The sequence below is a fragment of the Vanellus vanellus genome (assembly GCF_965231255.1).
Source record: "Vanellus vanellus genome assembly, chromosome: 3".
Taxonomy (NCBI): domain Eukaryota; kingdom Metazoa; phylum Chordata; class Aves; order Charadriiformes; family Charadriidae; genus Vanellus; species Vanellus vanellus.
Genome location: NC_138907.1, coordinates 30256258 through 30518758, shown reverse-complemented (window position 1 = coordinate 30518758; position 262501 = coordinate 30256258). Strand labels below are relative to the sequence as shown.

At 38.5% G+C, this 262501-nt stretch overlaps 3 protein-coding genes and 1 long non-coding RNA gene across 4 annotated transcripts; 2 read left to right on the top strand and 2 right to left on the bottom strand.

Moving 5' to 3' along the window:
* Positions 1 to 43612: 43612 nt before the first annotated feature.
* LOC309670040 lies at positions 43613 to 97332 on the bottom strand. The gene is made up of 4 exons (XR_014268959.1): positions 97308 to 97332; positions 96539 to 96582; positions 63807 to 63931; positions 43613 to 43652 (listed from the first exon to the last, which is right to left on the bottom strand). It is a non-coding gene; the product is annotated as an uncharacterized lncRNA (long non-coding RNA).
* Positions 97333 to 97467: 135 nt separating this feature from the next.
* On the top strand, positions 97468 to 193576 carry LRPPRC (leucine rich pentatricopeptide repeat containing). The gene is made up of 38 exons (XM_082480609.1): positions 97468 to 97611; positions 108956 to 109161; positions 113629 to 113751; positions 114470 to 114591; positions 114682 to 114740; positions 115486 to 115572; positions 116055 to 116181; positions 117207 to 117351; positions 118124 to 118266; positions 118555 to 118660; positions 118742 to 118849; positions 124781 to 124899; positions 125539 to 125632; positions 128882 to 128951; positions 132155 to 132182; positions 134483 to 134540; positions 135655 to 135761; positions 135974 to 136051; positions 136391 to 136444; positions 137165 to 137278; positions 138502 to 138632; positions 140055 to 140140; positions 141759 to 141963; positions 150127 to 150251; positions 150895 to 151001; positions 164496 to 164564; positions 164825 to 164915; positions 168234 to 168376; positions 168490 to 168577; positions 173319 to 173442; positions 177186 to 177274; positions 180619 to 180823; positions 182975 to 183114; positions 183276 to 183391; positions 186346 to 186420; positions 187824 to 187908; positions 191609 to 191751; positions 193074 to 193576. The coding sequence occupies exons 1-38, from the start codon at positions 97499 to 97501 to the stop codon at positions 193128 to 193130; spliced, it is 4140 nt and encodes a 1379-aa protein (XP_082336735.1). The 5' UTR covers positions 97468 to 97498; the 3' UTR covers positions 193131 to 193576.
* A 12950-nt stretch (positions 193577 to 206526) lies between these two features.
* LOC309669768 (ATP-binding cassette sub-family G member 8-like) lies at positions 206527 to 258487 on the bottom strand (the record flags this gene model as incomplete). Its single annotated transcript, XM_082480539.1, has 23 exons — positions 258413 to 258487; positions 257203 to 257237; positions 256732 to 256801; positions 255661 to 255749; positions 253727 to 253913; positions 251229 to 251297; positions 249790 to 249867; positions 248149 to 248225; positions 247718 to 247788; positions 247185 to 247282; positions 245168 to 245260; positions 218674 to 218778; positions 217752 to 217908; positions 215547 to 215785; positions 214994 to 215126; positions 213006 to 213275; positions 210922 to 211087; positions 210729 to 210821; positions 209677 to 209876; positions 209475 to 209551; positions 207848 to 208115; positions 207177 to 207304; positions 206527 to 206664 (listed from the first exon to the last, which is right to left on the bottom strand). The coding sequence occupies exons 1-23, from the start codon at positions 258428 to 258430 to the stop codon at positions 206527 to 206529; spliced, it is 2859 nt and encodes a 952-aa protein (XP_082336665.1). The 5' UTR covers positions 258431 to 258487.
* On the top strand, positions 220679 to 236470 carry ABCG5 (ATP binding cassette subfamily G member 5; the record flags this gene model as incomplete). The annotated part of the gene is made up of 13 exons (XM_082481478.1): positions 220679 to 220803; positions 221351 to 221472; positions 221936 to 222072; positions 222279 to 222381; positions 223128 to 223256; positions 224709 to 224848; positions 225976 to 226105; positions 228595 to 228808; positions 229075 to 229280; positions 230188 to 230326; positions 233151 to 233336; positions 235018 to 235130; positions 236274 to 236470. 13 exons carry the CDS (start codon positions 220679 to 220681, stop codon positions 236468 to 236470), a joined length of 1941 nt encoding a protein of 646 aa, XP_082337604.1.
* Positions 258488 to 262501: the final 4014 nt, after the last annotated feature.

Here is a 262501-nt window from a genome sequence, read left to right as displayed (position 1 = left end):
GTTGGCCACAAGACATGCCCTTGTTGGACTGAATGGTGACAGAAACATCTTAGCACAAAGATGCATAAAAGAACACAGTAACTGTAGCAAGGGGGCAGACACCGTACTCTGTCATCCCATTTATAGAGGCAACACGTCAAAGACATTTTAAAATTATTTATATCTTCCAAAGCTTGCATCTCAGTCTTACCACTTTACTACATGTAAAGCTTAACCTATATTATATTATTCTAATATAATATATATATTATATTATATTCTATACTAGGTTTAACAAACTGCCTCAATTAAAATAGGTATCCATTAAAAAAATTAATATCAAGGCTCACAAAGGAATACTCAAGTATTCAGGCTTTTGCATAATGACAACTGAAAAACTGCTAAATTCATCAGATTCTAAGAAGAAAAGTAGACATTCAGCTTGGGGATTACGCAGATAATTCAGTAAAACCTACCATATAAAAACCAGAACCACGCAGTCACAACAAATTAGAAATCAGTACATGAATGGAAGATTGCTGATCTGAGCCTTCAAATAGGTGCTGGGTTCAGCACAATAAGTGCCAATTTCAGTAGGTCTCCACCCCTCCAAAATTGAAGAGCTAGCACTAGGCAATCAGCTGCCTACATTAAGCGGTACTTGTACTTTCCAGTCCCCAAAAGATCTCCTACGTCCTTCTGAGTGATTCCATGTGAATGTCTCCACCATCTGTTCTACAGCCTTGTATTACCCTTCTTACACAAGCTACCCTCTCTGCAAGGGATAGCTATGTGCCTTTCCATTCTTCTGAACCACTGTTTCAGTTCCCCTCTTTGAGGGCCACAAACATGATGTTAGCCCAGCCAACAGGACAGTTCATCAACATTCTCCCCAAGACTGGTCCTACTGGCGGGAATTCCACTTTGTCTGCTACAGGCTTTATCCCCTTAGTCCTTGTTATATCCTCCTTTCTTCCCTAGGGGTGGTGTGGGAATGACGCAACAAACATTATTAAACATTTGTTAAACTGTGCATGGAAGCTGAAGACAATGGTATCACTCTGCTGAATGATGTCAATGGCTCCTGTCACTTGATCGGTGCGCTAACTTGCGGACAGATGACAACTCCATAGGTGCTTGAAGCTATGGCTTTATTGAAAGAAATGCAGCAAACCTGCCCTCTGAATCACAATTATTTCCTGGCATTTCAAAACTGACTAGGAACGTCACTCAGGAGCTATGATATTGCATTCACAGAGAAATTACAAGCAGCTCAGCACACGACCTTAAAGTAAGCCAAAAAGAGTTACTAAGACACTGCCAATTTAGTAAGACATTCCATTTTATATCATGCAGCTTAGTATATCAGTTTTAGAAGTGGGAACACCTATGCTACCCAAAAGACAGCTTTGCATAGTAAACCTTAGTTACACGTAGCAACCTACTTAACTGTTTTAGTTAATGAACACAGCCACAGTTAGCTTATACGCTTCTGATCATGAGTGTATTTCTACAGAATTATGCAGAAATATTAAATACTTTATGAATATTCATAATTCTGTAGGAATAGTATAATATGCAAGAAGCCACAAACCCAGAAATTATGCAAGCCTCCGTATTCATGCTTTCTGTCATCTGATCACGGACAATTTTGAAAGTCTTACCTTGAATGTAGTACAAAAGTCAAATTTCTTCCAGATCTTTGTCCTTCTGATAAAGATTCACTTTAGAGACTCTTCCTTGTATATTAAGGGTGAATAAAGCAGAAGAGCCTGTGAGTCTGAAAGTAGTAAGATGGAAGAATTGACCAATTTCTCCCCTAGTTCAACACAATATTCAATAAAATCTATAGGTCAAGAACTGCCTAATAGCAGCTTCTAGACTAGAACTAATAAAATAGATGAACCACTGGAAGCGGCCAAGTTAGTCAAGAAGTTCATACTTGCCTGAGGTTAACGCAGCAAAAGATCACATGAATGCCTTTTACTTGTTAGAGATGAAAGTATGAAGTGATCTGAGCTACACCATTCAATGGCGACTACTTGCCAAAAAAGCCCCCACTGTCAATATGTACCACTTTCACAGAGGTGTAAGCAAATAGATTTCCAAACCAGCAATATGTACAACTACGCGACAGAGAGAGTGCCTGCATATACTTATGCATATGCATTCATGTTTAAGTTGAGAGAGGATGGAAAAGTCCAGCATACTAATGCAATGATTTACAAGAATATATCTAGATCCTGGACTCAAAGGAAAAGAAAGACTAAAAGTTGAGATTCAAACTTATTCTAAAGCACAGAAACCATGACAAAGAAGCCTGTTACTGTCCACTACAGATTTCATTGAAAGCAAAAGCAGGAACACAGAATCACAGAATGGTATTATCTTGGTTACAAGAAAAAAGCAAATTTGCTTTTTGCACAAATGCATGAGAAGGGCTACCACAGTTAAACCCACCATGCCTGGATGTACCAGCATGTAATTTCTGCAGCATGAATCTGACTAAACCCTTCTCCGTTTTGGAGAGGTAGACATGTAGCATCCAGGAAAACAGCTTCTTCTCGCAGGCCTGAGCAAAGAGGGAAGTGAACCAATCTTAGAGAAACTGAGATTTATTTTCCTTTTCCAGTATCTTTCTTCCCCCTCAGTAACTTCAAACAACAAATACTCTATAAATTGCTTTGTTTTACTACATGGTTCAGAATAATGGGTGAAAGCAAGCGAGAGACAAGACATATTGATTGCTATAAAGTTCCAAAACTTCTTTTTCAACACCGAGAAAGAATACTTCTCCTTTCTTTCTTAGATGAAATGAGCTTATTGCTTATTCAATTCTTACTCAATAGGCAGATTTCAAGTAACTAACAATTAGTATAAAGAATAGTCAACAAGAGTAAATGCTTATGTGCAAGCTATTTTATTTATCAGAACTAGAAATAAATGCCACTCACACAAGGAACCAAGTTTCCAAATAAACCAAAATGTATTGATTATTTTGGCTACTTAGGTCCCTGCCATGGGTCCCTCAAAGAATGATTCAGAGTGGAGAGGACCTACAAGGTCACCCAGTTCAATTTCCTTCTCAAAGTGCAGTCAATGTTGAACTCGGTCCCAGTTGCTTAGGGTTTCATCCGCTCAGGTCTTGAAAACCTCCACAGAGGCTTACAAGTTACCTCCTATGACCTCTTAATCAACCTTACTGTAGAATTTTTTAAACATCATATCCACCCATTTCCATTTATGACCACAGTGTCTTATTTTCCCACTGTGCATCTCAGTAAAGAGAATGGCTCTGTATTCTTGGTATCCTTCCTTGTATATACCAGATGGTTGCTATTGGATCCCTCCTACCCATCTCTTTTCCAGGGTAAACAAGGCCACAAAAGGCTCTCAACATGCCCTCACAGGTCACATACTCCAGCTCCCTGACCATCTCGGTGGACTTGCCCTAAGTTTTTCTTGTTGGGGGTTGGGAGAACAAGAGCAAAACTGGACACAGCGTTACAGATGTAGTCTGGCAACATCTGGAACAAATGCCAACTAAAGGGGAATAAAGCTGTTTTCATCACTACCAGGGTGAACTGCTGACTTGTATTCAGCCTACTGTTCACCAGAACCAGGTAATTCTCAGTAGAACTACAATCCAACCAGCCTATAGCACTGCAGAAAAGTTAACAATCCTGGAAGCAGGACTTGTCATGTGCCCTTGTTGAACTTTGTAAGATTCCTACAGGCCTACTCCTCTAGCCTTTCCGAGTAGTTCGGGATGGCCATCCAGTCCTGTGTCTACCACATACCTGATGAAGGTGTATTTCACCTCCTCCTCCAGGTCATTGATAAAGACATTAGGAAAGAAAAGAAAAAAAAAAAACAACCAAACAAACAAAACACACACACCAGACCCTTGAGAAGCTCCAGTTGTAACTGCTGTCCAGGCAGAGTATGAATCATCAGCCACCCTTTCAGATGACTCTTCAACCAGTTTTCACTTGTCTAGTCAACCTCCCATTCAGAATGTAAATACGAGTATGCTGTAAGACACTGTAAAAATCCTTGCTAAGATCAAAGTAAAAAAAGACATCCACTGCTCTCCCCTCAGCTGAAGACCTGGCCATTTGACAGAAGTCAGTCAGGTTGGTCAAGCATGACTGACCCTTAGTAGAGCCACACTGACTATTTCCAGTCACCTTCCTTTTCAAGGGCCCCAGAAATGTTTTGGTACAGGCTGATATAAGCTACTTATTGATAGCGCTATCCAAGTAAAGCAGCATTTAATGCTTTTAGCAAGTGAAATAGAAAGCTTTCTGTATTATATAACATAGCAAGGATGCCTGAAACAGCAAACAGGAACCACCTCTAGGCTTCAACAATTTGCAGAATTCAAATGTTCCAAAGCCTAAATATAAGAACTCTGCATAAAAATAAGCAGGTCTCAACAAGTGAACACAGCCATCAAACAATTGAGTTTCTGGCTAATTTTCAAGGTATCTGGCAACAAGACAGTAATAGCAGAGGTTATAAAAGGAAAAACTTTGTGTTCATAACTCTACCTAAAATTTATTATAGAAACTGGTGGCAGATAAAGGGATGAGAAAGGAGTGGAAAAGAATAGCAAATGGCCAAGAAAACTTAAACATGTTTCATTATGCACATTACAAAGAATTTCTCAAATTCAGATTGCTTACATCTTTTCAGATGGTTTTCTTTTCTCCCAGCCTGTACTGAAAGAAAATCCACTTTACTGAGATCTCTGAACTTGAAGTTCAGGAACTCCTGGACAAAAACAGTCAGTGCCTGACAACCTCAAATTCTAGTCTCTACCAGTGATGTTTCATTCACGTTTCACCCAAAATACTTCAGTCCCTTTGCAGTTCCCCAAAACTCATGCTTGAAGCAGATAAGATACTCTAGCTCCACATTAAGTAGTGAACAATGCCAACACCACAGCAGATGAGCAGAGGCAGTTCTCTTATCCCCTAAGGAAATTGCAAATGTAACAACAACAACAACAAAAAACAACACAAAAAAACCCCAACAGAAAAACAGCTTGACTCGCTCAGGAGCTTTCTGAAAAACTTCTTACCATGACCTTTGCTATGTAAAGTTTTGGTTTCTGCTGTATTCTCATGTGCCTACAGAAATAAAGATATTCTTGTCAGCAAGTGCCGATATTTAATTAAACCAGAAAGACTGCTGTGAAGGGAGTCATATCAACATCTGTAGCAGGCTATGCATTTGGGGAAAATCCAAAAGAAAAGATAGGCATTTTTAATTGAGTTAGAAGTTTTAATGTCACTATTTAATTCTGTGTTCCTTTACTTTAGGATTGCAACATGGCTCGTGACACTGCTAACACTGTCACAATTATGTGACTTCCAATATAGCCTTCTCTTCATCAGCAGTAGCATTCCAAGCAAACTTAGGACTTCCACTCACAAGATAGCTCATCAGGTATCCAAACCATTAGTGTTAAGAACCAATGTTAGTAACTACACCTTAAAAGAACCTCCTTTGAAGCATCTCAGGGTGCAGTCTTACAAGAAGTTAAGCTAAGCTAAACTGGTAACTGCTGTAAGCCCAACTCCTGCCATGTGTACTTTCTACTACCAACTTTTGCATCAGTAGTTTCTCTTATATCCTTGTGTAGCAAGCTGATTCAAGCAGCTAAACTAAAAGAAAATCAACCTCGGCAATAGATACCCAATGTACACACATTACATAACTCTCTCACCACGAGATGAGTCACAGCCAAGTATCAGCATGAAGAGGAAGAGGAGCACACGGTCGGAGGCAGAAGACTGCAAATTACAGCATACTAACATACTCAGGTACCTATACAAGAACCTCTTCCTTAATGAAACAGTCAGGATTATGAGCGGGTTCCAGAAGCAAATGACTGAGCGCATGCAGAGGCCTAACAAGAACTCTCTTTTCTGTACGGTATCAACACTTAAAAGCGGTGAAAAAAAAAACAAACAGTTCTAAGCACCTTGAACTAAAAAAGGGAATACAAGATGTCCACCAACTAGATAGCATGTAGCAGAAAGCTGTTTGGGCAGAGGGAATGAACTCCCCCAAAACAAAGAGACAAAAACAAAGCTATATTATGTACATTAAGTGAGCCAGCTTCAAAGATGTTACATCCATTGTTTTTAAAAAGCTGCAAAGAAATAACAGTGCCTGGCTGACAAAGGATGCAGATGTATCTACTGCCATTGAGGTAGCATAAGATTTAATGACTAGGAACCAACATAGAAGAAATTAATTAAAAACTCAGCTTTAACTGAATTACATGCTAGCTACTACTGTAACTGTTCTCAGTTTACCTTTGTCCTGTCTTTAGCATTTTGAAGGCACTACTCTTCGGTAGTCGAACCAAACAAGCTTTAATGCCTTTTCCCTCTTAATGGAAAAAATTATTCTGGGCCACATCAGCCCACTCCAGTTTTCCTTTCCTTCTCTGAACATGGCAGTTTAGTCCAAGTACGTCCTTTCAGTCACCCAAAGACCTTCTAGGAATCTTTGCTTCCTCAGCAACAGTGATGTGAGACTACCAATTCCATGACAACTTAAATCCATAACAAGAATAGACCATGCCATGCATTAAGTTTTCCTCTGTCTGCAGGACTTTTCACACAGCTCAGGGTGAAGAAAAACCACTACTTTTACACAGTTCATGAAAAAGCACTATAGACAAAAGCTTCTCCCATTTCCCCCCAATCCTTCTCAAGGGACACTACCGGAGAAAATGAGCGCAAAAAACCCACACATCAACAAAAATAAGGAGACGAAGACTAATAGAGAAGCTCCTTCCCATCTAACCCAGCAACATGGATGCCAGTTGTCAACTTATACTTTTTGATACTGTCATGGGTAGAAACCAACAAGTCATGATACCCCTGAAAGGCAAATAATTCCAGTAAGGCTAGTGGCAGACAGCAGAACTTGGTAATAAAGCATTGCATATCTGCTGATAAAAATCTTTCACATGATGAACAGACAAATGAACAGAAAACAGAACCCTGTAATAAGATAATAAGGAAGAATACTCCTTGATGACTAGCGTGCTCTGCCTACTCAAATATTCTCTGCATTAGCTTAAGTTCTCAGTGAATGTAGGACTTCAGTTCTTTATAAAGCATTGTCATTTTATTCCTCACTAAGAAGGCTACTTTTCATTTCCTATCCTGCCTCATTTCAGTTTCTCTCCTGCAGTAACAGTATCAGACTTTGACCCAAGGAAAGGAGAAGATAAACACTAAGTGGAAAGAATCAACAGTTCTGAAATTGGAACAAAATAAACCATGCAGAAGAAAGTTTGCTCAAATAGTCCAGGTTCACCCATTCTTTTTGTACTAGTGATAGCTTAAGATGATTACTAAAAAGAAGATAAATAGCAGAAAAAGATGGAGATTCCAATATAGTGTTCTATCTAGGACCATTACTTACTTCAAAGTCTTCAAGCACAAACCTGACAGTTCATGACAGATCTAAGCTGTCATGTCTGCTTTGTATGCAAGAACTGCTGTTTTAATCAGTGCTTCAATAAACAAACAAGACCTATGGAAGAAGGAAAAATATGGAGAGACAGGTTACAAAGTTTACCACATTAGCTTCCTATTCTTTGTGAAACTGACAACATAACCAGGTTTCAAGTCTGGACAATCCTTGAGACGCCTTTCAAAAAAAGAGTTACTTCCGTTATGGAATTGCTACCCCAAGTTTTTGTTTACATAAGACACACTTGAATCTGGTAACCCTGAACAAAACAAAACAACAGTGAAAAAAGATGAAGTAGTAACTGACTAATACTTTTCCTACACAGAGCCCTACTTTCCCTCTATAAAGATTCAGAAACATGCACAACTTTAGATTGAAAATAGCATGGTCATTAAATATATCTGAGAATATACAGGGAGGTGGGGGTTCAAGGAAAGTATTTTCCAAATATAAATTCATAAAGGGTCTAACAAAATACAATTTCCGAGTACTTTCCCCAGTAACATTTTTCTGACTATGTTAAATTCTATTCCCTGCCATTGGCAACACCAGCACGCAAGCTCATTTCAAAAATCCTGAACTATACTGGAATTTTACTTCTTCCCCCCAATGCCATAAGTCAAGCCCCATTTCACTTCATGTTAAAAAAAAAAACATCAGAAATTGTTTTGACAGTCTAAAACCTTATTCCCTTCCCTCCAAAAGTCAGATACTCTAAGTTGTCAGCGTTCCTTTTTTTTTTTTCTTTAAATTAAAACAATACTACAACAACAGTCAAAACCACATAGTAAGTTATTATAGTTAACAACAGCTACTATTTTGAGTTCATAAAATATTTTAGAGAAGTTCTTCTCTGGCCTAGAATTGCCTGTGTTTGCTGCATTCTAGTTAAGAAAGTGAGAAGTCATCCTATTCAATTTAATGTTACAAGCTGGATACTGATCTTCAACAGCTCTTAACCTGCATCACGTTTACACTCAAATATAGTAATAAACCATATAGAAGCATAGACATGGTTCGGCATAAGGCAAACCAAAGGGGAAAGAGAAGTTAAAGACATTCTATTGTTTACTATGATATAAAAGTAGGATACAAAACACCAATGTCACTATGGCAGAGTCCTAACAATGCTGCTCTTTCACATCAGACAAGCCAAATTATTATTTCAATTTTAAAACACAGAACATTAAGCTATAGCTTTTACCACTTAGAAAAAACAGATAAGCCTCTCAAGGCCTGCCTGCAGAAAAGACTGCACAACTATTTGACCCTAGCAAACATTGTGAAACATTCTCTCTCCAATGTAATCCGCAAAGGTGGTATGTTTGTCTTTCCCTTGATCCCACAAATGATTATTAAAAGAGACAATCACCTTATGCTGCTTCCAATTTCTTTACACTGGTAAGAGATGCACAGAATTTAAAGCAGGGTTGGTTGGAAAAACTCCCACAACACAAGCAATTTCTATTATTAAAGCATCTTTTAAATGACTGAATGCCTATGAACTTCTAGGTTATCTTTTAAACAGCAATTCAATTGTGGTGCACTTACGGATGCACTTACGGAGGATTTACAGAAGAAGTTTCACACACCCCCTTCCCCCAGCATCAGCTCTAGCTATTGTTTTCACAAGATTGTTTTCATTTTGCCTATGTATAAAACCCCTACTATTTGAAGTTTTATGCACAACCTTCTATTAGTTTAGAAAAAGTGGTCCACAGAAACATAACCAGCCACAACCTAGACTCCAGATGTTTCCAATAAATTCATCCACAAGCCTAAGGAATCAGTAAGGGAAAGAGCAGGAAATAACAAATCCAAAACAAGTATCAGATATTTTAATATTATCCTTAGTAGTACGATAGTATTTTTTACACTTGCACCCCATAAAAGAACATTAAACAAGACATTATCTCAGAGAAAATGAAAAGTGAAACAAAAAAATCCATTGCTGTAATACGTCTCCTGGAAAAAGTGGTAAAGACACAGAAAACACGACAAGCTAGCAAATGAATAAACATCCCATCTGAGGAGTCAGTTTGATACACCTATAGGTAGTAGTCTCACAATTAGTGGATAACACTCACTAAAGACGCCTGTAAATCCCACCTGTAATTAGACATTGTTAATAACCTTAGAGACGTCACTTCAGTTCTTATTGATGACACCCAAAGTGAGACATTTGTGAGTCTTAACAGACTGTATTGTGCACCGAGCCTCTATTGAGACAGATGGGGCTTCTTTGCCTTCTAAGATGTAGGACTGATCGCTGCCTAGGGGAGTCAATGGACTACCTCTGTTGGTTTGGATTCAAGTTTATAACGGCTGAAATAAGAAAAGCACTTTGCGTTTGTCTTGAATATACACACTAAAGAAGAGTACCCTTTTCTTGATAAATGAGCTATAAACAATTTTTCTCAAATGCCTCACCAAGAATCAAACTTAATGTTAGACAGTAGAAACCAGTGCCTGCAACCATATCTGATGTGCACAAACTGGTATGCAGACTATCTTTTGACCAGGATGATATCTTCCTGTTAGTAACTAGAACAAATAAAGCAAGTATTTTATTACTATACTAGAGAAAAGGACACAGAAAGAAACTGAGTAACATCTGCGCTAGGTTCACCTTTCATACCTTTACAGAAGCTCTCTGAAGTCAGTGCTTTGAATATAGGCCCACTTAAAAGAGAAGTAAAAGGAACAATTTCTTTAGCTTTAAACATTGAAGACAGAACTCTCAGAACTCAGGTTGCAGTACCACATAGCTTCAGTATAGTACTTCTCATCTGAAAAGTTTCAAAGCACATTACAGTTTCGGCAGCTTTTCAAGGTCACAAGGGCAATCACAAACACAAGTCCCTGCCTCTTCCAATTCCTAATCCACCACCCTCAAAATCCAATCTACCTGTACTCCAGAGGCTTCAACACATCATTCATTTTCGAAAACTTCATTCACTACTCTCCTAGAGTCATGGTCCAAAACTACCATATGTAGTACCAGTGTGTACTACAAAAGGCTACAATATACAACTTTTGACCTGTCTATATTTATTTGGAGGTGGTTTAATGAGCACATTGGATACTGTCAAGAATTCTAGCTATCCTATGGAGAAGAGATTTTTAGCATCCATTAAGAAGTTGCTGTTGGAACATTATTTCCCCGCTTCTAGGTATGTTACCTGAAATGTTGGGGAAATACTTTTAACTCTTCTGGAAGAATTTTAAAATAGTGATAAATATAAAAAGGCGGTAAACCAAGATACCACTAGTGGAAAATAAATAAAATACAACCTTGAGAAGTCAAGCTACAGTGTGTCATTCCTCCCGCCCCCTCCCCCCTCCTCCAAGTTTTGTTGAAACTGGCCACAATTCAGAAGTTACACAAGGGTAAATATTTCGGAGATAATCAGGTCCTATGAGTTTTGTGGAAATAAACAGTCAAATCAAGGACAGACACCCAAACTAGTGCCCCTTGAGGAAAAACGCAGCAGGAGCTCAGCTATGTTACCAATAACAGCTTCCCATACAGGACAGCAGGGCAGATAGTGCCCCAAACAAATGGAAATACTTTCAGAGCTCACAATGCAGTATACCCAGAAAAATCCAGCCACAAGACACAAAGCCACAGGAAGTCAGGCTTCATAACCTGTTGCTCACACAGCTAGTTTCATTCTTGATTAACTGAAGTAAAACCATGAAAGAACTACTTTCCAGAATTTATTGTAGTTTTAACACCAGTCATTTTCACATACAATTTCAAAACTAGGGACAATAATTTGGTAACAGACATTCAGTTATCAGTCAAGATAAACAACAATCCTTACTCAGAGAGCAGCAAAGCAGTTTCCACAGTCCTGACAACAGCACTTCGGAGACAGAAGGCTGTATCCAGCCCCCTGCATAGCTCAATGCCCTCTGCAACACTCCAAGGTGCCTTTCATAGACCCAGTCAGTACATCTACATTAGCACTTTAGTTTGGATCAGAAACACACTTTTGAAGTAAATCTGAGTCACCCCACTTACTGTGCTTTAGTTCACATCAGAGTTTATGAACACACGATCTGGACATCTCTCAGACTAACCTAAACCAAAACTCCAGGAAAACACCTAAGACCCAGTAATGTTTGGAGCATACTTGGCCCACAGAACCACACTACAACTAGTCTAAAATAAAGCCCCGTGAAGTACACACACTGTGGACACTGGGTCTGCCTAACTTACTGCTTCACTGTGCAACGTTCTTTGATTGCAGTACACTGCTTGCTAATGTAAATATAATCAATGTGGCAGATACTGCCCATTCATTCAAGAGGGCCTCAAGCAGCAGTAACTAAACCCACAAACTTAAGCTGCTGACGCACACCTCATTAGCCCTAAAAAGGGGGGCTGCAATGTGAATTTGAGTGTTCCTTTTCCTGGAGTAACTATAGCAGCAGTGTCTCACCACTCACCCACTTTTGCTTCCACCCCTTTACAGTTAGGAGTATCAAAAGCTATTGGGATCGACACTTCGTACGTCTGCTATTTTATAAAACTTTTAAAATAATACTGAAAACACAACCCAATAACCCATATCAATGGCTCCACTGTAGCTGGTGACAGGAAAGGAAGAGCAGCATGTGCTCGATAATGCTTCATATTACTTGCACATCAGTTTAACAAACAAAGCTGCCCAGATAAGAGGTTTTTTTGTTTTTGAATAAGCTGACCAACATAATATTCATTGTTTCAGTTTTCCACTTGAATCAAAATATCAGTTCTTTACAAACAGTTCTATCATTTGAGGTTTGTTCTCTCCAGTCACCAATTTTTCTTTTGCTATACAAAATTTTAAATACAAATCATGAGTTTTGAACAAATAATTCCTGGCTTTGCAGGACAGACGTGTTGGTGAGAACAGGCCAAAGCAGCATTGTATGAATAAATTACAATAAAGCGTTACCTCTTCTACTCAACAAGTTATTATTATCTTACTTAATTACCTTCTTGATAACAACAATTCATGCACTAACAATGCAAAGCCATGTTTGCTCTACGTTCAGTAAAGGTCAACTTCCTACACTGGGGTGCAGACACATACGTAGGATTATTGAAGAAGACATTTTCTGTTAACAAGCTAATCCCATGAAAACTGCAAAGAAAGACCCATGCTTTCCTTTGTGACTTAACTGGAAGTTTGTGTTCATTGGCTTGTCATCATACACACTAAAAAGTCATCTTAAGCTCTCCAGTAGCCTCGTTTGAAACATCCTCAAGTGAACTGGCTCTTTTTCTGAGCTGAATTCCTGTTATCTCTTGTGAAAATAGACTTAAGCACCTAGTTGTACTACTTATTCAAAAGAAAACTCAATGAAAAGGTTATTTCCCATTGAAGATGCAGAGAACCTAGGCCATGAGATAGTAATGTAGTAACAACATAAAATGACACATTGAAGTAATGTCAAGGAGAAAATAATGGTGCATGGGGAAAGAGTCACGGCTGAGCTATTTTTCTTAGCACAACACTACCCAGGCCTGAATAATTTCCTCCAAAATTATAAGAACGGCTGTTGTCCACTGAGATATGGGGGTTTCCCTTCTATCATTTTCTACATTGAAACATCTTTGTGCCTTTTCTCCCAATGTAAGAGCCAGAAGACCAATTTAACCTACACTCATTGGCAACCCTTATGTTTCATCAGGCCAATAATGTCTTGAGAACTTGAGATGAGCTGAACTACTCATCTCAAGAAATTCAGATGAGCTATACCAGCTCTGTCATCCCTTACCATCCTGTGCAAAGCTTTTCAGACCAGTTTTCTTTTGGAGTGACACTCAATAATTCTTCAGAATTTTTATTTGGCTTTAGTACATGATACAGATATAAATATGTATAAGATTTATTTGCCAAATTTTAAACAGTTTGACTAAAGTGTCCAATGCTAGATATAGGCCCAAGCCTGAAAGACATCAGCCAAAGAGCTGAGGAGTTTGCAAAGCTGTTTGTTAAAGAAAAACAGTTTTTGGAAACTCAGCACCCTTGTTCTTGCATCAGGGATGCATCTTTCATTTTCCATGCAAACAATTTCTCTTTTCTGGGCTTTTACAGTCCAATGTTTTTCAATTTGGGTGGCCTTTTTTTTTTTCCTCCAAGTTAAGAACCTGCAATGACTTGTCCAGATTTTGAAATTAAATTCCCTGAAGATTATATGCAGACTGGATATGCTGAAGACCATGGCTAAACCAAACCTCTCGAAGTTTCATTAAACATTTATCCTGCATTCACACTGCTAACAGACAGTGAGATGGAAGAAGCTATAGTTCACACCCTGTATCTCTATAAGACAAATCCTGAAGATGATCAAGCCTCAAAAACTGAAGCACAGAATGAAAAAGCGGCAAATAGGGAAGGAGCCAAGATAGCAAAACTGTTTACTTCAACAGTTTTCCAAAGAAATCACCATTGTTCTCCTGCAATTACTGGGAAGACCAATATTCAGATCAAATCACTTGCTGAAAGGCCCAAGATCTGAAGGATGCACTTCATTTTCACAGAGAAGTGAAGAGAAACACTAGTGCAGCACCGAATTCAGAGATGAGTAAACTTGTTGGACAAGGTGGCAAGAATTAAAAAAAATAAAAAATAGAACATACTTGATACAATTGAGGTGGTGGGCAGAAAGAATTGATATTAGAAAAAAAAAAACAAACTCACACAACTATGGACACAAAGATATGCATGACCTGTTACAGTAATCACTCTCCACAATTCACACATGGAATCTAGAGCTTGGATTCTCTCACCAAGGCCTTCTCACTCACTTGGAAGAGACTGTGCTTGCAAAAAAAAAAAAAAAAAAAGAGTGGTTAGCTAGCCATCTTCCAGTTCTGACCAGAAAAGAATAGCTATTTACCACTTACTAAGCTACAGCAGTAGGCCTGTGTGGCAGATTTAAGCATTCCTACTGGACTGATGATCTAGGACACCACCAAATGATCAATCTCAATTTTCAGAGGTTTTTTGGGGGAAAAAACAAACCCAAAACAAAGCCAACAAAAACCACACATACCCCTAGGAATGTTAAGGTAGCATTTAGCTAGGTGTGCTGCAGTTTGCTTCATTCAAGATGGTCACTACTCTGAGCATTGTTCTACATTCAAGCCCATGCCTTGCTGAAGCAGAGTTTATTTAGACTGCAAAGAGTGATGTTCATTATTATAATACAAATGCTTCACAGACAGAGATTTTTACATCCAATATTATGAGTAGGGTTTTACTGCCTTTCCCTTTTTGTAACATGGAGGCAACACATTCATGTAAGAAACACTCACTACTCTGAATCGCCAACTCCACGAGTGGTAGTTCTTGACACTGAACACCTTAAAAAATGTTCAACACACAAATTTCAGAAGCTTTAGTTTCAATTGTGATAGGTTTATATTTCTGCAAGACAAGGTCTCAAGTTATTAAGTCAGGAGCACATGTTCGTGATCACCATTGGAGAAGTTTAAGTGAACAATGATAATTCCACACCAGAGACAACAAGGGAACGGGATTACCCAGGATATCTACAAGACTACTCTTTTCTTTCTCTAGTTCCCTACCTCACTGACCACCTCACAGCTACTGCAATAAAAGAAAAATGAGGTTGATGCACTCTATATACAGCCCTCTCCATACTACATTCATTCTGTTTCCCTCATCTTGATGTTATGCGTCTTAATTCTATATAACAACCTCCTCTAAATATCTGTGCAGAACAAGAGATGAGGGACTGTGTAAACAAACAATATATACTATAACAAACTCACAGAACATGGGATACACACGTGCAATTTTTCGTCATTTCCCCATGAGCCAAACAGCTTTCCATTCTATACAGATCATCTTTTCACAGATCTCTGTCCCTCAAATGTTTATGCACTAACCCTCTTTCAAACACAAGCATATGTCCAGTACAGAAGACTTCATACCTTCTGGGCGCATGCACTCAGTTAAAGTATTAAGGTACATATAACATACAAGCATAGACACAATCAAGCCCCTAAGCCCACACATACACAGGGCTTGTCTACACCACATTAAGTGCTTTTAGTTAGCTGCTGACCTGTCAACACCATTATGAGTGCTAGTTTCAGCAAAAGTTTACCCTTAAAGTTAATGGACAATTTAACCAGTGGAACAAACAGAACAAAATAAACAACAGAAAGCAGTGCCTTTGACTGAAACCCCTTAACTACTCTGCACCCTCCCTTAATCTTTCATAACAAATCGCCTCACCTTAATTCATGTTTTTATCTTCCACTGGCTATTACAACTACGGAATACTTCTTTCCATACCAAGAGAAGCGGAGAATCCCCAAAGCCGCCCACCTGCTCACGACACACCTGGGACCCCAGACCCAGTTCATCATCCCTCCCCCACACCACTACCACTTTCATAGCCTCAGCCAAAAAAAGCCTGCCTCCTCTCTTCATACACAGACTAGAGTTCCCACTAACTCAGCAATACGAGTGCTCATTTCCCTTTTGCACAAATACCACTCCCCTGATACATACATGTATACATAGTCTAACATTATCTTCACCCTGTATATGCATAATCCTCATAAACTCATCCTACCCCCTTTTCAAATGTACACAAACCTTTCAAAGACTCCACCATTCATTTCTACTTCTAAATATCCACCCAAGTCCCCCCACTTTCTTATGGGTAAATTTCCAGGGATTACAAGAAGAGTGTATTGATGCCCTTATAGAGAAATTTACACTGCCTGACGTCTGTCACAAATACAGATACCTACAGTTCTACAACTCCCCAGGTCATGCATAGACTTTTCTCCAAAGAGCACTATCATGACCCCAACACACAGCATTTGCTACATGTTTTCCAATTTGTATCCCATGGCTCAAACAACAAATATCCAGCCTTTCAATTTCATCACAGAGGAGATACCAATTCACAGCTCCTCTCAAGTTCCCAGGACACCGACCACACTGCTCCCTGCCCTACCTGTCTCAACACACAAGAAACCAGCTCACACAGCTGGTGACAGCCAGACATCTCTCTCAACTCTGTGTGAGCACCAGACAAACCAACTTACACGCAGTAAGAACATGCATGCCTTGCTGTCCACATACCATCTCATATTACACATGAAGGTCTCGCACATTAGGTCTAACCACACTGGCCACCAAAGAAAACAAGCTCAGAACCTTGTAGCAACCTGTTACCACTGTGCCTGTAAGTTGTACATAGGCTTACCACCCAAAGCCTCCCTCCTCCACAACACTCAGAAGTCAGCCAACTTACCACCTTACTTCTCACAACACACACAAGATTGTTTACCTATCACTCCTAAATTCATACACCTTCATATACCACTGTTCCTAAATACATGTGGTTTTACCTGCCATCTGCATCCCCACGGTATAAACATATCCCTACCACAGCACACAAAATAACACACATACAGATTTTGCCAGCTGCCTCCAGTCCATCAAAATTACTCCCTCCCTTCGAACAGCTACAAATTATAGTAAAAATTCATCCCCATTTATATCCACTGGCTCTCAAGCTCCAAAGTACAGGAGAGAACTGCCTTCAACTTCTCTCCCCTTCCACGCTACAGCCGCCCGGGCGCTGCCCATCTGCCCGTGACTTCATCCCCTCCGCACACCACCAGCTCGTCACCAGCACCCAGGCCTAACGACAGCTTCTCCCTCCAACACCGGGGCCTTACCCGCGGCTCGCCGCCTCCCACCACCCCACCCCGTCGGTAAACACCGGGCCCCGCCACTCCCCCGGCCCCGGCCAATGCACGTGCACTGCCCCGGCCCCGCCGGCCGCCCCCTCACCCCGCTCCACACTCAGCTACCGGCACGCCGGCCACCTTCGGCCCCTTCCCCGCCCCGCACGCAGCGCTGTACCCCCACAGGGCCCGGCCCACCGGCTCCCCAACCCCACGGGCAACGGCCGGCGTGCGGGGCCTGGGCCGCCGGCCCCCCTGCCACCGCCCCGGCCCGCCCTGCCGTGGCGCACAGAGGGCGGGCCCACCGGCCCCCATCCCCGGCTGCACCGGGGGTGGGGGCGGGGGGGCGCTTGGCTTCCCCGCCACTTCCTCGCCGTCCCTCCCTCGTGCGCCTGCCGCGGCTCCCCCGCCGGGAGACCGTGTCAGTGCGGCCCCCGACCCTCGTTTCTCCCCCGACGGGAGAAGGTGGAGGCCAGGCCTGAGCGCCGCCCGCCCGCTCCCCGGGGACGCACACGCAGCAGGCCTTACCCGCCGCCCCTCCGGCCCCACGGAGCAGGCCGGCACTGCCGGCCCCCGCTTCCCACGGCAAGCGCGCAGGCCCCGCCGCCCGGTAACACGCGCGCCCAGGCCCGGCCCGGCTTCTCGGCCCCTTCCCCCCGCTCTCTGCCTGCCTCGGCGCGGACACCACACGCTCTCGCCCATGCCCCACGGCCGGCCCTGACCCCTCTACCTGTCGGCGGACGAACGCCGGCGTCCCCCGGCGTCCGGGCCCCAGGCGGCCCGGCAGGGCTGGGCCGGGCCCGGCCCGGGTTGGGGTGTGTGCGTGTAGGGGGGAGGCCTGGCTCAGTCTCAGGCGCGGGCCGCCCCGCGCTGGCCGCCGCCGGCCGCAGTCGCCGCCCGCTCGCGCACTCCGAGCGCCGCCAGCAGTGCGGACATGTTGGGAGCCCCTGTCCCAAAGGCCGCCGCTAGGCCCGCCCTCCCCGCCGCCCACGTCAGAGCGCTCCGGGAGGGAGGGAGGGAAAGAGAGAAGGAAGGGCGGGCGGGACACGGCCCCCGCCCCGGGCCCCGCCCCCACCGCCGTTCCCGGCCGGGCCGCCCCGCGTCCTTCCCAGCCTACTGGCTGCCGCTGCCATCGCTCATCACTTCCCGCCCCCTCCCGATGGCCATTGGCCATCCGCTCTGCCGGCTCTACCCTTCCTCAGTGTCGTTGGACGATCCGTTCGCCGCTCACCCGCCAGTCCCGCCCGAAAGCTTTTCCCTGATTGGGTATTTCCCCTCTGCTTTGGTAACTATTGGCTGCGGTGCTTGTCAGTCAAGGCGCTAGCGCACGGACTCTGTCTTTCTCCGCACTTTTTTTTTTTTTTTTTAATCCGGCCTCGTAGCCTGGGCAGGATTGACAGAAGCGGCTGTCAGCGAGCACCCTTGCCCCTCCCAGCCTCCCTCCCCCCGCCACATCCTTTCCCTCCCGGCGCGGTTTGCCTGCAGGCCATTGGCTCTCGGCGCCGCCAGTCCCGCCGCCTCTCTCGCCCCGGCCGCCGCTTCACGAAATGGGCGTGCATCGAGCGGTGGGTACCGTCTCCTGATTGGCCGTCCCCCCTGCCAATAAAGCGGAGCCAGCGGGCCCCGGCGGAGCCGCAGAGCGCGTCCCGGCCGGCGCACCGGTCAGCACGGCGATTGGTGGCGGGGCGGGCGAGCGGGGCGGGGGAAAGGTGCGCGGCCTCCCCCGTGTCCCGCGGGGGGGTGGTGGCGGCAGGAAGTACCCGTATGTTCGCGCGATTACATCACCGCCAGCCAATCAGGGAGCGCGGAGCCGGCTTCCTGGTGGCCGGGGGGCGGGGCTTCGGGCCCGCCTGCGGGAGCCGTTGCGCTTAACGCGCCCGCGGACTGCGGGGGCTGAGGCGGGAGGTTTGGCTGCCGTCGGCTGTCGGTTTCAGCGTAGTGACGAAGGGGGCTGGAGGTGGCTCGATTTGCGGCGTATCCCGTCCGCCGTGGCCCGCATCAGGGGATGGGCGGCCCCCCGGGGGTGCCCGAGGGAGGCTTTTCCGGGCGGCCTTTTCGGCCGCCGGGCACGGGGGGAGAGAACCGAGCACCGCACCGGGGCCGCTGACAGCCCGCCGCCCGAAAAGTAACGGCATCTGTGGCAGGCCGCCAGCGCAGGAATGGGCAACTGCCCTCAGCCGTCGGCCCCTCCGGCTGCAGGCAGAGCTTCCCCGTGGGAAGCCACAATTAACACCCTGCGTGGGCTCGCCTACGCTTTAACTTCTTTCTCGCCGGAAAACAAAAATGTTTATTGAGGAAGTAACGTGAAAATCGGCCTGATGCCTCATCATCCCTTGTTATTCCCCTCTTCCTCAATCAACGGGCTGGCTGAAGCCAGCTGGGGTTCATCCCTCTGGAGGCAGACCCAGCTCCTGCCTTCCCTGCAGCTCTGCGCGGCCGTTCTACTGACTGGTTGGACAGGATAGTCTTTCCTCATAAGCTGAATGGCATAGAAGCAATGTCCTTGCCCTGTGTTCCCGAGTACCTGAAGTTTAATGTTCCATCCTTAGGAATGGCATACAAATTCCCACGCCATACTAAACTGATGATGCCCTTGTCCCCTTACGTTGTGTTTCCTTCCCACCCACTACATATATCGGTGTGAATGAAGACTTGTCATATGTAGGACTTGAGATCACAGGTCAAAACGCCGTTTAGGTAGCATTTTTATTTATCCATCTGTCTTTTCTGGAGTGTTTGCAAAGGAGCTCGCCCTGAAAAAGGTGGGAACTTTCCCTTCTGGAGTTGGCATTCTCTCCCAGTCTTCCACATAGGCACACTATGGGATTATTTTTCCAGGCTCTCCAGAGTTATGTCCACGGTACAGAAAATACTATGCAGCTCTTAGTTTTAAGGTCATCAGTACCACTACTCACACTAGAAAGTCCTTGCACAGAGCTCTGGAGGCCCTTTGAGTTCAGGTAACTGATGCAACTGCAGCTCTGAGAGGTGAAGCTTTGCTTTCTGTGGGTCCAAGTGCATCTACTCTGCAACAAGAAGACGGGAAAGGTCACTCCAGCGTGATGGTGCTGCTTCCCACAGCTCTCTACAAGTTGATCGAGTTGATTGAGAATGAAACCTAGATTGCCTCAGCACAGACACTCGTGAGCAAGTTCAGAAACAGCCAGAACACTGAGGCTGCGGTTAGCCGCCTGTTGTAGAAAACTTGCTCATAGACAAGCTAATTTGAGTGCCCAGACCCAGCTGCCAATCAACCTAGTTAACTTTGCAGCGTCCACATGATCTGGGACTCAAGATACTTTTATATATCTAGCTGGGGATTTTTTTTTTTTTTTTGCCTTTCCTCAGGCTTATATCTCGTAGTCATTTAAACACAATTCATGTATTATTAAAGCGATGACAAATCTGGCTAAAAATTGCTATATCTTTGGGTTGATGAATGTAAAATTCATTCAGTCTAGATACTTCTTGGACTTTTGAAATGGTTTTTATTTCAAGTGATTCACCAGGAATTATGTGAGAACCTGTCGCTCTTTAAAGTAATGGTAAATCTCGCACAGATTTCAGCAGGTACGGAACTCGGCTGTAATTTTATCAGATCTCTGTTTACACCCTCTACTTTGCTTCTTGGCGACTTGCCAGAGAGATACCATAGGTAGCATTAGATAATTTTGCTCAGTATGACCAAAGTATACTCAGCTGCTACTGACTCTTCCATTACAGTAAATACTGTAGCATTCTTCCCACAGTGACTACTAAACCAGAAATGTACAGAAATACTGAAGGAAATCATGAGTTAGTCTTTCAGTTATCAAAGTTATCAAACTTTCTGCCCCTGCCTTTCTTCTTGCTTCTAGGTTCGACACTTTTGTTCTTGGCCCCTTCATTTCACCTTCAGCTCTAACTGCATCTATCATTTTATGTCAAATTTAGAAAAAATAAAATACTTCCTTATTGTATCACCTCACTGCCAGTACAACATTTACAGAATTGACTTCCCAAAATAATAAATATTGCCCTACATTATCTCTAATGTAATAAATCATATCCCTTATTGCTTCTCAAACGTGACCTGCTTAAATGTTAGAGATTAACTAAAAATCTACAGCATGCACATGAGTCCTTAACCCAGATTAAACAGCACGTTCCTAACCACTAGAAAATGTGCATATCTGGCTGGTTTATGTGGGCTAAAACTAAATGCTGGCATTGCTCAAGAGGTGTGTGTGGCAAGAGGCGAGTAGCACAGTGACAGGCAGCAGGGGCGGTGGGTGAAGCAATAAGTAGGTGAAATAATGGCTGTATGTGGCAATGTGGAGTTAATGGCTAATCTAGGGATTTTGTGCCTTTTCATGGCTGGCCCCAGTTAAGCTTTGTGTAAGATTACTAAAGCGGGATATTTGTTTATGAGAATACATGTGTGTTGCTTTGACAGTAATGTGTGCATGCCTGAAAGCATGTTTAATTTTTTTAATACATGCAAAGTCCATCTAATCCTTAGCGGTGATGAAAATAACTATGAACTATAGAAATGTTAACCAATAAATGTAACACAGATTGTACAAGATAAAGGTAATTTGCAAACAACTTTATTTGATATGGCACTTGGGTAGAATGAAAGTGAGTTCTTACCACACAGAGTTTTTAAAAGTCCTCGTTTTTTTATGTTCTATTGTTACTGGTGAACAGATTTGTCCTTTTAGGAGTAGTTGTTGATGAATCTCAATAATAAAATTTGTTTCGTGTTCAAATGAATGAGCTGTAAAACAGGTCTTGATGAAATATCAGTGACTTTAGGAAGCTACTCAATCTGACAGTGTTTTCACACCGTTATCACAACTTTTACCTCTGTTTTTGAAAACGCTAACTTTTCATCTGAAGCGTGTATCCATCTAGTGCTTTAACTGGCCTTCACACTGGTGTGACCACAAGTGGCAACTGCTCTAGTTTCACAAGAAAGCATTCTCAGACACTGAGAATATTTGTGCTACATGAATATTTTTATCTGCAAAGCAAACAAGCTCTTTCATTTTCAGCTGAGTAACTTCCCATGGAAATTAATTCACTAAACAACGGTAGTTAAGTTCTTCACCACTTCCCTGCATACCCCTTCTAGATTACACAATTGGTAAAGAAAGGAAGGAAATCACCACAGATGATAAGGTCATCTTCATATTAAGAAATGAGTAGAGAAAATTTGGAAAGATTCATGTAATATCTCACCTTGGTTTTGCTCAACAAGAGGAAGATTAAATGCTAATACAGCAATGGATAACAGGACGAAAGGTGGGATGGGTAGCAAAGAAAAAGACGTGGATACAAACAAAGGCAAAACCCAAGTAATGTTACTGTGTCAAAATGAAATAACTTAAAAGTGTGTATACTAATTCCATCATTTTGCAAAAAAAAAAAATGGAGGAATTTCACAAAACAGTTCAGGATCCCCCCTTGTGATAAAAGAAAACTCATGAAGCTCCTAACTGGAACACATGGATTAGAGGGGATTTGCAGTTGAGGAAACACAGAAGTAAAAATAAAGATGGGCAGTGACATTCTATGTTAAGGAAGCAATGTACTGCAAATAAAACATAGGGGATAAAGCAGCTCATAATTTAGTTCCAATTTAGTTGTGGAAAAGATGGTTACAGAGTGCTTTTAGAGGAGAGGGCTGTGAGATCATTACAGACCCCTGGGTGGACGTTTTAGAGGTAGCTAGAAAACTCCATGTTATTAAAGAGATGGTACCGCTTGGATACAAAAGGACCAGTCAGTGAGATTTCAAATTCGCAGTTAATAGTTTGGGGAATACATGCTACTCATAGCTGGGACCAAACATTCTGGACTGTGGTAGTCAATGAATTTGTCCTCCAGACTGTCACTGAGCCTGTAAAAAATAAAGCTTTTGGATGGTTCAATAATATGCCTTTGAAGGCCTGACTGTAAATAATAACCCTGGAGTAGGTGATCACAAGTGGTGTGTAAAAGGTAGTGGTGAAAGAGAGTGGAACATTCTCAATTTCAGAAAGGCAAACTGTGATAAATGAAGGGACCTGGCAATAAAATCAGCTCGTATAATGAAAATAAAAATTTGAATGTGGAAGAAGCCTTGGGTATCTTAAAACCAAAATCGTTAATTCCATTGGGATTCTGTATCTCCCACAAGGCAAAAACATTAACAGGCAGAGACTTCAAGTCATAAGTGGAAGAGAAGTGCCATCAAGAAAGAGGTAAGAATAATAAGCAGAGAGCATATAACAAAACAGAAAAAAGGTCTGGTTCAGGAAAGATCTCAAATGTCAATAAATGTGAGAATGAAGGGAGAATTTATCTGGAAAATCAGGTTAACTCAGGCCTACCTTGCATATGATATCTGGAAAATGAGCAAGATGTTATCCAGCTGTGACATAATATTGTAAGAAAGAAGTGATGTTGCTTTCCAGTGAGGAAGAAGTGAGGTTTAGTTCTAGAATCGGTCTACATCCAATTCTAGAACTAAATGTGTATTTTGTCTCAATTTTCAGTAAAGATGGTGATGTTGAACACAGGGTTAGAGATCAGGATGGCTAATAGCTGGGAGGGAAAGGAAATTGCTAGTATCACATATAACATGAAAATAAAACACTGTCTACAGCCTCTGGGAAGAAAAAAACAGATAATGCCCATTCCAGAAGTCAGAAAACAGTGTCAAATGAAATCGCTTGTCTCATAGTATGCTTTTTTAAAGTAAGTATAGCAGGAAATGAGAAAGAGTAATGTTTGTTTACAAGAGGGGGACCTTACCAGATTAACTTAATGTCTTTCTTTGATAATATCATTCAACTTCTAGATAAAGGAGATGATAGGATTTAGCAGAGCAGTACCAGAGACTAATGGAGGTGATGAGCTATCCATAGAGGATAAAGCAAAATCTAATGAACAGAGGTGAAGTATCTGAGTAAAGGTTGTTCTCTTTTCTTCCCAGCCCCTGCCCCCCACCCCAAGATCAGTTTTGGGCTTAAACATATGAGATATTTTCCTTAACGACACTGACACAAGAATCATAGAATCATAGAATGGTTTAGGTTGGAAGGGGCCTTGAAGATCATTGAGTTCCACCCCCCCTGCCATAGGCAGGGACACCTCACACTAGACTCCATAGGCCATGAAATCAAGTAATATGAAAGTGAAGAAAAGTGAAGTTGTACATTAGTGAATCAAAATGAAGAAGGTGGTGGGAAATAAATTCGTAAATGACCCAGTGCTCAGAGGTACCAGCGGTAAGGAGAACTAGGAAACCGTACAGAAACTGATGGAGAAATAGAAATGCAGTTAACTTCAAGAGTATAAAAGCAAGACCTTTGGGATTAATATCAGAAATTTCCTCTAGCAGCTGGGAGCTTGTCACTTCAAAAAGATGACGAAGAAGGACAGAATATTCTAGTTTATCACAGCATGATATGAAATGCCATTCAGTTTCAGCATTAAAATGACAAATGCAATCTTAAGCATGGCTGGGCAACAGGTTAAGTGCCTTCACACAGGCACTTAATTGGCAGTGTGGAACTACTTATTGGGAGCTCCACGCAGGCAGCCATGAGCTGGCTTTGAGATGTAACAAACTGAAGGGGGTGATGTGCCATGATGATTTCTGTTGCCTTCATTTGAGCTTTGTTCGTGTTGTTAAATTGGGTAGGGACAGACAGCCACAAGCTGTCAAGCCAGTTTGTAATTTAGCCATGACTTAGCATGGCTTAATAAGTTACTACTCCACAGACAAGCTGTAATAACTGCCTGCGTGCATGCTCCCAACTCGTCCAGCTGCTGAAGTAAAATGTGTTAGTTTCAGCTACTATACACTGCTATAGCATCATAGCTGATCAGCGATAATTTGCCTTGGTAACCCAATCTCTTGGGAGCATATGTTCACAGTTTTCCTCCGTGCTACTGGGAAGCTCAGAACTTAAGCACAGGAGATAGACTAGAAGTGTTATTTTTGTTAACTTCTTGCTGAGATGTTTCCTTTTTGCAGTCCAAAATCTTGTTAAACATTTTACTTTGATGTTAGGATAGCAATTTTTACTTAGACTGCTCTCACCTGTCAGCCCTAATGTGTCCTCATCATTATTACTGCTCTGGTTTGTTCTTCACTGACTATCTGGACTTTAGATTACTTTTTCTACCCGTTGACTGAAGTATTTTAAGAAAGCTTAGAATGTTTTGAGAGCTTAAAATGCTTTAAGAGAGTTCAAATGCTTAAGCATAATCAACTGTAAAGTACTTAAGTTCTAATCATCTTTTAAGATTATGTTATTGAAGAAGTTAATCAAGTTTGGCTAGCAAGCTTGCTTTTAGGCTGCATAAAATAGATGACTTCTGGTAACAATATCCTCTCGATTTTCAAACATCTTTCAAATGCTGTATAGATACACCGTTATATAGTACAGATCATTCTAATGAAAATTTAAAAATAAGCATGAGATTCAAAAAGAAAAAAAAATCTGAAGACATTATCATTGAAATATGCAGCTATTAACAGAGATTATTACTGTCAATGCAATTCCACTGTTACCTTTTCCAGCCCGCTTACACTTCTGTCCTGAGCGTGTCTCTAATAGTAATCCAATGATGAGTTAACAGCTGCCTATTTAATCTTTGTGATATTTTCCTAATTCTTATGGAATTATCATTACTGTTAATTCACTATTTTACCCTTCCTTACTTCCTATGGGAAGTAATTGCCTGGGAGAGTGGCAAAGGTTCCTTCATAAAATCAGTGACACTTTAAAAATACTTTCCCACATTTCCATTCACCACCATCTCTTTTTCTCCCCATTGTTGAGGGAGAACAACACCTTGAGAGCCCCAGTGAGAGAGGGGGATTGTGACACATGCTGTTCTCATCTACCCATGGGTAAGAGAAGCTGCCTAGAATGAGGCAATACATCAGGCAGAAGCAATCTGATCGATGCGAGTGGTTTGTATTATTCGAGGATGTTTCTGGTGAGGGCAGTCTGTTAAGATCAGCTGAGCTGTTAAACTGGAATGGATGTGACTCATCATCCTTCTGAGGGGAAAAACACCATCAACCAAAGTGTGCACAGTGTGGAGGGTTGCCCTAACGCACACTTGAAACTTTAACGATAAGCAAAGCGGGTCTTGAGAAGATTTCTTTTTTATGACTGAGAGGGAAAAATGTCATCTTCTGGCAGAAGCTTCATGCGTGTCTGGTAAGTCACCGAACTAAAGAACTGAACTGCAGCAGGGGCTGTTGAATAATTTATAGATGCATGCAACTGATGAAGACTGCTTTAAGTAGAAAGAAAAGGTGGTAAGAAATCAAACAAATGAAGAAAAGTAAGCCCACAGCAAGGGAAAGGCCTTTGTTTCTCTAAAATCTTGTAATGTCTAAGCAGCACTCTCTGGTTTCCATCCTGGAGGTGCACAACCCCAGAAGAAGCAGCCCAGCAGGCCAGAGCTGCAGACGTGACTGGTTGTGAACTTGCTAATGGAAACACTTGCTGGTGACTCAGTTAAAGAGAGTCACCAATAGCAAACCCATCTGTTAAGATCAACAGGCTGCATACCAGCTTGCTGGGAGGTGAAGCTAACAAGCATGATTGGCAAGAGGGATAACACTGACTCCAAATGGAGCCCCTCACTAAGTTATTAGAAAAAAAAAAAGAGTTAGTTCTTCCTTTTCTACATTTTTATAGGGTGGTTTGATAGGTGCCATCGCTGACCTTCAAAGTGGCCCATGTCAGACGCTTCGCCACTTTGTGGCCGCTTAAATTTTGAGCTTTGAGCAAAGAGTTTAGCCTTACGCATGCTAAATCCAAGTACGTCCCCTGCGTTGTCTTGCAGTATCCACAGTTCAAAACCTAACATTTTTAATGTTAAAACATATAAGTGTGTCATGAATCTTCACAAAGAAAAGCAAAGCAGAATGTAGGCCAGGTTCCATGTTGTTATTTGTTAAGGTTTTTTCAATTAAGAAGTGGTGGGTTTTTTTTTCCAATTATATACCAACAGGTAGAACAACTGTTTTAGGGTAAATATGCTGTGTTTAGTTTTGAAAGTGTTGTTCCATCCTTCTTTGTCTAGCTGTTAAATCCTTCCTACAAAAGAAAATGTGTGTATTTCTTACTAGCATATCCACATGGAGATTATTCATGACAAGGATATTAATTTATATAAGCTATTCTTCTGGCTTCTAGAAATTATATTAGTGTCTGGGCAGAAAAAAAAACAAACACAACAAACCAAACAAAAAAACCCCACCACCAACAAGAAACCAACCTCAGCTACATTCTCACCATGGTGACCTACGAGAGAACTGTCACAACAGAAGCTGCTGTTGCCGCTACAATTTCCAGAGCTCCTGCTGTTCGTGTTGTTGCTGAGGAGAAAATCCACTGCCCTTCACTGCACTTAAAGCTCAGTAAGATCAGATTGCAGCTTAAAGATAATGTTCACACTTTACTGTACGTCAGTATCAAAGAGAAAATGAGATGATCAAAATATGCCAACCATAATAATAGTGTCAACATTAAGTATGCTGTGTACTTCCTTCGAGGTACCGAGCGCTCTGACTCCCTCCTGTTTCAGCAATGGGGAAACTACCGTCGTGATCACAGCCTTTGGGTTCAGCTCTGCTCAAGCCAGAGTGCCACTAGTCTTGGGAAGGATACAAGCCAGGCAAGAAGTAGAGGATTGATGCCCCTCAAAGGAAAAAGAAAATCTAGCCGTGTTTTTGAAGCAAAAATAAATCACTAGTTGCAGCAGTTATCAAAGAGAAAATATAAAATAAGAATAGGCATGTTGTCTCTCTGCACAATGAACGTTATGAACTCTGTTGCCACACTCTGCCAAAGGACTGCCAGTTAAAATACGCATGTTGCAAAGGTTGTTTTTGCCAACAGGAGAACTACTAAATCAGTGAAACGCATAAAGCATACCTTTTTAACAGGCTACCTGTTACCCAACTAAATAAGTGCATTTCAAACGATTAGAAATGATTTTCTAATTTTGAAGGTAATCTAAAGCTGGTGGCAAGGGGACACTGGATTTTAAATGTCAATATTCAACTTTGGAGAAATGAGCAGTTTCATGAATTTTACACTCTGCAGTACAAAAAAGAAACAAAACCAACAAAGTCTTGTTGATAGGACTTGACATTTTAAAAGCAGTATTTCTGGAAGTGAAAGGGCCCCCGGAAGACCTCTGATTAGCCTGCTCACTATCAAGAAACTCTGCAATAAGTATCTGAGAGAAACTGCGGGGATATCTATAATTAACTATGGCTAAGGGAATTAGAGTTGGAAGCTACTATGATAGTTGTAAAGCCTCTGATATGATAAAGTGAGAGAGTAAGAGGAATGAAAATTATTTCAGAAAATGCTCCAAACCCTAAACTTATCATCATTATTAGTGTCATCTCATGTGTGAACCCTATGAATAAAGTAATACATTTTTCACAAGCTGTGAGGTTAAGGTCTGATGTACACTTTGATGATCCTTTTATTACATGTAATTTATAAGATCTTAAAAAGCCATGAAAAAAAATGTTCATAATAGAAGTTATGCTGTTTGGGAAATGGAGACCCGAATCAAATTATAATTCAACTGACTTTCTAAGAAGGAAGGTAAATCTAAGTTTGGAAATCAGTGTGTCAAAGGATCACTGAGTACCAGAGACTATTCAGTTTGAGAGAAGCATAAACAGATTTCATTTGCATTCATCTAAATAGCTCAGGTTGATCAAAACCACCACGCAATATATTAGAATTTTCTCCAAATTGAAGAAAGCAAGGGAAGGGAGATGGTCCAAAGAAATGTTCTGAGGTTTACTGTCCCTTGCAGTAGAGAAGTTCCTCATACTTTGGGCGGAGGCAGGCAAAAACCCAACCAAGAAGGTACATCCTGAAGTGCAGTTGTACTGGCTCCTTGGCTCCCAGAGGCAAGCTGTGAGTGACCGCCAGAACAAGGTACATCATATTGAAATTGGATTTTCTTGCTTCTATGCTTTTAGTTTGTGTGTTTAAGTTTGTCTCCTTTTTGTAATCAGAAACTTAACCCTTGCTTTGCTAGTATAATCTTTTTTCCTTTTTTAACTTTGCCTGGTAATAACAGTGATTTCAAGTAACTGTGTGAAGCATAAGGCACGTTATTTCTGAAGAAGCATCAAGTCCAAATAAGTGAGTTGGCACACATACCTTTAGGACACCCATAACCTGGGAGAAATTTGAGAAACCAGGGCATTTCTTAATAAATAGCAAGAGTCAGTGTTACACTACGGGGAGAAGCCTTTCCAGGGGGGAGTTTATTGAACACATGAGATTGCACAATTGCAGATGCCCAACCGAGATTAAATCTTTTGCAGGTTACACAGGGCTCTAGCACTACTGAGGATGCAACGTATCGCAGGGAAGGAGGGGTGAGGCAGAAGAATAGGTAGAACTCCAAGACAGTCAAGCGAGAGTGCCACAGAGAGGCGCAGAGTGTACAACTGCCAGAATAAGCCAGGTGAGTATCTTACATCTTGAAAAAGATTCAAGAAATGTAAATATTACATTCCATTGCAAAAGGGTGTAAGAACAACAAAATTCCAAAAGCTGGAAAAGAATGACAACAGACACTGGAGAGCACTACTGTGCAAAGCTCTTAATGCTAACAAACTCAGCTTTTTCATGAAGTCTTGGGAAAAAAATAATTAAGAGAGGCTCCACAGATGAAGTGTACTAAGTGCAAAGGTAAATACATAGTGAACACTGCCAAACACACTGCTGGCACTGTCATGTCACAGTAGGATACTAAAAACTGCATAACAGCACTGCATAAGCTGTAGAGATATAGAAAACCTCAGTGCCAGTTTATTCAGAGGGGTCCTTTGGATACAGGCTTTGCAATCATGTATGTTTATCTAAGATAGGTCGGTGTTAGCTGAAACAGCATAAACTGTTTATTTGCATTGCTAGATGGAACTTGGGAATTTTCACTCATTGAAAAAAAAAGTTACTTTTTTCAATTACTAGCACATCGCTATTACAGTATCATTATATTTTTTGCAAATCAGGAGTAAAACAAAAGGAGGATACAGTATTTGCAGAGACATCGAAAAGAGCAGGGGCATTCAGTCTCCAGTGGCTATGACTTCCAAGTTTATTTATTCAGTCTGTGGTCCTCTGGAATAGACTGTAGGCAAGATGACTTGCTCTCGTAGTGGCAGTAGCCTACTTCTTACCACCATTCCTTCCAGAGGCCCTTTCCCTGCCCAGCAATAAAACACGGGAAGGACCACAGCCCCTTGAGGAAGATGGCTTTTAGAAAAGAGCTACTGTCAGAACAATTAGTCCAGTAATCACTCTTTTCTCCTCACAGGTCTGTGGCACTGCTTGGAAAGAAGGAGACCAACAGTGAGCTGTCTGAACTACTTGGCGATACTAATCTACTCTCAGCTGCTGTATTTCTTGGGGACTCATCTCTTCAGCATGGGAAACTTGCTGCAAGCAACCTGTTGTATATATTCAGTAATCATGGAAATTTCAGGAAATTACCGTTTCCTGCAGCAAAGGATGGACTGCAGAATATGGCCCTCTCCCATCACTAAAGAACGGTGTAGCATCTCAAAAGTGGGCATCTCTACTACAGAGTATCTGACAGTTCAGCAGAGCAGTCCTTTGTGCATGCCCGTTTGATAGAAATCATGGATGGCCTCAAATAAAATGTAGACTGTGACTGGCAGTGCAACAGCAAGAGAAGGAACGTTAATAGGCAGAACATATGGGGACTGAGGTAGAAACATGTATTTCAACTTCTATTCAAACCTTGTCATACAACTGTGTGCTTCTCCTTGTATCATGCCCCATTACATGCAGAATCTTAATGACCGCTGAGAGTTGAAGTAACAAAAAGAAGAAGTTATACTCTATTTTCAAGCACATTTAACTCAAACCACAAAACCAACAACTTCTGAATTCTAGTGAGAGAATTACGAGAAAGCCCTGTGTGAACAACGATGCAGGCAGGAAGGTGTGACTAAAGACTTGAAGTCTGGGATTTTTGTTTTTCAAAAGCAAAACAAAGGACTGTACACCCAAAGTACAAGGAAGTCAGTGAAGCAGAAACCACAGGGGATGAAGTGTCCACTCATCCAGCACTTTCAGATTTAGAGGACAGGGCAATTTAGTGAGTCCCAGGGATGAGAAGACAGAATCATAGACAAACTGACGCAGATTAGGAATCATGCCTGACTGACTGCAGGAGCAAGAGAAGTAAAACACACAGCCCCAAAACAGTGTCAAAGCTGACATACTTTTGAGAAATGACATAAATTCCCGGAGAACGAGGGAAGGGTATGAGGCTTGGGAGCATCGACTGTTCTTTCAGAATATTGGAATGGTGGAGAAAAGTCTAGACACCCCGATCAATTTACTGAAGCATTTGATCGTGTTTCTTTTGGGGGAAGACACATGCATCTCATTTTCTGTTGCCTGAACATTCATTAGTCATTTGTCAGAAGAGTTTAAAAAGCAAATCATGCAGGAGTAGTCCAAGCAAAATATTTTTTTTTCTCTCCTTTAGTGTTTGTGTGGAGGGGAAAGAATCCTGGAGTGAGGATGAAACTATCATAAATCCTGATTTAACAAATATATGAGCCTGTATCAAAGAGTACGAGATCGAGGAGAAGCATTTATTTGGTTCCAAGAGAGAATCTCACTGGCATTCCTTTCTTCAGTTACTGCAGCTTGTACTGTAACAACAAGAATCACTTTTCAGGCTGCTACATCACATCAGATTTTGACCAGAACTCGGAGAAAAAAAAAAATTGGACCTATCATTTTCCCATTAAAACCTGCCATACAATTCCTATTTATTTCAGAAAAAGAAAAATCAGTTCGAAGATATTGGTAGCAGCATTTAAAGAATTGCTTTCACACCTAGTTTTATACCATTTAGTTCTATTGACTTCAGCAGGGTAATATATGATTTTCAGTCTTAAAAATGAAAAAAAGAATCAGGTCATTTTCTCTTTCTATTAATTATTCATTGCCTAAGCCTACGGACTTATTGCAGTAGAGGCCCACATGCACTGCTACTAAAGCCATAGCAAAAAGGCAGTGATTATGTATTAGGCCTTTAGGTCCATGGCATCAGTAAATTATCACTGCTTCTATATACCTGCAGTGTTTTCAGACAGACCTTTGTCTTTGGAAAATACAGTTGCACTTGTCCACATTATTTTAAAAATTCATTTCAAAGGATTCTGCAAAACATAATCTGAACACACATTTAATAAAACATAAATACAAATAAAGGCAACCATTGAAGAAGTGTATCTGTCTCTGTAGTTAAAGCCTACTAAATTAAATTTTAAAGAATTCACTCAGACTGGAAATCATATCACTGTGTGTGGGCATAGAAGGCGGCTCAGTAAATTCTGGCTCGGTGGGTGAGTCAGCATGAGTCATCAGCAGACATACCATCCTACGGTTATATGAATCCGCAAGGTACATTTAGTAACATTTCACAGTAACAAAATAATGCCATCCTCCTGCTTTTTGTCTAGATGACATTAATGACAGCCCCAACTTTCCTAAAATATTGTAGGTGTTCTCAGCTCAACGTGTGACATTAAAAAAAAAAAAAAATCCCTCTATTTTGGTATTTTCATTAAGCAAAGCTAACACAAATATGAAAAGCTGTTAGGAAAGCCTCAGGTTGTAAATAAAATCATTTATATAGTTGCATTACACTGACAAACAGCTGAGCAACATCTACTTTTCAGGCAGATTTTTGACTACTTTATTGAAACACCAGGAGTTTCTTTTTCTCTCTTCCAGTTTTTATTGTTTCCATCACTCAAAATTTCAAGTAGTTAATAAGATGCTACAGCAAATGAAGTTATTCAGCTGACATCACCAACTGTGTAATAAGCAAACTAGTGTCAATTTTGTTCTGAAGGACTTTTTAATTGTGGCGTCTTATTGAAAGACTCTGAATGCAAAGTAGATGAGCATTTGTAAGGCTGAAACTATTCCTGCTTTCTCCTCTTCCACTTTTCTTAATTTCCATGGAAGAGTTAAATTGTTTACTCTACATTTCATTTTTCTCTGAAACAGATTTCATTTTCTTCCAGCCTGTCATTCCACTTACAATATATAATTACCCAGCGTACCCCAATTTGTGCAGCTACATAGGAAATGTGTTTTTCACTCCTTGTCATTTAATTTTGGGAGGGCTAATATTTTTTTTTTCTTTAGTTTTGCTAAAGATTAGGGAAATTTCACAAGTAATATGGCTGTGCTTACAATCTAGTGAATGGCCTAGGATTGCCCATGGGCATACACGTACCCAGGTATTTGGCCGACTGACCGGCTCACAGGCCAGTCTGGAAACCAAATCCACTGCCACGATTAGTCATCCACTTGGATCCCACGTATTACAGTGATGCCACACAGATGCAGCCAGATTCGCATCAGCTAATCTAATTACAAAACAGAGGCCCTGGTTCTATCAGTTATGTTAAAATCTGCATAAATAGAAATGGCTTAATCTCTTATTTTAGGCCACAGACTCTTGTTTCCCGCTCTCCCAATAACCTGGCAAATATATTCTGAGTTTGCTCTCTCATTATTCTCAAGGGGAGGATGTTTCCTGGATTTACTCCTAACTATTATGTTTTGGTTTACTAAAATTCCTTTCCCAGGTAAGTTGTCTCTATATCACCTACTTTGTATTTCAGGCAATTAATATTACCCTTCATTTGCTATTGCTATGTTCTAGTAGTCTTAGTAAAAACTTGTTCATTTTTTTAAGTCTGTGAATTATATATTAACTCCTATACACCAAGTAAAGGAGGGTACACTTGCCAGTGGTACTCTGCCCCTGCCTATTTTTGTAAGGCATTAACCATAGTTGGAACTTGTCTACTGGATTGGGCCCTTTGGCCGGATGAGGAAAGGTCGATTTTGTGAATCTTGTTGAATTGAGGGGTGAACTAGGGTCATTAGGATAGGTAACCTTAGGCACACCTTGCAGAATAGCATAAGCCCCTTGAAGCTTTTGCAAGAAGCTCCGAGGGCATAGTGTTTTGTGAGTGTCAGAGGTACCTTAATGCAGGATTTGGGCTTCCAGTCTTTAAGGCCAACCACAAGGACAAAACCAAAGGCACGCTTACCAAACATCAATGCTGTTTACTCACTGGGCAGTCAGGGTGGCCAGCTCCCCACACACAGCCCAAAATTTCAGCACTTAACCCAAGCTGTAAATATGATCAGTTAGCAACATATCTGTTAGTAATACCTAGCATGTTGCAAAAAATCCACACGAAGAAAATCAGAAATCATTTTCTTCAGCCGTCTTCACTCAATAATACTATTCAGCAATAGCTTCACTTCAAATATTTTAAAGACAAATCTTGTAGGACATTACTGCTTCTTGACTGTAAACAGTGGAGAGTGGAAAACATTTTCTGCAGAAAAACACATTATTGTAGATATATGTATGCAATATACACTTAGGTACATGTACATACTTTTTAGAATATATTCTCAGCATGTAGTGTTTCCACAGAAAGTCAATATTCAATATGCTTTGTATATTTTAAGCTGTATTTTATACAAAAGGTAAAGCAGTGTCTATTTTAGTAAACTCATTATCAAATGTTGCTGGAAGCAACACTCAGTCTTCTGATACATTGCTCTTTCTTCAGTATTCCTCACGATTAAAGTGAACACAGGTTTAAATTATCAAAAATGAGGCAAAATCCCCATTTCCTTATGCTTTCTATCAGCTACGGAAATTAAAATTTTGTGTAACTTTTGGGGACTTCGTTTCCAAACTTGGTATGATTAGGGGAAATCCACTCTGGTAACCATGCGTCAGGTTCAGAACAAAGAATTTGTCAAAGATGACTTAATACTTGGCAGCAGCAGATGACACAATGAGCAATAATTCTTTAACTACCTTTGAGGGAGGATGTCTCTTCCAGCAGAGTCCATCAGAGCCCGGGGGAGGTGCATGGAATTCCATTTTCTTTCACCACAAGATCTCCCAGGAGAAACATCAAAACTGAAGTTCAAAGACTCACACCTAAAAGCTTCCAGTCAGACCTACAGAGATGGACACCTTGTGAGTAATCCAGTGAGTAGGCCTACAAGAGGGGAAAACCACAGGTGCATTTACCTGTTTCCACCCTGAAATGCTTTCAGATGTGTTTAAGACCAAAACCCTGGACCACATGAAGTCACTGTCCCTGCTCAGCATCTCACCTGCCTGGGCAGTGGAAGCTCCTGAGCTCTGGCAGTCTCGCTCCCATTCAGGCTGCCTGAAAGGGTGGGATGGGTTCACACCCAGGTCTTTGGTATATCTTGGGATTGGAGCTGCTCCTCTCTTCAGCTACACAGCCATTGAATCTGAAAAAGCATTTAGATGCCTCAGTCCAGTTGAGACGTCACATAGGATTCTGAATGAGGAAATTCCAGCCCCTGTGACTGGGTAACAGAGTGACATTGCAAGTCTTCAGGAGGTCTTACTCCAAGGAGGCGGGATGCTTATTCTTAAAATTCTATATAGCCCTTGTAGAACTGTACATGGGGCTGATTTTCTGATTTATGTCATTCCTGAATGCACTTATGATATCATTCACTGTCTAAGTAGACAGTGGATGAATTCAGCTAAGGAAATGTGCTGTCATTCTGTATCCTTGTATTCTGTGTCCTGGCTGGAAAGGGACTAGGAAAGGCTTTTTCTATTCTAGCAACAGGAGGATTTCCTAAGATGAAACTGCTGAGTAATCTTGGTTATTTTCCAGTATGCTGTTTCACTTAATGTAATTTAGAGCATCATTTTCATGCCTGTAGCATTTAGGTAATCGTTAGCTAAGAGTTGCTGATAGTATCAAACAACCAGCTGCCATGCAGACCTACTGCTACATTTTCCAGCTTTGATAAATTGGATGTCAAGATCAGGTACAAGTGTTGATGTTTCAAATCAAAGAAGAAAAAAAGTGGGAGAGAGAATGAATGAAAGAAGGAAAGGAAAGAATGAAGGAAGCAAGCTCTGGAGAAAAGGACTGGACTAAAGTTTTTCATTAATTAACTTGTTATGTAAAATAGCTGTTTAAACACACATGCAAATAAGTTATTGTTTAGCATGCTTTAATTTTCCTACTTTTTGATAAAAAGTCAAATAGAATGTCTAAAAGTGAAAATGAAGCATGACAGAATCCAACTAAGCTTGTTCAGTGACAGTGACCCTTATACTTTGGCAATATTTAATATCACTTCAAGTTTTTTTGCATGAAAATAATGACTATAGAAAATGCAGGGCAGTGGGGAATCTGACAGTATTTTATATGTCTCTCTCTATATTTGTTGAATGTATGCATATACATATATTGGTGTAAAAAATAAACACCATAGCTTTGACTTGAAACTAGTTGATGTTACCTGAGTTAATTCACACGCATAATTTTCCCCCTTAAACCTATGAAAGTAGCCACTGTTTAGGTCAGACTACAGCAGCTACAGACAGAGTGGAGGGCTGGAGTTGTCAGGGCACTGGAGATGTGGACACGAGAGACACAAAGGCTAGAGATGCGTGGGTGATGATGAGGTCCATAGAGCATAGCTGTAAATCAAACATAGCTAAATAAATGCCAGTTGGTTTATTTTCTCTTTTTCTACACCAACATGTTTATATAGACTGGCTGTGGGCAGTGCTAGCGCCTGAAAAAAAATTATGCAAGTGGCTGAGCTAGCTTTTACTGGGGGGAAAGTGGGAGGCAGTGAGGAGGCAGTGGTAGAAATTGCAGATTTTACACGCTTAGGAAAAAAATCGCATCAAACACGAGCGTGTAAAAGCTGCTGGGTGTCACAGTGCATAGTGCTGAGCCAACATTGTCCTGCTCTCTTAAATGATTGATGAGCAGATTTGACATCGAGCAAGGCCAGTCAAGGCACATGGTGAGCAATTTTGGAGCAAAAAAAAATCCAGCGGGGGCAGGGGAAGAGGGAATACGGGCTGCTCAGCACAGTCGGGATGAGGGTAGCCCTGGCTCAGTCAAAGCCACATCTCTGTTCTTTGCCCACTGAGATCCTGTCAGGGAATTGCCCTGTGGTATAAGCACCATCCTTCCTTAGATGTTACTAATGGTGCAAACCAGCTAATGAAAGGCTTGTGTGTGCTGCAATTTTTCCTTGGAAAGTGTGAGGGCATGGGAAAACAGAGTGAGAGGATGTTTGTGCGGCTTGTGGGCAAGGGGTAGATTGGGACAATGAGGTGCGTAGGATGGCAGGACTGCGTGCAGGACTCTCCTGTGCATCACTGCTGGAGCTGAGGAACCCTGAGGCTTCTCCAGAGCGTGCCGATGCATGTGCTCTCCTGCCGACATCTGCTTTGCTTGGAGGCCAGGATGGAGTGGGCAGACATGGGCCGGACCTGGGGCTAAGGGCTCTTAAGGAAGTGCTGTCAGAAGACAGTGCAGTGCAAACCACTGCATGTAAAAGTGCTTAATTATACAGTGCTTAATTATATATATATTATATCTAAATGTAGAGAACGATGAGTAGGTGTAGTCATATAAGTTAGTTGCCTGCAAATTAAGAAATTCCCTAGGTACTGCAGTTGGGTAAGTGAATTTCATCTTACACATTTGATTCTTCTTTTTGTTTTTTTTTTTTTTTGGAAGTCCAAAAAGCTTCTCTTGTAAATTTGCATAGCCGTCAACTTGCTGAGGGTAATGCTACTAACTATGTTGCTGAGAGAAGTCCTCCCAAAAGACTAAAACCTGTGGGCTTTATTTCTTTTCACATCACTGATTCATTGCTTGCTGTCCTCCCTCAAGACTTACAGTACATCAGGACCTGACTGGAGGAGCTATCTGTCATACTTCCAGTTAATCAATGACCTATTTATTATTACATTTAAAGCATGGGCTCAAAGAGAGGCTTTTTGCATCAAGTGAAGATCTGATCAATAACTGGCATGAAGGACACGGCAGGGAACAGGGCTGTGGAAGAGTGAATAGTTTTTACTAAATGTCATTTTATGACACCTCCCCTTGGTAGTCCAGCCTATTTTAGGTACAACAGGATGTCATCATCCCAGTTACTCTTTCAAATGCAGATGTGCAGATTGTGAAAATATACTGAGCACTGATCTGGAAGCCTTTCATATAGATATCAGCACATCAGAAGGAAACAAAACAAGTTTTATTTTTGTTTCCTGTCATTGAATTGTATGCATCTTCTCCAATATAACAGCATGTACAATCCAACTCAGCTGGCCTCAGAAAGTTAAGTGGAACAGTGTGCCAAAAAAAGAGATTTTCTACTGGACCAATAAAGGGCAACTCTCTTATGAAACTTATTTTGTAAGACTGCTACTGTTTTGGGGGACAGACCTGTTCCGTTGTGTCTTCTGTATCTCTAACACTTCATTTCATTACAAAAGTAATCCCTTATTACTTTTACACACCTCTGCAAAACTGCCACAAGTAGGAGAGACATTAATTGGGTGCTCCTTTGTCTCCTATATCACCAAGAGGATTATTGTTTTGTTTCTATTACTTATACTATATATATGTTTATATATATATACAGTTATGCTTCTGCAACCTCATTTAGCCAGTACAATCAGTGGATTTATACTGGTCGCATCAAAGACCAAAACCACCCATGCACAGGTGCAGCTGAAGAATGACTTGACAGAGTCTCTGTTGTCACTGCCAGGACAACAGTTGGAAAGATCTTGAGTTTGAGATCCAGGCTGAGTTTGCATGTTTCGTAACTGAACAATGTCTTAAGTCTGAATTCATCTCACCTAACTGTACACAAATGTTTGAGTTGGTCAGAAGGGTAAGTAGTAACCTTCATGTCTGCATAGGGTTAGTCATGAGTTACGGGCTGAGCCAGCCCACCTAAGGTCTGATGCATTTTCTAAAGGTGTCTGTCTTGCTCTGTGAGTCAACACAGAAGCCTAGTGAGACCCTGTCCCTAACCAGACACCCTGGGAAGCACTAGCTGTCATCAGTCAAGGCCTTCATGTGCTCAAGGAATGATCCTGGCCCAGGAGGAGAGAACTGATAAATAGAGAACTCCTGGCTAAATAGAGAACTTTGGCTGGACCTCAGGAAAAAAAGAAAAGTTTACATTCTCTGGAAAAGGGGGTTGGCAACTTATGAGGATTATCAAGATATAACAAAGCTATGTAGGGGGAAAATGAGAAGGGCCAAAGCTCAATCAGAACTCAGCTTGGCCACTGCAGTCAAAGACAATAAGAAAAGGTTCTTTGAATATATCAATAGAAAAAGGAAGACTAGGGAAAATGTAGGCCCGCTGGTGAATGAGACAGGTGCCCTAGTGGTGGAGGACGCAGAGAAGGCAGAGTTACTGAATGCCTTCTTTTCTTCGGTCTTCACTGCTAAAGCTGTCCCTCATGAATCCCACCCTCTGAAGGCAAAGGGGGAGGTCTGGAGAGTGGAAGATTTTCCCTCAGTTGAGGAGGACCGGGTCAGAGACCACTTGGCCAAGCTGGACATTCATAAGTCCATGGGCCCTGATGGCATGCATCCGCGAGTGCTGAGAGAGCTGGCGGATGTTATTGCTAGACCACTCTCCATCGTCTTTGAACGGTCATGGAGAACAGGAGAGGTGCCTGAGGACTGGAGGAAGGCCGACATCACTCCAATCTTCAAAAAAGGCAAGAAGGAGGACCCAGGGAACTACAGACCGGTTAGTCTCACCTCTGTCCCTGGGAAGGTATTGGAGCGACTCATTCTGGATGTCATCTCCAATCACGTTGAGGAACAGGAAGTTATTGGAAGTGGTCAACATGGATTTACCAAGGGTAAATCGTGCTTGACCAATCTGATAGCTTTCTATGATGTTATAACTGGTTGGCTGGATGAGGGGAAAGTCGTGGACGTCATCTACCTTGACTTTAGCAAGGCTTTTGACACTGTCTCCCATGACATCCTCATTAGGAAGCTGAGGAAGTATGGGCTAGATGAGGTGACAGTGAGGTGGATTGAGAGTTGGCTGCGGGACAGGACTCAGAGGGTTGTGATCAGTGGCACAGAGTCTAGTTGGAGGCCTGTAACCAGTGGTGTCCCCCAGGGGTCAATACTCGGTCCTATTTTGTTTAATATATTCATTAATGACCTGGATGAGGGGACAGAGTGTATCCTCAGCAAGTTTGCTGATGATACCAAACTGGGTGGGGTGGCTGACACCCCAGAGGGCTGTGCTGCCATCCAGCGTGACCTGGACAGGCTGGAGAGCTGGGCAGAGAAGAACCTAATGAGGTTCAACAAAACCAAGTGCAAGGTCCTGCACCTGGGGAGGAAGAACGCTAGGCACCAGTACAGGTTAGGGGCTGACCTGCTGGGAGATAGCTTGGAGGAGAAGGATCTGGGGGTTGTGGTAGACAGTAAATTATCCATGGCCCAGCAATGTGCCCTTGTCGCCAAAAAGGCCAATGGAATCCTGGGCTGCATAGGGAAGAGTGTGGCCAGTAGGTCGAGGGAGGTCATTCTCCCCCTCTACTCGGCACTGGTGAGGCCACAACTGGAATACTGTGTCCAGTTTTGGGCTCCCCAGTTCAAGAGGGACAGGGAACTGCTGGAGCGAGTCCAGCGAAGGGCAACTAAGATGATTAAGGGCTTGGAGCACCTCCCTTATGAGGAAAGGCTGAGAGAGCTGGGACTCTTTAGCCTGGAGAAGAGAAGGCTGAGGGGAGACCTTATTATGGCGTACAAGTATCTAAAGGGTGGGTTGAAGAAGGATGGAGCCAGGCTCTTTTCATTGGTTCCAAGTGACAGGACGAGGGGCAATGGGCACAAGTTAGAACACAGGAAGTTCCGTTCAAATACACGGAAACAGTTCTTTACGGTGAGGGTGACAGAGTACTGGAACAGGCTGCCCAGGGAGGTTGTGGAGTCCCCTTCCCTGGAGATTTTCAAGACCCGCCTGGATGCAGTCCTGAGTAATGTGCTCTAGGCAATCCTGCTTTAGCAGGAGAGTTGGACTAGATGATCTCTAGAGGTCCCTTCCAACTCTGATAATTCTGTGATTCTGTGATTCTGTGATAGATCCTCTCTCTCATAAGAAAAACAGTAATTCCCTAAAATCTTGTGCCACTGGTAACTTCCTCAGCGATTCTGAAAAAAAAACCCAAACTCTTACTTTTGAAATGTGAGAGACAAAGCTGGTTTCAGCAGTAACCCCTTTCCAATGATAGCAAACACTATTCAGGAGAATGGAATCTTGTGGAGCCAGAAGAGGTACATGCTAATGATATTGGGGTGAAACGATGTTGCTCTTATGATTTTGGTTCCTGCCCATCTTTGCATAAAGGGAGGAGCTCCAATGCTTGCAATTTATACTCTCTGCAGTGCAAAACCTCCTTACATTGTCTACTTGACCTGTTATTCTGCAGCTTGGAGTAAAGCAGTCGTTCAGAAGTGTTACAGAAGACAGACATCTGCTCCTCCTTTCCCAGAGTAGTTTTGGGATAGGTGAATGGATGAAAAGGACCTGAAAGTACCCAGCATCTCCTGTTCTCTCCTCCTAATATCAATATTTAGGCAGGGTAACATGCAATCCTATTGCAAGTGACAGAAAATACAAGTAATACCTTTAAAACAGGGATTTAATAAGAGTAAGGCCAGAGCTGCTCTCTCTGCTCTTTGGATTCATTATAGGGGGAGAAGGATTGCTGTCAAGGCATCAAAAGCTTTGTATATTAAGACAAATGCCAATACCTGAAGCTAAGGACCTAAATAAGCATCTCCATTTCAGATTCTTGCCAACCACATGGCTTTGACATTTTGCAAAATAATATTTCACAAAAATGTATTGGTATATGAGCAAACTATGGCTTTAAAATTCCACATTAATCTAAGCGATAACAGGAAAACATAGGAGTACAGTGGTGTAGTACTTAAAATGGTTTACCAGGGTGTTACAAGGATGACTTTGAGATTGTTCCAAAGAGTGTTTCCTCTCAAAACTGTAAACACACAGTTGGGCTGAGGAGTCAAAAGCAGATAAATGAGATATTAGCTACATTGCTCTCTGGCGTGTCAGAAGTTGGTATATCTTGACCGTTGTAGCTCAAAGGGCTCCAAGGATCAAACAGGCCACGAATGCTGATTTTTATGAAATTTATATGATAAGATTATGCAGAAAGAAAGCCTATTTATCTACTTGCAAACTGAATAATTAGATATGGAAATTAGTAGCCATGGGATACATAATGCCATCATTTTGAGAATAACCTCATTGTAAGAGCTGATCTAAACAGAAAACCACAAAGAACAACTGAACAGACCATAACACATTTAACAAAGGAATAAAATGATATTGAAACCACCACATTTCAGGGAAATGAAAACCTGCTCCCAAACTCTGACTGTATTTTTTTAGTCTCATACACTAAATCTCCCAGAAGGGTGATTTTTCTCAGACAGCTCGGACAGATACACTTCCGTATTGCAAGGCCCTCTCCTGTCGCTGCTGCACGGAGCGGAGCTACTGATGGTCTGCTTCATGCTGAGTGTGGGGAGACTTGCCAGGGATACATGATTCCTTCCAAAGAAAGCAAACTTATTAGTTGGTTGCTTGGTTAAGTAGCAAGCTACTATGCCTTTTGGCCCCCTTTTGGTTCCTTCTACAACTGTCCTGTTCTGTGAATTAGATGTTTCGCCAATGAAGTCATGCAAGTAATAAAAAGGGTCATGTGGTGTTTCCTGTACCTGTTCCCTATTTCAGTGTGACACAGACCCTGCAAGCACTCCTGAAGCCTTTCAGCCTGATGTTGGTCGAAAATGGCTTCCAACAGGCTGTGATATAAAATGTCCCCGAATCACACCCTCCTCCCTTTCACAATTCTTGCTCTTTAAATTATTCTCACCTCCGCAAGTGAAAAAAGAGCATGTCCCTGAAAATCCTGTATTAGCAACTGAACCTTTAAGTTTCTAAGAGCTCCTAAAGTGCTGAGTACCCTGGGCACTCAGGGGAAATTTAAGCCTCTCCACATTTTCTGCAGCTAGCACTGGTGAGCACCACGGGCAACTGCGATCTACACCTCACCATACCCACACAGAAGAGGGAGGAATGGAGCTGCCTTCTGCACTGCTTGTGGATCGGGACAGCATTTCTCAGCTTCCTCAGACCCAAATGGCCTTCCCTGTACAAAGAGCCTCCATGGTCAGCCCAGAGTAGGGTTTGTGCAGCCTCTGGGTAACTCACCTGTGCACAAAGAACGGCAAGAACAGGTAGCCCTGGAGCAACGGGGAAAACATCCTGGCAGAGTGAGGAGTATGAGGCATTTCTGGGCTGCTGTTCATGTGCTTGGGTTATCTCACAGCACTCACCAATGCTCTTCTGGACCAAGGCATACAGAATACCGTACCAGGGATGTGACCACAGCTGCCCTAGTCCAAGTTGAAAACCTGTCAAAAATTTAAGAAACACACCGTCTTTTCTCAGTTTTTGCATCAGATTCTGCATGAGCCAAGGACTGAATCTCCAGCCTGAGGGTTTATCTCCATTTTCCGTGGCAGTGATGTTAATCCAAGTCGTTACTCTGATTTACACAGAGCTTTTGAGTTACTCTCTTGTAATGTTAAGTAAAAAGATCCACTGGAAATGCACCAGTAAAAATTACAACAAAGGCCAATTAGGTTCTTTTTTCTCTGCATTATTCACACAAAGAACATTTTAAAAGGTGAATTGCTGACTGAGGCACCACTCCAACTGGGATGAGGATAATTTGGGGTTGGTAACTGTAATAGCTTCTAAGTGAAATTCATTTGCTGCCAGTAGTACAGCTCTAACTGATTTTCATCTGCACTTTTAATAAAGCAATTACAAAACAGCGTAGTCTTCGGTATGTGAGAGTGACCACAGCTGGGACAGAAATTAATAATGTAACAGGGTAAGGTAGCTAGGGTCTGGATAAAGTGCCCTGGAATTAGAAATGCTAATGGCTTGTCTCGCAGATAGTTGGGTTGGTATCACAGTGGGCACACTGGCCTGCCGTGAAGCCCACTCTGCACTTAAGTCCCTCCCGAGCCTGGGAGCCAGCTCTGCCACACCACCAGGTCATCCCAGCACCACTCACACCTGCAGAAATGCCAGAAGTAGGACTGCTGCAGCCATTTCCAAAGGCTGATACTCCTGATGCATCTCACCAAAAAGACTAGGGTTGTGATAAGGAAAATGTTTTCTGCCTGCTTTTGAAAGTATTTGTTGATTCGGGACTAGACCTAAGATTTATGCTGAGACTTCCAGTGTCTCAGAAAGGCCGAAAGATCTGATTACAGTTGAAGTGAACAGAGGAAGATTTCAAAAAGCCTTGCAGATTTCAGGAGTGTTTTGTTGACCAGAAAGAGCTATTTCAGCAGTCCACAATTCTAGGCAAGGTACTAATTTTATAAGGAGGAAGAATAGGTCAAAAGGAAAGCATAAATGAATAAATGAATTGTCATTTAGGAAGTTTGCGCTGTGACTAAACATTTCTGGAGACATCTCTAACTTAACTTCTAATAAACTTAAGTTCTTGGAATACCCTTCCACTGTTTCAAAGAATACACATTCACTTATTCAGAAATACTGGGCAAGCTTCTTAATTTTGCTGTGCTGTAGAGTACTTATTTGTACAGCGTCCCACTTGCCTTACATGAAGTTTGCTACTAAACCCACCGGAGTTTGTGGAGCATTCAAAATACTTGGATGCCAGTGAGACAGACATTAAGAGCGTTTGGTATTAGGTATTTGCTCCATTCTTTCTCCACATATTTCAGTCATATAAATACACATAAAAGAATAAAAGCAACTAGCATTGCTTTCCTTAAGACAAGTAAACCTTCTTTCTAGCAGCTCACAGTCTGGCCCGCAGCTTTGGCTGTCTGCCAAACAAGTTAGTGCTGGTATCATGTAGGCTAATGTAACTCTTGAATCACTTGACTAAATATAGATGCTTGCCTCAGAATTGCCTCCAAACATTTAAATAGACCTCACAAAGATGCTTTTCAGGTTTTGTGGGGTTTTGTTCTTTAAATCAGACACACGCTTTTAATTTGGCTTTTTTTATTCCTTCAGTAAAAATAAGTTATTATTCATAGTTACTCATTCAAAAATATTAATTCTGAAGAATTAAGAGGTGCTTTCTTAGCATGGCATGCGTTCAGCAGCATCGGATGCCTGAGTGCCTAGGTGCAGGAGCAACATGCAGAGCAGCTGCTTTGTTTTCTCCTCTGGCAGCCCCCGGGAGAAGTGTGCACAGGGAAAACTGCGCAACGCAGCATTCTATAACCCAAAACGCAATGGCGGCAATGGTATTGTCTCCTCAGGGCACGTGCCCAGAGATACTCATTGGGAGAGTGACTTCAGACCTAAGGGAAATCAAAGGGACCTGTCTGGGTTACCTCCCCTCTATCCTCCCCTCGCTGAAGGTGTGGGAGGTGTGGGAAGGGGGAAGAGTCCAGTGAAGCAAGTTTGCAGTCCTGCCTCACCACCCCCTTGGACTGACCCCACACTGGTCTTTGAGCTGCCTTTCTGAGTTGTTGGTGGTATGGTTGGGCTATGATGAACTATAACTGTGGGCAGTGTTAAATCAAGCAAGGTAGTTATTATGAGTGGATCCCCAGCAGAAATGCACCAATTCACTTCTGGGGCGCGGTCAGGCCTGGCGACACATCTGACGAGCAGCTGAGAGACTGAAGCTTGGTCGGCACAACCCACTATCTGGTGTGAAACTGTAAGCTCACAGAAAGTCCTACAGACTCTCATGGACCACTGAGGAAAAGACGTGACTCCAGGGCATTCCTGAGCCTTTGGACAGAAACCCCGTTTTCTGATCTAAGCCTCATACCAAAGCCTCGTACCATCACTTTTTCTTTAAGGGATATTAAAACAAAGCTGTCCAACAGAGGATAAGCTCATGGATGTTTCGGAGTTCCTTATACACTGTACACACTGGCATCTGGGTGTCACTGTGTAGAAACTTCCCTGATGCAGAGCTTCACAAACTGAAAGCAAAGGCTGTACGTGGCCTGTTTGAGAAACACCACAGAGAAGAATTGGGTAAGTGACGAGCAGAACAAGACTTAGGAGAATATATATGAACACTTCAGTTGCAAACAGCTAGCTATATCACAACCATGCAAAGACAAACAACCCTGCAGTTTAATTAGTGATAGGGATGTGAGGTCCCTGCTGCTGCACTGAGGCAAAAGATACGTCTATGTGAGAAGCAGAAGCAGAAAGTTTGGAGTGAGCTGGAGACTGTTGACCTCCTCAAACTCCATCCATCACTCAGGGTGGTAACAGCTGACTCCACTCATGTTTTGTGTTCTTACAATGCATGGTTAATATTCACTCACTAACTGTGGCAGCTACGTTTGGTTTATTCTGTATAATTAACGAGTTTATTCCAGAAATACGTACCGTAGCATCCCTTACATTTTTCTCTGAAGCATCTGATATTGGCCAGGGTCAGATCCTAGAATTTTTGGACCAGCTTAGAAATTCTTCCTTGTTTTGTTAAACAAAGTCGTAACATTTTCCTTGCATATGGCAAATAGCCACATTTGAAGCTTAGAAAACAGTATGTTGGCAGCATTTACCCCAAAAGAATCTGAACAAGCTGTAACATATATTTAAACATATACATACAGATGTGTCTGTACATAAATATATATCTATATGTACATAAATATATATATAGGAAGCACTGTCTGAAATACCACCCTTCCTAAGGAAAAGCATAGCAATCGGCTAGAGCTGAATTCACCCCATAGCAGCAGAAGGAAAGGGAATTCTGGCTTGTGTCTACAAAGGCGAACTCCTACAAAATCAGAGTTCACCTTGGTAGCATTCATGCACAGCATCTCTCTTGCGTCAGGCCTCAGCTGATAGTGTGCGGCACTTCAGAGAGCAGCACTCCTAAGCGAGTGCGTTAAAGTTGAGAAAGATTGAATTTGCACCAAAAGGCTGAAGTCTTCATTCATGGCCAGAAGCCACAGAAAGCTTACAATGAAAGGTGCACAATGGAAGGTGTAGCAAGGAGTTAGTGAGTAGAAAAGGACAAAACTAGGCTCAGAGGTGTCCAAAAAGGACAAATTTAGGTTCAGAGATGTCCAAGAAACTGATCTCTCAAATCTGCTGGTGTCCATCAGTGTAGCGCCTGGGCTTTCTGGGTAGTGAGAAAGTCTCGGTGACATGGTATATTTGGCGAAAAAGAGATGAAATGCATTACTCAGGATAAAGTACTAGGTTTGTCAGTGAGCAGAGGCTTTATGCACGTTGCTTGAAAAAAACCAAAACTTCAAAGACAATCACAGTCACTGGCTTTCTCCGTTTAACTCTATTAACTCTTTAATTATATAATTCATTAATCTTCCTCCTTTCAGGAAGAGAAGGTATTTAGCTAGAGATGAATGTGAACTTGGACCTCATTTTGAACACACACATTTTACTGAAAAGTGTTAATTTCAATTTGGATCTGAATTTTATTTCTGATCACCTTTAGCATTTAAAAATACTTTGACAGCTGGAAGAAAGACCTGTACGACTGGCAATGTTTACATGTGGATCTGAATTTAAAACCATAGTTGACATGAACCCATAGTCTATGCTTACACTATACAATTATACTTTCAGGTATACAGACTTTCATTTCTCCATGTAGTTGGTGGCCCAGACTACAATATAGTGTTTTCCACTGGTTAATAGTAATTTCACCAGCAAAGTCACTCTAACATGACATTCTGTCTCAGATTGAATTTGATTACCTAAAGCTTTATTGCCAAAGCAAAACAAATCACTCTAATTAATAATGAAAGCAGAACCCTAGCTGAAGCATGGTCATTTTTTGTTCTTTCAATATAGCCTATCTCTTTCAGTACCATAAATATCCTTATAGCATGGCTTGACATCATCTGTACCAGCTGAAGTCACTATTAAAATTATCCCTTATTCAGGCAGTTTCCGGGGGCATCCAATTGTAACTTTGATACACTTCATTTTCATGCCATGGAGCGGGACAAAAGAGTCCAAAGGAAGACCTAGAAGTCCTTCCAGAGGTGAGAAGGATTCCTGCTGAGCAGGAACTGGAGAGACAACCATAGGGTGTTGTTTGATGACCTTTCACAAAGTCAACAGGATAAGGCATAGCATGGCATTGCTGATGATCGGAGACGGGTGTATTCAGCTAATTAAGCTATGTTGCTGGCTGCAGCCCAAAATTATGAGGGCATAAAGTTGGAATTCCTACAAAGCAAGGTGGAAATGAGGCAAAAAATCCTTTATGATATACCTACCCATCAAGAACAATTGCAATTAACTAAAGATGAAAGCAAGGGACTAAAAATATTTTAAATTTGAGTTAATTTACTCACAGTATTTTTTCTGTTGAACTTCATTCTCCACTACCCATAAGCTGAGAAGTGATGTTCTCTCTATAGATCTCTGTTTGTACCAGTTTCCAGGTAGCGGCTCAGCATGTGAGCTATTATTCCCCTCTGCACTGCCATTTGCTGTCCTTTCCTTGAAGACTAGTCAAAACATCTGCCCTAAGAGTTTGAATGACCCAACTTTGGAAGATATCGCTGTGTATACAGCATCAAGTATGCACATACCCTTTACAGAGCACATTGAGAATGAACAACTCACTATCTCGCTTGCAGAATGCGATGCATAGGCCGGTTATTGTTGGTGAAGAGATCTCACAATTTTTCTTTTCAATGGTAGAGTGTTTTAAGGGAAGATTGAAAGAGATGAATGGTGCTTATAATCTGCAAAGTAGTGGCCTGTTCTAAGTAGAGGTGTGATATCAAAAGAAGTGCAAGTCACAAGTGGGAGAAGACGACAAAAGAAGTAGGCAGCAGAAAATGCATGGAACAGATCAGGGTTGACTCATACAGCTCAAGCCTGCTTATTTCTTTGGAGGACTACACAGAAATCTGTTTGCCTCATGGACAATTTACTGCTGCACACAGCCTTGCTTTCTGGTTTTCTGCCATTCTCTAGGTATAGAACTCCTTCCTCATACACAGGCCCTATAAACAAGCAGGGAATGTGCGAGGAAGAAGGGTATTAAGAGATTTCTGTGACTTCCCTGATCTGCTGGAAATTGGAATTATCATAGAATGTTTCCAAGGATGGGGCATCTACCACCTCGCTGGCAACTCATTCCAGTGTTTCACCAGCCTCATTATAAAAAAATTTCTTCTATCTAGCCTAAATCTATCCTCTTTTAATGTAAAACCATTACCCCTTGTCCTATCGCAACAGGCCCTGCTTAAAAGTTTGTCCCCATCTTTCTTATAAGCCCCTTTTAAGTACTGAAAGGCCACAATAAGGTTTCCTTGGAGCCTTCTCTTCTCCAGGCTGAACAACCCCAACTCTCTCAGCCTGTCCTCATAGCAAAGGTACTCTAGCCTTCTAATTATTTTTGTGGCCCTCCTCTGGACCCGCTTCAACAGGTCCAGGTCTTTCCTGCGCTGAGGGCTCCAGAGCTGGACAAAGTACTCCAGGTGAGGTCTCACCAGAGCAGAGGGGCAGAATCACCTCCCTCGACCTGCTGGCCACGCTTCTTCTGATGCAGCCCAGGATACAGTTGGCCTTCTGGGCCGCAAGCGCACATTGTCAGCTTATGTCCAGCCTTTCATCCACCAGGACCCCCAAGTCCTTTTTGGAAGGGTTGCTCTCAATCCCTTCATCCCCTAGCCTGTATTGATAGTGGGGGTTGCCCCGATCCAGGTGCAGGGCCCTGCACTTGGCCTTGTTGAACCTCATGAGGTTCACGTGGGCCCACTTCTCAAGCTTGTACAGGTCCTTCCGGATGGCATCCCATGCCTCAGGCACGTCAGCCACACCAAACACTCCATCCTTGTGCTTCTCCGTCCTTCAACCATATCAATGTCAGTATTCTCCTCACCTTTACTATATCTCCTTGCAACTGAGAATGAAATCCCTAGAACACTCAGTACTGGCAGGATCCATGTACCAGGAGCAGGGAAACGATAATCCTCTGCATTTTATGGCCTTTCAGGGACAACTCCTCATCAACCACATGCTGGGAAACCAGACAATTCAGATGCCTTTAAAATATCACATGGAGAGAGTGTGGGTAGAGTTCAGGGCTTAGGTAGCCAAAACCAAAAAGAGCTTTCAGGAGAGTGCTCAGACTAAACTTTTTACAGCCTGGAAACTTTGACATCTGCAGAATGCAATGCTTAGTTATTCAGCCTCTGTTTACATCTCCTTCAGATCTAGCCATCTGCTACACTTCAGCTGTTGTGTTTTGATGCCAACCTTCCTGTAAGCAGGCTTGCATTGATTAGATTCCATCTCGCAGCGTAGCTGCTTCTCTGTGAAAGCTTAGCTTAGTGGTTCCTTTCTTACTTCTGCTTGGACATGTGAATATCGCTTTCTCATCAGAATCAAACAGACATATCATACATCTATTAGTTGCCCACATCCATTCCTGTAAGTCCATTCATTCACCGGAAATTCTTCCTATGTTACTTCATGTTGCACTGCTGCAGAGTATGAAAGTAGAGGCATTCCATACATACATGGATATGACAGATTTAGCAATTAGAAATTCACTTTCTTGCACCTTTTGCTGGCATCTATTATATGCTAAGCAAAAGGCACTGTTCAGTATATTAAGAGTGGGTCATTTTTAGAGGCTATACTCATGGGCCTGAGTTGGCTGAGATGCGAAGATCTACTCAGACTTTATTATTTTCTCTGCTTTTCTACATCTTCTTGTCCTTAAATCTGGGAATAATTTTAGATAATATTTACCAAATGCATGGATAATAGAAGAATGATTCTCTAAGCTATTAAATCGTAGCCATGCAATGAAGTCTAAGGAGTGGGAAGAGGAAGGGTAGAAAACCTAGAAAAAAAGCAGACAGGTATAATACATATAGATCAGTGGGACTGAAAATTTTGTTGTTTTTTCTAAGTTAGTAATGATGCCTTCAGCTGAGGTTCTGCATGTCATCTTGCACATCTTGAAATTGTTATTCGCTCATACAGTCGGAAACATTCTGCAATTGTTTCCCTAGTTTGCCAGAGTAAAAGGAACAGCAGGTATTGGAAGACTGGAAGTGTGTCTAGCATCTTCATGTTTCATCTGCCTTCCTCCCTTACTCTTCATCCCTTGTTTCATACCTTTTCAGACCATTACACATTGTAGGAGGGGCTGTGCCTTCTAAGGCCAGCATTGAGAACATCGTGAGCACACCAATAGCATAAGCAATCAATAACAATTCTACCACGGAGCAGCTAATCAGCAAAGTAGTTCCTGCACTTCGTCCATAGGCTATGTAGGGTCTTAAATCTGAAAACATTTCCGTGAAGTTGTCTTACATAAATCAGTCAGAAGGTCCATAGTTGTGAAGTGCAGCACATGCATATGTACCTTCAGGATTAAGGCCCAGTGAGCAACAGGGTACTGTTTATTTTAAGCCGGCTCATTGCATTCAGAGAGTAGCAAGACATCGTGATTTTACTTTGCTTTGTTTTTGTCATCACAGCAGCTTCCAACAGTTCATGAGTGAACTGCTGACGCTGTTGGACAAACTGCAAGCCTTTATTGACTTCAGCTAGACCTTTTAATCACAGTATTTCTTACTGCTATTGCTCAGAAATACTGAATTTTTCCACACAAGGGAGAAGACAAAAGGATTTCTTCAAGTAACTTCTTTTACCAAAAAAGCCTGGGAATGACAATGTGTATTTTTAACATCATGATTAGAGTCTGGGCTTTTGTTATGAAACAAACGCAGCTCAATATGCACTTCTCCCCCCATCCTCCAAAAGCTGGTTAGATGTACCAATCAATCTCTCTGTTGAGCATGTAATGAACAGTACCCACCTGTTCGCAAGTACTTCATCAGATTCTGAAAATACAATTTTCCATTACATGGAGAGAGAACTACAATATTAATTTTGGGATTTGAGGTATTTGAATTTGAGTAATTCTTAGGGAGTACAGCACTTAACCCAGCATCCTGGGTAGCAGTCCCTTGCCATGGATTCCCTCAGGTGTCAATGTTCAAGGTTCAAGATCGGGTTCAAGGCGCAGGTCCCACATACCGGCTTTGTAGTACCTCCTTCAACTGTTTGGTCAGAGTGCATGTTAAATTATTTGTTTTTAGGATGATGCCATTTGCAAAAGCATCCAGGGTTGTCAAAGGACCCTTTATTTAAGTCAGCCATTTCAGCTCATGGTATGCTAGGCAAAATTGGCTCCTGTTCACCTGTAGTGAACAGTTTTGGCCATCTCTTGTTGCAACATCACATACAGTTGTGAAGCTCCTTTCACAGTAATTTGAGATCTCCATAACTGCCGCTGTGGGAAGGTAGAATTTTTGAGGGAGAGGTGACGTACCTTAGCAAACCAACTGACAGAATTGCAAGAAAAAAGCAGACCAGCTTTTGGTCCCACAGGGCCTGATCCCAGAAGGTTCATACGGATGGAACAAATTTTGTGCTAGGCATAGACTGAGCTGTGTCAGTGCCACATAATGGGGACATTTCGTACAAGTCTATTCATTTCTTGTAGACTGCTACAACTTCAAAAAAAAAAATCTAATCAGCTTTCTTAAGCGTAAAAATCTAGGATTTCAACTACCCTTAAAACATGGAGAAGACATTTAAAAGTTACAAAATGATAGATATTTTGAACAGAGTCTGTGCTTATGATGCTACCCATCTTTCACAGTGTAAAAACTTTTTCCTAGTTCTGTGTTCTTCAGTTCGTTTCACTTTATTCACAGACAAGGTTTTTGCTTACTCAAGGCATAGCATATTGTTATCATAGCATAGCAAGCTTCCTTAGCCCTGCGATGAGGATAACTTCATTTAATCTCCTACAACACTTGAATGAGTGTAACCAGATTCTTTCCAGTGGTTTATTAGGTGATTGTTAATGCAAATGATATTATCTCAGTTTCTTCCTACAGTTCGTTGACATTCTCGGTTTCTTCCTACAGCTCATTGATGTAGATCAGCAAGGTTTTCCTCAATGTCTTATGCCAAACTATGTAGAAATTCTCCATAGAATTCTCTACAGAAAAATATCTATATTTACAGCATTATCAAGAGAGCTGCCCTCTCAGAGAGCAGGATTTTGAGGACAACTGTGGAAAGTCAGAAAAGGAAACACGAATAAAGGCATTTGTTTTCTAAGGACTGCCTCTACTGATCATAGTCCAGGTTTTCATTGCAACGAAGCTCCCTGTCTGGAAGGCTGTGTGTGTGCAAAGGTCAGGACAGCACGGGGGAAGTTTGGGGTGTATTTCTTGCAAAGCTTGAGATGAGAGAAGTAATGACATCACTCCAGACTTTCACCTCTAGATGCTGCATGACCTCTGATTTCTACACAGTGTTTCAGGAGGCTCTAGTAGGATGGTGGCAAGGTACGAGTTTTCCTGCTTAAGAGTGGAGGTAGGCAGCTGCGTGCAGGGGCTCCCTCTATGCACAGATTCTGGAAAAATAAATTCTTCCCATTCTCCCCCTTACTTTGTATCATCCTTTTCAACTCGCATGTTAAGGGACAGATCCAGAGTCTCAGCCAACAGGAAAAGAGGCCTGTAAATGTGATGTACACAGATCTGTGTAGCAGACTTCAGAGGGGTTCGTGGTTTCTAAGGCAAATCGAAAAGTATAATCCTGGCTATTATTTACCAAGTGTTCCCTGACTACGAGACTATTGGCAGAGCCTGCACAAAAATATTGCCTTTAAATGTCTGTGACTAGACATAAAGAAGGCGTTTTGCCAAAATGAAAATGAAAATCATTGGCCAAATTAGCATCGTGTGATCTTAGCTTTAAAATGACCCTGATGCTGTATAAACAAGATTACATAAGGGTTCAGAGGTATGTGAAGCAGTTCAGTAGTGCCATCTTGAGGGAAGCTCCTAGATGTTATGTACAATTCCAGATTTTAGTTCATCAGCATTTGCCTGTGTTTCATTAGTTGGAAATAAGTCAATGAACTACCCCAAAAGAACAAGGTACAGTAGATTCAGAAGTGCATTAAAACATGCCCTTATTAGCAGAAGAGAAGTCAAAGCCAGCACTAATGCATTTCTATTGCTGCAGAAAATTATAGTCTGGGAAATAGAATTGTAATGTTTTGCACTTTTAGCTGTTTATCGCAAAGCCACTTAGTAATACGAATTAAGCCCTGCAAAACATTAACACTAATTTAGACCATAAATACCTTTGTGTCAGAAGGGAGCCAGTGGAGGTAAAGAGCTGATGCCAGATTCTCACAGAATCCTGTTTATTTTCTGTAATCTTTATTTTCATCTGGGATGCAAAACAGGATCTGTTTATCCTAGTCTGATTTTCAGTAGAATTATAACCATACATTGGAAATCAGATTGATTAATTTATGAAGTGGCAAATGGTCAGAATTATAAAAGAGGATGCTTACAATTACGATCTGCTTTGTTTTCCATCCATTCCTATCTTCCCCATCACATTGGTCTGGAAGTGCCATGCACCATCTGGTAGGCTAAGATCAGTAGATGTCAAAAGTGGTTTTCATTTTTCAGATCTGTCAGCTGGTGACAAGTAGGGCAGTTTAGAGATCATGCAGCTTTTTTTTTTTTTTTTCACTTGGGAGGGCTCTTTCCTTATTCATAAACATTTCTGCATTTCCTGACCAGAGGCAGAAATGGCAGCAAGGGATGGTTCATATATGGAGTTTCTTTCCCCCCCTCCTGTTTCCTTCTTTTAGTGAGAACAGATTTACAGCTCTTAAACCACCACAAAAATAGTGCGCCATCTTTAATAGCTTAGATGTTGACGACTTGTTACTTGACATGCACAATCACCAGAACTGACGTATGATTTATTGATTATCTATGAAAGGACAGACAGCTGCGAACTTGGATGCTTCTGTAAATATCAACATCACCCTAGTGCGAATGCATGCAGTGTGTGATCTTACAGCTGTGCACAATTCTTCTGGGCCCTGCAGGTGGAACTAATCATACAAATTCAAGTCACCTCTTCACAAGATCCAAGCATGTTCGTTTATTGCTGAGTTTACCAGGACCAAGGGTATTTTGTGCCTTTAGGAAGGTCCAACAAGTCCCAAGACTGTCTTTAGAAGAAGACACCTTTTGTTTCAAGGAAAAATTAAAGGGAGAAGTGAACACCCCCTTGAATTTAAGTCCAGACAGCCTCAGAGCAATTGCAGACTGATATCCTGATATACTAGCGTGATATTAATTTCACAAAAATGGCTCTTTGAATAAAGAATAAAAGTTGTGGCAAGGTAAATGCCATTGTACTGTAGTGATAAGACACCTCGCTGTGACTTTTTTGGTATCTTGTCATTCTTCAGAGCTGGCAAAGTAGTCAGTCCCTGTATGATACTGTATGCAATGCTGTTTCACCCACATTCTGATGTTAAGTAAATAGTTAATCAGTAATAGTTAATAACAAAGACTTAGAAAATAAGTGTTCCTAAGTCTCCTTGAATCAATTCCTGAAAAAGTGCTGAAGAACAATACTTTTTCATGTACACTTTTGAAGTATAATTTGCTTGAAAGATATGCAGAAAATGCATATTTCTGATTAAACAGGAACTATATATTGACTGTGCCCAGGGTATCAGTAGATGCCTTCCTTTTTTTTTGCCTCTTCCTCCTGTCTTACATCTTTTTCATTCTGCACCCTGAGTCAGATTCTCTGGAATAAAATGTCATCAGTGGCCTCTGAACTATATCCATTCATGAAGGTGAGGGTCTGCCTTCTGTCTTCTTTGTGTTTTATACCTTATTGTTAATCATTCCAGTGTTTGAAGTTAAATTTTCAAATCAATATTGCTATAACAGTGTGAAACTGAAACTTAAGTGAAAGAAATAAAAATGCTAGTGCTTATTAGATGTATTTTTCATTGAGAGACATTTTCCCCATTTTCTGAAATTATTAATAAATCTAATTTTCTTTATTCATTGTTTCTCTGGGAAACTGTCAGGAAAGATGAAAGGACTGTGAATGTGAAAAATATCTAGGACTATATTTCCAAGTCCTCAGTATGTGATGGTCGCATATATGTATTAAATCATTATGAATTTAAAAAGTAATAACATTTTTGCTAGGATTGAGATAATGCTTTACTTTTTTCTCTGTCCAACTAAAAATTATTTCCAGCATATACTTCTCCATGAATACAGCATGTGGATAAACTATTATCAAAATTACGATCTAGTGTTACTCTTTCACACGGTCCTCACTATAATTAAAAACTCTACATAATCCTGCGCTGGGAAGAAGGTTTGAGTGCATATACCCCCACATACACATAGAAGGAGGAAATCTATGGGAAGGCTTTGTATGTCTGTACCTGTTTTTTGCCTCCCTATGCACACACACTTGTGGAAGGAGGCAATATATGAGAAAGCTCTGTATTTATGCACTTGTTTGTAGCCTCCCTATTTCTTTCAGAAGACTGAAAATACTGTTGAGAAGATCTTTTGTGCTGCACTGAACTGCTGGCCTATCCCTTGGAAGAAGGAAATTTATTGATGTGGAGGGTATGGCAAATTAATATGGTTTATTATGCATATTTGGGAAATGAGTTCATGGATTACAGCAGGATTTCTGTAGAGTGGAGTTGGCCTTCTGTCCTTCTGTGCCCAGGGGCGTAAGGCTCTTGGTTACCTCTGGAAACAGACACAATGATTTGCCATTAAGGTAGAAACTGCCTCTGTTATTGTTTATACTTGTCTTCTTTTGCTTGTATGAGCAAAGCAAAAAGACCTAAAATCCAGGTGTGAATAGTAGCTGTATGTATTTATTCTATTTCTTTTTTAAACTTACTCTCCTCTCCTTAATCAGGTCCAGTTCTACAGCCCAGATCCTAGCAAAGTCTGATGCTAGATCTTTGGTGGCCAAGAAAGTATTATCACAGAGAAGGGGCCACTCATCTCCAGTGGAGCTGTGGAAAATACTTGCAGTGAAACCTCCCAAAAGCTTTTACTGTTTGTCATTTTCCTGCTTGTTGTTTTCCTTTTCCTGCTTGTGGTTTTGCACACCTATGTAGATGTGTCTGCATCTGAATGAATCCAATCTGCATGCAAAAATGGCTTGTGTCTTGAAAATACGGGAAAATTTACATTTTCAATCCATATTTTCCATAGAAATTACCAAAAAATACGAAAGCTTGGGCTGTGGAGATGACATTAAATGCAACAGAAATAATTTTAAGAAAAATGAACAGAACAAAGAAGGGCCTTTTCTTCAGTTAATTGTCTTTATGGGGGTCCCTTGCTGCATTTCCCATTATATGCTATCCAAATAGACTGCTACGAAATTTATATCAAAGAAGTATTTGTACCATCTAGGTTTCCTTTAGAATTTTCTCTCTATTCTATTTCCAGATAACTGGTTTGTGACTTGGCAGTTTCATTTAACTGCAGTGCTTAACCTCGCCAGCCAAGCTAGCAGGTCAAATGATTTTTCTGCAGCATAAAACACAAAGTCCTGGTTGTTGGGTGTTCTCTTTATGCTTCTCTTGCCATTTATTTCAATTTTAAATGTCTACTGTCAAAGGAATTGGGTGAAGGATGAAACGGCCAATGTGTTTCCTTGACCTGCAGTCCTCCATCACTGCCTGAAAACTGAGAATCATCTGCGTCACAATATTAATTGTTCCTACTAGAGCACTGTTTCCCAAAAGCAAATTCTGTCACAGGTTTACTGTTTCAAGCAGTGGTAGGTGTGTTATTGCATCATTAAAATATCTGAATGAAAATTAATCTTGCACTGATTTTATTCCTGAGAAAATCATACTGTAGTAGTGCATTAATTTAGAAAAAACATTTCTCAATGGATTTGACCTACTGAATGTGTGGTTTGTGTTCCCCTTCTACAGAATTCCTGTGAAACTTCAGGAATGGCCCATGAGACCCCTTCGTATCATCTCTCCTCAGCCTGCCATAGATGATTTTTAGACTCAAAAGCACAACAAATGCTAAGATCCTAATGCATGTAAGACAAAAGAGTATGTATGCTGGAAAAAGTAGCATGCACACATACTACTTTTTTTTCCAAAATGAGCTACAGACCAGCTATCCTCTTGCTAGACCATCCATCATCTCAAACGGTCCTCCTGCAGGAGGTTTCTGTAACAGGTTTCTGTACAGGTAGATACCATGAGATGTCTTCAGGTTTACTTCAGCCAATCTCCTAAAACACTTTTGGGAACACAGAAACATACCAGCTAGATGTCACTCATAATTTGGAAAAGGAAAAAAAAAAACAAACCTTCTTTCAATTTTTACTTTAACTTCTAGGACTTACTTTCCCCCAATAGAAAAAATACAGGTTGCCGTTTCATCTTATTCATATGTTTATGCTACAGTCAGAAATTCATATATGTGGTGGTGATATCTAGTCTGTTGGTATTTAAGTACGACATTCTCTTGCAGCCAAGAAGCTATCTCCCCTAAAAAGGATCCTACTCCTATGCCAGTACTGTGCTTTGTAGCCATTCAGAAAAGTTGCTGAACAATGTGAGAAGAGAGAGAGAAAGCACAGGGACAAGAAAATACTTAGAGCATATTTTAGAAGTACAATATGATAAATATGCCATTTTTCCTAGTGAAATATGCAGATTTTGAATAACCCAGAAAACTTCCTAGGACTTTGTTTATATCTGACTAAATCTGCATAAAATAAAATTCAAGATTTCCTTTACCAAATGGCAAGATACAATCAGGCACCATGATTCACTGCAGGGAACAGCCTACAAGGCTGTACATAATTCTGAACAACAAAATTACACACATGTTTAAATGAAGACTTAATTAGACATAATGTTTTAACTGTCTCCATGAAATACTGTATTTGATTTGCGATTGCATTTTAACATCAGTTATTTCTGACTCTACATACATTAAAGCCTTATTCATTCATGACTGGTTGCAAACAATAATCTGATAAATATCAGCTTTAACCCCTTGCATGACAGCCTAAGAAAATAAGACCCTGATCTTGACTAAGGTCTTAGTAGGCTATAATAAGACAAAATGATACAAGTTTCTCCTATAATTTTTGTCAGAGGTCATCAATCTGTATTCAACAAAACCATTATTGATATTTGATGCCGATGAGTTCCTAGTTCACTGGCTAAAAAAAATTATATGACACATTAGGTGTATTCTTTTTCTTATGTGAGACCCATAATTAATAGGGCCAAATCAATCTCCACAGATAATTAATTCTCATATAATTCTACAGGGTGACTGACATTTCATGTAAATACTTCTTTGGATAGGAGGATGCAAAGAAAAAGGGTTTAACTGACGAACACAGTGGATTTTGCATCTAGCTAAAGCTCCACATCAGTGTGCCGTTGCAGAGCTGCATCAGCATGCATTCCCCTATTGCGTCCTCCCCCAGTCCCTTTGCAAGTGGCTGGAGAAACAGCCTGTAATTTGAAAGAGGAAAGGGATTAAAAACGCTTAAAGAATCAGAATGACCAAAAGCCAAGATTATTGCAGTTTTGAAACCATATCACAAAGTGTAATAATGTGTGTGTAACCCTCCTGCGGCGATAGCATCCCAACGCAGTCTGTTGGTGTTTTTAAGCAAGATGACTGAGCCAACCCAATACACCACTGCTACCAAAATGTGCAATCCCATTTCCTCTTCCTCTTCTCTGGAGGAAGGTCTGGTATGCATCAGACTCTTCACTGAGGTGACTTTGTTCACCAAAGCTGTAAAAAGTAACAAAACACACCTAAAATGCTGCATTGATCTCTTAAAACAGCCCACTGCAGGAGCAAAGGAGCACCTGAGTTTGCCACAGACATGGTGGGTGTGAGGAGAAGGGGACAAGGGGCTCACCTCCTGCCAGACCACCTCCTCCAAACCCGCCCACCAGAGCCTAATACCCAGGGAACACCCTCACAACCACCTTTCCCAGCCAAGGAGAAGAAAATGGGGTAGAGAGGACACAAAGCACTCACATGCTTTCTTGTCCCATCTATCTCCAGAAGCAGATGGCAGCACTTTGTTTGCACACTCTCGTTGAACAGGCAGCTGTGCGATTAGGTGGCTGCTTTTTCCGCAGAGCAGCTTCAAGCTGAAGTCCTAAAAACTGCAGGGGCATCCCCTGCAAGGCAGTTTGTATGGGCTACTCTTGCAGCAGAAGAGAGAGATGCTCTGCCTTATCTCCTAGTCATCTGGGGACAGACACCTCCTAGGTGCAAATTGCTTTTACTACAGGACCTGCAATGAAATCACAGCACATGAATGCTGAGGATCCGAATCCATTTTAGCCAGTTCTCCTGAAGAAGCAATGCTGGTGAGACCATGCAGTATGTGTGCCTGCACGTCTATCTGTAATTCTTATCACTTTTTTTTAACCACTCTCAACGACATTTAGGCAAGGGACAGAGGTCTCATGTTAAGTTCCCACAACCTCTGGCTAGCAAGAAAAGACAGTGTGGCTATTAACCAAAGGAAGGCCTGAAGAGTGAACTAACGGTTGTTAGGCATGGCTGAGGCCACGCAAAAGCTGAACCTCAAAATACAAATGCAAAAACAAGGGTTCATTGGGTCTACTGAACCCATAGAATCAGCATCAATATAAGTCCTCGCAGAGGCTGACTACATAAAGCTGACTGCAATATAAGTCAACTTTTCAGCTCTACAGACCAAGAGGTTTAGTTCCCTGCTTACAGGAAGATAGGCAAACAAAGTAATAAATTATAATATTGTTCACCTTTGCAGACAGGTTCCTTCTTTTCCTATAAGATATATGAGTAAAATACCTCACAGATAACATACGAAAGATTTATCTCAATGGTGCTTTTATAGACCCCCAGGATTCATGCAAAATTATGGCAAAATCCAAGCATAAATCACAGGTTTTGTGATAAGGCTGCCTGGTACTTAACATGTAGATTTTTGTTAACAATTAATGCTGGATTTATCACCATCTTGGTCAATATAGAGCGTTACAGTTTTACTCTCTGCCTTTCGGAAACTATTTAAAAATCAATGATGTGAAGGCATGGGAGTAAAAGTGTAACAATACAACAGACTTATTGGGTCACCAGATCCATCCACGTGACAGACCAGGACAGTTCTGTGTGACAGATCCACCCAGCTGAGTTTTAGCAGTCTTAGGCAATTGGACAACTAGCACTTTCCCTTACATTATAATTTTTTCAGACCATATGTTGTGTGCTGCGTTTCATTAATTCAACCATATTTTTTTCCTCTTCTTTTTAAATAAAGATTGCAGCACTCACATGTCAAGCTGAAGAAGACATTATTCTAGCAGTAACATCTAACATCTGTTTTTGGCAGGCACTATGGGCAGTTGGCAGCAGCTCTGCAGTTCCCTCCTTATGTAAATGATCATGTGCTGGTGCCTGCCTAAGCTAACATAGCTGGAAGACAAAGGAAGAAAAAGTCCTTTTCCTTTTACTTGATGTGTACTGTTAGCTAGAACATAAGGAGTTTTGCATGTTGAGCAGACAGCCTCATTTTCACTGTATGTGGGCCAGATCTGGCTTCAGGGGAACCAAAGAGAGCCCTGTGCAAGCAGGAATAGTCACTAAAATATTTATCAAAGAGAAATGATTTTTAGGGTCTTATTTATGCACAGATTTATTTACTGGAAAGAAGGAATGCTAGGGAATGCTGCCTGAGACAGAGGCAGGGAAGAAATTACGATGTACATCCTCCAGTCTACACAGCAGATGCATCAATCCTTTCCAAGGCTGGAATGCATTTCTAAAAGGTAGGTTCATTGGATGCGCAATGATTGTTCAGACCTTTTTTAATATGGTGGTAAAATATAGCAAATAGAGAGCCCCACTTACTGCAAAAATCTGGGCTTTGCTGGGCATCGCATAGGAAGTACATTATTTACAATTCTCCCTCTCATTTTGTGTGTTAACCACTTGATATATGGACTAGAACCAGGAGAACTGGAGAAATTCTGCCCCGTGTTGTACAAGAAGACAAACCAGAGGGTCCCTTCAACTTATCTCTATAGATCTCTGACATGCAGCCTGCGAGATCTCAGCACTTTCAGCTCCTGCAGGGATACCATTTCTGAAGATACTGCTTCTATGAGGTGTTTTGGGGATTCTAATAATGCCTCTGCTCCCAACTGTTGGGCCAGTACTGTCCAGCCTTAATTCAACAGAAATTTTATCACTGGCTGCAGTGAGAGCACGAGTAGACCTAAGGGACTACCAGGACAACTGCACAATCCAGTTGCAAATGAGTTCTTCAGTTCCAAGGAGCTGGTGTTGGACTGAGCACAGTTTCGTGTTAACTAGCCCAAGGTGTTCTGAGACGATGTTTCCATGGTGCTGCCTTCCCCTCTGTCCTGCTGCATCCCACTACCTTGCATTTCTGTACCTGCGCTGGCACTTCTTCAGGGGCATTTTAAGCTCAACTGGCCAAACATCGATTCTACAGGAAACATGGGCTTGATAAGCCTGAGCAGAGCTCTGTGCTAATGTAGTAATACTGCTGGTCCTTAACGTCATTTCAGCAGCTCACATCTCTTGCCTCAGATCTGCATTGTGCCATTCTGATAGACCTTACATATATTGAGGAACGGTTGAGAAGGCTGCCGGACCACCACTTTGCAGCTTCAGATTCTGGCTAAATACCTCAAATCAAGACTGTGCTGTGAGTTACAGATGTTTTCCCCAGCTCTCAGCATGCAGCCTCGCCACCATCAAAGGACCTCAAAGCTGTCACAACCCTGGCTCTGGGAAGCTATGTGTAACTGCTGCCAGGCAGTCCAGCCAATCTCATTTTAAGTAAAACCAAGCAATCCTCATGTTTGATATCTGAGTGACATAAACGTCAGTATGAGAGGCCAGTTGTGATGCTATGTTGTAGTAAAAGCCCCAAAAGAAAAACCATGGAGCTTAAAATAGTGGGTGAAGAGCTGTTTAGATTTCAGTTTTCCTATGATGCTGCTCTTTGTAAAAAGAAAATAAAACACTTTACAATCTGGGAGACTTCATACTTCACCGTGTTCATACCACAAAATTCAATCCAATGGTTAAAAAGAGAAATTTGACATAGCTTTGGAGTTGAGGTATGGGTTCTCTTTTGTCCCAGTTCTCATCTTCTAATACTTTCAACCCCAAGTATTCTACACAGCAGGAAACAGAGTTTCTTTGGCCAAATGGTCAAACCTAAGAGGTGCAGCAGCTGAGTATGCTCTGTTCCCTCAAACCTTACCAGTACAGTAAGAATGCCCACCCACTCGTAGGACTGGGCTTTAACCTGTTTGCAGCAATTAGTTCACCTCTTCAGTAAAATGCTGCTAATTTCTCTGTTTTCTTTGGGGACGTTAGAAAGCTGTTGCTGTGTGTACATTGGAGAAGCCTGGACATTTCACTGGGAAATGTTTCCGCATGTTTACACCAATCTTTCTATCTTAATGCCATCTTAAACTATGCTGAACAATGGTGGGGACATGCTGTGCATACTGCTGGGAGAAAAGAGAAAAGAATGAGCAGAAGGACAGTAGGAAGCTGAATGGTGTGTGAAAACGAGAATATGACTAAGTGACTTACCATTCAAATTGCCTTTCACCAAATGTGTGTAATCAATTCCAGCGCAGTAGGGATGGTTAACATTACAAAGGCTCTAATCATGGATTTGTCCAATATCATCTTTCCCAAGAAGTAGCTTCAGATGCCTGAAAAAGCATATGCACGAATATAGTAACAAAGACTAGAGGTTGGACCACTTTGCTTTTATAAAATGATTTGTATTCCAGATTTTAGGTGTCCCTGCCGTAGTGATTTTATTCTCAGGGAGCAAGTAGCTTCTCAGTATTTGCAAAACTATGCCTACATATTTGACCGAAGCCAGTGCTTTGCAACAACTGAGATAACAGTACCAAAAGAATTTTATATTTTGTTGCTTTGGGGTTTTATATAGAACATAAAACAATAACACTTACAAGTATGCCTCTCAAGGAAATAAAACTGTATTTGGAAAAGTCACCAGGAAAACTATCTATTGCTTTCCAAATTAATTCATGTCCTCTGAAAGCACAGAAGATAATCAATTCATATTTTCTAGTAAAGAGGAAAATCTCTGTATTCCAGGTTGCACTAAAAATTACAAGCCAAACATTTGTGGCCTTTGTATTCAGTTTAACAGATCTAGTCTAAAATACATTAAATCAGCAGCTTTTATTAATTTATAATTTCATAACTATATATTCTCCCTTTTATGGAACTTTGTGCTCTCTCAGAAATTCTACATTAGTTGTTTCAGCAACTAGCTGAAACCAGCTCTAGTTCACATCCAGAAATCACAAACCAGATCTGAATCTCTAAAACCGGAAGCTTTCTGTGTAATTTCTAATTAAATGTATTTGCATTTCTATCTTGAACTGGAATACTGGAGAAAAAAAAGCCTTGGGGACATCTGATCTGTCCCAGCTTGTTCCAAGCAAGGAGAAGATCTATATGAACCTTCAGCTTGCATATAAGGTAATCTATAGAAATGAAAGATGTTTAGAAAATATGCTAGTGTTCTGAAAAACTGAAAAATAGAGGCTCTGAGCACTGAACAACTACAGTTATTTGGTAACAATCTAGAACAATTCCTCTGAAATTGATGTAGTTTCTCCCTATTTATCACACTACAAAATAAATAACACCAGAACTTGGCCTAATTTCTGAAGTTACTTCCAGTACTCATTGCAGAGGGAAAAATCTGTCATTACAGCTCTCTTGAATGAGTTCAATATAATTACATCACAACCTTAATAGCATGAGTCTCAATAATTTTCAAGATTAGTGAAAAACACGGACACAAAAAAAGAAACCTGGGCTTCCTTACATAACTCTCCTATTGCCATTTTTTCTATTGTCATAAGTAGCTGCTTTTCATTGGTGCACTACAAAAGAAACCTCTTTAGACAGCTTTCTGCTGACTACCTCTTTTATCTGTAAATGCTTTCAGTGACTTGTTCACATATCTTTTTTTCTCTCCAAGCAAAATAATCTTCTATAGCCTCAGTGAACCTGACAGTGAAAAGCACTAAAGTTGGACTACACAGGGTCGTATCACAGCTTACTGAGAAACACGGGGCCACCGAAAGGAGATAACTGTAGACAGCACAAGGGTCCAGGATGGCTCCTGCTTCAGTCCTGCCTCAAGGTAGCATCTCATGAGTACCCACTTTCCATTTCAGTAATCCATCTTTGTATAATATACTTATTGTTTATGGCCATCAAGTAAGGCAGGCAGCCCTCATCCCATTACTATTTTAGCTCCAGGGTAAGGCTTATTTTTCTTATCTACAAAGAGGATATTAAGGAGTGGAATACATACACATAGTCCTCCATAGGTTTATTCTGTTCAGCGTACTACCCTGTCAATCATGCCATTTTTGTTTTGTTATCACTTTTCCTAGTTTAGTGCCATAACCTCAGGCTCTGATCTCATCAGATCTCACAAGCTAAATAGGGTCAGGCCAGGTCAGTATTCAGATGGGAAACTTCCATGAAAACTTAAATGTTTGGAGGAAGGAGTACTTTTCCCCCCATGCTGTATTTTTCAGTCTCAGTCAGTACCCAGCAGTACTGAATCAGCACCAGTAAACAAAGTTAGAAAGTTACAATAAAAGATTTCAAGACAATTTCAACATTGACAGACTTCATGTCTGGAGTGAAACCCAGCTTGAGTACACTCAGTCTAAACCAACAACTATTATTTCGGTGAGACAGTTAATTTTTCACTTACCCTACAAGTCTGTGGTTGCCTTCATTTCCTGTCCGTAGCTCTTTCTGCCAATACTGTATTTTTCCCTTCATTGGTAACGCTCACTGAGAGCTCCTAGCTCTGACCCAGTATCCTCCCTCCTTCTTCTCTAGGTCTACCACAACTCCTAATGCCACAGGGTCAGGTTTGTCTTCCAATTACCCTAGCAACGACTGCCTCCCTCTCAGGACATTGGCATTTCACTACATTTACTATACTTGCTCTTGTTCTAGTAGCATATTTTGGTTCTCATTTTGTGTCATTAACTGGTGTTCTGTTACTCTGAGCTGCTAAAAGCTTTCTGTCCCATTTCTGAGTTGGCTAGATTTATGCGGCAAATAAAATAATTTCCACAGAAGTAATTGTTAAACTAAATTGAGACTCTTCTGAATGGAAGTAAATTACCTTAGTTATTAGTTTAATTGTAGATCTTTTTATTGTTAGTAGCTTTTTAACCAGCTTCATGTTTTATTAGGTTAGGGCACCATCCCGTGACGATATCTGGTCAGTTAAACCACCACAAGATAAGAAGGCATGAAATGACGTCGTCTGCCCTCAGTTTTCATGTCAGTCATTGTCTTTCGTTGCCATTCTGAATACTAAGCTCTACATTTCATGATCCTGGCTATGACCTTTCCACCTCATCAGCACTAATGTTTGTCTTATTATCATGCAAAATTTTTTTTTTCCCCCAAATGAGAACTGTAAGTCAGGAACAATAAGTCAAGCTCCTCATGACTTGCTGAGGAAACTTGCACAACTCAGTGCATTTCCCTTAATGTAGTGGGTAAGTCAGTTGGACCTTTAGTGATTTCTTTAAAAGTTAAACCCATTGTTGATAATTTGGAAAGCATTTACCACCTTTATTCACTAAGGGTAGCACTGTCTTCTACATGGGAGTCATGGGAATATTCAGTAAAATATACTTAACCAAGCAATAATAATAGAACCTGTGCTTCTGATACCATGACCCGATGCTAGTTATATACATTATTCTCAGTTTGTATTTTCAAAGGCTAAATAGAAGCATGAGAACTTTATTTTTATTGTTGAAATGCTGCTTTTACTATAGTTATAAGACAGGAAGCAACATGATCTCATGATCAGAACAGGAAACTGAGAATTGGGATACTGGGGTAATTTTACCTTGAATTTGCCACAGTTCCCACTGTTATCTTGGACAAATCACTGTTTCAGACTGTGACTTCCAGCTTCCAGAACCTCAGTGACTCACAGGTAGGTAGTCATAGAGTTGGGGAAACAAATGGGCTCATAGGCCGTGCTCTTCTTCAGCCTCAGCCAACACCCTCACAGCCTCCGCCAACATCCTCACAGCCTCCTTCTTTCAATTACATTTAGACCACCACAAGAGAAGAAGTTACATAGTGACATCATCTGCCCTCAATTTTTGTGTCACTCGATACCCCATCTATAAAATGAGGCTAGATATACTGAACAAATACATGTTGGAAAATCCTTTGAATACCTTAAATCAACAATTCTGTGTAGCGTAGTTTGCAAGTACATAACACATCCCTTATAGATAGATGTAACCTGTTCATATGCTTATTAGTATCTTACTCTTTGGAAAGTATCACCAATTAAAAAGAAGAGAATGGGGCCAAATATAGAGGAAAGTGCTTCTTATACAGGTCTGCATTTGGATCAGAGAGGTTATACGATTTGCCAAGGTTTGCAAATAATTTTTAGAAAAGAAGCAGGACTGCATTAATTTCTTTTGAAGTTCATTCTTTGCTTGATTGAGAATCTTTCTCTTGAGTACGCAGTAAAACCATGATATTGAAATGTTACATAAATTTAGAAATTTCTGGACATATAAACAATGAATTGTGAGTCCATAATTTGAAAAAAAAAAGGACAAAGTACAAAAAGCTTTCTAAAATATTTGCATAGACATTATGCAACATATGCCTTAAAGAAGCCGCATGTGATTAGTTTTCTTAATTCAAGTTTTCTCAGTATATAAATCCTGCTAGAGAGCTTATTGCTTGTTTACATCAAACCTTTGATCCAGTAATGGAACTTTTACACAATGCCACAAACAGAAATAATACTGAAAGGCGTGAAAAGAATGGGTCCATTGGGATTTATAGTTATTCTAAACAGTTTTATACATCAGCATCAGTCTAAAGTTACCAGGTTTTATCCATTAATAACCACTGACTGTTAAAATGTGTCACAGATTCTGATAGCTTCCACACTGCAAACACGCTGCCTTCTTTTGTCAAGAACCACTTTTAGATAAGGGCATGTGGCAGATTACTGTTTCTACTGTTCCTTCCTCGCCATTATGAATCTCAGCGTGTAGTCCTCATGCCTTACAGAATTTCACAAGATCCTCTATGTGATGCAAAATTTTCACTTTACATGGACTAAACTACCCCATGACAATTCCCAAGGGACAGACCCTCATCAACTGACAACACTTAAATGTGAGATACAGAATGGAGAAAACTAATACAGCTCCCATCTTATTTTCACAGCTGGACTCTTATGAATTTTTGACCCCAGCGTGTTAGACATTAACAGGACTGATTTTTGATTCAGTGTTTAAGCTTCGCTTTGACTTTTTATTCCCTTTGCCAGATGATTACTATCTCTGATCACACTATGAAAGTTTACCAGGCACAAATCCCTATAATGTGTAACCTTTATACTGCCTTGATTTACGTTAATCTTATCTACCAACAAATGGACTCATCCGTTCCATTCTGACAAAGTTGATTTATGACCACATGTTGACTTTTGTACTTTCCAATGCTGCATTTCCTTTATTCTGTTTCTGACTTTGTGTCAGCTAGACAGGGCTGCCTTTCCTGCAGTTTTTTATCCATCTGGGAAACATTTCAGTGCTTCTAAAAATTAGGATGCCGAACTACTAAAACCAATAGATTTGCTATTAGTGTGGAGAGTATAATAAGGCTCTTTTTCACTTCCTAAGATTTCAGTGGTTTGATTTCCTTCTCACTTGGGTTGATGTAAATCGTTAATAATGCAAGTTAAATTGTTTAAATTACAGTGGTGGAAAGGCAGAAATTTACAAAGATTTGACGCCTAATTATTTTAAAACATTTAGCGTCAACGTTGGTACTGAGTGATACCAGAGTACAAAAAATAGCTTTGCACTCTGGTTCAACGCCTGCATTTGCCAGGACAGGAATCCCAGCTTCCGATAGAAAGCCATGCTTTGTGACCTGATTCCCCTCCTTCAGCAAGAAGGAACATCTGAGCCAAGCCTCTCACCGGGGAGATCATACCATGATAATAATCCCAGTTAAGTAGGAAAGGTTTATAACAGAACAGCGGAGGTCTGTACTTGGATATCATCCGTGCAGCATCAGGTCTCCTACAATGGAAAAGGATGAGGCACAAATACCACAGAGATATATGCATTTTAACTTAAAAGTGAGGTAAAGAACAGCTAAAAATACTTTAGTGAGACAAGGACTTCGTGAAAGCTTCTATTCCTGGTAGCAAAGCGAGATGCATTTTTCTACAGCTGAGTGATGGAGAGAAGTACAGAGAAACCCAGCTGTTTGTGCACTCTGTGGATGGCATCAAAAGCAATATTTTAATTTCTAAGAACTTCTAAGTAATACACAAGGAAAACATAGCATGTGTTTTTCAGGCATAACCAAAACAGGCTTTGAACAAGATTTTGTAATACTGTGGTCTGGAAAGCATCTCAAGAGTTCAGCAAGGCCAATGCAATTAAAGCCGAGGTTGAGCTCCAAGACCTCGCCTGATATATGAACATTCAGTCCACAGAAGCAGGTTAGAGCTAGTGGAAGTAACCTCCCTAAAACTCATTTTGCGTGGACATTGGATCTTTAGCTCCACCCATTTTGCTCCTTAATCCCAATCCTATTATGTCCCACTAGTTCCTGACATAGGGAGAGACTAAGTGTATCACTTTGCCTTAGGGATATTGAAATTATGGATTTTTGGTTCAATGATCAAATCGAGAATTGTCATAAAATAAAGGAAAATTTTGATTTGGATCAAACTGACATGAAGCAATTTATTTTTAGCTTATGTAACCATTTTTAATCTGCCAGTATAATAATAATAGATGATGGAGATGGAATGGAGGAGGAGGAAAATAGCTGTTGAAAATAGTTTTGCATCCTCTTTCTCCTTTTTTTTTTTTTTTAATAAATACTCTTTGCTTGAAAATTTTTACTATTCTTAGTACTCTGCTATTTTCATTCCTGTTTCTTCTTTAATTTTACTATTTCGGTGATGTTTTCTTTCCATATTAAGGGATTTTTTGACAATTTTCAAAATCTGTAGAAAGCAGCAGTTTGGGCAGGATCAAAGAAGGGAGGTTTCAAAATTACTGTACTAGGGTGGCCCAGCCGTGCTCTGCAACATCACCTACCTTTCCTATCTTAAAACTGCAGAAAAGAAAGATTAAAACGCGAGGACACTTAGGCAAGGCAGGGACATGCAGAGGTGGCTGTGATCCTGAGGCCAAGCGTGCCATCTAGTGTTGGATATTGTTTGTCGAGGGAGAAGCATTAATTAATCTCTGCAATGTTTACAATATTCGTAATATATCCTTCATTACTTACTGGACAGGCTACTGATACCACGCTTGGTTATTAAATGTAAGGCTCAATAATAATAATTTTTTTTTCATCTCCACAATGTTTGGGCAGTACGTGTGAACAATTTATGAACATCTTTTGTTTGAAAGCTGCTGCTCGACATCCAATAATGAGCACATCCAAAGAGTAATGAGTCTTCTGCAGACACAGAGCTGCCCAAGACTGCAATAAAATACCTTGAATATACCGTGGACATTGCAATGATCACTTATTTCGGTAAACTGCTGGAACTGATAGCCCAGCTTGCTGTGCAACAGATTGTGCCAACATACTTTTCCTGAAACTCCAGTAAGGAGGACAATATAACCCAATTATCACCCTCATACAAGAGCAAAATGGGTAATGAAAGTTGAAGACATGCAGACTGACATTTTTTTGTTCTTTTGGTTCTTGTCAGCTACTCCATATTCAGTGATGAGGTATCAGCAGCAACACAGATATCGACGGCCAAACCCACAGCACCACTTTCATTCTGGCAGTTCTCTTAGCACAAATACTCTGTTGTCACTGAGGAGCACATACTTCTAACATACGTTACCACGAAGTTCTCCTAAGCAATTGCTAGAACCTCTCATGGCTCAGTAAGGGCAAATAAGAACACTTGAAATTTGTTGTATTCCCACAAATATCAAAATGTACATTCTTTGGGGTAAGGTGTCATTGTTTCTTCAGTTGTTCCATTTTAGACCCCTCAAATAAAGATGCCAAAAAAACATTGTGGGTGAGCAGGGTTGGAGGCAAGAAGTTGTATGGCAGTGAGAGAGATATAAAAAAAGACTGCCTGCGAAAATCTAGGGAAACAGGTATTTCAAGTATCTCTCATATCCTTGATGTATTGCTAAAATTAAGGCTGATGTGAACGCAGGCACTACACTGGTGGGCAGAGTAAGGGGAGAAAAAGGAAGGTAATTCAGAGATATTGAATCGCATTTCCCCTGTTTGTTTAGTGTAATAAAACAGCAGTGTTATTAACTGCAAAGTGCCTTCACGTTAGGTCTTCTCCTGTGTAACTTAGACTGTTGCCAGAAAAAAGTCACTCAGATTGCCCTCCTGTGGTGCCGTGCTCCCACCACTCTCCTCATGTCAGGTCCAGTGATCCTGCAGCATCAGATTTTGCCAGGTCAGTGAGTTGATCCAACTGAAAATGAATTGGGGGAAAAAAAGTTTTCTATCAGATAGCCACCAAAAACGACACCCTGCAGCACATACTGGGGCAGGAACGGCAGCCTGATCATTTGTGTCCTATCACTGACAAGTGATAGGACAAGAGGAAATGGGTTCAGTTATGTCAGGGCAGGTTTAGATTGGATATTAGGAAGCATTTTTTCACGGAAAGGGTTATTAAACATTGGAATAGGCTTCCCAGAGAGGTGGTGGATTCACCATCCCTGGAGGTGTTTAAGAAAAGGGTAGATGAGGGGCTTAGGGACATGGTTTAGAAGTGGTAGGTTAATGGTTGGACTTGATGATCTTAAAGGTCCCTTCAAACCTCTTTAATTCTATGATTCTATGATTCAAGGAAAACCCCCCATTTTAACAGCTGGTTCAGCTGGTTTAAGGACCAGTGAAACCACACCTGAGACCGCAGTACTACACACCGAAGTATTCACCGACAGGCATGAGCTATAGCCCCTCAAGAAGGGTAACATACCAAGGCAGGGGAGTAGAGTTTATTTTGATATATCAATACTAAAGCTAGAATTATTTATAGTACAGAGAAAGCAATATTTTTAAATGTTTTAAGCTGCATCCTTTGAAGATAAAAGCATGCTTCTTTACATTAAGATCAAATCAAAAGACAAAATGTGTGTTTCTTCTCAATGCACACATTTTTTAATTTCATTATGTGCCTAAACGTCTCCTTGGTTGTAAAAATGCACAGAATACTGAAAACATGGACAAGCTCTTCAGTGAGGGACATCAGATTTGTTATCTTCAGTTCGATGTTGTTCATAAAGAAACTCTCAAGACTCTAGCTGAAGGCAAGCGGAAACATCGGGAGACACTGAATTTGCAGTGATCTCCTCTGATTTAAAGAAAACATGCCTCCGTACAGCTAGGTGAGCACCCACACAAACAACAGTCTTGTTCTCCTTCAGGAATAGGCTGGGAGCGCAAATCACTCCCTGAGTAGGTTGTAAGTTTCTGCATATCCTTTTCCCAGCAGTGATCCGGTTCGGAGTTACGTCTTGTAGTAAGCCTGCATGCCAAGGTCAAGTGGCCAATGCACAGCAATTTGTAATGTTCCTCCCAGCAACTATTTTTGAAGCACATTACAGCAGGACAACTCTGAGAGCAGCACATCTCCTGTAGGAAGCACCATTTCAGACTTTGATGTGCAGCAAAGGCGTAGGAGAAACATCATATCCTTTCTCAGTTTCATCACCGATGATCACAGTAGTAATTCAAAGACCGAACCAAGGACTCATTTGCACTGAATATTAATGTAGGTGTAATAGATAAAAAAAACCTGGCAGGAGTAGTTTTCAGAACAATGCATCTGCCAGCCACAGTCTTTGAAACAAATCCAAGTCTAATGGAGCAGCTTCTTTCCCTTTCTTGAAAAAGGGACTCAATATGATCAGCTACATCTTCTCAAAAGAAAACATTTGGACTCTTTTCTTTTACAGACTTTGATCCACCGTCAGAATGGCAGCGATCTCAGCGGAGGTAAGCTCTTCAATAAGGCTCGGGCATTTAACTGTCTTTGAAGCTAGGTGTTGGCTTTTGTGAAGGGACTTACTTGACAGTCTGAAGACGAAAGCCTCTTTTCATGCCGAAAATAGAATAAGCGCGCCATTTTGGAAAACTGCTCGCGTGGCCCGGCCCGCTTGCCTTGACGTTTTGGTGCAGGAGTCACCCTGGGTTTCACAAAGAAGCTATTTCCCGTGTCGTGCGGCTCCTCCTCTCTGCTAAAAAGGCTGGTGCAGGAGCTGAAATTATAGCAGGGGGCATTGCTTCAGATCGAACTGTCTGCTGGACAGGAAACAGGCTAGCCAACCATTTGTTAAATATCTACAGTCACTATCGGCTTGTAGCCAGATCCTGCGCAGATGTAAATCCACTGAAGTAAATCGAGTCCTGCAAGCAGAACACTTGACCTGAGGACTGATTTCGTCAATGACTTCAAAGTAGTTTGGTATCAGTCTCCTGAGTCATTCAATCCACCTGCAAGAATCTGCTTTTAACCCAAAGAAGCAATGGAACTAAACCTGCTTAGAATTCCAATTTTCATGTGAACGTACATGTTCAAAACCTACAATTTCGATGGTAAAATAGTGAGAATTAAACGGCCGTTTTTATGCGTGGATCCTTTAAGACAATCCTTCTAGCAAAACAAGACACCTTTTCCTGTCAATATCCCGAAATCCCTTTTCTCTCTCATTACATTTTGGTGAAAGAACACTTCATGTCCTCTCCATTACTTTCATGCTTAATGGCATTGCAATGAAAGAAATGACACCTTACAGAATTAGGACCCAGACTAGCATCCCTTGGAGGCTGAGTTTCAGATCATTATTTCTGCTGACACTGTGCAGCTGTTGCAGAGGGTTTTTTTCCTAGGAGCAACTTCGGGTGTTTTTTCATCTTTTTTTTTTTTTTTTTTTTTTTTTTTCGCCACAGAAGTCTTTAGCGGGAAGAGGAAGGCACGGCTTGTTGGATCAGTGATGTAACACCAGCTGACAAGTGGGTTTCAGGGAACTCTCTGGGGCCATGGCCTCTTTAGTGGTTTTACCACTCTAAACTCAATTACAGTGGAGTTTCACGCTCCACAGCAAACTCCAGTCCTTTTTTGATAAAAACTCTACAAAGTAAATAAGTCATGATGATGATATGGGTCTACCATTTAATATTCATTGAAGTACATATGTTTGAAAATTGGAAGCAGAGTTTAATCCATTTTCATATTTATATCAACATGAAGCTTTAAAAAGGATATCTTTCCTTTTCTCGGAGAATCTTGACAATTTCTGGTCTGACAAGATATATAAAGATGTACAAAACTCACTTTGAATATAAGGAGAAGACCCAAGGAGATTTAAAATGCAAATCTTAAAGCACATATCCTCAATCTACTCACTTTCAAGAGGGCGCACGTCTCCCTTCTGTGTGATTTTCAGTTTGATTGAAATGACATAAAATACACTGTGTGCAATCACAATCTACTTATACCTTATTGCACAGTGCACTGGTGGTATCACAGGTAATATATTTTATAAATGGACTTTTACATTGATGATCAATTTCTTCTCTCATTTAGATATATTAGCTTGAAGTAACTATTCTGTCTTTGATATATTTACAGTTACAGCAATCATCAGAATTTGGTTGTGTATATCCATGACAGTTAAATCAAAACATACAAAATGAGTAGTCTATATGAGAACTACATATAAAACTGACAAAATAAACAATAGATTCATCTCAAATAACTCAAATCCTACTTTGCAAGAAACCACCTTATATAGCATTAAGTTTAATCATTATTTTATAACATCAGGCAGGTTTTCCTGCCCATGTTTATGCACCTCCAAGAGAAATTCCAAAGGAAAGATGCAGCGAAGTTTTCTTTGTCTTAGCATTTTATTTCAGACCACCAAAAGATAAATGAAGCTGGTGAAAAAAGAGTTAACATAATGATGTCGTCTTTTATTTGACTGAATGTTTAAGCATGGTGCTACGGCTGATGGCACCTTGTTTAATAATGCAGTACATCGCTTCCTAAGGGGACAGGGCTTGATCTGAAAACTGAATATGGTGCACTCTAAATTCTCTTCCCTGAGGAAGGCTGACTAACTGATAAGTGCCATGAGCTAGCGCAGGGACTGATTCTGTCAAATCAGGCTCAAATGGAAGGCACAATGTAGACTCTTCTCAAGTCTTAGTGAAGTAATTTGAGCAGACATTTGTGACATTAGACAGTGCATCAACTATGGAATGCTGTAAAAGTTCACTGTCTTACTACAAGGTGGTCTTTAGATGACAGGATAAAGAAATCAGTGCAAATTTGTTAATGTAACAACTTGGAAAAGCATGCTGAAAATGTCACTCTATTGGGATATGTGATAAAATGTATAGGGAAGTGACTGCCAGTTGGGTTTCCTTGTGAATCCTTCATTAGAACTCATGTAAAACGCATAAAAATAGGGAAAGGCAATAAATATAAAATTTGTATTAGTTGCTATCAGCTAAACTTCTGTTTCTCCCGAGCTAAAAAATTCCAATGGACAGCTGAGGCAAGCAGGCAAGAAAATCCATTGTTCAGCTGTTTATTTCTCACTTTGGGATTATATAGTGATTCTTTTAGTCAAGTCATTCAATCCAAACTTCCAGTACTGAAGTCCTTGAACATCTTGTCTAAATGGGGACTGAAGAGTAACAGTCTTTAAAGTCAGGAAGAAAACTGTACTGGTTGAGAAGGAGATAAAGCCTGTTAATCAGACATAAATAATATGACAGCATGCAGGGATTAACTTTCAGCAAATCAGCAAGAAAGACTGGAAACAAATGGAAATTCCTCAATTAATAGAATGGAAAGTGGCCAAAAAAAGAGAATTTTTTCACTGGTCATTCATGTTTGCCTAACCTTGTTTTTCTCTTCAAGTAAACAATGGTTTCTGGTTATAAGAAATGAGGAAAATCTCTGCCAGGTTTCCAGTGAAAAATTTGACAAATTGCTACCTGAGAAAATTGAAGATGAAATTAGTAAAGAACAACATGGTACATAAGGAACTGATCAAAGAGGATATAATAGCAAACAATGTTGAAGATTAAGCATTTCAAGTTGGAGAAAGGTTATTAGTGGGTGTCTTCCACAATAATCTTAAAACCAAACTTTGTCAGTTCTGTGACCTTAACAGAGAAATGACAGTGTTCTGACGAGATGGGCTGACAATGCTCAACTAAAAGGTACAGCTGTACAAAAAGAGTCAGCACGTGTCAGAGAAAGACCTGATGACTGAATAATAAAACTGCGAAAAAATGATATATCCCAAACCACAAGATTGTGCGTTTGGAGACTAATAACAAAATCTTTGCTGTAAACTGGGAATCCATCAGCTGGATAAGGAGAAAGATTCTGGTGTAATGAGTGATCAAAGGAGGAGTTGCAGACGACAATCTGATGCCAGCATCAGAAAGGCAAATAATACCAAGTTGGTATCATATGAGGATTTTTCTGTTGAAGAACTACTAATATCAACGCACAACACAGCTGGTGAGACCCTGTCTGGAAGTTTTAGGTGATAACTTACTATGAAGTTTTCACCTGGTTCAGGAAAGAACTCCTCAAACTGGAACAGTCTTGCAAGAAGAGGCTACCCGATGAGATGAGAGTGACCTGATGAGGCTGATTACAGATATTTTCTTTTAAGAAAGATACCAATTGGGTGCAGAAGGAAAAGAATTTCCATGTAACCCCCACGACAGGCAAATGAATGATCTGAGGGGCTGCTGGAGAAAGGTCCCGTGGCAGTCCAGTTCTGGAACACAGCTTCTCATCTAAGCAGTGGAAGCAAAAGGGCTGCTCCCCAGCATGACGAATTTTGACAAGGTCAGGAAAAGAGTTACGTGATGTGGCATGTGAGGTTGTGTTTGATATGAAGACATAGCAGGTCCCTTGCTAACATTATCTTGGGCTATATGGAGCTCTACAACACCATTTTTATCAGTAGGAAGCTCAAAGGTACAATTTAGGCGAGTATCTGAGAAGTGTCCTCAGCCCAAAGTACTACACAAGTAAATATATTAATGATCTTGTATTAATGGACCATGGGGAGAATTTTCAAAGGCATTCAGCACCTGTAGAACATTACAACCAGTGATATTAATGGCATGAAATAAAATTTCAAAGAGGGATCCTCAGCCACCTTGTTCTGCAGAGACGGAGTGAAGATCCAAGCATACTTCCAGTGCAGGTGACACCGACAACTTCTGTAACAAACTTACATTCAAGCTTGAACCTTGGAATTCTATATCTTTGCTGTGCAAAAATGTCTGGTTTTCACCACTCTGGTGATCCGGACCACTTTTAATCCAAGGAAGAGTCAGTAAATCATACAGCCTTTTAGGAACAAAACAGATCTATACTAAATATAGCCTTTCCATTTATAGTACCTTATATTACCTTATATAGTACCTTTTATAGTACCTTTATATGACCTTACTGCAGAGCCATGTGTGTACAGATATACTGAGAGGTGGGGAGAGAGGCTGAGGGGGGGATGATCTGCTAGTTGAGTCTACTTATTAAAGGTCTAACTCAAAGCACCTACGAGTAGTGATGCTCATAAACATTAAACTGGAATGCAATAGTTTAATTAATATAGATAGTCACATGAGATAGGGAAATCTTTGTTTCTGCATTGTATTGCAGAATAGTTACTAATATATATTTCATTAATTAATGGAATACGTATACATTCATTACACTAATTTTATTTTGGGTAAACAATTCAACTATACAGCACTCAAGATTTCCACAGATTCACCGGGTAGTATGATTAAATAGCCTGGGTAATCTTTTGAAGGGAGTTGCCCTACAAAAACTTTAAGTCGTTATTTTCAGAATAAGCACTTATATGAAAATTGATCAAGTTTTCATTGCCCTCAAAGCCTTCCCATCACGGAGTCTTAAGAGACAAATACTGAAATCCAATAGCCTTTAAAAAAACACTGAAACTCTTCTATAAGCATTCCTGCGAACACCCGAAAACAAATTTGAATAAATAATTTTATTATAGGGCTCAGGTTTTACTTTAATGCCTTCCTCTTCTTAGACCATCAGCACAATGGAATGGAGTCCTGTCCAGCCAGAACGGAGCATACTCAGCAATAGCTTACTTCGGAAGCTAAGGGGAAAAGCCGACAAGCAGCTTTCTAGTTAAGTAGGAAAAGATGAGAGAATTCCAGTACTCTCCAATTAGAGGAACAATAAGGGGGAAAGAAGACATTCTGATTTTTCAGGGATGCCAGTGAAGCAATATGAAACAGGTTTTTCCCCACATCTTGAGGTTCTAGTGCAGCATTCATTGGAACTGGTTTCACTGATCCATGGGTAGCATCTGGTCTTAATACGAAAAGAATAAAATAGTCCTCAGAGGCATAATATGTAAGTAAGATTTCCTACCCCTGAAAAGCTGACAGACCAACTAATTACATTGACACAAAGCTGTTTTTAAGACCACTGATAGACACGAGATTCAAATAAATCAGAATTGATTGTAAATAGATCCCTGCTTTCTGTTGTCTTTAATTAATTTTCTTCATTCTGTTAATTCCTTGAGACACAGCATACCACTGCTAATGCTCAACTCAAAAGTAAATGTTCAGTTTGAGCTAGAAAATTCTGACTTACATCTGCAGCAAGGTGCTCTAGAGTGTTGCAAAATGAACTGTAAGTTACCCTATTATCTAATGCCAGGATTTCCAAGGTAATTATATTTGGAAGCACCTACATGGCAACGGATATTAGCTACGGTCCCATTTTGGAATTCAATGCGTGATCATTTTACTGCCAACTAATTCATTTAACTTAGAAATAAATTGTTAAATAGCTGAAATAAGGAGCATATAAATCATGAAACAACACTAATTACTAGACCATAAAATAAGTGTGCACTGCATAATGATATATTGGTAAAGAATAATTTCTCATGTTTAAAGTAATTTATGAATAAATTATACATGAAATTTTCCTTTATTGTTTTGCTGCAGAGGAGGATGTCTCATGGAGCACAGGCAGAATTCTAAACTTGCAAGTCTATAAATGTTAAGTGATGCTATATATGGGAAGCTTGAATTGAATTTTTCTACAATAAAGACATAAGGCAGTGTACCTTTTACAGACAAGGTGTGAATTTTACACTGATATGTAACCATACCTTCACTAATGGCTGCCTTCGGCCCTGACCTATTTTAATAGTCATTCTTACATCTTCTATAGCTCAGATCTTATGTCTTCTACATCTCAGATCTTTTGGTACAAAGAATTGCAGCGGCTCTGTAGTACTGTCAATAAACTCCATCAAGACTTTCTTCCGCAGCTGGCTGAAGCAGAAGCCAAGAAACCAAGACAGCTAGTACAATCAAGTTAGAAATATACCAACCCTTTTTAAAGCCAAAGGAACTTCACCCATTATTGTAAAGATCCATCAGCTTCGATTAGCTTTCTCATACCCATGGAGCCGAGTTTAGATCAAACTCCGGATGCACCTATGGGCTACAGTTATAAGAGAGTCTAGTGTGTGGTTCTTCTTGCTTATTATTCATCAAGCCTGCAAAATCTTTCAACATCTCATGTAATATCTCTCCTTTGGCTTTTTACTTATGAAAAGACTTTGCCTCTTGCACTAGCAAAACTGAATATCTGCAGCAATAGAGAGAACTTTTCTGTACCTTTCTGTTTGTAATATTGTGTTGGAGGTATAAGGATACTGACATTTTAAAATATTTCTCTGCTTATTTAAGATAAATGTTTCTAAATGCATGTCTAGAAAATTTTGAATGGATTTATCATCAAAACATAAAATGTTCATCATTTATTTTAGAAAGTAATCTAAAAGTTATGTTCACATACAATTGTATGTTATTAGAAATTATAAAGCTCATAATATCTAATGTACTACATTATGCAAAAAGTCTGATGATGATCACAATGGCCCTTTCCAGCTATTCTGAAGTGATTTTCTTTGAACTCCCAAACATCCTCCTAGACTACCACTCATCTCCCAAGGAAAGAGTGCAAAAGTGATGACAGCATCATAAAAGTTTTTCCTTATACTTTCACCAGTTTGATAACGTAGTGTCATTTTCTTTCACTGAAAGAAAATGGGAGCATCCCAAAGTAATGCCACTGGTTACCCCTGAGGCATTTTGCTTTAATATCTCTATGCCTCAGTTTTCCTATTTCAAAAAATGTTCATAATATTCATTCACACCAGCAGGGTGTTGTAAAGCTAAATTTATTATTGTTTGTAAAATGCTTTTAGAGCATCCAACTGGAAAAATGATAGATATGCAAAACAGAACCTCTTGTAGCTATTATTCTCAGACAATTTCTGTTGAATTTATATAAAAGGAATGCTGATTATTCTCAATTATTCTCGAACAATTTGTGTTGAATTTATATAAAATGCAATACTATTTTTTTAACAATATAAAGAAAACTTGGCCATTAATCATTAAAATAGTATGATGCCTTCATATTTTTTTTGCAAATAAACAATAATCAATTAAATTGAAAATACATCAGATACACTCAGCCTCTGTTAAGATGTAGATGCATCGAACATCTACGTCGTACTGATATTTGTTGCATGAACACAGGCCCACGGCCATCCTTGCCTCTTCTTGTCAGTAAAACATGCACAAAGCTTTCAAAGTGTGTGGTTGCTTTTGATGTGCAACTTTCAGCTAAGGAAAAATACAAGACAGTGCCCACTAATTTTTATTTCTGGTATTTGTCTGTGAATCCTGTCAAATTCACACTTTAAAAGGAGCACCTTAACATATTTTTCAGAGCACGAGGAGACCCTCGCTCGCTCATTCCAGTCATGTTCAAATCAAATAAAAAGAGGCAAGCTGTGCTCTGGTCAGTGGGATTGGAAGTCAAACCAAGTCTGTGCTTAGCACTGCAATCCATTCACTTTGTAACTTTGGTCACAAAACTCTGAATTGACCATAAATTTATTCCTATAGTTCCCCTAAGACAGCTCTATCTCCTCCCATACAAGAGTCCACCCCTCTCCTCAGACATTGACACTTACGGTACTGTGCACCGTCCACCCTTACCACTCCCAGTTCTGCACAGGCCCAGAATGGCTGCAGTTCGATCAAAATTGAAATTTATATCAAAGTTTTTAGTTCCTTGTAGGCCAATGTGTGAACAGGTCAGACCAACGTATAAATATAAACCAGTACCAACTTTCAGAGTAACACCTGAGTTTCTGTAAGGTCTTACCTGAATCAGAGCTACTTGCTACTATAACACACATGAACAAAAGGAAACGGCCAAAATGAATATATGCACTCCCAATATTATGAATAAAATTTAGTGATCCAAAGTAAAATGTGTTACTCAAGACCAGAATAAGGAGTCATGACATTTTCAAGAAATCTGAGTTTAGGAACATCTGAATAGCCTTGTATTTACACATAAACGTAATATTTAATGTAAAAATAAATGGGTGAACGGGACTGATATTTTTTAACCAGTACACGATGATCTCACTACCTGCAGGTCTGAAGATCTGTATTGGCTCCGTCCAAACCACAACCTTTCTGGGAATCTTCATACAATTCATGAGTAAGAGACTCGGTTCTATAAAGCCCCAGATCAGCCGGGCAGTAGTAATTACAATGTGATCCAGGATTATCCCTTCTGTTCAGGCCACCACCAGGCTGGGTCCAAGATGGCAGACACGTGCACGTGGGCACATGTATGCAGATGACTTTTCCCGCTCTTTTCTGAATGACCCATGTCTGATGCTGGCGGCAGGAGCCGGCAGGAACCTGCGCCAGAAAAACCCTCTCTGTTTGGGGCTGGAGAGCATAATTCCCTGCAGAGTTCTTAATTTAAAGACGTGTAGGGGGAAACCAATAATGAGTTAGAAGAAAACTGAGAGAGAAACCGTATTTCTTAGTCCGCAATCCTTTTATATATTTACACAGTGGGGATAGGCAGTGACGGCTATGAAACCTTGTGATATAACCCCTGGCACTATTGACTTGGCACCATACTGCTTAGTTTTCCCCAAGACCAAAGGAAATGCCTAAAAATAGCAATGCTTGCCAAAATGTTTATGTTTTTAGCTTCGCTCGGTTGTCTTCACATTCAGACCTCTTTTCTTCTGCTGCCCTATCCCTCCGATTAGATTACATTCCTTTTAGTTGTGGGAGCTGGGATTATGCCTGAGCTGGCAACTGGAGGGAATACAGTAAAGCAGCCTAAAAGGGAAAGGGGAATATTTCTGATATTCCTCCCAGTGAAAGCAAGCAGCAATTGACCAAACGCGCTGTACATCCACACTCGGCGCTTACACCCGGGGTGAAAGGGTCAGCCCTTGATCTCTCTGTGTTGCCTTATTGCATTTCCCGCAAGGCATTACCTTTGTTGACAGATTCTGTCCTGTCATCTGGTCCCTCAGGCCACGCTCTCGACTGCTTCAATTGATCCCTTCGTTTGCTTTTATTTCTGGATGCCATGTTATCACTGTTGCCGGGATTTCGTACAGGCAACTGAGTATTACAGTAAGTCTAAATCATAGCTCCTCCATTTTAAAAAATAAATACAAATAATTAAAGGTTGTCAAAATTCTCTAGTTTTTCTTTTGTTTGTGTTTAATGCTTCTAAACATTACATCCCTCATTCTCTTCATTGCCCTCCCTCCCCCCAATCAAGTAGCTCTGAATGAGTTTCAACCTCACTGCCAACTACTGCAAAAAGAATAAATCAGGTAGCAACTGGTTTCAGCCAAAGTCTACAGTGATTCTTACTGGCATTGCAAAGCTTACTTGAATTCACAGGGGGCTTAAAAAGCACTGAGATGGCAGAGATTGTTGTGGCAGAAGCAACTGGAAAATGTCCTGAGATTGAAACACAGACATATTAACATCACCCTTGTGGACGCTAATGACTTGCACTTTAAAATGCCAGAGGCTCATACTGCCAGCTAAAACAAAGAAAAAACACATTTTTAGTCTCCGAAGACTTTAGATCTTTCCAAACTCTGAGGGCAAATTCAGCCATAATGTATTTTTGCAGTAGAGCAGGGCAGCTCATGCATGCCACTGGGGGAATCATTGCCTGGTGTTGCTGTAGGCAGTGTAGTCGGTATAGCTAAATAAAACAGCAGCTGAAAACCTTTGAGAGGTTAAACTAGTAATGAAGCATTCTATAATGCAATGCAATCAAACCTAAACAGTTTGAAGGCATATCTTGCCGACACTCGCAACCCTTGTCTTTCTCACTTAAATGTATTTAAGGAAAGGACCACCAAACACCAGGATTTCTACACGAGCTTTACAATTTAAATTGACACATAATTAGAAAAATATTTTAATCTTTTGATGAAGTAACAATGTCCTACTTAGATGTTTCTAGATGAGGAATTCTTTTAAGAGCTTACTAGTAATGGCAGATTGGAAACTTTCTGAAACTGTAAATGCTTAAAGAGCTCCACTCGAAGAAACAGAAAGGTAACAGGAAAGGTTGAAAAACAGATGCTGTCAATAAAGAGAAGGCTAGGAAAAGCCTTAGAAGCAAATATTTGGAATAAAAGTAAAAAAAAAAACTTGTTTGAGTGGGAGAATATGTGTAGCATAGGAAAAATACAGAGGCCAAATTCACCCTCAGTATAAATCTAATCATAAACCAAGCCCAAGAAACTTAAAGTGGACTGGGAAAAAGTATATTTCTTTCTTTTTTGATGCTTTTTAATACGTAAAAGAAAAAAATCCAAGTTTTATTTGCTTACATTAGAAATGCAAGCCACATGTAGTTTTCTCCTCACAGATTCCATGGATGACTAAACAACGAGGAGGATAAGATTTGCGTGCTATATGGATTGCATTAAACCTGGGTAACTGAGAAAGTAATTTATACCTTGCCTAACTGAAAATACATCTTCTTCTTAAGGACAAAAAATTCAACTAACTAATGTTACAGTGTTTTCTTAGGAACATACTGCTGCCTCCAAAATTTAAACAAAACATCTCCTTTTATAATTTTTATGATAAAGCAAAAGAACTAAAGTAAAAGGACTTTCTTTTATTTTCAAATTACATTTGAAGTAATTCTTATAATAGAATGAGTCTGGAAAAAATAATGTTTTGTCAAAGTCAAGTGAGGAAGTATTGTAAAAGAGATGAAAATGCAAAAAGATATAGAAGAAAAACTTTGTATGGTTGTCCATGTATCAAATATTCATAATGGAATTTGGTGTTGGTAACATATTTGCTCAATGAACTTCTGGGTCTGTGCCCCACATACATCTTAGTAAAGATATGCCTTAGGTACATTTAAGCCAGTGGCTGGAGCTGTCGAGTGAATAGTCAAAAAGATGAAAGTAAAACGTAAAATTGTGAAATTTATAGGCAGATATTAAAACAAAAACAAAACCCAGGCAAAACCAATTAAATTCCTCCCAAAAATGAGGAAATAAAGTGTAGTTCAGGGATCAAAAAAGTAACACATACAGATGACTAAAACCCAGAAGAAAACAGTTAAATTCTGAGGGCTAATATTGGGGAAAAAAAGAGTAAAGAAATGAACTTGCCAAGATCCTCAATACAAGGGACCAGCTCATTACTCTTTTGACTTATCTTGCCAATAGGCAAACCCCTTCCTATTGGAATCCTAATGCATTCCAACTAATTCACCACATATCTTCTAAATTCAGGTTTAGATTTAAAAGTGTTAGAAGTGGTCTTCTAGGTAAAAAGTTAAGATTCCATTTGTTCTTGTAAAAATCTTTTCCAGATGCTTGAGCTTTAATTTTGTCATGTACAGATAACCTTTACTAAAGACTCTGGGAAGATGGAGACTCTAGACCAAATAGAGAGAGTTAACTGTAAATGAACCTGCAGGGAAGTGGGCATACTTAACATGGCTGTAATTCTAGATGGACTTTAAACTAGGAATAAATAAGTTATCCAAGATTTAAAGACAACCTGGCTATAAAAATGTACAGTAGCACTGAATTGGAGTAAGTGAAGTAATTTAAACATACAAATGTTATTGAGCTGATCCTTGCACACCTTAAAATGCTATTGATGAAGTCCTTACATCAAAGTTCTACAAGAACCAGAAACACAACTTCAGGCCATAACTGTACAGATTTCTCTATATGTTTACCTTTTTTTCAGAATGGAGAATGTGAATATAAAGTACTGTATGCATCACTGACTAAATCTTTGTGGAGTCCTTCTTATTCTGTACAAAGTATGTTTTCACTTGCAGATGAAACTTCATGTACTTCAATGAATTCTTTTTCCACAATAAAAGTTTAAACGTGTTAATAAAACATATCAAGCTTATCTCCAGAATTGCATACAATACTGAAAGAGGCAAAGTAAGAACTATTATAAAGATCATGCTGCGTAGTCAGGGAATATGCAACACAGAAACCCAGGGGACCGATAGCTAACAGCGAAATCCTTCTCTTCAGTTCCCCTCCCGCTCCCTAGCCAGGAGTCAGGAAAACACTCTACTTGGCCTGACTTCAGTTAGAGCATTATAAAGGATTGGAACCTGTCAGCAGTACTAGCAATGATTTTAGTATTGCCCTACTAAAATTTGCAAATAAATAAGGACTGGTATCGCACTAGATCCCATTTTAAATACTGAATTTAGTATCTAAATTCAGTTTCATGAGCACTTCAAGACAGGATAAAATAGCATGACTGCTAAAACAAGACCACCATCAGTCTCTTTGCTTCCCATTTCTGCGCAGGTCCACTCTGTGTCATCACCTTGTGTTGGCACAAACATTCGTGTGGCTGTGCAGTGTAAAGGACTGGGGAGATAATCTGGCTTAACACTAACCCAGGCTGATGTACCCATCTGGTTCATCACGCACCTATGTAAACACTTCTGTCGGCACAAAAGGATGATGTGGGTCAGGACTCAGAAGCAAAAGACAGGTTGAGGGAAATACTTTGAATATATCCTTCTTGCTACCTATCTCAGAGAGTTTCTCAGCTCTTAGTGACAGACTGATTCCCCCACAGGTATCAAACTGTGTTCACGACAACCTTACACTTTGATACATAGTGCATTACCTCAAACAGAACAACCGCTTTTTGACCTATAAAGATCAGGCTCAGCTTATTTATCTGATTTATCAAAATTCTTTCAAACTTTCCCCTGACTCCTGCTCTGCCATTTCCTTTCCTCCATGAATTTTTGGGGCTACACAGTGAAACTGGATGCTAATGTTCATTAAATAAGTGCGTGGATGAAGGATTTAACTAGAGAAGTGGGGATGTACCTGGCACTGTAACATGGCATTGTCCTAACACACTCTCTACGCAAAGATACAAGAGCTAATGCATGCACACATCGAGCCGATCACAACACATGATGGTGTTCTCAGCACCAGCACGATCTCCCTCCCCATCACCCAGTGCTGCTCTGACCCACACAGAGGACATTCACAGGCAGGTCTCACAGATGTAACTCTGCATCTCCAGAGAGGTTCCCTGTCCAAGAAAGTCTCTTTGAGCAGCGACCACTCATTCCAACACACCTGAATTTACATGTGCTGAAATAACTTGATTATTGTACCAGCTGACAACACAATCCAAATCATTTTGAGTAAGTAAGTGGACCATTCCCATCACTTACTGCTCCATGACTTTTCTCACTAATTCAGTGACGTTTTCTTCAGGTTTTAAGTAGGGTACTAAGCTGAGAATGATCTCTGTATAACCTCACTAGATTATAATTTATTTTGCTAGCTCTTCCTAGCAAATACATTTTGAGTATTACTCTTAACCCGTTCTGAATTTACTGTTGTTGAAGAGCAATCATTTTTGAATTGGTGTCACTAAGTCAAATGCCTTAAAAAAGTCTGCCAACACAGCCGTCACCTTTATCAACCCTACTGGTACTCCTTCAGAGCAGTATCAAATTCATTTGACAAGATCTAATTTCTGTGAAATCATGCTGGTTCACATTAACTGTATTCTGAGCATTTAATTCTCTATTGAAGTCTGTTATCAGTTGACCTGTTACTTTCTTGAGGCTCTGTGCCTAAACAGCTGTCTTATATTTAATTTCCTGAATGACCTGTCTTATCACTTACAACAGCGGCAGATCATTCTCCCAATTCTCTGGAACTTCTCCAATTTTCATTTAAAATCAACATCATTGGTCCAAACAGGTTTGTTAAAAACCTCTTGAGATTACTTGTTTCAACCTGCTTACATAAAAATATTTAATGCTAAAAGGTCGTCCTTTTATCCTCTTCATGGTGGGGCAAAAAAATTTTACTGTTCGTATATATGGATGCATCCAGGTTTGTTGTACACTACAACCACAACATCACTAAGCACTTTTACATTTTCTGCATTGTAGAAAATTCTGCCTCTATTGCTCAGAAACTGACTTTTTACTAACAGAATTCCTCTTTTTTCATGTCATGAAAAAATTCCTTTTCCCTACTTTTGTGCTTAATGACAACAGTGTCTGAATGTTGAACATTCAGAGAGTCTGAATCCAACAACTGGATCCCAGCCATTAGGTTGTATAAGCAACCTGAAACCTTTTGGCTGGATAAACCAGAGAAACATCTTCATTCTGAAGTACAGGTAGTTGAACATTTTTCAAACTCTGTGTTTAAACCTGACAGTTATGTTGCTAACATTAGATAGCAGTAAACAAATATTTTTTCCTTGCTTTTTGTTTGCAAATGGTGACTACTGAGTACCTGCATAACAGTAAGGCATTACATCAAGTATTGGGCCACTAAGAAATTCTGAATAGCTGACAATTACAGAGTGCCTAACCTTCAAACAGGATTCAAGGAAACATAGCACGAATTTTACCAAAGCCACAAACCTAGCACAGTGTGTGCTGGAGAGCCATCTGGTCTCTTGGGTGGAAGAGAAATTTTCCAGGAATCAGATGTAGCCAGAAGCTCCTTTGCATAAAGTAGAAGAGTGGGAAGAATCCTTCGGTCTCAGTTTGTCCTGTAAGTTTATAAACCTAGCCATACCATTTAAGAACTGGTTATTAGGTAGCCTTTTTTTGCCCCCTTGCTAACATTTATTCAGCTCAAATATTACAAACATGTGGGAAGAAATTCTTGCTGTGAACGATGCAATATGCTCTTCCCTCTGAAAATAAGCAACTTTTACTGGTACTTTCCAAAGAACAGCAACAATCAAGAAACAAACCAGATGAGGACAAGGCTCTTCTTTTAAAATTTTATTTTAAGGCCAATATTCAGTGTACAAAATCAGATTTAGTGGAGCATGAAATTCTTGTCCGAGTCACTGATTTAGTAAAATAATCAAAAAGTGTTTCATGGCTTCATCAGAACATATATTTGCCAATAATAAGCAGAGTATTTTGCAGAGTGAATCCATGTTTGTAGTATTTCTTTCCGCACTGCTAAAAATACTCTCTCTTTTGCATGTTTTAGATTAATGCCTTTAAAACACAAGTTTACAGAAATACAAAAATTCCTTCATGCCACGAAGTCATGTATTTAAAGTAACTTATTAGACAAGTTAGGGAAAATAAAAAGGATTTTTTCATAGGAGATACATTTAAAATGTTAATAATCTTTTCTTCCTTTGCAGGGGTCACTTGTGCTGCACCTTGGACAGCCCAATATATGGATATTTTATCTTGATTTATTCAGACAGTATCTGCCCTATGGGAAATACTTGAACTTTCCAGCCCTCACACATTGCAGCAACAGGAAAATATCAGCAACACAACTCATGTTGTTGAAACAGGTTACTCTGTCCAGTTAAATGATACCCATTCCAGTCATTCCAACTGAAGTTTATAAAAAAAAAAATTGGATTGATTTTGTCTGCAGTATTTAATGATAAACGTTTATCTTGAGTAGTATAAAAGCTTATTAGTTAGGAAAATATAAACTATTTGGAAACCACAAAGGGAATTCAAGCTGTTTGTTAAGAAAATTTGGAATTCGCACTTGGATTTGACCTTCGTTAACTGAAAATTGTATTTCAGCTGAGCTGACATGTTGTCCCTATGTCACTGTGTGCATGCACAGGTCTAGCAAGAAAGATGTTTTACTACAAATGTGCACTTCTTGAGAAAAACTGGATTTTTCTCATGACACAACATAAAAATATATACAAAACTCATTCAAGGGCCTAAAGCAACATGGAAAAGGCCACAACTGAACCCTATTTATGGTAAGTATATCTATTTGTTTCTTAAAGTCAGCAGCTCTCAAGTTCAGGAGAAAACACTTTCAGCAAACAATTAAAGCCAGGGAAATAACACAAATTTCCCCCTAATTTAATCTGCCCAAATTCCTCCTATTTGGAGAGAATGTCTAGCAAGTTGTTCCATTTATAGAAATTGTCTACGTGACTAATTGACACTTGAGTTATAAATTTTGTCTTGTAACACAACCAGTACTTGTGCTTAAAAAAAGAAGTAAAAAAACAGTTGCTTCTGCCCTGCCTTCACAATTGGAAATACTGCCCCTCAGTTAGAGCCCAGCCACATCAACATTTGATTTTGCAGAGTGGGGCAGAAATGTCCAACAGGAATGACAGAAAAATAAACAAGAGGAGAAAAATCTCTCAAAGCAGATCAGCTGCCAGAAGAATTAAAACTTCTTCCATCAGTGACTGATCTGCTTTAAGAGATTCCTGCTCTCTGCCTTTCCAATGCTTGTTTACACCTCTCCAGATATTTCTGTCTTCTCGGTCAGTCAGGTTTGTGGCTTTACTCTGAGGGAAGAAAAATAAACAGAAAAATGGGAGTTCTTAACACAATAAAAGGTAATTTGATTATCGTTCATAAAAATAACAACCTAGCTATCATTTTAGACACCCACGGCATATTTGAAAAACCTGAATGAAACTAAATTAAGTGTTGTTCAGACAAATGAGCTGTACAAATGTATAGTAGCATGCTGTATCTGTCCCTGGAATGTATACCAGTGAGGCAGACATGTGTGACATGTCTAAGTGTCTCCTAAAAAATATTCAGTAACCATGAAGATAAATCAGAACATCTGTAAGAAAACCTCAGATGTTTTGAACCAAAGAAGAGGCCAAGACTTTAGATGCTCTCACTTGATCTGTCTTATATCCAGAATTTTAAATTTTTTTCATTGTTTGGTATAGGAGAAGATTTGGCAGAAAGAATCAGCCAGCATGCCCACTGATATAAAAACAGCATATGGATTCTTATCTAAAGTAAACCCTTATGTTTTATTATAATTTCCCAGTCCAGCTAGCAATCTGCATGATCTCTGAATCGTTCCATTCTTGTTTCCAACCAAAAGTTAAAGCATACATCAAATCTCAAAATGGTTTGTTACGTACTGGAGCTACAGGCAGCTGAAATACAGTTTTACCATTCCTGAAACTTGCCATTATTTTCTCCCCTCCAACACTCGTAATATCCAAACCCCAGGACATGATATTCTTTGCAGTACAGCATGCCCACAATTAAACATGTAAAACAAAGGCAATGACAGAAGAAACACAATATGGGATGCATATGCATATATATCCTAATTCTTACTTTGGCATTATTTAAAAGCAATAAATTTAAGACACTGAAGGACTACTAATCAGTTACAGATTTATGACTATTTTGCAGTTTTCAATAACAGTACAATATGCATATCTCTAAACTATACGATTCACTACAGCTCTAAGAATATATCTTCTGACAAAAGCAGCTACCTCAACTTCTCATTTTATGCAGCTTATAGAAAAACTTCAGATGTGACCCAGTTATGTCACAACCATTTTCAACTTGTGATCCTCTGAAAAGTAACTATATAAAAAAAGCACCTTCTTACTCATCAGATCTACTCCCCATAGATAGCCAGGATAAGATCTGCTGACTTGGTTACAAACATAAAGGTTTTACTACTTATTAAAATTTCTACTAACCTTGCAAAACTAACATAGCTGAGGAGAACAGGGAGCTAAATTCTTCTGCATCTTCAGTGGAAATAATTATTTTACACTGCAATACAGCTCTAAAAGACCTCATCAAAGATTTTGAGTGGGATCACACAACAGCAAAGGCATACTTTTGCCTGCAGAAACATTTTAACTAACAGGTATATACGATAAGGAATTAATTTGGCATTTTGTTAGAGATTAAGTCACCTTTGGCCTTTGGAAAGGAATTGTTTTACATGAAAACCAAACATGATATATGGAAATCAACAGGACTCTCAAGCAGCAATTTTCTATTCAAATTGTCTATTACTCCTCTTTCTCCAGTTCTTGGGCTTGCCTTCTTATTTGTCATTTTAACAAGACACTTAGGTATTATCCTACAAATCCTAAGACTTGGCTCTTTGATTTTTTTTTCCTTGCTACTGCTTGTTCCTATTCCAGTACCTCAGTTTGATTTTATCACCCTGCCAGACCCAGAACACAGCAAAACAATATGCCATACCATCAAAGCTCTGCAGTCAGGCTTCCATGAATTCTGAGATTGGCTTAAACTTAAGCAAACTTACAGCATGGATAAGGGGAGCTTTTTTTTCTTGGGAGGAAGAAGGGAAACAGTTGACACTTGAGAGACAAACAGCCCCCAAAGGCATCTGAACAACAAAATTGAATCTTAGAAGTCCACAAATAAAAAAGCATGGATCTTCCCATTACATTCCTGAAACTGAGGTGAGCTGAGCTTACTTTCATCTTGTTTCTGGGAGGTGAGCAGCAATCGCTTTTCCATCCACAGTCAGCAGCCTTACCCGTTACTCAGTTACTTCCATCTCACACATTTCTCCTTCCTTTCTGTCAAACTATTCTGTTGTCACCCTTCTCCACTTTCCTTCTGAACAACATGTTCATTTGTACCATCTCCATCTCACTTTTATAGCTCTTGAACTTTTTACTTCATTTGCATGCTCTCAAAATAAAACCTGACTATTTCAGAAAAGTTGTTGACTTGAATTCCATTTGCAACTAGAGATTTTTCATGGAGAACGTGCTTTGCTATATGTTAGGCAACACTGGCCAAATTACAAGACCTGAAAGACACTTAAGTATTAACAGCTGGAGGCAATTTGGGATCCTGGAAAATATTGCAGAGAAGGAAATCACATTATTGCCAGCATTAACCAACTCAAGCTCTAAAAATCACAAATTTATTTCAAAAAACACTCTCTTAAAGTATTTTTCCTCTAAATTCATCAGATGTTCTCAGGTTTAAGATTTTTTTGCAAATGAAGCTGAAATATGCATTTTCACATGATCTGAGAAGTATAAAGGAATTCAACAGAAAAATGTGAGGGTTTGCAATAACAATCTTGCAAGTATTTTAAGCTGATCCCACTTTCTCCTCTCAGAACGAAATGGAAATGAGATATTAAAAGTGTACAAAAACCTCAGCAAGTGTGAATTTAGACTTACATTTTCTTTGCTGTCACAGAAGTGTATCTGTATATAGACACATCTATATCTACATACACACATACATGTAAATATACAGAGAACCACATTCATCATGATCCTTCTGTCTTTTACTGCCTCCAGAGTAATCTCTTTCAGAGGCTCTATTGCTTAAGCCTGAATTGTATGCCTGAGGCAAGAGGCTTAAGCCAACACTTTCAGTCAGGTTTGGAGAACAAGTCATACGAAGGAAAGGTCACTTTCTGGTTTCTTTGTCATGTTCTCTCAAGATATATTAAGAATGCATATTCTTCATACCAGAATCTCTTAAGTCTGAAATCTAAGGTTATCTTTACTCAGACAGCTGAAATAAAACAATATTGCTATTAACATTACAAATATATACATATTTTAACATCTTCTCCTTTCCAAGGCCTACCTTCCCCAAAAGTCTCAGGTAAACGCCCCAAATTATTCTCTCCATGGCAAACCTTCCTGACAGTCTATTTCCCAAGATAAACACAGCCCTTAAATGAATGCTGGGAACTATGTTGCCTCTTCCCACTGCATGGCATCAACTATGCACCTCACTGGATTACGACCTCGGTGGGAGGACAGATGGTCCTGTCTTACTGTTCTGGTGCCATCCACACAGAGCTGCCTCTAGATGAGGCCATGTTAATTTGGGGAATGGGAGAGAACACGCACGAGTATCGAGAAGTTATGAGCAAGAGGTTCACAAGATGTTTTGTGCCCACCTTAAAACCTCCTGCCTTGAAAACTCTAGAAATGAGCCCCAGGTTTCCAACAGGGATTTGATGGCTCCGTCAGACCAGACAGCTCAAGCCAGTAGAGGGCACCTCTGAGACCCTCGAAGAATGCATGGAATTCACCTAGACTCAACTGCACAGCCTGCAAACACCTCATAAACCTCTTATATGAGACAAAGGCAATTAGCCACGATTCCTGCTATCATCTTACCCTCTGACACACAGCTGTCACATCCAAACTGCCTAAAGGCAATGGTCCTAGGCCAACGTTGATTCTTTCCTGCATGTCCTCTTATGTTTCCTCCACTGTTGCAAAGGCATTTTGACACAACTTGGATCATTCACTCCGGAAGTTTTTACTGTTCAGATTCTGGAGATGCATTTACAGTGTAATTTTTAACTTTAGATTTTAAGATCTTCCAAAGCCAAGTTTGGAATAAGCTACTTTAAGCTATTTTGTACATTAGAGGTTTTATTTGAAAGATGTGAGAGCAAGCTAAAAGAGCTCTAATTACTGCATATTCTAACTCTTGCTTTGGAAATTTCCATGGCATACTTCAATTAAGTTTTAAAAGTTACTAAGAAGTGTTTATGATAAAGTCTCTATTAAATTAGCAGAAACCTTACAAGTTCCAGTGAGGTAGTATGCACGTAGGCTATGCCCATCTTAAATAACCAGAACCATTCTGTGTACTTCAAGTTGACTAGAAGAGTTTGGCCAGAGCCCTTACTTTTAAATACTCCTACCCTCCAGCACAACGTGGCCATTGCCAAACTGCCTACTGGCAACAGCCCCAAGCTGTTTGATGCTAATTCTTCAAATTATGCTAGGCAATTGCCTGGCATAGGCTGAATTTGTTGTAGAGAATAGGAATTCAATAGTAGAGACAAAGCTCCAGAGTCCAAGAACATAACGGCACTGCTTAATTATCCCTAGGGATAGGCTCCTGGGAACTACTAACTATGGGGATAAATTGCCTGGGCAGAGCGAATCCAGTCAAGAATCTTGGAGGATGTGGCCTGTTTAGAAAGATGAAAAACCAGGAAGTCAGCAGAGGATTTCTTTAGCTTCTCTGGAGCTTTCGGTTAATTCTTTCTTTTGGTTGCAAGATCAACAAAACATGTTTCCTTAGACTGCTTCCTTTTCCTGGTCCCTCATCCGCCACACATTTTTCCTTCCCATCTCTCTTAGCCTGGACTCATTCACATCTGACTTTTCACTTGTCCCTTATGCAGCTGACCACAGCATTTCCTTCTGTGGCTTCTACGACTCCTTCCTTTCCCTAGTGCATCTTTTGCAATCCTTCTACTTGCATGGATAGCTGCATCCCCCTCTTTGGGTATGTTTTGCCTTTGGCCTTTTCTTTATCTCTGGATTTGTATCCTTCATCTCTAGATCATCTTTTCTACAAACATAGCAGAGCTACTGTGCTGAGGACCCACAGATCTCTCTCAAGCTTTTTGTCCATACTGAAATCCTGGTGCCTCATTCACATTTTGTGTACGACTCAACTCAAGCATGGCATGGCGAAAATAAAACTTTCACTTGTCACCTGATAACTCCTCCTGTTTCTCAACTACTACTGGTGACGCATACAGTCCTTTCTCTAGATTCTCACATATAAGTGGTAATAATTTTACTCCATGAACAACATATCTAATAGACAACTTCTTTTATTTATCCAGAGAACTAAAACTCTCACCTAGACTCTAAATATTGTCTCAATTTACTGATTAAAAATTTTCTTTTTCAGATCTTGATAAATGTGATCTAGACCTCCACATCCATTCAGAGAACTTGAGCAAACATAATTTCCTAACTCTACTGCTTCAAGTATATCACATTTTGAATTCATTCCCTGGGATCTCCTTTCCTTTTCTTTACAATTCCTGTCTTTACAGAATCGTATCATATCTATGACGCCCCACTTGGCAGTGAAAAGACAACTCCTCTCAGAGAAGCCCATTGTTTCAGATCCTTTATCTACTTACTAGATTTTCAAACACCTTTGTATTTTCTTTGTCCTTTGGAGGAATTCCTGGTCAGCATCTGTCCCATTCTTCTCTTTCAAAACACTTCTTAAAACTGTTCTTTCCCAGTTCAGTAACAGTGAAGTCTCAGCAACAAGAACCTAGTATTTATTATGCTGACCAATGTCACCTTGTTATTTTCCTTTACTCTTCCAGTCATTTGCTTTATCATTTCTGGTCCCTATTGTAAGCATGGTGGATATTTTTGTACTGTGCCTTCAGAGTGAGCTCCCAGGGCCTCTATTCCATAATCAAATTTGATAAGCACATTCCATACCTAAGACAGCCTAATAATTAGCTTGAATACCACTAGGTTTGTACTTGGGTTAAAAAATTCATCTTGGTCTTCCTTGTTAAGACTGAACACTGTATCCTGCAAACTACCATAATACTGTGATACCGCAGAGGCCACAACAAGCAGTAACATTACAAATATTGTCTTACTAGCTGTAACTCATGCCTTACAGCTGGACTATGAGAAGTCTTGAGCATCCAAGACTTTCTTATAAATAGCAAAAGCAGGTGTTCCTAACTTTTAAAAACTGGGCCCTTCACATCTTGATGAGACTTTACATGTCTTAACAAGTAAAGTGTAATAGGAAATGGCTGATCATAATTGATTTGATAAAAATCATAGAATCATAGAATGGTTACAGCTGGAATGGACCTTAAAGACCATCAAGTTCCAACCCCTCTGCCATGGGCAGGAGCACCTCCCACTACACCAGGTTGATCAAAGCCCCATCCAGCTTAGCCTTAACCACCTCCAGGGATGGGGCATCCACAACTTCTCTGGGTGTTGTGGTGCCTCACCACCCTCATAGTAAAGAATTTATTCCTAATATGTCATCTAAATCTCCCCTCTTTCAGTTTAAAACCGTTACCTCTCATCCTATTGCTACACTCCCCGATAAGAGTCCCTCCCCATCTTTCCTGTAGGCCCCATTTAAGTACTAGAAGGCCGCTATAAAGTCTCCTCGGAGCCTTCTCTTCCCCAGGTTAAATCAATCTCACCTCTTTTGATGAACAATCTCCCCTCTGGAGTAAGTATCTGCAACCTATGGCAAAAATAATTACATGGGTTTTGCATGAAAACATGCCCTTTATTTAAAAAGTACCTAAGCAATTTAGCGTTTTATGTCGTAAGAGTCAGCTTTAACTCCTGTGCCAAAATAAAACATCAATGTAGAATGGCTTCTTCGTAAACATAGCAAAGCTCAGGTAGAGATTTACCGTTAAAAAGTTTTTCATTAAGGTTCTTCCCCTCTGCCCCTCACTCCCATTTTGTCCCCGGCAGGAAGCTGGGGCTGATGCCGTTTCAGAGCCCCCTGTACCGCCTGACCCGATGGCCGCCAGTGGCTTTCCCAGCCGCACTACGCACATATCGCCTTCTTGGACCAACAAGGTCAGACCCAGCAGTGACCGCCCGCCAGGCCCCAGAGACCCCCGAGGCAGCGGCCGCCCCTCAGCGGCGGCCAACGGCGCCCGCGCGCCCTCGTCCACGTCACTTCCTTCGGCGGGAAAGGGCGGCTGGGCAAGCGCTCCCAGCAGCGGGGCCTACTGCGGAACTGCGGGGAGGGCGTGGACAGCAGTGCCCGGTAGAGCCCTCCGGAAAAGCCGCTACTTCCCCCCGCATCCCCTTCCCCCCATCCTCCACCGACCGCCTTCCGCTGGAGCAGCTCCGGGTTGGCTGCCGACCCACCCAACCCGCGCTGCGCGACCGACCTTGCGTGGGATGCCCCATCAGCTGCACAGAGGGGGGGGGTGTAAATTAGAAGCTCACCGGTGCCTGAGCGGGCCCATTCCGAGAGCAGGGCTGGAGGCCTCCCCTCGCGAGGAATGGTTCGTCCCGTCACATGGGCCGACGGAGGCGGAGCGCCGGCGCCTGCCGCCCCCTGGCCCCGCCTGTTGCGCATGCGCAGTAGCGCGGCGCCTGGTTCACGTGTTCCTCCGCGTCCGGCGCGCGCGGCGGTCATGGCCGCGCTCCTGAGCTCCGCCGGGCGCCTGCGGGCGCTTTGCCCGCGCCTTCTGCCCCTCCTCCGTCCCCCCGCCGCCGTCGCTGCCGCCCGCCCGCCGGCCCCCGCCAGGTGAGACCCTGCGTCGCGGGGTTGCCCGGCGCCCGCCGGTGGGCCGGCGGGCCGCTGAGGCGGCGGGGGCCGGCTGAGGCGGCGATCCTCGTGGCCAAGGGCAGCGACGGCTGGGCCGCCGCGGCCAGTTGCTCCGTGGCCGTTGGTCACTGCTGCTCCTATCCCACCCCCCTGGAGCTGCCTGCGGGAGCCCTGAGGCCCGGCCCGGGCTGGCCGCCTCTCGCCGCATGGGCCCCGGCGGCAGGGTGAGCTCAGGGTCAAAGGCCGAGAGGGAGCCCCGCTTCCCTCCGGCTCCTTCCGTAGCGCCACTTCGCTGCGGTGTCTTGTTGGGCTGAGAGGAAAGCAGAGCCCTGTCTTCTGCGAAGAGCAAAGGGCACTGGCCTTCAGAGGATACTGCTGTAGTGGGACAGACTGTGCAGAGGGGGAGTGGAGGAGGAGAGCAGAGACCAGGCAGAGATAAATCGTGGTTAACCGCACAGTTGGGGTCTGGGCTTCTTCCCCCTGCCCCTCAGACTCCGCTGGGTCAATTCCTTTACTATGGTTCCCCGTTTTCCATCATGCGGGTAGGGTGGAAAGCTCGGCACACCTGCGTGCATGCCTGTTGCTGTTTTGACCGCACTAATAACGTGGTTGGTGCCATGCAGGAAGTTTGGAGATGCAACCCTTCCTTAACACGAGTACATCTTTTTTTGTTGTTGTTGTTTAACAAAAAAATATTTGGTTTTGGAGAGCTAAGCTTTCTCTCCAGTGGTGGTGCGCTGCAGCTCCACATTTGGGGTGTTTCTTTTTGTCTTCAGCATGTACCTCTTGGATATAGAAGTGTGAAAGGGTTAGCCCTGAATACATGAACAAACACGTCAGAATCCATGTTTGTAGGAAACATACGACATTTCAGGGTGTTTTGCATGCACTGCTTTTTTAATACATCACTGAAGTCATGTTAGCATTCTGTTACACAGGCAAGCTGGTTGCTTCCATAATTTTATCCTTAATTACTTGTCCTAAGAAGGAAGCACTTTGTACAGGTGATAGCTATGTCAAAGAGTTTGGTATTTATTTTTTGTATTTCATGCAGCAAGTATGCAGTTACAACTACATGAAGATTTGTGCAAACTTTTTTAACATGAGGGATTACTTCATTGTCAACAATTTCTGAGGCTGCCTGTGAATGAGAAGCATTTGTTTATGACTTCTGAGCCTTGATGAGGTTAGATTTTTGGTTTCCACCGTGCCCAGCTTCTAAGTCTTAAAAGAGGGAGTTGGGAATGAGTTGAAATGCCTAGCTTTCATTTATGTCAAGTGACTAGCTGTGATTGTAATTACAGTTGTTAACTAAAAATTTGTATAAAATTAAACAAGTAAAATAATTACAAATAATTTGTAAATATAAATGCTCACCTAAAAAGAAGTTTAGAACTGTTTCCTCCAAGGATATGAATGTTTGCTGTATTTTTTCCAGTGCTTGCAAAATGTAGTGAGGATCCAGTGTGGGTGGGCGGCAGGGGATACGATGCTTCTAGTGCGTACAAGTGTCACTTTACAAACTGTTCAGATAGCTGATGTTGCTGTTAGCTCTGAATATGGGAACACAGCATTATCATCTGAAAGAAAGTATCAGCGTGTAGCTTTAATTAGTATTAGTAACTGACCTTGAAAATAATCTCTCATTAAATATCCAAATGGTGCTATAGACAATTTTTTGCATAAAATTTGAGAATAAAAAAGCATTAAACATGCGCACACTGAGTTTCACGAGCTGACGTAACTTAGTGCTACCAGAGGGAGAAAGTTCTGTCCTGTCTTGTTTGTGCCCTGTTACAGCTCTGGTGGTCCCTCTAAGTCGATGTAACTTGATTCCTGGTAGAAACCCAGAACAATTTCCTGCCATTCTAGACAGATAAATTTGTTCAGCAGAGGACTTGGTGAGTGCCAGAGCCGGTTCAGGAGAAGGGATGGGAACAGACGAGAGTCAGCAGCAGGGAAGTCACGGAGGGAAATTTCACCACCAAAATAAGGAAGTTGTTGCTACTTGTACCAGCTTTAGCGCTTTTCAAACCTATTGTGAGCTGATTTTATTTGGCAGCCTGACCAAAATATTACCTAAAAAAGAATATAGTTTTCTACTGGTTTTAGTGGTTAACAAATTGTTAAAGTTGGTGTGAAAGATGGAGGACCTGTGCAGGAAGGACCAGGAACTAGGAGGACATGTGCTATAAGGTCGGCAACAGAACCACGCATGTAGTTAGTTAGCTGCAGATCATGAATAAACTTTTCTACTTTGTGGTATTTCAGCTGATTTTTGTTTTTCTTGACTGGAAGCTTAATTTCCTAAATTAGGTTGTTGCAAGAAGTAATATTCATTGAAATTCACATATGGCTTGATGAAGGACTAACAGGGCTTTTTTTCTGGAACTGTGTTTCTGGAAAGAACTTGAAAAGTGCTTTATGCAATCATACTCTGGCTCTAACAGCTGGGTATTGGGTTTTTGGTTGTTCCCCTCCCCGCCACAAATGATACTTTTTTCTTGCACCAAATTATACTTTTCTATATTTTCAAGGATAAATGGGGTCATATATGGGATAGTTTGGTGATCATACTGAAAACTCATTCATTCTCAGGCTAGATTTAGTTAATTATGTGAGAAAGGTGCCTGGTAGAGAACACATTAACAGGAAACAGCAGTGGTATTTATCTCATAGCTTTTAGGTTTAGGTCTAAACTGTGAGTTATATTGGAGTAAGACTGAGTGGCACACCTAAATTTGTGCATTCTTTCTGTCCATAAATTTCATTCCTAAGATAGTTTTGTCATCCAAAATCTTTGTCTTACTGTCACTTTATGAGTTTAGGCATCCTACTGCACAAGTGATGCTCTAGGTAAAGCAAAGTGTAAAGCAAGGTAACATTTATGAACAGAAATTGTGCATATAAGCATATAATATCTTTTTTTTTTGACTTAAGTAACTATTCATTGTTATTTTTTTTCTACTTAAGCCTTAGTTGCTGGAAATGAACCTCTTTTGAAGAACAAGAATGACATATGGACAACATTTAGACTTGCTGTTCAGGTCTTGAGGTGGTGTTTTGAGAGTGAAATGCAGTCCACTGCAGTAAATTCCGGAGAATATTGATCAAGTTCTAATTGGAATAGTGGGGACACCCCACCCTCCCCCCCAAGTTTTAGGAGTAAATAAGTAACAAGGAATAATCCAGCATTTCGCAAGAGAACTGCTATATGTTCGTATGTGCTTGGTACAGTTACATTAGCAAAAAAGTTGCAAAACTCCTTATTTCTTTAGAGATGTAACGATTCACATTCACAGTAATGATTCACATTCAAGCAGAGATTTTTATCAGAGCATCATATTGCTGTAATTTTTCCAAGAAAGTCCTAACTACCATTGCCAAACTGTAGAGTACACAAATGATGGTTTGACTCTTTGTAATGCCTGTGTAATTTTAGAGACTCTCAGGATATGTTGCTTTTCTGCTCAGAGCCAGTATAGTATGCACTGGACAGAGAAGCAGCTCTTCATGCGAATAAGGCTTCAAATTATGTGTCAGTACTTTGAAGTGCATCTGCATCTATAGTGAAGTGACGAATTTGACCACAGTTGGACAGAGTGGATATGCTAGATTAAGGTAGTCTCCCTGCAATGACTGATGGTTCCTGTTGCTCTGCTGCATGTTGCCACCCATAGCTGAGCCCCAGTGGAATATTCTGTGGGAGTGGTTCCCATTTAGTTTTGTGTTAATTTAATCTGGACTTCTTCTGAAAATGGATTAGGACAATAGATGGAGATCTGATTGCATTGGGTGGTTGAGGAGCATTTCATAGCAAAAGTCTCAGATCAGATCTAAGTCAAATTTTTCACTTGTCGACCTTTAGTATGAAATGAGAAATATACTGAGCTATATGTCATCACTCTCATGCCATGCAGTTATAACAAGATAAGCAAGCTATGACAGACCAATACAACAAACTTCAGATCTACAACAGCAAACTTTAGTACTGTGCTGAGGTATTTGGTACCAATTATTTAGTGGAACTTTGTTCATAGAAGTTTCACTAAGGGAAGAGATGGTTAAATTTGCTGCTATTGGCTGACTGTCAAGAATGCTGTAACAAACCTCTCTATGAGTGTTCATAGTAGTTTTCAAATTAACATCAGAATCTCTTGAGGACTTTATTCTACATACTCTAGGTGATTATGTTATGGTTTGATGTTACAGCTGTGGTGGGAAAGTTCATGTTGGGAGGAAGGGTATTGCCTCCATTCTTCCACACAGACCACCCTCCCATTCCTGGCCAGCTTGTCTTGCTGTACATCAGGATGCTTCTTGAACCTGTTACTCATCTGATTTCATTTGCTAGGCTGCGAGGAAAAAGTTTTCTGACAGATCAACAGGTTTTATTGGATCAGTTAAGGATCTGATGAACTCTAGAAAGCTGGGACCACTGGCAAAAGAAGGGGGAACCCTGCTGATGACTGAGTGATATTAGATCAATGCAGCTGTATTGCTGAACTGCACATAGATGTGCGAGTGCTAGGATATTCATCTTGAAGTCAACACACTAGCTGTCCTCACAGAAAAGGAGAGCAGTTAGGCTCCTAAGGCATAGATCATAAAAGTATACCTGAGGAGGAAAATCAAGTGCAAGTCTTGCAAGGCATCTTTGGCTTTGTTGTCACTTCTTCAGTTTGAGATTCTCATCTGTGAGTTTGAATGTCAGTTTTGGGGACTGTGGAGCAAAGAGCATCTCCCCAAACAGCAAATTGTGCTGTAGTGAAACCTGCTTTTTGCAAGAGCTGTGTTCCATTCAGAAGCGTTATTGCTGGTGAAGCTGGTAAGAGGGTACCATGTGCAATGCTTTTCAAGTTGTCCTTGTAAATACTGTTGACTTTTGGCATGTTGTGGTGTGTTTGTATAAGATTGAAGCATGTTGGAGAGATGGAAGTGAGAATATCCTTTTAAAGAACCTTGTTTAAGATCTGAGGGGATTTGATTTGAGCTTTGGGTAAGCCATAAGTTTAAAACCCAAATGATTCATGGTTTAATGTGTGGTATATTGTTGGCTTGTTGTTTTGGGGGTTTTTGTGTGTTTTTTTTTTTTTTTAATTAGCTGCAAACAAATGTCTTTTGGCTATTCACTGTCATACTCGGCAATCCATCACCAGTGGACAAAAATGTAGAATTGAGTGCTTAATTACTTTACATTAGCAAAACAATAGAATTAATGGGCTTTAAATGCAGATGAGGCATTTAGTAGACTTGCTTTTTGGTAATTATTGAAGCAACGCTGTCCTAGTAAAGTTTCACAAGCTGCACAGTTGTTGTAGTTGTTGCATGTGTTCTACTGATGGAAATAAAATGTCTAGAGACTTCCTAAGGAATAGCAGAAAGCAAAGTTTTTCTGCTTTGCTTCCTGTGAATCACTTAGGCAAAGTTTTTTTGATGCCCTCTGAGAAACATGAGGTTTCTCAGTCTACATGAAAAAACATAACGTTTTCTGTCTCGTAGGATCCCTCTGTATCTCATTGAAACAGGGATACAGTGGCCTGAACATTGTGGCCTTTTTTTGTAGGTGACCATAGTTAAGTCAGGGGAAGTACTGTTAGCAGTCACGTGAATCATGCTGGGGTCTCAGGTGGTATATTTAGTCTTACATTTAGTAAATTTAACTACTGTTGAGTCTGTAGTAGTTTTGTGTACAGTAATGAATTTTAACTCTAACTCTTATGTTTACCATTATTCTACTTTGAGCATGGTTTGTATTTTGAAAACTATTTCATATGCCTTTCACCTGTTTAGTTTAGAAAGAACAAAATACTCAGTACTTTTCTTAGAAAAAAGTGCTGCCAAGTACCTTATTGTGGCTGTGCTAAAGGGAGACAAATATCCATATGGTGGTTGGTTTTGTATTTTTTTTTTTTTTTTTTGCATGTTTAGAATTGCTCAAGTTTTATGGAAACTAAACTTTTTGCTGCTGCCAGGCAGAACACTGGAACCACCTACTTGAGTTTTGGGAAAGATGTGGCATTTTTTACTCAAGCTGTTGTGTAAGATTTGTTCCTTTAGGAAATTGAAAGCACTGCCTTTAGTCTGCTCTAGAAATATGAAAAGCATAGAAGTACATTACTACAGTACTGGGATTCTCACTAAACCCTTGCAAACATAGAAGAATTTTAGTAGTTGACTTGGTATAAATTTCCCCATACGCATTTCATCTCTGCATAAGTTTTTTATGAGTTTATCTTCAACTACTTTCCAAATGTTTTAAGCTAAATTGGAGGTGAAAAGTTACAGCTAAGTAGCGGATGGTTGGTTTTTGGGATTACCAACGTATGGTTGGTTAACTTTTCCTGTGTAGGCATGGTCTACAGTTTTAATCCTCACAATTGTAGAGACAAAGCTGAAAATAGTGTAAAGGTACAATTATGTACAGGCTCAAATATCGGAAGTCTACTTCTAATCTTGTGATTGTGGGAGTAGGAGAGAGTTCAAGTGTTTGCAAATATAATGTTTCACATGGAGAAAATCTTAAAATACTGTTTAAAGGTAATTGATGAAAGTAAATATCTGGCATTCGTTGCAGTCCTTGGAGAAGTATCAGACATTTAATTCTAAACAAAGTTAATGAAAATAATTGAAAAATATGGTTACATTGTAAGACTATGTAATCTAACATCTAGCACTGAGGCAGGATCAGAAATGCCAAGGTCATGCGTGATAGATTCCCCCCCCCCCCTTTCTAATCTTACTTTATGAGCTTTCAAATGAGAAAGTTTGACTGTCGAAGTATCCTAGTATTTCATTATAATTAATATTACAACAGTTAATATTACCAGTGTGATGCCTGACGTATTAGGTACAGTTACTTCTCTGCTTGGAGAGTGGGATGGGATAGATGAGTCTTTTGAGTCTTTTAAACTTGTTTTTTTGTGAGTAAACACACCATGACAAGCAGAATAATTTTCTCTGTATTTTATCTGTGTTGCTTTTGTTAGGAGTTGAAGCTTTCTTTTTTGCTGCGTGGTGTTTCATGTTTAGTGGTGGCTCATTTCAGTACTTTTTTGGTTTCAGTACTTTTTAGCAATTGTACACCATCTTATGTTTCTGCATTTGTTTTTTGTCCAAAAGGTACAACTTTCTTTGATCTGTATTGAATTTCTTTTTTGTTGATTTCAGACCATTACATTATTACATTACGTGATTAGTTAATCAAGATTACTCTGAAGTCTGAGGCCTTCCTTCTAAGAGTTTGCCACCATTAGGATGTCATCTGCAGATTTTATAAGTTTATTAAACTCTTCTGTCATCCAAATTGTTAATGAAATTATTGAATGGACATGGATTGTACTAGTCTTTTCCCAGTTGGGTCATGAGACAGTTAAATTTGAATCCCATAAAATATATTCCCAATTTGGCAACAAACACTTATCAGCACATTTTAATTTTATATATATATCCTAAACAACTACTGCACCCGTATTTGTGTAAAGTACATTGCATCCCCTTGTTTTGCTTATGAGATTGTCAGGTAACATGGTGCCAAAAGCCTGTACATCAGTCTGTATTTTTTATTGATTACCCTCTGTTTTTCCCAAAACTTTCATGATTTTTTGAAGATATTTCCAAAGGACTAGAGATTGAGTAAGGTCCATTACTGTGTTTTAAATATAACATATCTTAATCTTTCCAGAAATCACTTGGATCATTCTTCCCTATTCTCACCTACACCTCCATCTGCTTGTTAGAATTTAGTCATGGTAAGGTGGTTAAAATTTACACAGTAGGGTTGCAATTAACATTTTTTTGAAAGATAAACAGTGTATGATCTGTAATTTTTTTCATTGTAAGACATATGTATTTTCTAAAATCATCTTTCTTATATTTAGAAGCCTTTCTTGCTGCCTTTTTGTGACCTCCTGACTGAAATGGTTACCATGGCCTCCTTGATTTTTATCCTTGCTTTTTTTTTTATTCCCCTTAATCGTGTGTTCTTTCTCAACTTCTAAAAATCAAAGAATCACTCAAGGTTGTTGAAGATTCCTGATGTATGGATAACTGCTTCATTTTGTTAGCTTTTTTTCTGTTTCACAGGGAGGTTGTGCCATTAGTATCAATTTTCAGTATGTTGTCTACTGCATTCTCCTGTCCTTCCCTTGATTGCCAGAAATCAAACCTGATACTGTGTACCCTGAATTTATTAAAGTTGCTTTTTTGGGGGGGGGGGGGGGAAGCTGTCTTTCTGGTCTGCTCAGTCTTTCATCTTTTAGAATTGTGAGCTCTTAGCTTCCCCTCCACCCCTTCAAAGTTTTGTGTTCTTAGTTGATTTGTAATGCTAAGAACCAAATTTAAGATAGTAGATGCCTGCAGCTTCATCCAGTTTTTGAAGCCACAGTTATTTTTAACAAATTCCTACTATGGGATTGGCTTAGCATTACACAGTACCTTAAATCATGCTAAAAGTGTAATTTATTCAAATGCTGAAAGCCTATAGATGACAAGGTACACCAGTCTTACTCTAGATACCGTATTTCAGATTGATGGTGGTAATTGAAGTGGATGCCAGTGGAAGTTTGAGTTCCTCAGGTTGTTTTATACTCTCATACTGTTTTCCCCTGTCTCTCTAAAATTGAAACTCAGACAACTATGTTGTCATTCCTTAAAATGTCTTTAATCAGTGCCATATTTGATAATAGTGGGAGGGTGGTGTGTAAATAGAAATGCCCATTTCTGCTGATCTTTCAGAAGGTTGAGTTAGAGTATAAAAATAACACTTCATATAAGAATATAATATTTTACAGTCTACAACTGTAGCAGTTGATATAGTATAATATTCTAAACTTATGGTATAAACAGCATCATGCTAAATGCGAAGCAGGGAGAGTTTAGTAAAAATGAGACTTTAGAGTCCTCTCATGCTGTTAACCAGCATATTTTTTAACATGCGTATACAATTTTTATCTTCATATGTAATCTGATGGAGCTATGCAATGCAAGTGCTTTAAATTGTTTGTGACTTTTGACACATAGAGAATCTTACAAAGATGGCCTCCTTAAAACAATGTAGGGCTTAAGAAGAATTGTAGATATCAAGTAGCTTATGGTTGCAAGTGTGCTATGTGGTATAATTCAATAATTTGCAAAATACTATAAAACAATAGCAATTTTTGTAGAAGAAGACATTTCAATTTTAATCTGAAGCACGGGATTTTTTTTCTGCTTGTGTTTTGATTGTTAACGGAAACCAAAGTATAATTTTCTGTGTTACAAAGACACAAAGTCCTGCATTGGTGCTTGCTTCCAAAGCATTTTTTCCAACCTGACTTGAAGTATTCTGAAAAGCTTTCAAGTAGCTTTTTAAAATGGTTATATAAGAGTGGATGATACAATTTTCTTTTTTTATCTACATCTTTAGGAAAAATAGATAAGAACTTGCAATCGTTACAGTTTCATTCTTGTAGCTATCCATTGGCTAGCTCATTGTTGAATATTGGTATTTATGTGTTATTAAAGAGTTTATATAAGTTGTAGACATCTCATTTGGTTGTTATACCCAAGAGGACTTAAGATTTTGTATCTTACTGTTAATCTTACCTTGCACTACTGGATTTTACTCTAATTAGTCTAATGATTTCTGTTTTAGGTAAAGTACCCTGTCTCTGGATAAATGATGAGGTAGAAGGATAAGAGGAAAAGGAAGGAACAAAAAAAAAAAAAGAGCTTGATAGCGTTAATCTGATCAGCTACGTACCACCTAAAGTAGTGTTTCAGTTTCTTGTTTTTCTTCCTAGTTCCTCTGATTTTAGCCATCTGTTCCTACTCCATTGCTTTTTTTCTGGTTCATTCTGGTGTTTTTTGGACATCGTGAGCTGTTTCCACTCTAACCTGATGGAACAGTAATTGATTTTTTTGTAAAAGTGGCTGAATTGGTATTGGGCCAGATTAGTGAGTTAAATAAGATCACAGAGGGATCTGAGTAAAATGAGAACTATCCCAAAGGAATCAGTAGGCACTTGCATCTAGAAGGAGATAGAACTGAGACGGAAGGAGGGGATCTCTCCTTTTTGGTAGTCTTTTTTTCCTTGCTCCAGTTTTCTTCTTTGTCCCTTCCCGTGCCAAATAAAATGCAGATAATTTGCTGGCCTCTAGGAAATTCTTCCTGAGGAAACTTGAGGAGATTGGACACTGTAAAATTTGCAATGGAGATACATACCTGTGAAAAAGCTCCAGGTGTGGGAAATCATTTTGTAGAGAATACCAGCACTCCTCACTTTTAGGCTACCATTTTAAAAAACACGCAGCCATTACCATGTAGGACTCCGAGCATCTGTAACAGCAGGGAGTGCAACAAGTAGGTTTTTTTGAACTAGTCTAGAGAACTTACACAAATTTAGCTGAAGAGCTGTCTAGAGAACCAGAGACGAGGGAGGGCAATTTCAATAGTTGCTGAATCTTTTTGCCATCCAGCATATGCTACTTCCTTTGTATAGGATTCTGGAGGAGGATAGTCTGGTTTATTTTATGCAGTTGTAAGGACAATTGAGAACAGACTTCCAAAAGTGCTTGTGTGTAACAATAATTTGCCCTGCACAGGCTGCTCACAATTCCATCGTGGCACAAATACCATGTTCATATTCTTATGTATACCAACTTGTTCTGTTTTTTCTTTTTAAAAAAAGCAAGCTCTTATTGTTTTGCTAGAAATAAGAATGCTTCCTCCTTACGTTTCTTGTCATTGTCATACTTTGTTTTGAGAAATTTATCCAGTCACAGGATGACTGCTTCGTGTTCGTTAATGTAAATTCTGAAGAACTGGGAATGATCCCATTGTTCTTTAAGCTGTTTGATACGCTTGTCTAAAACATGGGCCTCTGCATTAGTTTGTGTATTTTAGTTGAAAAGAAAGATATGCTTTACTGCCTTCACGTCTTCTGGAAGAGATGTCTGACTATTCTTGGAATGATTTTTCAAAAGCACCTGAGAGCTTTTTTGAGAACCTGTAATGTGACAATAGACTTTTAGATTTGGATGACTTCAAAATTTTCATTTTTTGGGGAATAGTATTTGAACCATTTAATTCATGAGGTGAATCTAACTGAAAATCTCAGAGAAAAAGTTTTCACTATGAGAAAATATACATGACTATATCTTTTTAAGTAGAAAAACACTGAAATTAATCACCTGCATTGTTTACATTGATACGGCATGTTTGGAGAAATTCTTCATCAGTAAGAGATAAAGTGTGTTATCTTTTTTGACATTGTGTGACTAGTATAGTTGCAAAATTATTCACAGAAGTGTAATCTCTATTTTTTGTTTGTTTTTATTGTAGCAGAAATGTTATGTACCAAATAAGGTTCCTTACAGTTGCACCTCAACAGGAGGGAAGTGTTAAAGAAGAAGCAATTACAGAAACTCAAACCAGACAGACCTGGCAGTTTGACTGGGCATTAAATAAACTGGATAACTCTGTCAGAAAAACTGGCCGCATCCCTAAAGCCCTTCTACTGAAAGTCTTCCATGAAATATGCAAAACAGGTAAGTTGCTTTCAATTTAAACAAAATAAATTTAAAGCTGCAATATAATGATTCATCAAACTAAGGAAATTAATTAAGAGTTCTAATTTATATTTTGTCTTTGGATGTTGTTTGATCTACTACATACCTTGAACAGACTTTAAATGTTTTAGAGATGTTGTTTTGCTTTAAATGCACATGTTTACTTTTCCAGGTTTTGAAGTCTTTGGGAATTTAAGTCTTGTAAAAATTCAGTGTGCTTTTTAAGAACACTTATCATATTTTCTTGCTTATTGTGGATTTTTATCTGGTAACGTTATACCTTCCTCATATAACTGTACTGTGAAGACTGAACAGGGATCCTATATGTCTGGTTTACACAGTATGATTTTAAAGTGTCTGTAATAAACCATGCTGTCCTTAAGAGGCCATTTGTTTTAAAATGGAGTTATGCAGGGAAATGTGAAGGTAATCCCCAAGTTTCCCTATTCCTCAGTAGCTGTGGATATTCAGGACAGGAAAACTTTATTTGAATAAAACAAAAATAAACAGCTGAGGCATTGTTCATTCTGACAGATTCAATATCCCTTTGGCTAAAAATAGCCAGACTATATTAATATTTTGCAAACCAGGTATCACAGTTGATTAGGTCATCTAGTTACAATGAGTCAATGGAGATATTTGATAAATATTAGCAGTAGTACTTATTGTTTAGCAATGACGGCATGTATTGTTTTGTTTTAGTTTTAAACAGTATTGCTCTGGACTGTTAATGGCTTGTATACCTGGGATTACAGAATCACAGAATTTTCAGAGTTGGAAGGGACCTCTAGAGATCATCTAGTCCAACTCCCCTGCTAAAGCAGGACTGCCCAGAGCACATTACTCAGGACTGCATCCAGGCGGGTCTTGAAAATCTCCAGAGAAGGGGACTCCACAACCTCCCTGGGCAGCCTGTGCCAGTGCTCTGTCACCCTCACCGTAAAGAAGTTTTTCCGTGTATTTGAACGGAACTTCCTATGTTCTAACTTGTGCCCATTGCCCCTCGTCCTGTCACTTGGAACCATTGAAAAGAGCCTGGCTCCATCCTCCTTCAACCCACCCTTTAGATACTTGTACGCCATAATAAGGTCTCCCCTCAGCCTTCTCTTCTCCAGGCTAGAGAGTCCCAGCTCTCTCAGCCTTTCCTCATAAGGGAGATGCTCCAATCCCTTAATCATCTTAGTTGCCCTTCGCTGGACTCGCTCCAGCAGTTCCCTGTCCCTCTTGAACTGGGGAGCCCAAAACTGGACACAGTATTCCAGTTGTGGTTTCACCAGTGCAGAGTAGAGGGGGAGAATGACCTCCCTCGACCTACTGGCCACACTCTTCCCTATGCAGCCCAGGATTCCATTGGCCTTTTTGGCGACAAGGGCACATTGCTGGGCCATGGATAATTTACTGTCTACCACAACCCCCAGATCCTTCTCCTCCAAGCTACTTCCCAGCAGGTCCGCCCCTAACCTATACTGGTGCCTAGCATTCTTCCTCCCCAGGTGGAGGACCTTGCACTTGGTTTTGTTGAAGCTCATTAGGTTCTTCTCTGCCCAGCTCTCCAGCCTGTCCAGGTCACGCTGGATGGCAGCACGGCCCTCTGGGGTGTCAGCCACCCCACCCAGTTTGGTATCATCAGCAAACTTGCTGAGGATACACTCTGTCCCCTCATCCAGGTCATTAATGAATATATTAAACAAAATTGGACCGAGTATTGACCCCTGGGGGACACCACGGGTTACAGGCCTCCAACTAGACTCTGTGCCACTGATCACAACCCTCTGAGTCCTGTCCCGCAGCCAACTCTCAATCCACCTCACTGTCACCTCATCTAGCCCATACTTCCTCAGCTTCCTAATGAGGTTGTCATGGGAGACAGTGTCAAAAGCCTTGCTAAAGTCAAGGTAGATGACATCCACGACTTTCCCCTCATCCAGCCAACCAGTTATAACATCATAGAAAGCTATCAGATTGGTCAAGCATGATTTACCCTTGGTAAATCCATGTTGACCACTTCCAATAACTTCCTGTTCCTCAATGTGTTTGGAGATGACATCCAGAATGAGTCGCTCCATTACCTTCCCAGGGACAGAGGTGAGACTAACTGGTCTGTAGTTCCCTGGGTCCTCCTTCTTGCCTTTTTTGAAGATCGGAGTGATGTCAGCCTTCCTCCAGTCCTCAGGCACCTCTCCTGTTCTCCATGACCGTTCAAAGATGATGGAGAGTGGTCTAGCAATAACATCCACCAGCTCTCTCAGCACTCGCGGATGCATGCCATCACTCGAAGATTGTGCTTTTAAAAGTTTTGTTGTTCAGTGTTTAAAAGTTGACTCTTAATGCTCTCTTTCTGTTGAACTTATTTTTTTTCTTTGTGCTTGTGATATGCTTTCTGATTCTTACTGCTTTTTCTTTTTTAGGCATAAACTTAAATTAGCAAGTGTGGGTTGGCAAGAATTTCATGTCTCTAAGCTTATCTGCAAATCAGTTCTTCATGATCTTTGATTAGTTACACAGTTTTTAGGAAGTTATATTAACAAAAAGGTTAATTGGTTATAGTGGTTTCCTTTGGCTGTGTAAGTATATCTTTTTTTTTTTTTTTTTTTTTAAAAAGCACAGAACTTCTCAAGAGATTTAACTAGGATGCTATTAAAATAAATGTCAGATATTTCCATATGAAAAATTCGGTCCTTTTTTTATTAATAAAGTTGAAAACTGCTTTAGCAAGTGTGGGAGGTTAGTTACTGTTGGCTTCTTAAAAAGATTTGCCTTAGTTTGTATTGTTCTTCCATTTCTAATTGCAACACAAAAAATGCCCAAAGGGGGTGCTTGCTGCAGATCCCTTGTCCTGAGTCTTTCCATACTTGTACTGCCAAACCTTTTCCTGTTTCTGTTGCCTTTCAGGGTACTCAGTCACTAGTGTAACACTGGCATTGTGAAACTGGAGATGCGTTGGCATTTCTACTACATGAACAAATTGTATGCAGGGATTTAAAAGTTAGTCAAGTATGGCTTATCTCACCACTCCCTTATGTATTCAGACGTTCAGATCCCTATTTGCAATTTGTACCTGCCCCCTCTTGATGTTTTAACTCATTTCTCTTTTCTCATTATTGCTTATTTTTTTCCCCGCTACTGCCTGTGTTTCTTCCCAGATGTGTTTACCCTGTATGAGTAACTTTTCTGCTGTAGATTGCACTCTTAGAACATAGTTTACAATAATTATGTGGCATCCTAGATTTGCTGGTCCTTTTTGGTACTTGAAGGTTTAAATTTAGACCGTGTATAGCTTTCTGCTGTTGAGTTGTTTTGTTTGTTTTTTTTTTTACTTTATTTTGCCATTATTTTGTAGCTGTATAGCTGTTTCTATAGCTGTGTAATAATTAAAAATTACGCTTAGAGTGATCAGAAGCAGCTGGAAACATTTTTAGTGGCCACAGCTTCTGCCTCTGTGCTGGGCTGTACACAACTTTGGAGTGTTGGCATGATGACTTGGAAGTAACTTACAAAGCATTAGTGATGTTTTAGACTTCAAGTAATTTTGGAAGTCTGAATCTTTCAAGTCTGCATGTGCATCTGAGATAGAAAACCTTATAGATTTTTTCATCATTTATGTTGTGAACATATATCTTTCTCCTTGTTAGATGAAATTACTTCTGAAGTTTAACTTAACTTTCTCTGTGATAGGAAAGGAATAGGCAACTTTTTTTTGCTTTTTTTTTTCCTTTACAGTATCCTGCTTTCTAAAGGAGCTCCTTTCTATTAGAGATGGCTGGGTTTGCATATAAAGATGTGATTGGAAAAACTTTTATGTCTCCAGTTTATTCGGTAATCTGTGATAGATTCTGCAGCTCTGCCTTGCTTTGCCTCAGTAGTAGTAGTTAAGTCCAAGATAGACAGATGAGTTTATGGTTAGTTTTTTGACATCCTCAGGCTAGTGCAGAAGTCAGGGCAATTTTCCTACACTATTCCCTAGATGTGAATGATCTCATTTATTTTATATTGGCCATGGGCAGAAGTGGAAATGGAAATTTAAATGTGGAATGTTTCTGAACACCAGTTTTGGAATACTATGGAACTGGTATGAAGTATCTTGCCATTTTAGAAATTTACCAGAAGGTTATGTCCCTGTTAGGATGAAATGATCTATGGATCTTGGATTGGGAAATTCAAAGTACCAAATCATTTGAGTTTAGAGTTTTGCATTGTACTACTTAAAATTTCTGCTCAGCTGTACAAAATGTCATGTTTTATCATGAATCTTTTTCATGATAGCACATAAATGTCATTGTTTAATCATTTGGATATCTTGTTCAGTAAAAATCTTCAATCTTGGAGAAGATTCTGTTCTATACAAAATGCTTAAATATTTCAGGGGTTCAGTCTTGAATATTTTTTTTTGTTGTATTAGATGCATAATTATTAGTAAAGAAATTTGTGGCTGTGCTTCACTTGCAGGGTGTCCAGGGAGTAATCAGACCTTGCTTTTGTTGCGAAGTTGTGGTGCTCTTTTACCAGAGGTATTGTCACCTGAAAGAACAGAATTAGCCCATATGATATGGGACAAGGTGAAGGAACTGGGTAGGTTGGTTTTGTTAGTCCCTCTTGCAAGAACAGCTATGTGCTTTAGTTACTTTCTTTGTAATAGAAGACTGAATGTATTTTAATAGTGTTTAAATGTTAGGTTGTAACAGCAAAAACACATTACCTAAGAAACGCTGGGTTTTATTATTCAGGTGAGAGATGTATTTCCTATTCTGGGAGTTATACTGACATCTAGGGGTGTTAATAATAAATCTAAAGATTGGGGTTTTTTTGGAAGATGCTTAAATTGGACTTGTCCTTGATTTTGATTATTGTAAAAATGTGTATTTTTTTTGTTAGATGTTGCCTTGATACCTGGTAGGCTGAGTATTCCTAGTGCTACCAGCTATTTTATCAGATGATTTTTTTTATTTTAAGTTAGTCGTTTATGTATAGATGTTGCATAGATGAACTGCTTCTTGATAGTAATATTGCTGAATCTGTAAAATAAATACAGCTGTAGGGACTGTGGAGTAGCATGCACATGAGCATTGATGTTACTGTGCTCTTGTTATGTTTTAGCCTTTCATAAACAGATGCGTGCTGTTAAATAGATGTCTGATGATTCAAAGACTGATAAAACGAAGCAGTCTGATTATACATAAAGTTCATACAGAATAAAATTGATTTGAAATTAATTGCCTGAGAAAGCTATAAAATCATGTTGCATTTAGAGACTCTACGTTCACTGACTGTGATTGAAATATTTCCTTAGGTGCTGTGTATGATACAAGCCATTATAATGCTTTACTTAAAGTCTACCTTCAGAATGAGCATAAATTTTCTCCGACTGAGTTCTTGGCCAGAATGGAGGAAGCTAATGTGCAGCCCAATCGAGTAGGTACCCTTTTATGATACCTTCATTCTCAATAATAGTGTCTATTTATTGGGTGGAAATTATTAACTTCCCCTTTTTGTTTTTTGTAGGTTACATACCAAAGGTTGATTGCTGCTTATTGCAATGAGGGTGACATTGAAGGAGCGAGGTATTCTTTTGCATTTATGTTTAAAAGGATTTCCACAAAATTTGTTTTTGATATTCCCTACCATTAACATTAAAATTGATTTCAATGTAATTCTTATAAATTGAGCAAAGCAAAGAGGGGTTTAAGTATATTTTAACCAAGCAATGAAGAGCAGTTTCTTAGAGGCAGCTGGAACCTAGACAAGCAAAATAAAAATAAGTGATAGACCAGTGTGTTCAAATCAAATTGTATTCAAGTTGCTCAGAAAATAACTTGTTTTGTCGTTTCTAGAGCCAGTGTGAAAAAGTGCGAGGTTATGAGGGCTTACTGCCTATGTAAGAAAATGGCTACTGGGAAAGGCATTTGAGAACAAAGTGGACTAAGGAGCAAATAGTAGTAATTCTATTTTTTGTTGTTGTCGTTGTTACTTAGGGCTTGCTGGATATCTGTCTAACGCTTTAATTTTAGGAAGGTTAAGTTGCAACAGTGTGATTACTGGGCATGAAAAATAAGTAAAAGGAAGAAAAAATAAAAAAAACCCAGCCCCACCCTTGTGTCTGCATATTTCAAAGTGACAAATACAATTAATCTGAAAATATGAAAATGACCAAATTGTGAGCATATTATGGAGCATTCACAAATGTAATTGCTCAGTGACATCAGGGTTTGGTTTTGTAGTGCTTGTCCAGCAGAGCAGCAATAGCTCAGTAGTTTATCTTTTCAAAGGAAGAAAATATCTAATCATTCATTGTCTTTTATTTTGCAGTAAGATTCTTGGATTTATGAAGAGCAAAGATCTCCCAATCACTGAGGCAGTATTCAGTAGCCTTGTGAAAGGTCATGCAAGATCAGGGTAATGCTTAATACCTTTTTTCTTTTGTTTTATTTTAGTTTTACTACAATAGAAAGTGGTACTGTACAGGAAAAATTACATGCTGCAGAATAGTGTGATGGTTCTGAATAATAATATATAGAAGACTGCCTTTTTATACATTTTTGAAGCAAAATGGGGCTGTTTAACAAAGGAAGTGTATTTTCCTTGTGTCTGAAAATCTTCAATTTCAAGATAAATTACTGTACTTTTGTACTGTTTGAGAAACAAATTTGCTGCACTTACTTTTGAACTTTTTCAACTGTTAAAGATGAAGGAGTATTCTAAGTAATAAAATAATTAAAAGATTTGCACTTTCCCCTTTCAGGATTTGCTTAGTTAAAATAAGTTTCTCTATACTTGTTGCAGTCTTTGTTTCCAGTTCTAATTAATGAAGAAATGTGGAAGTCACAATAAACATTGTTATGATTCAATCTACTGAGGGTCTTTTTTAATTCTTTTAGAGATATGAAGAGTGCAGAAAATATCCTTTCAGTGATGAGGATGGCTGGTGTTGAACCAGGTCCAGACACCTATTTATCGCTGCTGAATGTGTATGCTGAAAAGGGTGATGCTGGTAGCATCAAAAAGGTATTTGAGGTTTTAGTTTAAGTACAACTTGTTTGATCTTTTGTTCATTGTAGCTTTGGAATACTTTCTATCCATGCAGGAGGAATAATACTGAATTTTATAACTTGTTTCCTCCTGGTTCACAGCACTTAAACATAGCTAGTTAACTGAAAGCTTTCTTATACTTTATGAAAAATACTTGTCTTTTGATAGTTGCCTTTCACTCTGAGAAGGTATGTTTGCCAGTGAGTGACTTGATAATTCAGGGTGGTGTTTTTTAGGGGCGAATAGTGCATATGAGATGTTTATATATTTATTTATAAAAATAAATAAATAGTAAACCTTGATTATCCTGCTCCCATTGAGCCGTTCTTTGGCTTCCATTGAAGCCACAGAGTATTTCCAGTGAAACTGAATTTTTATTGAGAGTTTGTACCAGCAACTTAAGTATGCATGAAGTGTGGATAAAATAATGCTGCCTTACAGCCCTTTGTGTAGCTGATTTTTTTCAAGTATTCTCTCTTACTTTTTTTTAAATCAAAGAAGTATTTGGAAAGGAATGAGAAAAGAAAATTGGTTTGAGTTTAGTAAGTAGTATCAGATGGCGAGGACCAAATAAAGGAAGATGATGTGGGAGACATAATATTGTTCTGTGACTTACAAATGAAACAAATCTGCATCAATCAACCTTCTTCCAAACACTAACAAAAAGTTTGATTAATCATTCTCCCCTTTTAAAAGTAATTTCTTTTGAAAGTCATCTAACTATGGGAATACCTCTGATTTCACGTATTCGTAGGTATTAGAGAGAAACTATCTATTCTACACGTTTATCTGTTCTGTTTTCTTTTTACAGTGTGTAGGTTTTGGAGACCCTCTCTGTAGACCTTTGATATTCTCTCTACCATATTCCGTTTACCTAAACCCATTGTTTTTAAAAAAGGAAAAAAACCCAGCTTTTCATGATATATTTATTTTCATTTTAATGTATACTGGTTTGAGTTACTTTGGAGTTTATTGAAGTTAAATTTTTTTCTGGTTTACAGACTCTAGAAGAGGTTGAGAAGACTGAAGGGTACCTTATGGATAGGATTCTGTTGCAGGTGATTTTTACCCTTGCCAAGGCTGGATATCCTCAGTACATCGAAGATATTAAAGAACGCATAAGATTTGAAAGGGAATTAATTCCAGGTATGTCCTTGGTTACTACAGCAGTGTTTTGCTACTTGGGGTGGAGAGGGAATTACTTTTCATTCTTTTTTTGCAACAATAACTAATGTTACCAAAAATAGGTAATTTTGTACCTTTCTCTTGAATATTTGGGGAAAATATTTTTGCCGTTAGTTTGTGCATTCATTTGTGCTGCTTTAGATTACACTTTGTAAAATTTAAATATACACCAATTTTAATCCTTTACATACAAAATTTAATCTATCATTTTTTTTAACTTTGAAAATTCATTAAGCTTTTATAGGAAAGCAGTAAGCGTGGAGTCCTTTCTTCAAACAACGCTGTTGTAATTCCTGTTGTAATTCCTGTTGTGACAGCTCTTTGTGAATATCATAAAAAGGGAGACTAAACACTGAATATAGTTTTCTTTATCTGCAGTTAAAGTCACTTTCGGATCTGGGTATGCATAATCTGATTGATAACTGATAATTATACTTAATCCATTTTTTCTTTTTTGATATGACTAGAAATGTGTTTCTTTTATTTAGTATCCTTCTGTCATGCTACAGTGGTGATGCTTCTGTAATTTTTGGCATGGGAAAAGTGAATTTCATTGATAAATATAATTCTGAAAAGGGTAGTCTCAAATTTTATTGGTTAATCATGTTTAAAAGTGTGCTAATGATACTTGTAAAACATACTTGCTTTTCTAGCTTTCAATAATTTTAGTAGTTTACTGCAAAAATAGTTATATGCATTTTTTAATTTTGTTTTTCTGTTTTTCAACTGTTAGATGCAATGAACCTGTGTTTGACTCTGATAACTCACGGCTTTGAAGATATAAGTTTCCATATTTTGAAGTCTTTTCATCACTTATCACGTGATAACGTGGACAAGGGTAGCTTCTTCTTGCAACATTGTGTAAATAGAGATATGGTATGCAGAACAGAAACAGTTTTTTTTCTTAATATACTAATAACAGTATATTTATTTCGTTTAATGCAACTGTGAAGATGGCAAATGGTAGGGTTTTTTGCATGGTTCTTCAAGAATAAAAGAAGGATTTTAATATTTCGTATCACTTTGCATAGTAAATTGAAATTCACAAAGGAGTCAGGTTTGGCATGTGTAATATCCATTTCCTAAACACTAGAAGAATCTGACATTCTTAACAATTTAAGGAGTTGAAAAATGTATTAAATTATTTTTTTTAATTCTTTGCAGCCTGTGAACAAGCTGAAGCAATTTTGTAGTGAGTTAAAAGAAGCAAAAATGCACTCTGCACCATTACCGTTTATTTTGCGTTGCGCTTTGGAGGCCAACAAATCAGGTACTCTGTTTATTTAGTTATTTTACATATGCTTGTTTAAAGTACTTGGTCACTGTTTAATTATCTTGTGAATGTTTTCAGCCTTGGCCACTGATGTGATGAAGATGATGAAAGAAGAGGGCTTGCCACTCAGACCTCACTATTGCTGGCCGCTCCTAGTTGGGTTCCACAAAGAGAAGAATCTTAAAGGTTAGTTATCTGATAAATGCTCCTCTAGCTTTATTGCAAACCTAGAGCACATACCTTTATTAAAACATTGCTGTGAGATTCAGCAGACTCTTGAAAGTAAATGAAGACCTTGCTGCATGTCTCTTTGTTGCAAACAATTTTTCCTTCAGAAAGACTTCTTTTAAAACCTCCTTTCTTAATCATGGTACGCTTTTACGAATTTGAAATCTACCTTTGCATGGAAAGGTGTGTGCGAGCATTTAATTATCTTTTTAACTCTTCACTTTCTTTCTGCCTTCCACTGGTTCTTTATGCTGCTCATTACCTTCTACAGAGTTTACTCTTGAAGAAACTGAAGTCTGAGAGAAGCATTTAAAAGTAAGGTTATGTTACAATGGCTCTCTTGGACTGCAAACCAAATCCTTTTTTCAAGCCAACTTCTTATTATCTACTTGATAATCCAAACGTGAGTTTCGTTACAATAATAAAAACTGCAGGAGAACTTAGATTGCAGAATGTGTGAGCCTGACCTGACAGCATACTGATTGAAGGACAGAAATGCTCAATCTTTGGGATCCTTAAGTAGGTTTAAGCATTTAGCATACTTTCCCCTGTTACACATGGGGATGTCTACAGGATATGAATAAGAATTGAACAAATATTAAATTTTAGAGTACAGTATCTAATTCTTTGGTTTGCGTTATTGGTAATTCAGAAAGAATGGTATTGTAAAAAGATGCTTTTAACAGAAGTACTTCCCCCTTGGGGAAACAAAAAACTGTCTTTTTCATCTTATCTCACAGTATAATGTGCTTTAGAATGAGATGCAGAGTTGTTAGTGTGACACTGGGTGACAAACAAAATGCACAAACAAAAAAAAAAGTGCTTTTAGCACTCTTCATATCGCAATTTTATCTTAAATATACAGTCTCATTCCAGTTTGGAAGAAATGCTGAAACAAGTATTCCCTAATTGTTTCTGGCTATAAAAATGTCTCAAGTCTTTTTCAAAAAGCCTTTGTGAAAACAATATTCAGTTTTTATTAACTCCTTAGGCTCTGTTCCTGCTAGACTACTTCCCAAGTTTATCTTCTCCCAGGTTTTGAAACACTTGAAAGTTCTATGATATTTTAAAAGTATGGCAACATTGTTTTAGTTGGGTTCTTTGTGACTTACTTGAAGTACAATGTTGCTAAAAATAAGTACATTGAAATCAGTGTCATACTTCTCCACGTGGATGCTGCCTACTGAAAAAACATGCTTTCTGTTATTCCATGCAAAATTTCACCTAGCACAATTATAAGAGACGTAGGAAGTATTTTTAGATACAGACTTAGCTCCCAAAGCTGAAACAGTGTCTGACCATTGAGAGAAACTTCAGTTTTCATATCTCTTTTGGTCTTTGGCAAGATCCAGAGGTTTCCTTAATTTGGACTCATACTGTAGAATACACTAAGCTTTGGCTAGTAGTTGCTGCTGGAATCACGTAAGCAAACTGGGAAGAAAACTGATAAAGGAACCCTGAATTCTGTCCGTCTTTGCCATTTTCTAGAGTGCCTTTCTTTTTCCATCTGCAAAGGTATTGGATAGGATAAATAAACTTCTATATGACTGTATATACTGTGGATTTGCAAACATGTACTTAGTCGCCGAGTTTGAGTTGTCAAATGGGAATGTTACTACTGTATCCATACACAAATCACTGATTTTGCAATTCTAAAAATACATAAGATATCTAAGCAATTTCTTCTGCAGTGAAGAATCAGTGGAATTTTTCTTGCTGCAGTGAAACAAGTTGTCTTGTTCTTTCCCTTGTGTAAGCTCACATTCATTTTTTTTAAATTTAATAACAAAAAAAATGAATAAATGAGATCTACTATCTAAACATACAACAAATACACTTGAAGGAAAGTAGGGGGAAAATCCCCCACCCACCCTAAAATTGTTTCATAGAAATACTAGAGAAAAAAATATGCTGCAGTGAGAACCTAAAGGTGACAGCAGATAGTAAATAAACAGAATGGTGATTTCTAGCAGCAAAAAATGAGAGCTCTGTGAACAAAAGTATAGACAGACACTGTGACACATCTCATACCAAAAATGAGGTAATAATTCCTTTCTTTACGAAGTAGTAATGCCCAGCCTAATCTGTGTAATTTTGCATCTTAATATCGGTAAGGCTAAAAATGGAAAAGAACTTTGAGGAAAAACTGTTTAAAATATGATAGGGTGTAGACAGTGGACTAAATTGTTAAAGACAACGGAATATAGGTAGCAACCTGTCTAGAAGTGCAGGGTACAAATGTCTGAATCAGTATGTGTAACGTAACCCAAACAATTACCCAAACAATTACATAACTAGTAGCAATATTTAATTATATGTTTATCTAATGTTTATTATAACAAAAGCTGACACTGGATAGCAAAGGAAATTCCTTAACTTCTGTATTATGGAATTGAGTTTGAAAGAAAAATAGCAGTGAAGTGGCCACTAAGGGGAATGAAACTAAGCAAGGCCATTTCTAAATGTACCGTAGAGAACTTAACCACTTTGAAATAGCAAACAGCTCTTTTGAGTCGTTTTACACAGGCAAATAATTTCATTTGGGTCATTCTTGCTTTTATGTGCATCTCTTACGTAAGTTGATAATTTCTTATTTCCATAGTATTTAGCTAAGTAAATGCTGTTAGGCTTTTAGGAATGGAAAGTGCCTGCAGGGTTTAAAAGACCAATACGAGGTGGATCTGAAACTGTTATTGGCACTAAGAGTCATCCTGTATCAGATTATACACAAAAACAGGAGGGCCTGGTATAAATAAGCAGAAATGTTTGACTTCCACTTGTTACTGAATATTTTATAGCTCCCCTCCATCTTTGTATAATCATGTTGTTTTTAAAGACCGTTTTTAAAAGTCACTAGTGTATTTCATTTTTGTTTTCTACTAAGCTGTTATATACACCAAGCATGGTTAGTGGGTTGTAATTCAATTTTTACTTTGTGAAATAAGGGAAAGAAGAGTCTGAGTCCTGAGAGGATTAAGGCTGATGATTTCACAAAGTAACTGTTTGAAATACTGTTTTGTAGACAAACTTTTTGGGCAGAGAACTTTGAGTGCATCTGAAATTAACAGCGCAATAAAAATGTGTCAGATATTATGTTGCTTCCCTGAATGCAATCCCTCACTTTTTTGAACTGGAGTTTTGATTTTTTGTTGCCTTAAAAACACTGCTTAATGCCCAGTTTTACTGCCCTTTCACATGTAGAACTGTACTTAACTGCTTTAGAAATTCCCTCTGTTCTGATGGGACTGCTTTAGGAAGAAGGCACAATTTACTATGAGAAACTTAGGAAATGAAAGGATGGACTGAAATGCAAGTCTCGCTTTTAACTTCTTGAAAAGCAGCAAGTTGCTCTGCTCTACAACAGAAATATAATGACCACCTTGTAATTCATCTCTTCTGTATTTGTTCTTGGATATACTGATTCGAGGCTGGAATCTGTTCTGTTGGGGTGTTCCAGTGCTGTTTCCAGTATTGACAGAAAGGAGAACAGTAGTTTGGCTATGTTTGTTTTCCCCCTATTTCTGTCCTCTTTCCACTCACTCAGTTACTTGATTTTTAGATACACAGCTCCTTCAGTCCTTGCATATCTCAGCCCAAGAGATCAAAAACCTATTCTTGATCAAGTAGGGAGATGGCTGAAAGACATTACTGTGGGTTTTAGTCATACCCAATCTTCTCGATCAGTGGTCTCCAAAGTGGAGTGTGCAAGGCGATCCATTGGGGTGTGAGTGGGCCGTTAATAAATAAAATAATTATTTCATTCTTTTTTACTTTCTATTTTTGTGTATGTTTTATAATGTGCATTATATATTGGAGCAGTAGTACACGTATGTAACTTCTAAATAAATATAAATCCATTGGGGGTGTGTTCCCAAAAACATTTGGGAGACCAATGTTCTAGATAAACGTGACTGCACTTTTGCGGCATTCTTTTTTAGCCTGTTCTCTGGTTTGGGAAGTGAGAAGAGGTTAGTGTAGTTTCCAATATGAGGAGCAGAGAATTTCTAAAAGTTCTCACACGTAATGCTCAAATGCTATCTCATGCATGTATTTGTCAATTTTGTAGTATTTTGATTGATACGGGAATGTTTTTTTGCTTTCTATTGTGGAAGATATTTATGTGATAATAAAGTAGTTCTGCTCTCGGTGAGATAGAAAACATATGCAAAATTGTTGAATTCTGTGTTGGTTTTCCTTAATCTTCCGTTCTCCCCAGAAATTGTACATCAGCCATCTTAGAAATGAAGAAATATGTGGTAGCATTTTTTTTTCTTTTTTTTTTTTTTCTTTTTAAGTCTGCGATTAATTTGGCTATGTGCAGTGTGGTTAGTGGTATTGCTTCTTAATCTGCATCTCACTGTTGTGCTGGTGTCCTGATCTTCATACGTGAACCTTTCCTGCTCAGGAACTGTGCCAGGTCGTGTAATGTTTCTGTGACAAATGTCTGCTAGGGAATGGGGCCTGTTTTAAAAAACTTGTTTTCTACTCTGTTCTAGATAGAAATTTGAAGTCAAATCTCCTGAATTTACCATATTCACTATAGTATCTAGTTCTTGGTCTTCAAACTACTTTCTAGTGATACAGATACAGTTACTTTTGAAAAGGTTTCAGCACAAGACGTACTTAATGTATGGGAAGTAGAAAACATTGAATAGGAACTAGCTGTCAAAATTTGAAAGGTATCAAGAAAGACTTACTGTAATTAATTCTTTATTCATATTTTTTCAGATTCTGGGCCAAAACCAGAGTTTTGTTTAAGGCAAACTCAAACAGATGATGCGACTTTAATCTAGTGTGACTTGCCTGCATGTATTTTCAAGTGCTCAAAGGGAATTCACATTTGATTATTTGCACCATAGTGCACTGCATAAAATATTCATGGAAGTGTCACTTTTCCATAGGTGGCACTCCAGGGCAAAGGCAGGGACTTTGGGAAACTTTACATTTTTAAAGTAATAACTATGAAATGCAAGTTGAAAAAAACATATGCTGTTTGGTACTGGTGTCCTGCAGCAACTGACAAATCATTTTTAGACCAGCAAAGAATGATAATACCTGCATTTGTTTTGACAGGGATTCAGAGCTTGCTGGCTAGGGTTACTGCAAGAAGTTTCTGCAAATCAGAAGAGCAATAGCAATATACTTTAGAACTCTACAGTCTATTTGCCAAACTATTAAGATGTGGTAACTGTTGTCTGCAAATGCATATCTACAGTAGTAATATACAGTCTAGAGAAGTGAATTAATCTGAACCCTATAAAAGTTATAATGTAGCTTCGGTGGGGTTTGGGGGACTTCATCCTTTCTCTGAATTTCCAGTTTGAAGCAGATGCATTGATAGAGTAATTAAACTATTTGCTTGCACAAATATTTGTTTTAAACAAATCTAGAGACAAATCTTGAAAGCTTGCCTTGCTAATCAAGGTTGGATACTGGGAACAAAGCTAAGAATGCATTATGTGTTGAAGAATGCATTTATATCTTGATTACATACTTAACACCAAATTTCAGATTTGATTTTTATGCACAATAGTATGGACGCTTTGATATATAGTTCTAAAAGATGTTTTGCAAACATTACTAAGAGGAACTGTGATCTATTCACTGTGTTAGAAAATAACTTTGTATACTAGCAATTCCCATACTAGCCAAGAGTTTCATGTTTTTGATAGTACTGCACAGAACAGGAAGTTTAATAAATATATTTTAAGTTTCACAATTAAGAACGTTATTAACATCTAAAATAAAAATGTAGGATTTTGCATGGCAATTTCAAGGAGGGAAATTGAGGAGATGAGTCTTTTTTGAAAGGCAACATTTATTTTTAAATTTTTTTAAAAAACTTTCATTTTTCTGACATGCTTAGCCTTACCAATTTTGCCTTGATAGGTATCTTTGAGGTCCTCAAGTTGATGCACGAGTTGGGGGTGGAACTTGATACAGAAACATACACAGACTATGTTTTTAAAAATTTTGCTGATAGTGAGACTGCCCTTGCCCAGCTGAAGGTGAGTTTACATTTACATTTCATAAAAATTACTATTGCATGGCTTGTTAATCTATGTTGTCTGAGAAGGCTTTAGATCCCAGTAGTGCTCTAAACATCAACTTGGTATGATGAAGCCTCTTCTGAATGTTCAGATTACTTTTGAAACAGTTGTTGTAGTGATGCCTTGTTTACAGTGTTTTTCTCCTGCTTGTCTTCCTCCTTTCCAGACGTAACCAAAATATTTTGTTTGAGACTTACTAGCTTTCTGTTTCCCGAAGTGGAAAACTAAATAAGTGAATGATGTCCCTTTTTTTACTGGGGATTAGAAGTATTACAGTTGTTTCTGGTGTTTTTTTTTTTTTTTTTTCTTTTACTTACTGAAGAATTCAGAATTGCAGACTAAGTTTAACTACCCTGCTCTTTCTGCTTTTAATAATTTTGTCTCTTGCAATTGATTTCGATACAAAAGCTGGATAATTTTTGATCAGTAGCAATTTATCTGGCTAGCCATGTAGACTTCTGTAGAGCACCTTCTGTATTCTCAACAGCTATCAATATAAGAATGCCAATGTCCTTTGGGAAGGAAGCGTTTAAAAATACAAAGTATCAGAAGGTCTTCTCTGTGTGCATTTCCAATGATTGATTGCTTTATCTCTAGAAAAATGACTGCCTGTTTGAAACTGTTGGACTCTCTGTAGCAGAAATAAGATATGAAGCAGCACATGGAAGACTGAACAATGTTCTTTCTCTGTGTAAGTATTTTTCATGTTGCATGTTACTATGTGCTTGGCAGTAGTGTTGATTGTTGTAGGGTAAGAGATTTACATGTTTTAATATATGAGGTTTAAAGATGGGAATCTAAAGATGGGATGTGGGAATCTTGAGCAAAGCTTTTATTATGTGAGGTCCTCTATGATGAGATGTCAGACAGTTTGAAACTAACAGTTCTGGACAATGTATCATGGTTAAATTCTTTTTTATTATTGAACCTAGCCATAAGATTTACATACAAGATATTTACAGATCACAGCTTTGCTGCGATTGTGATAGGATTATGATCCTCTTGTGCTTAGAGGGCTTAAGGAAACAATTGGCCTTGCACGGTGACTGTGTCTTTGCAGGGTTTGTTTTTATTTGCAGCACCAATTACAACAGGATGCTAGTCTAACAATATGGCTCCGAAGTACTATGGAATTATTAATGAAAGAACCAACTTGAAAGAACTGATTGGCACTGATATTAACCTGGGTGTGCTCTGCTGATCTGTTGGTCATGGAAGTTATGTGTGTAAATTTGATGGGTTAATGGGGTGACGAAGTTGTAACAGCATGAATGAATCACTTTTTAAGAATTTTCTCCAAAGACTTTTCTGTTGCTCAGTGCTTGCAAAGGTTAGAATATGTCATTGACTGAATGTATGGGATGGGATTATTTGGTTGGTTAAGTAGGAATATATGTTTCTCTTCAAAATTTAAAACAAATACAGGTTTTATTTGCCTAGTATACTGAAACAATAATAAAACACCTACATTTGGACTGAATCTGATACAGAAAGATGTCATTTTTTAAACACCAGTTTTATTTGTCCAGGGTTCAGGAAAAAACATAAGCAGTCTTTTCTGCAATTGTCATTTACTGCTCTATTTAATGAATATAGAAATAGGTAGTCTATACACCATGACCCTGGGAAGCTCTTGTGTTGAAAATGAGAAAATTCAATGAGTGGTTACTAATCAGTGATTTAATTTTTGTATTTGAGATTTATCAATTAGTGAATCTTTAAGATTCACCTTACATTCAGCCATTATTTTGTTTGTTCTTGTTATAGCAAAAAATATTAAATATGAAAAATGAAGTACTTAAAATAACTTTGACATTTTTCTGAAAGAATAACTATTTATTAGGAGCAATTAAATTTCAGAAAGTGAAATAGTTTGGGGTTTTTTTGTCTACATGAAAAAGTAAAGCCACTCCTGCACATTCATTTTCGTTAACTGAAACAGGTTTTAATGTGATAAAAGGCACAAATACATGTGTACATGGTATATGGTAAATGTATATGATATCAGAAGTATGATATAGGCACATATAGTAGGCTGCATTCGATGTGTCTTAATGTCATGAAATTAATCTCACATAGTGTATTATTTAGCTGTTGTCTGTGTGTTGAATTTAAATCTTGTAGTGGTATTTCTGTTTACAAAGACTAGGGTTAATAATACATGGAGACATACAAAATTTCTTTTGAACTTGAGCTTTAAAGGAAGGTACTCCTGTAAATAGTTTACCAAGCTGAAATGAATGCTAGTAAATCTAATTAGCACCTATGTAATGATAAGGCACTGATATTAAACAGCTGATTTTTTTTTTTTTTTTTTTGGTTGGTTGGTTTTGACTTGGTTTCTTTTGCAGTATTACAAAGAGGGAAAAATAGATGCCGTATGGAAAATAGTTCAAGATTGTCTCATCAGGGTAGTTGGGGGTGAAGGTTGGTTATTAATGCTGGTTGCTAGCTAGGTGTATTGATTCAGCTTCTCATAGCTTATAATGTATAGATTTCTGCTACTGACAAGATGAAAACTACGAAGCATCAGCTGAGGAATCTGGGTGCATAAGGCATCGTATGAGAGCCGCTTTTTCCCTTTATCATGCCGTTCCATTCCACTTCATTGTCAGCCTCTTGATTTTCTCAGACTTGTTTGTTGCTAAGGAAACCAGGTTGCCGATTGTCAGCAGCAGCTGAGCATACTAAGATGCTTTTCTGCTCATCTTTTTATGAGCAAAAAGTTTAATATACAACTGGAAGAGGATTTGTATTGAGGGTTTCTTGAAACCAACTTTACCTGAGACTTTCAAACTAAAATAAACATTCCGACATTTAAAACTTAATTTTCTAAATGCCTGGAGTTAGACTAAGGATTGGCTTTAGCATGTTCCTTCCTTTTATTTCCCAGGTTCCTATAGAACAGATATTTTTATTTCAGTTCTCTTCTACCATATACCATACTGCAGCCCTTGCTGAGAGGGCCCAGTGCATTGAGGTTTTTACAGGGGTTAATTCTATTGTGACAGTGAAGTCAGATGGTAATAACTTCATACAGGACTTAAATGCATCTACTACTCTATTTTTTTTTTTTTCATTCCTGGACTAAAGTGCTGGAATGAGAGTCAGCAATTCTCGAGGAAGAAGGTAGAATGATTTGGACTCTTAGCCAAGAAAAGATGTAAAAATGATGACATAGGGCATAACTGTCAATGATATCTCAGGGACATCTAATTTTAAGTAATGTTACAGTTTCCTTTTGTGTTCAACCAGTATTGTAAATTGCATCATTTAGAACTGTGTATCTTTCTCTTTTTTCCCCTTACATTTAACTTAATTCAATGGATAGCACTTTAGATGGAACTACGTTTTTTTTCTTGTTAGGCAGTTTACACCAGCAGAAGCAAACACCTGAGAAAGTGTCATTGTTTTGTTTATAAAAAAAATTAAGAAAATAGAAGGCAAAATTGTAAAATCTTTTTTAAGGCAGGTAGTCAGTCTGAAACAATTAGCAAACTAGTTGCCTCTGGATCTTTTTTGTTCCTTGGCTAATATCTCAAGTTTTCTTGATTAGAATTGTTTGGGGTTTGTTTTGCTTTTTGGAACATAGTATTTTCTTCAGTCTTGTACTTTTTTTACATATAAGATGCTTACTCCTATTACTCATTTTTATAAAAGACTAATGTATTAATTATTGACATTAAAGGCAATGAAGAGGGAAAAATTTCTCTCAGAATATTTGATCCCTTTTGAAATGAAGTGGATTTACAGCTCATACAACCAGGACTGTTTCAAATACCCTGGTGTTTGAAATTTTGCTTTACAAAAGTTTGTCAGCATTTACTAAACTAACAAAATAGTTTTTTGAGTGACACCCTATTTACATGACCTACTACTGACTTATTGCAGTTCAGGGCTTTTTACAATGACTATTTAGAAACATCTCTTTCATTTACAGTGTCTTCAGCAAGCACACCTCCTATTGATATTCGTCAGTTTAGAAACAGCCTCATTTTGGGTTTTAAAAGGTAAGGTTCCTATATGAATACTCCCCCCCCCCCCCCCCATAGCGAAGTTCCCTCTCTTTTTTTGCCTTGTTGAGCACGAGTCTACACATCTCTTCCCCTCCCCCCATGCTCCATGTTTGAAAATTTAAAAGGAGGGTTCCGGTAGTAGCAGATCTGAAGAATATCTTTGTTTTCTCTCTGCTCTCCCTGGTTTCCTTGCCTCTGCTTGAATATGAGCATACCTTTGAAGTATTATATATAGTGGATTAAAAAGAACTTAACTGTTCGTGTTTGTTCTGTGGTATTTGACAGTATATAAACTTCTCAGGGTAGTTAACATTCGGGGTTTTATCTTTATTCACTTTTTTGTTTATAAACTTTTATGGTAATGTAAGATTTCCCTAAAGATTATCGCTATTACCTATTCAAGTAAATGGGTGCTTAATGAAGATGAAATACCAGTAGGAGCCAAGCGTGCTCTGCGACTTCTGATAGCTTTCTGTGCCCTCTGGGTTAATACAGCTCCCGAAAGCTCATGTTTAACACCTTAGTATTGTGCTACATTGCCATAATTTTGTATCCACAGCCCTATGGTCCCCTTTTCTAAGGAGGGTTCCTTGCTAACTTGCAGGGTTGTCTTAAGTTTATGCAAGTATATGTGAATTAACAACCATTTCTATCATTTGCTATTTGCCCCACATTTAGGACTGTGAATGAGGTATTTTTTCAGCATACCTACACCACCGGGAACCAGAGAGGTCACTTAATATTCCTTAGGACCAGAGTCTGAAGGCTGATTTGCTAACTAAGTTATTGCAATAAATTATGTAATGGCTATGAGATGTAACTATGTTTAGGTTGGATGTTAGTGAAACATACCAGGTGAATATGACCAAAATAATTTCTTAGTAAATTGCAGATTGTATCTAGCTGATCCTGGTCTACCAGGGCAAAAGGAGGAGAAAAAGCAAACCAGTGTTCAAATTGGGTTTGTTAACTAGGCCTTAGCTGACCTTGACATCCAAGGCATAAGTGAAATAATGTTTTAGATCCAGTAGTGTTATTTTACTATTCCTTTTAGTAGTCAACCCCAGAATCATCTGTTTCCAATGTATTAATTAAAGATTTTTTGAAACACATTTTCTCTCTACAAGTATAGATAAATATTCAATTGAAGTAGAACTTGCAGCAGAAAGGAAGCCATACCAATGTTTACCACACACAACCAATGCTAGCACAAAATACCCCTGCCACTGGAGAGTTGTGCAGGCATTTAGAATGTGATTTGAAGTACCTTTAAAATGTTATTAACTTGTATTGTGAAAACTAGCTGCTGAAGAATCATACTTTCCTCAAGTGAAACAGTTATTCTCCTCAGTGATAGAACAGTTACTGCTGTTGTGATTTTAATAGTCGTCAGACATTTGGGCTGAAAACTCAGGGTTCTGAGGGACATTAAGGTTGGGGTTTTATGGGTTGTTTTTTGTGTGTGGTTTTGGTTTTTTGTTGTGGGTTTTTTTGGTGGCTTTTTTTTTTTTTTTTTTTTACTTCAGCTTGCTGTTTCCCCCCTCTCTTGGCCACTTGTAAGTGTGGCATAAGGTTTTTTTTATTTCTTTTTAATATTAATCTCTCTTCCTTACCTTTAGTACTACCTGGCTTCAGAAGCTGTGTACCAGATTGGCTGTGCCCAGATTTCACCTTTATATTTTTTCTGAAAGTGTGCCAGTTCTTGTTTCTGTTTCTATTTTCAACTTAATGGCTAGAACAGCCTGAAAATGAAGCTTGAGGGTATGATAGGATAGAAGAAAAGAATATTTGTAGCTTTTGTAAAGACTGCAGCAAAATTTTATGACTAAATGCTGGTCTCGAATGTTCAAATGAGCAGAATTTAGGACTGGCGTACAAAAGTACAGGGTATGGACACCAGGGACACATGAACAATGTCTGTGGCAGACTAGTTTATGGATTTCTGTTGAAGCTGCTCTTCTCTAGTAACTGCTTCAAAGTATTCTTATTCTATCTGCCTGATGTACCATTACTATTTCAGAGTCAAGTACTTTAGGAAATTGATGCATTTGATATCTGCAGTTCATTGTCATGCTGTCAGTGGTGGAGCGAGTTCACCCAGGAAAGCTTAACTAACCTCACAGACAGCATTTCCCACACCCCCACACCCCCCCTCTGTGTGGTCCTGCATTTGACTCGTTTTCAAATACAAGTGGCAGTAGCACAAAAAGAATAAATGTTTCATAGACTTGAACATCCCTAAATAAAATCCTAAACTTCTGTGAATGCTTTCAAGTTTCTATGTAGCTGTTCAGACCAAATTTTAATTTTCCCCCTATGAGAATTATAGGAAGATAAAATAAGGTCATAAATTCTTGTTCTCTTAGCCCTGTCTAGGCTTTATAGTTGTCAAAAAGCTTCTATCAAGACTGTTGATGTTCTACAAATTATAGGAATATGTCAGGGTTTTTTATACTTCAGTATTAACATTTTAATATGTTGGGTTTTTTACACTTTAGTGAACTAGTTAACGTTTGATCTTTGGTTGTAACCTGATGATATATAGAGGAGTGCTCTCCATCAAGTACTGTCCTGTTCTGAGGGGAGAAACTGGAGTTCTATGTTTTGTTTTCTCTTTCTTAAAACATTTTCTGTTTATCTCACTGTAATAAAAATTATACCTTAAGTAGGAGATTTGGTTACTTTCTTTTTTGCATGGTATCAATGCATTTATAGATGCCTGTAGTTAATCTGTCTATACTAAAAATCTAATTTTAATACGCAAGAGTGGAATTTGCTAGAGCAAAAATCTAGACATATTGAGTGTTTGCTGTGTAAAGTGCGACTTGTTTGAGTGAAGCTTATGTTCTTGAAATGCTAAATAGAATGAAGTATAAAGTAGAAAAGTACAATTAGGACATGCCAAAAATTGAACTAAAAATAGAACTAAAATGTATTCTTTATAGCCTTAGTTATCTGTTTGGGTTGCTGCATTGTTTTAAGTTATTTAGCAGAAACTATGACCATATGCAGTATAGTAAAAAGTGCAATACTTATTCTATACAAAGCTGGCTTAAACAATATGTGGCAATTACTGTATTTTAATTTTATTTAAATAGTATAAGATCTTCAGTGTTAATGATTTGTGTTTTTTTAAAAAAAGAAGAGTAAAATCGTTTCATTGCTTTTAATTTGTTATCCTTTGCTGCCCTCTTCAGCTCAAATGATGTACATCTTTGGAGCAAGGTAAGTGGAAATAATAACGCTGTAAATAAAATCAAGTTCTTTAGGTGCTGCATGTTTATGATGCATTACTGTAAATCTGAATTCTAAGCCCGATAATTGGCGACCTGATTAATTTGAGCAAGAATTTTGTCAGTGGCAGATGGTACAACTGTATGAAATTGAATTTTCAAATTGGGCAGTTAAGTGCAATTGTGAAAAATCAAATGTGGTTTTACCATGTAGTGTAGCTTATGCTACTCCCGATTTATAGATCATTGTTGTTCAGGTAGTATATAGTTGTAGGTTCTGGAACAAAGCCTGCCATGGTTGTGCAGTCTGAGATTGTTTAATTCCCTTTCCTGCCTTCCCTAAACTTTCTTCCTGTCCCTGCACTAGTACTAATAAAATAATAAGGCACAATTAGAATTTTAAAGTTTCTGTCATATGACTTAAAACATTGAAGGCAAAGCCAGATAAAAGAAAGCACCTGGGTGAAGTCAAGGGGAAATGACTGATAATCTTGCCCTCCTTGGTGGGGAGTATATTAGAAAGCTGCTGCAATATAACTTGGTCAATAAATTTTGCAGAACCCTAGAACAGAAGAGATGTTGCCAGGTACTGGTTGGAATGTGGTTACAGAATTTGGGAAGGGATGCGCTGTGCTTTCTGTCTTTTTTTCTTTGGTACTGTATCTGCTGACTAATAAACTGGTACATGGCTTGCAGTATATTAGATTTTTCAAAGAAATCTTGGAATGAAATTGAAATCATGATTTGGAAAGTCTATGTAAGTCAGGTAAAGGTAGGAGATGCAGGGTTTTTTCTGTTGTGGTGAGAGGATGTTTTTGTTCTCTGCCTCTATCCTTCCTTTTTTGCATTTAAAAAATAAATGAGGGAGAGAAAAGGGGACCTCTTAATACTCCTATTATGAAATTAATTTTGAAGGACCATCAGAGGACTGAAGTAATTGTGGTCTGTACATGAAGTAGTATCTAAAGTTACTTCTGCTGTTCTCCGCAATGAAGAAATGTACATTTTGTTGTCTTTGCTAAATTTGAGTAAATACGTGTATTAACATTCTAAAATAAGAAACGCTAACTTGGGAAATAAATAGATAATTAGCATTAGAAACTATATCACGCATTCTTTTTTTCTTTTTCCTGTAGTCCATCCTTTTTGGTGTCCTCTGAGATTTGATTGAGAAGGAGAAAAGCGTAATTGTGATTTTCTTGGATTTTACTGTAGTTGTAGGTTCTTCTTTGTGTTGATTTGTCATAGGAGGACAAGGGCAAAAGGGCAGAAGAAAGCTGTAGTTTAACTGTCCACAGTGTCCGTGGTGTTGGTAAAATGAGGAGTGATAGATACAGTATTCCATTGCACGTTTGGTATTTTCTGGCTTTGTTTATCCATTTTCATTAACAGCTGAAGGTGAGGGTTCCTTTTCTTTTGTCAATACTTAAAACGCAGCACTTTGACAGTGGGAGTGCATCTCCCTCTAACTTCATTCAGATTGCATTCTAGAATCATGGCATATAAAGCCAAATTCTTGAAATACTTAAAATCTCAGTTTTTAACAAAAGATGTCATTTTGTTAAGGGACAGTCAAATGGATTTTTAAAGTGATTTAGTTTAGGTTAAAGTATTTGTAGGTAGGACGTGGGGCTTTTTGGGTAAGTGCTTCTCCTCTGATGAAGTAAAATCTACATATTCTTTCAGTTTGTATGACTGATGGAACGTGTGTTAAATTTAGTCAAATGCAATTAATTTTTATGGACACATATTTTTGTAAATCAAAATTGCACTTATTTACAACAGCTGTACTAGTTATCTTAAATCTAGCAGAGCTTGATAAGTTATGTTCCTCTATTTTCTTCATGTATTTGCTTCTTCCAAAAAAAATCCCGCAACAACAAAAAAACCTCAAAAACAAAACCCAACAAAAAGCTTTATGGGCCAATTTCAGCCTTTCGGTAAATTGGAACATAATTGTAGCATCTCCAGGAGTGACACTGGTTAATATTTGCTTTAAGCAATGTCTTATGATAGCTAACTTTCTGTAGAATGATACATAAACAGAATACTAGAGTGTCTGTATTACTGCCATACCTCAGAAAGCATTTCTGTTTGCAATATTTTTTAAAGAAAAACCTATTATTTACAAAAAAAAAAACTTCCTTGTATTTCTTAGGGAATTACTACAATGTGGTAAAGAATAATACTCTAACAGAGAAATGCTTTATTATTTTGAGAATTCAATTTCAGATACTATTTGTCCTTGCTTGCTTCTTTTGGCTGCAATGTACGATTATTCTGTCTTACCAGATAACAGAACTGTTGTACAAGGATGAACGTTATTGCCTGACGCCTCCAGGACCAACTGGTAGAGTTTCAATTTCTATGATTGTAACTTATCCACAAATCCGTTCTTCTGTGTAATGATGGGTTTGAGGGATTACAACGGTAAACACTGATTGCTTCTTTTTGAAAGTGAAATTTGAAAACATGTTGGGTAAAATCCTGATTCGAATAATCACAGCATATTTTGTGAGATCCATAAGATCTTTTTTTTTTTTAGAATTATAAATAAATCTTACTGATAGTGATTTGTTTTTCTAAATTTGTTCACCAAAATAGAGATTTAGAATGAATACAGTATCAGTGTTTAAATACTTAAAAAAAAAAAAAAAAAGGCAGTCTTCCAAACTAGTTTTGCCCTTAGTAACTCTTCTGAATTTGTGAAGCAGAATGACACTTAACATCCCAAACCTTATACTTTGAAATAAGTATACTTTTTTGTATAATCTGTTTTTAAAAAACAGGGGATTTTGTCCTCCTGTTGGGGCAAGGAGAAAACTGACCTTTGAGAAGACAATAATTGATGCTCTTCCTATTCTTAGCTGCAGGACCCTATATATTTTTACAGTTGCATAGATAAGAAACTTAGCACTATTTGCTAAAACCTGTGAATCTTGATTTTCATTGGCTAATAGGCAACTTCTTCAGTATTAGTTGATCTAATGTTTAAAATATTTTTAATGGTTTATATTAATATTACAGTATTTATTGTAGCTTTGTAATGGAATATAATGGGTAAAATGTACAGAATAAATATGCAAAGTGTTAGAAATCTATTTTTTCTTTTGAGCAATGACAAAATATTTGTGGCAACTATTTGGGGTAGCGGGGAGGAAAGGGGGGGAAGGCCTTGGGCAGTACCACTTCTGTCACACAGTAGTGGAAAAAATAGATTGAAGTAAGATTCTGTACTGAAAAGCTGTCACTAGGTCTGAAAATAATTAATATTCCTTTCACTCACCAGTTAGATATGTGCTCCCAAACCACATAATCTCTATGCCTCAGTGATCATTGTTGCCATTTCAGAGCCTCTCATCAGGGTGACATCTCACACCAAAATGATTTCTTATAAATTAATCTTGATAACATGACAGTCTCGGTAATTTTAGTGGAATGCTTTCTCTTGTTTTTTTCCACAGAAGCTGTTGGCTATTTTCTTTATCGCTTGATTGACAGCATGAGTGACTCAGAGGTACAGGCCAAGGAGGAGCGTTTGAGACAATACTTCCATCAGCTGAAGAAGATGGTACCATTTCATTTTTTGCTACATAATGCCTGTCCTGCCTGACATGTATCTATTAGATTTGAAATTGCTGCTTTTAAGTACAACCAGACCACTTCTCAATGACATGCAAGAGCTGGAGACTTGAATTACGTCTGAGATAATTTCTGTTAGACAAATTTCAGTTTGGTTGTGTTTCAAAACTCATATAATTTTTTCCCCACCTCTTGGTACAGAATATAGCTATCCCTACAACCTACTACAGCGGCATTTGCAGACTGCTGGACACCTCTCAAGTTCCTGAATTAATTAAGGTCTGTGGTTCTATAGCAATTACTTTGAAGCAAACATAGAGTATCTGTACTCTATTAATGTATTCTCCTTTGCAAAATAAATACCTTTATGCAGTGATTATGTGGAAGCCTTTCCATGATTTTTCACTTTTGAAGCTGTTTTCATTTTGTACGTGAAAGTTTTTGAGGGATACATTTAATAAGTGCTTTTTCAAGTCAGTGTAATAATGCTGCAGAATACAGCTTTTTTTTAACATTGCAATGATGTAATTAACTTGAACAGTTTTAGCTTGATGTACTTACTTAGAGATTGAACTTTTGGGGGGGGATTAGTGATATCTTTGTCTTACTGCATTTTAGGATGCAAAGTTACTGTCTCATAAAAAATCCCTGTCTACAGACAACATTCCAGAAGTAAGTAAATTCACAGATAGCTATGCTTGTTCTTACTGTAATAATAATGTTTGGATATGGGGTTTAGATCAAGTGTAATCACTAGCTTTCAGATCATGGACATATGCATATTAACATAATTTAAATCTACCATTTGAAGTTCAGAGGTTACTTTCCAGAGTAGAAGTAAAGACTATCCAGATTTTCACATAGACCTGATACTTGACCTTGGAGTTAGCGGAGTTGTCATTCCTCAGTTTCCCTGTCTGGTAAATATTTTTTTTTTTTGAGAGTTCTAGTTAGTTAACAGTGGTGATGCGAGGCTTAATTCATGCTTGTAAATTACAGTGATCCGCTTGAGTGGCAGGAACCATATAAATCCATACTGCATCTAATGGTGGAGTGTCAAGTCTTTACATCTCTGATCTGAGCAGAGCGGAGATGGAAAAAGAAACAGACTTCCATTCCCTACTTCTCTGAACACAGAGAACTGAGTATAAGAGAAATAGTAATGTTGACCTTTGGAGATATGCTATTTAATGCTTTTTTTACTGTATTCTGACGCAAATCTTCAATTAGTATGTACCATTTAAACAGATAAAAGCACCTTAAATGATTAAAAAGTTTCTTATAGTATGAAAAAAGAGGATTATTTTGTCTGTCTTTTATTAAAGTGATCCGACAAGTTGTTCGGGGAAGGGTGTTTTTGCAATTGACATTCTTTCTGTTACCTCCATTTAGAGTGCTAAATCTGACGTGTCTGCTTTGGAGAAGAAACTAGAAAAGCGAAAAGCTGAAAACCAGCCTATTACAGATGTCTTGAAACAACTCATACATGCTCTTTGTGAAGAAGAGGTATCTTAAGCAATGCAGAGATAATTGGAAACACACAGCTATATTTTTAAAGGGACAGAAATGACTGTATTATGGAAAGACATAGTTAAGCAAAGACAAGTGCAGTGCTTGAGGTTTCATGGTTTGATGCTTATAAATCAAACATAAGTGCAAAAAGCAATTAAATCAAAAGGTTAACTAATTTCAGCAACACCTTGAATGGCATGTTTTGGGGTTGCTGAAGTTTGTTTACAATAATCTGCAAAGTGAATGATAGTAACAGCTGTGATAGGTTTATCATACATGCCAAATGTCCTTTCAAGCCATGGCTCCGGTCTCTTATATCTAGATTGTCAAGCAACTGATACATGCACTAGTCATTTGCAATTCAAATATTACTAGGTTGTTAATGCAGGGATTGAAATTCCATTTTCCTGCAGGAGGAAAGCTCTTCTGAGATAAAGGGTCTCTTGCCTTCATTCGGCAGGCGTCCAGCTGTAGTTTACATTCATTTAGTGTGTGTCTGTAATTTGTGGGGTATCACCACACTTTTATTCAGTTTCTTGTTCAGTATGATCCTGCCTATAAAGCTGTATATATAGGAGCAGTAACAGTCATGCAGATGATAGCACAATATCCTGTGTTGCTAAGAATACAACTAAGAGTGATGCTCAGCTGTCTGTCTCTATGATTTTGCTTATGAAATAAAACTGGAAGCAAACATTATTGTAAGTTCGAAGTGGTCAAAATATATGAATAGGAATGTGTAAAAAAAAAAAAAAAAAAAAAAATGCTTTTTAGTTTCTTATTCTTTAAGTAGTTTCTTATTCTTTAGAAAGTAGTTTTTCTATGTATTTGGCAGCGTACCAGGTGAAAATTGTTATGAATTCCAAATAAATAAGAACTATTTTAGAATTTGTATTAATCATCTTTGTGGTGTTTGTCTGGATTAAAAGGAAAAACGTCTTACATTAAAACGTGCTAGAAATATAAACATAAAGGAAGACAATTTATTTAGAAATCTACTCTCAAGTTAATCTAAAAGGTGGTTTAGAAAAATACTAATTTCTGCAAAATAACTTTCACTTAAAATTTGCTAAAGCATTACAGCACTGTTTTCAGATGTGATCTTATACTACTAAAAGCACTAAAGCAGTCATGTAACTGCACACTGAACATATAAGAATCATAATGTCATATTGACTTTTCCTCTAGTTCACATCTTTGCTTTGTTCCTTTTTTAGAATATGCAAAAAGCCCTTGAAGTGAAAGCCAAATATGAACCGGACATGGTTGTCGGTGGCTATGCAGCCTTAATAAATTTGTGCTGTCGACATAATAATGTAGAAGAGGCAATGAACCTGAAAGAAAAAGTGTAAGTACACCGGCACTGAAACATGTCACAGAGATTTATGCTGATACACAGACCTTGTTGAATTAAGTAGGTTGAGTATTAACCCCCTCATCCATTTTTAATTATTTTTCCCTACCAATGTATGTGCATTTAAAACAGTCAGAGGTGTGGTTTTTTTGAAACAAAATTTGCTTTGTATAATTGGACATCAGAAGCAGCTACTTTGTATGGTCAGTAATTACCCCCCCTTTTTTTTTTTTTTTTTTTTGGAAAAAAGACAGATTTCTATATAGGATCTGTTTTGTTTTTATTTTAAATGTACATGGTGCCTAAATTGATGTTTTGCTTAATTTAAGGGGGGAAAAAAAAAGTACTTGTATTGTGTGTTACAAAGCACCTAGAATATGCTGCACCTATATTGTCTTTAGAATAACAGGGTTTCTGAGTGGCATTACTTTAAGACTGTCAACAAGCATTCTACTTTAATTTTTTGTTTTCAGAGCTTTGTATCTTGGCTGTGAAAATTAGCTCCCAGCTAAAACATGCTACGCATGACTTATCCCAGAGCAAATTCTTGCAGATCATCTTTCTTTTTGCCCCTTCCCTTTTTCCCATGGAAGACTCCTTTCGGTCTGATGCTACCATGAATATAGAACAAGTTATGTGTTACTTTCAGGTTCTGTCTCATATGCGCTCAGAAAGTATTTGCTTTGGTTTTACAGTAGGTTAGCAGGCAGGTGCGCATTACACCTTGCTAGTATTTGAAATTATGTGAAATGATTGAGCTATGAATATCAAGAAATTTGCCACTCGGCAAATAATGGTACTGTATTGGTTTTGGCCGTACTACCACTCTCACAATCCCCATAGCTTGCATGAAGTAAAATCGGGGCTTCTAGTGGAGCTAGTAGCACATTTTTACTGATCTGCTTCAAGTGTAGCATAATATTGCTACGAAGTGACTCTTTGAATTGTTAAAAAAAGAAACAACAGAGGAGTAATTAATTTGAAAACATCCAGAAAAAAAGAAACCCAATACATAGCAGAAACTTCAAAATAGTATCTTTTAACTTGTTGCTACAGACAAATGGTTTTGTGTTCTGTGTCAAAAAGAATATAGACCTGGCCCAGCCATGTGGACTTCCTTGGCTGCTGGGAGATGCCCTATTTTATGCAGTAACTACCAAATAATGAATTAAACCAGTTGGCTCTTTAAAATATAAGTTTTGGGTTTTGGTGGAGGGAAGGTGTGCAGATAATATTTTTAAATCACATTTTAATGATACATTTTTTTACATCTATCACATTTTTCCTTTAATACTTACTATAACTTTTAGCTCTCAATGCAGTTGTTTTGTTATGTAGTTTTAAAAATAAATCTTTAAGCTGAATCCATAAAATGTGGCTTTCTGTTGATACAATTCTTAATGTTTTAATTTCTAGCTTCCCTAAGAATTCACCTGTTGCTCTTGACACTGGAAAGTACGTAGCACTGGTAGAAGTCTTAGGAAAGCATGGCAGAGTAGAAGGTAATCCATTTGCTTTCTTTGTGTTTCTGCTATATAATAAAGATATCTTGCCTCAAGAATAAAAATGTGAGTTGATATTAATGGTATATCATGTCCTGAAAAGTGCTTGAACATTTTGCATACAAATTTGCATGTGAATTCAACCAGAGATGCTTGGACAGTGCAGGCCATTAGTTTTAATGGATTGGCAAGCTTGTCATTTACATTTGCACAGCTCAGTGCTTTTTGCATTTCTGCAGCTAGTTTTTATTAGCATTGCTGTTTGGATTGAGTTTGAAGATCATGACTTATGGCACAAATTGCGTATGTGCCTAGACTAATGGCTTTGTTTTTGCTTAAGAAGGTCTGAAGGCTGAACGTAAAACCTATAAACATAACCTTCTTCTAAGAGCCAAGTACTGCAAAAAATCATTTAACTTTTTATAAAGTATATATTTTTCTGTTAGTATTCTTTTATGTGTATGTTACTGAATTTTAGAGTCAATCTGTTAAACTGCCTGGAAATTTTGGCTCTTAATGAGTGTTCTGTAAACTGCCTATTTTGTATTTCTAGATGTTTGCATTAAACTGTTAGCTCCTTAATTTCTGTAATTTAGTCTAATATAATTCTGTAATTTACATGATTCAGTTGATCTTTAAAAGAACTCGACTGTCATCAACTTTAAAAGGAATATCGAGTTCCATGATTTTATAGAAGACTCAAACTGTAAAAGCACAGTCCAAGCCTAGACAGAAGATGTTATGATTTTATATAGAACACTATACAATAAAATAAAAAAGCTAATGTAATGTTTTTTCTTGTAAGGTCTTTCTTTGAAATTTGTCTTGGCCTCTTATTAAGCTTACTGTTAGAAAAATAATAAACAAAGCTGATGTTTTCCAAATCATAATAAGTCAGATCATGACCACCTCTACATTAAAGCAGTTTGAAAAGATTAGCTTGTTTTTAAGAGCAAAAATGTCCCTCAGAAAATAAAACAATTCATAAATGTAGCCAAATGTAAAGTGATCAAAACATTCTGTGTATGCAATAATTAAGAACATTATAAAAATGCACTTATTCCATATACCAAAATGTTTGTTTCTGCCTTACTAATGAAGCTTAATGAACCTAATGTTTTAACATGCAGTCTGTTAGAAAGCTTTCATTGGCTCTCCTTGGCTAATTAGTATCGACACAGCAAACAGGCCCTATCGGTATCAGACCATTAGTCTGGCTGTATATACAGTGTAAACATATCTTTATTATCTGGCCTCGTGACAAGCCATCTGCTGAAGAAACAATGGAGTGATTTAGCAGATGTTAGCATTGAACGATAAAAGCATCCATTTAGTAGAATCTTGCAGCTATAGGGCAGGCTATACAGGGTTACGTGGTGCAGAGTGGGCACACAGTTCCTATCTATAATTTGTAGTCAAAGTTGCAGCAAAATGATAAAACCATGCTATTGTGGATTTATAATTGTAGTCTCGTTTAGAAATGCAAGTAGTAATTAACTTGAAATCGGCATTATACGCCAGAATTTACATTCCTGCTGGGTTTGAAATGCTGTTTTAATAGCAGTTTGTTTTCCCTACATGAAATTACCTAAGGGTCTTTTGTGTTGTTTCATTGTAGATGCTATTAACATTCTAACGGAGATGAAAGAGAAGGATGTTCCTATCTCAGACAGAACGGTTGCATCTTTTCTCCGCATTCTTAATGCCGCTGCCATGCGAGGTGAAGTTGAAACAGTGAATCGATTACATGACACCATTGTGAACCTGGGGTTGGCAGAAACTGCTGTCCTTCATTCCCCTCTGATTACAGTTCACCTTGAAAAGTAAGCTATGTTTGGGCTTCAGATGAAAGAAATTATGATATGATATTTATTTGTGTTAGATGACCTGTGTATGCTATACACAGCTGCATTTTCATGTTTGAAAGTGCTCATGCGCACATACATGCATGCACTTATAATGCCGAAGTGATCTAGGAAAAACACTAAACAAATACGTTTTCTAAAGTTAGATAAGTCTGTTTTCATCAGTTATATATCACACTGTGGTCTCTGGGAACAACAGCTGTGTTTTATGGACACATCAGAGATGAAGTGGCTGTATATTGGAATATGCTTATGAATTACTTGGTTCTAAAGTCTCTTTGACAAGGTAGCTATTCAGAACATGATAGGTATATTTTCAGCTCTTGTGGTGAAATAGTATGCGGTTTCCCATCAAAACAGCATTATTTTGCTGTGCCATCCGGTACATCTCAGGTGTGTTGAAGGGCAGTTGTTGAACCCTGAAATATTTTTAATTCACGTAATTCAAATGATTTGATGTTATTGCCAATTGACTACTACGTTGCTGAATTTAAAATTCAAAGAAAGGACTGTCTGATTTGTCTATTGTGATTCCCCCACACACCCCCCCAGATACTTTTAATACCATTTAATAGAGAAAAGGAAGTTCATACATTCATTCTGGCAGGAAGTATCTGTAATTCCATGTGTCATGTTCCTTTGCATAAATTTTCATTATGACGTGTGGGATATTTGAGTTAGTGTACGTATGAACTATATAACAATTTCTTGCTAAAATTGAGCCAAGAGTCCCTTTTCACTTCCTTTACCATATGCACAATCCTTTACTTTTTTTTTTCTTATGTCATTTATGTAGTGGGTGGATTTTAATCTCATGCAGCTAGAGTGATCAATTTCTTGCAGTTTGGTTCGTCTATGTAAAATGTTCTTGGGTTAAATATAATACCTATAAAATAAGTTAATTTCTCATAGTATCGTGTAAGTCAGCCTCAAAGATGCATATTAACGTTTTTGTTACCATGTAGAGTTTTCTAGTTCTTTTAAGTATTCTGGGTATGCAAGGTCTGTATAACGTTTTCTGTATCCAAAATTCTTGTCAAAAAGATGTAACTCTTGGTAGATGCATGTACATTCTCTTCTAAAAATAGTATTTTAGTGTAGTGGTCAACAGTTAAGAATATAGTATACATCTTTTCAGTCAGCAACGCTGCCTTGGTTACATCCCAAGACAAAGCAGATGTTTATGAAAGTAATTTAACTGCAATCATATGTAACCATTGTGTCGGAAAAATATCTAATATGCTTTGCAGTGTGCAGTAAGAGCAGCTGCATTTTACATAATTGCTTTATGCACGTTGACATGCAAGCTGTACATGGTGCTACTTGGGTTTTCTTCACTTCAGAAGTAGTATAAGATGATGTAAATAAAGATGTGATCATGTGTGGGTGCAAAGGGGGACATTAAAGAGTGTTATTTTAGTTTGATTCCACATTCTTTTGGATTATAACTGTTTGGTAAAACTTTCTAAAAACTTTTTTTTTTTAATTAAGGGACGCTTGAGATTAGATTTTTAAAGTAGAAAGTAGTTCCATGCTGTGGAACTGTATGGGTACAAGTCATTGGTACTCACCTGTATAACTCTTAATACATTTCATATATATATATATATGTAAATACAATACAAAGTAAACTCATGTCCTGTGGTTTTTTCCACCTTATGGGTGGAGAGACTGGCTTCCTCTCCAGTCAGAACTAAAAGGAAAGCTTTTTCCATATAATTTGCTTGGGAGGAATTTCACTGATTTTTTTTTTTTTTTTTTAATTTTTTTTTTTCTTGGAGGAGATAAGAGTTTTTGCAAGTTATGACTGACTGAAATAAGTGTTAGTAATTTCTTGCAGCAGTAGGGCTTACTATTTGCCATGGTGCAACTCAAACATCATGCTGAAATGCTGTCATTTAGCTGCAGGTCGTCAGCATGCCTCTGAAATTAGCTCTGGGATGTTTTTTAATATTCCACAGCAGTGGTTGTGCTAGTGTTTTGCGTTCTTAATTTATTTCAAACTTTCTAATTGCTTGTAAAGGGACTGTGATTTTCTTTTGAAGATTTCAACAATTGTAGGTGTAAAATGTTTTCATCTATACCTTTTCTCTGAACACAGTCCTGAATATTGTGAAATTCTTAAGTCCTAGTGCATGTTAAAAGTGACAATTTACAGCAGAGCATGGAAAAGAAAATAGTGGTTGATGATGAACAGTGTAACTTGACAAAAGCTAACAAATAATATTCTAGTAGAATGTACATTTTGCCTTTAATATTTTGAGAAATATGTAACCAAAGTAACTAGGTAGAGAACTCGTATTATCTTGGAGCTTTTTTACCCTGAGTAAATTTAGGGGGAAGCACCCCCCTGCTTTTAATTGTATGATTTTTATTTATGACTCTGAACAGTTTCTCAAGATGGTGAAATCACATTAAAAATTGAGACAGTCCACATGTGGAATCTTGGTCTGTCATCCAAGGGGATAGCCTGCCTTGGACAGTATGACAAAAACCTTCATTTCTAAAAGCTGCAAGGATGTGAAGAGCTTGTACTTTTTCTTAAAACATGTCTTAGTTTCAAACTGGTTCTTCCAACTGATAATAATTGGAAAAAGTTGTGTTACCTACACCATATAAAATTTCTTATGATTTTAAGGATTGTAGTTTTGGTTTCTACCTTTTCTACCAGCTGTCGGGGGGGAAACGTATTTGAACATGAGCCAATTTACAAAACTGAAGAGGTTTATGAAGCTGACCTGCTCCTGCGCTATCTGATACTTTCCTTATACCTATTTACAGGATGATAAATTAACAGATACAGTAGCCACCAATTAATTTTTTCACTTCCAAAAAAACTGCCCAAGCCAACTTTTGTATAGCCAAAAATAGGAATACACATCTTAAAAACTTGATGTGGTTCCTGTCTTTTCATTAACATAGGTTTGTTTCTGCTCTCCTTGAATAATATTGCCTCTGAGAAAAGAAACGAGACAAAACATCTTCAGGTTTGAAATTTACTAATTCCGTATGTCATAAGTGATCTTAAGCAGAGGAAAGAAAATTTGTAGGTAAACTATGGAAACATTGTGTTACAGACTGCCTGAACAAAATATTTTGTAGCTTTAAGTCAGTGAACGCAAGCAGCTCATATCTATATTTTAAACTATCAAAAGGCTGTAGATGAATTGTATTTCTTTAAATATGGTCAGTGTATTTTAAGACAATGTTGTCCAGTAAAGCATTGTGTGCTGGTTTGTGATTAATCTCATATAAGCCCATTTTGTTTAGTTTCTTATGTAGTAGGTACAGCGTGAATGCAGTGCCTTGACAATTCTTCTTCTGTTGTTTTCCCGGAGTTAACTTCACCTGTGATTTCGTTTGAGGTCATTCTGTAGCACATAGAATTTAACAGAGTTTTAAATTTACTTTTAAAAATAGGGGTCTTCTTAAATTAGGTGATATTTTTAGTGAGGGAGATATCTCTAGTGGGGAGAGTTTTTTCTAATTTTTAGCGGCTTTATTTCAAATGTTTGTATTAAAACTCATTACGTGTTGCAGTGAAATTAGGGATGTTTGTCTCTCTTACTCCATTATTGCAATTAGGAATTTAGCATCATCAGTGCCAAAGGACAAAAGTGTCTCGTTTGCCCTATGGGGACAGGACAGTGATAAGATGATTTTTCATCAAGGATCATTGGGTCGTAATTAAGTTACATTCATGGCTATTGCTTTTTGAAGGATGATTGGTAAATGACAGGCTTCATGTGCTTGGTACGGACAGTGTTCACTAGGGTTTTTTCTCCCTCTGTCAGAAAATCCTGTTGAGTCTGATAATGTAAATGTGGCATTTTATTCTGAACAAAAGAGCAGGGAAATGAGCTATCTTGTCTAATCATTCAGTTGTTTAACACCGACTTCCAGTTTAGACTCAATTGGCTGGAAAGCACTTGACATGTGAAGTTAGTGCTGTTCGGAACGCATGTTTGAGTAAATTTTAAAGTAAGTGACAGCTAAATTGTACCTAGGGAAATTACAAAGCCTTCAACACAGTTAATTTTTTGGGGAGGATTAGTTGTAATTGCAACACCAGTCTCCTTGAAGATTCCTTAGTATAGCAAATGAACAGAAAAACATTTAGCTCTTTCAAGAGCCCGTTCTCTTTTAACAGAATAATTTTTGTAAAGCTGATTGTACCTTGCTGAATTGACTTCCCTCTACGCTAACATCTGCTTCAGATTTGTAGAGAGGGATTTGTTTTACCAGTCTACCCTCCACCCCCACCCCAGAGAGTCCCTTTTTTTCTTTCTACCTCTCTAGTGATTTCAGGTTTGAGAGCTTTTCAATCAGTAAACCCCTTAGGTAAATTGCCACTTCACTAAAGCTTTATGCATAATGTTGCAGCACTTCATTCCAATTAAAATCAATATTTGGAGTCTTATTTTTATCAGGCAGACTCTCTGGTTGGGAAAGTTGTTTATTGCAAGTAAAAGGGTTAGATTTAGTGCTGCATTCTTGTAGCAAGAGGGGAGTGGCTTGTTGCAATCGAAGGGGGGGGTGTTATATCCATGCACGTTATAGCCAGTCCTGCTACAGAGTGTGTTCTGCAAACACTCAGGCATCTGAGTAATTTTGGCTCTTCAAATAGCTTTGTGTGAGCAAAATTGCCCACGCAAATATTTCGGGAGATTGTGCCCATAGGATCTTGGACTTCATAGGCATCCTAAACAGAAACCAAACGGATCCAGAAACTTAGGATATCTTAACCCTAGCATCAATTTAGTTGAAAAATAATGCCAAAGTAGGGCTCTTCTGGGATTACATAAGGGCCAAGCATAATAGAGTCATGACTGAGGCTCCTTCTGTCACTCAAAAATAATAGTGTCTCTTCTTTCTTAAAATAATAAGTTTCAATGAGAGGGAAAAATACACCTAATCTTTAAGTGGAACAAGTATTAGCCCTGAACAGATAATATTTCTGAGTGACTTAAAGCTGTAGTATCTGGCCAACTCAAAATGAAGCATGGATCATCTATGTTCACATTTTAAATAATGTTTTTTCCAGATTGACACTAGAAATCAGATTTTTCCAGCGTGGCTATGAGTATATGGGCTTTATGTCGTTTTTGACTTGATCCATATTAATTAAATAGTAATTTTGGACCAGGCTTTTAATGTAGCAGTCTAGTAAGTATCCTTTGGGAAGATAGGGTTTTTGATGTGCATAAGTTTGTACAGAAACACCGCCAAATTATTTTCAAACATACAGCTATTTGTTAGCTTAAAATCCTTATGTCTAAATAGCATCTTGTTAAAATGTGGAAAATCTCTTTTTGTGCAGTTCTATTTTAAAGTTAGTGAGTCGTAACAAGAAACACATTAAAACGTTACCGATTTGGTAACTTGGGCTTTTCTAACAGGATTGTATAAACTGCTTACAAAAGTAGTTGCTGGTACTTACTTGGAATTAATTGCAGTTTGTGACAAGGAGTACTGCAGGTTGTTGAATAAATCATATTAACTCAAGTACAAGCATAAGCTTGATGTTTTTTGCTTTGCAGTATTAGTACAAACAATCTCTTTGTAGAGGCTGAACTTTTATACCTTTTATTGTTTTATAGCTGATTGTTGCCACTTTTATCATTTACCTGTTTTGTAAACGCCTCTGTCTAGTAAACTGTGGATGACTGCTTGGTTGCTTGAATGCAGTAGAACAAATATATCAGATTTCGATAGATTCAAAACAAATGTCTAGTAAATTAGTCTGTAAGATACTGACCTCCTTAAATGCAGACTTATTCAGGAAGTACTAGTAGGAAGTACAATATTTCCATTTTTGTTATCTCAGTTCTTTGCTGACTTTTTTTCTCTGCGTATACAGTATTAATGCCTTCAGAAGTATACATTTAGAGACTAGAAAACTCTTAACATTTCTGTTTGAATGACATTCCAATTATTCATTCATTTATTGATAGCTTTGACCTAAAAACAGTCACTTTAATCCTTTAGGAATACAGTCGAGACAATACTATGGCTGTTTGAGCATCAATCTGAAAAGCTAGATTTATCACTGGAAACTTTAATTTGAATGTATAAATGTTGTTGTGCCTCCTTAGAAATTGAGTAGTTTTCCATAAAGCTGTTTTTTAGATGTTAACTGAACTTGCATCTAAAGCAGGAGAAAAATACTGATTATATAAAGCTTTATATCTGTCTATGGTAACTACCATAGTATTTCTCTTTTATGACAGTAATCTAGCCTGCAACATCTACTTGCAGTTTTGAAATTAACCTGTAATTTAGTCTTCACCCCAAATGACAAAAATTCAAATGACTCCATGGGGTGCCAGAAGATGCACTGTAAACAGGGCTCGGTAAGGGGGATAAGGTAGAAATCCGTCATCTTAGGTTCATTTTCAGAGTGCCAGTATTACTGAACAAAATTAGTTCTTCTTCTGTGTTTTACTCTTAAAGTTTTAAAAATATTAGCCTAGGTGAAGATAGTATATAGTAGTCCTGGTCATTCTTTGAAAAAGCAAAATTTGTGCTGCGCAAGATATGCAGTGTGAGGAGAGGACATCTGAATTTGCCTTGTTTTAACAGTAATATCTTAATTTGTTAAGGTTCAGTTGATCAATATTCAAGAATGCAAAATCATTATTTCAAGTCAGTTTTATTACGGCCTTCAGCTGCTGTTGTTAAGTGGGGGTTTTTTGGTTTGTTGGGTTTTTTTTCTTTTTTTTTTTTTCCCTTGCCTCCTTCCACCACCAATTTGATAAGCCTTTTGAAATCTGAAATGCAGTCTTATTGATGGTTTGGCTACTTACAATGTTTTGTGCGTGTCATCCTGATATGGTTCAATTTCAGTTTAAACCTTCCCCTTCAAAGAATAACTTCACATATTGTTTTACCAGTGTTTCAGTGGTTGTCCCCTGTTGGTTTGGGGTTGGTTTTTTTTTTTTTTTTTTTTTTTTTTTTATTTAGATTGGGTTCTAATCCTTTGAAAAAGGGTCTGTAGCAGATGATTTAGTTCGGTTAGTTGCACAGTGTACAATGCTAATTTATATTTGTTGTTATTTTAAGTTCTGGATCTGATTGTTTTTATGGCTTTTCAGTTTTGCATTTTGACTATGTATACTTCTGAAGGCGTTAATATTTTATACACAGGGAAAAAAGTCAGCAAAGGACTGAGATAACAATGGAAATATTCTACTTGTTACTGGTGCTTAGTGCTCAAAGGCTCCTGAATATGTGCATTTAAAGTAGTCAGCATCTTACACACTAATTTACTAGTACCATGCATATATACTCTATATACATAGAGTGCCATGACTCTATGTGACACGAACAGGCTAGCATAAAATACATATACCTTAATATATTGTTGAATTAATTGCAAAAATCACTCTTTTTTTTTTTTTTTTTTTTTTTCAAAAAATAAACTTTGGATTCTGACCTTTATATAGAATAGAAAAAAGCTAGCCCTGCAACTGTGATGAAATGGAAATCAACAGATGATTTATAGCTAGTCTGTTAAGGTGTGAAACAAGTATAAAGCAATGTAAAGAGCTGTAGTTAACTTAGTCAACTCTGCAGATCTATAGTGAAGTAAAAATCCTGTGGAAAATTTTTAAAGAGCTTAAAAATTGAAAGTGTCTCAACAGGGACGTTTGGAGGTAATATAATGTGCACAATATTACTTGTTAACAAGAAAAATAGAACTCAAATACAAACTGAAATTTCCACAGAATTGGGGTTTTGTTACAATAGTATATAGCAGAACTTAAGAATTTTACTTAAAAAATTAAGTGCACACAATAATGAAGAGTATTCACACCTTTAGTTAATTTGTAGTGAACAATGGTCATGTAATCAAAATTATACAGCCAAGAGGTTTAAGCATAAATCTGTGGTTCTGTTTTCATTTCTGTGGCTGTCAAGCATAAGTGGTATTTGTTCGTAGGAAAACTTTACCTCTTATTTTAAAATGACTGTAGCTTATCAAGGGGGAAAAATTACACTGTTGGATTATAGATCGCCGAATGAATTTTCCTTGAAATTCTCAAGACTAAAGTGGGTTCAGCATGCACTGCTCCTGCTTGGAATGTTTGATTGTTTTTTTGTTTTGTTTTATTCAACAAGGGATGACATGCCTGCAGCTCTGGAAGCTTTAGTCAACTGTTATAAGAAGTATGGTAAAATTCTTCAGCTTCATAACATCTACTGTAGACTGATAGAAAAAGGAGACGCTGATCTTCTGCAAAAGGGTTAGTTGCGTGTAGTCAAATGCTGTCCGGTTATATGGAGTGTTTTCTGGAGTCTTTTCTTCCGTGACTTGTATATCATTTCTTTCAACAAAAAGAAAAATTGTTTGTGTTTATATGTGTAGCTTTAAAGCACTGAAATGATGCCTATGTTCTTAAAATTGAAAATTGATACTGATTTTAAATGTAGAAAAATCCTAATGCTTAGGTAGTACAGCATCAAGCTCTCAAAGATTAGTGCTAATACTTGTTCTGGCTACATATATTACTATTAAGAAACAACTTAATAGTAACACAACACAATAGTAAAACAACACATCTGTTTTTCAAACAGTTGTGTAGTTAAGAAACCCTATATCCTCACTCTCCACAAGCAGAGAATGCCAATATATAATCTGTTTTGTGGAATGTAATTCAAAATACAGTGCAGACAAACAGAGAAACATTTTGAATATGCACAACCACGAAGCTACAACAAATTGTGTAATGTGTTGTAATAATTCCATATGTTTCAAAAGTTATTTCCCTTTATCTTATTCTTGGAGTTTTCTGATGCTTGGAAAATGTTAGTGTTCAGAATATCTGACATATATATTAAAATGCTTCAATATATGTAGTAAATTAATGAGTTTTATTCTCTCTTTAGTTTCAGATTTTATAAGCAGAGAATATGGTGACATGATGGCTCTGTATGATCTCTTCTTCGCCTTCTTGCAAACAGGAAAATACAAAGAGGCCAGGAAGGTCATTGAGGTGGGATTTTAACTATAGTACTCTAATCGTGCAGCTATTTAGACTCTTAATTAGAAACATTTAAAGTTTTTAACCTTTAATTAGACTTATTCTGATTCATGTTAATAGAATTCAATCCCAATAATAAAAAAAACCTCGACCAGCTTTATTTTGTATAATTACAGTTCAGAAGAGAGACGGTCTTGTTGTATATTGAAATTGTTTCCTGACTTTTTCAAATTCTGTTATATATCAAAATGATATTTGCATATTAAATATCGGATTGTGGAACAATTAAATTAAACTGGCATTCCTGGGTGTAAAGTTGCTAATCCTCTTGCCGAAGGAATTCTTTGTTCTTAAAAGCACTGGAATTTAATTTGCTGCAGACCATGCTCAGATTTATTTGTAATGCTTGTCTACAAGTTAATCAGCCAAACAAGCGCTGTCTGCTACTGTTTGGCATTTAATTTAGCATTTCTTCTCTCTCTCTCTCTCTTTTTCAGGATAGTAAGCAGCTTATAGGAAGTGGTAGGTGACAAACTTGGGTCTATTTAGGATTAGTATATTTTATCTAGACTTGATTGAAATTGTGCTTACTGAAATTGATAAGTCAAAGGGGCAGCTGCAGAGTCTGCCCAGATTGTGATTATTTTTCTTCTTAACACAGTTGTCTGCTTTTAAAATGCTGCATAAGTTTTCTGGTTAATGTGTGGAAGGAGGCATCTTGCAGAAGAAGTAATACTGTGTCCTCATCGTTTTTGTGTTATGTGCATACACAACTCTAACCTAATTTCTGGGGTTTTTTTCCTTCCTGAGGCAAAGTATGCTTTTTCCCTAATTCCCACTAGAATATTTGAAATACCAGTTGTTCCTACTTGAACTGTCTAATAGAATTCTTGCATTTAAAAATTTTAACTGAAGATCTGCTTGTTTGTCTGTAGTGGAACAATACTGTCCTGCTGTGGGGTGTATTGAAATAGCTAAGCTCAATGATAATTGATAATTTTGTTCTCAGGGTTTTTTTTTGAGCTCAAAGTCTTATAACACAGAGGAGTAGAAATATCAGTACTGACAGAAGACGACACTGAGGAGTTGAGTTCTTTTGTAGTGATTAAAGCATATAGGAAGTAAACGGATGAAATCTGAGAATTGGAAGTAAAATAAAGGCTAAATGAATACAACTGGTACTTGGTGTGATTTAGCAGATATTTCTTTGATACTGGTATTTAATTACTCAAAACTTATATTGGTGGCTACAGTTTGGGAGTCATGAATAGGATAGTAAGCAAATTATCAAATTGTTGAGGCTTTGAAACTTTTGTCATTTTTCTTAATAGATGCCAAATTATCTCTGCAAATATTCAGTATTTGGTGATTGATCATAAGTTATTAGTAACCACAAACAGGCACTTAGGCATAAATCTGAACGCCTGATATCTGGAAACTAAATAGAGGTTTTCCTGGCTTTTTATTTAGAGTAGGTTTTCTTCCTCCTGCCTAACTTCCATGAACTATGAATTAGAGATTTGCCTATGCTGTTGAGAGAAAGAGGTTTTAAATTCTGGAATTTTTAGGAGTATAGGAATTTAGCTAAGAATAGTATGCTTGTATTTCACTAGTGGATAAAGTGGCACAAAATCAATTACTATATGGTGTGTTATATTTTAAGTATGCTTTTATTATGTAACAATATGTTACGTATTTTCAAATAATTTTTCGCCACAAGGAGGAGGGGGAATGTTAAAATTGGTATTTGGCTGAAGAATAAAATAGCTTTTATCATTTTAAACCATGAACAAGTTACTATTTAGGTTGTTTGTTGGGAAGTTGAAGCCTTAATGAATATAATGTGGAAGATGGAGTACAAACTGTATGTATATCTTTTTCTCTAGTCCAGTGTTTTTTCAACTAAATTACTTCTCTTGTTGGTCATCTCAGATTGTTTTTCTGTTTTCCTTTTTTGTGAAATAATATTCAATAAAGGTGATCAATTGGTCCCACTTTCTTTCTTTAGACACTGTTGTGTATTAGACATAGATTACCTTTCAGCACGTACTTTGTCATGTATTGCTGATTATGGTGGTCAATTGATTTTAGTGATAGCATTTCTTTTAAATGTATCTATGGAGTTAATAAAGAGTCTCTAAAAGGGTAGTAATTAAGCTGGGAAAAAAAATTCCTTAGGAGCTAAGGAAATGAAGACCATGGAGGATATGGTCATTTAAATGGGGTGTTACTCCTTGGAGACTACTGCCTCTCCTTGCTCTTGCTATTTTTATAAATCAGAGGTACACTAGATGCTTGTGTGAAACTTAGTGACAACTCCTGCTTTGAAAAACATACATTTGAAAGCTCCAAGAATAAGAAAATAACTCTTAAATCTCAATCTTTGGTAAAATACAACTGAGTGACAATAGTGGGAAAGGAAGAAGGGTAAGACTTGAGCGAGATAATAAAAGTTAGGTCAGAGTTGTGTACAGGCATTATCTGGTCACAAATGTGTTGTGCATGCATATATATATAAGCTTGTGCTGTGGGATATTGTCATAGCAAGAAAGCTGAAAGCTCTGGGGCTCATCTGCTTGCTGGAAGGACAGCAAGGCTAAGCAGAGAATGATAGTATAAAAGACAATGAAAGGTGAATAGAAAGGAGATGAGGCAAAGAATGCACCTGATGGATACCAGAACAAGTAAGCTGAAACATGGTAGTTTGGTGGTATGAGTCTTTTTTGAAGTGATGCCAAATGGAAGAGAAGCTGTGATTGAGAAGACTTTGGGGAAATGCAGCTAAGTTCTAAGGTTTCGGAGAGTTTGGTTGATACGGTAACAGTTTGCAATGTTGCTAGATTGCCTTGTTAAGCCTTTGAAAGTCCGTTCTCATTTGTTCTGTGGCAGGTAGCTAGAGAAGAAAGCCTCTGTCAGGGACAATACCTCCAAAAGAGGTAGCCTTGGCTGCTCTGTAAAGTACAAGTCTATTTTATTCTAGCTGTGCCTGGAAATTCCCAAGCCCTTATGCTGGTAGATGCTCTTTTGCTTTCCGTTGGGAACAAGTTCTACCACTGGGTGTTCTTGTACATCAAAGCACGATTTAGTCTTCAGATCTTAATTGTACCTCAACTGGTAAGTTAGCTTTTGTCTTGAGTCCTTCAAAGGTGATCATGTCAAAACAAAGTTGGCATGTCTCTCGTCTGGCCTCTTACCATAAAGTCACATACTAGAGTGCTTTCCCTTGAAGTGGCACAGAATGACTTCTTATGTCATTAAATCTAGCTCTAGTTACATAGGATTTTTTCCCTTACTTGGAAAAGCAGTTTATTGCTTTGTTTCTTTCAATTTTGTTTTTCGTAAAAAGAAACAAGAAAGAAAGAAAAGTGAGTCAACACATTTTTATTTTAACTGAAGTAAACTGTATTAAAACTGATGTAGGCTAAAAGAAAAGGATATGAATTTTCAATAAATAGGATTAGAGAAAAAGTACCTTCTAGAAAAATATTTTCTTTACCTGTCTTCTAAACTGATGTGTTATTTTCAAAATATCTGATCTAATTTTCTCCTGGAGAGAGATCTTATGTAATTCTTCATATGTGTTGCTCCAGAACTCCAGGTAGTAGGTCAGAGTCTGGAAGACTTGCTTGGCCTAGTATTCTTTTAAGTCTGGTATTTAAATGGTCGGAAAATTTTCTAGAGCCTAGTCCCCCAGATCCCTCCAATCCACAGCTTCTTACCTGTTGCCAGAACTGGACAATTGGAATTCCCTTATGTCTACTCAGTTGTTGACTGCCACTTTATTAACCTGATCGAGCTGATGTTTGAGAGCTGGATGGATGTGAAGGTCATCCAGGAGAGTGGAAATGAAGACGAGAATGTAACACCACCTCAGAGGAACCTACTTCCTTCCCCCTTCACCTGTTATTCTGTTATCTTGTTTGCATGCTGCATGGAGGTTTAAAGAATTCACTACCTAAAGTAGTTAGTTGTTGTCTGTCATTTTGGTCCAATTTTAATTATTTGGTCATCTCTGAATTTTGCACCGAGGTCTCATACTTGCAGCTGTTTTACCTGCATGATGGTTGAATATTTCTAGACTCACTCTTTTTCTTCCTTTATTATTCATGCTGAATGCAATTATCAAAATACTCTCTGAATCTGCATGTAATGCTTGGCTCTTTCTGGTAGAATTATGGGACTTAGAATCATAGAATGGTTTAGGTTGGAAGGGACCTCAAAGATCATCTAGTTCCAACCCCCTTGCCATGGGCAGGGATACCTTCAACTAGACCAGGTTACTCAAAACCCCATCCAACCTGGCCTTGAACACCTCCAGAGATGGGGCAGCCACTGCTTCTCTGGGCAACCTGTTCCAGTGTCTCACCACCCTCACAATAAATAATCTCTTCCTAACATCTCGTCTAAATCTACTTTTGTCCTGTCACTACACTCCCTGGTAAAGTCCCTCCCCATCTTTCCTGTAGGCCCCCTTTAAGTACTGGAAAGCTGCTATAAAGTCTCCCCTGAGTCTTCTCTTCTCCAGGCTGAACAACCTCATCTTTTGATGAGCAATCTGCCCCCTGGGGTAAGTCTTCAGCCTGTCTTCATAGGAGAGGTGCTCCAACCCTCTGATCATCTTCGTGGCCCTCCTCTGGACTCACTCTGACAGGTCCATGTCGTTCTTGTGCTGTGGGCCCCAGAGCTGGACGCAGTACTCCAGGTGGTGTCTTAGCAAAGCAGAGTAGAAGGGGAGAATTGCATCCCTCGACCTGCTGGCCACAGTTCTTTTGATGCAGCCCAGGATGTGGTTGGCCTTCTGGGCTGCCAGCGCACATTGCCAGCTCATGTTGAGCTTCTCATTAACCAACACCTCGAAGTCCTCCTCCTCAGGGCTGCTCTCAATCCATTCTCTGCCCGGCCTGTATTTGTGCTTGGGATTGCCCCAGCCCGTGTGCAGGACCTTGTACTTATATGTCATTAAGTACTGCAATGGTCCTGCAGCAGAGGTTCAAGTAAGCTCTTCTATAAATCTGCTTAGCAAAAGTCTAAACCATGTTTTCATGAAGTAGAAATGAACACTTTACACCTATGACTAAAGCATGCAAGGTTTTAAACTGGTGTTAAATCCATTTCTCTACTGTATTGATAAGATCATTACATCTTAAACTGTATTTCATTGAACAGCAAAATACTTTTGTTAAAAAACAAAACAAAACAACAAAAAAAAAAACACAAAACAAGCATCACATTAGAAAAGGGTAAAAGGGTGTCAGGTCACTGGCATTTTTAGTTAGGAGCTTATGGACTCTGATAGGAACTAGGAGTTGGTAGGCATGTTCAACTGTGTTTTGTTGTTTGACAGATGCTTCTTGAAATCTTTATAGATAAATTACATCAGCTATTAAATTAAGATTGTTCCATCAATGAAAGAATAGAAGCTCTTATTTCTGCTCTGTTAGTAGTTTTACTTGAAATGAAGAATAAGAGAGGATTACTTACTGTATTTGGGTTGTAGGGAAAGATCTCAGAACTGTATGGCAAAATTTTTTAGTAGAACACCAACCTGTACAAATGTGCTACTGCAAGAGGAACTGCCCTTGAAAATGGCAATGCGTAGTGCATGGCTTCGGAATTCTTTTAACAAGATTTTAATTAAGTGTGATACTTCCCTTATCTTCTGCTCTCATACTAAATATATCATTTATATTTAACAGTTAAATATATCGTACCATATCTCACATATCTCAAGACATTTATGTGAAGAATTGAGGGACAAATTGTTGTGAAAGGTTTTAATGAAATGTGTTTCGATGTGAATAAATGCAAGAAAAGGCACTTGCTGCTGAAATTTGAGACCTGACAAAAGAACTGTTTTGGGTGAGTTTAGTGTACAGGAATATATCTATCAACAGATGTCAAGTTAATTCAGGAGGTAAATAGATTTAAGCAAAGAATTGTGACATCCACTGTCAGCAGACCTCAAGATACCAGTTGCCATTGGATTTAATCTACCATAAAAACAATGAGAATATTTCTACTTGATATTGAGAGATTACAACCTTCTTTCCTCCAGATTGCTTTTTTTTTTTAAGAGTCTATATCATAAAATTGAGCCTTGCTGATTTTATGCTGAAGATAAACTATTGGGCGAAGATGCTTTCTCGATTTGTGACAGCAGGATTTAGGGTGTTTTCTTTAATGTATAATTTAACGATGGTTATAGCTAGTGTCTGAATTTACCTACAAAAACTTATTTTTGGTCCTGTTAAGAAAAGAGTGGAGGTGATTAGAACAAAATTTAAGTGTTTGTGAATGTTGAATGCAAATTTTAGTAGATAACCATGGTCTGAGATTGAGGAGTAGTTTGTAGGGGGTGTAATAGCTTTTATTAGAGTAACTGTATACAACTGAGAGGGAGGGGAAAGGATGAAGAGCTTTTAGGCACACAAGCCCTATAATTACAAGCAAAGGTTGTTTTGTTTTTTTTTTTTTTTTTACTATTTAGTCCTATTAGTCTAATAAAAGCATTACTTCTCCTTATGAAACTGAACTCTGATACAGCTATTAGTGTAGCTGGATTTTGTGTCCGTGCGTATGTGCATATGTGTATGTTGGCTAATAAAAAAACGGGTGCTTACTAGTTCAGTGCATGTTATTTAGAAGTTCTTAAATACTACTTTCTTAAAAGAAATCAAATGAATATGTGTCAAATAGTAAATTTGGTAAAGGAGGTGACTACTGAACGAATTTGTTCCAGAAAGGGTGAGGGTAATTTGTTTGGAATGTGGGGTCATGGTAAGAGCTGTGCATCTTTTCTTAGTTCCAGGGACTTCGTGTTAGAGGGAAGATACTACTGAGTTTTATAATGCTTTTTGCATTCATCGTACAACATAAAACTGCATTCTAATGCAAAGAGCAAATATTTGCTCTGTTTTAAGTCTAGAACATCCTTGAGGATTTTGTTCTGAGCAGGTTTCTTGTATACTTTTGATATTGCCTTTTCTTCCAGCATGGTTGTTCTTGTGACGTTCTCTTACTGTCTAGTGATTTTTTTATAATAATAATTTACTGCATAATTTCTCTTGGAAATCTTACTGGTAAATGTAGGCTATTCCAATAGTACTTAAACATACATCGGTCTCAGTTGTCATGAGTAATGCTAAAGTTGTAAAGCTCTTTCCTATTTTTATTTTGTTAGGAAAATAATCCAGTTCCCTTACATTTTTCTCAATGTCTGCCTAACATAAAGTAGCATATATTCCTGTTTCAGGTGAAATACGTAAAATCAGTTACTCAGCAGATACTAATCGTGTTGGTGAAGTCTGTGAACTGACAGAAGCTTTGAGGCAAATACATACTTCAGAAAAAAAAATCCAACCCTGACAGTAAAAACTTTCCTAGTGGAGACTATAAGTTTTGCATTTTCTTATTATGAACTACTGCTGCTTTTTATTTAAAAACTAACCTAGTAGAAGTAGGCTAGTTGCTGCCTTGGGTGATTGTAGGATAGGCAGAAAGAAAAGCATGAACTTGAATTGTAATCGCTCCCAACAGGAGAATTAGGGAGGATAAATATGTAGACATGTGTCCATTTGTCTTTCATTAAATATCAGATATTGCAAAGAAAATATCAAATAAACCATAATTGAATAGACTATGAAGGCATAACTTGCATTGGAGCAACTTACAATTTTCAAAACTCTGCTGCATTAGAGTACTTGCCCTCATTATCAAACATGAAAATTAGTGAAATAGAAGGAACAGATTTACTTGTGTTCAAGCTTTCATACAGTTGTACCTTGTCCAAAAAGTTGTGCAAGTGTCTGGGTGTTTCAGATGAGCTTCTCATTGAAGAAATCGCTGTTATGAGGGTTGGGTTGGGTTTAAGAATTTATTTATGGGCAAAATTGCTTACAAAGAACAAAAGCAAAAAAAAAAAAAAAACGTTTTAGAGAAATCCCATCTTAGTTCTGAGCAGTTCACAAGGTTTTCTTTTGTTTAGAAAGAATGAAGTGAATGAGGATATCTTTCCATGCCATCACCAAAGAAACAATTTTTGAAATCTACAAGAGCTAAACTTTTTTCAAGGTGGAAAATGAACTTGTAGATTAAGTATTCCTTCCATTGCCTGCCGTATACAGATGTAGCTCTACTGTTATCCTGGTAGTACAATGACTTTAAGAAAAGCTAAGCTAGAGAGAAGTAATGTGTTTTATTAGATAGCTGATATGATTGCAACAGGAAAGATGCTTTTTGATGCACAGGTTATTTTTAGATCCCTCAGTCTTTAAAGCTGTATCTTTTATAAACTTCTGGACTATTGCATAAAAGTTGGTATGTTCAGAGCCAGTAATCAGAAGAGTCTTCTGTATTTTCTATATATCCTACTATGGTACTTCACGTACATTATACTGTAAAGATTATAACATAAGAAATACAGCAAAGCGTTATGCTTATTTCATACATATGAAGACAGATTTAAGCGTATTTTTAAAAAATCTTGATGTAAATGTTTTAATCTGTATTTTTTTAAAACTAATGCATTGGTATTTGAAGGTGAAGGAGTATTTAATAAGAGGGAAAACCAGAGGTGTAAGATAATTTTAACCATCTCGCCTATCAACTAGACTTAGATGGCTATGTAGGATACAAAACCTTTATATTGGCATATTCTTTTAACTTTCTGATTAACCAGTACATGTACTGCTTAGTAGAAGCGAGGGCTTCTGCCAAGAGTTTTAACAGAGGGGAAGATTCAAGCGTAGCATACAGTGTTTACATTGTAAAAAACTTTGTTCAAGTAAGCTACCATGCAAAAGTATCACAGGCTTCATTGAAGCTACATGGAATTTGTGAGATTTTCATAGACATTTTTGTGGAATCAGGGAAAAATCTATCTTTAAATTAAGAACTCATCAAATGTTCTGTTTTCACTGATGCTTATGTTAGAGAGAGCTGTTAGAAATGACATACATCAGTTCTTATAGCTGTCTGTTCAAAGCTGTCTCTTTGGAGAAGTAACGCATTTTCTTGCAAGACATTGCTTTGGCATCTAAATCTCAGTAGCTGGTTCTGGTACTGGTAACATAAGTCTGCTGTGGCTGTTGATGTAACTCATCATGAAACGTTCTTCTTCCTTTAGCAGCGCTAGCTGTCTCTTATCATTACTGGCTTTTTCAGCTGCAAGGAAAGGAATGAATGGATCTACCTGTCCAAAAAATACCATCAGAAAGTGCGGCGTGGGTGGCATTTATAAAATTTGGCTGTTTCTTTCCAATACGTTTGGCTTGGTGGTTATAGTAGGACTGTTTCCCTAAGAAAAGGTTGAATTTTGGGAAGAAAATGTAAGGATTTAAAAGAAAACACTTAAGGAAGGCAGAGTGTGAACTTGAATGGTTAGAATTGGTTTGTTACTTGTGGTGAAGTTATACTGTGAAAGGCTACAATAGTTGTCCAGAATATGTAACAATTATTTTGCCGACCAGTGCATAGCAGTAGTTTGTGGAAGTGCAGTGTTGGAAGGTTAAAACAAGAGAGTAATCCATCTCATGCCACATATGTGCCAAATGAAAAATCCTTCTGCTGGCTTTTGAATAATTACACATGCTAAGCCAGCTTATAGCAAAAGTGGTACTTTTCAGGACATTCTCAATTCTTAGTTTTCTGAAAGTCCTCTGTTTGAAAAATACCACAGGGTTTCTGGTCTGCGTGTTGTTTTTTGTAGTTTTTCCCTGTAAGCAAGTTCTGTGTTTAAAGAGAAAAAGGTTGCTTTAGGCAAGCAGAGAGAAGTAAATAAATATTTTCCATATGTCTTCTGTAAATTACTTCACTCTTTTAAAAAAAGCTTTGGTCTGTGAGCTGTAACAGTTGCAAAACACTAATGTAAACAAAACTTTAATATTTCTATCATTATCTAAAAATCTGGAAAAACAGAATAGATTCCTCTCTGACAGGTCAGTGTTTTCCCAGACAATCTGTTTTCTTTCAGCTGTAATAGGTAGGAATTAGCTCAACTAAAAATATTAGTACAGAAAAGATTTTTCTGGTGATTAGACCCCTTCAATCACCTGTCTGAAGTGACTGGTTCTAGGAAGGAGGAGAACAAATCAAGTGCTTTCAGTGTGTTAGGACTGTTGCATTCACGTGATTTTTGAGTGCTGCTTGGCAAGAGTTCTTCTAAAGATGCAATATAGTTTCTCGTTAGTTTTCCTTTCTGTATGTGAATGCGTGAGTAAATTAGCGTAGGGTTGTATGTTAAGCTTCAGAAAGATAGTAACAAATGTGATCAAAAGTATGGAATGGTTTCTATAGGAGATATGACTAAGGTGAGTTCTGCTTAGTCTGGAGAAGAATCAGTGAAATGGGGAATTATTGTATATATCACTATTGAAATTAATATGAAATGGAGAGGATAAAGAGAAATCAATTGTGCATTGTCTTCCAATACAAAATCTAGGGGCTTCAAATGATGGTAGTACAAACTAGACTGAAAACAAACAAAAAGTGGTAGTATTTTGGTTGTTTTCTGCAGAAGGTAGTTGAGGAAACCATTTGCTAAAAGATCTTATGAATTATAAACCTTATGGGGTTCCAAGGGCAACCAGAAAAGCTCATGGAAGAGAAACGCTTACTAGAACTGGTGACCCATTGAACCCCAAGTAGTTGGAAAATGAAAAAGCACTAAGGGGGAAGTATTGCTGGGTTTTCTGTCATTTTATATTCTCCTGTAGGCACTGTTAGCAAGACGATAACAAGCTAGACGAACCTTTGGTTTGGTACAGTGCAACTGTTTTATATTCTAAGGGAATGTAAAAGCCAGAAAACCTCCATATTTAGTTTGTATGCTGTATGAATTGTTTGAGACTCTCAATAGTTGTTTCATTCTTTAAAACTGTGTGTGTCTTAAAAAATAAAAAAAAAAAAACATAAAAACCTACTACCGAAAACGCACTAAGACTCAATAATAGGTTTTTTTTGTTGTTTTTTTTTTTTTTTAGTCCATTGAAACAAAATCAAAATAGTAAATGGAAATTTGGGAAGAGTAATTAGAGTAATAGGTTTTTACTTAATTTTTTTTATTTGTTGCATTTTTTATTCTGTATTTTAGTCTGCTGTATTGTAGAAAGTCTGCTCCTGCTAAATGCAATGTTTAAAATTCCCTAAGATGGTAAGGGATAAGCTACAAATATGGACTATCAGGCAAGCCCTGGAGATTTAGTTAATCTGACCTAGATGTTCTTTTGATGATTGAGACCTGCAGTATGTGAAAACACTTCTCAATTTCAAAATGAAACACAAGGATATCTGTTGTATAACTCAGCTGTCCTTGTAGTGACAGACACATCAATCATTTCTGAACAGGAAAGGATTTACTATAAAAAGTTTGTAGCTTTGGAGCTGTTGAGTTCATTGGCATTCGGATCAGCAATGATATTGGAAGTTGTAAGAGAATTCAGCATTTGAATTTTACCATGTCCTAAAGAGGATTAGCTACAAATGCAGGCAACATACTTTTTTTTTTTTCTTTTTCATTTTCAAGAGCCTGTTGTGTAAGATGTTAATTCTTGACTTAGTTTTCAGCATATTTTATGTGAAACTGCTTGGTAGCTCTTAAAAAAGCACTGAACAGGTACCTATGAACATAAATAACTGGGGGGGGGAGGGGGGGAGGGGGGGGACCTAATTGGAAAAAAAGCAAGTAACCTTGAAAGCAAAACTCTGTTTATATATACCACTTTTGAATGCTTGAGAAGCCGCTATTTTTGTGTAACCTCTTGGGTTAAGAGTATTTTTATGGCACAGTTAAATACTTAGAGATGTTCCATGTTGAAGAACTGTGAGGTTAACGTCCTGTTTTTTAAAAACCTTACAACGATTGCATAAAATAATTTGGATGATTGGTGGATTATATGGCCTAACATTTACTCTGCAGAACACGGTTTCCTATATATTTAGCAAATGTTAATGATTGAAGTTTTGCATGCTGGTTTTCTGGTGTATGCTCAATTATTTCAGAAAGATGTAATGGTAGTAATCTGTGCTTGGAGAATACAGGAAAAGGAAATTATCTGTGTTAAAAAGATAGAAGTAAATTGACTTTTACAATGGTAATTGTTTCCACTGTTTTGGAACTGAGACTCAATATTTCTCACAGGTTTTGTTCAAACTGCCTCTTTTATGTGAAGTGGGGTTGAAATCTTGGAAGTTGCACTTCACGTTAAAACAGTAGAGACTTATTATAATATTAACAGCTAAAAGGCTTCAAGAGTCAAAACACATGTTCCTCTGTAGGGTTGAACAGGCGTTTCCTCAGGATCGCTTTTGACCTGTGTTAATGTGGATCTGGACACCTGAAATGAAAGCAGAGTCCTGTCTGTAAATGATCTTTGTGCTAAAACAAGAGAGTATAAAGAAAGTAAATTCAAGTACTCTGTGGGAGGGAAGAGTAAGAGGTGAGAATGGTGGATGAATGGCACACAGGCTTTTTGTATCATTTTTTTAGATACATCAGACATAAGTACTGGCATGCCCGTAGCATGTTTCTTTAAAAACTTTGAATTTTTCTAAGTTTATTTAAAAATTTATTTAAATGGAGGAACAGATATTTTGATTATTGTCTGTGGTGCTGAGAAGGCACAATGTGGTGGTCTATGCCAGATGGATTTTCCAAGAATTGAAAACTTTTTGAAAATGCGTATTCTGTAGCTGTAGTTTGCTCGAAACAACAAAGGAGTGAATAAGTGAAGGCTCAACAAACCTGGGAAAACTAAGAACAGAAAGAACTATGGCATGTTAACTATTATACATCAGTTCTCCGGTGTACACACGCTTAAGAGTAAGCCTTTGCTCTGTTCTGGGACAGGAATTGCCTTGCAGTTAGTATATCTGGCACCTGCATTGGCAGCGCATTACAGCTGTAACAGTTGCCGCTCTGCAAATTCCTGTTTTTCTTACTGAGCAGGAGAAGTCACTATCTAAACACACTATGGTTTTATATCTAAACACACTATTGGTTTTAGGTATTAATAGTTGTAGGAAAATGACTAATGTTAGCAGAGAAGGGGTACCAAACGGTGGTGTTGCAGTTGAGAGGCATGCTTTTCTAATTGCTAAGACATTGCAGTGGGCGTTGAATATGAATGTTTCATTGTGAAGACAGTTTGGAAACATTTGGTGTAATTCTTTACCATGAGTAATACAAACGATTACCATGGGTAATAGCAATAATACTCTATTACTGTGGTGATAGAAATTATTTAACACTTCAGTTCATCTGAAGTGTATTTTAAATCAACTCTCTCAGCAGTGTTCAACCAAAAAGGAAAATGTCTTGAACAAAATGACTGCAATTTTTCTTTCATAAATGCAACCCAACTTGATTATTTGTGAGCATGTAGTCTCGTTCATATTCAAAAAAAGAAATAAAAGCCATGAGCTTTTGTTACCATATATGTATTGTGTTTACTTTTCCTTAGAATGTTCTATGTGAAGTAATGTGTCTCTTCTTGTGGAAATATTTTACAGACTCCTGGCTTGAGAGCACACCCTGGAAGGTTGCAGTGGTTTGCAAAAAAGTGTATATCAAGTAATCAGGTATGTGGCTCGTATGATGTCTTCTATGTAACTGTCATTATATTCCAAGAAAAACTGTTTTGAAATATTTCATTACTTGATTTTTATGTTTGTGAAGGGACGTGTGACAGGCTGATGAGGTGAACTTAATGCTCTGTGTAAGTGCTGGTCTATACTTAAACAGAAATATTATTATAGCTGAATGCACACAGCACGTAAGCGCACATATATAGAAAAGTAATTGTTTGGCTGAGGTATAACTATGTTCTATCTTTTTAAAGATGGAGATTTTGGAACACTTGGTAGAATTAACTCAGAATCTATTTGAATGTGATAGAGATGAGATGTACTACTACCTGCTTCAACTGTGTGGTAAGTGAGCTTGTGATCTTTTTCATGTTGTAATCCATTTTCTTTTGTGATTGGAGATAGGAAATAACCCTGAATTGGAGACAAATTTCATCCTGATACGCAGTTAGCCTGGGTACCATTTCCGAGGCATCTTGTGGGGAAGAGAGTACAGGTTTTTCACCTGCAGACCTCAACGCTTACATAGAACTTATATAGTACGAGTCTTCCAATCCATTCTATGGTCTTGTGTCCTAATTTGAAAGTTTACTCTGTTTTGGTTTTTAATATGTTTTAAGAAGAAAACCTGCTCATTTGTTATGTCTTCGTAATGGATTAAGATCTGGAGTCTCCTCCAGATTGGATCCGGTTCTGAAAGGTGCACTTTTTAAAAACCTACCAATTCTTCACCAGCCACAACCTAACTTTTGCATCATTTATAGGAATGAAACAGTTTTTAAAATTGGAAGTTCATTTCTATGCTACAGACTCAGAGTGTAGGCTGTATGGATAGTGGTTTTCATCTTTTCTGTATTTTTCAGTCTGCGCTGGTTTTGTTATACAGTGTATAATACTGTATTATATATAATAAAAATTTTGGAAACTTTAGTTCTAGTTATTTTAAAGTCTTGAAAAAACATTTTGTGTTAAGATTGGATGTGGAGCACTAAATAATAATTTAGGAAATAAACAAAAGCATTACAGGGATTGCTACGTACTTTGGTAATGTGTATATACATTAATGAGCCATTACAGCAATTGGATACATTTGGTCAAGGGAAAACTTACATTTGTGCTTGAAGTAGTTTTAGGCTGTTCCCCATGTGTATTTTTGGTAATTAAAGAGTCTTCTTCCCCATTGCACTTACTGCAAGCAGAAGAGATGAGTACTTCCACAAAAAAATGACCAGAGACCCTCTGAGAACTTTGTTGCTTTTCGTTTCCTGAACAGCCTCAGAAAGCTTCAAAACTGAACTGTAGCGTTGCCCAACTCTGGCTTTGCACATACTGGTTCACCATCAAAAATCAAGTAGGCCTGAAAAGCAATCTTGTCTCATCAGGGAGGGAGCCTTCCTATTTCTCCACTCATCCTGTTCACCTCTGGCAGTGACTAAGTCTGACAGTGTGCCTGCTACGAAGAGAATCTAAGAAGATACAATTTATCAAGTTCTGTCATGCAAAATCTTTGGTCTTCTTTCAAAAGACAAAACCAATTCCATCTATTCAAAGAAATGGAAAGCAATTGTGGGTTTCTGCCACCATAAAAGACAAAAACCATGCATGTTCCTGCTTTCGACCATTTTAGATTATCTATCAAAGCTGCCCCATGCACAAATACAGTAGAGTGTTATCACTGTGCACCTAAGCCATAACTTCAGGTCTATTTTTAAGCATATAAAAAAAGTATCTGCCATCTAATCCAAGCTGTGATCAGAAATGTTGAAAACAATGTATTTGGTTTCATAGAATCACAGAACGATTTATACTGGAGAGCACCTTGGGAGTTTTAGGCCTAGTCCTTTCCCAGAGCTAGGACAGCTTCAAAGTTAGATCAGATCGTGGCCTTGTCTAGTAAAGTTTTGAGTGCCTCCAAGAGTGGAAACCAAACAGCCTCCCTGGGCAACCTGTTCCAGGGTTTGATTATCCTCAGTTATGCCATTGCTGCAACTTTTAACCGTCACATTTCATCCTTTGCTGTACACTACCAAGGAGAGACTGACTTGCTCGTCTCTGTAAGTGTCGGGTAGGTAATTGAAGACAGCAATTAGATGCCCTGTTAGCCTGCTCTTCTCCAGGCTGCCCAGAATTCATCATCTTCCTCTCTTACTTCATCTGCTCCAGCCCCATGTCTGTCTTGATGGCTGAATTTGCTCCAGTTGCCAGCATCTTTTATAGTTGTGGAGCCCAAAACTGCTCAAAAGTGTGAAACACAGGGACAAACACATGAAAAAGTGTTAAGACAGTCTCTGTCCTACTCTTGTTAACAATCTGCATTAAAAAGTTACATGCAGTCTTTAGTCCTTAAAACCAATCATTTTATTTGACTCAGGGTAGTCACCAAGTTTGCTGCTGCTTCTAAAAAGCTGAAGTGATGCCAGAACCCTGTTGAAAGTGGGCTTGGATCTTGAAGCAGCCCAGTTACATATCCATGTGTTTTCATAAACCGACACAACTCCTGGAAATAAGAGAACATTACACTTTAATGTTTCAGTATGGCATTGCAGTATTGTTTGCAAAGCAGTATGTACTGCTCTGAAACACCAACTTTATAACAACTCTAGAGAATATGCAAGTGTGTCATGCTGCTTCCAGGTGGCTGCCCCAGTTTTCCCTTGTGTTATGACTTAGTCTAGTGGAGCCTGAGCTACAGAACAGCTGAAGTTCCTTAACTGAGCAGTGGAAGAATAGCTGAAGAGCTGCTGTTACAGGGTGAGATATTGCCATGTGAACAGTTCATTCCGTCATCTGCCTTCTGACCATGTCTTCTTGCCATGCATCTCTTCATTTCTGGGATTCTGAATTTAAACCATGGAATGAACAGGTTATAACTAGCAGATGGTGGGGTTAGGTAGCTGTGAGTAGGACCTACAACCAGAAGTCAATGCTATTCTGATGACTTATGATAGGAGACACAGGAAACCACCTGCTCTATGTAGTTAGATAGTAATTAACTGTTTTCTTTCACAAAGTCCAGCTTTCTAATTGTTTGCGGTCTTGTATAGTGGTACATATATAAATTGCTATTCTTGTTGAAAGCGGCTGAATTATTCTGTGAATTTGGTAGCCATTTATTAAGTTTTTCAGAAAACTTACCTTTTACAGTCTTCAGATACGCATTTTTTTCCTTAGCAAAATGAGAGCCTGAAGGCCTAGAGCACTTCTTTGACCTGAAAGCGGTCAACTTCTGGGATGTAGGTGCTCTAACTCAGTAGCAACATAACCAGAGGTTTTCATTTCAACAATTTCAGAGTAGAACTTGAATGTGGTGCCTTAGAGTGTTAATGTTTTGTAATTTTTTAGAAATTTTTGTAATTGTTTTTACAGTTAACAATCAAGAATATTAGAACTAATGAGCTAGGAGGAACACCTGCAGTATTTTTGAGTTCCTTTCTCATTCATTTGAAAATTCATATGATCCGTTTGGTTTTTCTTCTGTTTGCATCTTCTGGTGTCCTCTGTGTTATTAGAAGTAGTTGAGCTTTTCAAGTTGATGATCATAGGAAGCAGAAGTACTTGATTAATTGATGAATTATTTTCCAAAGGTACCTCTTTTTAATCACTTTAAATATGTATGTATACTCTAAATGTGCTTCTTATCTGAAGATTTGAATCTTGTTTCAGAGAACAATGGTGACTGGGGAAAGGCTGAAGCTGTTTGGACTAAAATTCAAGAAGAAAATGTTGTTCCTCGTGAGAAAACGCTAACCTTACTGGCTGATATACTTGAGAAAAATGGTCAGGTTGTTCCATTTGAGGTACCTAAGGTAACTGGAGTTTAACTTTCTTAGCTAACAATACTTTTGAATATATTTCTTTCCGTTGAAAAATGTTAACAGATAGCATTACAGTAACTTAAGTAAGTTTGTTTGTTTTAAAGGTTAGACATGAAGATACCAGAAATGTAAGTGCTTCTAATGTGGAAGAAAGAAAAATAAGGATGCTTTGCAAGAAAAACAATGCAAAAGGTAAACTGAAAACCACTGGTATTTTTACCCCTTCAGCATTAATTAATTAAGATTTTATTTAACTGCAGAGCAACAGATGCTCACTGCTGTTTTTTGTTGGTTTGCTAGTATGTTACGTAAGGTACGTGATAATGTTACCTGCCAATATTCTGCTTCAGAAGCTGATATGAGAAAGATATGCTTAAATATTTAAAATGTCATCAGAAGTGCTGACTTCTAAATGCATGTTCAAAAGCCAGTCTATGGTGAAGTTGACAATTTTAAAATTACCGCAGTTCTGGTGGTCTGTAGTTCATTCTGTTGGGTTAACATCATGTTCTAGACTTTCAAATGTATCCATTAAACACCAGAAATAAATTTATGTACAGGATTGATGCTAAAAATACCATTTTTATGGTTGCCAGAAAATCTAGCTGTTTGGCCACAAGTTTCATGGTATGAGACACAAGAGGTGTAGTGAGAGGAAAGTTTAATATCTAGTGAAATAGCTGGGACGTGTTAATGGGAAGGCAATTACCTATTAAAAGAAGTTGTTCAGAGATTTCTGAATTTGCCCATGCTATTGAAGTCTTATAATAAGATCAGATCTCGTTCCAACGTACGCTTCAGGTGCCTTATTTAAGATATAGATTTGGCAAAGAAATTAATTGGATGAAAATAAATGAGATGGGACTATATTATGGAGATAGTAATTTCTGTCTTCCTATCTGGCTTTTATCTATTAATCTGTTTTCTATTTGTTGATGGTGCAAGTCTATTTCTATTTGAAGGGAGGATTCAATGTGTTGCATAGTGCCTTTAGCTTCTTTACAACTAAGATTAAAGTTGTCCATGTTTCTCTATAGAATTTGCAAACTTTTCCTCCTGCTGTTCCTGCCCCAAAGAAACATAGACTATAAACAAAAGATCAAAATCTGTGTCCCCACAGCTCACTGTTTCCACACCCCTGTGCCTCTGGGTGCCACCCCACAAATAAAATGGCCTTACTGAGAGAGCACTTCAGATCAATTCTGCTACGAACAATGAATAGCTCTTCTGTGCAAACTTCCCAGCCTCAGATAAAAACAGAATTAACTTACGCATGGGTATTTGCCTTTCTGTATAGAAAGGAGGCATGTGCTTCAGTGCAGTTCCTTTGGCTCAGTCTGTGTGTAAATCATTGGAAATCCATTCCTACCCATCTCATCCCAAAGCCAGGGTCACTGAGTCGGAACTAACATTGCTGCGCCTTTCAAGGAGGGGAGGAAATCAGTCTACTTCTAGTGTTTGCCAAGGTGCAGAGTATTTGAATATTCTGGAAATCTTTATTTTCTTCACCTATACTATGACAAATAACTAGGTATCTCACCTGAAAGCAGATTAGAAAATAGAATTAAATAGGTTTAAAAAAGTTAATTTTGCCGAATATGAGGAAGATTTATAAATACAAGATACCTAGTTATTTTCTTATGTGAGTGTTATCAGTATATTTAACAGGTTGAACACACAGCTTTTTAAGCTTTGGCTTTTTAAAAGAAGACTCAGTCATTCACACAGTTAACTTCTGTTGTTAGTGAAATGACCCTATAGAGTTATTCAATCACAGGAGCACTGATTAGAAATCTGAAGTGGAGTCTGGATATTCTGTAGACAGAGAGTGCAATCTTGTGTTATGTATTTGAATTTGAGCCACGTGTATTATGGCAGGCATAAAATTAATGTTTTCAGGAAATTCTTTGTGCTGGAAAATTTGGGGAATTGAAAAAATATAAGAAAACAGAAATATTTTTCACTGAAAACCAGGCAAAATTAATGGAATGTATTTATAACGTTATTCCTAGAAAAGTGTCCTGTGTCTCTGATATAAATGATCAAGTGGATAGCAGGAGGAAATGAAATATGCCATGGACCTTGCAGAGTGTCATGGTTTAGGCCAAATCCACCCTCAAACCAGGACACAGACACTACTTTAAAACAAAAATATAAAATGTAACCGTTAACAATCTGTGGTGACATTTGATATTGAATTTATCAGTAAATTATTCCTGCATATTCTTTTATTTAAAGGTGCAGGATTTGAGGGGGTACTTTAAAGCTATTGAGAATTAAGAGAAAAAAAGCAAATGTTGGGAAACAGTTCTTCTCTTGTTGGGAATCAGTTATCTTTGTCTTTAAAAAAAGCCCAAACCTAAGTTTTCACTTTTATATAACAATATAATGTGAGTTTGACGTGAATGTAATAGGGCAGAATGTGACTTTTTATCAAAATCAGCTTTTTGATAGGAAAAAGATTAACTTAAGTTTATGAAGTTAGTTACATAACTAGATTATCAGCTCTGACATGGGGGTGTTTTGAAAATCTGTTCTCTGAAGTGCTTGATTTATGCAAAGTTATATTTTCATTTTTACCTTGATTCGTCAGCGTGAGAACTTGACTCTAGGGGATCATGTTACACATATCCCAAACAGTTGCAATTGCTGAAACAAATTTGACTGTCTTGAGAACTGAGACTTTCTTGGCAAGTTGTCACTTCTCTAACAAATCTTTCTATTTGAAATAGCTAGTATAACACAATATGATTTTGAATCATATTTGAACTTTATCTTTTGAATGCTAATATACTTGAATAATTTTAGATGCCATCTGAAGAAGTAATAAGCAGATAATACCCGATCAGGCATATGTCTCAATTTGAGACTCGTTTAGGTATACTTCACACGTGCTATTTGCACTGATGCAAGATACAGTTAAGAAAAAAATCTGAATAGGATAATCATTCTGACGTCAGGACTGACATACACAACAAAACATCCTAGAACAGGAAAACGAAACCAATACAAAGATTTTTAGTTCTTCATTGATCTAGTCATTACAAAAACATTTAAATATATTTCCTTGTAGAAATAGGTCTTATATTTTGTGGACTGTGACAACTGATGGTTGTGTATGCTTGACACCATGTCCATTGGTGGCAAGGTCCATTTCTGTACCCAACCAGTGGAAAGCAATATTCAAACACAGGGTGAAATCCTAGTTCAGTCTGAAGACAGCAGAGCTTCTGTAGGAGTCTCCAAACATAAGGAGTTTTTGGCTTTAAAATACAGAATTTAAACAGGCTTTCGTGAGCAGAAATTAAAAACCTGTCACCAGTCAGCTACATTTTTGTAAATAATTAGTTACACTTGTAATAGATTACACCAGCGAAAGGGCTTTTGTTATTGTTGAATGTAGTTGCAAGTCTGCTGGTACCTCAGATTTCAGAAAAGTGGAAGAAAAAATGTCTTTGCCACTGAATTTAATTGTGAACACTCTATGAATGCTGGTGTTCAGCATTTGAGCAGGCAAGAGAGTTCAGCATGTTGCAACAGGCCAAGCTTTAAGCTCGGACCTATAAGTAAATGTGGTAGAGGATTTCAAGACCTTTCTTGTGTTGTCCTGTTGTTTCATTGGTCTTTTGGTTGACACTGCAATCACTATTGTAATGTCAGACATCAGTCATAGTGTCTCTCCAGCTCTCATGTCTCTCTTGTATACAGGAAACTCGCATACACAGAAGTGGATTTAATTTTTACTGTGATATTCTTATCCTTTATCTCTGTTCATATATATATTTAATGTAGCTCCAAGAGTCCAAAGTAGATTATGGATGGCAATGTTAATTCTAATTATTAACTCAGTGTAAGAGTTTGTGTGTTGTAAATAATAAATTTTACGCATAGTCATTTTTGTGCCTAAATTTCAGAAGGTTTTGATATATACTCTTTGGTTGAAGAAGTTTAAGATTTGAACCAGAAGGCACACCAACAGTTTTGGTTGGTGTGCCTTTGGGGAATGCCAGCTTAAAATTCCACAGCACACTGTAGTGAGTGCTATTAGTGTAACACTTCTCATGACAGTAAGATTCAAATGAATTATGTTTGTCTTTACTTTCAAAGTATAAGAAAACAACTTAACACTTAGCTGTGAAATTTGTAGTGGTAGTCCAAGTATTTCTGAAAAGTTTTAAAGGTTATTGTGGCTATGATTTGAATTGGCAAAGGGACTGTTTTTTGAATTTCATGAAATGAAACATGCAATCGCAGTTTAGATGTAAAAGATCATTTGTGGTTCTTAACACAGGTTTCTAGCGTATGTTACAGCCTGGATGGCAGTTTTAGCTACATGTTTATAGCTGCATAATCTTGTTTCAGAAAAATAAATGACTGAAAAGTGTGCTTATCATTTTTTTCCCCCTTTTTGGTAACATCTTTTCATACACTGACAGTTATTGTGAATGCATGAAATAAAACTGTTAATCAGTCAAACAAATGCAGCGTAGTTTACTTGTTAAATATCTGTATATTTGTAAATTGTATGTTTTGTATAAATCTTGTCGTAGCCAAATAATTTGATCTCCCCATATTGGAATCACCTCCTATATTATTTGTTAAACACTGTTGTGATCATGCACCAGACACTGTAACTACATACCCCAGAATTAGGTGTTGCTTTAAAAATCCTGAGTCTTCCCCTTCTAACCAGCTGTGTTGGTATTTAAGCAACAGCCACATATAGAAAAAGAGCAGTAGCAAACTTCTTGTTCTGTGGAGGTATGTGTCAATTGATTGTTGTATACAAGCAGTTTTGAACAGCTTTTGCCTCAAAGATGTAAGCAGAGAATAAATAGATTTAATCACCTTTTCAGTGAATAGATGATTTCTTTCTATGATCAACATCATTACAACATGGCATTTTGTTTCGGCTTTTGTTTTTTTTTTTTAGAGGCCTACAACATTTTCCTGAAAATGCAAGGGAAGAATGAGTTTCATTATCGTTCTTATGGCACCCTTATAAAAGCATTGTTAATGCAGAATTGTCTTGAAGAAGCCATCGAAGTGAAACACATGTAAGGCTTTTTTGTGTTGGGGGATTTTAATTCTTGGGGAGTGGCAAGGAGTGGGGGGATGGGGTTAAATAATTTCTGGATTATTTTCAAGTCAGTCCTTACCTTTCATTGGGAAAACAGGTCATGACTGGTAATTAGGAGTTATGGTAAAAAAATACACCAGTGTTTCATAGGGCAATACACCATCTATTGAAAAGTTACTAGAGTGACAGTATGTATGGCTAATAACTCATTTTGACTAACAAGATCAACAAACATACTTGGCATCCAAACTGAAAGTCTACCCTTCTGGCAGTCTGCCTCTTCCTCTTTAGAGCAATATCCAAACAGACAAGATTCCTTCACTTAACTGCCCGGGAGCCTTCCCCTCAGTGCCCAGCCCTGCTGCCGTCCTCCCCTACCCACACTCCCTGGCAGCTGGCTGCCTGCCAAATGCAAAATGGTACGTTTGACTGCGGTGCCAGTGGCTAGGAGATGACCCTAAACCTTAGATCCAACTCTTACACTTCTGAAATAAATCCAACCTGCTGTCACGTGTTATTACAATCACCAGAATCGAATTAACCTTTAGTGAGTTGTATGGTACACCACTTGCTTTAATTATTGTCTGTGATGTTTGTTCTGCTCAGATTGTAGGCTTCAAGGTAAAAAGTGTTACTACTCATCAATGTAGGGGTAAGAAGAGCAAAAATTTAAGTAATTCAAGTCTTTCAGTTTCTTCAGCTAAAACAAGAACAGTGGTTGTCATTGAGTGTGTTCTCTGACTGAATACAGTGAATCTGAATGTGCCTGTAGGTAACTTGTATGATGCACAGGGCACTACAAAAATCTAATAATCTTGAGAGTCAACTTAGTTTTTGATGTCCAGGAAGAATATAGTGTAAGATGATGTTTATTATTTTCATGTTTTCTTTAAGTGTTTAGACTGAAGAAAAGTCTTTCATTAAAAAAGTATTTGAGTTCTGCATTCAGAAGAACAAATAATGTTTTTTTCAAATAGATCTTGGTAACTGGGCTTTATTAATGTTAGTGATTGATGGATATATTGCTTAGATCGAGGGAAAACTAAAACAGTTTATCAAATTAAGCTCCCTGAAATGGAAGTAACTGAAAAATCTTTGTAAATAGAAGATGGAAAGGAGATATTTTAGAAGTATAAAAAATGTTGATAAAATTTAGGTAGTTGGTTAAAGAGTCACAGGAAATATTCATATATCGAAAGATGTATTGAAAGATGCTTCAGGGAAGAAGTTTGAAACTTTCTACTGAACAATTGTACATGCGTTGACTTTTTCCCTGCTCCGCAGCTCAAACGCGCTTGTAAGGAAGATGCACAAAGTATTGCATGTTACCAGCAGTAATTTGCAGATTGGAAGAGCAGAAAGAAGGTGGTGGCTTACTCCTAGTATTTCGATGATTCAGAACCTCCCACTTTAGATAATTGTAAATTGAAAATGCAAGGGAAAATTAACAAAAATGTTAAAGACTAAAGAAGTTGGAGGTGTGTTTTAACAGACTAAGCCTCTGCACCTTGAGATATTTAGGAAAAAAAGAAAATAGGATTTAATAAGAGGTTCTGTTCTTGGTCATTGGTCAAAGCCAACCATCATCATAACACCAGTGTTTTTCAGAACTCTCATACTCCGTCTTGTAGCATAGAAATGCCAAATAATGACATTCTCAGAAGCCTGTAACAGCTCACTGTTGTATCAAGACAGAAAACGCTTCACATTGGCAGTGTTCATGCTGTTTATCTGTATTATCTTTTTTTCTCATAACAAAATGGTGCTTACATTAAGCAGTTTCAAAAGTCTGTAAGTTTTAAATTATTCACTGAAATAGAAAAAGTGATTGTGTGTGTACCCGTGGTTGAGGAATAGCAAATCTGTGTGTTTCGCACACATTTCTGCATGCTTGACAATTTTTCCAACCTCATATTACAAAGAGATTACTCCTACAAAGTCTAAATGTGTGCAGTGGCCTGAAACTTGTGCAACTCCTAATATTTTCATAAAATACAGGAAAGCTACCTTCATTTATGTAAGCTAACATCTTTTGCTTTTTACTCTGCTTGAAGTCAAATTTGAAATTTAAATAATATTTAGGGAGCCTTGCTATAAGCATTAGCATAGGCAACAAAATAAGTAATTTTTTGATTTTTTTTTTTTTTTTTTTTAAAGGTCAGACAATTTTGAAACTTCCCCCCGTTACCAGAACTGAGAGACTTCCATGAAAAAGTTATGTGGTAGAAGGAAAATGCACTCTGGATTTAAAAAAAAAAAAACAAAACAAAACAAAACAAAAAAAAACAACCCCAAACCAAACAACCCAGAAAGTTACTGATCTCTTGGTCAACCCAAGTCTAGTTGCTTTTGCATTCTAGCACTGTTTTGAGGAATATTTCCTGCATTTAGCCCAAGAAGTTTTAAATAGAAATTTAGGAGTATTGGAATGATGGATTAGTTCTGTAATAGTAGCTAACATCTATTTAATCACGCTAAAGATTGGAAGATTGGAGAAAGTAAATCCTTTGTTATATGTAATTTACAGTCTCATGCATGAATTGTTGACTTAAGGGCTTTGACAGATGGGACAAAGGGAAAAAAAAAAGGCGGAACTGAGCAGTAGGTGCTTAGGCAGGGATTAAGAGGATTGGTTGGGAGAGTAAGAAAATCCCGAGTCCAGTGCCTGCATTTGTGAGCCTGGGAGGCTGAAAGTGACTGAGAGGATAGTCGTATTGTATGTGATGTGAAGGATTTTCTTGGGATTGAGGAGAATAATTTAGCAATGACCCTGCTTACCTCCCAATCCGCTCAGCCTCTAAGTTCAAGTAGGTAGGCTGCTCAGTTGTTTGCCACAAGATGATCAGTGAGGTTTATCTTGATTGCTGATATGGTAAATGGCAATGCCCCCCTTTTCTGTGCAGAGATTTTGTAATCTAGAAATGAACGTTTGTAAAGTTATCCTCATATATTAAAAATGTGACTATATGTCGTTTAGGAGCGGGAACGTTTTGTAGTAAAAGATCAATGCGATTGCTGGTTCGTCTCTCTTGACTAATTTCCAGAGTGTTAGAAAAGCTTTAGCAGTGTTATTAAAGTAAAGATTCTCTTTGCTATAGATACGTGAAGTTTTGTATTACAGGAGATAAAGAATTGATAAGTGAAACACAATTTCAACATGGCTAAGGCAGCAAACGTAGTATGTTCACTTTAAAACCTGTATACATCTAGATGACAGAAATTTGAAAATTAATCAACCAAATGATATGGTGTTAGTTCATAATATGCTTTAGTTTATGTTTAAAATATACAGTGCTGAAAATAAATGTTTCATTTTTATTGCTGAAAGAATAGTTTTACATTTTATAATTATGGTTACTATTGAAAAAAGAAGAAAAAGTATCCAGCTTAGGATACAACAGAACAATGCAGGGCATGCAGTTATTTTAGTCATCTAATATGTCAGCATTCAAGAATCTGAACCGATTGTTTAAAAAAAATCTTGTACTTTGTTTCTTTTGTTGCTCACTTCCAACTTTGTCATCTGTCAGAATGCAAAAAAAAATTATCCTTCTATAACCATTGACAGGATAACACAAAAGCTGTCTCCAGGTCGATATTTTGCAGCAATATTTTTAACATACGAACAGTAGTTTTTATAATTTCACCTTGGTGCTCAACCATTTATTATCGTATCAGAAGCATGTCAGTAATTCCTTTCTAAATGTCTGCTTCTTTTAGTGCTGAGACCCACATCAAGGGCTTCACACTGAACAGTGCTGCCAGCAGCCTCCTCATCATATCGCAAGTTAGGCGGGATTATTTGAAAGGTATGTCACAATGCTTGACCTTTACGTCACATTAATGCCTCTGCAGATTTTTCTTGTAACGCCCTTCGAATACTTGGATAAAGGAGTCCATTTAGCAAATTACCTGCTTATCAAGAGCCTTTTGTGGTAGCTGAGAGACGTAAATTACTGTACATGCATTTATAATACAGCTTGAATATGAATGTACTTGTCATTTGACCACTTAGTCCAGTTTCCATTCCATTTAACACAAGATGGGTTTTCTTAAGATGAATCACAGCTCTTCAGACATGCAAAATTTGTGCTCCAGAACGAGAGAAAGTACAGGCTTTCAAGTGCGTTAAAATTCACAGCACAAGTCATTTTGCTTTGGAAATTAACATACTTTAGAGCATCTGAAACAATTCCCAGCAGTTGTTTCTTGCATATTGTGTTGGTTGTGTGAGATACCAGATGAGTTAAATTGACTGTTAAATGTGCATGATTGTGCACTAAATGATTATAATATTGATTTAAAAACTTAATCAAATACTTTTTAATAGTTCTCAATACCAACAGTAACAAAATATTCAGTTTCGTTTTCTTTTTAATGTAACGATGATAGGAAAGAAAATGGTGGCCGAAGAGTACGTAAGGGTACTGAACAAGATGGCGGATAAAGTTTGTAATTGTGTTATTTTAGTTCTCGGCGTCGGTTGTTTTGCAACCTAGAGTTCGGCTCCACAGCATTACATTTTACTTATCAAGTTGGTCTGTAAAACTCTTGTGAGAGAGGAAAACTCTGCAAGCACGTAGTTTTACATGCAGTGCTGTGTCTCTTATCCCTGTGCAAGCAGTAGTACGGTGTTGATACATACTTTCATCAGTACCTTTAAGCATTAAAGCATCTACATACGAAGAAAATGTATTACACTGAACTGGGTTTTACTTTCGTACCAGAAGGCATACCAGAAAATCCATTTTTGATTCTGCCATCAGTTAATTTTATTTCATTCCAATATGTGTAGCTGTAGTAGCCCATGCCCATGTAACATCAGCTACATTAAAATACTCCAAGATGAGCATTTAGATGCATCTTCTCACTTGTACTCTTTCCTGCAGCTGATAAACTTGTCTTCTTTCAAATTCCTTCCCCATTTGCTCTCCAGTCTGACGTCATTGCCAGGTGTCATCAACTGAAATATTTGTGATGGATGCAACTGCTTTTCTTGCTCGTGGCAAGTCTTTAGTTTTTGCAGCTTTCAAGTCCTTCACCTGACATTCCTGTCTGATTTTCTTCTAATAAATTTTCTGCCTTTTCTTGTCCAGTGTGCCATGAACTTTTGCCAGTTATTCCTAAATATTACATACCAGAAATCTTCCTTTCTTCAGAACATCACTGATGTTGCTGTATTCTGCCTGTCTCTTGCACTAACTACATGATTGCTTTTTAGCTTGTGTACTAAATGCTCTGCCACATCAACTCTCTCTCTTGCTGTACTCTTACTTCTTTTTGCACGATAACGAAGTTTTTCAAGAAGTCTGTGGAATTACGTTGGTTTGCAAAATTTTTTCCTTTGTCTTCTGCATTCAACAGGTTTTTCTTTGGTAATTTAATTGAATAATCAGTCTTGATCCTTGTTTCTGTATTTATTTGAAAGATACTGCTTCTCTTCTTGTAAGTGAAGCCTTGAAAATGCAAGCTACTAAATACTTCAACCATACTTGTAATTTTCTGAGGCACGTACTTTTTGTAACCTTTTGGTGGTGAGCTCGATTTGACCTACATCCTGTGATGGCTTTCACTTGTGTAAAACTTGCTTGCTTTATCACTTCATCATATAGTTCACCATCATTCTTTGCTGTCTAATGTGATATAGTTAAAAGTTTTTATGTAGGTCCCTAAGTATACTTGTAAGAGCTCTAATATATTCTAGCAAGAACTTGGTAAAACCCAGGATACTTTGGGTCAGAACTTGAGTTTCACAGTATGGAATTTGCAGAGAAAAGCCTTTTAAGAGATACACGGTGGGTTTTCACAAGCACATAGTTACCTGCTTTTAAGTAGTGACAAATCAAGGGATTATATTCTGAATTCATATTAGTAGTAATGAGTGTATAAGAAAAAAAAAAGATACCAGCAGAATTGCATAGTATGCTACTAGTACATAATTTCTTGCAGTAGTGCTGCACCCATGCAACTACCAAATCTTTCTCTGTCTCTGAGATGGCTGGTCATGCTCCATGCTAAAGGGAGGTCCACACTCTACGGCCAGGAGAGAATTTGAACTTAGCATGGGTTTTAAGTTTGCTTTTTAAACTTTATGAATTTTGCTTCTGACGCAGTGGTCCTTTCCCCCCCCTAAAATGAAAGGAGTAGGGGGGGGGAAGTGGGGGAGTGCAGAAAGAAAATTTGCTGTGAAGGACGTTTAGGCATACAGGATGTTTTTTCTTCCTCTCTTGTAAAAGGTAATATTTGGTTTCTGCAGTACCTGCATATATTGAATTGGAATGTTAATGCTGTGGAGTTCAAGTGGGTGTATATTATGTTTGAAGTGTTATCCCTTGGTATTATAATTATTATCTGTGAATAATCCTGCCTGTGCTGGTAAGGAGTAAGAGATTTTTACCAGAGGGGCATGTCTTTCTGTGTGTGTTTGCTCATGTATAATGTAAATTGACAAGAATTCTGGTTAGAGAATGAGGGCGACTGCATCTGTGATGGGTTTAGGGAATATGGGGCAGATGACAGGAGATTGATTTTGTGTGTTTTTAACATAGGTAATTGCTATAATTTTAGGTGTTCTTGAGGTAACTATCCAGTTTTAAGTTTATTTTTGTTCCCATATGGAGACCTGTGTCCTTTGCTTTTATTTAAAAATTAAATGTTGGTAAACAAAGTTTTGGTGCATATTTAAAAAGACAAATCTGAATACTAGACTTCAGCAGTTTTAATAATGAATTGTATTTTTAAACTATATTCTTAAATGTGCAACATATTTGGGTTTTAGTAAAGAAAGTTTGCTATAATTTGGGGAAAAAACAAGCTGAAAAGGTCATGACTTTAAGGTCACAAGGGAGGACGTTTGTGACAGCTGCTTTCCTTGAGCTGGGTACTAAAATAAATTAATTAAATGTTAAAAGTATCTTAAGACTTTTTATTGAGAAATATTAAGGTGTTTTAACCGGGATTACTGTTGAAAGTTTTTATTTGTGTGTGTACATATTTGAGTTATAATATACTGGCAGTTTGGGGGCTTAAGTTCAGCAAGAGAATTATTTTCTGTACATGTTTTTAAAAAGGTAGTGTTGTTGATACCAGCAGCATGGTTGCCTTCTGAAATATAGTCTGATTCCCTTTTCCCTTATTTCTTTACCATTGTTAGATGCCATGGCTGTTTTAAAAGGAATGCTTGACAGCGGCTTGTTGCCTACTAGACCAGCAGCTGTTGCGCTCACTCAGACTCTGGCAGAAAAAGGAGACCTAAAGAACCTGCAAGCACTTAAAAACATGCTGGGAGACACCTCAAAATCAATTGGTGTATCTGCCTCACTATTAGCTAATGCTGTTGCATTGGCTCATACTATGAAGTAAGTATTTCTAGGACTGGCATAGGTAATTCTCCTATGCAGAGTGGTGGGAAATCACTTGCGTTATCCATTTCATTCTGTTTCCGTTCTTACAGTGTCCTAGATGTTAAAATTCTGGTCAAGTTGAGCAGTGTGCTGTTCAGTTCTGTGCTGGTATCATTTCCCAAACACATTTGGGGTTGAAAATCATTTGCTGAAATACATGGACAGCTATGAAGCATGTGGGAGAGCATAAGGTCTTCTCTGGTGGTGTAATTTAGATTTGATACCTTTATTCTAACATATTACACTTCATGTAAAGTGTTCTCCTTGGTGTTAAATCAAAAGCCCTATGAAATCTGAATGTAAAATTGAATTAGTTCATCCATATAAAGTTAGCACCCATACATATAATACATATACCCATACATATAATACTTGTTTGGAAACAGAAATCTGCTACCAGTTCCAGTAGTTGAAATGACAAAATATCACTGTGTTTGTCCTGAAAATGTGAAAGCCAGATATGATATCTGTGGAATGGTTTTTGGAGGTTTTTTTGTCAGAATTGTAAAAAATTGGCAGCTATGCTGATACATTTTGAGTGTCCTTTGATTCAATGGTTTAATTCAGTATCATGTTCTGCGTAGCTTTTTTGTTCTAGTTGATACGTTGGTACTGTGCTAGTTAATGCTTTGTATAAAGGTGCATGGGGGAAACACTTCGGGGAGAATAGGCACTATGAACTACTCAAATATGCTTTGCAGGGACCTGTCTTAATGAATCCTACAAATTTTGTTATTTTATTTCAAACCAGTTTCATCAGATCGAGCTTCTGTGTCTAACTTGGCAGGAAAGCTGTAGAACTGTGTAGTACATACCAGATACCTGATGGCCTCAGGAGTGCTGGACCAGAGAGAATAGTCACTGAAGTGTTTGGAACAGCAAGAGGACTTGAATTGAAGGAGAACCATGCAGGCCAGCTCCAGTAGTGAGCTCACTATGTTTTCAGCCACTGAAAAACAATCTGTTTGTAAAGGACTGATCCTGTAAATACTTAGCTCTGAGTGGTCCTTGGCACACAGTTCTAATGCATTGGCTTTTGCCTAAATATAACACCCCAAATAGGAGAGAGACTGCAGGATTTGTCTCATAAGCTGCATATTTTCCTACATTTCCATGTCATAAGTGTTGCAAAGTCATGCTATGTTCTTAAGATGTAGATTGGTGACAAGAATAAATAAATAAATTGCTGTATGCAGGCACAGGTTATTTAATCAGCATTAACGTTTCTTTTCCTGTACCGAAACCAGCTTTGATGCATGAAAAGACTTAGCGGCAGCATAAATAATATGTACCTTATATATTCTTAAATATCTTGCAAGCTGTACCTTGAGAACTATAAAAAACAGGTTCTAACAGGTATTTTTAATGCCTGTTCATTTATTGGTAGATTCATGTTTCTGATATAGTTTTCAAACCATTTTTCATAGCTTTCAAATGTGCTGCATTTCTGCTTCACCTAAAAGCATTCATGATGCTCCGATTTCTTTTTCAATTAGATTAGAGTGGACCAGTAAGTGAAGTTGTCATTTGAAGTTTTTAGAATGCTAGAAGTACAGCTCACACTTAGCTGAATACTTCCTGCATTGTTTTATTAGCATTTGCTATACTTAAGCCATAAGATTAAAAACGCTTAGACAAAGGTACTGACCATAAGACATTTAGTATTGTATTTTGCATCCAAAAAGGCAGGCATGGGAAAAATGAGGTAAATAATTAATTGTATAGCATTAAAAAAATACTTTAGTTGCATGCATTAATTATTCAGATAACTTCAGTTAATGTTTTGATTTTTGCCTTCTAGGTTTGCAGAACACATTTTCCTAAAGCAGCTAGCTGAACTTTTCTTTCTTAATGAGGAAAAAAAAGCATGTCAAAATTACTTAACTTCTGTACAGGTCAAAGGTCATAAAAAATTATTTATGGGTTAATTTATTAATTCAGTCATAAATGGTTTCACTTTTACAGTAGCTGAGTGAAGTCATAGTTACTCAACCATTCCTGGGAAATATAACCTTAATGTAGAAAACAAAAACTTTAATATAATTGCTTATTTAGGTTTAGATATTTTGATTTCAGAAACTAAGCCAGTTCAATCTGTTTTCCTAGCAATGACCTTGATGCTGCCGTGGAATACATTGAGCCTGTGCTTATCTCTGGTGCACAGAATCCTGATCAAGCTGTCACAAGTATTTCCTATTTGTTAAGAAAGGTGTCTGAGGAAGGATTAGAACCAGCTTTGGAAAAATGTAAGTTAATTGCAATGATGTTTAAATATTCTGACTAGACAGAGGTGTTATGAAAGAGCTATTACATGTAAACCTGCTCAGTCAGCATAAATCATGCCTGTGAAGTTTACAAAAGTGGCTTTTCAATCAAAGATTTTCCTTATGTACCCATCATTTTGCAGTTGGTGTGATGGCAGAACGACTGGCCAGTCAGTTTGGAATTTACAGACCTGTCACAGATCTTTTCCTTCAATATGTCAGTGCAGACAGAGTGGATGATGCCAGATCGCTGCTACAGGTAATGACATAACAAGAGAGGTACAGAAATGCGTCGAGCTCTTCAAAGGTTAACTGAGAAATTGTCAAAAAGAAGTGGTGTATAGCATAGGCTAGTACTAGTATGCTTTTGAGTTACAGCGTGAGTAGCAGTAGCACAGTTTAGGCTGTTCCAAACCCTGAGCTAGTATGCTAGAACTGATATTAGTAGTAGGTGCCAGAGTTGGAAGTTTTTTTGCCTTCTAACAACCCGAAGAAAATAAAGGAAGACTGGCGTATTACTTGAAATTCCATCCAAAGCAAGTATTATTTTAAAGGTTTCTGCTGGACAGCAGGTGCTTCTTGCAAACCATTTCCTTGCAACTTCTCACATAATTTCTTAAGTGCTGTAAACAGACTATCTTACAGCTGTACAGTTTGCAAAGCAGAAGCAGGCAATGTTTGCTTTCCATGGACCTTAGTTCACTTGGTTGCTGTAATATTGTATATGCTGTATTCAAGCTTTATCAAAGAGCTGAATTTGCTTTCTATTCGCTTGAGCATCACAGGCGCATTAAAAAGCCAAATGCTGGTCTCTGTGCCACAGTCTCAGCTCAGTTAGCCATCTTCAAGGAACGAGACAACTGCATTCGTGCCTTTTGTACAGAGCTAAAGACAAAGCCGAGCCAGAGGTGGGATGAACTGTGGGTGATGCGAGCTGCCGCTGGTGGCGTGCACAGGCTCTGTCAGGGAGGCTCATCCCAGCAGGTGGCCGTCCAGCAGTCACCCCGATTCTGCCGATTGTTCTGTCTGCATAGGCTCCTGCCTCAAGTTGAGGCGTCCTACCATCTCCTGGTAGTGCACACTTCTAATTTACCAGTTCCTAGGTGTTTTAAGCCAAAGAAAAAGCTGTGCTTCGACCGTCAGATGTTTTATGATATTCCAACAACATTTTTTGAGAAGAACATGTACCAACAAATATGTTCAGTTACTTCTGCTACAGTGTGAAGTGTATTATTTGTATATTCGCTGCTCCGGAATATTGCTTTGGTTATTGCTTTGCCTAACAGTTCGTCTGAGTATTCAATTAAAAGGAGACTACAATTTTGATATAAAACCCTCCTGCTATATAGCATGAAACATCCAAATGCAAAAAAATCTCAAGTTGTATTACACTTCCTGATTTTTTGATTGCTCTTTGAAATGAGTGAAATTGAACGAGTGAATGAAATTGAATGAGTGGATGAAAATTGGTTACAATTTCTTCCTTTTGGGAAGATAGAGGGGTTTGCATTTTTAAGTAAAATCTGCATATTCTTAAAACTTTTTAAAACATGGAATAATTCCATTCATATATTCATAAAACTTCTTATTATAAAAGCATCCAACTGTTGGAATTCAATTCATGGCTCTATAGCATACTTGAAATAATATTGTATATGCTTTATCTTGGAGGAGAGTTTTAAAATATTTTATGTTAAGTGGATGTTCACAGATAAGCTTGTGTTGAAACTTCTGTGTATGTGAGAAAATTTGGTTTTTATATGATGCAGGAGAAATTTGGGGTGTATTAAACATTCTTGACTGCTATTGTGGATCAAGTATTCTACTAATAGGTAACTAGAAGATAGTGATAACCACTGTCCATTGTTCATTATTCTCTTGAAAAGTAGACCACAATCTAAATGAATTATTTTGCTTATAATAATCTGGAATATTACCGTACACACGGATACTCCTTGATTTCAGAAATGCATCTAAGAGCCTATTTAAAAGTTCAAGAAGTAGCAACAGTGTCTTTTGTACTGTCTGGAGGGAGAATGCTTTTACTGATGAAAGTCGTAAGTGATTTGATATTTCAGAATGAAAGCGGGCTGTGGAAAACACTGCTCCAACTAGTCTGTCTCTTTCCTCTCAGTAAATAAAATGTTGCAAGTTTCTCCCATGAATATTTTGTTTCTTTTTATCACCATAAAGCAATTTTTTGTCAGAACAGTATGGGTGCACTTTTGCCTTAATTTGCCTGATGCAATGAGGCTTCACACCTTTTCACCTGGACCTTAAAAGAGCTTGTTAAACTATATTACACATACCATACATTCATAATGGCATAACCTAAAATTTCTTGTTTGCGTATGTCTAAAATGCTAATTGAATGTATTAAGTTCATGGTATGTGTATTTTATATGCACAATATTCTCTTCTGCCTGTACATTTTGGTACTGATAAAATATCTTACAGCTGGTAAAAAGCACTGTGCGTTGTAAGAATTTTAAGACTGACACCTTTGAGGAACATACACTAAAATATTGTCTTGTATATTTTATTTTGCCCTTGTTTCTAAAGTAACGTAGATTTTTGATTTATCTGGGCTGTCTCAAACTTTTTTTAAGTTCAAGTCTCTCTCAAACACTGTCTATTGCAGTGAAAGCCTTTTATAAAATAGAGAGATTGAAATCAGTCCTTTGTATGCATAAGTGTAGGTAATTATACTTTAAAGAGAACTTGCTTTGTACATTTTAATTTTTATAAAGAAACGAGCAGTTATCTCCCTGACACCTTATTAAATGTATAATTAACCTTATGATCCCTAGCTCACTTGTGAATGCTTGGCAGTATAATTGGAGAGGAACAGTGTTTCTCTTTTTCATTCTTTTGCAGTCCTAAACCTCTTTTTTGTGGTATGTTGAAGTATTAGTTTAATTCTTTCCTCTTTTGTTTTAAACAAACTTTATACCTACCATTTTAAAAACAATGTTTACCAAAACGGTGCATGAAATGAACTTCTTTCCTGCGTTAAGTGGTGTTTTGGTGTTGGGTTTGTTGTGGGGTTTTTTTGTCTTTTTTTTGTTTTTTTCAAACTAATGGTTAATTGTTTACCTTGTAAATAGGTAATATATTAATTTATTATTTTAAATGTCTGTAGTTGGATATTTTCACCTGAGTAATTTTGTCACTAACCTACTCATGACTGCTACATTATTTCTTTTTCTTTAGAGGTGTGGTGCATTAGTTGAGGAGAAGAGAACTTTAGTGAGTTTCATGGCTAGATCAGCATCTAAACCTGGACAGGTATATATATTTTTTCGTGTATATCATTGTATATGTAGCAAAATACTATTTCATCAACCATTGTTGAAGTGTTTTGGATCTTGAACTTCATAGTTGACAGCTCTATCACGTTTCTCAGGGAGGTTAATTTGCAGAGCTGGTTACATTTAAAGGAACAGTTTACTTCATGGAGCATGGTGGAAAAGAGGGTGTAGTTAATATTTTTCTATTTTTTCAGTAATTTCCTCCATTTTTGATGTTATACTTTATATCCTACAAACATTGTGCTTTAAATGTTTTACTGCGCTATCCAGTTCAGTATTGCAACCTGAAAGTACTTATTTTGTTGGCTACATTGTATGAATAAAAATGCAAGTTAAAACCTCAGCCTCTCTCTAATGATAAAATGTCTCTGTGTTTACATTAAAAGACACATTTCATATTACTTGCTATGGTGATTCGGGCATGTATCTAGTTTGAGCATCTGTTTAGATTCCTGGCTTTGTGCTTATTCCCTGTAATGTGAAATGCTCTCATAGTTGTGCCTGCTATACTCCTGTCCCTCCCTCCTCATATACCCCCCTCAAAGTTAAAAAAACAAACAAACAAACAAACAAAACCTCAACAAAAACCACCTAAAACAATCAATCAAACAAACAAACAAAACAACAACAAAAAAAAAACCAAAAAACAAACCCAGCACTGAACAACAAAAAACCCCTCCAAAACACACATATGCATGCAAAACCACATTAATTTCTTTTTCATAGAAGAGCGGCATCAGGAAACAGTTAATATGCAATGGTGTCTGTAGAAGAAATAAAAAACTTGAAACTTTCTAGCTTTTCGAGCTGAAATTTTAATAACAGCTAGAAGTTAGTAGTATGTGGTAAAGATGTTACTAGTTTCTATAAGCTTTTTTAAATTCAAGACCTCAGAGGTTTTGAAACTGGAATCAGAGGTTGAGCGAGGGAAATTCCAAATTTAAGCACATCAGTTAGTGGTCTGACTTCTTTTGAGCACCGATCACAGCTACTATTGACCTCTAGGTCAGTGAAGGCCGCTGAGTAGTTTGCAGTTTTTTTAGATTGATTGAAGTCCTGACATATTCTCATTAATACATTAGTTGTTTCCTTCAACAAAAATTGAGAAACTAACGTTTAGGCTTCTTGAGTATGGGTTTTAGTCCCATATTTTGTTTCTTTTATTTTGTGCCTGACTTCTTTGACTATTTCTTATCTGCATATGAAATTTTGGGAAGGAAGTTATTATGTCTACTCTCAGCTGCACAGTCCACTCCTTGTTATCAGTACAGATCTTTTCACTTACAAGATCTGAAATAATTATTCAAACTTTGGCAATTTTATTTTGTTCTTTAAGAATTGACACTAATGCTCTTTTTGTCTGTGCATTGAATTTCATAGGCAAAGAAGATCAAGACGCTTCTAGAACTGATTCCTGAGCATCTAGATATGGAAATTGTGTACCGTTACCTCATGAGATGTTATGGTAATTTACTGTCCTTGGAATAGTTGGTTGTTGTTTTTTTTTTTCAGTAATAGCTCTTGAGACATTCAGAAAGGTCATGGAAACCCTTAGAATGAGGAGTAGGATCTACACTGTGAAACTTGCTTTACGGTTTGAGCCACAAAGAGGTGGGAGGTTTGTCTAGGGTTTTTGTTGTTCAAGTCTGTTGGGTCTGCATACTATCCTAGCTATTAGGTTGGAAAAGCAACCAGCTGACCCCAGCCTTGAATCCTTTACAAAAGGAGCTGTATTAGGTTGAAGGATACTGCTACAGTAGAGGCTAAGCAGGGGTTTTCCGGAATAAAAAAAGAATCCATCCTAATCCATGGAGAGAAATACTGTAGAAATGAATGGCTTTTAAAACAATTCTAGCTTTTTTCCCAAAAAATGTAATAAGTATATTTGTTCCTTTTATGTGTGTGTTTCAAAATCATAAGTGATTTGTTCTATCAGTAGTGTGCAAGGACCTTATTGTTAGTGTAGATTCTTTATACTTGTTTTAATTTAGCCAAAGTTAATATTCCAGGTGCCTTCATTTGGATTTTCCTAAATAGTTGACTGGAAGTGCTAATCATTTCTCTTTATAGTTGAAGTCAGAGAGGAACAGCTCTAAAAATGTCAAGTTGCTTATTTAAGTATGTTTATTTGCAACACTTACTCTTGGAAACCCAGGACGTAGCCCTGTGGCAACACTCAGTTGGAAGCTTGCCTCTTTGTGCTGCGGTGTCCTTTGCCTTGTGTGCTCTGGTACAGTCCTCCAGCTGTATTACAGGGAGTAAATACTCTTCACACGTTTAGTAGAAGCAAAAAGATATAATGACAGAAGCCCTTGTGCTCCAGTCTCTCACAGAGGAGATAAATAGGAATAATTAAGTAAAACACTTCAAACCCAAATCCAAGGTTGGTATTAAAGGAATATAAGCTTCACTGTATTGAATCAACGTGTAGAAGTTCTCATGATGTAGTATCTAACTTAGAAAATTCACATGCTTAGTAACGTTCAAAACAGCAATCGCTACCAAAATCCTTTAGCCCCATAGTTTCATTCACAGCAGGGTAAGTTTTCTAACACGTTTTTATAAAACAAAAAACCACCCTCTTGTCACCAGCGTTGTACTTGCTGCTTTACACTATCATTAGTCCTTTACTGCTTTTACCTCAGTAAAAATTCCAGAAGTGAAATAATTAATTTTTTCAACATCCTTTCCAACTACATCATAGTACAGCAATTTCATAGAGATTGCAGAGAATCGATCACTTGCTCTATTACACCTAAAACAGTGATTAGAGTGTATTTAACACATGAAGCCACACTGTATGTGAACAGATGATTGCTGTAGTTTCTTCAGGCAGAGATGTAGCTGGCTCATAGCAAGTTCTAGAGGAGACATTCAGTACCAGCATGAAGAGTGTTAAAAGCTGTTCCCAGGTTATTCTGTACAAGCATCTCCCCTGTATGAGACATGGATTCTACTCCTGTATCAGGTAGAAGAGTGCACATCAGTTACTTGACGTACTTTACCAGGACTGGGCTGGATTAGTCATACTAGGATATCTTTGCGTTTCCTATTGCATCTTTCTGTTTTAAGAAGTAAGGTGTTGTCCTACTCTTAGGATATTCAGGGGCATTGACTATAATCTGTGCCCACCATGTATAATATGTACAGACCTGTGCACATGAACAGCAACTTAGCTACCTCTTCCCCTCATCCCTTCTCTTCCATTCTTGATACCTTCTGCAGTGGTATGTTAGTTTCATTTGGCTGTTAAAATGATCACCAGTAAAATATATAGCACGGCTGAAACTTAGAAGGCTGTGCTTAGGCTGTGTTCTAGCCAAGAGGGCTAGAAATAGGATCTTTTATTTAAAAGATATTTTTTTTGCTTTCATTTTACAGTTAGTAAGCTTTAAAACATGATTTCTCATATTGGGCCAAGTCCAACCTTGTAGGATCATCATTTTCCAGAGAAAAATTATTCTACTGTCAGGTCCATTGTTTTTAATTAGTTAGAAAGGGGAACGAAAGATGACAGAGTACTATTACTACAATCGGTTACTGTTACTAGTTATCAAAATAAATGGACAAATAAAATAATTGTTTCTGTGTTTAGTGAAGATATTGTAAAATATAGATCACAGCTGAAAGAAGTCTGATCATATATCAGACATCCATGACTGAACAAATAAAGGGATGTTTACTCTTTTCCTCGTCCTGAGATATGATCCACTGCCAGGACTAGATTTCCTTCATCTGGTGAGATGCATAATCCTTAGTTGTATACCTTCTAGAAAACAAAAATACATAAAATCACATTTGTGTGGTCCGTTAAATGCAATCTAACTGTTAGGTCTTTTTGTTTTCCATACAATAAATACATCTGTTTTTTAAAAATAGAAAGTTGAAGATTTCTATTAGGCTTTCATTAAACCATCATTTCATGCAGTTTCTGCAGTAGCCTCCCACATTCAAAAAGGAGCTCAGCCACTTGCCAGATGTTGAGTGGGAAGATTTTTCTCATGAGAAAGGGACCCAGGCTATCCATTTTTGCATAATTAAAGCTTTATTTGCCTTTAAGGACCATTGTTTTTATAGCCCTTATGGTTGTGAAGATGGTGTTTCCAAATGTGAACAAGAATGAACCTGAGGTAGCTGCCGTGCTGCAGGTGTTTGTGTTTTCCCGAGCAACAAAATGAATTTAACTGAACGTGATGGCTTCCTTATTGTTCACAAGGTGCTAGGAACTGTTGTACCGCTTCTCGGACCCTGAGGACAACAGTGAAACTGTCAGGGGTCGCTTTAATTTTGTCCTGATGCTTCTCAAGCAAATGTCTGAGCAGCAGAGAAGTCTATGGTTAAGCATGAGTCAATGTAGGAGGAGTTTCTCCCCTCTCCCACTTTAGAGGAAAGAGAAATATACTCCACTCTTCTACAGCTAGAAGGGAATAGCGCTTTAAATAAATGAAGAACGGATTAGTTAGAACCTGTTGCAGGCAATGGTGCCTTTTATGGAATATACAGCAAAATGTTGTTGGTTACCTAACCAGTTAAGGTTTGTAATAGTGTTAGAGGGTCAGCAAAAACTTTCTTCTGCCCAGTAGGGTGAAATGGGTTTTTCTTTGTGTTCTAACATGAGCATCTGACCTTTGTTTTCTTTGTTCCTTTAGGTTATAGTTTTTGACGTAGCCAGCACCTGGAACCGTAACAGTATTCTGTCAGTACTTAAGGGAAATAAATTCTGTTCTGGAGTTCTCACATGCTGAACTTGGGTGGCTTTTGTTCTGGCTTTTTTTTATTTTTTATCATTTGCTTCAGAGAGGGGCATATGCCTCTGTATCTCACATGCTAGAGTGGTGTGTTCTCACCGTGTAGCTCCTACTCCTTTGTGGTTCCAGCACATTCTTGAAGGAATTGATCATCCAGCCTCAAATAAAAAGGAAAGCTAGAATGGCTGTGTATGTTCTCTTCTCATATGTGAATTGTCAGTAGAACATGAAGAATATCCAGACGTCCTGGTAAAACAGAACCAATTTTCACAACACCAGAATATTTCAAATATTGTGTATTAAAATATTTAGAATATGTTTTGGCAAGTAGTAGGAATGCATGACATTGTGGAAATAGGTGAACAGAGGAACAGTTAACCACTGGGGTTTTTTTTTGTTTGTTTTTTTTTCCTTCAGAGTTGGATGGGGATGTTGCTGCTGTAAAAGCTGTGTATGAAAAAACAAAAGAGGAGAATATACAGCTGCACGAGCTATCTCTGAAATCTTTAGCAGCTTTTCTGAAGAAAGTAGGAGAGCCTGTCCCTTTCACTGAGCCCCCTGTGAGTATTTCCTAATTAAGAAATAGATCTGCAGAATTGTGTATGTTCAATTTTAATAAATCAAATTCCAGGGAATAATTACATAGGGATTAGATCTCTGCAGAGACTCCTCAAAGGAGGTAATGTATGAAGTACTGAGTGTTGTAGGAGCTATAGTAATCTCGCATTGGATTTGACTTAAGGAAATAAAACCTCTTGGGGCTTATGGTATTTCAACTACCTGATCCTTATCAGACACTCATCTACAGGTGTACCTTTATCAAATGTCCTTGGGGCATTTATCTAAGCAATTGAACTTTAAAAGGCTTGCAGAATGTGTATTTCGTTAACAATTAATGGGGTTTAGTTGTCGTATATTACCTGTTGTGTATCTAGTACAAGTGGCTGCTTTAGTAGGATGGCATTTTAGAACGGTAGGAATTATTTTTCTATTGCAGCTTTGCTTCTAGCTGCCTTGCCAACAGATATATGCAACTGTGCAAATATCTTATTTGAGGGTGACAAGTGGCATGACGCTAGATCTGTCAAGACTTGTAAATACTTCTTTCACGTGATTCCTTTGACTAATAGTCTAACAGTACCATTTTAGCGAAGCAGATTTTAAAGACTCACTATATTTTCCCTCTCTTAGCAAACTTTTTGTTGCTATTTTGCTAGCCACTTTTTGCATTCCAAAATAAGTGTTTTTCTGTAGTTCTGTAAAGACCCGATTACGTGCTGCTTCTCCCTATTGCTTCGTGATAAATGCGATTTTCTTATTTTGCAAAGTATTAAAATAAATTTTGGCATAAAATATTTGGTTTAGCCTTTTAATAGCTGTGGAGTATTTTTATGCAACCTTCACATATAATTTATAATCTGAATTTCTATTTGGACTCTGTAAATTTGAACCCTAGAATGTCTGTTTCTTACATGTAGCTAGTGAAAATAAGGGTGTTTCTTCAAAGTCACTGAAATGATTCATTTTCTGACTTCCCTGTTCAATTTTTCTCTAACGCAGCTTGGTTTTTAAAAGCATCTCATAATTTTTTTGACACAATTGCAGATTGCAGTTAAAAAGTATTTTCATTTTTTAAATGAAATTGATTATATTATTGCATTTTGTAATAGAAGCTTCATTATGCATTTTTGGCAAGGTTTTCCCTTTCCTTTTATTCTCTCTCTCTGGTATTTCTCTTAATTATACAGACTTCAATACAGATCTAGTTTTGCATGACAGAGAATAATAGATTTTGCTTTTGTCAGGACATAAGACTTTGTTCAGAATTAGTAACTTTTCAGTTGAAGCAATGTTCAACTTGTTTGTTCCACTCTCTTTCTAGGAGACGTTCAAGTTCTATGTGGAAAAATGGAGGAAAAGAAGATTGGAAGCATCATGAACTGACAGTCTTTTACGCTTTAGTTGTTTATGAAATTGTCTAAATATTACATTAAATAAAAATTTAAAAAAGCATGTTTTTCTGTGTAATTTTTAATATAAATCTGTGTTTAAACAGCACTTCCGTAGCTGTAATTGATAGAAATGTTCATTAATAGAAATTCTGTTAAAATTGCTAATGAAATATCAAGATGCAGCTTTCTAGGCTATTTCTGTTTATGTATCATCTGCTACAACTCGAACTGTATTTTGGCTCCTCTTGATTCACCAAATGTATGTATATCAAGAAGGTTGCTAGAGGGGAACGTAACTGTAACTTAAGCAAAACTGTCTTATCCGTTGTTGTTCTTTGCCTGGTAAATTAACTTTGGGGTGAAAGTAGAGGGGTAAAGAATCTTCAGGATTCATCTGTATCTACACAGGAAATAAATACATTTTTTTTTTAGATTTCACCTAAATGTACTTCTCTTGTGTTAAATATCTCATTAGGGCGTTTGATATTAGAGGTAAAGACAAAATACTTCTACCTTTTACACTAGCTTCTGTGTTGTAGCTTTATAGCATCTGTGATTCATTCTCATAACTGTCAGTCGGATGAATTTTACGGATACAAGAACTGTATATCCATGAAAACATGCTTTTTCAACAAAGGAGGGCCCATTATTTGCAGGGATAGCAGTTGTTTACTCGCTGGGAGACTGGTGGGCATGCTTTATTTGTGTAAATGTGGGAGTAAACCTACTGTGGTGTGAGGTTTTACAGTCCAGAGTTGTGAGATCATGAAAATAAGACACTTAGAAATTACAAAGGTGAAAGAATACATAGCAAATGTAGGGCCACGAGGATGATCAGAGGGCTGGAGCACCTCTCCTATGAGGACAGGCTGAGAGAGTTGGGGTGGTTCAGCCTGGAGAAGAGAAGGCTCCGGGGAGACCTTATACTTGCTTTTCAGTGTCTGAAGGGGGACTACAAGAAAGCTGGAGAGAGACTTTTTAGAAAGGCATTTAGTGATAGCATGAAGGGTGATGGCTTCAAACTGGAAGAGAGTAGATTTAGATTAGATATTAGGAAGAAAGTCTTTACGGTGAGGGTGGTGAGGCACTGGAACAGGTTGCCCAGGGAAACTGTGGAGGCCCCATCCCTGGAGGTGTTCAAGGCCAGGTTGGATGTGGCTTTGAACAACCTGGTGTAGCAGGAGGTGTCCCTGCCTATGGCAGGGGGTTGGAACTAGATAATCTTCAAGGTCCTTTCCAACCTAAACCATTCTATGATTCTATGACAAAACATCCGTTGTTTCTGTGAACAATGATGGAAACTCACAAATGTGCACAACAAATGGACTACGGTGCCTATGCAGTACTTCAAACAGGTTTTAATGAAATGAAAGCTTGTTTCTGTGCATTTGATAACTTTGTTTATTGATCTTTACATTTTCACTCAGTTAACCTTATCTTTCTTAAGTTTTCCCACATAGGCAACACCGTGGTAACTAAAAATTCATGTGCATGCACGAGGTTTTGGCAAAATTTTGAAAGATTTATACAGTAATCTGTATCAAAGTTAGGAAGAAATCGGGACCTCATTTTTTAAAGTAAAATTTCCAATTCATTAACTAGCATGTTTACAAATACACAGAAAATTCCTGCTGTGCTTAAAAATTGAGGCATAACTAATCAGGGGCTGAGGAGTGGTAAATTTTGTTTTCCAAACTGTGTCTCGCTCCATTGGTGGTGTGGTTTTACGGTGACCTTCTTTACTTCACGAGCGTAGGCTCGACAGCGCACTGCACCTACGTGGCTCTAACAGTCTGGCACCCTTTGTTCCTGGCTTGTCAAGATAAGGCATTAACATCTGAAATTCCATTCACAGCCTAATGGTTGTGTGCCCTATCTGAAAGCAAGCCTCGGCAGTACTCAGTTTGTTTCATTTCACAAATGCAGATGTTGATTTTTTTTTTTTTTTTTTTTTTTTTTTTTTCTGAAGCTACATCTACATTACATGTGTCTCAGTGTAATAGCAGCATAATTGAAGACTGTGTCAACTGGTTAGCAACCCTTTCTCGAGTGCCACAGCTCTTGTTTTTAGAGGTTATCTCGTGCATCTCTCAGTTTCACAGCGGTAGCCGTGTTCCGGTGAATGTAGTCGCATCTGAGCGTAACTGGAGGCAACGGACCGGTGTGCTTTTTTGAGCTAAGCTAGCACATAGGGTAAGGAAGAGCATGAATATTACTTGAAGGGAACTGTGTCCAGTCCTGGGCTCCCTGGTTCAAGAAGGACAGGGAATTGCTGGAGAGGGTACAACAAAGGGCTACAAAGATGATTAGGGGATTGGAGCATCTTTCTTATGAGGAAGGGCTGAGGCGCTTGGGTCTCTTTAGTCTGGAGGAGAGAAGACTGTCGGGGGATCTTATTAATGCTTACAAATACTTAAAGGGAGGGTGCCAGGGGGATGGGAGGAGTCTTTTTTCAGTGGTGCCCAGTGATAGGACAAGAGGTAACGGGCACAAACTTGAACATAGGAAGTTCCATCTTAACATGAGGAGAAACTTCTTTACTGTGAGGGTGGCAGAGCACTGGAACAGGCTGCCCAGAGAGGTGCTGGAGTCTCCTACTCTGGAGACACTCAAAACCTGCCTGGATGCCGTCCTGTGCAACCCTGCTCTGTCAGGGGGGTTGGACTAGATGACCTCCAGAGGTCCCTTCCAACCCTGACCATTCTGTGAACACCCGGCCATCACAGAGGAAGATAACAACGGATCTGTAGATCTTTAACTACCTTTCTGATGAGGAGGTGGCATCTCATGTGGTCGTGGACCAGGTGCAGCTGGCTGTCAGGTGCTGCATCCTTCACTAGGCTGTGCTGCAATACTGGCAGGCTGTGTTTGCTGGCTGCTGCCGTCGGAGGCAGAAAAGCAGCAGAGGACACCGCAGCCAGGTGCATGGCTGCCTGCTGCTAGCGCCCATGCGTGAGGTCTGACCGTGCAGGACTAGTACTGGTTGGCATCCACACCTTTTCCTTCTAACTTGCTTGACTTGAACTCTTAACAATGCCCTGTGATTTTATGGTTGCAGCTGTGGAAATGGAAGGTAAATTTGATAGCCTATAACCAAAGAATACAAATTGATTTTGTTTTCAGCTCTGAAGTTGCATTTTGAGTGGCCTCATGGAAAGCCATGGGCTGAGCAAGGCGGCTGCGAAGCCAGTTGAAGGTCAGTGAGGCACTGCAGGAGCGTGAGCCCAAACGGTACCAGGGTTTCCTGGCAGCAGTGACAGGTTGATGGATGGGTCAGGGTGCGCGCTGGCCACTTGGGGTGACCTTCCAGTAGCCCTGGCCCGTGGAGCCTGGTGGCAGAGATGGGAAAGCAGGGATTACGCAGAAGATGGGGAAAGGCTGCTGTTGTGTGATAATATTTCTGATTTTCTATTCCAGTAAATGCTTCGTGTACAATTAAGGAACGATTACACAGAGGAGTGCAGTCTCTCCTGTCTTTAAAATGTGGGGCAGTGAGGGATTTGTGCCACTCCGGGACACAATCATCTCAGTCTGAAACAAGGCTATACTGGGAAGGTTTTGCAGAATCGGCACTTGTGCCGACTCTCCTAGAATACGCTTGAAATGATAATATTTCTTGGGCATTGGTGTGCTGAGACTCGGCCATTTCAAGCATGAAGGGAAATGCGGTTTAGAAGGTTAGCATTTCTTCACCAAATAAGTAGGCAGCTTCATTATTTATTTCTTCGTATTCAAAGAAAGAAACCCGTAAGATGACAAAATGCAAGATGGCAGTCTTGCAGACTTGTCACGGTGATTTATTAGCCCAGATGCCAAACGTACTCTGTCATACTGACCACAGCGCTCACCCCTTAAAAGCAGAAAAGGGTTATTTGCCACTGGCCTAGTGGGTAACTGGGATCGTGCAAGACCCAGACCAGGTGTGGTGTGTGTGAGATAGGAGTGCGCTTTTCCAGAGGCCTCTGTGGGAAGCTGAGAGTGTGCTGATGTGAAATGACCTGACACGTTACCGTAAGAAGCGAATTGTGTGAGTGTGTATGTGTTTGCATAATACTGTGTCTTGATTAGGGTTGAGAGGACTGGAAGAAGCTTGCCACTTGCATTGAGGTGACTTAATCTCACTTCTGTGCCCCGCGCCACATCACGGACTCGCCTTTTTTCCCCTCACTGCCCTTGAGGCGAGGGCGGGAGGAGGGTTCTTTTTCGATTTGGAGCTCAGTATGGGAAAAGTTTCCCCGTTAACTACCAATATAGTCATTTTGCGGCACGATAATTACATGCTGTAGTTCTATCCTTATCTACTAAAACAGTTTGTTCAACTCATTGTCTCCTGAGGCCTCCTCTCTTTCTATAGCAAGAAACGCAGCTTGGTAGGTTAGCAGCTGTCTTCAGACTTTCTTAATGCGTACCCACTGTTGAAAATGGAGTAGCTGAATGGATCGTGTCTGTGGCAGTGACAGCTCCGAAGGTTTTTATAGATTGAATGCCTGAGTCAGCAGGATTCCAGCTGCAGTTTACAGGAACAAGGGAGGGTCGTAACAGCGCAGGTAGGATCACGAGTGCACATATTGACAGAGAAATAGACTGGAAGCGCGTTCACCACAGTGCTACTCTATTTATTGCTTTTCTCAAAGGTGTGATGCTTCCGGACTCGCCAGGAACAGCGCAGAGGAGGAAGTGACAGAAGTGATGGACGTGACCGGTAGGTTTTGCTGTTCAATGTGAGAAATCTGTCAGCATCTAGAAGGAATGTCCAATTTCTTGCACCAGTATATTGTCGCTGTAAAGGTGGAAAAAGCGAGCGTGGAAGAAAAAGCCGGGACTGTCATTGAATTTAGGCTTTCTTAGCAAAAATTTCTCTGCATTTCTTGAAATTGCTCTCATAATTTCTGTGTAAAGTCAACTGCAAGTCCTTTCCAGAATGGCTGCGGCCTCTGGTGGCTCGTCAGTACTTCTGTGAATCAAGAATCAGGGGAAACCCAATGTCCTTTGAAGTGACTGGCTCCAGCTGAGACTGTAATGTAGCCCAAGGGCATCTTTCCGAGTATGAGTGTGCAGATCCTCAGCTACAGGAGCAAAGTTCTGGGTTTCCCATTAGGTATGGAAATAAGAGCAAATATGGAAGTTTGAGGTTTGAGTTTTCTCTACTGTTTCCTGTAATTAAGAAAATGAGATAATAGAAACTGTCTTATGCAGTGCCTGCTATAGACGGGGGTTCCGCACTGATCTACTTTTAGATAAAACTATTAATGCAAGGTTTCTCTCTGATACTCCTAAATCTCTATATTACAATTGGCTAATGCTTCGCAGTTTCTCTTGTGATCACCCTCATAACAGTGTGAAAAAGCAGTGGTATCTATAGAATCGCCGGTGCCTGCAGCAGTAGCTTCAAACCTCTTTGTAGTTCTGTGTTTCTTGTAGTCATTTCACTCAGCTCTAAGTGCCAATGAACTCAAGGTCCAGAAAGCAACGAACTTCAGTGTCTCACAGTGAAAGTGATGAGTCTTGAAAACTAGCAAATGTAATTCTTGGTTTTGCAAGTAATGTGCATCTGCTGTTCTTCACATAGTCCGTGAGACCAGGGCAAATCTGTAAAGTGGAGTTATGGGAAGAGTTGTAGATAGCGGAGATGAATCTTCAGGGGGGGAGAGGAGGGTGGACTTTTAGGTAGAAAACAGATTGGGCCGGAGGGAAAGCAGGGGGGTGTGGGTAGGACCACACCAGGCCTGGCCAACCTTCTTCAAGGTTGTCAAAGAAGGCTTTGAAAGGACTTTTAGCTACGTGATGGATTTTTATTTATGGGAGAGCAGCTATGAAGAGTGGTTATCAAAATATAGGATCGCTGCAGAGGAATCCTGAAGGGATTGGAAGTACTGGGAAAATACCGAGGTGGGAAGGGTGAGTGGTGACATTTGCGGGTGGCAGTGAGAAGACAGCTAGCAGCTTCAGCACGATGCCTTAGGCCTGGCTGGATTGGGAGTGAGTGATCGTGAGGGGAAGGAGCAGCTCTCAACTCGCTGGCAGTCTGGGTCGATGACACGCCACCGTGGATCTTTGCCCTTCTTGTGGCTCCCACTGTCTCCTCCTCAACCACTTCTCCTTGAGGTTCACTGGAGAAGAAAGCAGTGGCATCAGCAAAGGCTGCTAAGAGTGAGTTGGCTGCGAAGCCCAACTGGGTGAAGGAAGAGGCTGTGAAGGACTGGTCGGAGCTGCTGAGCCAAGCCTGGTCCACTCATGCCTTTCCACCATGGGGTATCTGACTGATGGTATCAGTCCCGTAACTGCAGCTGGGTGACTGAAGAAACAGGAGCATCACCACTTGCCAAAAATCCCAAAGGAAGTTTGTGCCAGCAGCAGCCTGTTAAACCTCACACTTCTCAAATTTGAAAGCAGCTGTAGGAACAAGTGTGTTATTAGTGTAATTTAGGGTGGTTCTACAGCTGAGCCTGAACACGGGACAGTGTTTAGCGTTGGGGTGGTTACAATTTCTTCGCAAGTTCTGATAGGGAAGTTGCTTCGGTTGGAGCCGCACCTCAGGCTGCAACTGTGTGAGGTCGCCGAGCCCACTGCCTCACCATCCTCTGGGAAACTTTCTGCCTAAACCAAAAAGAAATCCAGCAATTACCCTTGGTACTTGCAGAGTTCCCTGGGATTTCCCTCTGGTTAGGTTAGGTAGTAGCTGGAACAGTTCGTGTGTGAAGGTTAGCTCAACTGCAAATCTCGATGGTCTCTAGCAATTGTACATTTGTAGGGCCCGCGGAACCCTTTGTAAATAAATTACACTCTAAAAATTGGAAATACGATAGAAAGTGCATGCTCGTGGGAAAATCCATTAGGGGTGAGATAACTATAGACTTTGCTTAAACAAGGTTTTTGCTTTCCTTCATAATTTTGTTGACTCAGCCTGTATTTCAAACATCAGTGTTCAAAGTGAGAGAGCGAGCAATATCACGTGTCGCACCTGGTTAACTGCTCAGCATTCCAGGGAGGAGGAAAAAACCCTGATCAAGTGTGATAGCTGAAAAGAAATGAATATATATATAAAGTTGTTTGTTTTTTTTTTTTAAAAAAACACCCTTTAGTTTTCCATATTTTTTTATAGTTTTAATGACAGCCATATTTTTCATCATCCATAGTACATATAAAATATTGTGCTTTTTTTTTTTTTATGCCCAGGAATACAATTTCTGCATTTGAGTGTCTTTCTCCCTGACATCAATAACATTATAAATTTGTCTAAATTCAGCAAGTAAAAACAAGGTTGAAAACTATGTTTTATACCACTAGCTGCAGGGGGCATAAAATTACGGTAATTTGTGGCTTTGCTATTGTCAGTCATGTACAAGAGTTTTTCCCAGTGGAAATTTATCACGCGCCTGACACTGAACATGCTACAAAGCTGCGAGGTGTTTTTCTAATACAAAAGCACCGAGAAATTCCCTACAAAGTATAAAGCTAAATATTCGTTCACCTTTCGGTTGTCTTGCTTTTAGAAGGGACAAACCTGAAGCAAGTGTGTCCAAAGCGTTTGGCGGTGCTGAGCTCTGCTGTAATCAGACAGCGCATTTTTCTAGGTAAAAATAATACTTGGCCAAAATGTTTTTTTTGGTTTTTTGTTTTTTTTTTTTTCTTAAGTGATTGCTATAGCAGCTGTGGGTAGCGGGGGAAGGCAGGGAAGCAGGTACAGCATGCGATGGGGAATGGCCAGAGCCCCTGTACGCAGAATTACTGGTGGAGCAGTGGGAGGGTGACTGTTCTCACTGGCCTGAAATGCCCCTGCAGCTCGGTGAGGGTGGCAGCTCCTGCCTGTATTGCTAGGAATTACAAGCCAAGAAGTTTATTAAGTGATTGAATTAAGGGGATGCCAAAAGAGCCAAAAAAAAAAAAAAGAGTTGTTGGCGCTCTGCCTCTCTCAGCAGAGGTCAGAGTCTCTTGGGGTGATGGCTGCCCCAAGTCTGACCTCCAACTCACCCACCTGGAAATCCAAGGACTGCCCTGCGCAAGGTCACATCCTGCAGCTGGAGGCAGCTAATTAGGGCAGCCCATGTCCCGTTTTTCAAAGTTTTCAGTCTGTGCACCACATTTTGTTGTTGCCTGGCTTGGAACTGCATTTTTTGGTTTTGTGCCTTTCTACAATGAGATGAGGCACTGCGTCAAGGTGATTAGCTGTTTTTCAATAAGAGTAGTGGAAGGTTTGGGTGTTTGTTGTTGAAAAGCAGTCATTAAGGTAATACTCGGTTCTTTTGGGGCACTATTCTGAGCATCATGACTTGCATCATGAGAAGGAAGATGTTTACTTGCGTCAGGGAGGAGCTGCTGGTGGTGACTGGACTGGCGTAGCAGAGGGGATACGCTTTTTATTTTTCTTTTGACTTTCTCAGTGAAACATGAAGTCTCTTTCATTTTAAAAAAAAAAGTTCCTGTTGTTTTCTAAACTCCTCCCTCAGCCCTCAGTAAATGAAAGTGAGCAAAGGTACTGTCTTGAAGAATGATGATATTAACTAGTGCAGTTATATATCATCACAAGGCTCTGCAGGTTTTGTTTCTGACTATTTGTGAATATTCATAGATTTCCAATTGCTGTGCATTTGCTTGAAAATTCAGTACTGAATTAGTAGGCGACTATCTTGTGGGCTAATTTGCTTGTGTACAAAACACAAATTATTTTTGAGGCAAGTGGCGTTGTTTGTTTATTCGCCATATGGTGAGTAGTTTTATGCCTCTAAAACCACTTGCTAAACATGAAAAATTAAGGTGAGGCAGAACACAGTACTGAGATATGCCGGGAATCTTATCAGCATCTGATTAGATGCTTGAAAAGAAGCAGAAGATCTAAATGTGTTGTTGATGGGAGATGCTGGTTCTGGAGCCGTGATGCAAAGATTGAGGGGGTCTTTTAAGTTGCATTTCCTTAGCACTGGAAGCATTAAAAGTATCAAATCGTAACCATGAAAGCAAAATAATGCCAATGAAATTTGCAATTCAGAATAACCATAAGTTTGATTTAATGACAAAATAAACATCAACAAACACTTTTATTATTAATTATATAAATTGGCAACAGCACTTTATAAATTATGGCTCTGATTGCTTTTTAAATATTTCCCGGAAAAAAAAAAAAAAAAGAGCTATCATAGGCGTCACTGTTGTGTGTGTATCTACATGCGTATGTAATCTATTCATGCAGATACCTCTACATATACATATTAATATGAACACACGCAAATATATAGATGCTTTTTAAAGCTCGTCAGTTCTTAAAAGGGTTAAGCGGTTTTAAAATTACCTCAACCCACTGCTTAAACATTGTTGCCTTAATTAATAGCTGCTAACATATGAAGGGCTTGTCTTGGCTCTCAGAGTATGAAAAAAAGAAGCAGCATGTCACAGAGCTCCATGTGCACTGTTTCTTGTCTACTGCCATTAAAATTAATCAATGTGGCTAAAACCTGAAAGGTTTGTTATTCCTCGTACGAGTGGACATACCAACACCTGCAATTTCTTACCCATAGATTTTCCTTGTGTAGTGTATTGTCTGGGTTTTTTTTTAATTATTTTTAAAAAGAAATTTTGTCCTTTTTTTTTAATAAAAAGGGATGGCTATTGATACTTGCTACCGATTTAGCATTTCTGAATGCATTTTGCAATGAACAAATATGGGATGAAACTTCCAACAGCTACTTATTAATTTAGCTTAGCCAGAGTGAAAGCTAATCCTTTCCAAATGACGAGTTAAAAGTATTTTGGAGGACTGCCACTACCCACCAGCCAATATGCAAAGCAGTGTTTCTATAATCCATTTTCTAGTGCTAAAAAAGTTTGTCCCTCTTACCAAGTGGAGAGGCTGCATAAACTTGGAGCGGAGGTTGGGGAAGAACTTCTCACCTCTCCTCGACTTACATACTCTAAGTAATAAAGACAAATTTTTCTTATCTGTTGCTTTACAGGTAAGACACCTCCAGTGAACGGAGGCGTTGTAACAACACACGGTGCTGTTGTTCACACACTGCTTTGTTTTTATAGCATCCATGTAACCAACACAGATTTTTAGTTTTGTTTTGTTTTGGTTTTTTTTTAATTCTCTATTTGGTGAATTTTCCTTACAAATATCGTTGTTGCTTGGATTTGGTGTTCCCATTCCCAAATTTGACGTGCATGCGGACTGAAACCCCGTAGCCTGTCGCAGATAGGTCGTGCGCCAGGCAGTTCAGACAGCAGTCGGGCAAATCGGCTCGTGAGCTCTGCAACCCGCTACACGTGGTGCCGTTTCAAAACCAGCTTTACGCTGCCGCGGTTGCCTGCAGTAGCAGGGACCGTGACTGACAGCCGAGGACATCTTTTCCGAACCTGCCCAGGGAGGATACCGGAGAGCAAAGACGGTAGCGGGTGAATCCTCCTGACGGCGGCATTGTGGGACTGGCGGGCAATGCTCTGCTCGAGTGGCACGTCTGCCTTGCCACGGTGCTGAAGTCTGTAACGATGTAAACGCTGTCGCCTGTGGAAGGGGCAGCACGATGAGTTTCACGCAGTGACTGGCTGGTGGTCTTTACTCTTTGTGTTGCGGTTGTTGCGGACTGCTGTAACGCTGGTTACACCAATACAGGGAGCGCAGGCAGGCGGGCACGCCGGGCTGCTGCTGCCACTGGGGAGTCTAAGGAAAAGGAACGGCTACTCTGAAACTTGGAAAGGAAAGCTGTGCTGAAATTAAATTATGATACTTAGCCTTGGTTAGAACTCCCGGGAAGATTTCTGGTCCCTTGCTAACCACTCTTTTTTTTGCAGCAGCAGCAGCTCCGCTGTGGACGTGTGAAACGCTTCCCACGCACAACTAACGTGAAGCAGGACACGATCGTAGAGGCCGAAGCGCACAGCGTCATCTTCACGGGCTGAGAGGTGCATCATTCCCCCTAAACCCGTACTATTTTTCAGCTCCTGGTAGTGCGAGTGGGGCAGGTTGTGTGTCATCCACCCACTCTTCCCTGTGCTCTTCTCTGTACACAGCCCCACGGCGTGCTATTGTTAGGCATGAACGCTAATTGCTGGTATTTCAAGGCTCCTATCTTCTTATTGCTAAAGCCTGTAACAATAATCACAGCCTATATTCCCCATCTCTAGGCATCAAGGAAACAAGATATGATCATAGGCAGCGTGCTAATGTAATTGTAGTATATAGAATATGAGCTTTTTCTGTGTAAACACAGGCCTGGCCGCATCCTATGATAGCTCTTCCTACACTCCATGCGATGGCTGTTCCTCGGCTCACCGCTCAAGTCCCCATTATGTATACATCTACCCTTGTCATAACACCACCTCTGAAACACTCACACCGTTTGGTCCTGCTGCATAATGTTAAGAGGGTGGAATTTTAAATTGAAAAAGGCTGTTTAAGTAATGTCAGCAGCCTGACTAATTTCACAAAAGGAAGGAAATTCAAAGTTAAGGCTATGGTATGTTCTTATCTGGATGCCTGAAGATTTCTGTGCATGACAATGTGCCCCTAAAATTCAGAGCTGTCCCTTACGTCTTTAATTTCTCCCATTGTGTCTCTCCTTTTTTCTATTGAACATCAAAGTGAATTCACAACAGAGAGTCAGCCTAGAATTTAATCCTCTAAATACCTTGAAAATAGAGGTTTAGACTAGAAGTACCAATATATACCCTTAAAACTTCAGTGTAATATAAAAGAGATTCTAATCACAACAGATCATTACAAAGAAGAGTAAACCACTTTAAAAAAATTAAGTGTCTTAAATATAATAAAAAGGAATAATTAAGAATCAAACAGGAAGCTGCTATTCTGACAATTTAATGATGCTGAATTGGACTGAAAGAATTGGCTTTGCCATTAAAAGGCAATGAAAATCTGATAATTTCAAAATGGCACTAGGATCAGATCAAGTGGGTTTTTTTTTCAAAATCAAATACAGCAGAACCAGAAAGAAATGGTAGAATTCACCTTAGAAAAACCTCGGAGTGTTTTGGATTCCTACTGCTGCCTGGGGCTGAAGCTGTTATTTTATCAGACCTGCTTAACATCTTTAAACGAGGGGCTTCCTCAGAATTTATTACCACGTGGAGCCTGTGGAAACTAATGTGGCAGCCCTAATTGCCAAAAAGAATAATAAAATATTGATGTTCTTCCATTCTTATTTCTTGAAAAAAAAAAAAAAGGAAAAAAAAAAAAAAAAGGGATTTACATAACAGCATCCAGGGCCTTATAGTCAATTACACTAGGAGTTTTCCACTGTGTGTAACATGTAAATGAAAGTAGAGTAGATGATGTGCTTTGGGTCTCTGTATATAAGCAAAGAGATATGCATCCAAACATTTAAAATCAAGCAAGCTAATATTATAACATGCTCGCAACAACTGTACACTTAATTTGCACGTGCATCTACCATGACTGTGTGTGAATTACAAGCATTTATTTACTGTTGCTCATTTTCTGAGTATTTGTTTGCTAAGCATAACTGGGTGCACAATGACAAGCCTTTCATAGATTGCACCATTAGATTTTTAATTACTGGAGGGGCAAGTTGGTATTAGGCACCAAACTTGTCAAATTGCTGTGATTTGCATTGCTGTGGAGAAGGACGTGATTAATAACAATCAATTGGTATGTATTTATACCGTAGAAATAAATCCAAGAAGGTGTGATAAAATTATCTGTTACAAGAAATCTGTACAGAAAGAAAATACCCATTTTGGGCATCAACAGCATCTCACTGGAACACAAAGGCAAAGCCTTAAAACACATATGCAAGTAGAAACAACGCAGAATCGTTAACAGTTGTGTTTTCCATCTTTGCACATTCTCCTGATGCATCAGTAAAATCTTCTGTGTTGCTTTCCTCTGCACTGCTCTTCTGAGTGCCCAAATGTTATATGTGCTACAGAAAATAGTGTTTTCTGTGTGCTCATCCTGCTTCTCTTGGAGGTCTCTGAATTAAGTACATGATCACCATATGTTCAAACGTTATGGACTAAAACATCAGCTATTACGAAGTGGGATGCATCCTTTTAAATCAGTGGCCCATATCTCAGAGTATTTCAAGGTGCGGGGAACTCATAAGCATCTTGTCACCTGTAAACCCCCAATGTCAAACAAACAAGCGAAAAAAAACCCCAAACCAAACAATCAAAAACATAAGGAAAAACCCAGCCCCAGGCTGAAGCCCCAGTTTGTTACAGGCTCTGTGGGGGAGCACCGCCTGCCTTCCGACTCCTGGAGTTCTGCTGCCATCCTGTGGCCAGCCGGGCAGCCTCACCCGGCGCTACCAGCAGGTACCTGCCGCCGAGGTGACCAAAAAAAAGCTCGTGGGCTTTCTCCTGTTTTCTTGCAAGGGACGCTGTAACCTGCTGCCCCCTCTGCATGCTTTGCTGTTACCAGTCTTGGTTTGATTTCTGCTTGATGAACCTCAGAGATAAGTAGTACAGAAGCAGGAAGCTGCAAATGATACCAGCGAGGACGAGATAGCTCACGTAGAGAGGATGGGAGTCCAGGTCCAAAGCCTGAGTGATCTGGAACCACGGATAACACAAAATTAGGAACGGACACAAAATTTTCATGCTGGATCTGTGAAGTGTGTTCTACACATGAGCTTCCCTGGCCCCTGCTGCCTTTCCCCTTGCTTTCCAGCTGGATGTGACTTTCAGAGTGGTTTGGCAGCTGGTTACAGCTACGCTGTATCTGGGGGCTGCGGTACTGCAGAGCAACAGAGTTCAGCTTCTGAACAATTTCAGCAAGCACATAGTTGGGGCTTGTGTAGAAAATAGTTGCCCTTTATTCTTCTCTTTTTTTTATTTTTTTTTTTTTTTTTTTTTCCTTTTCCACTAAAAAGCATAAAAGGAGTGACTGCTGTAGGGGTATCTTTAGGGACAAATTTAAAATATACCAAGTGTAATGCGACTTCACACATTGATTTAGTGTTTGCCAAATTTGAGGCCTACAACATTACTTAAATATGATAGGCATATAAATAGCATCCTAATTAGTTATCAAATGTTTGTAAGAATTTTTATTAGCGACTTACAAGTTTCCCTGGTATTTGAAAGGTAGTATTTCCAACAGTCATTTCATATGTGAGGTCAGTGAACTGAATTTGCATCATGCCTTGAAAATTCCATCTGAGAAAAGAGATTTTAGAAACCCAAAAAGGAACTGGAAAAAAATGGCAGAAAGAAATAAATTTATATACATACAGAAAACTTACTTGAGACCTCAAAAACTGCTGTGTTGCTGCCAAATACAGCAGGATTGTCTAATGGCTTGACGAGAGGCTGTAAATATGTAACAGTTTATTATTGGGCAAAATGGCAGGTATATTTTATGTTATTATGTGGAGATGGAAAATTAGCAAAGAGCTAATATCCATACCCATCAAACTCCCACTGTCAACTCTCATTGGAGCTCAGTCTTCATCTACTGGATATAATACTTTTTGCTTGAAAAATTTAGCAACGATGTAAGAATCGAGCCTTTCACTAGTCCTCTTTGACCAAACTTATTGTTACCTCATTTTCAGATGGAGAAACTGATGTAAAGTGAATGGTCTGACTCCACCATCACCACCCAAGAAGATAATTGCAAAGGTAGGATTAAAGCTGAGTTTTCCTGCACAGCTCGCTCAGCCTCACAACAACCAGTCGCTGATGAAAACCATCGATGTTTCAGTTTGGAGGCATGATGGGAGCTTTGTCTTACCTGTCCAGAGGTTTTCCAAGCTTATCACAAAACCGCCACTCAGGTAGAAGGATGTGAAAAGGACGTTGCCGAAGAAGGCTGAGAGCTGTAACGTTGGCAGCAGTGCTGCCACCCAAAGTGCCATCGCACGGGCGCTATATACAGCCAGCCACACCGAGAGGAAGTTCAGCAGGAAATGTTCCGGCTCAGGAATGAGGTTTGCCAGCCAGTAGATAGGAACCCCATAAATTATAACAAAAGTGCAGTGTTCTGGGAGTTCCCCCAAAATCTGTTCAGGAAGGAAAAGAAAAAAAAAAAAGAGGGAATAAGTTGAATGATAATTGTAAAACCACCTGCGATGCACCTTAATGTACTTGTGGACTGTTTATGAAAACTATAGGAAATACTCCCTTAGAATGCAATAATCTCCCTGTTAGGTGTTGTCAGTGACACGCAAAAACAATCCATAACAGACATTGAAATCCTCACTAATTTTTTCTCCAGTTGTGACAATTCCTGTAACTAATTGTTAAATTGAGAGGATTCTTGTTACAGATTAGATGTCTTGTTTTGTTACAGTTTTGGCAGGTTCTAAGAATTTAAGACGCTCTCCCTGAGAACTGGTGTGCTCGGTAACAGTAACGCTGCTACTGACTCATGGCAACTGTGTATTTTGTCCAAATTTGGTTCAACCCAGTTTGAGATCAAATTTGAGATGAATTTGGCTATTGGTCACATCCCCACTTTGTCCCAAAGGCAGTCCAGTTAGTAGCTACTTAACTTATTGTAAAACAAAAACATGCTTAGGATTTTCTCAAATATCTAAAGGTACGTATAGAGAGTATTATGATTATTTCTTCCAAAGAGGGTTCCTACTATCCTTTAATACTAAGGTTTTAACAAATTGCATCGTTTTCTCTATGAATAATGATGTGCAATCTTTGTGACACAATGCAAAGAATATTTTTCTCTGGCAACCACTAATAAGCATTTAAAATCTTGTGCAGAAATGGAAACCTAAATTACAGATGCTATGGCAGGCAGAACTCATCTAACAGTGGCAACATCACAAAGAAGGGATTATTCTAAACTCTTGTGAAAAAGAATGTAATTTTTTAAAAGTTCTAAATTTATTTCCAGAAACTCTGGCTCTTTATGCACTTAGTACAGTTGTTTGTTTCTGACTGGTACAGGCACAAGCAACTACTGGAAATGTCACAGTTAGCATTTTGTCATTTCTGTTTTACCTTTGCTTTAGCATTTAATATGAATATTTTGTTGTACAGATCAAGACATGCAATCAAACTTTCAAAGACGCTTCAGCAAATTAAATATTCAGCTATGTAAAACTGTCTACCTCAAATTTGAGTTTGAGATTTCTCAAATTTTGGGCAAGCAACCCAGTGAAAGATTCTTCTTTGGCTTTTCTGGGGTGGGATCTCGGCCATGACTTATGGCAACAGATCTAAGGTAGTGTGAGTTTTAATCCATTAATGCCAAGGAAGTAAGAATGCTAGCCTTGGCTGGCAGACACAAAAGAACAAAGTCTGATATGAATGTGATCATTTATACAACAAGGCTTTGGTTGGTTTGTGTTTTTTAATGTTAAAGCCAGCTGTTTGTATTTCCTGGCAACAAACCCAATTACCTTAGCAAAGAAGTATGGGCTAACAGAGTACATTCCATCTTCCAAGTCATGATAAAGCATAGCTCTTTCCGAATGACCTGCAGGGTAGGAACAAACAGGTTGGTTTCATCCCGGGGTTGCATTAATAAGTATAATTTTTCATTGATTTAGGAATTTTCTGATTTTGATTGCTTATAACATTTACAAGAAAACTGACACTTACATTTGGCAATAACATCCAAAATGACTGTGAATGGGATTAGTGCACCTATCATGTACAACAGTGCTGTTGTGTCACGAATAGAGAGTCTGGTTTTCTCATGGCCATAGTACAAAAATCCAATTAACAATGACATGAGAAGGGCCTCAAATCCATGGATTAATAACGTTGAAATATCTCTGAAGTCATTGGAGACTTGGCGACTAGGAAAACAGCAACATTGACCGTAAGGTATAGTACTTACTAATGCCAGTTATATTCAAGCAAATTGCCCCAACCACTCTGCTACAATAAATTTGTGGAACTTGCTGACTTTGAGTAGGACAGGAGTTGGGCTGTCTGTTTCTGTAAAGGATTTTACCTAATCAAACCTGTTGAGCTACTGTAGCTGCCTAGTATTTCAGGTCTGAAAGCTTGAAGGAAGGCAATGGGAATGGGACAATCTGATTTTGGAGACACAGAAGCAATTACTTCAGTTATAGGAGTCTCTCTCTTAAGGACCTGTGTGTACGCTAACAACAGCTGATACTGGTAGTGATGTTCTACATGTATTAAACCAGCTGGTCGTGTTTCTTTTGAGTACACAAGCATGAGACCCAATTACAATATCCATCAATTCTGGTTGTAATCAGTGAAGCCACCTGGCTTCAAATCTGAGGATGCCTGAGCCTACCATGAGGCTGCCTGGGCTTGCTGAGGGTTGAGTCACCACGCTTTAGCATGGAGAGCAGCACAGCAGTACCCAAAACTGGGATGCACATTCCTGAGTCCGGAGGGTCTTGCTGCTTCTTAAAACTGAGGGCTCCCAGCAATGTGAGCTGGAGGGGACTGTGTCTGGAAGGAGCCCTAGGGCGGAAATGTGTGGCCGTCCTGACATCTGGCTGCTGTCCTGCTCAGGGGCTGGGGTGAGCCAGTAGAGAAACACCTCTGCTCTATGGCTTGCTCAGGCCTAGTGCAAGTAGCGCACTTTCAGCAAATTCTCATTTTGTCCTTCTTTCTTATGATTTAAAATACAACTGGGCATGATACATAACTGTTTAAGCTGGAGATGTTACCTCAATAATATAGTAAACTGCTTTAAGACTCCTGGTAACTGATCACTTGAATGGTGAGGCATGTTGATAGCCTCTTCTGAATTTAAATGGGACCTGTCCAAAAGAAAAGAGGAAAAAAAAAAAAAAAAAAAAAGAAATTAACACAGGATGTAGCTGTTATTCCAGGTTTGCTGTACAACCCTCTTCTCTTTACCTTTGCTTGCTGAATGTGGTTGCAACATTGTTGTCTTCAGTAACTTTCCATAAGAAATCATCAAAATCTTTGACTTTTTCTACGAACAACTTGGCAAGAGTATTTGCTCTTTTTCGGCTTTCCATCTCCTTTTCTGCTGTCTGTTTATCAATACTAGTCAAATCAACTGCAAGACATTATTTGATGTGAGTCCATGTGCTACAGGTGTGATAAATTTATGATGTGTTTAGAATCAGCGATTTCATCATGAACAAACAGTACCACCTGCGTGCATGCATTAAGCTACAGTGGTTACAACTTTTTCAGTTACTTTAGGTAATTAAAGATCAGATTTTAATGTCTATTTTGTCTTGGGAGATGTTTCTTACCTAGGCATTCAATGAATCACTGAGAGATTTCATAATTGATTATTATAATATCGTAAACTACTATTTCAGATTTTTCTAAACTTAATAGTGGCTTGAGAGGGGTGCTAAGAATAAATCATTTGAATTTCCTTCCTGGCATGTAGGCATTTACAGTCTGTTATGTGACTTTGACTTAAATCACATGTTTTTTCCCCATCTGCAAAATGATAGTTATCTTTTTTCGTATCTTAAAAAGGTGCCATAAACTTTACCTGATACTGAGAAAGCCCAAGAAGAACATTATCCAAATCAACACAGTAGCAGCAACAATAGTTGACCTAGCACTATTTTTTTATTTAACAAAATTATTTTTTTTAAATCTAAACTTTTAATAGTATTTTTCAATGCTGACCTTCAGTGTAGAGTGACAATGCCTGACATTTTGCAGGTGCTTTCTAGGAGAACTATCGCTGCACATTTCGTAACTCCTTACGTTGGGCTGATCATCTCTGTTCAGCCACTCTTCAGCAGGAGTTCATCAGAAATGGGTTGCAACCTGTCCTACCTCTTCCCTTCTGCCATGGTCTCCTGTTTCTCTGTCTGACACACAGCCAGCCTTTGTGCGTTTCCGTCAGGTGTGCTCCTTCTTGCTGTGGCATCCTCTACCATCCTGTCCCATTTCCACCTACCTGCTGCCCATATTTCTCTTCTCTTCCTATGGGTACTGACTCTGTGCATACTGCTAAATGATCTTCTGCCTCCCTTTCTCACCCTTCCCCACCTCCATGTCGTAGGGGTTTGTCTCTGTAACCACAGGCTGTAGCTAGAAGTTTCCCTGGGACTGCCTCATATTCTTCATTCTCATACAGGGCTGCTGCAAGCCTCTCTGGAGGCTGCGCTTGGCTGAGAAGCATTGCTCTGAGCCCTGGTGGTGGCAAAGGTCTTTTTGCAGGGCTTGACATTGAGGTTAACTTCTGTTTATCTCTGCACAGCTGATACGAGCCGACACCGCCTGCCACATAGGCACAGCTGAAGAGGTTACTCCAGAGCACTGAGGTCGGTGTCTGTACGAGGTTTCCTAGCCAACTGAAGTGCAAAGACCAAAGGGCTGGAACTGAACCAACCTCTGTGGTAAGAGACTACTGCCATTAGATTAACAGGGCCAGATTCCCTTTGCATGTTGCAAAACCAGAAGAGGAATGGATTTGGAACCACGTAGTTAAATTTCTTTGAGAAGAAGAATAAAAGGATTGCTGTTCTGAGTTTGGGTTTTCTCCCTTCCAATGTGCTCTGTTGGGCAGCGCTCCTGTTTCCCATTTACTATTCTAGGTGTGTATTATTCCTCACCCTGGGAAACTAGTTTCCCACATTTCTTGACTCAGAAGTCAGAGAACTGGCTACAGAAAACAATTGATCAGTTCACCTATGTCTGTCTTGGTGAGGGTAAAAATTTCAACCAGCTAAAACATGGGGAAAAGTGTGCTAAACATGGAGGAGCTGCTACACCTGGCAGGGTTGGAAGGATTATTTAAAATTGATTTTGTCCATACCTCTTGTTTTTGTTACATTTCCTGTACTGACAAATAAAGATCTTATTAAAACCTGAACAGTATTGATTTGAGTCGGTTTTAAGGCATTTCTAAGGCAGTTATGATCAATAAAAATCAATGTTAGCTGATACACTTACGAAAGCAAATGATTTCCAGTAACCTTTTTTTATGACTGCTTGATACTAACCATAGAAATCTGCAGGATTGCTGTACCTTGGGCAGGGATAGCCAAGTTCTGTGAAGTAATGGACCATGTCTCTAGCTGTTCCAGAATAGACAGTGACTCCAGAAGTCATCAGAAGAACTAAATCAAACAGTTGGAAGATATCTGACCGGGGCTGATGAAGTGAAAGAAGAACTAATCTGTTTCCTCTGGCCAGTCTGGATAATGTTATCACAAGGTTATGTGCAGTAAAACTGTCCAGTCCAGATGTGGGTTCATCAAGTATGAGTATTCCTGCCAAAGACAGTAAGTTTAGCTGTGGAAAGCAGCATGTTTGATTTGGAAAATATGTTCTAAGTGAAATGGTGCTAGTTCATGAAATCTCACTGATATATTCCATTTTTTTTTTTAAGTCCAAAGTACATTTGATACCAGCATCACATAATATTCAACAATGGCAATTTCTTCCCCTATCTTACTGAACATGATGACCAAGAATAATTATTTCAAATCTTATCGTGCTCCCACTAGAAACAAGATTTTTTTATTATTATTTTTCATTGGGATGCAGATTTAAGTTCCTTATTAAATTTACATTCTTCTCTGCAGTTTTGCACTGCCTGTACAAATATCAGCTACGTGAATATTAATTAATACAATAGTACTAGTTCTGTATCTTGCCTACTGAAATATTTTGAATTAAATGTTTGATATTTAAACCTCTTGCCTTATTCATGTGTTAAAGCACAGTATTCATTTAGATAGCTCCTCCTCCCAGCCTGTGCTCTATTTTGCACCTATTCGCACATATATATGAAGAGATATGCATATGTTCAGATTTTTTGTTTGTTTGCTTTGCAATTGATTGTTACAAGGTTGAAAGTGTTTTATTACTTGGCAGTGTTTGTGTTGTTATAGAACTTAATGGCCTCAATCAACACAAAGCAATGTCTGTACACAGACATGGTTTCAGTGCTGAGGGGTATACCACGTGTTTGAAATGTAAAGAAAACTTTACTTATTTTTCCTAGAACTAACTATTTTTTTTTTTTACTTCAATACCAGCATGTCTATTCCTGAGCATCACTTTTTACAAAAAAAAAAAAGGCTTCTGCTTTCCCCAAAATTACAAAAATATAATTTTATGCAAGCAAAAAATTCTCAGACCCATTTCCCAGTGGAAGAACTGATGGGAAATCTTGCTCAACAAGAGGCTCAGCCAAGATTAGGAGTGCTTTTGATATATATAAGGGCAGATAGGGCATTCAATCCTGCAAAATCAACTGTGGATTTAGCTTTGTTTTGCTTCTGCTGAAAATTATGGAAATTTCTAGTTCACCTGCGGCATGAGCCAGCCACATCAGTAAGTTGCACAAGACCACAATGACTGACTATACAGCCAAGAAAATCACCTTCCCTGTTAACGTTGCATATGTTGCTGGGTTGGAAGAAAGGAAAACAATCCTGATGTTATAATAGGCCAGCAGCCTTCCAAAGTTACTTGCGGCATGTGGTCAGATAAAAAGCAAACCTTGTACTGACATGCACAACCCAGACCACTGTTGGGAGGGTGACTTCAGGCAACTTTCAATAGCCTGTGTGATGGTGGTTTCAGAGAGCGGTGGCTGAAGGTTCCCGGGGTCCTCTGCCTGGCTCTGTCACTGCTGCTCCATTGGCAAAGGTGACAGAAGCGAAAGTGGGCTGGCTCCTGAACTGCTCTATTTACAGAATTATTGCTATAATAATTACATTATTACCTGTGATCGGCACTGATTTCAATTTAAGCAAACGCAGCAGTGCCCACCAGTCGCTGTGTTTGACTGCTATGGAGAGCTGACCTCCGGCAGAGGGTGAGGCAAGACCTGTTAAGTGTCCTGAGTATGAATCCCTCAACCTGCCCCAGGGGCAACTGTGTGTATGACTCTTCCCTGTAAGCTCCTATCTTCATTTACTGACCCATTTCCCCCAGTGGTCTGCAGTGGGCACAAGGAAAGTGTCAGGCTTTTGCTCACCAGGGTTCCAGAGCAGCTGCACACCGATGCTCACTCTCCGTCTCTCACCTCCCGAAACACCACGCAGGTACTCGTTCCCTACCCTCGTGTTTGCACACTGACGCAAGCGTAGTTCCGCTATAACATCTTCTACCTGGGCGGATCAGAAGGGTAAGAGAGATAAAGCAAGAGTTTATTTGCACAGTCGTGCATAGGTAAAGCTGAAAATATGATTACTGTGGTTAAAATTCATCTGGATGTTTCAGTGCCATCTGATCAAGAGACACTTGAAAACAAATCTTGATTTTAGAGGTAACATTAAGAAAGGCTCAGCGATCAGCAATTTAGTTCTTCTTTTAGCCTCGCTAATGCTTTCTCTAGATTGTCACTTTTTTTATGAGCTTTGGAACAATTGCTGGTTTCTATCTTGAAAGAAGAAAAAGGTTTATAATTCATAATCTACATAAAAAAATGCCAGATTAGCTGTTCTGACTCCAAATACACAGGATCTCTTGGATAATTCCTGTCAGACACATTTTTGACAACTTTATTTTTTTCCCAACAGCTTAATTACCCTTTTTTTCCTTTGCGAGTCTGAAAAAAACTTTGGAAGGCGCAATTTGGCAACGAACAATAGTGTTTCTCTGACAGTCAGGTGGGGGAGCAGTCGGTCATCCTGCCGCACATGTGCTATGCATTTCTTAACAAGCTGGGGAGTGCTGGGTTTGTTATTGATCATGATTTGACCAGACTTGATTTTGCCTCCATGATCCCGGCAGGTTATCACGTCAAGCAGTGATGTCTTTCCACCAGCTAGAAAAATCAAAATTGAAAATTAAATTCATTTCCAAGGGATCATTTTGAAAAGTGATTTAGTCACAGACAGAGGATGGAAGTTTTTGTTCCTTAACGTCTTTTCCCCAACCCTTCCTGAAGCTTTTCCAAAGCCACAGAGACAGAATGGTCCTGAAAAAAAATACCAGCTGCAAGCTCATATTCAGGAGATCTCTCTCCTCTGGAATGAAGTACGTGGCTTTAACCTTTGTCATTTCTCAGCAGAATTGGGTAGTTGGGCGTTGAGGATAGCTCCATGAACTCAAGAAGCACAGTCTTTTTGTCCTCTTGTTACCTCTCTTTCACTTTTGAAACACAGGTGAAAGGTGGTAGGTACCCTGTGCTTGGCTGCAAGGCTGTCACCTAAATGCTCGGCAGGAGCTTGCTTTGTGGAGGGAATTGCGAATTCAGAAACAGCAGCTGGAACAGCTGAATAACTAAGGCACTGAATGATTATACAGACAATAAGAATCTTAATCATGATTGAAATAAAAATTATTATGACTTCAATAAGACAAAAAGTAATTTAAATAATTAAGAAAAGCTGGCTCATACTCAGAGGTAAGAGAAGTAAAACAATGAAAACAAAACCTGATTTAGAATTAAATAGCAAATGAATTTTTCCTTTTTGCTGTATGATACTGTATGTAAACACACAGAGCTCTCTTATTATGATTAGATGTCATTTATTTCTAGTCTCCCTGTTGAAAGATTAACTCCACACTTGTTTCTTAATATATACATTTTAAAAAAGAAACCCATCCATCTGTAAACCACGTATTGCTCTATTTAAGAGTGACATATTGATTGCCATTGACAGTGTGAAACCCATCAGCAGTTTAATCCATTTTACTAAGGCATTTGATGAAATAGATGATAAACAGCTTTTAAAAATAGTTTTGACTAGTTTGCTGAAAGGGGTTTGTGCTCAGTGTATGTTACCTTACAAAGGTGCTATATCTATAACTCAATATGTTATTTCATCAGAAACTTTTCCTTTTATTTTCAGGAGAATCTCTAAGGTACAACTTCAATTACACTAAGGATATGTGCTAAGAAAAATTCCCACGGCAATGGGGAAGAAAAACCTCTTTTGTAGAAATAAAGTTAAAACTTCTTTGGCAAATATGCCTTGCCTTTGAGAGAGAGCATCTTCACTGAATCACTGAGCTAACCTGATGTAAGAGTCCAGTGGAGACACAGCAAGGGGGATTTTAACTCCAAAGTATGGGTACTTTTTATTTCAGTTTAACAGGTCACGTGTCTACTACTTCTACCCCTAGATGAGCTTAGATTCAACATGGGGTAAAGGCCATCTCTCCGTTAGTCAACCTCGCCCCGGAGAAGATTAAACCAGTCCCACCAGAAAATGAAAGGGGAAAAAAAAAGTGAGAAACCAGAGACCCATTTTAAAGGCAAACAGAAGAGGAACTGTCTTCTCCGTAAGTTTATTTTAATCAAAAAGCGATATTTTATCCTGTTAGAATTGTTTTAATCTGAAGGGAATTCCTGCTCATGGCTATGCAAGTTGCCACTGATCTTTCTTGTGGGGTCTGGCCTTATTCATCTGCTGTGTTACTGGGTAAGGTCTGCAGTTGGCCTGTTTTGAATCTGAGCCACGATGCTGTTTCATGTCCAGCAGAACTGGGACTGCAGGCCGCAATTATAACACTACCCCACTACACCTCAGGAAAAAACAGCAAATGTGTACAGGTCATAATAAAATTGGTTTTGAAACTAAATGTTAATTCCCCCTCCCCAGTATCATTCTTTGTTTCCTTATATTTTGTTTCCTTGTACGTTTTAAAGAATGTATTTAAGTGAGACATTTCCAATAGCTGTTTCTCAACTAGATTTTGCCATTCAAAAGACTGCAGACTACTGCTCTTGGCTGTGTATGTTTCATCTGAGAGTCGGTCAAATAACGAAATTTGGTTGCTCTTACCAGTGCTTCCTATAATAGCTAGCATCTGGCCACTTCGAACTTTTAAATTCAGATTCTGAATTATTGACACATGAGAACGGGGATCCGATTTCCAGGTCCATGGCATTTTCATCTGAGCGAGGCTTTCATACCAGGGAATCTGGGATGCCATGTTAACCTAACAAAGGAAGAAACAAATACCTTCAATTCCAACAATAAACTATTGAGCAATAAACATCTTCAAAGTTATGATGTTACAAGCAGAGAATATGTTAAAATAATATTGTCAATCTTCATAAATACATGGAAGAAAGTTTTTACAGCCAAGTATGGTTTTCATGCTTTGCTTCTTATTCCTGTTAAATGCTAAAGCTATCTCTGTCCTTTGTTACTTTAGTAATTTTTTGCTGTTGTAAATTTTAACTTTTTTTAATTTTTGTATAAAATTTGAAATTACTCAAACCTGAAAATTGTGAAGTTTACTCCAGATGCTATGGTGGCACAATGGGAGATGAAAAATTTCACTGGTTTGCCGAAATCCTCCTTATGTTTGTCATCCTCTTTGTCTCCTTCCATATGCTCATTCTTGCCAGCAAGGGCTCCCAACCACCCTAGCTGAACAGAAAGTCCCTCTGCCCCAGCCCTCAGAGGAATAATTTGTCTCAAGACTGAGAAAAAACAGAGCCTAGTAACAAACCTCTTTTCCTGTCTTGTCCCCTAGATTTACTGGATATATTTACAATGGAGAGTTTAGCTGGCTGTCAATATTGCAGCCAAGAGCATGATTCTCCTTATAAAACCTGTGTGTTTGACTGTGCAATGGTTGTGTGAATTAGCGTTGTGAAGTTCAGCTTTGTTCAGCTTTTAAAATGGCATGCATATAGAAACAGATATTGCTGGATGTACTCCCTGGTGAAGAGAAGTTACAAAGTACAACTTTTACCTGGTAGTTGAGTTCTTTAACCTCGAGAACGTTTGATTTTCCACTGTACGTGAAATACAGACTGTTATCTTCTTCAGAGCAAAAAATACTGTCCTGGACCTTGGTCTGGAAAAGTTGTTAGGTTAATTAGAATAGTTAATTGCAATAACTAAAGTGCTGTTAAAATTAGGGTTCAGAAAAGATGAAGCAGAAAGGCAAGTACATTTAATAGGATATAACAGTATTGATGATAAGTTACTGAAGTGCAGAAGTCTAAAGGGTTGAAATGAGTTATCTGTTAATCAGTGTGAAACACGCTTTGTTCTAGCGGCATGTGTGAGGGCCGAACATGCTGTGCTATGCTCTTCTATTTGCTTTCAGTTTAAATGGGATCACTTTCAAAATGGAGATCAATTTCATGCCACCATAAAGAGATTGGACTCTTTCTATTTTTGAGGAAAATAATGTACTGCTTCTGCAATGTTAGTCTACTGGATCAAAATGGTGCCTATTGAAATTCATAAGCTATGACAGCTAAAACTTAAGATTCACTGGAAGTATGATTGTTATTGAGTTCCGCAGAGACACGATAACTCAGAGGCTTTATGAACAACTAGGTATGCCACAAGGAGTACAGTCTCTTTCTCTTCTGTCTTTTAAATTCACAGTTTGTCAACTGGAACTTGGTGTTCTGAGATACAAGTTAAAATAACAGAGTCTCTGCGTGGCTTGGTTAACCTTTTGCATATAACTGCAATTAAGAAGTTTAATGCTGTGTGCTTGCCTGTAGTTTTCACTGCAGACAGCCATCTCTTTCCTGGAGCCTTGTGCCTTTCCGACGAGTCAGACTCATTTCCTAGCCAAGGCAAACGTACCCGTTCCCTGTGTAGCAGACCCTATCCCCACCTGTGGTATCTTTGGCAGATGGTGACCACAATATTTGCGTGCACCTCTTACTTTCATAGCAAATGAGGCTGATGATCTTTTCGGTCTAGGTATGCAGTGGAAAGCAGCATGACACCAAGCAGCCTGAAAAGCCACGTTAAAGCCCTCCAAGCTCCCCCCCCGCTGCCAAAGCGCTCCGTGCTCTTGCTCACATTGAACTCAATTTTTCAAAAAACAGATGCTCCCCAGGAAATATGGGGAGCTGGTTTTACACCCTGAAGGCATGTCCTGGGAAAGCCAGTCCCAGCCGTGCTCAGGGACTTTCTGCTCCGTCCATGTATTTGAAGATTCCCCTCCCTCAGCCCCACCACCGTGGCATCCGAGCGCAGCTTGCATGCCACCATCCTTGTCCCCACTGCATTCTTGTTGGGGGGTGAGGATGCTTCCTGCTCCCTGTTTCAGAGCTGAAGGAGATAATGGCTCGCTGCCTGCGGGAGCCTGGTTGGGGGCTGGCCACCTACCTCTCCCAGCTCCCAGGCAAGCGCTGTAACCGTGGGACGGCTGAGCCCATCAGCTCCCTCCCTGCTCCCCACAGGTCTCACTCACCGGTGCTGCCTGGCTCCAGCCGGCACTGTCCAGGGAGACGTTTTCAGTGGCTTCCTTCATGCTGGCAGTGGAAGGTCTCGCTCCCTGGGGTGGTTTGACTGTCGGCTCTTTGAAAGCTGTGGAAATCCTTCTCCTCTTGGTTTTTGAGCTGGGCCCTTTCCAGGCGCCCTCGCCCCTGCACCCGTTCTCCCGGCGTGCTGCGTCTCTGCAGCTGGTGTGACCCCGCGGGCAGGGAAATATTCCCCTCCTCTGGGACAGTAACAGTTCGGGCTAAAGGTACATCAGATAGCGGCTTCAGCTAATCGCCTATCAGTTGCGCTCAGGAAAAAGGAAGAACAGAGCGCCCCTCTATTTTCTTTCAGGCGCTTTCCCGGGTGGGTGGCGAGCGCCAGGGCAGTGACCTGTGGCGATCCAGGGACAGCGGGGAGCTGCCCCTGCCCGGTGGTGGGGGAGGCATGGTGGTGGCAGCCTCGGGCACCTGGCCAGCAGCCTGAGGGAGGGAGGGAGGGAGGCTGCGGAGCCCCAGCACCGGAGGATGTCCGGCAGAGGGTCTCTCACCCTGGAGAGGAGCGGCGGCGGCGACAGGCAGAGATGGGAGGCGAAGGCCGGGGCACAGCCGTCCGACAGCATCAGTGTCCGGGATGTCTCCTACACCGTCAGGTAAGGCCGGGAAAGCGGCATGGCGAGGGCCTGCCTGCTGGGAGCTGCTCTGACCTCAGGGACCAAGGGGAGAGGGGCTGGGACCACTGGGATGTGGGTTCAGCTCAGTAAAGAAGGAGGGACGTTGCCAGGCCGCCCGCCTCATGGCGCTAGGCCGCCTGCCACGGGGGTAGAGTACATGGCTTGAGGGAGGCCCAGCCAGGCTGTCCTCCAGAGGGTTCACCAGTTCTTCTTCACATGTCTCCGAAGGACATGCTTTAGAGAAGATTTCCAAAGACTGTGCCCATTCCCAGGAAGCCCTCCTGGCAGTCATTCTGAAGAATCTGTTCAGACTTCGTGTTACCTTCCAGATAACGGTGAAGTTTAAAAAGCTAAAGCTGAGGGGAAGGGGAGGAGGGGAGGTGAAATTTTAATTTCTTTCCCCCCAACACTTCAAAATCCTTGCAGGTTTCCATCCCACATGCAAATAGCTACAAACCATTCGCTTGCCTCACACAAAATTTTTAAAACTTCTGTATTTCATCTTTTTTGATGTTTGTTTTTCAAGAGAACGTGTTGGCCCATGGTGGAACATTTCTTTATATCATAAAAAATGGACCCGGCAAATACTTAAAGATGTTTCGTTTCACATAGAGAGTGGCCAGATTATGGGGATTTTAGGAAATTCTGGTAAGTTTTTCCAGTACTTTAAAAGATATAAGATCAGAGTTAATACCAGTGAATTCCACAGTGGCATGAATGTGACTGAGGTCTGTGTTTTAAATAATGAAATTGCAGTTGGTTTTAACTTCCACTTTGTAAAACTCTGGTGCTTGGTTTTCAGAGTTCAGTCTTCTGTCATCTAACTAGCAATTATAACTTTGATAAAAGATAAGGTTACTTCCTAAACCCAAATGTTTCACTATGAAGTGTGAATTTGTATGAATTACATGCTAATTTACACGCATTCTAGGTTTTCCATTTACTTGCCCTTAAACTAGCTGCATTTTCAGGACCTATTATTTTAATGTTATTGAGACAAAAAGCACTTTCTTCTCATACATCTCCATCCAAGTGGGGCTACTGCTCTTGAAATAATAACATTAATCTCATCACATGATTAATCACATGATTAATTTATTTTGTTTGAAAGGATCTGGAAAGACAACACTTCTGGATGCAATATCGGGAAGACTGGGACATAAAGACAACTTCTTTGGTGAAGTGTACGTGAATGGGCGTCAGCTGAAGAGGGAACAGTTTAGAGATTGCTTCTCTTATGTGCCACAGGTATTTTTGTGCACTGTGCTTTCTCTCATGTAAAGAAAGTAAAGTTGCTAGTGTAATGGAGTAATGTAATCCGACTGTGTTTTTACTAGTAAATTTGGTACAAAGCAGTTAGTAAATTGTATGAATGAATGAAGGTTGTGTGAGCAGGGGCAAGATCTTAATTACTACAGGACTAATTGCTTCTTCCTCTTCACCTTTTTTTCCAGAGTGACACTTTGTTAACCTTCCTCACCATACAAGAGTCTCTGACCTACACTGCTTTACTAACTCTTCAGAAATGCTCCAACGACTTCATCAAAAAGAAGGTCTGTATTTTATCATCTTCCACCAGAAAGGCAGACATGATGTCATGTAATACTTTCACCAGCAGCACTTTCCATCCATGGCTGTGTTTTACATTTATAAGGTTTTATAATCTTCATTCTGCAAATGGGGAGAAATCCTTCTACTGAGGAGTAGGACATAAGCTCTCTGGTGCTCCCCGCCTCTGCAAGGGTTTTGTGCTGATGCCCCAGGGAATCACCATTATGTGGGGACAAAACTGTCCCACCCAAAGCTGCAGCAGTTATTACTGCAGGAGATGCTGCTGTTAGTACTAAGGTCATTTTCCCCTCCCCAGCTGGGAAATCCGGTTCCCTGGGGTTTTTAGGGCCATGTGTGCTGGCAAGCCTCATGGACAGCAGGGGTGACTTTGACACTACTCTGGCTCCTGTAGGATGTCTCTCACTAACCAGAACAGCTCTGAAAAGCACTGGTCTAATAAGCTCCCACCTCTGACCTCTTAATCTCTTAATGTCAACTGACTCTAAAATTGTACTCATTTCAGAATACATGAAAATAAAATTTAAAAAATAATAATTGAAATAATATATGAACAATAATCAAATAGAAACGAGACCAGATACCTTTCAACTAGAATGGATGCAGGCAGCATAATAGGAAAGCCATAGCTTAAAATTATGTCTTTTTTTTTTCTTTAATGTTTTCATTTTGCACACACATATCTGGGTTGGACTGTGTTTAGTCTTTCTAAACTGTAATTATTTTTCAGGTAGATGCAGTTATGGCTGAGCTGAGTCTCAGCCACATTGCTGATAAAATAATTGGAAGCCGTATTTTTGTAGGAATTTCTGGGGGTGAGAGACGTCGTGTTTCAATTGCAGCCCAGCTATTACAAGATCCCAGTAAGTACCACTGCATGGATTTTCAAAATAAAACAAACCAGCGTCACTTTGTGCTCCTACCATGGGCCTCCATAAACCACTTTTAAATACAAAAGCTTTTATGTTCTATAATTCAGCAAAAGCTAGTCTAGTAATGACAGAAAAGGATGAGCAATAACTCAGGTCTGCCATTAATCTATTAGTTGATCTTGGAAAGTAGGCAATTTTAAAATCTTACAGCCTGAACATAGGTTTAGACTTGCTTTTATCCATTTTAAGTCTTTCTGGGCTCACCCTTCCTGGGTATGTGCTTAGCTGCAAAGTAAAATTACCGAACAGAAAATCGTTTCTATTTTATTTCAAATCAGGTAAGTATGAAATGTTGGCTGCGGCACATTAATTTATAGTTTTTTGAGCACATTAGAGCCATACATATGCAATCATTGAGCCTTGCAGTGGAGTAGCTACCACTGAGCCATGCATGTATGAGCACCATGTACATTCCAGAGCCAAAAAAATCCTGATGAATGAAAATCAAAGTAGAGTAACTAGAAGGATTAGCTGTGGGAAACAGCACTGTAAATTTTGTCAGTTTTGAGATAGTTTCTTAAAGGTGCCAAAATCATATGGAGTGAATGTATAGCACACATTTATTGGATGCTGGAGTTCTTGTAGCGGTGCAGGTATCCTAGGACTACACTACAGGCAGGAAAGAGCATTTAAATAGCAAAGTGAGGTTTATCACTACTACTGGTGACTCCTGGAGTGTTCATTGGATGTACTTATTGCTCAGTAAGTTCACTAAACTCTATAGTAAACACTATAGTAATTCTGTGTAGATAAACCTATAGAGAAAGCTCTCTTCCCGCCTTATCCTGATCAAGGTTGAACCGCCCTCTTCTGTGCTATGTCTCATCTATATAAAAATAATGGACTTTACTGTAACTTTTACCCTTCAATGTGCAACAAAATAATTTTAAAAATGCAGCAAAAAGCTCCCACCTCTCTCATCTATGAAATTATGTGCTGTATTTTAATAACTCTTAATTTGTTCATGACAAATTCTGTGTGTATATATAGATTTAATTCAGATTATAGCTTCTAGCTAATTATGACAATTATATTTACATGTGTATACATGCTGAAATTTGTCATTATTGTTCTTAGAAGCTGATGCATACATCAAATGGTAATTTTCAGATTTCACCTGAACTTAAAAAAAAAAAAAATTATGCCCTGATCCTGCAGTAGGTTTTTATGTCCTTATTCCTAGTCATTGAAACTGAACCATTGAAGCTAACTAAAACTGAAAAATCACATGATGGCAATATCTATGCATACTCTGCTTTACATGTGGAACTTCACATGTAAAGAAATTTCTATACTATTTGCCAAATTAGCTTCAGAGGCAGAAGGTATAACATTTGCTTCCCATTTATGTGAGTTTTAACTCTATTCCTTGTCATTTCACAGAGGTCATGCTACTTGACGAACCAACGACAGGGCTGGACTGCCTGGCTGCAAACCAGATTGTTTCGCTTCTCTCAGAGCTTGCACACAGAGGCAGGATTGTGATTATTACAATTCACCAGCCTCGCTCAGAACTCTTCAGGGTAAATGATATCTACTCACTATTTGCTTTTTTTACCAGGCTTTTTAGTACCTAGGTTATTTTCAGGATAAAAGTACAAGATCCAGTATAGTTGCCTTCAAAGCCTCTCGTCCTCCCCCCCTGCATAAATACACGCTTGTCTTGAACTTAACAGCTCTGGCCTTCTGCCAGTCACAGGGCTCTTTGGGACACCTACTGCCCTGTGAAAATAGCATGCGTGCTAACTGTGTGCCTGACCTTTGTGTTATGCAGCTACCCAAATCGAAGACACTGGGAGAAGCCATGTAAACTCCCCATGTATGCAGGCACTGTAAAAACTAGAACTTTTTCATCTTTACATATTAATAATTCAGTAACACTTGCAACTTGAGACAGAGAAAGCCACTATTTGGAAAGGAATGGAAAAATTATTTTTTTTGTTTTCCTCTTTCTGTCAAGCGACGTGGGTACACCTTGGTCACGTGGTGGGGTGGGCCTGTCTTGCAGGGCTCGTGTTGGGGAGAGCATTTCTCCCTTCCATTACTGTTTTGCACTTTGCTCTTCTGACACATACACCACCCACCACGTGAATTCAAGGCACCTCTTCCCTGGCTGACTGAATTGGTTGTAAGGGGAGTGACGGTGCTTTTCTGGACTGAAAGCAGTCCTGGTGCCTTGGGAATATGATCGTAGCTGGTGGGAACCCTTCCCTGGCAAATGTTCACATGAAGAGCATTACTGTTACACTCTGTAAGCACTTCATGATAATCCTCCTGACAATTTGGGGATTTTACAGACTGGGGCTATTAAGTGCCAAAGGAAGTCAGTCAGTAAGTGAAGGTGCGTTAGAAGTGAAGTCAGAAGTCCGCAGCTTCCATTTGTGTTTGTGGATTACTCTCTATGCTGCTGTCTCTGACAGTTTTGAGAACCACTAGTTTTAAGAGCTTACAAACATTTCATCTTGTATAACCACCAAGAGGTGCGATACAAAGGACAAACTTCCTTTGACAGAAATATACTCAGGAAGTTTGAATGTGTCAAAACTTTTTCCTGTCAAAGCATTTTTATTATCAAGACAGTAGCTGTACTCAAGAATGAATGTGCTGCTTCTTGGTATGTATTGCTAAGATATTAATTTGCTCCCCACAGTTATTTGACAAAATAGCCATCATGAGCTTTGGAGAGATGGTTTTCTGTGGGAACCCTATGGAAATGATCACGTTTTTTAGTGACTGTGGCTATTCCTGTCCTGAGCAATCAAATCCTTTTGACTTCTATGGTAAGTTTGTCTAAGTTACTTCAGTAAAAATACAGGTTTCCTTTAAACAAGTTGATTTCTTCCCCAAATAAAAGTTTTTTCCAGAGATAGAAAGGTGTTTGATTTCTTCCCCAACTTTGTAATTATTCTCAGCTCACAGAAAAGCGAGAGCTGGGCCAGTGTAAGGGTAGCGCTGAAACACAGCAGAAAGGAGTAAACTACCAAGAAAAAAAGGAATCTCAACTTCATGAAATCTGTGGATTCCTAATGGCATCTCCCTATGGCTGTCCACTGGACGTTGGAAAATCAATTTGATCCCAACACTGTGGGAAGTCCTGTGCTCTTATGGACTATGTGGTGCCAAGCAACTGAAGGCTATTGTTGTCTGGAGGGAAGGATGTAGAATAAATATGGGATGACTGAGGCATCAGTTTCCAGAGGTACTGAGTTTTCGGTTTCCCAAAGTTTGGGGAGTTGCTAATACCAGGGTGAGCTACTGGAGCAGAACATACGGATGCTTCAGGACATGATGATAGCAAGCTGTTGGCAAAAGCTGAAGAGTACTGTTTTACCAATTCAGGATGAAAAAAGCGCCAGCATGAGATTTTGGAAATGAGGCTTAGTTTTGCTGCAGGGCATCTGTGTACCCGATCTGTGCAGACACATGTTTGAAGAACACGTGTATGTGTTTGTGTGTGTATATATATGTACATACGTAGGTGTGTGTGTATATCTATTTATCTTTTTTAATCTAGTATGTAAGCTGATTTCTGATGATACCAGCTGAGCATTAATCAGGGAATTTGACCAATCCAAGAAGCTGTGTTCAGAAACATGGCACATTCAGAGGAGGCAGTGTTTTTCTATTGTCTAGATGGCATCCTAAACTCAAAAAGAAGAGAGGATGGTTGTTGACATGAATCTGGAATGGGATGAAGCTGAAAATACTGGTGTGACAGTGAGGATAATTTTGCCTTTATGAATTTGAATAGTCTTGAAAAGCATAGATGATTTGAGATTTAGAACCACTTTTTTAAAAAGCATGGTAAAGAGAGTACTGCATTCTTCAAATGTCAACCTTTGAATGTGACAAGAAAAGGAAAAAATATAGTTTAGAGCAAAGAATCATCAGAATATTTAGTCTTTGGAAAATTGGTAGTTTATATTTTTTGTGTGATTTAATGATGTGAATGAAGGGACAGATTCTGATATTATTTACACCAACAGCAGAGGAAAATAGATCCTATGTATTGTGTGGATTATATTATTGAAATATCACATGTTGGGTTTATTAAAAAAAAGTAGAAATGCATGGTAGGCATTAGCTATTTGTCTACCTATTAGTCGGTGTTATAATTTTTTAAAAACACACCTGGTTGCCATTTATTTCCTGTGTGACTTCCAGCAAGTCACACTGGCCAAGTTTTAAAAAGTGTGTCTGTTTGTTGTTCATATTTACAAAAGTGGAGACTTCATTTTGGATGTGTTTACCGTTAAAGACAATTCTGCTGAATTCCAGCTTTCGGAACACCAGGGAAGTATTCATAAGCTTAATTCAGGTTTTGAGGACAAATTAAGAAACTTGGACAAGGGCTTCTTTTCTCTTGTTCAATTTGTATTAAGTTGAGCATAACACAGTAAAACTGAAATCTAAGGATGACAGAAACCTTAGGAATAACTGATAAAGGCATCTTATCAGATGTTGAAGAGTAATATTAAAATCTGTAAGAACAGCTATTCCTGTAAGAACAGCTATATCTAGGTCAGGTATAGGTGGATTTATTAGAAAGGAACATTAACTCTGTGAAGTATTTATCTTTCATAAGTTCTATGGCAGTAAGTAATATTTTCTGCCTGCTAGGGGAATTTTGCCTGCTGAACATCCTCTAACTTCACATTAAAACAGAAGTATGTCTGCGAAGGAGGTGGGTTAAACCCGGTACAACAATGCAGTAACAGCTCAAGTACAGGAGAGCAGCATCTCTGCAGCATGAGCTCAGACTAACTGAAAAATAAAGCCCCATGCTTATGGAGGAGCGGGCAGAGAACAAGGGGGAATCTGGGAGCTGTGTCCAAGTATTTACCTGAAAACCTGAGAAATATGTGACCAGAAAACGATCTCTTCATCCTCATCAGTGTTCATCCTCAGCTGGTGCTCTGTCTTGCTCTTGGCAGCAGTAGTGCTTCACCAGTGGCGCAGCTCTGTGCCGTGCACGGAAAACGCTAAAGGTCTGACCAGCACACCACGCAGTCCTTGCATTTCCAGATAAAGGACTCGAACTTCAGGGTCCTACAGAGGCCACAAAACACAGAGAGGTGTTGTGGCTGCACAGTTACTCATTCATGCTGCTTCTAACGGAAGGGAGGAGTAAAAGAAACCTTGAATACTTTCAGTGGACTTTTTCTTTTCTGCAGGTTTTAGGATAGACAAGGAAAGGTTAGTTGAAAAAGGGGAAGAGGTAAGAAGGGAAAGTGATTGTGCATATAGTAAACATTTTGTAAATTTACAGTGGATCTGACATCTGTGGACACCCGAAGCAAGGAACGTGAACTCGAAACCTACAGTAGGGTTCAGGTAATTGTATCAGCCTACAAAAACTCGGAGATCTTTAGCAAAGTACTGGCAGCCATTGAAAGAACAAAGTGTATGAAAGAGCTGCCACCAATACCATTCAAAAACAAAGACTCACCCAGTGCCTTTTACCAATTATGGATTCTTTTACGGTAAGACTTTTTTTTTTTCTTTCCTTTTTTTAAACAAAATCTTTTTTTTTTTTATTATCTACTAGTCTCTCAGGTTTCCCCCCCCATATATGTATATGCACTTTCTTGGTTTTTTGGTCTACCACTGTACTTGTCACTGTCTTTTTTTTTAATATCCCTCTTTGTGGACATCACGTGTGTAAGAATTGTTCAAAACTAAATACCCTACCAACATGTGGTCAGTCATAGCTAACAAGTATATTGTTATTGTTTTGTTTCATTATAAGGAGGACAACAAGAAACTTCTCCAGAGATAAGATGGGCATCATCATGCGTCTCCTCCAGAATCTGTTATTTGGCTTGTTTGTAGCATTTTTCCTTCTCAGACTAAGGAATGACCTGGTAAAAGGAGCTGTGCAGGACCGTGTGGGGCTTGTCTACCAGTGCGTGAGTGCGCCACCCTACACAGGGATGCTCAACGCTGTTGCCCTTTGTGAGTTTCTGTCCTGTATTATACACAGCAGCAGCTATTGCTGCCACTATAAATAAGTGTAAATAAGAAAGTCTTTTTTGAAGGTAGTCATTTAAAGGATCTTAACAGTTTTAGGTAATGTCAGAGCTGATATAGAAGCGTGAAATTCAAAGGTGAAGCAACAGGAAGCTTAGCAGCACAGAAGATTAGCCTGTCAGAGAGGCTCCAAGTTACCTGCGCATAGTGAAGGAATATGCCCTGAACCCTGTCTCTCCCTTTTACAGCTGGCCTGTGTATGGAGCCTTTATTCTGAACTGTGCAAGAACCCTTAGCTTGCCTACGTGTAGCATTATAAAGGCAGGACAAAGTCTAAGTCTGTAGTTAACATCATAAGTGATATCAAAATCAAAGACATGGAAACGATGGAAGTACAAAACAGCTTTGACAACAATTAACCATAATTAGATTTAAGAGTATTACATGATGATTATATTTTTCTGAGGGCATTTCTCTTACAGCTGCCATACCAAGACCAATAGTAGTTTCTATTTACAGCCCTAAAAACTGTTCTGCTCATGCAGGAAACGTATGCTGTGGTCATTACCTTGAGATCAGAGCACCTCAAGAAATTATCCTGAGACGGCAGGTTTTTTCATGTCTTTAATTTGTATCTGCAAAAAGAGAAGGCTATCCTGTGTGCTGCCCAGTTTAGGCCCAGGCTTCTTTCATTAAGCTTATCAAATTTTGCAATCTGTAGGGAGCATGTTTTGAGTTTATAGTGGGAGAAAAGTGGTCAGACTGGTTCATACAGAACGTTTCCGATATATTCTCAAAGTTGTCTCTGTGCTTCAGGTCATTTTTGCTCACAATAAGTCTTGGTCTCCTTATTAAATGGTGATTTAATTTATTTCTTCTATGTTTAATCCAGTCCCACCTTTACGTGCTATCAGTGACCAGGAAAGTAAAGATGGCTTGTACAAGAAGTGGCAAATGCTTTTAGCTTATATAGTACATTTCCTGCCCTTCAGTGTCATCAGCGTGGCAATTTTCAGCACCTTTATATACTGGTAAGCACTTGTACCATCTATTGGATTGTTATTTTTTTTTGTTATCAGTTTCAATTCCCATGTCAGCAACAGGCCTCCTGGCATGTCTTCCTGCTATCGTCTCTCAGAATTATTCCAGAGAAAGCTTAAGGGAAGACGACACAGTTTTAACACTTCTCTTTCAGGCAGGGTTAAAACACTGAGTAAGTTACCAGTTCTCTAGGTAACTTGGGAAATTTTAATGGGCCTGGGATGTGGATCATTCTTGTATCACACCAAAAGCAGGAAGTGCCATTTTACATTACATTTAGAAAGATAGGAAATAAGAGGGGAAAAGTGAGGAAGACAACAGAAGGTATGTGAAAATAACAGCTTCATGTTAGCTTCATGTTTCCCAGGACGTTTGGGGTGTAGCTACAGCATATGGAAGTGATGAGGTCTGGATCTCTGTCTTCCATGCTCCAGAGAAAAGTGGATTTCTGAGAGTGGGAGAAGGGGTTTGATTGTAAAGCTTGCTTTTCCCTCCACAGTACACTAATTTCCTCACATCATTGTGAAGTAGTACCTCAGAACAGAATGATGAAATATTTCATCTGGATGTTGCCTTATCTGTCATATAAGTCCGATCTTTGTTCCATTGATTTCTCATCTTCAACAGCGTCCATAGCTGCTTATGTAAGCTAATAGCAAAGTAATAAGGATCAATTTCTGTCCTTCAATCTTCTGGTTTTTTGTTTTCCTAATTATGAAAGGAGAGGTGTGTAGTGCACTAAAGTTAATTTTTGTTTTCATGTGACAGTTGATAGTAAAGTGGCAATCAGATGGCAGTCTACAGTAAAATGTGCACAAATGAATAGCAGGCTTGGTTTGTGTTCTGGATGCATGTTCTCTGGTTAGCTGTTGAGAAATCATAAGTGGCTAGACCCTTGTAAAAGAGAGAAAGTGCGGGAGCTGTTCTGCTGTAGCTGTGCATGTTAGTGCTCTTACTCTGTAATAAGATGGCCCTGGGCATTTTGAAAATGGATGAAGTAAAACCACACCAAATCACTTGGACTACTATGTTTGGAAAGCAGCTTTTCAGGCTCAGTGAGGGAAAGTTTGTGGAGGTCCTGAAGATCCTGAGCTGATGTTTGTCACTCCTTAATGAACAGGAAATTTGCACGGGCAGAGACTTTGCCCTTGTGCTTTGGTAGCTTCAAACACAATCAACAATATAGAGTGTGGTTGTGGTTAATGGGTAATATTTACAGATATTAGTGTCTGCATATCGTTGCTATCCTGTGGTTGTTTGAAAGCCATCAGTGATGCGTCAGAGTGATTTTATAGTGCCCTTAGACCTCTTAGGGCAAGCAGTTTCTCTATGAAATTTTGAAGATTGTATCTGTGCAGGACTAAACTTTTCTGGATGGACTAACTTTTGGAAAGGCTTTGATAGCCTTTGGTATGATGTTTTACAAGCCATTTCTCTCAGCATTTGTGTTTGTAAGGTCAGACAGACCCAAACTCTTACCTGTTCAGAAACAGGGCAGCTCTGGCCAAGAACAAACATAGCCACTTTTGCAATCAAGTAAATATACTCTGTTTATGCAGATTTTCCTAGCTAAAGATACCCCTGGCAAATGTTCTAACAGTTTATATTATCCTGCCAGTCTGTTGCTGTAATATTCTCCCTTCTGAGAGAATATATTTCTTCTCTCTTAGGTTTTCTTCTCTTTCTATTCCTACCCCAGATTTACGACAGTAGTCTGTATCTACATAGTTCTGTGTAAAGTATTAGAGCACTTCAGAGAAGGTGATATTTTTAGGCTAGGACTTTGGAGAGCTGTTCCTTCTGCACCAATCTGTGATTAATGGTTGTTAAATACCTGCTAGCTTGTTGAATGTTTAATACTAGAAAAGTTAATGTTCAGCCATCTATTTATAATAGAAATTATTTTGGTATTACATGTAAAAAATGCTACAGGAAACCTGAAAGAAAATTAATACTTCTATTTTAAGACCATGTTCAAACATGGTGGCTTAAAAAAAAGACACAGGGCCTTGCATTGAGCAATGAAAAAGGAAAAAAAAACATTGAATAGCTAAGCAAAGCATGCAGTCTGTACCTAGCGTGAGGCAATTTTGGTATGGAGTATTTTGGAAAAAGTAGCTTGTCACCATGTAAGAAAAGGTTTTGTCATCTGTCATATACATTATAAGGCTGACTTAAGTTTGCCAAGAAATTGCCGGCCTTTCTTAACTTTTAATATTTAGTACAGGGTAGGGGGGGTGACTTTTATCCTTAAGTTGATAGGGAAAAGCTGGAAACAGTGTGTTGTATTAAAGAGTACAGGAGTGTAGAGGAAATTGCATTTGGATTAATTACATGGGTGGTGAATTCAATTAGCCTTCCATTTAATTGAGTATATTCATTTTTACATTTGCATGCACAGTATCAGAAGTGCAAAATTCCATCTATTAATTATCTGCATAAAGATGTTCTTTAAACATGTGACTTACATAAATAACTCCTACTGCATAGACCCTCAAAGGAGAAGGATGTTAGTTTAAGCGATTCTAAAAGCCATGGTGGTTATCATGAAACAACACGTATTTCTACCACAATTGCATCTTTACATAACTCTCTTTAATCTAGGTGGAGAAAACCTAATATATCTGCACTTATGTCACGATATTAAGTGGTTGTTCTTTATGTTAAGGCTCCAAACAACATACTTAGTGTTAAGACATAAATTGTTCACTTAATGAGCTGTAATTAAAAAAAAAAAAAAAAATTAAAATCTGTGGTCCAAGTTTAGTACCAAAACACTGTTTTGTCAATGTTCTTTTGCTCATTTTTGTACAGGACTGCAGGGTTGTATCCTGATGCTTCCAGATTTGGGATTTTCTTTGCTGTTGTCTTAGCATCTCATATAATTGGTGAACTGCTAACACTTGTTATACTCGGTGTAGTTCAAAACCCAAATATAGTCCAAAGTGGAGTGGTGCTACTTAATTCAGCAGGTGTGATAGTGGGAACTGGACTAGTAAGGTAGGAAAAAGTTTTATTTCGTTATGGTGTTATTGTTAAAATAATCTGCCTATAGAAGAGTGTCATGAAGAGATGATGTTGCAGAAGCACAATAATGCACAGGTAGCAATGGAAACAAAGTGCAGCTGTTATCCTTCAGAGGTAGAAATACCTAACAATGTTAGACCTTGTACTAAACACACAAACCAGACACTTAATAACTTTAGATATCAACAAAGATATTAACTTTTTTCACTTTTTTCAAATAAATTAAAGAAAACCCTGAGCAATTACTATTTATCAGCTCAGCTGAATTTTTACTTATGCCAACATTATGATGTCAAATGCTGTCCTTATTAAAGGAGCCTACCAAAAAAAAGTTCTTAAAATTTTTACTAACTGCTGGAACTTATCAGACTAGGAATGATGGTATTATAAAAAAAGTTGGTCTCAAATATCCTATTAGTGTTATTCTCCAGTTTAGCCATTAAATTTTTCAGACATTTTTTCTACCTGTGCAGACTGAACTACATGAATATAATAAATTAAAAAGTACTGTAGGAAATATGTAGGAAAATTATGATCCACTTTCTCTATTACTGTGCAAATAAATGTTTTTGCGTTGTAACTGCACAAACTTTGAACAGTTTCCCTCTGCTACTTGTCAATACTGAAATTACTATTTTTTGAGAAACATCATAATAAATTATTGTCAAAAAAAGTTTTCTTGACATGTTGAGCAAATAGGATATACTCACCTGAGATCTTTCCAGTGAAAATGAATTAAGCCTAATGAAAGGTGATGTCAAGTTGTCCTCAAGCAAAGCATACAAGTCTTCACAAAGCTGATGATGCTTTGTCTCTTCAAAGTAGATCTCAGCTAATACTTGTTTATCAAATAAAACTAAGTTCATATCTAATTAATTTGGTCCCTACCTAATCTCAGAAAGATGTATGTTTGTAGTGACAAGAAAGTTATTCCTGCTACCATCGTCTAATGCCTTCATGATAACTTTTAAAAAGCATTATAGTGGTTTCTAACCCTATTTTACAGTAGAGCCATTGCTAATTAATATTGTGAATTTCTTTGATGATTAAACTTCATAGGCAATGAAGGATATTAAAAATAGCATTGACACTTGGATTGCTGTTTTTTCTGTTGATTTATTTAATTATAAAGTCTTACAGTATTTCAGGTGCAGAAATTACCCAGTCTTGTTGAATAATGCTATCTGAAAATTTTCATATTGTTTCTCTTCTCATTCTTCTTTGCTTCATTTTTGTACTGTTGTTATTGTTCCAATGAATTGCTGTTCAGCCTTTTTTAGTTTTGAAGATGGGGGCGTAGGGGGTTCTTATTTTGGAAGCAACACGTTTTTGCAACTGAGGTTTATATTGGGTCTTGTCATGTTCAGATTATCACTGCAATGTGAATAGCAAACAACTTCATAGGATTATTTGTGACTGCCCAGAAACAAGTCAGGGCTAAATATTATGACTGTGTACCAAAGTCAGAGACAGCCTTCATGGGTGTTTCTTCATTTAGCACTAAAATGGACTTTATATTTGAAAACTCTACAGGTACAGCCGAGAACTGTTTCTGTAACAGGCTATGACCAAAGATGAGAGCTTGTTTTAATTTGGGGTACATGCGGCTCTTGGAATGTAGCAAAAGTCAATTTAACATCTCTGTTTCTTTAAGGACCATCGAAGAAATGCCGACACCTTTTAAAATTCTCAGTTATCTTACCTTTCAAAAATACAGCAGTGAGGTTCTTATAGTCAATGAATTTTATGGCTTAAACTTCACATGTGGTAAGTGTTCAAAAAAAAAAATAGGCCTTTAACTCCACTGTAAATAATTTTAATGAGATGTCAATGCTTATTTTCCTTCTACATACAATAAAGGTATCTTGATAAGTTAAAAATAACTTGTGAGTTGTTAAAAAAAGCTTATTAATTAGTAAAGACTTACTATAACACCATATCAGCTAGCTAGACAAAAGTTTGACTCTTTTTATTTTTCCCAACCATTTCTCATTCTTTCAGTTTTCCATCTTTCTCTCCTTCATCTGGTCTTTTATCCCCTCTTTGGGAAGGGAAACTTTGCAGCCTGCGATATGCTTATCAGAGCAGTGTTACACAAATAGAAGATCAATAGCATTGCACAATGTGAGATCAAACATCAGTGCAGGGAGCACTGACAGGTAACACCTGACCAGATGTTTCCTCTCATACTAGTGAGGCTTCAGTTCAAATATGTTACCATGGCATATACTGAGCAGCTTGGATCTGTCAGGCTGTGAGCCAGGCCACTGGCAAAACAAGAGAATCAGTCAGGTTGGCAGGGTTAGCAACTAACAGACATCAATGGTGGTAAAACTTACAGCTTTGGACCTACCCTAAGAAATTTTGGGCTTTGTAGCCAGGTGTCTGTGCTCCTCTCCAAGGCTATATATTCTTTATCCATTAATCTCTCCTGTCCCTCTTTATTAAGAGCATAGATGGCAAATGTTAGAAAATGAATCCATGACTTTGGTAGTAATCATAAACAGCTGATTTTTAACGTGCCCTTCAGACAGTCTGTTTCTTGAATCTTGGAAACACTCAACAAATATGAATTCTGTAAGTCTACCACATTGGGCAACTTGCTTCTTAAGGTCCCTCCAGATAACGTGTCTGAAAAGCCATAAATCTTCTTTTGTGTGGCATGAACAAAACAGAAAGCTCCTACTGACCTTTTCTTCTTCTCTTTGAAAAATATGGCATAGATTAACTGCAGAACCATATGGCTTGTCTGTTCTTATTCCAAAACGATGGGAAATACTGCTGTGGGTATAGTTCATGATTAAAATACTGTTAGGGCTAGGTGTATTAAATGCATGAGCTAGATACTGAAGCCTGACTTTTAATTTTAGTGATTCACCTACTTAAGAAATGATTTTTTTCTTTTGACAGGTGCATCCAACAGTTCCACTGCAAGTAATGCTGCATGTATTCTCTCTCATGGCATTCAGTTCATTGAAAAAAACTTTCCTGGTGCATTGTCCCGGTTCACAATCGATTTCTTAATACTCTATGCTTTTCTACCAGGACTTGCCATTATAGCAATTCTGAGCTTCAAAATAAGAGAGAGAATTATTGGCAGGCAATAAAAAAGTAGCAGCGCTAACAATGTCTAATAATACACTTTTAACTTGATTATGGCTGAAGGCTTACATTGATGGATTTCAGATAGAATTTAAGTGATTATACATGTAGAAACACATTCATTTTCCCATGTTTGTTTCTAACTGGGTGTTTTCCATCTTGAAAGACAACGTTCTCTTAAGAGTGTGAATGTCTTCCTGCTACTGGTATTCCCACCCCACTCCCAAATCAGCCACAATCAACGGTATTACATGTTTTTAAAGACTTTTTGAATTTAATTTAGTCAGCTGTTGCTGTCAATTTTTAACAGTGTAGTGATGGTGCTCTAATTTTTTTCACACTATTTTTGTTTTTACCCATTACCATTAATAAGCAGAGAGGTATAAGAGCTAGTAAATCTTGTATTTTAACTCCTATGCTTTGTTTTGATACCATTTGGGGGATTTGTAGAAACACAACAAACCAAATACATGTAAATAAAGACAGAATCAAGAAATCACTCCACTTTAATCTTATGCATACTTTACAGCCAATGAGTACAGGATCTTTAAGCAGTATGAAAGTTACCTAACTTGGTTTTCTCTTGTAAATGATGGTAAATCACAGAAGACAATTATGTTATTTATATCTGTTCCTTCTTTTCATTATCAAGTTCTAAATCTTGTCTTGGAAGCAGTCTATGAATTACTAGAACAATTTTTTTTTGTTAATAAAATGTCAATTTAACCAGGGAAAAAAAAAGTTGTTGCTAGTTCTTGGAAGCGATGTAGTTTGCATCTTTGGAAATTATTCTCATGAGCTCAGAAACACCCCAAAGAGTCTAATTTAACCATTTAATCAATATAAATACCTCTGAAAATTGAAAGCCTAACAGACACAGAATTCCTACATTTTATTACTTACTTTGCATGTTCAGTGAAGAAATTATTTATTAGAGAGCGATAGCTAGAGATTTCTTTGAGGAGGTAAGTATATTTGTATCTTAAAATTCCATATTATTCGTTTAATTTGATAGCTTTGAGATGATGCAGTTTGTAATGAAGAATTTGAAATCCTCGACTTAATGCAAGTTCTCCACTTAAGCATGAGGCCAAGATGTTTTTTTTAATATCTTCATGTATAATATTCTAAGATACAAATGCATCAGAAAAACATTCGATGAACATATATGTTAAAAAATAACATATAACTTTAAAGAGTTGGAAGGATACCGCATTAGTTTGTCTTTCCCATTTTTATGTGCATGTAGGGTTGTTTGTCAGGGAACATTCTTACAATCTAGTCTGCCAAGTGACTACTCAGACATTTATTCTCTAGCAACAAGTCTGCTCTCAAGAGACACCTCCAGCTTTAATCTAGATCTTGTCTTGCATATTCTCAAAACACTCAGGCCATCTCATAATAGTGAGGATGTCTGTGGAAAAAAAGCCATATCTAGCTTAGGCTGCACGGGAATCAATTAGGCTTCCATCACCAACCAAATATGTGTCAAATTGATTAGGGTGACTTCCTATCATTTGAATATTTGACAGAAATGTCATCTTCTGAATTCTGTGCAAAGTTATTACAACATTATACATTGCAAGAAATAATTCTTGTCTTAAACTGTATGATACTGACACAGAGATAAAGAAAACTTCTGAATTTTAGACCAGGTCAAACCTGGTTTTAATCACACTCTATTCTGCCAGTTTCTGTGGAACTATCCTATCCAAACACATCAAAAAATGATGCAAATATATTCTTACGCTTTGCCTTTGGATTATATATGCAAGGAACTAGGACAAGATGCCTAGCATACTTCACTATGCAGTTTCATATTTTGGGTGTGAAAACTTGTTTGTATTTAGATACATGTTTAAGATGGAAGCATTCAAAAATAAATGAAACTGTTACAAAATAGGTAGAACTGACTAATGCCAGTTTTCATAGTCAGACCCATCTCTGAATAATCCAGAATTCCTTTCTCCCCACTTTGAAACTGTGTCTGTACCAAGATATACTTAAGTTTGGACTGAATGAATAGACAGCTAGTTTTATTTAAAAAAAATAACTGGAAGGCTTAATAAATATTACTTTTTTTAGTTTGATATTATATATTTTTAACTGCATCAGCTTAAGTTGTTAGTATAATGTTAAAAGGATTAAATAATTTTGTAAATGTTAAACTGAAGACACCTATAGCCATTCATCAATCAATCAGAGTCAAAATCCATTTCTTTCCAGGATTTAGAGGCATTTCTTTTGTATTGTTCAAGTTCCTAAAACAGAAACATACATACATATTAATCTAATATCCTCATTATTAAAAGCGATGATACATATGTCACCTAAACATTTAAAGTATGTACAAACATTTTTGACTGTAGAAAAAAAATGTAATATACTTTTTTTTTTTCATTTTTAAGAAAATTATACTAAATGTGCTATAAATTTTGCCACATTTGCTCTTACATAGGGAGATAGAATTTCTTTATTTAAGCCTAGATGCTTGCTTTCTAGGGTAGAAGAAATTTTGGGCGGTGTCTTAGAAATTCAGTTTGAGAAACCAAGCTCCCTATGAACATACAGAAAAGTAACACTACCTGTGTTTTAAAAACAGAAATCAGATTACCCAACAGAAACTACTGTTTCACACACATGAAGCCAGGGCCTTTCAAGATGCAAAATGGATTGGTAATTTCTTAAGATTATGGAAAAGAAACTACAAGAACAAAGACTACCTTCTCTCTCTCTCTCTTTTTTTTTTTTTTTTTTTTATAAGCCCAGGACTGAAATGAACTTCTGAGAGTTTATACAGTGCCAGAGGTGGTAACTTAAGAGAGCTAACAGGGAACCTTAGGAACCCCTGCAGAACATGGGCTTGTCCAGAAAGCAGTAAGCACAAATCTATTTTAGAAGAATGCAATGGGTGTTTAGGAAATCGACATACTATGTCTATTCAATCTATGGTACTGGATATTTGTAGAAATATTATTCATCATTGCTTGAGGTTTTTCAGGAAGTGTATTACTGATGACAATGATGCCATGCTTTTACGTTTGTTTTTCAATTAGTAGTTTAAAATATTCTTTCAGGTGCTACTGTTTAGTGGATTGAAAAGTTAGCATCTGTGTAAAAATAAAATGCAAACCCAATGTGGTAATTAAAAACACGCAACTTCTAGATAAGAATTAGATTACTAAAACAGACGCTCAAACTGTGGAGGTATAAATCAATCAAATTAGTTATGAAAGATGAAGCAATCTACATTAAGCTATACTTGACATTAGCTGAGTACTAGCATGGTAGACAAATGACCTCATTTCAGTCAAATGTGCCACTGGGAATTGTGAAACCTTTAATAAGAGGTTCTAGCAACATTATCAAACAATAATTTCATCTTCTGAATTTTATGTAGTGGTGCATACTGTCAGGAATTATTTCTGAAGATTTTTTCAGCAAAAATTAATTTAGAAAGCACTATGATTGCTTTTTGTTCATTTAAGAATAAGAAGGCTTCCATCGTATTTGCAGGAAGATTATACTCTAATGAGATACTGTTAGACCTAACCAAGTACTGCTTGCAATACAAAAAAGGTCATCGTATCTCACTTAGATCAGGAAAAGAGGTGGATATAAACCAGTGATTAGTATAAATGTAGCAAAGACCCTCAAAAGTGGGCATGCATTTTATATCATTGCTATTCTGATTTTAATAGAATGGACTTAACAGAGTAAGCGAGAAATCATAATCTAAAACTTGTATGGAAATAATAAATGGAATTTTCTCTCTCTCAGGACCATCAATTCAGCAGCAAAAAATTTTCAGAAAGCACCACAGATTTATGAGCAGTAAGAGCATTTTTAATTAGTGCATATTCTTCATGTTGCTTGCAGGAGTCTTGTTTTACAGTTAACTCATGACTGACACAGAATATATTGTGTCTAGTCTAAATCTAGTAAGTTGCATTATTAAGTACAACTCTAGTACTACTGAACTGTTGTATATCTAAGCCAGTCTTTACTCAGTATTTTCAGTCCCTCATTATTAGTATAAAGTAATTATGACCTTGAAACATACTGAACTGTTACAAACTTGCCAACAGTTAGGAATAGAAAGAATACTGTGATATTTTAAGAAGCACATGTAACCTCTTTTATGCTAAGTAAATAATTTCAATTCTAACAACTTGCCTAAAGGCTACAAGAAGGGGTAAAATCTGACAATGAAGTTTTACGTATAAAGACAATGCTGTCTGGGGGTCATGTCTACAGGTGTTGCCTAAATAATTAGCCTTAGAGATTTATCATCCGACTAAACTGTTTCAAGAAAGAGGTAGATAATTTAGCAGAATTTATTTTGCTGTAATTTTAGCTAGCTAGAAGGCAATTCAGTGTAAAGGCAATTCAAAACAATACAGAAATGCAAAGTATCAAAACCACAGCACATATTAAAACTGCATAGCTATTCCATTACATACAGAAGTACAGAACAAAAGGACAACTATTTATTTTGGAGACATATCTAGGTAAGACTAATGTTTAAACAATGAGAAATGAACTTAAAGGAACAGGAGGATATTTACAAAAAATAATCTTTAACAAATTCAGTGATTCAGGAGAAAAAAATGCTGTCAGGAAAGTACATTTCCTTAGTTTTCATGTAAAATAGGAAGTAAAATTAATCCCCATAAGTCAGAAATGTAATGGAAAGATCTTTCAAATACAGCTTAAAGATCACTTCAGAAACCCTTCTGACATAGTTTCATGAAGTCCTATACTACAAATATAAGCAGAATTCTGGAATATACTATACAATCACTATACAATCAGCTAAGAGATCCTCTCTCCAAACTGAAAGAAGCTCCTAGAAAAGAATGTATCTCAAAGTACGCCAAAATGTTCATGCTAGTATTATGCTTCCTTTGTTTTCTGGGTACCGAGTGTAAGGGGCACAGACCAGATTTACAAAGAATTAACAATTGCAATTTAAATATGCTTTCAATGTGCTCCGAGTGCTTTAAACTTTATTAGTGCTAGCAACTTGTCCTAGATGTCTCAACACTGGCATGAAGTGGATTTTTACTTTTTTTTTTTTTTTTTTTTTTTTAAAACCTTCCTGCTTCTGTACTTCTGTGTTTCTCTAAATTCTTCATCTGTCAAATGGGGAAGATCACACATAAATCTCATAAAGGGATTGGGAAGAAAGACTTAACTGATGTTTGCAAGGCACTCAGATAAGATAACATTACTGCACATTCTCAGAGAAAAAAATTAATACTTTTGTGTTCATTGAAGTGTCTGAATGGCAGGTTGAGAAATAAAGTACACAAAGAATAAGGATGATGAAAAGAAACACTGAACAATTGAATGGAGACATCAGCAAAATAGTATATGATCATGTAATTAAAGACAATACTATAATGCCTACAAACAAGGAGGAAAAATTAAGATTGTAGGAAAAGCCTTAATTGTTGCACTTCCTCAGTTCTGAGGGACTGACATGACTAACTTGCTTTCAGTAAAAAACTGCATGAAAAAGAACCCTCAGTCTGGACCATGGTAAAAATAATCAAGTACTGAAATCAGGATTAAAAATCTTAAGCACCAAACTTCAGTAGGAAATTTAGTAACAGTGCTTTAATAATGCTCTTTACGTTGGTTTAAAACAAAAAACAAATAAAGGCATTTGGACATGCCTTCATGTGAAAAGGAGAAAGCTTATTCTTGGCACCTGTGTAAACATCCTAAATAACTTTTTCTTCACAATATGAATACTAGCACTTCTCCTCTGGAGCAAACAAAAGATGCTACTGCTCTGTTACAAAAACCTTAGAAAAGACATCTTAGAGTACTTACCTCTGTGGTAGAGAGCATTTCTAAATGAAACAGAGCAGACACCTCCATGCACCATCTCACTGTCACAAACATTTAGATGGAACTAAGGAACAAGGCTTTCATGCAATCTTAGGTGCTCACAGATGCAGGTGGTATATGTGCAGCTCTAATCCACAATATTATTTTAAAATATCTCACTTTTATTCAAGTTATGTGTGTGCCTAAGGTGAAGTTAAGGTGACCTTAAAGCATCAAAAGCTAAAAAGACAGCAGAGAATGTAGAGAAATGGATGACAGGTTCACCATCTTGTTTGCGTTATGTGGGCTTTATGAACATTTGTAATGTATGTACACATTTAAGGCCTAATAAATATGCAAAATGAATGTTTTTCTTGACTCTTGAAAGCCCTGCAAAGAGCACAAAATTCCAGTCATTCCCAGAGGGAATCTGCTAATCAAGAAATAAATTAAAAATGTAAATTCCAAAAAGGTCCCGGGTGCTCTATTCTCTCTCTCTGAGCTTAACTCCGGAGAATGAAAAAGCAGTAAAGAATTGCAACAGCAGTATGTGATATAAACCTGCACGTTGCATGTCTGTGGAATAAGAACTAGGAAAAGAATTCTGAAAGGACATAGCTGAGAAAGGGAGATGTGCTCTATCTTGAACAAAAGGCACAGTGAGGGAGAGGGAGCCTCAGAGAGTTTTCCAGAGCAAAAAGTCCTAGGAGTAGAGTGGGTAGGTCTCAGAGTTAACTCTGAAAAAATTAAGGAAGCAAAATAACCTGGTCTAAAAGAAAACACTCTTGTGACAGGGTGCTGATGAAATGGACTCTTAACTTCTACAGCCAAAACCAGCGTATCAGATAACTCCTAGCTGACAGCTAGTACATGAGAGCGAGCCAGGTACTTTCTTGTTTCTGTACTTTTTTTTTTTTAAACTGTTTTCTAATTTTATACTCAAGCATTTAACCTTAACTCTGCTAAAATGTACAACCCCTGGCTGCAGACAAATCCTTCAACCAAGGTTACAAAGTTGGAATTGATTTAATTAAACTTTGTATTGCCATAGTTATTCATAAATCTGTTACAGTATTATTAAACCAAGACAAAGTCAGTCAGGTGTGCTAGTTCTTCTATCAGACTCACTGACAGGGGCTGTATTTAGTTTCCGTTGCTACGGGTTTGTGTTTATTTTTCCTTTAAAGCTTATCTTGGAGATAAACAAGCAAACTGGTTATCACCTAGAGTCCAAAGTGGCATATTAATTAACCGACAGTAACCGCAAAAAATGATAACTTGCACTTAAATGATGTTAAAACATACGCTGTCATCATACGGAACTTTCATATTGCGTTATGTCACCTGATTTCATTAGCAACATGTTGCATATTAAACATCTTAATATACTGTTCCTCCTATGCAATAGATGAGACACTAAAGAACGTCAGACTCATGATGCATTTGAAATGTTCCTTTAAAAACAGGATTTTTGTGCCACTTTTCATATAAATGGGAAATCCAAAGGCACTTCAAGAATCACTACAACTACGGAGTTCTTTTCTTTCAGATGTATATTGCTATCTTGGTGCATTTCAAATCGAATTAAATTCTTGGAGTATAAAACATTTTAATAACGTGCAAATAAGCTTGTAATAATTTAACTTCACTGTAGAGAAGTTTAGGAAATAGCTGCAGATAACAAAAGTAATTTTCTCTTTAATGCTCAAATTACTTGTAGTAGTCCAACTAAAAGAAGCCACACTGGTTTGCAATGCCCTTGAACAGATTAAGATTCTAAAAGTCTGTCTCTTTTGTTTAAAACCAGAAAATTAATCATTTCCTGTATGATTTAATCAATGCATATCAGTATCTTCTTTTGCAAGACATAATTATTATCTAAAAATAACAAACCTAGTACACCATATAGTTATTTTGAGATACACTGACTATGAGATTACATTAAAATTTGTAAAGCACATTGCTTTTGGAATTTATAATGATTTCTAAGACTGTTCTTGATGTTACAGAAATTCAGAACCGATGCCTACATTAACAGGATATTACAGGTAATGTGCAAGTTCAAAGACTGCTGGGGATTCTTGGAATTGCTTTATTCTTTTACACTATTAATGTGTTTCTTTGGATCAGGTAACTACAGGTTTACTGCCTTATGCAATCTAACTAAACTCTACGAAAATGTGATAGCAGTAATAATCTAATCCTTTGGCTTTCTTTTACAAGCACGCAAAAAGATGAAATTTTCCATGGTATTTTAGGGTTAGTTGAGATTAACTGCAGTGCAAATTCAATAAAAATGCCTTTCATCTTAAGAGTGGGGGTCTGTAAAAGCATGTGATTGGTACAATCCACCATTTTAAAGCACTGTTAGAAAAATCTCCTTTAACCGCATTAACTTAGTCCACAAGGAAGTTAAATGGTGTACAAATAGCCCACATATAAGCTGTTAGAATAGAGTGGAATGTTTCTCAGTCATTCTAGCAAAGAATTTTCCGTGTGTGAAACAAATCAATCTGCATGAAAGAGAGGGTTTCCAGAATAATTCTTCCAAATGAAGAAAAATACACAAATCTTGGATTGATTTTAACAGACCCATGCCTATGATATTGATGAAGACGATAAACAGTAGAGGGAAAATTTTAATTATTCATTTCTAAAGAAACTACAAAGGCAAAACTTTGAGATCTAACAGTCCTCTACCGGCTTAATGACTACCAATGGGAAAAAAGCCCAACCAACTGTGAAGCCGATAACTGAAGTTATTTAAAGGCAAAAACAGGAATACGAGTATATTCTACAATTCAGCAATGGTGGTGGTTCTGGAATACCTGGCTGTGAACAGCAATTGGAGAACAACAACACACCTGGTTTTTCTGAGCTCTCATGACATCGACTTCATACTCAGCGTATTGTAAATCCTGTGCAGGGTCCTTGGTATCTTGTAAATCACAGAAACTCTACAAGAAGAAATGACAAAAACCCAAATGATAAAATTTATCTTCTGTGCTTTCAACAATAAAATGCCATGCTGTAGACCTAATGGAATTATTTACTTTTCATACAAATGTATTAAAATGCTGCATTTATGGAAGAATTCTGTGCTATAGGACACAGATTAGTTAAAAAAAAAAAAACTATCTTAGATTGGTAAAATGATGAGAAAGTGATAGTGCAGTTAGATCTTAAAGGAAAGAAAATATTCTTATTTGGTAGTTGTTTATTATTCTCTCCTCAAAACGAAAATAGCCTTTCTGGCCCAAGACATTTGGGCGTAGTTAAGGTTACTCTTGCTAGAGTATTTCATACTCAAGACTTGAATTCAGTTTCGGTTACCAGAAGCATTACTTCAATACCTGAGAAATTGATTACTATCTTTTTGCTAAATACCTGAAATTTCATTTGCTAACCTTGAGGGAACTGTAACTTTAATTCCAAAGATGCAAATACACTAATAGAAAGAAACAATATCAAATAAAGATTATTTTTACATGTCCTGCACATTTCTCCTTACTCATAAAAAACGGAGAGTAGAAAATGGAAAGAAGGCAATCATACAAATGATGGAATAAAATAAAGCAGAATTAGAACTATTATTAGATGAGGCGACGGAAAAAGAAATTCACGATACATAAAAACAGCTTTGAAATTTAAAGCATGTTTTGGAACCAGAATAGAAGACTGGGAATCTACTTGGAAAATCTTGTTTAATTAAACTGATACCTCAGAACACTGATGGAGCTTGCAAGATGAGAAACGTATTTGTTTCTCCAGCTGTTGCAGGGAGAGTTTGGGAGTTACTGGGTGGGGTAAGGAATGTTTGTTTATTGTATTTTAAAAGGCTAGAAGCCAAGATAACATGAAAAATAACGGTCCTGTATAGTTTCTGAAAAACAAAGTTTAGTCTTTATCATGTTTGGGCAGACTGTACTGAGAACAGCACTTAGTAATAATTTATTCTGGTCACAAACCACCTGAAATAGTTTGTAGGCTTTGATAGTATCAGTCAAGTGAGTGGGAAAGGGTGAATTCAGACTCCTCACCAAGAATAGAGATCCACAGACTGAAAACTAGAAGAAGCCCAGTTTGTGCACCATAATTTGAGGCTCAGTTTCATTGACCTGACTGATTTCCTTGCCTGCCTAGGTAAGCCGTAGGGCAGGAAACAGACAGGGATAAAGAACTGTGATACAGTCCAGTACACAAGGACAAAGCAGCTGCCTGTATTTGCTCAGGTCAAATAGAAAAGAATTTTCATTTCCTAACAACAGCAATTACTCTTATGAAAAATAAGTATTTGGGGGTTTGCCTCTTGGGACTAGAAACTTCTGATGTACGTACAAGATTTATCGCTACCTAGGTGCCAAGGGATTCTAATTACCTTGGAAATCCAAACACTTCCCATAGCAAAATGACAGATATCGGCAAGGAACTCTAACACACTCGCCTCATTCAAAGCCTCATGCCCTAGGAGAACAAGGATCAGCAGCTTGCTGCAGCCACAAAGAGCTCTCCTCTTGGAACATCACTGTCATCTGGTTTAGGTATTAGGGAATATGTCACCTTATAAAATTCCAGAAAGGTTGAGTACAGCTTGTCTCTCAATATAATGAAAGGCAACAGTATAACTTTGGAAAAACCAGAGGGTTACATCAGTACTTTCATTATTACTAAATGTAGGAAGGTGACTGAAGATGCAGAAGCTAATAACCAAAGCATCGCTACATGCAAATCTGTATCTTTTAAAAATGTATGAATTAAAGAGGTTGGAAGAAACAAGACTGCTGAGTGAGACTGAAATTCCAGTCACTCGACCTGAAAGACAAAAATTAGTAGTGATATTACTACTGTTCTATGAGAAAAGAAGCTGTGCAGCAGACTTACCTTTGGAGGAAATGTTTTCTCAAATACTTTTTTCCACAGTTCCAACGGTGTGTTTGCATGCATCTTTCCAATATCACTATCAGAGGCGGGTGGTGGTCCTAAGGATTACAGCACAAAGTAATACAAGTATGTTGTCATAACAACATAAATTATCAAATTGTTTTGGATAATGGATAATAGATAATATTTTATCTTCTACAGTCACAAGCTGCAACAAGTTTGAAAAAACATTGATTTCCTACCATGAAATGGGCTGAGTGGTATTGTATATTACATTTTCTTTTATATCTAAAGTTGTTGGAACTTCTTCAAATAGTAAAGTACTAATACTTGATTACACTACCTAACAAAACTGCACAAGTAATTCTCAATAATATAAATACAGATTCATAATTTTAAACTTTCTAAGCCATTTCATTCAATAATCTGTTAAAACTGATACTGATGTTCTATAATTTAACTTTATTTTTTATTTTCTTGGTTTTTTAAAAAACAATTAAGCAACAAACATGATGAACAGGAAACATCCTAACCTATTTGGCTCAACGAATCCAGGCCTGCTGGTATAAATAGAGGTTTGCTGTGATCCACTGATACTGACTTGCTAAACAAAAAAAAGAAAATGTGTCAAGTGAGGATTTTGCAATCAACAAAAAAAATGACATTATTCTACCCACAACCTGACTTTTACTGGGCTTTACACACAAATACGTGTAAATAAAAACCTACTCAATTCTAATGGTGACCAGATTTCTAATCCATCAGTTTTGGCATCAAACCCAAGGAGTTATCACTGTCCTGTGCAGAGACAGGCAGCTGATACACAAGAGTAAAAATCCATGAACAAGAATCTTTCAGAGATCGTATTTAAGAAAAAAAATTCTTTTGGTTATTAATAACTTTTTTATTAAGTACTTTTAGACTCTGGGCAAGACATTTAATAGTTGGACAATAATTATGTTACCTTTTATCATAGCCAAATGCCAAGTGATTAATAAGAACACGGGCTTTCAGCAGAAGAGCCTCAGATTTACTGGTAAACTAAATGAATCAGAAAACAAAATAAACATTATGATCTTCCATCATAGAACTATTACATGATGTCATCTACATAGAGGATTTCAGATAGAGCCTGGCTAATTCCTAACCTAATAAATTTGGTATACATTCACTGAATTTATTAGAATAAAAATATCACCCTCCATTTCCAAAACATGAATGTATTTGTCACTGAAGATATAGATCAAGAAAGATTAAATGAAAAAAAGTATAAAGGTTAAAGAACAAATTTTAAAATATTGATTTGCAATTTTTGAAGTATTCACATTGAGACTTTTTCTGCCAAAGACTAATGAATTATTAAGATTTTAAAATACATTCAAAAGTTTCAAGAATACCATAGACATTTAGAAATGTAAGGAATAACTAAAATTGTTCATACATCATAAAAGCAGCTTGACAGAGGCAGAACTAGTACAGATTTACCAAAAAGCAGCTCCCAGAATATCTTCTCAAACAGCATGCTTATTCCTGTCTAAGGGCTTTTGTATACTAACAGATTCATGGCTTTGAGAAAGAGGTCAGATACCTACTGTGGGAAATTAAGTTTCTCCCACTCATTTCAATGCGAATCAGGATTTAGCAGCCAAGGAGTTTTAGGCTCCTAGTTCTTCTTTTTTAGTTACAATAATGCTTAAATACTTAAAAAATAATAAATCAAGACAGTTGTATTCTCAGTTAACAAGAAATTAATCTAGGTGTCAAAGTACAAAAGCTGTACAATTTTACATGGATGCAAAAGGACATGCTTATAACAATTTAAAATGAATGTAAGTTTGGTAATCAAAATAAGCCACTACTAAATATTATTTATTACATAAATTATTAATGATACAATTAGAACCATATTCTGATGTAGAGAGAGCCCAAGAGGCAGCTTTTTTGAATTGTGAACCTAAGTATGCATGTTTCTGCCTTTACTTGAGATGATCTGCCAAACTCAAAATCAATTTATATACCCACATAAATCCTTTGTTGTCCTAACGGTTAACAGTTCCTACTCATTACTGTAAAAAAATCCCTGCCTTTATTCTACAACACTCTAAGTGTGGTAATCTGGTATTCTTAAACTGCTGTGAAGATAAGCACTTGGATCTAACTTTTTAAGTCTACCAAAGCAGGTCACTAGACCTGCTTCTACCAAAAAGGTCAGTTCTTTAATTCTATCTATGGCGATCACTTTTTCCTGTCCTCCTTTCTTGTACCAAAAAAATTTTGTTGGACGTGCAATAAACCCGATACAGGAACTGAGTTGGCTAACAGATAACTGGTTCTACTTAGTTTCTGCTGATACTGGGAATTATGTAGTTTGTTTGTTCACAAGATATATCCATGCATCCGTCCGGCCATCTGTCCATGCATCCGTCCATCCCCTGCCAATGCTTGTAACCCATTTGACAGATTAGCTTATGAACAAAGCTACTATAAAACCAATTAAATCCCATTTTCTTTAGGAGTTTTACATTTCTATTTTTTTTAAATATTGTTTTGTAATACAAATATTGTTCATCTTCTCTATCCTTAGTTAGACAGTGAATATACACACCACTAATGATGCTCCATAATAATGTGAAACAAATCGAAGTGTCTTGCTTATTACTTTCCTCATTTCAGAGTCAAACTCCTGAAAAAGTTGATATTGGAACATATAGATTAGAAACAAAAAACAAAATATTACAGCTAGAACTTTTCAATTTTTGTATAAACTGCAATGCATTTATACAACATTGTATGAGGCTTCCAGCTGTCAGCATAATTATATCTTAAGACAGAATCAGTAACAGCCTACTCTGAAAAGAAATGTCACAATTTCCTTTTCTTTTTTATAGAGGGAGACTAATTCAAGCAATATGTTGCTCCAGAAAAAGTTTCTTAATTGGGAATATGTATTCAATTTTCAATTAATTTGTTTCATTTTGTTTTAAATTTTCAGAAGTAGAAATACTGCCTACTAGAACAAAGATTTTTTTTTCTTTTTGTGAAAATATTTAACTTTTAGTAAATCTTTGGGTATACGCTTTTTGAATTCTAATACCTGCAAGATGTGAAAGGTGCATAAATATACCTTTTCATCAATTTTTCTTTAATATAAGATCATACGGACAGCCTTCCCTGGATAAAGTGGGTGAAAACCCAGTTCCAATGAAGCCTGCAGGAGTCTGTCCATAGACGCCGATGGAATTGGGCTGTTACTCTGTGCTTATTACATGAGAGTGACTGATTTTTAAAGAGGTCATGGCTCAGCATAAAGCCTCAGTATGAAAGAGGACACAGTACCTTATTAATAAAGAAGTAACTCAAAGAGTCAGCCAAGTATCAATGCATTATGAAGTCATCCAGACAAGCACAAGCTGCCAGCACAGCAGCTAAAAATCAAACATACTGTTCTAGTTTCTCATGATCAAGTGCTGCTTGAAAATTGCGTATGCATTTGTTTGGATTTTTAACATCCTGGGAGAGAATCCAGCAGTACTATGACATTTCTTTCCTCTCCCCGCTAGAAGATGCAATTACTCACTTGTCTCTAAAAACTTAAGTAGCACTTAAGAAAAAGTTCCAGACTGAAATGATGATAGTTTACTATTCGAGCTGCCACAACTACCAAAAAATGTGACCAACTGACTTGAGGGATGCCCCTCTTTCACTGCCATAAACTTACAGCTGCTGTCAGAAGGGACACATGGAGCTGGATTTCTCTCATTATAGAAGGAAGTCATCATGTTTTCTTGCTTCCCTCTCTGGTCTGCAGCAACTTGTATCTCAACGTTTTCCAAGTACATCTCAAAAATCATCACTTTGGGAGTATTTTGTGAAGGAATGACAGTATGCTTTCCATAATGCTGTTGGATGGAAAGATTTTTGTGGTAGAAGGCTGAGTGGCCATACTTTTCTTCAAATGATTACTATTATATTACAAAGATTTTAGTATATAGAATCTTTACCAGGAATCTTTTAATTATTAAAGAAGTATTAAGTATTACTTACATGAAAAATATCGTATTTGCTTCCAATTATCACCAAGGGTATTGGAAAAGGGTCAACTAACTCATAATCCTATTAAACAAATATATGATGGTTAAGCAGTGTAAACAAACTGTAGAAGATCGCAACTGTCAAAACAACTGAAAGGGGTTAAAATTAATTCACAGAAGACATGTTTTTTTCAAAACCTTATGTTAGATGAACCAACTTTAATGCAATGTCCATACTATATTCTACAATTTTCTCATTTTCTTCATAGATGGTCAGGAAATAATCCCTCTGAGCAGTCAGAACACTTACTGGCATAAAAGGGCTCTTATGCTATATACTCCAGCTCCAACATTAGGTGGGAAGGGAAGAGAGGAAAAAACCCATATATTCACAGAATAAATGCCAGCTTGGATTAGTAGAACTGTCTCTTTGACACATTCCCCCTCCTTGCATCATATACAACATAATATGGGAAAAAAGCCCACGAAAATTAAGCTGGATGATTTGCTTGTGTCACACATTTGTTCTCCCCATGTCACATTTTCCAAACTCTTAAAAAATATTTTATGTGATTTTCAGCAGCAGCAAGAACAAATGTCACCTAACAACCATAAAAATGCAAATCAATACCAATGGATGAAAACAGCTATGGGGATGTATATTTAATGGTTAAATAGTTAGCTTCAGAATTATTGTAATCTACTTGTTAAAACTTTTATCAGAAGTTATCTGGAAGGTTTTTCTGTAATGAATGAGACAATGTCCTCATGTGTTATTATTAATTATTATTTAGTCAAACTGCAGCAGAGTGGAAAAAAGATGTCTTGTAGCAGAGATTGACCTAACTATTCCCTTCTGAAACCAGTTATTTCACATACAGGTTAAATGACACTCAGTATATTAGGAAGAAGCTGCAGATACTGAAAATCCTCTACTTGGAGAGGAAAAATAATGGCTTCACTCATACAGTGTCAAGGCAAAAGCTTTGAGCAAAATTATCATAACTTAAACCTGGATGTGTAGAATATAGAACTGGAAAAAATAGGTTTAGTTTCTTAACTAAGAAAAAACTGATTTGGGATAACATCAGAAACATTAAAACTGGCATACTGAACCCTATACATCTTTTGACTATGGAATTAATTTTTGACTCTGGACTACTGGAGGCACACCCAGCCTTTTTAAACAAGGTCCGCAATTGATATGCTTTATCATCATAGCCAATACTCCTTTATCCAGGCCAATGGAAAATATCTAATTCATTAAAAAAACCTCTAAGAACTTCATGAATTCCTGTTTATCATAAAATATGTTTAGCTATAAAATGGCAAACAAAAATCTGTGTAAACTGTCATTTACTTTGATTATAACAGATAGTAATTCCTCCCACAAAATTGACATAATTTTTTCTTGAACAATGATGAAAGTTTAAAGAGAACCAAGGAGTAACATAACATTTTGTTTGCAAATGAAAGCTTTATAGAAATTCTAGTTTAGAAGGTATAATTGTGTTCCCTACAGGGCAAGTATAACACGTCTTCTTAACAATTAATGGCATTATTCTTTTTACTTATTGAATAAAAGTTTGCAGTTTTCTGATATGTAAGCTCCCATATGTAAACTTGACACTGCAATCGTGATTTATTGCCAAGTGTGCTTGTAGGCATTTTCTTTTTGTGAATTATCTTCTCTAAAAGCAAAAACCAAATTCATAATCCAGCAGACCTCAAACCCTGAACTCTAAATCTACTGAGTGGTGCATATGTTGCTTTCTCAAAAATTTTAAAAGTTACTTTTCAATTTTTGAGCTGTATTGCAGCATTTTATAGAAGTTTCCGTAAGTAGATTTATGTGCCAAGTCTTTGAATTGTTGAATACGTATTTATGCATTATATACACACAACATTTGCTGAGGTTTAATGCACAATGACTTTTCATTTCTCTTGCGCATAATCTAGTTTAGCTTTTCGAGAGATTCAGTTAGCAATTATGTTTAAAGGACTGATGTTAACATTTCTGAAACTTTATAATTTAATTAGTTGTCAGATTATCAAAAGGCATTGAGTTTGTGATAGACATTTAAATAAATGCAAAGTATATAGTCATGTTGATGGCTGTTATAACTATATTCTTTGCTTAAATTTGTACCTTCAGCTAGTCTCTTGCTAGATGACTTTTGTACATTCTAGTTTTCATCTTCATTTTAAAAAGATGAGGGGGGGGAAAAGCAAACTGCTACTCTAAAACTATTTCTTTTGATTGGTGTAACATGCCATAACAATCACATTAGATATCTAACAAAAAGATATAAGAAACCTTCTTTCCTTGTTTCTGCTCTTATTGAATTTTTATTAAATTGCTATAATTTTCCAGTGAACAGGTTCATCTACATCAAATGGATTTTCAGTCATGCATAAAAATCTAAAAGAGTTGTTTAAGATTTTCAAAAGCATTATCTTTAACTGTATAAAGGCCTGTGACATCTGGAGAAAATATTAGAAGTAACTTACTGGATGATCCCTCTGCAAATTGTTCCGCATCCTCTGTTTAATTTCAGTAGCTACTTCAGGATTTGTCTTTTCTATTTTGCTTAAAATTTTGTTCACATGGTTCCTGGTGACCTGCAGAAGTTTCTCCATAGTAGTCCAGAGTTCGTTAGGTTTAGACAAATCCAATACAAGAACTACAGCAAATGACCTATTAAAAAGGCATTATTTGGTCAAATCTTTTGCACATAAGACAGTTAACATTTTCATAGACAACCATACCTGTAGTACAAATGGTGAAAGCAACAAATGTGAAAATAAAAATGCTAAGATAGAATTAAATGTACCTACAAAGGGACATGGCTCTTTAAAGGATACTATGAGCTTTGAAGAAACCTTTCCATTGTCATGGAAAGACATACTTAGAATGGATTATGATGAGAAATGTTTACATATACGCTCCTCTCCTCCCAAAACCCTAACTGCCTTAAAGTGCAACTGTGAATAAGAATGCAAATGCAGCCATTTGAATGGATGCAATCATTCTTTCACTTTCCATCCTGACTTGAAAAAGGGGACTCCAGACCAGAATGGTATTAGGAAGACTACAAAGCAAAGTAAATGTCCGATTTCACTTTAAAATCCTGGGGGAAAAATACTGGTAAAAAGTCTCTCGGTGAAACTAGATATAGTTCATGGAACTCTTAAATAAGCATATTGTTTGACTATAGACAGATGAGAAAACCAGTGAAAAGCACTTATATTTAAGTCGAAATGGTAGAATTTGAGTAGTATGTTAAAATATTGCCTTGTGAACACAAGCGGTCTTAGAGAACAACGTGGCTATCCCATTACAGAATCTTAAAATCATCCATATCAGAAGATTTCTTATCAGTAAAAAGGGAAGAAAAGACCGATGGAGGTGCAGCTCAATTAAGTTCATTTAGACAACAGTTGAAAAATTATAGTTGCTTTTTCACCCAGCTCTTCTAGAAACAAAAGCTTCACATGCCAGAAGCATGGCTTTTTCCTTCTTAGTCTCTCACTAAGTTATGGCATTATCTGAATAGCCAAAACAGTAGCAAATTTATGTGATAAAAATTGTATCCCTCCTTTTTAATTTTTTTTTAATCACAGAAGTTAAAACTCACTAACAAAGAAATCAAGCAATCCATTGTAATACAAAACATATCTTTTGATCCCTTTTCTCCCCTTCCACTTTCAACTCCATCTTCCCTAACTAGAAAAAAAAACAGAAAATCCACCCCCCATCACCTTCTCATTTCTTCATTCAACTCTTCTTCATGCATTTTTTCTTCCTATGCTATTCCATCACTTCTATGGATTTTTCTCACTACATTCTCTTAATTTTCTCTAAGTTCCTATTTCCTTTTGTCTTCAAATCATTTCAATAGTTTTAGTCCTTCTCAGAAATATTATCTCTTTGGTATGGTTTTTCTCTCATAAGATGGTCACTTCAATTCCTAAAAATCCAGAGATTCTTTTTTTCACAATTTTTTCCTTGTCTTTCACCCTAAAATACTGCCCCTCACAGAGATAGCACCTATGTTTGCATACAGAAGTAGGAAGCCAGATTTTATTTTTCATATGCCCCTAAATTGCTTTTTCTGCTCTTTCACTGAGCATAAAGATACTATGTCATCTCTTTTTCTGTATTTCTTGTTCTATCTTCTTGAGGCCAACCCATTTCTGTCATGTTATTGCTTTCTCTTGTTGTTGGACATTGCTAAAAACTTGGCTTATTAGAATACATCTGTGAAAAGGAAGGTCAAATCAGAGTATCAGTAGTAGTACCATGATTTTTAGAAAAATTCATTAATGTTCTATCATATATATTGAAAGAGGTAAAGAGTTTTCCACAACAAAACGTTTAGAGATTTACTTATGTGTGAAGGAAAGCTGATATTACCTTTGGAATTGTCCTATTAATCACTTACCTTATGTTGTTGCTAGTGATTGGTATTCGAATCAGATCCAGTAATGAGGTTCCACCACCTAGTTCCCAAAAATGAGCTACATCTTTAGGCTGTAAGATAATTTCTTTATGTTAGAAATGTGTACTTCCATGCAACACCAAGAGAAGATCTTCATCTGATAAACTGGCTTTTCACAAAAGTGACTCAGAACAAAAGTATATATTATTTCATTAGTATTTTCTAAAAAACAATACCAAAAACTCCCCCATGTTCAAGAAATCCCACACAACACTTAGGAAAGACTCCTAGCATGCCTATGACTGCCTTGATAAATGACTATGGTAAAGTAAAAAAATCAGGAAGCAGCATGATTAATGATGAACACTAAAAAAAACCCAGGTTCTCTTCTCTTTGTTTTTTGTTTATTGCAGCTTGAGACTAATACTTTTTGAAAAGTTTGGAAAAGTAATGTATCTCTACTTTCACATTTATTTTCTGGGAAAAGTTTTAAGTGACTTTTATCTTTCAGGCAGAGTCAGATTTTCCACTCTCTACTTCAGTATTAGAAACAGCAATTACCTTCAGCAATAGTTATTGCTGCCGGGCAGTGTTGTGCTGTGATGGGAATGGGTTCAATATTTCTGTTAACATAATCTGCAGTGCAAAATTTAGCAATACGGATATATAACCCAGAAACTTAATTATGACTTAATATCCTCTAAGATGACTGCTTCTCTTATAAAAATGGTTGTAAAGTATCTTCATCGGTTTGTACTCATTTTGCATTTTAAAGACAAAGGCATGCATCCTATGTTATTCAAACATGACTAACAGGGTAGCTTTTAGAAATGATTCTGCTTTGTGTTACACTTTGGTCTCTTATCTACTGCGTTTTAGTGAGAGGGAAACAACATTACAGATTAAAATATAAAATTATGCTAGCTAATTTTAATAAAGTGATATTCAAAAACCCCTTTGTTTCACAAACAATAAGCTAAAACCCCTAAGGTTATTACACATATAAACAAAACACTTTTTTGTGTGTGTGTATGTATATAAAGATATAGTAAACTATAGTTTCTGGGTACTCACTGCATTGTGTCTCCTTGCCCTTCTTCCAAAAGTATATTCCAAGGCTAATGTTGGCTTCGGAATCTCTTCCCTATGCAAGGAAAAATAAGTTCATTTTGTCAAGATCCTTTAAATAAAGAAAGTTAATGCTACTGTTACTAAATTATATTTATCAGTCAGTTCAGAATTCGGCTTACAAACAGCAGTCCAGAGAGGACACTGTAAGACAACAGGTCTCACTTGCTACAGACTGGAGAAGTAGCAGCGCCAATCTGAACAGATGGCCATTGAAGCTCTTGAATACTGGGGACAAAGGACTGAAGGGGTCAGACGACAGGTAGTAACGAAGGGATATAAGTTTATCCATAAGTGATTAACCAGTCACAGAAGACAATATCTGTATACATATATTATGAATTATCACACAATATAATTATTTATGTAAAATTCTAATCCACAGTTGAAAACTACTTTCAAAAATTTACAACATACCTCTCAAGACACCTCAGTATAATAGTGCTCTTTCCCTGGAAATTAAAAACACAGAAGAACCCTACTGTAATGTCATTAAAGCATAGAAGTTGTATTACTACATAAAACTCATTCATGTAACACTCCAATAATAAAGTACCGGAAAAGCATAAACTCATATAATTGTTTGTAGTCTTATAGTGGAAACTTAACTGCCAACTTTCTGTCAGAATCAAGTTACACTACCATTATTATAATTATAAACTAATAGAGATGACAAATACAGTAATAGCAATAGCATGCTTCAAATTAGACATTAGTGATCAACCTGGCTAACTCTGTTAAACTATTTAACAGTTTTTAATTATTAATAATACATTTATTTAATGTTTGGTTTCCACTGGAATTAAATTGCTACTGATGAGATGAAAATAAAAAGAATGCTTAAAATACAAAGGAATTCTACAGTTTACTCCTGTGTCCTTTCCTATCTCAAAAAGCAGTGAAATTCTGGTAAATCAGAAATCAGGTATAGTCACTGTATTTTCTCTGAAAAAAGTATTTTCAAAATTGCTGATTGGATATAACAATCCTTCTAAAATAAAAATTGTATTCTTAAAAAAATGACTCGGTCAAAAAGGCAAATATTTCCTTATTTACTTTTCAAATAAATGCTAACAGAAGAAAAATATGAAAGTACTAACGACCCACGATATGGGACAATGAGGTAAAACAACCTCAGACGTGGAATCATGAGCCTGCAATCACTGATAATGCATGTTCAAATGTGTCTGACACAGATACAGACACAATTCATCACAGGATGCCAAGGCCTCTATTTACAACAAAACCGGTATCAATCAGTGCACTTAAATTGGATTGTTACCAGTTAAACTTTTACAAGAGGAAATTTGACATGTCAAAGAATTAATGAGGATAGCATTATTTCTGGCAGTTACTTTTACAAAAATTAATGAAGCCAAACCTCAAAGAATTAGCACATCATTGATAACAATGGTTGAAGTTTTGGCTCTCCAAACCATAAACTTGAAATTCTGAATTGTAATAATGTCTAATTGGTCCACATTCCGTGGAATGCTCACTCTGCAGAATCAGAACATGACATATTTTGTCTTTAGAAAAACTAAGTGAGCCACATACTTATCAGATATCTTCCCTGACACGAACTATGTTTAAAGCAAGCACTGAATCATACAGTATTTAGCGTTACCCCGTTTTTGTTTCCCATAAATAGTACTGATTTTTCCCAAACTTCCACACGCTTGCCATCGTCGTCAGGGTTTTCTCTCTTCTCCACGTCAGCTATAGCAAGATCCCATAAAGTATCACTAGTTGGAAAAAACAAGAGAGTATCAATTAGAGAAAAACAATGGACCCTAGACCATAATTCCTGAAAATATCTACATGGATAAGTGAAAAGTCTTGCGGTTTATTATATTATTGCTATTATTATTTCACATCACATGCCCTCTGCTTGTGGAAGTAACTTGTTCTAACAAAACCAGGTGAAGTAAAATTCCTGAGGTAACCCCTACAGGCATTTGTGCCACAAGCCGAGTTAAATACCAGCTGTGTGGCGGGAGGCTTTGTTTTTGAGTGTATTTAAGACACAGTTAAAAGGTTTTCTAACGGTTAAGGCTTTCCACAGCACCCTGCAGCTCAGGCTGGCGGCCTCTGGAGCCGGGAGCTCCCGCACACCGGCACCGGAGGGGCCGGTAAGGGCTCGGTGCGCCCGAGAGGGCTCAGGACTCACCGCCGGCGTCCCGCGGGAGCTACAGCTCGGGGCAAGGGGGAGAGGGGGCTTCCCCTTCTCAGGCTCCCCCGGGGCCACCTGCGGGGCGGTGAGAGCGGCTTAAAGCCTCCTCCTTTTTCTATGGGGTCCTTAAGAGAGGCAACCGGCTTCTCGCACCAGGGGACGGGCGTGCCCTCATCCTACCCCCGGCTCCGCTCGCTTTCGGGGGCAGAGGCCGAAACGGCCCCTTTTACACCTTCTTCCCTCCCTCCCTCCCTCCCTCCCTCCCTCCCTCCCTCCCCCCCCCAGGCTGTCCTTCCCGGCCGCCACCTCCTTCCCCACACGGCAGCAGAGGCGACGTGGGGGGCTACCGAGCTCGGTCAGGGCTCCCCGTTACCTGGCCTTAGGCATCGCTGCTCCTCGAGACCCGGGCCTGGCTCCCCGTTGCCATGGAAACCGCGCAGGGTACGCTGGGAGCTGTAGTTTCGGGGACGGTGCGGGACGGGACGGAAATGGACGGAGGCCGCTTCCCAGCGGGCCCGTGCCGCGGCCTCGCCCCGCCTTCCCGCCCGCCACCGGCGCTGGCGGTGGGATGGCGGCACTGTTCTCGCCTCAGCGCTGCCCGCTGCCGGCGGCGGGCGGGAGTTGTCCGCGCTGCGGCGGGCCCAGCCGCCCCGGGGGCCGCGGCCGCCGCGCCCCTGAGGTGAGTGTAGGCCCGCGGCGGTGCCGCCGAGGGTCCCGCCCGCCCCGGGCGCCCCGGAGTTGTTCCAGGGACCCGCGGCTGCCTCTGTTTTTGGGGTGCTGAAAATGGCGCCCCACCCTGGCTACCAGAGAGCCGAGCTGGCGTGCGGGGTGGGGGAGCCGCCGTGTATAGGCAACTACAACAATCATAGTATCAGAAAATCAGTGTGATGATTTTTTAGTTACTGGGGCATACAAATCGACTACTATAAATGGCACTAAAAGTAAGATGCTGTTACAAACACGAGACGGACTAGACTATATAAAGTAAGATCTATCAAAGATCAAATCCAAAGATCAGGCTATGGTTATATGAGAAAGTAGGATTTAAAAGGGTGCAGTAAACCTGCAGGATGACCCAGTGGAGGAAGGGGATACAGGACGTAGGTGAACCTGACGCAAGTCAAAAGTGTCCTATGTCAGGGAATTGACCCAAAATCCAGGACTGCAATTACAGCTGACCTAATGTAGCTGAGTAGCTGCTTTGTGTCTTGAGAGACTAGAGTTAGAAAATCCTAAGTAAAATCCTCTCTTACCTTGTTTAGTCAAAACTAGGAAACTGGCCTCATTCATAATGATTAACTCAGAATTAATTTTAACTTCTTCCTTCTCAAAGAAGGCTTATGTAGCCTCCTACAGACCCTAAGTAATACTTGTTCTTTAAATAAGCATCTTTTTCTAATTTTAACTTGCTTAATCACTCAGTTTCAGTTCCAGAAGCCTTTATATGGTTATTTTCCCCTATCATTAGTTAATTCCAGGTTTTTACATGGATCTTCTAAAGCATTTGCTAACTCCCTGTGGAAACCACGGTCTTGCTAATTAAAATCCAGAAAGAAACTTCATTGTTTAGTGTTGTACAGTGGCAGGTCATGCTGATGCCTTTTTAAGTATGTTTCTTTCATCAGTTTCATTTTAACAGAGTGTTTCTGATACCTTGGTATGTGAAGCTGGTGCTGATATGTAATCAGCAGTTAGAGGTGGTGAAAGCCCTGGACAAAGCTGCTATTGCTGTACCAAAGAAAGCAAAACTAAGGTAGGAATTGCTCCTGGCACTGTGATCTAGGCATATAATACTGCAACAGCAAGAGTGTAACACTAAAACTTTAAGTATTTTTACAGTGGTATACTCACTGGCAGAGAGGTGGCAAATCTGGAAGATGCTGCAGTGCAAAGCTGAGTTGGGGAGCACTGCGTAAGGGTGTACAATCAGTAAGTTGTACTGAAGTCCAATCAGGGAATGAAATTGGAGTTTTCAGTATTTTAAGTTTCACCTTACTCAGTTTCATTTCATTTGCCCTAAAAAACTGTAAAGAAAACCACTTTTTTCTTCCTAATTCATTACTGAGTTACTAATCACCTTAGTTAAAATTAACTCAAAGTAATGGATTGCACTAAGCTGTATGGACTATTAAAGCTCTACCTAAAGCTTTAAGTGGTGCATTCCTTTATGCAAGGATGAATTTTTTCCTTCAGGACCTAACCTATAAAAACTGTGTTAGTCTGACAAGGAACTCCAACATCAAATATCTGCCAGTCTTCCTTTATAGGGAAATACATGCCTCTATTTTAAATTTAAATATAAAACAAATTTAAACCTAAAATAAGAGAAAAACACTATTTTTGTAGATTGTATTAAAAACTCAAAGCTTTATCATTTGCCTGCTGTACTAGAGGAGTGAATAGGTCTTGCTTGTTTTAGAAATGAGCAGTTTGCTTACTAATACTGCTGCACAAAATTTGACGAGGCAAAGCGAAGTTCAAGTAATACGTTAATTTACATTGCATTCCAAATATTATTTTCAAGCCAATCTAGTTGTATATACAGAGAGTTAGCAGTGATCTTTTATTGTCAAGCTCAGATTCATCGACCATTTAAACTGATCGTTACCAACCACTAGCTAAAAGCAAACACAAAAGATGTTCTGAAATTAATGATGGAAGATGAAGTCTCCTTGCATGTGCTAACACGTTAATCTCATCCTGAAAATATTTTTATAACCTAGGTTCTGCAAGCCTTGAGCACGGGAAGTTCTTCAGCATCAGTCACAGAAGTAGCTTCTCGTTTGACAGCTCCCATCATATCATCGCTGCTGAAAATTAGGTGAGAAAGGTCTAATACCTGGGCTTTAGTCATAGATTAGGTAGCATGGTGTGAATTGTTTTGGTGGATGACTCAAGATTAAGACTGAGATGTGGATCACACATAAGCCTCAGGCTGGATGGGTGAAGGCAGAATAGATTATCTGCCTGGACCCTGAAATTTTCAGTTTTACTGTCTTATGTTGTGCGGAACTAGATTAACAGGGAACAAGTGCCCCTGAGACTTGCATAGTTGTGTTTGGAAGCTGAGCGGTTGAAGCATGCTTGTGTGTGTATGAGACTTTACTTGCTGACTCTGTTAACTTGAAGTGTCTGCTTGAGGAGGTTACTATCATACTACAGAAACCTCACTCTTGCTAATCAAAATCCTGGAAGAAACTTCATTGTTTAGTGTAGCGTTGTCATGGTAACTGTGATTCTGAGTGCATTTATTTCATAAAAATTAACACAGCATTTCTCATAATGTGACTATATGGGCTTAATGGTGACCTATAATGAGCAGTTAGAGGTAGTAAGTCTGGAAAGTGCTGCCAAAAAGGGAAACAAAGGCATGGATTGCTTCTGTCAATATGATGTAGGGATATACTGCAGCAGCAAGAGCTCAACAATAAAAAGCAAAGCAATGTCTAAAGTTATCTACACAAAGGCAGGCAGGAACATCATACTGTACTTCATAGATTATATACTGCTTTACAAAACAGCTGTTTGTAAGGCTGTATTAAT

What these genes read in the sequence shown, in the direction of transcription:
- LRPPRC (XM_082480609.1), top strand. Translation starts at nt 97,499, where the DNA reads ATGGCCGCGCTCCTGAGCTCCGCCGGGCGCCTGCGGGCGCTTTGCCCG. An exon ending in CCATGAAATATGCAAAACAG is followed by an intron (nt 109,162 to 113,628) that starts GTAAGTTGCTTT and finishes CTTCACTTGCAG; the next exon opens with GGTGTCCAGGGAGTAATCAG. An exon ending in AAGTTCCTGAATTAATTAAG is followed by an intron (nt 136,052 to 136,390) that starts GTCTGTGGTTCT and finishes ACTGCATTTTAG; the next exon opens with GATGCAAAGTTACTGTCTCA.